Genomic DNA, 288358 nt, shown 5'->3' on the forward strand with positions numbered 1-288358 from the left:
AAAAATTTCTCTTCTCCTATTCATAGTGCTCTTTAGTCTTTTCTTCTGCAGAAGTTCAATGATTCCATAAAATTTGTTTGATGTTGTGACAGAAAGTCATGCCAACAGCAAGCATTTATCGTATCAAAAAATGCCCGAAAACATTTAATCTGCTTTAAAGTGAAACATGCTTTTTCTCTTAGTGAAATCAATCTTTTTGAAGTACAGATTTCAGCAAACTCATCAGTTTAACTGCAGTTCTCTTCTAGAGCTTAAGGCCAAAGGTCATGTTACCAGAACGGCTTCATGCACATCACAGGTCACCAGATCGCCTCTACATGCCATTCACTACGTCAACAGTAGGCCAGCCTCAGCGCGGCAAGCACGGAGGACGGGGCTGTCCTTGGGGAACTCAACTTTGTGTCCATAAACTGTATGACGTGTGGCTGATACCAGTCTCAAAAAGCCACTAATGAACTTCATTCATTAAAACCATGTACAGGTTTCTATTTGTTGTCAGTTTATGCTCTGTCATACTCCTGACAAGGCCAAGGTTTAACCTGAGAACTCATTGTCTGTTAGGGCGTGATCCACTTTTAACAAGAGAAATGAACGTACTGCAGAGCACTACCTGCAGTGGCAGGGAGCTGTTTGGGGGAGACATGCCCTTCCTTTTCACTGTGGCTTCCACCTGAGCTGTGCTCCAGGCTGGTGAAATACAGAAAATGACAACGTTCTTGCCAAGCCAATTCTCGCCTAAAATCTGATGCTTCCATGACCAGCCACCTAGCAGCAAGAGACAGCAGCCAGATCTTGAGGGGATTCTCTGCCCTGCACCAACTGCACCAAATCCATGGTTATTCATACGAAGGTCAAAACCACAACGGACGTTCACAAAGCCCCGTGATGCGGCCTTCCACAAGGAAGAAATAAAGTCCTCCTGGTCTCTGCAGGCAAACAGCTGAAGCCGTGCTTGGTTGTACTTGCAGTGTCTTACACACCTGCTATCTGTAGAGCTTATTTTGTAGTTTTATCTCCAGGCAGTTCAGATGTTTGTTTTCTTTGCTGCTTGCTATCCCCTTTATGGGGTTTCTAATAAACTTTATGGACAAAGATTGCATCGTCCCTTGATTGCAAATATGAAATCAGTTTGGTGTGGACTCTCAGCAACTTCTGGGCCACTAATCTGAAAATGTTTAATTTGACTATATGGTCTTGTATGTCTTCCCTTATTAGAGGAACTTTCTGTTCTGTCAGCAGCTCAGTAGGACATAGATGTCTCCTAGTTTGATCCAAATACAGATATTTCTCCTTTTTCTGTGTTACACTTTAGCAGGTTAGCAGGACTATTACCTGTACATAAGACTAGGTTTTTCTTGGTCCTTGGACAGTTCTAAAATGCTGGCTTACATCTAATTCTTTTGGCCAGCGGGAATTCACATGTTTCTCTTTTTCTAACTTATTACCAGATGATTTTGAGTTGTATTTTATAGCTTGCCATCTACCTTTTTGCCCTTTTTGTCTGTTCTGTGTTTTCTACATTTTATTTTAACCAGGATGGCTTCTCAGCCGCTATAAAGTTTTGTATGTTTGTGGAATGATGGCTTTTTCAGCATTCACTGGGAAATCTTCAAAGAGTTCCTAGATTTTGTTAGAACTGCCATTAACACTTTAATGTCATTTCATAATTAATTATTGCAACAATCAATCACATTAAGGAATGACTCTTTGTAATAGTTATGAAGTGAGAGTTCTGATGAGGCCCGTGTCCCTTTGCTGCAGTGTGAATTCCTCTTGCCTGTCCATCACAGGTGGCATTCAGGACATTAATTGGTCATTCATTCTGGGTTGTGACAAAAAATATTTCATGGTGGGAATCAGTGTCCTCTGTATACCCTGTCAACAACATTTTTTATGTATGATGTGTGTGAGCCTGGAGAAGGGAAAAACTAATTCTAGTCAAAGGTCAATTGATATTTTTATGTCTGCCCTATTCTGAAGTTATATCTGTTTTATAAATGTCTAGCAAGTTGCCTACAAGTTGACTAGGAAGGTGACATAGTTACTAAAAGTCTCACAAGTTTTTTATATTCAGTTGTAAAATAGATTTTGAAGCTTGAAGATATAACTCAATAAATATAATCACAGATATTTGTATATATTGAACATAGGGCTCTCATCCTGACAATACTTCTTAATGTGGTTAAGATTTAGTACCACAGCATTTCCTTACTGTGTTAAACTTCAGTGAACACTTGAGTACTTATTCAGCTGGATTCTTATAACCAATGCGCAGTACTACTGAAAGTTGTTCAGCAAAGTTATCTGTGTAAGTGGTTGTAGGACAGGGGCCATTTTTTAGCAATTTCTGATTTTATTCTAATTTGAATAAAATTTTAGCTAACGTTTTCAAAGATGCTTGGGACAAAACCACATAACTCTATAGAACTAATTACAGACAACTTCATGTCTTATGTCCTCTTATCAACTTCATGTTGAATATTTTGTGTTTAAGTTTTATCCTGGCTAATTCACTTTTTATAGCATTAAATGTAAAACTTTGAAATTATGTAGAAGAATATAAAAAATACGTTTCAAAAACTAGCAAAACCTCATTTTCCCAGTTGTATAGATAAGAGTTTATTTTCGGTACAATGGGAGATCACATTTTTTTGACAGAACTCTAAATTCATAACAGGTACACTTACAGTAATTCTTAAAAGGCCTTACTTCAGCTTCAATTATCATAACCAGATTTCAAACTTACTTTATGATCTAAAGTCTCTTCAGTATAGCAAGGAATGGTAATATATTTCTCATAAACAGTGTTCTAGCTTGTCCAGCTTAAGTGGAATCCTGATGGTAAAGTCACATATTCAGCATGGAATTTTATATAGACTTGATGAGATGTAGCAGTAAATGGAGCGATGTTTGTATCCTAAAATTAAAGACAAGAAAAATGAAAAGCTTTATAGAACATCAAGATCCTTTGGAAAAGCCAGTCAGAGAGTTAGAACTGAGGCACAAATTAGATCATAGACTGGAAGTGACCTCAGGTCTGTGCTAGAGACTGCTGTTGCATTTCTCCCTCAGGGTATTACAAATATTTAAATCACTAATACAACTAAGTACAGAGCAAAATAGCTTGATGCCTCCCACTAGATGTCACCGTAAGGTCTGCATTGGAAGGCTTCTAACAAGGCGTGCCACACACGCCTTATGCCTTCACTTCCACTCATCTATGTGGAATTCATGCCAGAATTGGCAAAACAGTCCTGAATATGAAACAGTAAAGATTCATTTTAACCACTTACAGGATCACAGACAGTAGGCAATACATACCATCCCACAGTATGGCCCGGCGGGGGGATAGCTGGCATCTGGCCCGTTGTAAAGGATCAGATAGTTGCTACTGCAGTCCCCTGGGTCATCGATGCTGATGAAATCAAAGTTCACTGTGACAATTCGTCCCTTGGGCACAGTAATGGCCCACTCACAATCAGTGTTGTTGTGGTAAGTTGCTGGGTAGCTGGGACTAGCAAATGAGCCAGTGCTGCCGTATAACGTTCCTCCACATCCTGGAAACAGACGCTATTAATTAGCTTAGAAGGCTTAGTTTCACAAGATACTACGTGATGTAGTGCATTAGTACAGTATTAGTAGTAGCACTGAAAAACAGAGACGCTGGGAGCTGGAACAATGAATGTGGATAAAAGCATTATTCCAATAAGAGACAAAACTGAGGCTCTAGCTTCAGCAGCCTGAGAAGAATATACAATGGGCATTAGACCACTACTGGATATTAAAAATCAAAACCCCAAAACTCTTTGAAGCAGGAACCAAAGTCTTAAGTCTGTGCCTTGGTCAGTTCAGTTCCCAGCTACTCAACTAGAGACAAATTCTCTTTGGCCGTTCTTTGGAATGAAAAGTAGTGAATCCTCATCTGATAGAAAAGTACAGAGAACAACTCAGAGAAAATAGTCATATTAAGTAAACTAAAGGCCATTTATACCAAAATTCAATCTCCAACAGTGGGCAGAAGCAGATGCCCTGGGAGAAATGCAAGTTTATAGAGTAAGAGTAAGCATGTGTGGATCATGCCCCAGATTGCTCTCACAGTCTCCAAGAATTTTCAGCTCACAGCTCCCAGAGATGGCATCTTTGTATTTAATAGTCTTTATCAGATGTCTTCCGTGAACTTGTTCAGGTAGCCCATGAATCCATGTAAATTTTAGCATCCTATGGGAAGGAGCTCCACAGCTTAACTGCATCCTGTGTGAAGAACTGGTTTGTTTGGTTTGTTTTGAACCTACCACCTCCTGGCTTTATCTGATGGCCTCTAGTTCTTCTATGGGAAAAGTCAATGAACAGTTGATCACTATTTATCATCCAATATCACTCAATTTTATAGACCTCAGTAGTTTCTTAACCAGATTAAAAAGTCTCAGCATACCTCATACGGAAGCCATTTTTATATTGAGCCCTTAGTTATACTAGATTCTTTATAAGAGGAGGAGACCAGAACTGTGCACATCATTGAATTTGTGTGTGAACTATGGATTTATACAGTGGCTGTCTATTTGTTCTCTCTTCCTTTCCCAACAATTCCTAGCATTGTGCTAGTCTACTTGACTATTAGTGAGCAGTGAGCTCTTGTTTTCATGGAACAATTTTACCCCCAAGATCTTGTTGCTGAGTACTAAAAGTCAACCCAGAACCCATATTTTTGTAAGTAGGTAAAGTTAGGATTGTCTTTTTTTGCCCATGTTCTTCATCAACACTTTCCTACACTGAACTTTATCTGCCTTTTCATCACCAAGCCACTCAATCCTGTAAGGTTATTCTGCAGTGCTTTTCAGCTGGCCATGAGCTTTCCTACCTCCAGTAACTTAGTGTCATGAACAAACTATTACCCAGCTATTCACTGCCATTTCATAAGCCATTTATGAATGTGTCTATGATATAGGCACTACACAGCATTACAGTTAGGTTATTTTCTTGGGGCAAATTTCAGTCCTTTTCAGGCTTAGCAGTGCCTAGATCCTAGGGCATATCACAACCGGACTATTAATGGAGAAGGCTGAGTCACCACCACCACCACCACTCTGTGGATCCCAAGACAGATGTTCCTGATGTTTTCTGACCTCTCAGTGAAAGAGGTAGATCTTCATCTTAAGTGGACTACATCCTCTGGGGTTGCTAAAGTCAACATTAGAGAGAGGGAATTGCTTCCATCACATAAAATGGATCTTGCCCCACTCGTCTTGAGGAACAACTACCTCTCTCCAGTGACTGAATAGGGTGGACTATGGGTGCTTGGGAAGGTCTTAAGTGTTGATGAGGCAGGGCCCAAACTGAGCAGGCTGAATTCCACATTTCTGTATTTTCCCTCTATGTACAATTGCTAAGTGGAATTAGTTTGTAATTACAGCCTTACCACTTGATGATGAAGTCCAAGTAATTTCATATCCATCATGAGCCCCTGAAAAATCACTCTTGAAATGAAGATAGACAACATGATTTTTGGGGAAGATGGGACTGGGCACAGTGTTTCCACAGAACCTGCCAAGTAGTGGTGATTGCACATCACTCCCATTTCTGACCTTCAAGGGACACAAAAAATATTGTCAACATTAAATCCCTATGCCAGTTATACACCAGTACACTTATGCAGTGGTACAAGCACAGCACGAACTATGTAGACTTGCATGCATACCATAATTGTCATTTTAATACTGTTATTTTTCTGACTATACATTCTTGTATAGAAGGAAAAAGAGACCATTAACCAGTCTGTCTGGGTTTTGTAAGTAATTGCACAGAACAAGTATCATCAGAAACAGGTAGCTAAATTTTATGGTGTAGTACATCTCCTGACTGAAAAAATTACTTGACTAGTAGCTAAGATGTGCTTTTGCAATTCAAGCCCATGTTTTACTTTTCATAAGAAATGTTAATATTCCAGATGAAAAGATTAATTCTTTACCCTGCAGACCACTCTTTTCCCTGGTCACATTAAGACACAGATCATATTACATAGCTCAGGTTTAATCTCATTTTTTTCTGAGCTCCAATAATGCTGGTGCTCAGATCCATTTCTTGAGACAGGAAAGGGGATATAAAAGGAGAACTAAATAATGATGCTTTCACAGACATCTGATTTTTGTCATCTGACCAGTGAATAGGGAAACCTTCAACAAGCATGAAAGGACAGAGGATTGTGTATGAGGATATGCTTTTTATTGACACAAAGTACCTTTGCAAGTATCCTACACTTGTTATTATAGCTCCTTTTTTTTTTTAAAGAAAAAATGCTTTTTTAGAAAAAATTCTTTTTAAGAAAAATATCAAGCCGATGGAATCTACTGCTGTAACGAAAGCACTCAGATTTATGGCTTTCTGTTCATGCACAGATGTTAATATGGGATGAAAACTATCCCGGCTTGCTCTGTTAACTGGGTAACATCAATAAGAGCTAGGTAAAGATGAGTTAGCTGATAATGAAACTATTTATTCATTGGTTTTGGACTGACTATAGTGTGTATTGTTTAACATCTTACTATAACATCTGAGTACCTTTCACCATAAAATTGTAGCAATAAATTAGTCCCTAATGTCAGTTCAGCTCAGACTTGATCCAAGCTTATTAATATCCTTTGAATTCAGCAGATTTTGATACAGGCCCACAAAATATGTATACTTGCTTGATACCTCTAGGAAATCACGTGAACACTGGATGCTGTCTTCCAAACTGAAAGCATGGAAAAAGAGAGAAATTGTGTGATTCAGGGGAGCTCGTAGAATGATAGAACAGTCCATATTATTGGGGTGACGACCAGGCCAGCCAGGGCTCTTCAGGTAACCAAATGGCTGGTTATACTCTCTGCTGCAACCTTGAGACAGAAAACCACAAACATGTAAGCATTTCAGATCTCTGTATTGCTTTTCACTGTATGGAATAAACAAAGAGAATGGTAGGTAGATTTTTTAGACATTTCTTCAAGCTTACCTGTAGCTTGATAGGTAAATCTGACTCCATTATTAATCATATATTCATCTGATTTGAAAGTCACGATGGCAGTGCGATCGAAAGAATAAAATTCAGGGACTGGAAAAGTTTCAGTGCCACAGAATCTATGGACTGATCCTTGGCTGTGCTGGAATTCAATACATGTCACAAGTTACTTAATGATGTAATGCAGTTTTCTACTTACTGAACTTGAGATGAATAAATCTCTCAACACCTTCTATACCAGTTATGCAATTGCATTTTAAAATTCTCATGGAAATCACTTAATAATGTCTCAACATTTTATGTTCAATTATTATGAGAAACAAATCAAATGTAACAGGTATTTTCATGCCAAAGTAAGAAACAGTGAAAGAAGTTTTAGAATAACGTAATACAAGGGACATAAACACATTTTTTTTCTGGTGCTTTTTACAAACACTCTTCTTGTCATGAATATTCATTTTTATTATGGTTCTTGGATGGGAGGAAGTACAATTAGTTATGAAAACTTGCTGTTGGGCAGTATTTTCTGGGTGTTAAGTTTGGCAGCTCTGTTACTTGGTGCAACTGTGAAAAATTGTGTAACGCTTACCAGATCTAATTCAATGTGTATAGTGTGCTTCCATGAGGTCTGTGTACCAATTAACACACCTTAAGTGGGGCACAGTGTGTAATGCTTTGGATGTGACCCTCACAGAGAATCATCAATTAATCTGTTACCAAATGGTGGGTTTCTCCTCTCTTTACAAAGAGTGAACGGAGCTGAATGTGAATGGGGAATGGTATCACCCGTAAATGTCTTACTGTTGGTGAATCCTGGAGCTCTAGGTAGTTCTGAGAGCAGTCCTGGCTGGAATGGAGGTGGAAGGCCTCTACCACCACCCTGACTTGCTGTTGTGGAGGGGCATCAATGACCCAAGTACAGAGAGTAAACGGTGGATATTCGTTTGGGAAGTTAGGAGACGTTGCAGTCAGAGATGTAGAAGTTGCATTATATATTCCTCCACACAGTCCTGTGTAAAACAGTAATAAATCCATCATAGAGTGAGAACCTTTCCAACTGGGGAAAAATATTTACTGAGCAAAACTACACTGGACGATATACTTTTGTATTTACCTGTGAGTCTCTAGAAGAAAAAAAATTGAGTAAAACACATGCTAATGCTGTGTCAATGTATGTCATAAAACTCAAATAAATGTTTGTTCCCTATAATATCAGCATATTTGTTAACAATCTGTGAGTGTTCCTGTTCTGCACTCCAGACTGACAGCCATCCCGCACCAGCCAAGACCGAAGAGAATTGCACTGGGGTCTAGCAGTGCTGCTTTTAGCTTGCTTATAGATGCTGTGCTAAAGACTGTCTTTGCCCCTTCCTGAGGCCTATATCTAGAACAAATTTTGATGATTTATTATTTAAATGTGTATTTCCATAAAAGAGTCACAACAATATATATGCATACATATATATGTATACTTACGATCCACTGTGGCATAGGTAACATTAAAACCTTCCCTTTCCACAGAATTGTCTGTGGTAAATTTGACAGTCAAGGAATTATGGGTAGAAAGAAAAGGAGCTGGCACTGTAGATCCACAGAATGTGCCAACTAAATTGGCATTTTCATTATCACCATCATAAAGCTGAAAGAAGAAAAGTATATAAGCCACTAATAGTTTAGGCACAACAAACAAATAAATAGAAATAAAATTCTCTGACCCCTCCTGACATTACAATTTCTTTTACTTGAAAGCACAGTAGGTGCTCCTGTGCTTTAACAGGATGTTCTTGATGACTATAATTATTCACTGCCATATTAACTAATTCTGTTGGACAGTGTAAATCTCATTATGGAACACTCTGGTCCCGTCTTAGCAAATCTATCAAAAATTTATTCTATTTTAATTTGGCATTCTGATTTCTTTTTTATATGTAATCTCAAAGCACTTTTCAGTGAGAAAGGTTGATTTTATTCACCAAAATGTAGAATTAATTCCTAATTTCATTGAGCATCTCTAATGCTCAACAGGATCTATAACACTCCTTGGTGGATCTTGTTTAGCAGCATTCTGCTGTCCTACGTTTTGTAAGAAAATAGTTTTCACGGGTGAGCATTGAGCATCGAGACTTATTTAGTCAAAATTTTATAAATGACAGTCCTTTCAAGCAATTGTGTATGATAATGAATCTGCAAGTTTACTTTCAAAGAAGTGCTTGAATTTTTTTTTGTTTCTATTCTGTGAAATAAATACTCATTTATATGGGCAGTCTAAGACCAGAAGCATGTCCCCACAACAATGTTAAAACTCTTACTGGTTTCCAAAAAGGCAGGATGTCATCTGGAGTAGTAGTCTAACCCAACGAAAAAATTTTAATTATATTAAGCAATTTCATTTCTTCATAAGACCATTTTCTATTAATTAAGTTTTAGCCTCATGGAGGGGATAATGGATTGTATCTCACTGATATTTTCTTGTTAAAATACGCAGCTATCTTACTTTGACATAATCGTATCGGCAAGTCTGAGCAGACTGTGCTTCAAGCGCGAATGAAGTGAAGGTGAGGTTGATCAGTTTGTTTACAGGTGCAGTTATGATCCATACACAGTCCAGATTTTTCTCATATCTTCTGGTCACATTGGAGACTGGAGAGCCAAAGCTATAAGCTGAATTTGTCAAGTAACCACCGCAGCCATTCTGAGGTCCTGTTGAAGAAGCAGAAGCTTTTTAAAAGCAATTCCTGGCATTTATTTAATTTTCAACTCTTTAATGTCAAGCCAGCAGCTTTTTTCTGTGCTACAGATTTTACTGTCCTGTCTCACAAGGACTATCTGAATGATTAAAAGGCTTTCAACACAAACAGCGTTAGATAGATACGAATCACAATTAGATTTGGTAGAATGAATTAAGAAAGGCTCATGTCTTCTGTTGAATATAAAGTCAGTATCCCCTTTGAAAATGTAGCAACAGATTTTTTAAAAGGGACTGTAAGAAGACAGAGGACAGAAACTAAATAGAAGAGTAGTGGTTAGAAGGCCTTTTAATGTAATTCTTACCTGCTAGTAAGAATATTTGGACAGTAGGGGGCACTGGGTTGTTGACTTTGAAAATCTGGTTAAAATTCAGTTGCTTATTTTGGCAATACGACCTCGTTCTGGGGGGATTGGATTTGGCAGCCTGACGCTGGGACCCAGACTCATATTCCGGAGTCTAGCTAAAAGGACTTACTTCTGGCAGCGTTTTGCTTGGTGGGAACTTAAAACCCCTCTGCAAAGCAGGCTGCTTTTCATTTGGATCCCACAAGACTGAGCTAAGTCCTTTACTTACTCGCTGTGAAAATTTGAACCCTATAATGTTTTCAGTCACATTGAAAGAAATTACTTTTGGAGAAAAGCTTTTGAGTCTGAGAAAGAGTTTTTGTAAACTGCACAGAGTAAAGCAGTAACTGCAAGCAGCCTGTTGTCTCCACAGCGAATCCTTGTAGGAGAATTAGATAATAAATGAAGCTACAGCTGTGGCTAAGCAACACGAGCGGAGTTTCGGAATTTCGTCTGCATGTGTAAAATATGCCTGTCTGGCTGACGTACAGTGACTTAACCTTGACACACTGATATATTTCCAGTCATATAAAACTGCGCCCTACTTGAGCTACAGTATTACAAAAGATCACTCTGGTGAAAAATCAGCATCCAAGTATCAGGATTGCATCAGTAACCTGGGGTTGGAGAGAGCCCCGTCTTGCAAGACTGTAATGGTTAAACCAGAGTGACTAAGGCTAAATGTCGTCCTGCTCTGCTAACCAAAGCCGGAAAAACCCCACCCTAAAAAGAAGTTTGCTTAAACCCAAAATCTTAATAACATGAGATTTAAGCTTTTGCTGCAGCTGAAAATGAACAGAAGAAACCTATTACAAAGTGAAAAAGTCAGGAATTAATAGATTCTAGTCCAGTTTTGTGGGCTGTTAATGAAGTCAGAAACTTGGAAAAGTGTTAGCGTTCATTTCAATGCCACTGCAGAAGCCAAGAACAACAGTGGGGGAAATGCGAGCAATAAACCACGTTCTTATAAATAGTCTAGGAAGGAGGAAAATGTCAGACAGGAGGGTGTCTGAGCCCTAAGAATGCAGTTTCGCTATATTTTTCTCTGGGTTCACCCTTCTGCATGATTTATTCAGTCCCCCTGGAACAATCTTGTTGGAGCCGTTTCCTGCTCAGCATTTTGGACACCATCTACTAAACGTAACATTAAGCATATAATCATTAGGCATAGATCATAGTCCGACCATCCAGCCCTGCAGTACTGAGTCTGGAGTGATATATGGGTCAGACACCTTACAAAGCTCCCCTTCACCCTTTTGAGGGTTAGAGTTGCAGAGATGCCAGTCAGACCATTGCAACAGGAGTCAGGGAATTGCCACAGAGCCACACAACAGGAAGGCTCTCAGTGCTGTTGGATTGTCCTTTTTTTTGGGTATCAAATGTCTGGACCTTTGCTTCACTGCTAGCTGTGCAGCTATAAAGACAGCTGAGATGACAAAAAATACAGATGTGGGTAAGCTATGTGTGTACAGCACATAAAATGGACCTGACAGAGAGAGAAACAGGCCAAATCCTCATTATCAGAAAATTAATTCTAGCTAGTATAGCCAGTAATAGCATCTAAGGGGAGATAAATAGCTAGAAGTATGATTTACAGTTAATAAAGATGAGGTTTCATCATTAGCTTTCACAATGCTTAGCCTGCTCAGCTGGGGTTGAGTCAAATGCTTACAGGACAGTACATTATAAATAACGGCTAGACTGGAAGCCAACCAGATATCAAGTAGCCCTGCATCAAAGAGCAGCCCTTGTTGAAAAATCTATCCATCTTGGTGTTTTTCAGTACTGGTCAGTGTTACATTTGATTGCAGCCACTAAAAGTTACAGAATAGTGAAGCTGTGTAGATCAAGGGAACACCCACAAGTAAATGAAGAACCAGCTGCTTAACAGGAGGGAACTCACGCTAAGAGAAACACTATTGCACTGCATTTTAGCCAGGACACAACTCATCATTTTAAAAATCAGCACCACTTCTGAATAGAAGGCCAAATAGTAGCCATCCAGCCTGCTGGTGATCATTGGTGGAATGATATTCATTGCTGGCTAACACAGCCAGACAAAATTGTAGCTAAAATTTAGGCAAAATCTGGGACTGAGAAATCTGTTAATTTGTAGAATAGACTCTTAGCTATTAAAAGTTAAACTTGATAAAAATAATGAGAAATGTACCTTATAGAACAATTTGTGTGTGGGCAGATGGACCGACTACATGGCTGACTGTGTTGTTTCAGTCTCTGGTTTCTTATTTAAAATAAAAATCATAAGGTCATCATAAATCAGCTTGCAGTCTTGTCCTCCTCATAAACAGCTTGCCAGAGAACACAAATTATCAGAAGAACTAGGGCACACACTGTCATCACTAATTGCTTCTAGTGGGAAGCATTAACGAAACTAAAAGGCTGAAGGACCATTCAGTAAAGAAGGAATTGAAGGTTCCCTGTGGCAAATAAAAATAATTACAGCAGAGACCAAGCACATGTTTCTCTATTAAGAGTTACATCCTCTAGATATGAAATGAAGATGAAGATGAATCTTTGAAGCTGTCTGCCTTTGAAGCACAGCCAGGGGTAAGGTTCATTTATACAGGTATGGATGCAATGAAAGGGAGCCTACTGAGTAGTTTTAAATCTATCAGAAACAACTAAACCAATGACTTTTCAAAACACAATAAAATAATTTTGTTGCCCTTGCCTTCATACTTAATGAGCACCACAAACGTCTACTAGAAGGCAGCAAAGTTCAAAGAACTGTTGTAATGCTGCTTGAACAGTAATGAAAATCCTCTCCCAGATTTCTGAATCACATTTGGTCTCACCTAGAAGCATCCCCGGGAACTCTAGGCTTCTGTGTGATCTGAACTAAAAATCAGGATAAGCAAAGATTAACTCTGCCAAGACTAATGCTTCCTTCCTGATGGATCTTATTTCCAGTACAGAGGAGTGGCTGGACTAATTGTGGCTCTAATAATTAGCTCACAGCTTGTTTGGATCACGGCTTCAAACAGTAAGGCTCAGAAGGACATAGGGCCGGAGGGAGGAATTGTACTGTCGTACTTCGTCTCATGGCTGATACTGAAGGTTGGTGAGCCTTCGCAAGCTGAGCTGAGCTGTCCCCGTGTTTGGCAAGCACTGTACAGACATCGTGACTTTGCGTGGCAGCGGGACCCTGGCAGCAGTGCCAGCCCTGACCACAGTGCCTGCAACATTTCAGGAGGAGACTTCTGAAAGCACAGAACTCTTTTTAGTCCTTAGCCTAGCCTTTACACAGAAAGGTTTTTGACTGGTTTGATGGCCTAGCAATGGTTCCAGCAGTGACATTTAGGACTGCAGAGCCCCAGTCTCCTGCTTTAGCAGGAGTTCACAAATGCAGTCAGATGAAGTTCATATTCTTAAGTTTTTAGACTATTGGTTGATCCCAAATATAACAGTCCAGACGTGCTCTGTGCCAAGCCTGCCCTAGTTCTGCAAAACTGTAATGTATGTACCGTCCTATCCATCTCCTCGATGCTTGTCTGGGAGACCAGAGGCAGACACGCAGTCTGGCCTCATTCTAATACTTTCTAATACTGCATTAACGTACTTGTTGGCATCACAGCCACCCAGGCCTTTGCAGATCTCTCTTGCGATGTGAATCAGAAATGTCTCCTCACCCTTTGTTTGTATGCACCAGAGTACAGATTTTCAGCTGAAGAAGTCATTGACTTCAGTCAAGCTAAGACAATTCATGCCAGCAGAGTTCACCCACAGCTGTGTGAAGTGCCTTTAATCTGAATATCCCATCAGTTTTTAACTATTTAATCACTACAAATTTATATTTAATCGCTGTGTCTGAAAATAATTTTTCACCTCATTTTTTCAAATCAGTCAGAAATGTCTTATTTAAATGTCTACCTCTCTTCTTGTCTGTCCAGTCTGAGTATGCAAACCACTTCTATTTATTTTGCTTTGGGAGAAGAAATGTCACAGACACTAAATAACTGACATTTCTGAGAGTGTTTGTAGACTATCCCTTAGCTCAACAGTTGTATTCTTTTCAGAGATATTGAAGAGATGTATTTCAACACTGCAAGTGCTTTCTAAATTTACTCAGATTTCAAGCTGATGCCTATTTTTATATTTGAGCCCCAAAATACATTTAGAAACAGTCCAGGAATTGTGACTTATGAACATATATTCTGAGCTTGTTATGGATGTTCTTATTTTAATAGACTATAATAAGATCAAGAAAAGATATTATTAGCCACAATTTATTTATTATTTTAATAGATTAAGCTAATCATAGTTAAGCCATGACAGTGTAATGAATCGAAATGTGTAATATTAATGTGTAATATATTTGGTAAAAAATTGTGTGAACCAAAAGCCCAAAGAAATTTTTGCAAGAAGAATTGAGAGTTTCAGGCAATTTGCTTCTCAGCTAGACCCTCTGCAGCACCAGTTTCTCAGTCCAGGTTGGATATCTTGAGATACACCCCTGGAAACCGGTCCTAGTGGGCTGTGAAAACTGCCAGGCACTGCTGCTTTTCCAAAGGCAAGAGAAGATGCAACAGCATTCACATGCCACAGTCAAGGACGTGTTCTTCTAAGATTTTTTTTGTTAGAGGGAGAAAAAATTGCAGGATTCAGTTATGCTGAGTCCTTTCCCACCTAACAGGCCATAACTGCTATTGTCAGTACAGGTGCCTGGTGCCACCTACAGCAAGTGCTAACATTATTTACATAAATCAGTGCAATGCATTACTTCTGGTGGTGTAAGAATGTAAGAATTTAGAAATTACTCACAAAAGAGCACCTAACCCTGACCTATGCAATAGAATAACCAAACCAATATTTTACACCTTATATTGCCCATTCAGAACTGGGGGTTTTTTTTGAGCAGTTCTGAACAATCCAAAAAAACTCCACAGCAACTGCGCGTGTTGAGCACTGCTGAAAATCTGCACCTAGAAACTGAATATAGAGTGAGCCAAGTTTTCAGTTTGCAGGGCAGAACTGGACTTAGAACTATATTAAGCGAATTTTTTTGTTGATAAAATAAAATAGCATTAAAATGCTGTGAAAATTCTACTGGATCCATTTTTTAAAAGTACACTTTAATTTCGTTAGGGGAGAGCATAACAGTAAACCCATTAGTGACAGACACTTAGTGTATTGTATTCCAAACAGGAAACAAGTAATTCAATACACAGCTAATAGAATAAGGGAAGACAGATACCTCCGGGTGATTTATCAGGTAAGTTACAGATCATTTTGTCAGGAAGAAAAGCATAGAGATTATCATCTATTTCTGGTATATACATACTAGATTATTTATGTAAATTACCTATTAATGCATTTTTGTGGCATATCAGAGAAGATTCCTTTTTCCAACTATTTTTCTTCTAAACTCTACTCACTTATGATTTTTTTTTTCCTATGTAAAATGATTAATATTCATTCAATAGAAATGTTCATTTGAATGAAAAGGACAGAGGGATCCTTGAGGGAAAAACTGGGCAAATTGAGGACAATGCAGAGGACAGGGTGTTTAAGGACTTCACATTCCAACAGCCTAATGGTTGCCAGAGGTTTTGGAGGCATTTCTTCTGCCTTAGAGCCTACAACACTAGCTTTCTCATTGTTGCCACCCTATTCTTCTTGCCTGTCTATATCCATCTGGTTTTCCTCGTCTTATGTTTAAATCATAAGCTCTTTGTGACAGCAGATTGTTGCTTTATTCTGCCTGTGCAGTGCCTAGCACAGTGGAATCACGGCACATGAGCTCATAAGCCCCAAGCTAACGCAAACAGGGGATGACATTGGTATTAATGCAGTACACCATACTGCTCTTTCACAAAGTATAAACGTGAATTTCTCCTGCATGCTCACAAGAGATAGCATAAAAAAAGGGGAGGGGAAAAAAATGGCTACAGCTTGAAGTCAAGCAGAATTTAGGGCTGTAGAGAAAAAGCAGGCAATCTTCCTGCCCTCCTCCATCCCACCTTTCCCAGTGTCCCAACTCCATTTCAGTTTTGCCTGTATTGTGTGAAGAAAGCTCAGGAAGAGCACTCTGACTCAACCCACTTATCTAACCATGTGTAACACTTTGCTTCTTGTAAATTCGTGTGGCTTCCTCAGACAGCCCCCGTGAGCAGACCTGCCTTTCAGAAAACCCCTAGATCTTTCTCTGGTGGTTTAGAATGTGATATGTTTTTCATTACTGAGACAATGGAGCTATGTACACGAGCACAGAGAGCTGCCAAGGAGAAATGATGTGCTGTTAATAAGGTCACAGCTACATCTCCCGACAGGGGCTGCTGATTCTTTCAAAACAAGAAAAAAACCCAAACCCTTATATGTCTTCTCAGCCTTTGTATCATAAGCCTCAGAGGGATCACAAATTGGGGTGAGAGGGTCGCCCCACTGCCAGACAGGAATAGGCAGAAGCTCCATTTATCACCAAAGTACAAAGTCCCTGCTATCACAGCAGGGATGGCAGAGGTATGTGCAGGCTCCGTCCCTGCCAGCCAGGGTCAGCTGAAAAGCTCAGGTCTCCCCTTAGAGCTGGAGAGATAATCAGGAGATCTTTGGCTGAGTCACAAGCTCAGTACATGCAGACCTTATTCTTTGGGGAGAGATCTTAGCTTTCCTTCTTTCACAGAGACATCTCATGTAACCAGATGCCTTAAGCTGGTATCGATTTATCTCTTCTCATCCTTTCATTGATTGCCTAGAGGAGCACACGCTCGCTGTGGAAAGGAGGTATAATTCTCATTTTACAGACTGAAAACAAAGGCAGAAAAAAGGTCAGTGGTACCTAAGGTAAGAGGAATCTGTCTTTCCACAAATCTAACACTTGGAGCGGGCTGGGATCTTCCAGTCAGCCCAGTTCACCAGCTCAGCCAGTGATTCCAAAAATAAGGCTGATGATAACTGCCCAAACTTAGCAGCAGAGATAGTGAAATTATAAACCCTCTGAACTGCACCAACGAGGGCCATATGTTCCCCTGCCTCAAATGCACCATATCACAGAGTCGGTTACGACAAAGAACGCTGCTTGTGAAATGTGCACTTACCAATATATTGCACAGCGTATGGAGTAGCATGGTGAAAGAAAAGACATTTGACAAAAAAGGTGAGATGTTGCTGTACTGTCAAATTAGTACTATTTCATACTTTCTGTTAGTCTCCCTTTTCTGACTAGTGGGGAGACTTTCAGTATTCTCGTGGGTGCAGGATCAGTGATGCAAACAAATGGTTTTGATTAAAACAGAGCATGTTTTTCTACAGAAATTTCAGGGTTTAACTCTTTGAATGCCTGGTTACTGTCAGTCTTGCTAGGCTTCTGTGAGTTTCCTACTTCATCTTCTCTCTTCCCTCCCACCACAATGGTTATCAGATGGACTCCCTACTAATAAAATTCACAAGAGAGAAAGAACAGATAACCCTGGATTTTGGCAGTACCCCTGAGAGAAGCCTGATCAGGAAAGAAACTGGAAGAGCTTGTGAGGAAAGGAAATAATTTAGTTTGTTACAAATGAGTGTACTGTTTCTGCTTGCTTCTTTCCAATACATAATCAGGGTCACTCACAACATTAAATAGAGAGCAATAATTACGTTTTCCAGTTGTTCTTCCCTAGGGTAACTACAGAATAATGCGCTCATTGCCATCCAACAGAGAATGAGGCTTCTTGTTTCTCTACAGATACCACCTTCCTTATCCAAGAGATTTATCATTATTAATTGTCATCTGATTGCATTTGTACTCTTACAAAACCACATGGGTTTTATCTTTTGACAGACATGAGGGAGCTTCTCTAAAGCACCATTTAGAATAACAGGCTTTTAGATCTTCATGGTTTTATTCTCTTTCATTTGAAGCAGAATCTCAGACCTCATAGTACAAAGATGTGTCACAGATTTTCCTGGCTCTATTTTTTAGACAAGTCAAACTGGAAATGTTTATAGGACTGTGACTCATGTTTTCCTTTTATAATATACTTTTCTACTTTTTGGCCATTCTGTACTAGCATGGGACTGTCAGGATCCTTCCTAATGGCTGTGTGGTTTAGTCCCTGTGCCTTGCTTCCCACAGCGGAGAAAGAAGACCTGCCATTAAGCATCTCAGCACCATGGGCTCTTCGTCACACAACCCACATCTCCGCATGGCCATCTTTTGCAGCTTGCAACTCCATTGCTCCTGAGTAACTCCTGCAACATCACAACCTCCCTTTCTTGGGAGTCTGCAGAAATGTCCCTCCAAAACTTAGCCTAACAGATGTCAAAGTTTATTCATAAAAGGCTTTTCCTCATTCTAGGAAATTATCAGGCATGGTACTGACTTGAAGAGCTTGGCTTGTGTTCTGTTGTGTGCTTAAGCAGAATCTCTGGCAAGTTGCACAAATAAATCTAAAGTCAGTGGCTAAAAAAATTGACTATGCCAACAGGAAGAGCAAGAGCTTGGGAGTTCCTGATGATCTCACCCTGGAAACACGAACCCAGGCTGCGGGGGATCTCTGACAACTGATACCTAACGGTTTAAAGACAGCAACACATGAAGCAACATTATGTTACTTGAAATAACAGTCCACAAGAGTGGTCTTAAAGATTCTTGTAGCAATTACTTAGAGTGAAGCAAAGGAAGAGTTAATAATAGTAATGACCATGAGGTTCTGTGGGAATATTTTTCTTGGCAAAGCCTGTAGAGCCAGTTATTTTCCTTATCTGTAAATACTTTCTCAGACTGTATCAAATGAGAAAATCACTGGTTAGGGGTTGGGAGGGGATTCAATGACTCAGCAGAAGACCATGTTTGTTCTGCCACAAAGGCCTTTCATTCTGAACTGTCTGAGTGCCAGCTTTGTAAACCAGACAATTACTTCTTTCTAGATCACAAAAACATTGAGTTAATTACACAGGAAACTAGTAGCGATGACATGAAATCAATTTACATGTAATGATCATTTGTTGCTTATCAATCATCTCTAAACAATTCGGATGTTACAAGAAGGTAAAAAATTCCTTTTACACCTTGATCTTGAAAATAGACTACTGGGCTTAAACCTTTTTTTAAGGCAATAATCAAGCTTTGCCCCTGACTTTTGTGTCCATCAAAACATTTAACATCCAGTGCCTTCTCACTATGATCCCATTTATGTTATGGCCAGCTAACCAGATTGATCCACAGAATCAGCAGAGATCAGCACAGTGGTGCCTGGGGGGAACGCCAATCTTATCTTAACACTTTAGTTTTTAAAAAGGTGAGCGGTGAACTGCAGGGAAAAAAGAAATGGAGGACGGACAGAAAGGAGGCATCTTTAAGGCACCACCAACCTTTGACTACAAAAGAAAGAGTTCTCAGGTATTGCCAGATTTCCTCCAAAAGAGAGGCCTTTGGGTGCTGCTAAGCCTTTGGTCGCCCAAGAAATGCCTATGCCTTCAGAGAGGCAGGAAGAAGTTAGAAAAGAATAAAAGGAATCCATTCAGAATCAGAGGTGGAATGCAGAGATCCCATAAGCCTAGTATTTACCTTAGTTCACTCAATTTTGACAAAATCAGAAACATTTTTCTGCTTCCAGCACCCCTAGTGAGTGAGATCATAACCGCTCCTTACCTTACCAGCAGATTCTTGGGGTTACGAGTCTGATAATAGTCTTACCTAAGGTCTCCCTGAAAGATGCTTTCCATCCCCTGTCTGCTCCAAAGAAGTCAGTGTTAAACACCAGGAACAAGTTATTACTGGAGCTCTTAATATTCGGAGGCTGTTCTGAGCCACAGAATTTCCCAAGGAGAGGAGCATGGGTGTCTGAGCCGTCATATACAGCCACATAATCTTTGTAGCAGGAGGGAGATATTTCGAGCTGGAAGCTGTTGAATCTGTAAAATACACTTGGAGCTTTAGGTATCACACTTTCATTTCTATTCCTGTGTTATGTGTGTTTTTAGTGCTTGAGGAAAGGTCTGAGTAATAGCAATAGCCAAAGCCATACACAGACAGATACCACAAAACATTTCTCTTAAGGAACAAGCAAGCAGAACTATTAACTGCATGGCAAAACACTCCAGCCATCCAGCCTTAAAGAAATAGCGACCCTCACCCCCTAGGCCACTTGCAAGGCAAGCTGTCAGCACACCTCGGCTTTCTGTGAAGCAGCAGAACTCCCCTGTGCAAACATACCCTCTCTCACTTCTGCAAATTGCTCAGCCTGCAATTTCCTTGGGCACGTGAGGGGCATATAAAATGCAGGCTCAGAGTGCAGACCAGCTGGGTCTTCCACTTAGTTGGGAAATGTTCTCTTAATTCACCGTGAGCATATGTATGACAGAAGAACGTATCCATCTTTTAATTTCTCAGTGGCAAGATTTTGTGGCAGCCATATCTCTCTTCTAGGCAAGACAGCACACACTCAGAAGTATACTCTTTCTGGGTGGGTATTATTACTTGGGCTGTAAAGTGAGCACCAACCTTCTAAAAGAATTATTTTTTTTCTTGTATCATCAACTCACAGGAGTCTCATAACTCCTCAGAGGCTGACAGCATTTAACTAAAAGCATGAGCTGCATTTTTACAATTTCTTAGTCCTCTTGGTAACCAAAGTGGGAAGTTAAAATCGTGGCGATGTTTTGCACATAACAAGTTACAGAGAAAGATGTAATGGAGCCTGAGGTTGAAAAAGGTGGCTTCAGTAGCCATTTCTCATTTTAGTTCAGCTTTCCCCTTGGAAAAGGAAAGACAGAGAGAAAATTGTCAATAATTGCTCTTTAACTGGAGTCAGAGACCTCCCTGTCCCCTTGATGACAAGCTGAACTTGGATTACATACTTGAGGGCCACTACTTTGTTGTTTCCAACTGTGATGTAGTATGAGCAGTTCATGTTGTTGTGATAATCCAGAACTGAATGGGCCGGACTGCTGATAACACCAACAGGGCCATTGAAAATACCACCACAAGCTGTAGAGGAAACAGAAAAAAGAGTGATTAGTGTCTGAATACTAGCTTGGTCCTAATTCTCATATTTCTTGCAGGAGTTTAGCCATAAGGAAAGAAAAGCCCTTGATAAATTAGGAGCAGTCTTCACTGTCATGCCTAGAACTGTTAAATATGGAGATGTCTATCAGGTTGTGCTCTGCAGTGGAGGACGAGTCAGTATCGAAGTAACAGGCTGTTACTAGTCCGTACCAAATAGCAATGGCTCTGTGTTTGTGCAGTAAAAGATTGAGCCTGATTTCAAGTGTGCTGCAGTAGGACCAGGGAGCAGTGGGATGGGGTGGGTGCCCCATGCAGCAGCGTGAGTGAGGTGTGTCTGGAGTAGCTCTGCACCCGTTCTAGCTTGCCAAGAGAAATCTGGCTGATATGTGGGCAAAGACATTCCCTCATCCAACCCCTGGCCCCATGGAAGCCTCTGAAAGTTTGGCACCGACACAAAAGCAGTCACAATTGCACATGTAGCCCTGCCCCTGACTTTTCTGGAATAACTGTACGCAGAGCCTCATCATCTCTCCACCTCCCGGCAGGGCTGGGGCATTACTGTAGCATTCCTGGGCGGAAAGGCAGAGAGGAGTCCCCAGGTATCACTAACCCTGGGGACTGTTCCGCACCTCACCTTGTGCTGGGACTTGCCAGCAGTGGGGGGTGGCTGAGTTGGAGGACTGCATACTTGCTCTCTGGCTGAGGAGCAAGTTAAACTCTGCAGCTGTGAACTAAAGGCACTGCTTGGCTTCTCAGAGTTTCACACCATGGATGCTGATGAGGCCAGGATGTGGCTAATGTTTGTTCCCAGCTTCAGTGCTTGAGGGAACAAAAACTGTTATAAAACCAGCTCTAATCTCCATTGTTAGCTTCAGCCTTTATTTTATAATCTTAACTTGGCAAAAAATGTTTCCCTGCGTCCTGTTGATAAATAGCTCAAAGCCACACATAGCTTTTCATGTTTTAAAGGACATGCCATTGCCCAGGCCACCACCTTAACACCTCCTATACAGGGTGCTGCTGGATACAGAGCCCCTGACTCCTCAGCTGGCAGCCTGGAGCACTGGCAGATAAAGGACAGGAGCCGGAGGATAAAGAATGAGCATTATTCTACACTAGGAGGGGGAAGACTTTTTCTTTTTTTTTTTCAGCAAACAATACAACTAGAGGGAAGAGGAATGTTAATTGCTAGAATCTGCTTTGTATACAGCAACAAGCTAATAAGGCTGCAGTCATCTTTCTCAAATGTCAGAAGTCACAAGTCAGCAGCAACTGACTTGAGTGAGTTATGAAGGTCTTTTCCATGAGTAACTGCACATTGTCATTTCTCAGTGCCATTCCCTCTGTCTTATCTGTATCAGGCCATTCATTTTATATAAAGAATTTAGCCTTATGCTTTTTGCTGTGGCTTTGAACATGAGGAATGTATTAAGGGAAATACCAAAGTTAAGAACTCACACTTTTCTCTGCAGTTAGAAAATGAAATAGCTTTCAAAAATCAAAGCACCGTCTCTACAAGTTAAACCTAGAAAATATTAAAATTGGTTTTGAAAATAAAATTAATCTTTTGGGATATTTATAATTGTGCAAATGTGAATTCTAAACTCAGTTGGAAACTTCTTTCTCTAATACATATTTCCTCTTTAAACAAAAGAGATCTCATGTGAATGACAAAAAGGTTTGGTGAAAATATTTATTAAAAAATAAAAGTATATCTAGATCCCAATTTTTATTTACATTAACACCTGGCACTGCAAGAGGGTCATCAGATGGAGGCATATAGCTGGATCCATTTAAAGATCCTGTTCTGGTTCCCATGTTGTATAATGTAGTTTTAGTATAACTGAGAATCAGACCATTCTCCTGTATGTGACAAAATCTTTTAAATTAACTCAGTAAAATAAACTGGTGATGTTTCTCCTTAAACATTATAAAAACAAAACAAAACAAAACAAAACAAAACAAAACAAAACAAAAAACCAAACCAAACCAAACCAAACCAACCAAACAAACAAAAAAAACCCCTGCCAAAATGGGTTGCATTTCTTTTCTACAGCAAAGGAAAAGTGTTTCAGGTTCTGACTTGGTCCCTTGTAGTGTCTTGAAATGAGAACTGTGAGATAACACATCAGTCAGTGACAACATGCACCAAACAGTCCCATGTCCTGGTCCTGAGAGCTCTTTTGGGCAAGTGCAGAGGGAATATGAACCATCTACATCCATCTAAGGTATTCCCAACATGAGGTACAACATTTCCTACACTGAACCATTATCCAGCCGGAATATTTCCACCACCTAAAGCACAGGACAGTGGCTACTCACCAATTGCTCTGTATCTTGCCTGGAATCCAAAGCCTGCAATGTGGGAGTCGGTGTAGAAGTTGAGCAGCATAGGTCCAAAGACACTGACTGGGGCAGGGAGCTCATTACCACAGAGCGTGATGAGAGGATGTGGAGTAATCCTCGTCCCACTGAAGATGCTTACTCCGTCGTAAAGACAAATTCTGCTCAAGAGTGCTGGGGCTGCATGGACATAAAATGCAGAAGTGTTAGCAGCATATTTTCCATGTGATTTACTGAGCTGCAAGTATATAGACCTCACACAGGGTAAGAATTAAATTTTATATTACTTTCCATTCCAAGATCTCGGGATCTCATTTGCTTGCTGAGGAAGCAAACGTGGATTTTTAACATGCAGAAAAACTGAGGCAGAAAAAGGCAAAGAGACCTTGTATACAAGACATCAGATTGGTCTCATTCAACACATCCTATCATCTGGAAAAGGCTCCAGGCCCCTTGAGTTCGTGGGAGTTCATAGTGGAGTGAACACCATCTGTGAGGAGATGAGAGGACCTAACAAAAGCATGGATCTCCTCTGCACATCAAAGCAATGCATCTTTTGTTACAGGCAACAAACTACCTGGTATTTCTTTCCCCTAATGTAGAAGTCAGCACTCAGTGCAGGGAATTTTAAATTATTAAGAGTAAGAATTCAGGAAAATGAAAAAATAGTCCATACACTAACATGTTTCAGAGCTGACTTCTTTCTCTCTGAATTCTGTCAAACTTCGGAGTACCTAAACCCAGATTCTTCAGCTTGACTCAGAAAACAAAAAAATGTAAATTTAATCTTGCAGTTTGCCAGTGAAATGCTGTAACTGTGGCAGTCAGTGGAGATTTGGAGATGACTGAGCAATAGGAAAAAACCCAATAATTTTCAAGAGCAAGCTGCTTTAGGGGCCAATCGGTGCAGATATTAGGGTGAGTGAAAAGCTGCCCATTCAGAAGCACTAAGAAACACAGAAATAGGGAATGTAGCATTCTGCTATTTTTTTCACATTGTTTTTTAGTTTCTCATTTGCAGTAAGGTTTCTGGAGGAACAAGCCATCCTCTCCGACTCCGTGCCCTACCTTCCTGACTTTCTAGCCACCTCACCATCTGCAACCAGATTCGACTGAGGCAAGAGGTCTCAAATGTATTAAGTTCATGTAAGTTTCATGAAGGTCAGTAGCTGAGTTAGAGTGCCAGGAGAATGTCCCCAAAGAAGGACAAGCTGTGCTTTCAGTGTAAGGGCTGTGAGTTTGGGCAGAGACCTGCTGAGCTCCAGCCACCAGCACCCTGGGAGCTCAGAGCCGCATCACCACCTCCCTGCCCAGCTGGGAGCCATAAGCACGAGGAGAAGTTGGTGGTACCCAGGGTGGTACCACCAAGGGATGTATGGTGGGACCTAGAGAGGTTTGGTATCATGTGGGAGCAAGAAGGGAGCCACATGGGTTATGCAAGAAAGCTGGATTAATGCTGTCAGTGAAAAACACAGCACACATCTACTGAAAAATGAGCTTCATTAGTTGTTATGCTTATAGAACAACTTGATGTTTTCTTTGTCTTTTTCTCATCATTTACAAGCATAATGGAAGCTGGGGTGTCACATGTTTATTGAGGTCAAGTTATCATGTTTAGTGATCTGTTAGCAACAATGGGGCAGTTACTTAAACTACAAAGGATTACTAGGGAATTATCTAAATTTAACAGGAGAGACACTGAGCCTACCGTTGTAGCGGTGTGATTCCTGCAGATTGTCCAGTCAAAACAAGCTGCTTCCTAGTGTTGTAGGAAACAGGATGACTTGTATTGAACAGGACGACAAATAGGAATGGAGTGATAATTCTGTTTCACAAGAACAACAGAGTGATCCCAGCAGTCAGATATATTTCAGATCCTCTCTGGAGTTATAATTTAAAATTCCTTCTCTCTCAATGAAGACAATGTATTCTAACATGATTTACAATTATGCCAATAGGGAAATATGGTGCTTGTCTGACTCTAATAAGAGTAACTAAGCTGAAAACAACCAGCCACATCAGATAGCTGATTACACTGTTAATAAAATAATTAACAATATTCTTCATGTCCTACCCTATTATGAGAATACTTGATAATGTGATACAATTAAAAAACATAATCAATTTTAAAATACAAAGAAATGAAAAAAAAAAAGAAATGGAGACAAGTGTAATTTCAGAATGGAAAAGATTTGAGAAAGCAATTCAGATCCTTTTCTGAAAGGACTTTGGAGAAAGGCATGAAGTGAAATGGATTTCTCAGCAAAGCAAAGGTCCACAATACCCGTCACAAGTTGTTTCAAACTGCTGCACTGGAAAGAATAAGACGGTTGACATAGGATTGTGATCAAAAGGCTTAATTTCTAGCTTTGAATCCTCATTGTTTGGGCCAATATCATTTATGACCCATGAATCCTGGCAGGACTGATGATTGTTTGATCTCTATCTTGTAACTCATTCTCTTGTTTACACTTTTCCTTAATTTCTCGCCATACTAAATGCATTATTCTGTAAATAATCCCCAGCCTCAGATTCCTCTATTGTATCTCCTCATGTCATAATTCCAGCCTCTACACATACTCAGCACATCATCAGCAATTCTTCTCTGTGGTTTATTTCCTCTAATTCCATCATGTTAGATCTTTTCTAGACCAATTTCTGTCCCTTGCACTACAATGGAACAGCTTTCACAAGTCTCCAGAGATCTTTTCTTAGCCAGATGTCAGACCCACATCCTCTTTGAGCTGACAGGCACTTTCCACATAGCTAGCACTGTTTTTCTTCATAAAACGTTGTCTACTAAGAGCTTTTGTTCATCCTTCTGGTCTTACTGTATTCTCTCTTCTGATTCATCCATGAGGATTCAATGACACATCTCCTCTCCTGTCTTTCTCTCTTTATCTCCACATTAGCTCTGTATAATCTCATTTGCAAGGACAGATGCAACTACTGTCTTTATGCTGATGACCCCATAAGTCTACTTCCCTCCTCCAGGCCTCTTTCTGTTCAGACTAAAATCTTATTTCTGTTTCTCAACAAAACCATTCAATAGGAGAGCTTCCCCCCTGCCCCCAAGTCTTCCCTTTCATCTTCTTTCTTTACAGCCTCATCATTTTGCCTGCCCTCATTAGGTCCATGTCTATGATTTGGATCTCTCTAGGTCTTCACATCCAGGCTAGATGTAAATATTGTCAAGTGTTTCCAGTTATTATCTTTCAGATAAACTCTTTCCTATGCTTCCACATAGCTATGACTCTCACCTGAGAAACAGTGATTTTTCCAACACGGATACTGTACCATTTGTTCCTCTAGCCTTGATAATATGTCTTCCAAATACTGCTGGAGAGATCAATTATTTGGCCTGACATTGTGAACATATCCCTCTCTCTTTGAATTGCTGCATGTATTTGCTTTCAAGGCCTTTTTTTATCTGTCCGCACTCTATTTGTCATCTCTTGGTTCCACTCAGCATTAATACATTGACTCCTGCCTCCAAGGTCACATGGTAAGAGCATCAGTTGCCCTTACATTGCATTTTGAAATATGCCTTTGTGTTGTCTCCTTTCCATTTAGCAGAAATTACAGTCCAGTCTCATTATTCTCCATAAAATCATTTCTTTGATATGATGCCTGCACAAAAGCCTTGACCGAATTTGGGCCCCTAACTATCTTATCACTAATAACGATGGCTTCTTTCCATCTCTCTGTCTATAGCCATAGATTCTGTTTCATTTTGTATTGAGGCAGAACCTGTCTTTTTGTTTAAAGTTTGTAAAACTTAAAATAATGAGGTTTTGATTCACAACTGTGGCTTCTGGTATAAATGGTAATACAATTAGTAATTACTAATGTAGGAGAAGTATTACACAGATATATGCTCCTGTGCAATATATTAACCAGCTCCATAGCACAAGATACTATTTTGAAAGCAAGGAATTACAAGTCTTTCATGTATATATATCCTCTTTCAAAATAATCTATTGCAAAACTTGTCTATTTTCTGGATTGCCTAGTAACAACTGAGAAAGCAGATAGAGAAGACTCCAAAATGAAGCTGTGACTCTATCCCAGATTGCAAAATTACAGTTGCATGTTTAATGAAAAAAAAAAGGAGAAATAAACAAGTTATTAAAATGTTTTTCAGGTTGACATGGTATCAACACAATGCAGTTGTTTTTTATGGACAGAGTATAAATACTACAGAATTCTAAAAGCAGGTATTGCAGGAGGCCTACACCCATTTCCCCTGATTTTCCATGATTTGGAACTCAGACTTTATTGGATGTTATACTCATACTTGAAGAGTATTACAGCCATTTAATAATACACTACCGTAGCTGTCCTAGAGGTGTATTTGTAGGGATGTTCATCTGAATAAAGCTTATGAACAAAAGATGGATGTGATTAATTATTTCTTAGATAGTAAGTCTACTAAGATAGATAGATAAGTTTTTTTTACTAATCCTAATATGTTAGATTTGTGTAGACCTTTGATCCAAGGAGGGAGGACAGATGGAAGATGACATTTATCACTGTGGCAGAAGTGGGGCTGAGAAAACAAACTCACCCCCATTTGTTTGGTTCTTTATAAAATAACCAAACACAACGATGCAGGTGGTACTACAAGAAGCAAGTGGCAACCTATGCAACTTCATGAAAGAGGCAAATCAAAAGAGAGGTTCTGTAACCATATTCAGTTTGGCACAGGAAGAGACATTCTTCAAGCTGCAAGGAAATCACAGAGACTAAGCCAAACTCCATTCATAGGGTTAATCATCTTGCCTATGTTTTGCTGCCTGAATCTTGAGTATCTTGTGTAAGCTATTGTGTATGGCTTCCTGTAATAGTCAATGGGTAAAGAGAGTGAGGGAAGCCTTCAGAAGGCAATTCATTCCACCTGTACAACATATTTGGGTTTGAGTTCAAAGCACTTTTTCATTTCACTATAGGAGGAGATAAATCTAGATGATAATCTAAATTAGATGTCTATTTCAGGGCTCAAAGTCAGATAAAAATAATTTTTGTACCTACTGGGAAGCAGCCAATTTAGATTAAATTTTGATCACAAAATCAACAAATGCAGTTTCCTCCAGTTCTCTCTTGCTCTGTTACTTGCTATATTTAGTGCTTAATATATATTTAATATTTAGTACATGCATGTCATGTTGATTTGGTTCCAGATACTGACATTGTATCACTGCTGTGGGTTAACTGCCTCATTTGGAGTTGTTCTTTATAACCAGAACAGGCGTCTCATCATAATTGAAAACATAACTACTCTACAGCAGAGATCTGTGACTGACCCATGAAGTCATTCGATTTTGTACCAATGTGTCACTGCACTATAGCCGATTACCTTCTGCCTTTTAATTTTCTGGAAAAGATATCTCAACCAGTTAAAGTCAATGAGAGATGTATGCCTTACAGGCATTATTTTAGATACTTCATTTCATTACTAAACAACCATGAAAAAAACAATTGGATCCCTTTTGAGAGGTCAAATAGGTAGTAAATTATGTTTATTGGACATGTAGGTAAACTTTAAAAACCCAGTCCAGAACATCTGTACTAGCATGGTTAAAATTTTAAAGGCCACACTCAGCAACAATCAAAGCAGGTGCAATGCTTCCTTTCATATGGAATAGCTAGAAATGTTTTTAACAGATGCTGCCAAACATTGTCCTGATTTTGCAAAAGAACTAAGGGAGTTCACGCTGGAAACCCTTAGGCACATGTGCTAAACATATTCAGGGGATGGCTGAATACGTTTTCACTTCTGCATGATAGTTTGCAAGATGGTGGTTTCAATCTTCTTTCCAATTTAAACCCAGGCAATTTCTCTTTGCTACAGGGTTGTATTTTAAGATTTTGTGAGAAATATTAATAATCAACTACTGGAGAGTGTCATACTTCCTCTTTTATATCCAGATGTCCTTTAGCTCATATCCACAGTTCTTTTCTTTCACGTGACTAAGGACTTTTAGTTTGTGTAGCCTAAGGAAGCCTATAACAATAAAGGAGCAAATTGCCCTGCAAGAAGTAGAATATTTTTAGTATTTATTTGGGTCTATGTTTATTATTATGTCTGTATCACTTACCTCTTTGCTTTAACCTTCTTGAGAATAAAAGCTTGAATCTATTTATAAATTAACTGAATGCACAGACAGAATACAGATCAGTAATGTACTCATAGAGGTGTCAGAATTGGCATAATCTGATTCAGCCTAATGTTTAGTGTGTCTGCTGAATAACAATGTCTTCTACATGAAGAAATTATGTAATTTCTGTGGTTTACATTTCATTTAAAAAAAAAAATCTTAAAGTAGTGGTTTGTATTAGGGGATAAAAAAAAAGTTTCAGATAAAATCGTAGTCAAATCAAATCTTTGTCTCAGACCTAAATTAAGTTTGTACCAGAATACTTTTGAATTCAAAACAGTTTGAAAACTTAAAAAGAAAGTAAAAGAAGCCTATTTTCTGACTTTATTGTTTGGTCTGAAGAAAAACTCAAATTATGCACCCCAGCTTAGTAACAAATTACTTAAAAATCTCTTTGTCTAGGTCACTTCAAGGGAACCAAATTAAGATGGCCTCAAAATATGTGATGCCACCCAAGTAGTTTGGACATACTGATTCCTCTGTGTTATCATGACATCTCCACCCATAAAAATTTGATCCTATAAAAGTTGGGAAAGTTTTACCATTCACACCAATGAGACCAGGATATTATACTTGTTATTTCTGGCTAAATTCTAGCAAGTTTGAAAATCTCAAGAGGGACTTTTGTTCATGGGTATATACAGGGTAACAACTTTTATATGTTTTCAGTTACTGTAGTCTTTCACCTAGTTTCACATTTATATGTTCGTACATCCTTGTAAAACACCCAAGTATATTTATATCCGTTTTGTCAGTTAAGGAAACAGAAGCACTGAAAAGCAAAACAGCTAGCCTAAGATCAAAAAGATTATAAGACTCAATGGCAAAAAAAAGGCAGGAACAAAGACCCAAATTGGCCACAGTCACTCTTATACTCCCACTACCTGGCAAATTCCCAACTTCATTGCTGCAAGATATTCAACAGGTGAGATCTATCTTCACTCTTCTGGAAGCCTTCAGTGATGCAAAACTGAACCCTGGAAACTATCTCTGTAAATGTTTGTCTGTAAATTATTTTCAGAATGGACCAGCAAATTAAACAATCAACCATTTTCCACAGTAGAAGACTTGTATGTTTTCAAGTAAGAAGTTACACTTCATAGTACATACTGAAATTATGAAGAACGAGTTACCTTCCAAGTGGAAAGTCTCAAACTCTAGGATCACCAGTGACTGTGGTCCCCGATCTATGATATAACTGCAGTTCAAGTTGTTATCATACTGACTAGGGTAGTTAGGAGAGACGATACGACCTGCAGAGCTGGTGAAATTTACTCCGCATCCTGCAAACATAAATAAATAAGACACAGTTATAATCCAGGTGATAACATCATTCCGGTTTTGCAGTGAGAAAACCAATAATGTACACAAGGACCTCATCTCTCCTTAAGAGGCTGGTCAAAAAAGCAGGGAGAGTAGTATATATCATGATGGCAAAAGTAGGTCTTACACACATACAGAGCAGTGTTTTTGGGAAACACAGGGCCTTCTCACCTACAGCCTCACACAGTATCTTGGAGTGTCCTGGATAAGACCAGGCCATAGCTCCTCAGCCCACTGACCAGAAGGACACAGCACTGCCATTCTTACAGGTTTGGAGCCTGCACCTTTCAAAATCCCTTAGTATATACAAATGTAGCTGAACTGGATGGGGGGGTTATTGGGGCACATCAGCAGCTTAGCCTCATTTGAAAATGCCCATGCTAGCTGAAGTGGTACCATTCTTCCTTCATGCCTGACAGCCAGGAGGATGCAGTCTGTTGTAGGGCCATCTCTGGGTTGCTTTGCTATATGCAAAGGCAGGAAAGGTTTGCCACCCAGAACTTCTCAAGCACACAGAACTGTTCATTTTCATGGAGCTCTTTCTGATCCTAAAGACTTGCATGGCCTTGGGGTTTCTTCTTATTTTAAGCTACAGGCTTAAAAGAGTGCAGTGCGCAGTGAAATGCTGGTATAAGATTAGGAACAGGCATATGAAGCCTGTGATTGTCTCCACTAAGAGGTTGTTAGTTGTTACTGACAACATTAGTGCAGACATTATAAAAACAAAAGAAGTTTCAGTTCAGAATTCTGTATACTTCAATAGTGTCTTCCTCTAAGCACTTAATTTGTCACTGTTTTAACCTGAATCCAGTGAAGGGAAAGTGGTTTGCTTTGGCCGCATCCTACAAAAAACCCAAACAACCGCCGGCAATTGAGCACTACCTCCTACACTTCCGGTGGGTTTGACCATCTCAAAGTGCATGCCGTGGTTAAAGAAATGGAGAGGCCCACCCAAGAAATGCCACTTGAGCTACATGAAATGCAAATACAACAAAGCAAAGCAAAGCAAAGGCCAGAGCAGGTGGTGAGGAGCAATTTCTTCTCCTGAGAGCAGTTTATGTGAAGGGCATTGGCTGCACCATACACAGGAGAAATTACCACAGCTTCAGCCTGTGCCTTGAAAAGAAGAACAGAGATAACCATTCTAAAGGAGGAGCAGATCCTTTTTCCTTTTTAAGAAGATTATAGCTTTAGCTTCCAAGCAGTTTAGCTACAGAGAAACAAATTCTTAACATTTAAAGCCTATTCATTTCTTTTCGGCACACTGAAAAGGCAAAGGTGGCTAAGAATAACTACAAAGTTATAGCTGCATGGAGGATCTTTGGCAAGTCCAACACTGGAGCACACAGTAGCTCCATTGCGTTCAGTAAGGAAAATCTTGGTTTCAAAAGCCTGGCAGAGGCTTCAATGCCTTGTTGGACTGACGTCTGAATTGCTACACACAGGTCAAACTAATCCAAAATGGACAAACAGAGCAGCCATTTGGCTTTAATATTACTTACTGCTTATGAAAGATGCAGAGAAACCTGTCCCGGAAGCATCCTGAGACTGAAATACTGTAGTTATCACATTGTTTGGAGCAACAACAGGATCAGGAGCTGAACTTCCACATCCTGTGGTTAACAAAGCTGCTTCTTCTTCATCATTTCCTCTCCACACCTGACAAGCCCAGATTGGAAATGGTTTAGTGCTTTCAAAGCCCATGTAGTTTGTGGGAACCCACCAGGAATTGCATATGCAATTGTTCTTTCCATAGACTTAGGGTAGGATTCCTCTCACACTGAATCTTAGAGATCTAAATTGGAGCTAATCGCTCTCCATTCACTCTACAGTCAGTGGAGACAAAAAGACTTCTCCAAGGAGTGAATCATAGTGAATAACTTAGGTTGCCAGGGACCTCTGAAGGGCATCTGGAGGTCATTTGCTCAAACTCCTGCTGATAGCAGAGCCAACGTAGATCAGGTCCAGGGAACCAGAGAAAAACATTTTATGCACATCATTACCTACCTCCATTTTGTCTCTGCTAACTTATCTCCATACACCCTATGAATATGAATATCTGTGTATACAATGAATTATTAAATGCAATCCTTATATTATTGATAAGTCAATAAAAACCAAAGCTGTCATGCTAGGATAATATAGAGGCATCAAACTGGAAGATCTGGATCCTTAATATCTAGTCTTGCTAATCAAAAATTATTCCCATTTTTGTTATGTTGCATTCACTTGTTCACTGACAAGTATCAAATCATGTAGAGAGTTAACACAATAATATAATTCACAAAAAATATAATAAAGAAAAATACAATTTTTTTTTCATGTTACTTCAACTGTACCAATAACCAATTTAAGTTCAATCAAACCATGCATTCAAGAAGCACATGCAGGTTTAGGTAGGTATTTCAGTGAAATCCTTTTCAGGTAATTAGTTAAACATGTACTTGAGGCTCACAGTTTAATCACTGAATTTCAACACACATATGAAATGAAACATAGGCATAAATGCATGATGTTTCTGAATGCTTAAATAATTTCCTGAATCAGGATGTTTATTGCCAAGGATTTAAAATGTCTGCTTTAAGAAAAAAGAAAAAATTATTTACTCTAATAATAAATTTATTTTTCATCAATGTGTTTGAACAGTTTTTTTACTGGTACTTTATACCAAAAATATATTAAAAACAAATAATATTTGATTTTTAAAATAATGTGTTTGAAAGAAGTCTAGTGGAACTAGAAGAACCACATGAAATTGTGATTGCTCTAAGCAACCATCCTAGAAAGAGTTAGCCAAGGGTTAGTCTGTAAGTATAGGCATATGAATCACCTCATTCATCTGGCCAGGTGTTTGAGGCAATGGATGCTCAAAGGATTAATATAAACAGTCTATGGCCTGGCCAAGATTTTGCAAAGTCACTATTGATTTTGGATTCCTCTTTTTTGGCTGCTCAGCTTGGAAAGAATGGAAGAAACTTACATCTGTTCCACACTTTTTCATATCCAGACAACTTCATACATCTCAAATTGGACATTCAGAAACGGAGGTGGACATCACCAAAAATTTCAGATTTCTCTCTATGGAGAAAGTCTCTGATTGACATAATTTTGACCATGTCATTCAGGACAGTTTAGAAATTTGAAATTAAAGCACCTTTACTGAGAGGCACTAAGACTTCCATATTAGTGAAATTTATTGTAACATATTACATCAATTAATCAGTGGAGCAGGCTATGAAAAGACAAATATAATACTATTTTTTTCTACAGCCTTAAAAAATGAGTGCAATTGTGGTTTGTAAGTTAGTAGGTATAGATCAGATGTACAGCTGCTCAAGTCTTCCTACATGTCAAATTATGTTTGCCCTTTATTTCAAGTGGGAGTTGTACTGCTGTGGAGAAAATGAGCACAAAACCACTGAACATATGCCAAATGCCTGAGAAAAAAATGACACTGAAAAATTCAAAGCATGTCTGCTCCATTCTATTGCTTTGAAAACAAGTGGCTCTTGACAACCTATGAAAGATAAGAATGCTATCTTTGTTTTTTGAGATTAAAAAAAGAAGGATTAGTGCAACTTGGACAGTTTATACACTTATAAAGAGGTTTTGTAGAATTATAGTGTCAAATTCTTGGTTTTTTACTCACTGGAGTAATTGAAAAGGTCTTTTCATTAGACTGTATTTTCTCATTGTTTCCTGGTTCTGAAGTCATATGTACTTTTTTAATATTTTTCATTTTTGGGGCAGCATGTAGAGTGATGGGACCCTGCTGGAGGTGGAACCTCAAGAACTGATAAAAATTAAAAATATATACAAGCCAGTTCTCAAGGCATACAGAAAATTGACTGTATTGGTACAAGGACTTCCTTTTATATTTCCTGAATTTTGTGCCTTGATTGCAAAACAGGATTCTGGAATCATGACTTCTTAAAGCACTGCTCTGCTGATCTAATGCCAACAATTATTTTACCTTCACATAACTGCTCTGGCAGCTTCCATTGCTATCTGGAATCTGGAAGTTACTGTGGAAGTTCATCTCCAAGTGTTTGCTTTCATGCGTAATGATGGTCCATGTGCATCTGGTGTTCATGGGAAAGTTTTGAGGCCAATGAGGAGATTTGATCATACCATTATCTGAATGAATGATTCCACCACATCCTGGAAAAAAGAGCAACAGGTGGAAGAAATGTTCAAATATTTGCTGTTCCTGTCAGCTTGGAATGGCAGTTTGCTTCTGTGGCTGCAAGAGTGAGAGAGGAAAGCCCTGAGACTCATTCAAACTTCATTTACCCCTCTTCTAATTGATTTTCCTTCTCCCACCCCTGCAGCAGGGAGGTAGTTACACTCTAGAGAAGGTCTCTCTTTTTATTTCACTTTCTCTTCTTCACAAGCTCCTTCTCCTTGCCAGTTCATACTCTTTTGCTCTGGTCCATCTATATAGTCCTGACAATTAGAAGTGAGTGTTGCTTAGAGAGAGAGTAAGGGTCAGAAATACATTAAGGAGGAGCTTCTCCTGAGACTGTGCAGGTTCCTTCCCACACCCCACAGCATGCACATCATGACTGACAGCCATTTAGAAAAGCACCCTAGGGAAAAAACTCAATCTGCCGCTGAATCCTTTTTTTTCTCACTCTGCAATATGCGAATATTGCAGTTCCACATGTGAATCTACTCAAGCTACATCCGTTTACCCAGGGCAAAATGGTGACTTCTCCTCCAGCCCAGGCAGCCCTGTGGATCTCAGTGGGATTATGGAGAGGGCTGAAAAACATGCCTTTAAAAATTGTTAACAGATTCATGTATAAGGGAATAGATGGTCATGGCTCTGTGGCAGCTCGTGTTCTTATACATAATAAGTTTAGTTAATTTGAAACACACTTGCAAATACCATGCCAAGAATAATTTACTAGGGCTATGTGTACAGTACTAGCAACCCATTATTATTTCAGAGACGATGTAGTAAAAGGATGAATAAAGAGCAAAAAAAGGTTTATAACATTCTACTTTTTTCCTCTTTATTAAAAAAATATATATTAGCTTTAAAAGGAAGATTTTATTTTTCATTCTTCTATGTTAGAAATGGCAATTGTGTTTAGAAGGATATGAGGCCAAGTTCTGCTCATATGTACAGAATGTAAACCCAGAGATTCTCAGTGGACAAATGAGGAGAAAGCTGAGGAAAGGAAACCAGGTATATAAAAATGAATCTCCTTTCACACAGAGAATACTGATTATGCACATTGCATGTGTATGCTAATGTCTACTACATCATTGAAGAGTAGCCTTCCTTGCGCATGAAATCCCAGTGACAACAGGGAACAGTGTCAAAAACCTGCTTAGGTGACAGTGTATATTCACGCAAGCACAGACTATTGATATGTTTAAGAAGACACTCCATCAACTGACTGTGTGAATACTGCTAGATCATTAACTGATGGAAAGCTGAACCGCACCAGCCAGAAAGTTTGCAGCTGGAGGTGACGCTAGGGAATACATTGCCAGCTCTGTACTGAGGTAGGAAGGCACAATGAATTCTGCCCTGCCACCAGCCAGCACATCTACACTTGCCTTTAGTCACCTCCTGAAGGACAGTGTGCAAATGGTAAGATACGTTTTTTTTTTTTTTAAATCCAGACAGATGATAATTTCAACAGAGGAAAGGTAGCTTTTTAAAATGTACCAATTCAATCCTGCATGTGTACCACCTTCAAAAGTGTACCAATATCTCCACTAAAGTGGAATAGTTTTAGGCTGTTGTCACATGTGCTCTTCGAGAAGTTCTGTCTGCCTCTCTCTTTTGAAACTGACCTCTTTCTAGTTTTAAGTGTTTAAACCAAATCAAACTGTGAAACAATTGTTATTCAAGAAATGAAATGTCTCATAGTCACTGACAATAGAAACCACTGCTGGGAGGATAATGAGCATGGTATCAATTTACAAACATCAAGAAACTGCCAGTGGGAGGCTTAAAAAGTACAAAATCAGTCCAAATTTTGTTTCATTGTGTGAGATCAGACAACCCTGGTTTAATACTTGACTTTTTTACTGCTGGCTTCTCTCAGGAATGCTGAAGATGCTGGCATGTATTTCTTTTGTTCTTTAACGCAAACTTAATTAAAGAGGAGGAATCCAATTTAATTTTGAGGTTGAAAAGTGCTATATAGGCATGATGTACTGCTATGTTAGACCTGACAAAATCAGTATTTTTTCTCTTACCTAGAGATTCTGCTGTCCATGTTGCATAAAAGCCACCTCCTTGAATTGAGTGATCAGAGTTAAAGATGACGACTAGCTTGCTGGAACCAGACCGAATAGTCCCAGGGGACGTGTTTCCACAATACCTTCCTATGACAGGAGACCCAGGAGAGCCACCATTCAGGATAGTAACAGAGTCCCACTTACAAAGCGAATGATTTTCAACATGGAAGGCTGTAAAAGTAAGCTGCAACACACAAAAGCGACGTTCAGGAGCTAACACCAGCCACACCTGCAGAGAGGTTAGAGCAATTCCAGCCAGATCCCATAGCCATCCTAGCACAATGATTGCTGGGTATGCCTAAAAATCCGACCCTCACTTCACCTTGATGCTTTCTTGCAAGTATTACTTGGAGTCTTGCCACTGTAAGTAACAGCTGCTACTTAGCAGGAAGACAGACATGGAAGAGGAACGCACAGGTTCAAAACTGGCATTATTGGAACTTAACCATATGTTTGAAGCTAAGTACGTGCTTCAAAACGGTCTTGAATATGCGCAGGGGTTGAACCACTTTCCTGCTCTCCAGGCTTCTGTCATGAAACTGAAGTTGCACATTCAAATATAAGTAGCTATTTAAGCAGAAAGCCTTGGATTTTTTTCTTCCTATTATTTTGAATCAGAATACTCAACAGTTGCTAAAAATGTTAGTTTCCATTAAATCTGAGAGAAGCGGTTGCATGGTTGGTTCCTGTGGGCCTGAATGCATCACATAAATAGACTGGGCTAGGCAGGCAGCTTCTGACCCTGTCTTCCTCCCATACTGATGCCATTTGCCCTTGGAGTGATATGTGCACGGGTGGGATTTCCAGTTCAAAGATTTAGATTGCTGATCCAGTGGACTCTTGGATTTGTCGATGTTGAAATATTGATGTACACTAATGACTGCCTGGCCCTCTTCCAATAAGGCTTTTTACCAGTTCCAGGATTGGGATCTTTGTGGAAAAGTTTAGCAAATACACAGTACTTCTTCCTGTAACTTTTGTATGTATTCATTTCCAAAAGAACTCTGCCTGAGGCAAAGACCAAATACAAATTTAGCTGAAATGGTTTAAGTTCAGAACTTTACCAGCAACTGAAACTGGCAGCTTATACTGGAAAAGGTTAGTCTGCCTTCACTGAGGGGGCTGCTACTCAGTCCTTTTAAAATAGAAATCTACTTCCATCTGATTAAAATTAGTTCTGCTTTAAACAACTTTGTGGATTAAATAGAAATCTTGTGTTCTACTAAAATAATCCTGTATTCCCTGAAGTACCTAGGCAGTGGTCAGAATATCATGCAACGGAATAATCAGGACTATGGGTTTGCGTTTCTAAGAAATACCTTCATAGTTGTCAATAAGGAAAACATGATAGGGAAATTAGTGAAAGACATTACATGTGAAAATCTGCAATGTGTTTTTACAAAATTGGTTTTCAGATATTTTTCTGACCTGGACCGCAAATGTCACTGATCGGACCTGTTCTCCAAAGGATCAGTCAATTAATTCAGTGAGTGAAGTTTAGCACTGCTTGGTCATAAAGGTGCTTAAATTGGTCTCTCAGCAGTTTGGCTCAAGAAAGTAGCACCTTAGGCAGCCCGTTAATAGTTATTGGGAACTAAGAGTAGCATATCATTGATGTAATTTGTACCAGCAATCATATTATCTTCCAGACTAACCATTAAGACACGGAAGTAACTTTCTAATGGCTTGTAACTTTTCTGCAGAGATGAAAAAACTTCAGCCTCATGTTTGTTCTCATGATAGGGAGAATATCCATGCACATTTAATAACATGAGTTATTTTAGTTTCCTAAACATAGAAAGGCATTTTTTAAAGGAGAAGTTGGTGCTATGTTTTGAGGTCAAGTTAAACTAGGATCCTTCTGCTTTTCAAAAAGCACAATCTAGTTTGGTTGTGTTATCTTCATTTCCCCCTCTTTCCTAGGTAAGGCCAATGGGGAGATATTTCATTCCTCCACATTTCTGATTTTCCAAATTGTCTCAAACCTGTTCCTCAAGACTCAGAGGATGCTTCTCACACTGCCAGCTGCGCACACAATCACGACATTGTGTTACTCACAGTGATGGTTTCACCTTCAGGGGCTTCCAACAACCAGGAACAGCGATTCAGATTGCTGTAAGGCTCTGGGTAGTTGGGGCTTGAGATAACTCCCCTTTCACCTGACTGTATACCACCACAGGCTGAAGAAAAAAAGTAACATTTCAATACATTTTAGGAACTAAACACTATAATCAAATAAGTGGAAGATTATTCAGCTTGTAATAGTACTAAAATGTATGTAAGTTGGACTGATATAGGTAAGGATGAACAATTTATCTGGGAAAATCCAAGTTTTAAAATCTTTGTCATTGAATAGTGAGTAAACAGATGCAATGACCTTGAAACTTTGCATTTATGCTGATACTTAATATAGCTCTGCAAAACCTTTGCCAGCTGACACTTACAGCTGCCTCTTCCACCTTATCTTCCATTTATTTATCTCAGACTCCTAAGCAAACCAGTGCCATTCTTGGACCAACACAATCAAGTCAAAAACTTGCTGATGTGTCTAGATAAGCACCAAGGCTAAATTCAGCTGTGACAGGAAGAATAGTTGTGCTGGCATGTAAATGGCAAAGTGGTGTAATTTGCACTGATACGCCTTTAAGTGGATTTCAAAATGAGTGCAAAGGTTCAAGCAGCAGTATGCATTTCAGCCACTCTGGAGGCCTATTTGAAGTAAGTCAAACTTGGCTGGTGTTACCTGTTACATCCCTATTCCCAAAAGCAACCAGCTGTTCTGAGTGTTGCACTGCATTGCAAAAACTCAAATGTGGTTCGGGGAATGGGAACAGTGAGGCAGAAAATAAATCTAAAAGTTCAATTGCTAGCATACATTTGCTTCAGATGGATATAAATAGTGGCAGGCACAGTATAGCTTTTGAGGACCTATTTGAGAATTGATCCCATACTGTGTATTCTCAGTATCACCAAATGAATGGCAACATTCCCCAAAGTGCCTCAGTCAGCAAGGGCAATAGTCTATCAAGCCATTTACCTTCAAAAATGTAATGGGCCAAGAATCCTTTATCTTCTGTGTTTTCATCGCTTACAAAGTGTACCCAGATCTGGGGGGCAGCTATGGCTAGGGGCACAGATGGTGCAGCCTGACCACAAAGTCTGGCTATTAGCTCTCCATCACCATCCCCTGAGTAAAGAAAGAAAAAAAAATACACTTTCTGAATCCTAAAAGACCTACAATAATGTAAAGGAATACATAGGGCAAACATGCATTTCATTTTGTTTTGACTAGAAAACAGAGAAAAGTACATATCACACTTAATAACTGATTAGGTATTATGGGTATATGGTACCCATATATGGTAGAATGCTGCAGTTCATTCCTGGGATCTAAATCTCAACAACGAGGAAGTTTTCTCCAAAGCTGTATTAATGATTCTTTTAATATCTTGGGCTCCTTCTCTCCCCTCCCTGCCATCCTGCACACTTTCATTTTGTATGACCCATCAGACCCAAAACCACAGAAAGTGCCCCAAAACTGCAGACATTTTGGGGCAGAACAGTCGGAAAAGATGGCCCAAGGACCTGATCGCATGGAAGTGTATTGAGCCTATGTGTTTGTGACATCCTCATTAGAGTCAACAGGGATTTTGAGTTTTCTACCATATAGGGACGTGCTTCATCCATGAACAAGCTGTCACTGCTGTATTAATAGTGGGCACCTCTTTCCTAGGGAGCTCAACATACTGTTCTCTGTCTGGTAAAAAAATGCCAGCATTTGCTCAAATCATTGAAACCTAAAAGGAAAGCACAACACAGGCCATTGCACTTCTGTGATGCTGAATGTTTGCTCATGTTGCTGTAAGCTCTTATCCATCACATATTGGTAGAAGTATCAGTTTCTGTTTATTACTGATATATTCTCAGGAGAAGGAAAATAAGGGTAATAGTGTTCCTCATGACATCCAGGCAATGCCATTCCTAAGTTTGCTTCTCTAATAACAGCAGGCTGCTGGTCTTAAAAGTCTCCATTCAAAAGCAACTCCTAGCACCACGCAGAGTGGCAGGCTGTTCTTGCGAAGAAGGCAGTAGAGAAAGAGGGAGAAACTTGGGGCGCTCTTCAAAGCCCTTTCACAGTTATTCCAAGTAACGTGGCTGAGTAACTTCATCTTTCTGTCATATACAGTGACACAGCCACCATTTGAAATGCCTTGAAGCACAAGAATAAAAAGTGACATATAATAAAATTCTATTAATGTAAATTACACAGAGAAATGCTAAAACCTGTCTTGTTAACATGCACTAAAAATGATACTGAGCTGTACAAGCAGAAGACGTTCATGATAAATTATGGTTTGGGAAAAAATAGTAATAACTACTTTGAGCATTAAAACATGAAGTATACTTTTTCTTTTTTGCACTTCTTATGAGGTGACTGACTATGTGACAGATGTGACCCAGGTTACTCAGTCTCTACAGTGTGAAAAGTGACACCAATCACTGCTTTCATGAATGGCCAGTTGGCCAGAGATCTAGACTGCTGATAAACAGAAAATGTAAACAGAAAGATTGTGCTATAAGATTTGGTTCAAACTGAAGGGAATGGTCTGAAAGACAAAATCAAGTCTTCCACAAAAGCTAAAAGCTAGGAGTATATTTCACTGTAGCAATATTGCTCAACTGTACTACCATGTACAGACTACGTGCACGTGCCTGATAATTTAATAACCTAATATAAAGGCTTACCCTAAGAAATTTGAAATATTTATTTTATCTTTTTAGATTAAATATTTCTCAGTGAATACACAAAGTCAATTCTGCTTTTTTTTTAAATTCAGTACTACTAAGTGTGTTGTATGGGTAACTCAAAATAATTTTACACATCTCAGTTTTGTTTGGGGCCTCTTGAGTGACTTACTGTTGAATTGGACCTTTCCCCAAATTCACATCTGCTGTGTTGAGAGTCTTAAACAGCACCTGCCTGAGTTTAGTGATATTCTGCACTATTTGCATCTCAGTGCTCATTAAATGTTACTTGTCAGCATGCACAGCTGAATTAGGGCATTCTACCTTCGACATGAGACTGGTTGTGAAACTGAAGATCCATTAGTATGGCCAAAATGAACATTACTATTTAGATGACAAAACTGTGTAGAGGAAAATAAGATTACATTTTTTCCTCTTTCCTTTGATTGTATTGCCTGGAGACCTGAGGTTCACAATAAAGTGAGAGTAGTGGTAACTAACCGATGAGTAACAGACCAGATATATTTTGTTATTTCTTTCTCTGAGCTCTCTTTCTATTATTTCCCAGCTCCAGTGCATGCGTGGGAGGGAATTGTTAGGCTACGCAGCTACACATGCTTTGGCTCTAGACAGGACAAACCGATGCTATACAACCAAGAGCTCTCATTCAAATGAATGTAAGTAAGGATGTAACAGATTCCTGCTCTCAGCCCCACCCCCCACTCCCCCCACCTTTCAGAAATGATTTCCTGGTCAATTCGAACCTGCTCTCTCTGGGACTCACAGATACAACCCCTCAGTGAAGAAGACAGCTGGAGCTTTCATACTACACTTGGCATTAGCTGAGCGACTTTCATATCACATTTCCAGTTGCTTGTTCTTACGGATAGCTAAAGATGATCAAATATGCTGAGATATTACTGGTGCATTAATCCTGTAATTGTTTTCCTTTTAAATACTTTAGTCTGTATTTTGTGATGCAGTCTCACAGGAAATACGGATTTGTTTTTGGAGAATCATCTTATAGAGTACAAAAGTGGGGTATGAACTGGGTATGCAGCCCAGAGGCTATGAATAATTAAAGTATTCTTTACTCCACTCCCTGGAGATATTTCAGGAGCAGGGAAAGAATGGACTGTGGACCAAATAAATTGTTTTGATGACTCCAACTTCTGACTGCCATCTTTCAAGGGAGATGAAGTGACATTTGTATTGCCCCTTGTAAAGAGAGAGTCGGGTGTGTATTGCAACCACCGAAACAATTTATCCCCCAAAGATACCTATCCAGTTTTCCATTTTCTCCCCTGAAAGAAAGGGTGACCAAATCCATGCATTCATTGCCCTGGAAGTGAAATCCCACTCCTGGTCTAGGAGGCAACATGGAAGGCATGCATGTTAACACTCTCTCAAATGTACAGATCCTACAACAATCACTCTCTGCAAATATAGATGAACAAGATTTGGCACAAACACAGTTGCTCAACTGGAATCTTGATAGGCTTAATCCATTCTCCTGCTGAACATACAAACCTATTCGTAACTCTAGGTAGTCATACTGGCAGTCCTGGTGATGTTCCAAGTGGAAATCCTCGAAAGAGATATATATGGATGAATTATAGTGGGAGGGGTTTTCAATGGTCCATTCACAGTTCAAGTTACTTGTGTAATTTTTGACACCATCATAACCAGGAGAAGAGAAATTCCCACCTGCATATCCCATCAGGGTTCCACCACAAACTGCAGAAACAAAATACAATTTTTTGAAAAATAGTAATAATTCTTGTATGAAGAGAAATCTTGCCCCTGTTTATTCTGATATGCACGTCAGCAAGCATATGTACTGATTAGATCAAAACTTTTTGCATCTTCTTCCTTTTTTATAATTTACTGCTGCATGCAAGAGAATTCTTGCCTAGTGTCCCAGAATTTATTAGCAAGTCTTTAAAAACACATGTGTAAAGCAAAGAAACAATCATGCACGGTATCAAATAACACATTTCAGCAGCACCATCAATACAACAAGCATTATTTAACATTTTGATAAAATCCCACTGCAGCTCCAGTTCAGTATTGCTCAGCCCTACCCATTACCTAGTTCTAGACTTGAGATTTTTCTGGAACATACCCTCAAGAGCCGTACACTCATGCTACAGTAGGATGTTTGGGGGGGGAGTTGGAAAATCAAGTTTGAAAGACTCAAGGCTGTAGTAGTAAGTCTCTGCCAGCTGCCTCCTCTCTGGAGGCTGAGCTTGCAAAAGTAGGTTAGCTGCACTCTTTCACAAGCTATGATAAATTAATTACCCCCCTGAGTAATAAGGAAGCACTTGAATTATTCAAGTTGTCTATGGCACTATGCTTTTTGGATCTTTTCATGGAATAAGGCCACTTCAGACCATCTTTTACTCAAGGCTAAGTACAAAACAATAAATCAGTAGTGAGAGTAAGGACTGTGATCCATAACAGAGGTTGTTCTTTTCATTTGAAGTTTGACATAACAGGCACATAAAGTCCATAACTCCCAGAGATTCCCCATTTTTTTACATCCTTTCAACTAATTAAAGGTATGTGATCTACTCCCACCAAAGAGATGTAAGAAAGAAAAAAAGGTATCAGAGGTTTGTTGTTTGTCTAGGTCATTTTTTGACTTGCGCCAGTCCTTTAACTATGAAATGACTCACCAAAGATCAAACACTTAATTCAAAAACACACACTACCTGCATCTTCACTAGACGTGTATGAGACACTGAAGCCTCTGGTTGCATGGGACATATCTGTCACCAAAATGACTTTCATTGTGTTTCCAGAGGATTTTACCTCAGTGCCTGGATTTACCTCACCACACAGCTTGGCCAGCTGGGGAGAGTTCTGCCTGAGGCCATTGTAAACCTGTTGGGTCAAAATAAACTCTTATGAGGTCAAAATACAGTCTTACGAGCATCTCCTGTATCATTTAACAGTGCTTCACATCTTTAATACAAGGTTCATTGATGTCCCTTACAGCAGGTTAGTTCCCAAATCTACTAAAAACCTTGGAACAAACTTCCATTGCCTTGAGTAGATGAGGCTCTGAAGTAAAACATCAAAAATACCTTGCTTATTCTGGCAAAACACAAACATATGCTCTCTTTTTAAAAAAAAAAAAACAAAACAGAAATTGAAACAGTTTGATTGGGAAAAATACTGTATTTTAGCTCAATATTTATATCTTCAATCACTTAATAATGTCAGCTACTGATCACATTCATTCCATTTCAAACAATCATCTTTGTAGTCTTGCTAAAGCCAACATCAGCTTTATCAAAAATCTCCTCCAAAATATTCGGTGCTCATGGGTATTTTTGATTAGTTCAAACATTTCACTTTTTGATGATCCAGATGTATTTTGCAGTTTCTTTCATACAGCCTTTCACCTAGGAGTTAATTTCCTTCTTTCTACTACTACCTCAGCAGTGCAAGCGAGGCAGAAACGATGTTTCCCACTGAGATTTGGAATATGTTAGAGTGCTGAAGGCACAAAAGCTGCCAGGACAGATCTCCCTTGAAGAGATCATTACTTCATTAATCGATAAAAAGCCAGCTCCCCATGGTCTGTCTAAAGCATCTGTGAAGGAAAACAAGGGGAAGATCATCTACAAATTGGAGCGCTACTTCACCCCCTCACACTTGTGCATGGGCTACTTTCTGATCACGCTAAAGCTAATTCCTGTGTTTGCACTGCTAATCTGAACAAATGGGAAACTAAACTAGATCTACCATTCCTGCAGTTTCATAGAGGAATCATATTTTTGAGGCATTTGTACATCTGACCAGGTCCAGTTCTGTGTGCCAGGTTTGATTTTTTTTTCACTAAGTAACCAAAGATCTAAAATAACCATGATAAAATAACCAAAATCTATCTTTTTGGAGATGGGGGTGATAAATAGGTAGAATTTCCTGAGGTTTCTCTGTCTTTCTTTCAGAATATGCAAGGCCCAACACAGTAGTAGCTGTTTGTTGCAACCTCTGGCTTTTTCTCTTTTTATTTCTTTTTTTTTTAATTGACAACAATAAGTAACAACAGCAGTAACAACCTCCAAAGTCAAAAGAGACCTGGAACAGACTGATCGACTGGGTCCACAGAGAAGAGACATTGAAAGCTTTCAAAAACCCTAGAGCTTTTTTTCATAATTGATAAAGAGCCAATTCCAATTATTTCTTCAAGTCCTTCCCTCTGCCTGGAACACAATTCCAAAACTTCCATACTCTAAAACAAGCAGATGAGTTTAGACACCCTACTGAGTTAACTTTCTCTCACTTATCTGTTTTCCCCGGATTAAATTATGATTTGTCTTAAAGCCAGATGTAGACCTATAAATGACATTTCAGCTCTATTACGTCCATTAATGTTCCATACAGGGATTAGGAAGAGCATTTTCTGCCTTCACGCCCAATACTCACAGCCACGTAATCTGATGAGCACCTCCAGTGTTCTTCAGTTTTCATATCATTAAAGGTTAGAGTCACACGTCGGCCTTCTTCCACTGTGATCCTCCATTCACACACTCGATTATGTGGGTATAGGTTGGGATAGTTGGGTGAAGTAAATGTTCCAACAGGGGCAGTAAAATCCCCACCACATTCTGAAATACCCAAATATTGGGACAATTCTTAAAGTATTGCTTAGAGTTATAGCACAAAAACATTAATAACGCAAGAAAAAGAGATCCTGAGAGGTTGATTTGATATGCCTATCCTGTCCATGTGTTTGTCTAAACAGCTAAGTTCCTGCCAGTCTTTATCACTCAGCCATAAATGTAGTTGAATATTAATTGGCCATAGCAGCTCCTTTTAGTCTAATTATTAATATTCCCTTCTCTGAAGGGCTCATGCCAGGCTTCAGAACCTGAGTGACCCACAGCCTTTGATGTCAAGTGATACAAACCTCTCACTGTGGCAGGACTGAGACATTTCTGCCTTTCAGATGACTGGGCAGAGCTACACAGAATGAGCAGGGTCCTAGAGTGGGTAACAATGAAGGACGTGTTTTTCCTCTGCTGCTTAACAGAGGAAGAGAAAAAGCTTTCAGGGAATTTAAGCAACACTTTTTCAGTACAGTTATTTTGTGTTTTTCTTATTTTTGTTATGAATATCAAAGTGTGCTCTGAGGAAAGAACACTAAAGATCTTGCATATAGAGTACATTTTTCTTCTGAGACTAATGGTATAAATTTACCAGCTTACACTTGGTTTTCTTTTAAAATACAGAGATATAGTTAATGGAGTGCAGTGGGAAGTTCAGTCCCTTTCCTCACCCTCACAGTCTCCTGCAGAATAGTCTAATCTGTGTATCCACCTGCATTAAATTTTTGCTAATAGTTTCTCTTCGGTGGTTGCATAACAGGGTCCTAGGCGTGGAATAACATTCTTTTGGAGTTTGTTTCCCCTCTGTTATTTTATTGCAGAAGCAAACAAAGAATAAGGAAGCTTTCAGCTGAGCTTTTAAATAGGCTGGAAGGAGTTAAGAAGTGTTGGCAGGCGATTTTTGAAAACCACTGCTGCAAAGAATTTCTTAAAAAGTAGCCATATTTTGGCAGGACAAGCATTGCATGGGCAATAAAGAATGTGAAAGAGAAGTGTGAAGCAGGAATAGGTCTATGTCCTTAGTCCTGATCAGAGCAGTTCTTTGAAGTCATTGTGCTCAGGACAGGAGGCAACGGGCACAAATTGAAACACATGAAATTCCATCTGAACATATGAAAACACTTCACTGTGAGGGTTGTTGAACACTGGAATAGGTTGTCCAGAGGGGTTTTGGAGTCTCTGTCCCTGGAGACATTCAAAACCTGACTGGCCACAGTCCTGGGCAACTTCCTCTATCATCTGATCCTGCTTGAGCAGGGAGGTTGGACTACCTCATCTCCAGAGGTCCCTTCCACTCTCAATGGCTCTGCAGTTCTGTGATTCTGCTTAAAACCTATTGGTTAAAAACTATTGGTTTTAGGGAGATTTAAGAATACCACTCATCTCAGAGGGACAGAATAACATAAAGGAAAATCACAGCATTTCTTTACCTTCCTCCTCATCAAGAGGGATGTGGGGAGGGTATGTTAGGACATCCCTGGACTGATTGCTGGAGGGATTGCAACATCCATTATAGAGGGAGACTGTTTGCGCCTCAAAGTTTCAGCTCGGCTAAGTAGTGATCAGAAAGCTCTATTCATACCTCCCCCAGAGTTTAAATTTAAGAGCAAATACACACCACTCCAAGAATAAGTGATGTACAATATATGCTGTATTAGTGCAATTATAGTCTGTGGTATATGTTGCTTCCCTGAAAGTAACTTGCAACCTTACAAATCCAACCTTCAGTACTGGAATCAAAGCGCAGTCTGAATCCTCGGGCATTGACTGATCCATCAGTGACAAACTTGACATAAGCAAAACTGTCAGAGGTGTCCACAGCATCAGGGAGAGTATTACCACAGTACCTGCCCAACAAATTTCCTGCAAGAATCAAATACAGAAAGACAATTTTATATCAATAAATTATTTATATTTATATTGAAGGATCACTTTCCAATTTAACCGGACAGGCAGGAGTAAACTAGTAAAATCAAGTTATTGCTGGGAAATAGAAGGGTTTTGTTTGCCTTACTTGGCTTCAGCAAGCAAGGCAGACAGAAGCAAATACTGTACATTGAAAAGGCTCACTTTGTACCCAAAGGGAAATGCTTTCAGGAACCTCTGGTGAGGTTTTGTAGTAGTACTAGAGAAGGGAAGACAAACACTGAAATAATTCTCAGACCAGAAGCGTTGTATTCTCGGATCTCCACAAAGTCATTTGTGCACTCAGACGAGTTTTGAATATCCAGGCCTTCTAGTCTGATGGTAAGATAGTGGCCTCTGGGACCCTGCAGAAACCATTCACACAGCAGGTTGTCTTGATAATGAAGCTCAGGATACCCCATGCTTTCAATGATGCCAGTTTGTCCTATCACTGTCCCGCCACAGGGAGCTGCAAAAGGAAGAACATTGCTTGGTTGACTGAAGGATCTCAGAGAGATGACCTTTCTCCTAAACAAGACTTAAAGCTAAGGCATAACTGCCTTGTTCTCTAACTGTGGTAACAAAACAGGAATTGCCTTCCAGTTAAAAATCTTCCACATTCTCCTTCTAATTCAACCAGTCCTAATGTGTTGTGGGTTTTTTTTTTCGCACACCCCCCTCCATTTCAAGCATCCTTTCCTCTCTGTCATATCTCTTATTAATTTGAATAAACTCACAGATTTCAAGGTCTATATCTAATCTCTACCCATGTCCATATTTACCAGAAAATCTTGGAAAGCTGTATCAGATAATTATAAAGAAATTTAGTTAGCTAAATGTGGATCTAAATTTTTTATGACTGACAAAAGTTGACTGCTGGTTTGGGCCTACAGCTATGGTTCAGACTCCTCTTTCCTGCAGTCCCTTCCTGTTGACGTTCCACTCCTTGTGATGCCTTGGTAAGGGATCACTGCACAATTTGGGAAACAGCTATTTATTTTTAATTTACTCTCTCTGAAAACTCATTTCTCTGTGGTACCTGCAAACAGAAGCTCATAATACTAAGGCTGACAGCAAATAATATTCCCAGGTGGAATTTATTGGATTTTACAGTGTATTCTGTGTGTCTGCTAGTTACAATCTTTTCGTGGCAATACAGTTCTGTTCATACTGTCTGCTCTTTTGAGTGATTAATGCTTTGTTCCAGGATGACTGGCATACAGCTGAGATACTGTAAATCTGTTATGGATAAATATGAATTGTGGCTTCACATACTAACAATGTTTTCTTGCAAGTTGCTTCAGTATTCACATTCAGAAATATAATAGCACACTATATTGGCTTAACTGTTTGAGATCTAACACAATCAGCAAAATTCTGTGTAAAGCACTATAGTCCACTACTTTGCCTTTGAGAAATTAGCAGTTCTAGACTTTCCTGTATGAGTGATATGAACATAATAGCTGCTATTCTTTGAAGATTATTAACATTATCAAAACCAAAAAAGTAGCATATTTCTGAATCTGATCAAAGACTATTTTTTATTTAATTTAAAAACTTTGCTAGTGCTTTCTAATCCTGTTTTTGCAGATTGAGAGCAAATGATTTTGGAGTATTTCTTTTCCCAGCTGACAAATAATGGTTCTTACTGTTTGTTCCTTTTTCAGTCCATTGTTGTGCTGCCCCTGTTTGTCTAGCAGCATTGTTATTATAGATTGATTTACATTTACATAAAGAAGCTCCTAATTTGTTCTTCTCCTACCAACTTTCAGCTGATCTTTGCGTTCCCCTTCAGGATCCTGCTCATGAAAGCGACACTAATTTTCCATGCTGAAAATCAAATCATGTTACATGACTTTATCCACGTCGACCTTTTTTTCTACTGCCCCTTTGATAATTGTCTTTGACAAGAGGTTATCCAGTCTTTGTTTCCACTGCTGCAGATCTATGAGCACTTTCCTATTCCTATTTCCATAATTTTCACTTCTTGCTAGGTGCAGAACATGCTGATGTTAACCCATATGATGATTCTGATGCCTTAGCTCTAACACTAATTGAAAGAGGCACATATCTGTCAGTCCACCTCATAGGCATGATTTAAGCCTTGTTACAAAAGCCTGACACTTGAGACCAAAATCTTCTCTAAAATCAGAGAAATTGATAAATGCAAGCATTACCGATGGAGTATTTAGCATTGAATCCCACGTGCGTGGCACTGCTGTCAGACCTGAACCTCAGGTACATGACAGCTCCTGACGATCTCTGCGAGCCTGGCATCAAACCTCCACACAGCTTGGCAATGATGGGGGCAGTGGAGTCGGCACCGTTGCGTAGCTCTAGGTAACTGGAAGTGCAGCTAGGAGAGGAGAGATTTTTCTGTTCAATGTACAGCAGTAATGGTTTGAAATCATTTCAGTATGTGCACAAAGCCATGAAGCTGTAGTGAATTAGATCAGTTTCCACGCAGTGTGACCAGGACAGAATCAACAAGTTCATAATCAATGATAGTTATGTAATATTTGAATCAAAAGAAGTGCTAGAAACATTGAGAAAGATTCATCCCAAGCCCAGTCTACGATCAGATCAGATCTGACAGAAGCAAGTCCTGGGGAGGGGTATGAACAGCACTGATAAAGTAGTTGTGACCATCTTTAACTTTTTTTTTTTTTTTGAAGCATACAGATTCAGCAGATATTCCCTATTAAGTCTCATTGATGACTGTTGAATTAAGGAACAGATATAAGACAGTTGAAGGGAATAAAAATTCAAATCTGGGGGATTACTTAGGTGAGCATAGAAAGACCCAAAATATCTTAACTAACAGCTTTGCCTTCAGAATGGTACAGTGTCCTGGGAAGCCAGAAAGGACACCTTTGGGATTCTCCATCCTGCACCATTTTTTCTGGACATGGTCTCACAGGTGAGGCTCACCTTTGCCATATAGTGGTCCAGCCCCAAATCAATGAAGTTACATCAGCTGGAAACTAGGCCTTATTTTATGCTTCAGGCAGGGGGTGCAAAACATGTAGACCCATTGCAAATCAGCAGACAGGCAATGGAGGAGGGAGATAAATTGTTATGGTGGTAATCCATTGGATTTAAAAGCACCTGAGAGTCAAAATGACTGAAAATCTGAATATGAAAGAACTAGAGGGCACAGATTTTACAGAAAGCACATTTCTACCATGGATGATTCCTCTCTGTTATATTCATTTCTGTCATGCACTACAAAGTCCTAGGAATGTATACCAGTGGCCTGATAGCTTCAGTGATCTCTCTCAAAAATTTCCTAACCACTTCTGATTGTAAATCTGGAAGTGCGCTCTGGGAGAAATTAGAGAAAGTAACAGGGAAAGAAGAATCAGAATGGACTCTCTGAAGAAACACAGGCAAAATAATGTGGATGTATACTTTGGTGAAGGTTCAATGTAAAACTGATCTTCAAATTGCAGCTCTACTGCATGTCCATTAGGAGCAGTTATGGTCCAGATACAGTCAGCATGCGGGGGATAATTGCTCGGATAGTTGGGGGAAGATGTATATCCACTGGGGTTGAAATCATTGATATAAATATTCTCTCCACAAGCTGGGAAAGAAGAGATCGCCAATAAAAAACATGTTAAGGAAATGGGTGAGGCATCAAAAATATGAGTTATCAATATATTCCAACACAATTCCCTTTCGGTGTCATTTAGTTACATCAAAACCAAATGCATTTTACTGCTTACTGTGGGAAAACATTTTAATGCAGTAGAATCCTATGTTCCTGTGCTCCTGCTTACCTAGCCCTGCTCATTTCCAAATGTTCAGGGCCCTGAATTAAACTGCTATTAGTTCTTCCTTGGATTGTTTCTAAACCAAGCAGGAAACATATTTCTTGCCTTGTTCCTACCCCAATTCCCAAGAGCTAGAAAGCCTACTAGTCAGACCCATCAATGCTTCTGTGAATCATTCCCAACTTCTGCTTTCCAAAAACTGAAATGTCTGTTTGAGACAATAATGAATGTGTGAGGAGTGCCAGTCAGAGCAAAGTCATGAGGATTTGTTCAGGTCCTTCATCCTACAAAAATATCTTTATTTTGACCAGAACCTTTCTGTCAAAAACCCCCACTACATTCTAGCAATACTGGTTTAACACAGGGTTTTAGTCAAGTTTTATAAATTGAAGTGGTAGAAATACTATTGTACAGCTTCACCTATTCCGTTCACGAATCCCCTACAGTAATGCTAAGAATGATTCTTTGTGGCAGCAGGGAAAAGTAGGCAGAAAGCAAGCACTTAAAAATTTGAGTAGATTGACAGGTTGCCTTAGTTGTGTTTAGTTACACTGTTTAACAGGAGGTCTCCTGGTGTCCCAAGTGGCATGTGTCATGAATACAGTGGAATAACTGCAAATGCCAAGTCCCTGATTTACCCCTGGGACCTGAGTCTCCATTTTTTTTCATTCTTTCAAAAAGTGTTAGCTCTGGCAGGGAATGTTATTTTCTCAGCTGAGAGTAAAACTTGTGAGAAATGTTACCACCTTTCTAGACACACTAGCCTAAATCATTCCTGACATCATCGAGCACTTGCACTGGGTACTATATGTTCAAAATAATGTTTTTGTTTCCAGGTTTTTTTTCCTTTCCTGTATGAATTTTGAACATCTCTTCCTAACTATAGATGCTACATCCCTGCTAAAGGGTTCCCCATAAGTTTTTTTTTAACTTTAATATCTCCACGTTCCGTGACCTGGAGCTGGCTCTCTTTGAAAGAGAGAAATTTGAGAGTAGGATCAGAAGCCATGCACTAAAGAAGGAAACAGGACATTTTTGCAGACATCTGATTTTACCAGGGTTGGGACTTACAACAAGAACTCCTTTAAGAGGACAAACTCCAAGTTATATCTATTGAGTTGCAGAATTTAAATTTACTTCCTAGACTTACCTAGACTCTTAGCCTCGTATTTCAGTTTGAATCCTTGACCTTCATTCCTGCTGTCAGAAATGAAGTGGACAAACAGCTGATTGTCTGTGGTGTACATGGTAGAGATGGGGCTGCTTCCACAAAATCGTCCATTCCCTCTTCCAGAAACCAAAGGTGGGGCAGCATTATCTAACCCATTCTTCAGCTAGAAGAAGAGAAATTGCTAATGTCACTCAGGCAAACAGCCCTGGAATGTAAACTTTCAGCACACACCATCTTAATGCTTCCAGCCGTGGGGGAAAACAATAACCTAGTGATTAATTAATGCACAGCAATAAATGAGAGAGAGAGAGAAAAAGAATCTCTGTGGTATTTTTCTTTGGTATTTCCACCCCCTGACAACCTGGACCGCCTTACTGGCACTGAAATCTATAAGACTCAGTAGCTTTAACAGCTTTGAGGATTTGGTGACCTAGCCAATAACCTCACCTCTACATAATCTCCAAGGCTGCAGGAAGTATCCTCACTCTTGACCTCGAAAGGCTGTTCAAAATGGACAGCAATGATAAATCCAGAAGTTACCACTACATGCCAGGAACAATTCAGATTAGGAGCATAGTCTTGAGGGTAGTTGGGAGACGTTATCACACCCCTGCCTGTGTGCAAATAGCCTCCGCAACCTGAGAAAAAGGAGTTGAAGCAAAGAAAAAAATATTAGCATCAACTATTCACATATGCATTTAGAGAAAAACCCTGTCTCCTAAAAGGAAGGTGTGACAGGTAAAAGCAAACGTTGAAGCAAGTGGATGAAGAGTTGAGGAACATAGAGCAATGCACACAATGAAGGATCTCCCAAATACAAGCTAGTAGACTGCAAGATGACACACACCAAACATCTTGACAGTGAGACTCAGTTCTCAGACTTAACAGAGGAGTAAGCAGGCAGCTATGCCAAGGACCTCCCATGGCATGAGCATATTGTTACACTGTCTGAGTACATTGCTTCTAGCCATGGATCAAACCACTGTCACCTACTCAAGCTGTCAGTCAGAAAAACTTCCCCTGGCTGCCTGTTGTTATCATAACGGCTCCCTTGGTGCCTCAACCCATTCAGGAATCTGTTATCATCCCTGGGTGCATGTGGGAGGAGTGCCACTGGAAATTGCTGACATTCCTGCTGGAACTTACACAGCTTTCTGCATCTGTCTCTCTCTGGTTTGTGTCTATGCTTTGAGTCATTTATTTCCCTCTCTTAGTTGGGCATTCTTTCACCCTTCAGCTGAGCTGTTATAAACTTAGGCATACACTTTTCTTGCTTCTGAAAAGTGACTGGTCTGGTTGAATCATGCTTTGTTGTACTATATTGCTGGGAAAATAGCAAATTTTACCTTTGCAGAGTCAGACATTTATTAATGCATATTCATGAGATGTGAATAATTGGTCTGTGCGATTAATTAGATAGATAGACTGTAGACGGCTGTTAAAAATGGCAGATTCTCTTCTTTCCTTACCCCGTTGTTAGCAGCAAGGCAGACATTTATCTGGGGGAGAAGAGAAACAAATCTTACTTTTGTGATAAGAGGCATTAAACCCAGCTCCAGTGACACTTGCATCTGACATGAAGTGGATGAACATCGCCTCTCCAGTTGATCTTATTGGCCCAGGAGGTTCTCGTCCACACAGAGTAGCCAGCACTGGAGAAAGACTAGTGTCTCCTGAGATCAAAAGAACACGTTAATGTTAAAACCAAATCAGTTCACATCTGCCTGTTGGTTGCTGCAGCTCACACTCAGGCAGGTGCTTTTCAAGATCTTTAACCCCTTACAGACTGAGAAATATTTTTATAGACCACCAAATATTTTGCTAGACTTTGCTAGTTTTATTTTATCTAGCAGAATGTCTCAGCATAGAGGAAGAATACTGATTTAGAGCATGTTCCCATTGCTATCTAGATTGTTTAAGCTCAATGGACATGAGAATTCCAGGTACTGGGACCTTGGGTATCTATTGCATGCTGTTGGGGTAGGGCAAGATTGGCTTCTCACCGTCTTGGATAACAAGTCTGTCATAGTTGCATGAGCTGTGAGATTCTATGTCTAGGGCCAGGATATTGAACTCTACAGTGGATCCAGGAGCTCTGATAAGCCACACGCAGTCAGCAAAATTTCTGTAATTCATGGGCCAGCCCGGTGAGAAGAGGAATGAAGGTGTTTCTTCAGTTGTTACCGTCCCTCCGCATGCACCTGTCACGTACGAGAAGACAGAAATGAAAGCATCCCCTTTTTAAACTGAACACTCCCCTCGTATAATTTAAGATGACAGTCCTATAATTAAGCACAAGGGGGGCACAGTGATGATGTGTGCAGTCACAGGAATGCATTTCTTCAACTTCAGCTTGGACTGGGAGTACAAAACCTGAAAATCCTGACCGATAAGGATGTTTCTGTGCTACCTGGTACAGCAATGATGTGACCTATTTTACCATGAGGAATATCTAGCAAAAGACCTAGGAGCATCTACCAGAGTTTAACACAGGTTGCATATTGGAAAGGAATGGTGCATACATAACCAATAATACATAAACAATTTAGACCCTCTTGAAATTGAAGTACTTTTCTTTCTCCACTCCTAATGTCTCAGCTATATGTTTAGATCAAGATGGAGTCCTTGCTGGGATATCTAGTGGCTCAGTGCTCTCCCAGCACATAAATCCATTACATACTGCTACTGTCCTGGCAGAGCCCCAGGGATCCTTAGTCCCTCTGTCCCCAGAAATCTGCCTTCAGATTTAGAAAGAAGACATTACACTATGTCCTAGTTAGTCTTAACTTTCTCTTGTTGAACTTGCTTAGAGAAAATCAATGGTACAAAAAGCATATTCCCTCTCCTTCCAGGAGCTATTTGTCAGAGGTACATGATCATACTGAGCACATTCTCTTTATTTATGGATATGAGATGCATTATAGTGAAAGGTTTCATATCACAACGGCCAGTGATTTAAGAATGGTATTTCAAGATGGATACTTTTTCATGAAAGCATATAAAATGTTTAGCTTTCATGAAATACCTGTGTAAAGAAAAATGCCCCTCTATCAACATGCTTATTTTTAAAACACTGTAAAACAGTATATCTGAGAGCCCTAGAAATTGTTTTAAAAAGCTATTAAAATGCTTAATTAAAATGTCAATGAAAGCTTTCACTCCGTTAATAGCTAGGGCTTTCTCTTGTGTGGAAGTTGGTTAGGAGTTTTTTAAGTAAAGCTCAGTATATCACTGGCTATATCACTTTTAACCGTGCAACCCACTGAAAACCCACCTCTAGCAATGGTGCGTGTAACAGCAGAAGCATCCTCTGCATACCACTCCAAAAGAAAGCCTTTTCCAGTAACAGACAAATCTGACTGGAACTGGATTGTCATTGAACTGCCAGAGGATGCAAAAGAAGCAGGGTCTGCACCACAGTACGTTGCAATAGGACGGTCATGAATGGTGGGCCCATCATAAACCTGCAGAGAGAAGGAGAACGGTGCTGTTCCTCACACAGGCAGATTTTCATCCACCCCATACTTAGCAAGTTTCCAAGGAGAAAATTACTCTCTTTAAATGAGTGAGGGATCTTTCAGCAAATCCCAATGAGAGAGAAACCTCTCTTACAAAAAGCGGAACAAAATCTCCCTTTCCGTTATATACTGTTAATTGTGAAGCTTTCACAGAAGAGGAATCTGAATGGAAGCCATCAAATTCAGCTCATTCCCCATCACAGGGCTGCTCTTTGGGGACATGGACTGGCCTCCCACATTAAAAAAGTCCACTGGTACAATCTTGTTCCTTGCTGAGGAAAAAACCAACATGATCTGCAGGAAAAAAAGGCATTGTTTTTCTTTTTTTTTTTCCCTTTTCCCCCCTGAAGAACACGTATATTTTTAATTCTATCAAATAAATATACAATAATATTTTTTTCATTTTATGTATTTATAAGCCACATTCTTGGCTGGTTAAAAGATGCTTCTCTTTTGCCACCTTTCAGACCTATTTGTGTTCTTGTCCTCTTCCCCCCAGTAAAAAATGTCCAGTAGAGAAAGCTAGAAAATATTAAATAAACATTAACATTACATTGAAGATCTGATCCTTGAGTCAGGTTAAAAGTCAGCCTGATTCACACCCACTGAATGTTTAGCTGATTTAAGAAACTCATTTTGCTTTCAGAGGGACAGACAAAGAAAGGCAAGTTGAGTTAAAAGAAAGAAGATGCCGTTAAAATCTGACATGAGATGAAGGAAAAAGTGATATTTTCTTTTTGAACTAATATTAAATTTGAATATCAGTGAATTAATAATGAATTGAATATACTGAATATATTGAACTAGTATTAACTTTCTTTTTCCCAAAGATGAAAGAAAAGGATAATTAGTGAATCAGCTGGTTTAAAAAAAAAAAGAGAGACAAGAAGAGATTTACCTTATTTAACTAAGTAGTTATGTTTAGCTAAGTTCAGAAAGTTGTTGCCTCTATTGCTCCATTTTGCTTAGCACCATGCGTGCTGTATTTTTCAGCCTGATAAAAAGGCTAGACTGTATTACAGGACGGTACAGAAAAACAATCAAACAGGCAGAAGGAGGTACCTTCCTACTGCCAACAGCAAATTATTGATCCTGAGAGCAAAGAATGTGCAAGTAAAGGATTGTTGCTCATAGGATTTTAAAATAACCTTATTTTTGGAGGCACTGAGATGTTATTATCACTGTTGTCCTCAACTGAACCAGCACAGAGCAAAGTTCAGTCTGGTATCTGACCTGAAATTCTTGGATTTGAAAATTCAGGATTGTACCATTGTGGACTTATAAGACAACATAGCAAAAACAATAAGCCACACCAGATCCTCGGAAATTCTTCCCGTTCCTCTTGTAGGTTTCTCTATTCGTCATTTTTATCAAAGTTATTTGAAATAAAATATCTTCTCACAATGAAATCACCTTTAGCTTGTCATAACGGCATCTGTAGTGATTTTCGATATCCATCTGCAGGATACGGCCACGGATAACTTGTGAAGCATTAACGCTTATTCGCCACTGGTAATTGGAATTGTGAGGGTAACTTCTGGGCCACTGTGGTGAAGCTATTTGTCCTCCGTTTCCCACAATGTCATTTCCATACACTGAAAAACAAGAAAGAGACAACTAATGCCTTTAATTTACATAGATTAAAAGAAGCATTGGGGCCCAGCCTGGAATATAGCTTTCATTTCAGCCAATCTGACTTAATTTATGTAGGACTAGACAGCGCTGTGAGGCATAGACCTGTGTTTCAGACAGTCCTAGGATGCACATCTAATTATTTTCTTGTTGTGAGGGATGCAGTGTGCCCTTATCTGAAGGAAATTACCCGTTCGAGCCGTGTGGCTCTACATGTAGGAGAAGTGCTCTACATGCAGCAAGTCAGACTGATGTTTGCAATGGTCCCTTGAAATTTTGGATCTATAAACTGGCATCATTTCCTTTTCTTCTAATTCTGCTCCCTGGCTGATGGCATCTAGATCCAAACCGGAAGATGGACACTGTCATACTCAAAAAGCAAAATGGAAAGCTGGGAAAGAAATGTTTTTTTCTTAATTTATCAATTGCCTAATAAATGGCAACATAAACATCAAATACCATTGCTCACTCTCAGGTAGCAAAGACATATGGTCAGATATTTTTAACTCTAACAGGCTACTGGTAAACTTGGGTTGCCATACAAGTTTTTTGTATGGCAAAAAATAGCTCTTATTCGTATCTTCACAGCCCAATACTGCTGAAGGAAGAATCTGAAAATGAGGTGATAAACCATTAGAAAACAGTCAATGAAATAGAGGACATTTTATTTTCTGTAATCCATGGAATTTTTTGCTTCTGGAAGGATAATATGATCAATTTGAAAAAATATTGTCTGTTATGACAATTTAAAAAGACAGAATGTCATGTCTAATTCTTCTGATTATGTTATATTTAATATACTTACATACACACGAGTTCTGTTCTGACATGTTTTAGAGCATCTCTTTACATTCAGCAGATATTTTACAAAATATTTTTTAAGTGAATTCACAGCCTTGCTGCCATCAACAAGCATTTTCTAGTAGACTTTACAGGGCCAAATGTTCACTTTTTTGAATCATTTTGGAAGTGTTATGAAAGAACAGTAGTTTTCAATTAAATAACATTTACTTACAGTGAGAGAATGTGGCCCTGAAGCCAACAGCAGGGACTGAGCTGTCTGAGACAAATTTGACCCACAGGACATATCCAACAGTAGACGTATAATTTGAAGGCAAGGAGTTCCCGCAGAATTGTCCTACCAGTGTGCCTGTATCATTCCCTTCACGAATCTCCAGGTAATCTTTGGCGCAGCCGTCACTATCTTCCACCTGAAATGCTCTGTTTCAACAGCAGTAGAAGAGCATTAGCAGACATATGACTGGCACATCCTTCAGAGTTTGCCCTGCCAAGCCACAATTTCCCCTGTAGCTGGTATTCTACCGTAACAGTTAAGAAGAGGCAGCAACAAAACCCTCCAGAACCCAGAAGTCATTACTCATCACCTGGCAGTGCTGCTGATACAGGGCTCTTCCCTTTCTAGCCCCTTATTTTATGACAGAGCTTCAGTTTGCAAAGTTATCATTTTTAAACCGTTCTCAAACCCTTGTAATATTTCTTGGTTCTCCAACAACAACCATGGAACACAGAAAGCACCTGATATATAAAACAGATTTTTAATATAAGCCCAGGTCAGACTATTTACTGGGTATACATCTATTAGGTGCAGAGAATACTTTTAGCCTTACAAATCAGTTTGCAGCCCCTTCATATGTGTATTATTTCAGTACACTCTCTGGTGAGAAAACAATTTCCAGAGGCCTAGATTAATTTGTAGTTAACACCTCAGAGCTCAGAAATCCCTTAGCAGTTTCTCCACAATTAGAAAATATTACTGCTTCTCTGGCCTCTCTGAGTTTCACATAGCTGGGTGCACAAAATAATAATAAGGATTGCTATGAACATTTCTAAACCAATTTTTGCCTTAGAAAAGGAATGGGATTTAGTAATTAAATTCTAAATTATTGCACCAAGCTGAATGCTAAATGTATTCTAAAAATCATTATGTTATTCTAAGTGAAGTGCTTTGATTCAATCCAATATACTTTTCAGAAGCAGGCTATGAATATATAGTAAGGATTCCAGAGAGTGCCTGTTATAACCAATGCCCCAAATATTTATGTGTTCTGATTTTCTGGCAACAACTCCTCCCCTTCAGTCCTGAATATAGCCATATGTGTTCAGCGTACGCATGCTGTGAAATGGTTCCAACCACTCATCTGGATATACTTCAGACTAATTTAAAGCTAACCCTCAAATTGCAAGACAGGCATTTCTGTTCAGACTGAGCTGAACAAAATGAATGCCTCATGCCAACAAAACTTTATAAACCCCTAATATTAAATTAAATTAAAATAAATACTGCTTTCTAACACAATTACTCCATGTTTTCCAGTATTTTCAGCTTGCCTTTCAGCTATGTGTAACTGAAGAAAAAGAGTTTACATCTACTCAGTGTCCCTTTATATAACTGAATGTATGTTCCACTGATAGCTTCTGCTTCACATTAGATTTCTGTTTTGGTTCTGAAAAGTTGTTATTCATTATTCTGTAGCAAATATTTTGGAAAATGTTTTCAGGCTGTAGTACTTTTTCTCTGCTTCAGTGAGTAAAGGAGGAATAGAATGTCCTTTTTATTGAGTTAGTGAATCAGTACGTGCCTAACAAATTGCACCTTATGCAGTCAGCATGTTACTGAGCAAATTTTCCTTTTGTTCTGATTAACTGTAAATGCAGGTTTCAGAATTACTTTTCTTTTCCTGCTGATTCTTGATAAGCTTTGCAAAGGGTCAGTGTTCTCTTTCTTGGCAGCAGCCACTGTTTGATGCCGGGAAACGGAGAGGCTCAGAAATCCACATCATGGGTAAAGAACAACCTAACGACCCTGGTAAAGGACTCCACATTGTTCTGTGGATCATGCATGACTTTCCTGTCAGAAGTCTTCAAAGGAAAGTTACTTTGCTGAAGGGAAAACAAAATTCCTTCAGATACTCTCCTGGCCCCTGTTGTACCTCCACTGCTGTAATTGTTGGAGAAGTTTTGAAGACTTTAGTATCAATTTTAACCCTACAGTCTGTGGAGTATCTGGGCCCTTTATATTACTCAGCTATATAATAAATACTACAATGAATCTGGTAGTAAGGAAATAGTAGGAATTTCCTTTGTAAAGAAAAGGCAGAGCAATGCTATATTTCCCCTTCTTGTTTGTAAGCGAGCGAGAGCTGGCTTCTTCAGCATCCCATGTTGCTCAAACAATAAACGACCTATTTATATAATGCTGTGTATGCCTTGATAGAAGCAATGACTAAGACAGGAGAGCACTGATTGCAAGCTGCCACTAACCACTGCTGTGTTCTCTTTCCAAGTTACTCTAAAAACATGTTTCAGCTTTATCATCTGGTAATTACATTTCCTAATAAACACAGAGCATCCTTCCTTCAGGTCTGTTAAAGGGCTGAATAATAACCCCTGGCAATGCATTTACATGAAGGACAGCTGGAGCCGGTTGCCAGGGGAGCTGAGAATCATCCAGACACACTCGGTGTTGAGCGGATATGGCTCGGGATAGCCAGGGCTGTTGAAAGCTCCTCTGTCCATGTGGAAAGTACCCCCGCAGGCTGCAACAAGAAGGAGACAGCAGAGGCTTGAGAAGGATGACATAAAAGAAAAATACCTTGACAGAGCCATAGCATTTGCCAATGAAGAAAGCATTTCTCCTTGTCTCCTTGTTCTTTAGCTTGTTGATATACTTGCTGAGACCTTGGCCAAAAAAGAGGAAGGCCAATAGGGGATTTTTAAAGAGGGAATGTCAGAGAGACAAAGAGATACAGGATCTGTTCTTTTTCTTAAAAGTCAGAGGCATAAGGTAGCAACACCTATCATATGGACTTACATGATGATGATGCAGCATAGGTGGCATGGAAGCCCCTGGCAGTAATGTTGTTGGAGATGAAGTTCACCACCAAGGCGTTACCAAAAGAAGTGATAGGATGTGGTATAGTAGTGCCACAGTAACGGCCTGAAAGAGAACAAGCCAGAGAGAAAAAAAGGAGTGTTAACCATGTAATTACTATTGCTAATTTAACATTTGGGGTTAATGCCTGACAGCAAGCAGGAGTAACATTTGTTGCTTACAATCGCAGTTGTCAATTCAATCTACATAAAAATGAAATACTCCATTTCATTAGCACAGAACTCAACTCTGGTGGCAATTTTTTTAACAGAGGAAGGACCTCCTGCCCTCCAGGCACCCTAGTCACTGGCTGTTCTGTCATTGAGCTCCTTTTTGTTCACTCTATCCAGAAATTACAGCCTGATTGGAAAAAAAAAAAATCCCATCAAATGTATCTGACAGTAGTTTCCATTTCACTCAATTGGTTTCTGATGAAAAAAACAAGTGACAAATAACAGACCACTTCTCCTGTAATGGATTGTAACATGGAGATTAGGAATATGAATCATGATCTAGCAGAAAGGCATCTGGCAGCAAAAAGAAAGATAGCAGCTAGTATCCTGGTCCTCTTGCCAAGTGAAAGCCAAGGATAGGAGACCAAAAAATGAGTTCTGCTCTTAGGTACAAACCATTTAAATTGAGTGCAGCCCCATTCCTGCGAAGGGAGCATATACAAAAGTAGAATAAGGGAGAGCATAATCAGGTACAGATATTCCGAATTTCCCAGAAAGGAATTTGAGGCAACCCTGGGGATGTGAATGGAGTCAGGACCACCCTGTGGCCAGGGTTCTCTCATGGCTTCCTGGCAGTATAAGCGCTGAATTTTGCTGCTCCAGACTGCTTCTGCCACTTGAAGGTGATGGCTCAGGACAGAGATGTCGGGAGAAAGCTGTAGGAAATTCAGGAACAAGCAGAAAATCAGGCTTTCTGGGGCTTGAGGAAAATCCATTTTCTGCTCCCAGAAATCTGCATCTTTCTTCACCTATGTTTAGTGTGGGCTGTGCTTATGAGTGTGGGTTATGTTTTCGTACAGTTAACTAGGAATTCAGTTTAAACTGAATTGCTTGGTTCCCAATATTGTTCAGCTAAGGAGAAAGGAAAAGGCAGCTGGAGTCAACTCCAAACTGCAGGTTAGTAGGAATACAGTCAGAGCCTGGGAGGACTGTGCCATTCACACTGAAGACTTGTCCTCCATCCCCACTCTCCTCTGGCCAGAGTGGCCAAGGAGCTTCCTTTATCACAGAAAATCCATGAAACAGGAGGACGCTCACCGGAAACCTTCTCCTGCGTACCTTGGGTGTAGTTCAATATATGAAATAAACAAGGGAAAGGTACAATACCTCGAAGAGGAGCCTCGTAGTTATTCCCATCCAAAATCTCCACAAAATCCGTTGTACAGTTTTGTCTATTGTTTTCAATATCAAAGTCAGTGAATGAGAGTGTGACGTGGTTGACTGGCAACAGCAAAGAGTAAAAATTTAAAAAGAAGTTTGGCATTTCACAGAGAAATAATTACACGTAAACAAATGTACCATCTTTTCTTTTCTACCCTGAAGTCAATCAGTCCCTATAAAGCATAACATCTGAAGTATTTTAATCCCGGATATGTGGAGTGGATTTGGTGGAAGTGTGTTAATCCTTACTGCAAAGGTCCTGGTAAATCTCTTCATATTTCAGTACTTTCTAGTACAATCGACATTAGAACTGTAGGGTTTAACACATATACATGAATCTAAATTTCCTAATATCTGAACAGCTTTGTTATATACTGAAAGTGTCAGCAAATACAACACGGAAAATTTACACACATTCAGAAACAAAACTTATTTCTACACATCGTGACCTTCTGTCCTTTTGCAATCTATACTATAGATCCAGACAAAATGTGAATTGATGCTGCCCTGCTCCAGGCTTAGAAAGAGCTGGTTCTTTCATCGTTTTGTAACATTCCACATACATCAATTGGACTGGTTAAAGGATCATTAACTACCCTCAGCTATATTTGTACAGAATTGGATTTTCCACACCCTTGGACTGCAGGCTATGTCCTGAAAAAAAGGATTTCTGACTCAGGGTATTTTGGACTCTCGTATTGTTCTTGCTTGTCTGATATGAACAAAGGTGAAGTCCCAACTGGAAGAAGAGAGGCTGTCCTCAACACCAGTCTGTGGCAGTAGTTACTCCTGGCCTTAGAGCTCCTATGCAGTTCGAGTGGGTCAGAAAGAGTCTTACAATTTAGATGATAACTAAGTTTTGTCCCACATTGACCAAGCCTGAATTTGACACAAATATTTTGCTTCTCACTGGGCTACAATTAATTAGCTAGAATAAGCCGAAATGACAGACATGGACAGAGGCACTGCATTCAGCAGGGTGCCACTGACTGGCATTCAGCTGCATAGTCTGTGTTTGGCACTCTTTTGTGTCCTGTCCGGTCAATCAATTACAGCTATCAATGCAGGTCCTCAGGATACAAAGCAAAAAGGAAAAACACAGTGGGTGGCAAGAGCAGGAGACTTGTTGGCCTTCTCAGTAAAAGCAGAGCAGGAACTCTGCTGTGGTTTGCCACTGGCTAAATCGATTGTATATGGCTATGCCCTGTAATGCCGTGTGACTGGCATAATGAAGCCACATGTACCTGTAATGTGTGGTATGCGGTGGTCCTGGTGGTAAGTGGAGGAAGTCACTACGTACGTAGGCTACTTCCTATACAGCATTTTTCTGGTCTCTTATACTGATGTGAATCAGGAGACAACAGTTAAGTATGAGTTTTCAACCTGGATCCAGGAAAAGATTGTCTTCAAAAATAAATGTTGTGTAGGTGAGGAACAGCTTTGATGATGTCTTTTTCACATATTTGTATAAGAACCTATGCTAAAAAAAGTGTTGCTTATCTCCTCATCTTTGTTTTGGTGGTTTTTTTGACAAATTAATTTTCATTTTATAACTTAGCAAAATAAACTTATAAATGTGGTTGGAACATTCTATGATTTTAACAACAATGGCTAAATATCAGATGAACAACTGAAGTTCAGTAGTTGCTATTAAAAACAGAAATTTATTTTAAATGATGTTAGCAGGATACTATTAGCCAACTGTTAATATTTTTTAGGAATCTTAAACAATGTAAAGGTAATACTGGGTATTAAAAGGAATACCAGTATCTGATGGAAAATATTTGGTGTTTTATGATCAATCATAAATCTGTCTAAAATTAGACAGGAACATCTGAGGGTATATCTATGTGCATAAGACCAGTTTATTTATATTCTTTTTTATTTGTATTTTAAATTGAAATTCCTCTGTACCTTTTCTCATTATTTAATTAAAATTTCATTTTCTTATGTTAACAGCATAGACTCGATCTAACACAGCTCTAGCTTGAAAAATCCAGACCAAAATAAGGTTGGCTAAATACAAGTGCTTTAATTATATATAAGCCCTTAGATGTGAATCCAAGTTCACATAGTATTCAACACCTCATTTATAATTGCAACACTTGTGTCACAGTAAATCAGCTAAGATGACAAAATTGTAAACTGTTTTCCTCACTATGCACTAAATCTACAGTAAAATCAGACTTAGGACAGATTAGGAGAGCCACACTTTCCAACTACCAGGATGCAGAACTTCCTAGAGAAATAAAGGAGGAATTCTATATTGTTATTACAGAAAAGAAGATGAGGATGTTAGTCATCCCAGCTAACTATAAAAAATGTTTTTACTTACATGGTTCCTGAGCCTGAATAATCCAGCTGCAGTTCTGATTGTTTGGGTATTTGGCAGGATACAGAGGAGAGGAAATTGCTGCCCCAACTGAATCTGACTCTATGAAACTTCCGCATGCTTTAGAATTAAACACATATGCACACATATACACACATAGATATTTACATATACAAAACACATATCTTCTTACATTCTGTAGTGAAAATGAATGCATAAAGTTTAACATGCTACATCAATGTGAAATGAGGATAAAATTTACAACAGTAATTTATCAGAAAAAGAGACTTAAGGACTAGCTCCCAGCACCGGGTGTACTTTCTTGACGTGGATGCACAGGCCATGCTGCACCTGGCTGACCATCTGGGAGAAGCCAGAGTGACTTGGGAACAGACTTCATCTTTATCAGCTCCTCATAGCCCAGAAGATCAATCTTGGTGCCAAGATAACTTGGTTTCAGGGTAGTGCAATCATACACCCATTTCTCTGATCATTTGCCTATGTTGGCAACTAAGAAGGAAAAAATCATAAGAAACTCTCGAGAACCTTCCAATGCCCACGGATGGCATCACATTGCATTGGCATGATCCTCTTGTGAGCTCCTTCAACAAAACTGCAATTGTGTGAAATGTGCAAGAGCTTGGCTGACTGCATAACTTTGGCTAACAGTGCTAAGTGCTGCCATGCCTCATTTCTAAGCATACCGACTCATCATAAAACCCCCAGATCTGAGTTTAACACACAACTGCTTTAAACAGCAAGGTGGGGAGTTAGGTACCAAAGACTGAGATTCATTTATCGTGCTGTGCTGCCTAAAACATCCAGCAGGAGATGGGACTTACAGGGTTTTCTCAGGAAGAGGGAAGCTGCGTTGCCTACATCCTAGGTAGGGAGCACTTGCTCACCAGGCATGTTTTGTGCAGGGCCTAGTCCAGTAAATGTGCTCTGAGAATGTTTAACAGATTAGGCTCTCATAGCTGTTAGTCAGAAATGCCTAATTAGGTATCTAACTAGTACCTCAATAACTGGGGTTCCTGAGATTTTTGCTGATGCAAATTCATCCTTTTCTTTATAATTCTTCACAATATTTTCAAAGAAAAAAAAATTCCTGGGAAAAGTACTAATTTATAGTGAAAAGAATCCTAAGAAAAAAATGAGAGAAAGAGATTTTCTTTGCAAAAACTAAATGGCCATATCTTCAGGAAAAAATGTTTCCAAAGTTATTGTGAAAAAAACAAAAGAAAATCACCAATCATCAAATAGTATGTAATTTCATGAAGAATTCTGCCCAGTGTCATTTTTCATTAAGAAGGAAACCACGTAAAATACCAATTAGTCCTCCACAAATTGGATAGTTGATGTTTGGCAGGGTTTGCAGGCCTGAATCCATGGACTTCATCAACAGCACCACACAGAATTCTTTTATAGCTTTTCAGATTCATGCGCATGGATAGACATATAAAATGTTATTTTGTCACTAGGTCTGTGGAAACTGCCAGTTGCACATTTTTCTCAGGACAGTTATGGGTAGCTAACTCTCTAGGGAGGAGGAATAAGAGGCAACTGATGTGTGCTAGATGCCTTGCTATAAAAAGTACATTTTTTTCTCCAATCAAAGAATCTAAGATGATCCTTAGATTTTAAATTCTTTAATCTATAATTTGGAAAAATTCGGTCCTGTTGAAGATACACACTGGTATGCTGCATGTATAGAAACAACACTTCCTGTTACCAGCTGTGCTAAAAGATTGTGTCTAATACAAGCAAACTAATGATTAGATAAATATGCATTAATGTAAATGACAAAATTACCTTCAGTAAAGCGAGCACTGAAGCCCCTGTGCTGGATGGTTAAATCAGAGTGCAGTCGGATGTACATCAGATTCTTGGAGGATGTGATAGGAGGAGGATGCTGTGTTCCACAGAGTTTTCTAAGAAGTGGTGCTTCATTGCTAGGACCATCAAATACCTGTTATGAAAAGATCAAATGAAGTGTTTGGTTTCAATAAGAGTATTACGAAGACTTTTATTTCATTCCCTCTCTTACGTTTCATACATTTTGATCCTGATACAGCCCTAGTATGGGCAGTGCAAACAAACTATGCATTGCCTATCCTAATTCTGTGGCCATTTCCAAAAAATGCATGTATTCCAGGCTGCAGCTACTGTAGCCTTTATAACAAAAATGCATCAAGTAACCATCGTCCTCTGTGTGTATCTGGTGTGGAAGCAACTCTCCTTTAGCAATCCAGATATCCCCATACATTTATTGTTTTCTGTTAATGGCTAACATGAGTTCCCGTGTAGCTTTTTTTTCAGTTAAACCCTACGTTTTGCCTCAGTAAAGACTTCTAAATTGGCCCTAACATGGAACTAGTGCACAGGTGGGAGCTATGACTGTGTATAAAAAGAGAAGACATTAGGATTATGGTTTTTAGATACATGTACCCAGCATCAGGATCAGAGTCCATATATCTATGCTTTATAATAGCTTTAGGGTGCTGAATTATTACACACATATACATGAAGTGTTATTGAAGCAGAGGGTAAAGAAAAGTAAAAAAAAGGGAGGAAGAAAGCAAAGATGGTTTTACAAAACTTCACTTTTAGTTTTACCACAAATGCCTTCCTTCTCTTTTTTCCTTTTACAGCTGATACTTTTTTTTCCTTCCTCTGTTTCACAGTCAGGAAGAGAAGGATAGTGAAGTTAAAACCAGTGAGTTTCTAGCTTAAGCGACATCAAACTTATAACAAGAGAAACTACAGAGATGGAACAACGGCCACACTCTCAGTGTGTCCCACTAATCTTCCCTAGCACTGCAGCAGACGTGATTTGTTGCTGCTGTGTTTGGAGCCATAGGCCAGTCTCAGAGCCCTTGTGCCTAGTTTCAGAAGTGATGAGTGCTGGAGCCATCAGCAGTTGCATGACCCACAGAGGAAGAGCCTTTGGGCTACTGGGTAGCAACAAGAGTCGAATGCAGTTCCTGTTTCAGCATTAACGTCCTGCATTACCATAGGCACGTCATTTAATATAACCTGTGACTCAGCTTCCTATAGCAAAATGGAGAAAAATATGGATAAAAATATGGGTAAAAGAGGACTGGAAGATATTCAGGTGCTAGGATGTTAAAAGCTACATAAAAGCCCACTTTGAGCAAAATAATGCCATTGGATTAAAAAAATGTACTTCTTATTAAGATTGTCTTCTTTTATTTCAAAATCCCTCAAATTCCAGCAAGTCTGTGCAATGCAGCACCAATGAATTAAAAATTTCAAACTAGACTGCATAACACAATGCAATGTTTCTGCCTCCAGTATTCAAAGGCCTTTGAGCACATTAGTGAAAAAAATACATAAAAACAGTAGCTGAGAGAAAGGTGACCTGTCTCAAATAAACCTCAGAGCTGAGAAACAAAGGACAAAACTCCTGCTTAATCCACTGACATACCCTACATAGCCAATGCTGTATTCATGAATTAAACATTTGCCCTTGGGCCTTTAACACTAGCTAGCTGTGTGGGACCTTGTGATGGAGTATTAAGTGTACTGCAGTGTCTGTAAAAATCAGTACCTGGTAAAGAGATCCAAAATATCCATCCATTCAACCTTCTCTCTTGGCATCCTGCCACAATCAGCCCTTTAATACATAGTGTGCAGTGTTTATTCTTCCTCTGCACATATATTCTGTATATAAATCAGACTGCCTGGAGTTAAAAACCACAAACCATGGAATGTGAAAAAAAGTAATGACTAACAAAATAACCCTTAGGAATTAAGGTACTGTCTTTCCTTAGACAGTAGTGAGAGGATTTTATCTGAATGCTAGAACTGAGAATAAGCATTGCATTGACAGAGCATAGAGAGAGGGCCTGACTACAGTCCACATAAACTGCTGGGTTTGATGGATCTGTGCCACTCTGCACAGATGAGGATATGACCATTGACACATGGACTGTTGTGAGACTCTAGTAGTTGAGCTTTCTCACTCGGGAAGATATTAAGGATGAGTAACGTAAGAGACTAAGTAGGCATTTCATTCCAAGAGCTTTCTGGAATAAAGAAGTCTTTCTGTGGTAATACTGGGTGAAGAGCATGAAGTCAGAGGAATGTTTTCTAAATCAAGTGGATTTGCTGCTTCTGGGCAGCTTGCTTGAAGAATAGTACTCTCCCCTCTTTCAGAAACCCAAAAATTATTCCTAGCCTTTACACTCGCTAAAAATCTGATTCAAGCAACCGTTTAGCATAAGCATTAGTGAGATACAGCAGCAACTCCTAGGACTTATGGCAGCTACAAGTTAAGTAGGAACAGTAACACATGGATATTGTATGGCTTCATCGTTTTTGCTCACCTGCTATTTATTAGCTTAAACTGTTTTATAGGGAGGATTTCAGTCTTGAATCTAGATCAGAAACCACAGTATTCACACACTAGTTCAGGAAAGAGTTGTGTCTCTCTGCAGCTTCTTAAAGTTATTTTGAAAACATCTGAGAAATGCATTTCTGTGGCTGCATGAGTAAAGGAAAATGATGCATCTGCTTACTTAAAAGCCAAGTTTCAATTTGCGCTGTGCATAGCAGCAATTTGCTCTTCTCTTCCCTTTCCACGATGAACATAACTGAGTGACTCATTGCCTTCTTGTTCAAATGTGTCCTGCATTTTGCAAAAGCACATGACAAAGGAAGATAATTTTTGTCTTCCGAGCCATAAAAACTCCAGATATTTCTAACTGTCCTCTCTTGGAAGATCCTCTCTGCCAGCACCTGGAACAAATGAAGTCGTACGTCCTTTCTAGCTCCCAGAGGCTTACATTTCTACATTCCTGCGTACTACTTGTTATACTGCAACAGGAAAGAAAAATAACATTTACTTAATCAAAGCCACTGAAAAGAACAAACTATTTCTCCCTCCCCTTTTCAGTGCCTTGTGCTACAAGCGCTGCCTTCCAAGGCACGTCCTCCTCAAGTCTCCAAGTACTTGAAACTCTTACTGACCTGCACTCCTTGTGTAGCATCAGATACCATACTGGTTAAACACATGGGCAAAAAATACAGGAATTAGTGCATTCACTATTTCTTTCCCTCTACTTTCCTTCAAAGAAACAAATTTGTTTGTTGTAAGACACACTCTCCAGGTAGAAATGAGCTGGTACACAAAGAGAAATGAAAAATTTATTCCTTATGTATGGTGACAGTGGCAGCAAAAAGTCTTCTCAAAGATCTTACGCTTTCTACAGAGTATAACGGAGTTATATTTGAGATCAGAGAAAGTAAAGGCTATACATCCTCATTTAGCAGATGAAGGTATGTTCATCTGTTCTGAGAACAGATAAGGTACAGAACTGAGGCATAGAAACTGAGGAATCAACTGAATTTAGGCAGCTAAGTAAATGAAGAATGTGCTTTTTGGTGGCCTGGACTACTCTCTGCGCACTCTATCCATTGACTCTAAAGGGAGCTCAGAGCAGTTACACCGTGAGTTACCGCTACGGGCATAGAATTAATTTGGCTGAACCTAGATCTGTGCTCAGATTCACGCGTGAAATCATTGAGCAGAACTGAAAAACACACTGGGCTTTTTGGAGCTGCAGCATAGCCAAGAAGCAGCAGACATGAGTATTTTCCCTCCCTCCATTTTGCTAACATAACAAATGTGCAATGGAAAACATTACAGAAAAAAAATACATTTTCATGTGTTCTCCATAGAAAGGAATTTACAGTAGAAATATTAAAAAAAAAAAAAATCTTGAGTCATAACGCAGGGAAAAATGACTGGGTCTAGAAGGGGAAGGATGAAGGAAAAGGCCATTGGTACACTCAAGGGTGGAGGAGAGCCCCAAGAGATCTCACAGAGCAAATAAAATCCATAAAGATAAGTAAAAATTTAAGAAATAGAAAAGGGTGGAACCACTGTGTTACTCATGTTACTCATACACAGTAGTTGTTCCTATATTAGAGAGAGGGAAACAACCCACCAGCTTCCTTAGCTGCCCATATTTTCCATTTACACAGATTTTGGAATGCAATTCCTAAACCATTCACAGTCAGACGTCTACTTATATATTTCCAGGCACTCTCTATCCCCTCACTCTGTTCTCCTATTACTGTATGAGGCATACAGCAAGCCTTGGAATGAGATGAACACAAATCACATCCAGGTGTTGGTAACAAGTGATTTTCTGCTTATTGGCATACCAGGTAGAGAAAGAAACCTCATCCACTCCTTTCTTGCCCTGCTGGTCCCCCTACATTAGCACTGAAGAGTTCTTCTCTACCTCATACACCAGAGCCTCAGAGCCCTTCATTATCTCTTGGCTTCAAATCAGCATTCTCCCTCATCCATTTTCAAACCACCCTCCGCTTGGTGGGCAGTGATTGATGCCTGCATTAAATTTAAATCTCCCTCCCTGCTCACATTGCTGCTTCGGTTGTGTTTGCACAGCTGGGGCTGACGGGCAGCTTCCTGGTCCTCCGCCACCCCTCAAAAAAACAAAAAGCAGAAGCAGACAACAGCTACTCATATGGCAATAGAGGAAAAGGGGTGTTACTGCACTGCAATGATCTGCAAAGTCCGCTCATGCAAAGAGTTCTGCCACAGCCATCTCCTCTGCCAACTGAAGGACTGATGCCTTTCAGGCATTAAAAACCCAGTGCCTATAGCCGGCCTATAAAGGTAATGGCAGTTGTGCCTGTAACTGCAAGGAGCTCATGGAGCTGAGTACTCTACAAAGTGTTTAGATAGGTACATACATCCATTGGCATCAGGTTTAAAAGAGAAACTTGTATATCAGGTCTTTTCAGAATTTAGCCCTTAATTTGTGAAAATTTTTTTGGCATTTTTACCAGTACTGCCATTTCAGATGGCCTGTGTTTCTGTCTGGCAATCTGATTTTCTACTCCTGTGCAATATCACAGAAGACTTGGAAATTTTTCCAATAGATTTTCCATTTCAATGATCCCCCTGAAGTAGTTAAACAATTTAAATAAAAAGACATGACCATATTTCCCTATGCTTCAGAACCAGAAAAAAATGAACAGTCATTGTACAAAGACGCTTTGTGGCCAAATGAAATCTTCAGTTCTGCTCAGCAAGAGGGGGACACATTTCCTTTTTTCTGGTTCAGGACAAAAAAGCTTTACGAGGCAATGCTGTTAAAACTGATGCTGTTTTCAAAAGAGTCTCAGTTCATGCCAAATTGAGTTCTCTGTGAACGACAGTTTATCAAGGAGAGGAAAGCTGGATTTTGGGCTACAGCCACTGTGCTTTATCCGACTGGTACTGATCACACATGCCTTTGTATGGAGTGAAGTGCAATCTGACATCAAAGGTCAGGATTTCATGTCCCTGCTCCCAAAAGGCCAAGTGGAGACGTGGAGATTTCTTCATTGTCATGCACTGATAGAATAGCAACTTGAATTTCTGTGACATCAACAAAAGCTCACAAACCAACAGCAATGTGAAGCTTTTAGGAGAGCAGCAGCTCTAATGAAGCAATTAAACAGACAGCCAAGGAGCACCTGAATACACAGTGCATAAAGAAAACCAGCCAGCCACATCCCTCTGGATGTAGACCTCCCTCTCTCCTGAGTTTGTAACAGAGTGTGGGCGATCTATTATATATGTGGACAGTCCATCCTATGGCTTGGAGCAAGCTGTGGTAAACTGCACTATAAATGGGAAAGGGTGTCATAATAACAGCCATCTATGTATGAGGTTATTCCTGCAGTACTAACTACAACTCACACCACCAAAAGGAAAAACGTGGTGCCAGGATGCAGCATGCACTGCTTTCAAGAAAAGATCCTTCCAGATATAAGCGGGAACCTGGAAGAATGCAGAAATGCATTTGTGAAGCCTGCTTCATTGGTGAAGCAAAGGGAACTAGATCAGAACTATTTAGCTGTAAATTTAAGACTTAGCTCATCAGTGAATAAATATGGCTGTGCAACTACCAGTCTGAAACCAGCTGCAGCCTAGGTTGCACAGTAAGCTTCCTCTTTTGCAAGCATTTCACCAGACTCATTAAGGAAACTTTTGAAATTTCTATTGTTACTTACTGCAACATTGTCATAGTTACACGAATGGTGATTTTCAATGTCAAAATCCGTGAAATTCAATAGGACTCTGTGGCTGAAGTCCACTTGGATAACCCAAGAACAATCTGTGTTGTTATTATAAGGTTGAGGATAGTTTGGAGAATGGATTTCCCCACTGGTAGCTTGGAAAATACCACCACAGCCTGAAAAAGACATAATCAGTTTTAATCACAAGCTCTTTTATGCTTAGCGAGATTCCACCTCTATTTTTAAACTAAGGGAAGAACACCTCCATCTTCGTATTTTCTACATTAAACTTTTGTAAGATGAGTGCTCCAACTGTTGAAGTGTCCTGTCCGCAACAAAAATCAATGGAAATGACTATCAGGAAAGTATAACATTAGCATTATTGGTGAATATGCAATAACAATGCTTGTGAGTAATGTTTCTTTCTAGCCCCAGGCTGGTAGTAGATGTTGTAAAGGCTGAAGCATTAGTGCTGGTATTCCTCTATCCTAGATATTGTAAAAGCAATCAAAAATACCGTTCATATGAATGCCACAGACCTAGCATACTGAGAAAGCAATGACTAGGCCTAGCTGAGCATAGGGCTGAGAAAACCATTTCTGAAAATATCAAGACAGCTAGGAGCTCCGCTTTCCCCACGAGCAGTACAACAATTGCAAGCCTGAAGTTTCTATTTCTCTACCCATGCTGTTGAGGGCTTCCTGAGGACTCCACCCTCAGGTATTTCTGACCAGAACAGCTCCAATGCCCATGAATATCTAAATAGCCTTGAATGATGGATCTTGTGCGGGAAGTGCCAGGGCTTTCAATAGGACTAACACAAACAAATGGACTTTTATATGTTGTAAAGGGACGGAGGAGGGTGAGAGAAAGACATCGGGACTGCTGTAGATAGAGGCAGCCTGCTGGAAGGATAAAAACTATACTGTTACTACGTTCCGGTGAGCGGGTATTTTAGAGGCTAGAGCGGGGTTGGAGTACAACAGGCAAGATGCTGTAAAGGGATGAGAAAGCTTCAGGGGGCCTAAGTAGAAAAAATAAGCTGCCAGATCTCGGAAGGGGATTAATTCAAAGGACTATTGTAGACTTCTTTTATTCAAAAAAATTCTTGTGCCTTTCTCATAAAACTTGTGAGAATGGAGAGGTATAAACCTTGACAAACTAATGAATCAGTGTGCTTAATCAAGCAATACTGCAAGAATTAAAATCTGCCTCTCCTTGCTTTTCATTGCAATTATTTTCCAATAATTGGCCTTTTCATAAGAACTTCTATGTAGAGACATGTGGTTGGGTCTTTTAAGCATGTCTCTTTTACTGATTACCAGTAAGGCTTTGAACAAATAATCACATGGGGGATGGATGAACCTTATAGAGTTCAAGTATTTACTAATCACTCCAAATATTTTTGGAGTCCGCCGAGTTCTCCAAGTTAAGCCACGTTCTCAGATATTTTTCACTTTACAGTTTAAAACCAAAAGCATCATTCAGCTAATAAAGGACTCTGTGTGGGTGAGTGGGCGGGGAGAACTGCTGGCATGCAAAAGTTCTTTTCTGATTACAGGGATGTCTTGATTAATTATGTAGAGAAGAAACCCCAACAAGGTAGACTGTTACAAAATACATGGATAGGCCTAGATTTCAGCTAGTTAGACAATTTTTTCCTCTGTGTGTTTTTCAGCATCTCTTAGTGTTACTAAATCCAGTAACACCCAAATTCTCCTTCAGTTTTCAGTCCTATGCTGTTTGACTACTTTAAATGCTTGCATGGCTGATCCATGATTCTCAGACTTCCTGAATTTCTCCCGGTATTAATCAGCATACTCACCGCCTGGATTTTCTTGCCAGGAGGCATTAAAACCTCTCCCTGTCACTGCTGCATCTGTCTTGAAACGGACAATGGCTGAATTGCCAGTAGTAGAGACTCGCAGTGGGTTCTGTGCTGATCTTGAAACACACAGCTGGGCTACTCTAGGAGAGAGGAAATCAGGGCCACCATAGACCTAGAAATGGAAGAAACACTGTCAAAGTTTCTCAAAGAGACTGTCTGCCACACAGAATACATGAGAACTGTTTAGCTCGGAGAAAAAAAAATCTGTAAGTATTGAAAGTGATTCCACATTTTGAAATGTAAAGTAGCTAATAAAGTTACTTTCTCTGCAGGTTTACTTGGTATCTGAACCACCTGGCACAAGTATGAAATTCTAGATTATTTCAAAACAAGCTTGCATTAAATAAGAATTTTCTGCTTTGGGGACTTTGCCACATTCTTCTTCCCCCATCCCTCCAGGGTTAGCACCTTGTTTCTGTGGGGATATAAACACACATTTTTTTGTGTGCTTGTGCAAATAAACTGTATCTCTTTGCAGGAACTGGTGGTGATATTTTGCACCCTTTATGTATAAAGGCACAGTTAAGATTGATTTTTAAATTGGGGCTAGATTTCATCACTTTTTCTGATAAAACAAAAAACATTGCAATTTTATTGACTTCAATGGCAGAATCAACATCCAAACTATGGGATTTCGATCAAGTAAACTACATTTTAATAATACTCTTCAGAAACAAGAATATATATCATACATATTTCCCACAGAAGACAGGTTTTGACTTTTAAGAGTAATTATTTCCTACTCAGAAGAGTGTGCCTTAAGCAGTTATAAACCAGAAAACCACCACTCTCTTCATTAACATCAGCAGCAGTATTGTGTACTTTATAACGCATTTTTGAACCAATTCAAGTGAATTAGATGGCAGTGCTGAAGCCTTGCTAATCCTGTTTCTTGTTTTCCAAAAGGGATGTGGGATTTTAGTTTGAGCCCATTTATACCTGGTGGAATGGGCTCACCTTTCTTAGTCTTCCCTCTCAAAGCTGAAGAAAACACACATGCTCAGTGCGATTTTCAAAACCAGACATGTGATTTTGGTGCCTAGTGCCTTCAGTGTTTGAATTTTCTTGGCTTCTTGCACGCTAATGAAATGCCATCTGATATTAAGGGTCTCCCGCCTTCCATTGGTATGTCCGTAGTAGGACAGCAGCTGCAAAAGTCAGCTTGACAGTAACCTCAAACGTGAAAACTGTTAAAGAGATACACCAAATAAAGAGTGTGCTATTGTCTTTCAGCAACTGAACTAGCAATAGATAGATTCTCATTGTATCAGCATATATTATGTATAAATCCTAAAGCTAAACTAGAGAATGGCAAGTTATAACAACAAAACCAGGGAATAGGAAGATAAGGCAACAAATCCTATCAGGATTTTCCCACCAGTAGCATCTCAGGTCTGCTCCAATATTTTATTAGTCCAGTAAACGTCAAAAAGGTCAAAAAAAGCAATCCATGAATCTCTCTCAGAAAGTGGCAGTACTATAAGAACCAACGTTTTTTATGGCCCTTTTGCCTCTGATCTCTTCTAGATGAGGGGAAACTCAGTATTTTAATAAGCTCTGCCAGATACTTTTTAACCCCAGAAGAAGTTTGTGTTCTGTCCAAGCTAAATATCTGAGCAAGTCTTACAAATAGCTGAGCTAGTCCCACCACCTCCAGGGCTAAGTGTAGCGCATTGCTACATAATTTGATTGATTGTGTGCTCACTAACTGCTCATGATGCCTGACACTGCTCTGCTGTTAGAGGTATAAGGGAAAGAACTTTTTTTTTTAACTGGAAAAAATATTCAGTGACTCCAGGGTAATGTGAGAGCTCAGAAGCTGAAGCTTGCATCCCCAGAAGAAACAAGGAGTTAATTTTTTTACAAACATCATAGTCTGTTAGATATTCAGAAGACTGTATTTTGTTTTAGTGGCTGCTTACACAGGCTTAATAGCTTAAACATTTCAATTTTGACTGAGACAGCACTTTTTTGCATTCTGCAGGGAGGCTGCATGACTTGAATGGATAATGGTTCCTCTGTCCAATCAATCGTCTCAAGGCATTCAAGAGAAGTCAGAATGGATGAAATCACAGCTCAGATTAAGAATCTGTAGTGAAGCAGTCACAGTCTGGGGAAGAAGCATGTTTCTCCTCTGGAAGCTCAGTGTCTTTAGCAAAATCTTACTGCTTGGCTGCTTGTGAGGCCCAATGACAGCTGCATTTGTCAGAAGTCTATTCAAAATGTGAATTTTAAAATGTGTTTGTGGTATACTCCCTGAGTCAGAGCCACAGCATGAGATCTAGCAGGAACACATGCTCTTAATCATCTAAACCAGTCCAGAGAAGCTATGTGGCAGAGGAAACAGCAGGAGTTTCTAATATGCATCTAATAAGCATCATGGATCAGCCTCTCACATCATCCCTGGTGCTCCCTGGGGCCATCTGCACACCACGGGCAAGGGGACCAAACCCAGCTCTGACATAAACCCTGCTGATTTCTGTAGTATTACCTCAGAAATGAACTTGACCCAAGGTGAACACTTACAGTTGACCTGTTGGAAGAGAATTAAGGATGGGGAAGAAATACTGATGGAAAACTGAGGTTTGTGGGTCTCCTTTACATTGTTAACTGTTCAGCAACAGCCTTCTGCACAGTTTCAAAATAAAAAGCACAGTCAAAGGCATGCTTTTTACAGCTAGGAGTGTATTTTCTTTTCTCCTTTATGCCAGTTCAATTAATCAGATGCTTTCACAAGGGCTGGAACAAAAACAAGTTAGAGTGTTTCCATGACAAAAAACAATAATATGTTACTTTTGGCTACAAAGAGGAAAACCAATAGTTACCACATGAAAAAAGAAGAGGGAAAAGAGAATAGATGGAAAGAATGAATTCCAGGGTGTGGTTCACAAAGAGTCACAGGATGTCTGAGCTGCAAACAGATAAAAATAAAAATAAAAACATTTAGTCTGACCAGAGCACCTGATCCAGAGATAAAATGATGTTGGATGGCATAGCAGGGATGCAGGACACTGCCATAAAGCCCGTGGTTTTAATCTGTTCTTATCATTTGCTTCTGCCCTGTTAGCTCCATTTATTGTTAGCAGTCAGCATTCCAGAGTTATGAGCAAGAGAAAACTGTTTTTATGTGGCTGGTCACCCTCATGACACAGATTTTCTGGGAATAAAACTGATCCCTGTTCAGATATAACTGCCAGCAAAGAGAGAGCCCAGCTTTGACAGAGAATTAAGAATTATGGTAATACTTGATGTTTCTTTTTATTTAAATGAGAAGCCCAGAGCATCTAGTAAAGACTTGGAAGTGCAATAGATTAACAGGGTTCCTCCCTTTTCAGCTCAGAGCTACATCTTGCTGTGGCAGAATATATTTGTAGTTCACAAAAATCTGGTCCACGTTAAAGAGAAGACGTCATAATTTAACAAAGCAGACATGGTCATTTTTCTCTATGTATGTATTTTCAATAGAAGCCATTTAAAAAATATTTTTAACTCTTTCATTGTGTCCAAAATGATGGTTTCTATTTCCATGAAACATTTCTAGAAAACATCTTTAAGAACAACTTAAAATTTGCTTCTGGATGTTTGTAAAAGGAATGGAATCTGATGGGGAAGAGAGAAAGACAGAGTGCAACAGTGTCATAAAAGAAATGATTAAAGAAGAATGTGTCAAACACTTGAGCATGCAGAAGCCATGGGGAGAACTTGAGGATTTCACACACAAAATTTTTACGTAACTATTATTGCACAGTCTTGGTGAAACATATGGCAGTACTGGGATACTGACATGGAAGGGACAGCTTGTTTAGGAGGCATTGTCGAAGAAAAGGGAAGGGAGACAGTTGCTGTGTTTTACAAGAACAAACATGCTTCAGAAAAATGTGCAAGAGAAAAATATTCAAGAAACTATGGTATAAAAATGAAGTTAGCAGCAAAGGTGCTGTGATGGGAAAGATCTCTTAGAATTTTCCTACAATTCTCTGCCAGGTCAAAGGGGTGAGGGTGTTTCTAAGCAAAAGCTAAATGCATCCAGATGAGCAAGTTTTGTGATTACTGGGGAATTTTTATTACAAGGTAATGTATTTTGGAAAAGCAACAGGAAAGAATACAATTTATTGCAACGTTCTAAAGACAGCTTCTTATTTCAGAGAGTAGAGAGGGTTAATGGGACAGGGAGGGACAGCAGAGTGCAGACCTACTTTAGTACTGATTTTAATTTCCTATTAAAACTGGAAAGTTATTTGGCTTGAAAGAAAACAGGAAGCGGTAGAACTCACTATTTACAGATAAGGAAAAAGTGAAATCAGGAGAATAACTATGAGAAAAAGCAGACTTCAAAACCCAAAGAATTGGTAGACAGGATACTCTTGGGAAGATAATGTGAGAGTGAAAGAAGTTTGGAACCTTAGTGATCACTGAAACACACTGTGTCAAAGGCACACCAGGAACCTCTTTTTTTCTAACACTTTTCAAACTTGTGTGTGTGTGGTTTTCAGCCTGGACATACGTAGACAACTATAGGAAAGAAGATGACAAGATAGAGCAGCTCCTGAAAATGGTTAACCACGTTCTTTTTTTTCCCCACTAAATCTGAGTCATCATTTGTTCTGTGCAGACTATATCAATCATGCTGTGAATGTGTAATTTTATAACAAAAGCAAGAAAATATGTACGTGGCAAGGTACATAAAGCTCCACCAAATGCCTGCAGTTTGGCAGGGGAAGCTGTTCGCTGCCAGGCAGAACCTTTGATCTTGCACTACGACATGAACCAATTTTCCCCAGTAAGTTGATTTACATTAGGTTATCTGTCAGCAGATCAGAGACAGGTGTTGGGAACTGGATGAGCCAAGGTCAGGAGACAAGTAACTCAGAGGCACGCCAATTCTGACGGCAGGAAGGCAGGGAAGTTCAAACAGCAAGGTGGGCTTCTGTGCTGATGAATGAGTAAGGTTGGAAAGAAGTAAAGCATAGCAACTAAGTTTGAAATGGTAAACAAAGAAAACCCAAAACCTAAGGTGAATACCTTGCTCAGGGACACAGAGCAGCAAACTGTAGGATCCTCTTAAACAACTTCTTTAAGCAATTTGTGTCCGGCAACCCACTCATTGGTTTTAGGCTAGCCCCGTCCCTAGTCAAAAAGTTGTCAAGCAAATGGTTGCCAGCCATCTGTACTCTTACTGGATCATGATAGCTCCTGTGTGACCACCTGCAGATGTAGGCATTGTCCTTGCACTATTCAAGAAATGATCAACCACAGCAGACTTAGATTTTGTAGCTGTTTAATGGATTCCTCTGGGCAACAGAGGCATAACTGAAGTTTACAGGCAGATTAGCTTCAATCTAGTCATTTTAGGCACAAACAACAATGAAGCTGCAATACAACAGACTTCATCAATACCCGAACCAGCCAACACAGGTCACCTACTCACAGGCACTGGTGTCAGCAATGTGACATACAGTCATACTTGCCAATCCTACTGATGGAGAATTCATGGAACAACTTCCTTACATGAAGATCCTACAGAAGTCCCAAAGTCAATAGGATACTCAAAGCACAGTATCCATTTGGTCAAGACTTCCATTTCATTGCTAAGCTAGGGAAGCCTTTTTCAGAGCCAGAAAGCTGGAGTTAAGTTATATATCTCTTCTACTCATACAAATGCTTGGTAATCATCTACCTGGCAACTGTATATTTAGGACCTGCTTTCGGATGTGGGTTAAGTCTTCCAGGAATATTGCTGATGAGTGTGCACTAAGGACCATAGGCTGGAGAAATCAAAGCTACAAAGGTGAAAATAGGCAGCAGTGAGTATGTGTAGGTGCTGGACAGAAAGCTGTCTAGCTGTATGGCAGTCACAGATCACATTACCCGGGAGAAGAGGAGAAGAAAGGCCCCAGAGGAGTGGTACAAGGTCTCTTAATCAATCTTTTGGGTTCATTACAAAAACATTCAAATGTCACCCATGTATTAACATCAAAAGACCCAACAACTCTACCTCCATTAGTGATCTCAAATGTCTCTAGTGAGAACGATCTAAAAAGTCTATACTTCTAAAGAATTTCTTCCTGAAATTATTTCCTATCCCTTCTTCCTGCACTGGAAGTCTATTCAAATCTGTTAGCTGGGATTGATAACCTGGCTGCTTCCCAACGTGAGCACAAAGATGTCATGTGTAACAGGACCATCCAGTCTTATGGGACCCCCCTTAGAGGTCCCTTTTCTCCTTGTTCCACTACCCTAAGCTGAATAGGACACTGCCTCTTCTTTTATTCTTTTTTCTGAGTACAAAGATTCTTCATAGTTTTCAGCGCTCAGGGTCATAAACCTCCCCACTTCCTTGGAAGGTCCTACACAAAGTCTCACCTTAGTTATCCCCTCAGTGATCCATTATATTCCTTTACATCAGGAAATTTTATCTCCATGGTACAGCACCCTACCCTTAGTTCTTTGTAAAAGGTGGACTTTTTAAGACTGAGTTTTTCAAAGCAGTTTTGTGTCTTGTTAGGAAGTGTACAGTGCCTAGCATCATTATCGATTAAGGTATACAGACACCAAAGGCAGAAAAGCAAAAAATAAGAGCATTGTGGCTTCTGTGACAACATCGGTGGAACGTAACTGTAACCACAGCAGAAATGGGAAATTGCAGTAGAATTGTTTGTTCTGCTCCTGCAGTTCTTGGGATTATCTGCTCCAGACAGAAAAGCATGTAACTTGTGTATTTTTGAGGAGTAAATCTAATGCTCTTACCTCCAAAACATCGTAGTTGCAGTTTGGGTGATGTTCAATGTCGAATTCCTGAATGGTGAGTTGAATGCTGCTACCAGGTGCTGTGTGAATGTACCAGATGCATTCCCTATCGCTTGGGTATCTGTTGGGGTAGCCAGGGCTGTGAAATGAACCAGAAGGGCCAGAGAGTTCTCCTCCACAACCTGACAACACAGCAAAGCAGCCCATCAGTGAGGGGCTCTCGAAAAACTCACTGACAGCTCTGCAATGAGGACAGGCATTAGCACCCATTTCATGCACAAACGTGTATACTGGGCTTGAGGGTCTGCTCTATCACAGGGAACCGAGGTCTAGCAGGGAAGAGAAACTCAGGAACAGCAGGCTGGACCTGCTGGCACTGCCCATGCAGTAAGCACTTCACCTCCTGTTTTGGCATGTTTCTCACCGTACCTCAGCATCTGCTTTGACAGCTGAAGAAACTGAGACACAGAGCAAAAAAAGTGACATTTTTTGTATTGGCCTCTAACTTTGATCAGTTCTAGAAAGCTGAATCAGATCCATCCTCAGCTGTTACTGACCTCAGCTAATACACAAACGAAGTTATCATGGGGAGGGCTTCCTATTGTTGTAAAAATGCCATTTCCCACTGCTTTAGAAATCATAAAATTAAAGACAATGCAATTTCCCTCAGCCCACTGAGCATGAGTACAAGCTGCCAAGTCACAGTGGATAAACTGGCTTTCTGACATTTGGTGGGTTTAATGTTCTCTTTTATTGAATTGTAACTGTGCAATTGTAAGACATGCCATGTTTGAAAAGTCATGTATTTTCTTTTCAGATAAGAAATTATTGTCCTAACCTCATTCCCCAGCCCCCTGGGTGATTAAGTTCTTGCATATTATGAGCTAGATTTAAAAAAAAAAAGATGCAAAACAATGGATCAAATGCAGGCCCTGATTTGACAGCACAAAGCAGCTGAACACCTAAGACTGCAGTTTCATCATTGCTTTATGGTGATGTGGCAACTGCTACACTTGCCTCCTTTTGTTGAATTCCCAGGAAGACAATCTCCCTGACCCAGTCCCCCGGTGCAGGTGTCAGCAGGGTGGGAAGGCACAACAGCCTTTCCCAGTGTCAGGGCAGATTTAGATCAGCTACATGCATGGTGAAACCTCACCTCTGGAGAAGCCAGTAGAGTGGCTGTGTATCTGTCACATGCAGAAAGCAAGGGAATTGTGTGTTTGATCTGATTTTATGTGTGTGTCGCTCTGCCTTGCAGCAGCATTTTTTTTCCTCTCTACATTACAAGCCCCCAAGTGCTTCATTTAGGCACTTGCTAATCTCTTGCTTACACAGCTTTTACGGGGTCACTCAAGCTCTGTAAGTAAAGCCCACACTCCATCAATCTCTTTGGCTTCATCTCCAGAGGGAAGGTTCTGTCACATAGCAAAAAAACCCCAAAACACTTAATAAAACCATCTAACAAACCATGAGCTCTATATTCCCAGAGGCAAATACTGCGGTATGTCAGAAGTGATAAATACGATCTGTATCAGAACTTTTAGTTATAGGAGATATTTTGTAACATAAAACAAATAAACTACCCCTCTGACCTGCTCAACTAATCCACACAGATGTGTAAAACTCCCTTAATCTCTATTCAGCCTATGCATAATTTGCAACTTGAACAAGGTATCTTTGGCCATTGCTCTGCTTAACGCTTTTTTTTTCTTCAGGAAGCTATAAATCAAGATTTTCAATTAAATGCAAATACTTTCCTCAGCTCCTTCTGTGACAAACTTGTGGTTATGGAAGGGTGGCTGCTAAGCCCCAGAAGCATTTGCCATCATCTCTACCATGGGGTCTTTCAGCTCCTCATGGAAAACTTTTATTTGGCTTTGCCACAGTTGGCTCTAGGACTTCTAGGACTGCAAAATACAAAGCTATGAGAGGAAAGAGCAGCAGGTCTGAAAGGGAGCAAAGCAATAAGAAGCTATTTTAAACTAAAAAACAGCCATCCAGATGCAGATGTGAGGAAGACTCCAGCCATGCCAGCAATGTAACACAGATCTCTGTCAGTCCGTCACTCAGTACTCACTGGAAAACCACCTTTTAAACACAATTCCCACAATTGAACAATAGTTAGCTATAACCCAGGGAAGCCTTTACGTAGCTGAAGTTGACCTCACAGGTGAATTGGCATGGGCTTAGTTCTTCTCCCTTTTTCCCCACCTTGCTGCACAGAACGCTCCATAACCCTGAGGTGGTTTGCCCTGCAGCCACAAAGCTACATTGTCAAGCTACCAGATGTCTCAGTCAAGGAGTAAAAGAAGCTTTTAAGTGTATTTGAAACCAATCCTGCCTTCAGTCTCTCTGGAGAGAGAAACAGAAAAAGGTAGTGCACTTACTTCCCTGAGGCCTGCCAGCACCAGTGGGTAAATGTTAAGTTCCTGAAACTTCGATATCCATGAATATTTCAGCAGAGAGAGAGAGAGGAAGAAAGCTTCAGTGTAACCTACCACCCCATTTTTTTTCGGAGTGCCATCAGAAGATGGCCTAATTTTTCTGAAAAGAAACCAGGTCGTTGGGTTTTTATAACTGGAGGGAAAAAAGGTGTTGGCGGGGGGGGGGGGGGAGCCTTACAGCTGAATTTGCAGAGTGAGTTACTCTCTTTCTTTTCGCTCAGCAGCAGGAATGACACGGCCGCTGAGGACAGACTTCAGGAGGGGAAAGCCTCCTCGCCAGCTTGGGAAACAGAAAGATTTCTCAACAAACAGACTTGATGGCTCGGCTCCTGAGGGGGTGGGAATGGGGAGGCAGGGGAGTTTCAGCAGGCAAGAACAAAGCCAATTGCTATTTATCTCAGCCTGAAGAAAGCTGGGAACATTTTAAAACTAAACAGGCAGTTATGACTCAGCTTCTCCTACTAAGAGTTTCCTGATCGCCACAAAGACATGTTTTTTACTTAAACCCGAAATGGCTCACATGAATGGAAAGCTTGTGTGCTGCGCTTTCAGGCACAGACCTTTCTTTCTATGCAACCCTTGCAGGTAGCATTCAGATTGCTCATGCTCCCTCTCCAGAGTGGTTTATATTTTCTCTGAGGTCAATCGATATTCTCTGGATGAGGTATGTGAAGCACATGAATAAGAACGTCAAACTGTTGTTAATGTGCCATTTCTTTTCTTCCAACTACAAATGTTCCCAGAAAAGGCTTTTTGCTAAAAGAGAAGTGATTCTTCTTAAGTGCTCCAGTAAAATGGAGGTAAAGTTTAGATCTCTGTGATTAATTTCGTGCAATGAATGTGCTGAACTCATGTTGCCAATCATTTATTAATTGTTTGCAAACAGATCAGAAATTGCTTGAGTTTATGCCTAAGTATTCACTAATAGCTGAAAAAAGGACTCACTGATCTTTGCAAATATGTGAACTTCACACCTGAACTATTTTGACTGACCTGCATATGCAAGCAGAAACCTCCATATCAGAGCGGACACATAATCTCTGAACTCTCTCGCCAACTGGCAGAAAGTCTGTATATTACGTTTCTGCTCTTATATGGATGAGGTAAGAATCAGTTCTATTGTGCTTTTTTGAAAATATAGATGCTAGATGATTTTAACAAAATATTTACAGAAACACTTAAGAGATTAAAACAAATGTTCCTGCCTTTAAATTCACTTGCTACATCTATGGAACACTAAAATGAGAAAAACTCATGTAATGATAAAAAAACTTTTTGAAATGCTTACAAACATTGTATGTGAAAGATTTGCCCAGCCTTAGAATTAAAATAAAAAGAAAAGAATTGTCCAGGAATGCTGTTTCAAAATAAGAAGCAAACTTTGATTCACTGACCTTGCAGCTTATATTTCGGTTCCTGGAACATTATGGGTCCTTATTATTCACAAACTTTTTGTCTTGAATATTTTAAAAAGGTGAATTTAGAGTTTGATCCCTGATTTATTCAGTGTCTTCCCCATTTTCATTAGCCACAAAATTCTTGTAGCATTATCCCTTTCTTTGATTGGATCACAGATACAAGCCATCAAGGAAGACTAAACTGCAAGTATTTTTCATATTATTTGTGCGTTACCTATGAAGACAGATTCCCTGCCTTAAGATGCTTATACTAGGCTTTGAAATCTGCCTTGGCAGATACTTAAAATATTCAGAAAAGATATCAAACAAATTACATTCATATGAATGGTGCTCAGGCTGAAGATGTAGATGTAGAGGCAGATGCATATTTATTTATATACATATATGAATATACGTGAATGTATGTATGGATTTTGCATTTAAAAGGAAAACTTCAGGAGAAATGCCAGTTCTGGTTTTTTGAAGAATGCATCTGTATGTACCATATCCTTTTCCTATTTTTTGAGCAAGCTAAGAAATACATTTTGATTTAACCTGGAATGTAATTTCCCTACAAAAGTAGCCTGCCTACTTTATTAAGACATTGAAATAGGAAAAGTTTAAATGATGATGCAATCATCTCAGCTAATTAAATTTCTTCCATCTCTGGCATCACCATTAAATGAATACAAACCTTCTCCCAATGTTTACATTTGTCTGCAAATATCAGATTAGAGTTTGCTTCTATTCACATAAATGGAATTTGTGCTGTTTATGGCAATGAAGTAAAAAAGATTAGGTCTTTAGGGGTAAATAAAAATGTGGAAGCAGAACCTGTAAATTGCTGCATGACTTCAGCTCTCACTGAAATAACAGTGAATAATCTGAAACCATTCTGTTCCTAGTGAAACATCTTTAAAAGTTTTTCTCAGCACAGAAATACACTGTCTTGCTGTATGTGGACAGATACACAGACAGCTGCACTGTGGAAAAGTTTCTTGCAGCTGAAATGCATACAGCATATGCTCAGTTTGTGCAGACCTCCGTGCAGTCATTTTGGAAACTTCAGCCCTGCAGTTAAACTGAGAAAAAAATGGGAGGGGAGATACTCTTTTAGTAGTGTAAAGGTCCTCGAATTCCCTTGACAAATGCTTAAAACAACTACCTAACCTGGTGTTAGTTGCTAGGAAATCAGACAACAATTAGAAAGCTCAGGAAACATGTATTTGGTGTCTTTGCTTTCCTCTGGCTAAAATCTAAGTAGTCATTGAAGATTGTGCAAGGGATGATTTATAGATCTTTTCGTATTACTGCCTGTCTGGTTAGCAGATGGTGTTCATTAACCAAAGAAGAATCCCTATTCTCGTAAATAATTATAGCTGAATAGAGAAGTAGTAATCTGTGGAAACCTCTATTATTTGCAAGGTTTTCAGATTTATTCATGGGTATGTTTTAGCCACATGCTAGAAAAATCCCTTCCATAAAGTTCAAAGTGAACTGGCACTGTTCCTGTAAAATCAGAGTTAGGGAAATGAAAGGATTCAGAGTTGTTCTGTTTGTTGTGCTCATGGTGAAATACTTCAGTAAACGTTAACTGACTCTAGCTGCAAGGAGCATGTAGTATGAACATTTGCCTGTACTGCACTAATACTTGCATGAAGTGTAACTTGGATTTGATTCTGAAATCTTTTGCTCTCTTGAGTAGGTTTAGTTCATAGCATATTATCCAATGGAACAAGTGGGATAATTTTTGTGATGAGGGTTTATGCAAGAGAGTAAAAATTCAAGTGAGAAACTGTTGGGGTTTTTTCTTCTTTCTGATTTGTTAATCACTTCTGTAGCTTTGATTATTATTGTTTTATCAGTCTCCTGAATTCTGGTATTTTCTTCAACGTGTTCCAATCTGAAATCAGTAGGATGGATAATAAATAAAGATAGACTACTGGGACCCAGAGACATAAAGGCAAATTTAGGCATTTAAACAGGAGCTGAATCCTCCAAGACACTGAATGGCCATAGTTCCCGTATCAGCTGCCAGTGTTCAGTGTTAAAAAAACACCCATTTTCTAATGCTCAGACATTGATTGAACTGTTCAGCAACAAGCATTTTAAGAAAATTTTGGCTCTTATTCTTATATAAGTTTGGGGGGTGGGGGGAGGTCCAGCTTGCTGAAGAAACAGAAATTAATTCACCGTTAGCTCTCATAGAGAACATGTCTATGTTTTTAATAGCCAAACTGCAATACAAAAAGCCAGCTTTGAACATGGTAGCACCCACAACTCAAAACAACTGCTCAGGACTTCAAAAGATCAGACCCTGTGCATCCTTAGACTTAATGTGACAGAAAGACACTGAAAAGGAATAGTCATTTTTGAAAACTGAACAAATGGCAATTTGTCAAAGGCTGCACAAGAAATCAACAACAGAGCTATGATTCAGGCTTAGGAAATCTGGGCCTCAGCTCCCTCATTGACCTGCAATGCAATATTCACTCCAGCAATCCTAACGGATGCCTGGGAAACGTCTGCAGTGAATGGCTTCTGCGTCCTAATCTAATCTCTGTTTCTGTTATGCTTCCCTGAAGAACTAACAAACTATTTCGCATTTTACCTGACACATATACTGAAAACCCCAGTCTTTAGTTATTGTATGCCTTCTAATAACTTTCATCTTCTGACAATACAGACCCAGACTAATGAAAACTTCTCAAGAATCACGTGGCTTTCCCCACATCCTGTCTATCAATAATTTCTTAGGGAAATCCAACAGAAAGAAGACGATGGTGAAGGAAAAGAGCAATACAATACTTTGGGGCTACATAATTCCTTTTTCAATAGTGTGCTTTGCTTCTTTTTTAAAGCGGGAATTAATGTGTCACAGAAAACAGAATAGTGGGTGCAATTTTGACTAAGCTGAGAAGAGCCAATTGAATTTATAAGCTCTACTGACAATTAAGCAGCCAAATGAGTAAGCTTCCAATGAAATGCAGATGTATATATAAAGCAGTCAGCTCCTACATGCACATTGCTTAATAAGGTAAGTGACATGTCTAGGAAATATGTGTCTTCTCAGATAGTGACAGTTGTCACTGGTGTAATTTTGCACTGAGAGACCTTTGCCCTTTTGGCCTCCTGATTTTTTTTTTATTTTAAGGAAAGCAATTCAATTGGCATGCCATCTTTGTAATATCTAGACTGTTACCAAGAGTTTGCTCTTTCTCAAAGGGCCAATATATGCCCCCAAATATATTTGCCTGTATTAAGCTTCCTAATAAACAGCAGAAGTGGAATGGACACCTTGCAGATTCAAGCTTTCCTCTGGTGAATAATCTTCTTGAGGCCTTGGCTGCAGAAGAAAACATTAGTGATTTAACCAAATCAGTTCTAAATCCAGCCTCATCAATGAAAGCCCCTTAGATGAACAGTGTTATTTCAGAACCACAACCACTTTTAAATTGAATTCCTTACACTACAGCTTTCCATCCAAGTTAAAATTATATAGGACACTTTTAAGCATAAATAACAGCATTTTCCTAAGATCAGTTACTAATTCTGTCTTTGGGAAAGCCTAAAGACTGGGTTTACTTCAGCAACCCAGATCAGCAACTCAGCAACTGAGAAGCAGTGGCTCAGCAACTGGAAAGATCAGATGCAAACGTTTCAAACCAAAACACTTCAAATTTGTGCCATGTGTGGCAGGAGGGGCTCCTCACATCAGTTATCAACGAGGTAAGCTTTTGGCTTTCTGTGATCACCTCATAACTGTGAGCAAAGCTGCCAGAAAGAGTGTCTGAAGTGAACTGTATCAGGCACATGGTGGCAAATGTAAGTGCTGCTCTCTTTTATCACCAAAGCATGTGAATGTGCTTGATATGTATCTCATAGATGCTTCACAACTGCCAGTTAAGGAGCACATGGACAGCCTGAGAAATAGTTCACAGCAGCTTGAACTCTAGAGCACACATTTGTCAGTTGAGCAGAAGTAAAAGCTCTTCTCTTAGCAATACATGTAGCCGTGTTATTTTCTTGTCAGGTAAGATGTTACCAGATCCCTGTTTAGATTCTCTTAGGGATTTGCCCTCAGAGAAGAGGGGACCTGAATGCTTCACTCTGAAATACCCAACTCAAAGCCTGCATCTCCTGATGAGTTCCCTTAGATGAGGAGACTTTCTCCAATGAGCTTTTTTTGTGCATTTGAAAGGTTTTCAGAAGGGAGAAGCAAATATAGCACACTGGCCACAGGAACATATCTAATTTTATCCAGTCTAGGGCAACTGTATATACCCAGACAACGTAGCCACCAAGGGTAAGAGGAATACCCTTATTTGTGCATGACACCAATCAAGAAAAAAAGGAAGAACCTGCAATGAACAAAAAGACGACAACTGTGGTCAGCTCTGGACAAACTTGCACTCGTATTACAGGCTGTCAGGAGTCGCAGCTGTGATGTTCGGAGCCAGCAATGACATTCCCTAGGAGCCAGCCCTATCTGAACCCACAGATCCTGCTCTGCTGCTTATACACAGCCCCACATTAGCAGTCTGGGCCCCGTGCAGCATTAGGCTGCAGTTTAGTGTCCAGGAATTAACAGAGGGGCAGCGCTGTCTGACAGAGAAGTGAATGTATCAGTGCACAAAAGGAGTGCAGGGGGGTGGGAGAGGGCTGGAGACTCCAGGAAATGTTTGGAGGAGGACGTGGAGGGAAAGCGCAACACTGCTTACCACGCAGGCAGATTCTGGAAAGGTTTGAGAGCTTTAGAAAAGCAAGTTAACCCAGCACCATGGCTACTGTGTGGAGCTGATGTCATCTGGCTGTGCATAAAAGCCTCCACTTTTCCTTCTTTTGTGCAGTCCCAGAATGACATCACCTCGCAGCACAAGAACGTACCTTTGTGCTGCAGCACTTCCCCTGCTGGCTCCTGCCACACATCTCACTCCTCCCGCGTATGTCCCTCCTTTGCCCAGAAATGCTCCTTGACCTCCGCTGAATGCAAAACACCACTGTCTAGTCAACGAGAGTACTTTGGGAGCCCGCAAACGCCAGCAGTCTGTGGTAGCGCAGAGGAGCTCCTATTCAAACAATGTATAGCATGCCATACACCTCAGCAACCCACAGTGGGGCCTCTGCAGCCGATTTCAGCTGCTTTACAATGCTGTCAAAGCTGAATGGTGTGAACTGATTAGACAGACAGGGCAACTGTGGCGATTTAATTATTTTCAAGGTTGGATCCTCTTTGATGGGATGTACAATGGCACACAATTTAATCTTGTTACAGTCCAATATTGCTGTTAAATAAGCAGAGTGAAAAAGTTGCATTTCTAGCCTCACTTATGAAGAAACTGCAAACAAAGTTTGCAGTTGTACAGTCATTAACAGATTTGTTTATAATTGGTGTGCATGCTCGCCTATTTAATGAGGCCTGCGACAGTCTTCATGACATGCAAGAACAAGAGAAAAAACACCCAAAGCACATCCTGGCCAATGTTATTGCATGCAAAGAAGGGGGGTGGGGGCCAGCTGGAAGTGAATGTGCTACCCAACAAAACAAGCACCACTAAAGAAAACTAGAGAGAAGCCTGCACAGAAAACACAAGTCTAGGAATGGGGCAAACTGAGGGCTGAGTGTTTCCCATTAGAAAGCCCAAGTCACCCACGATTCCCCTGTAATAGCATATATCTCCTGTTCAGTACAGAAATTCTGCAGTTGCCCCTCATCCCTGTACCTACTCCTGCAAATGAAAGCGTATTTCACTAACAGCTCTCAGTCTCTGATCAGATGATCTTCGAAGGTGTGCATGTGCAGAAACATCCACTGGGAAAGTATTTGAGGAATTATGAGGAAATGCAATGTTTTTAGCGCTGTAATGGGTTATTTCTACCTAGCTGACATAGGGTGTCATAAGCTGGGACTCCATTACACATACAGGGAAGAAGGAAACATACTTTCCCAGAGGAAACCTGGTTAACTTACCATTAACATGCCACAGCATCTGGAACCCACTTCTAGCATTCAGTCCATCAGAATAAAACACCACATGAAGGCTGGTCCCTGTAGTGCTCCCTGCCAGTGGAAGAGACTGTCCACAGAAAGTGCCTATCAGGTTGGATTGTACATCAGGACCATCATAGAGCTAAAATGAAACAAAAAAAATCCCAGTGAGTAAAAAGCAGCTCCCCAATTCTTAATGTTTTGTACAGGATGTCAAAGAAAAAGCAGTGAATCTTCTCGCACTGGCCACCTTGTCACAGCAATATGAGCTCTGGGGAGCATGGAAAGATTTGGATGAAATGATGAGCTAATATAACTGCAATATGTCTTTAAACCTGGCTGCACACCGTGTGCAGTAGGAGGGTTTTGCTGTTTCTGTTTTGGTGTGTATTGGGGGTTGCTGGGGAAGAAGATAAAGGGCAAATGGCAATGAACTGAAATAGAAAGAAAAAGGGGATGTCACGAGTCTGATTTGACTGTGCATCTAACATCCTTAGTGCCTCCAAACCCATCGGTGACAACTCTGTTTACATCTTCATTTCTTTAAGATTGCACTCAGGTGATTTCAGGACTGACTGAACTTGTGATGGAGAAAACCAAGCAGTCAGCATCACCAGGGCCTCCCAGAGTAACGAGGACAAACTGAAAACCAAAAGCAAAGTAAATCCTCAAAATCTACAAGGCAAACTTCGCATGTGTTTATTTATTGTTTCATGATCTTATGCTAGTGTCCTGCTTTGGAGGAGAAGTGGACTGAGTCATGCTTTCTGAACTTTTGTACTTAGAAACACTTTCTGTTTGATCTCCTAGTCATATTCTACGTGGTGGTATTTTGACAGTCAGTGTTTTGGCAGATGTAGCTAGCCTGAAAATCTTTCTGTTCAGATGAGAAATCCTCCATCCCACCCTTAAAACATCACCACTAAAAAAAAAAAACCCCAAAAAACAAAAAACCCACACAAACCAAATAAAATGCTAAGGAAATATTCATGTATTTAAATCTTGAAATCTGAAGTTAGTCATATACTCACATTTAAATGAAAACAATACATGTTTTGATGGGGTGATAGTGGATGCTTAGAGCTTTTAAGCCTCTTTACATTAGTTGTCTCCAAACAGGTTTAAAGAGTCTTTCAAATCCTAGTTTTGCAACTTTTTTCAAATCCAGTAAATCACACTGAATATGCATCTATGTTCCTCACCAAATATCCCAATGCTCAGTGTCATTTTTCAGGGGTGAGATGTATAATTTTTGCAAAATTGGTAAAAATGAGACATTTTAGCTAAATTGCCTTTGACTTATGATATCAGATTGCCAGTTGTTGTCAAGTTAGGAGTTGCTTTATTATTCTACTTTTGTTGCTATCATTCTTAAAGTTTAGAAAAACAGCAACCCTTGTGCTTTTTTATCACTTTGCCACAGTTCATCCAATCTTCTGTCTCACAGAGCACATCTTCCTAACACAACCCAGCAAATTACTAGCACAGAAACCATGTCTGAACATTCTCATTGTGAATTTTTGGCATGCTTCCTTTCAGAATTTCAACAAAAACTTTCCTCTGTTCTGAAGCCATCACCGTAAAGTTCTCTCTGTGCAAAGAATCAAATCTATGATCTCTAGAAAAACAGCCAAGGTTTATTTATCTTTGCTCTCCATTCAATCTCTTTTCCAAATATCTCTTATTCCACTAAGAATTCTCCTACACTCAACACCCATAGTATGGAAGTATGATACTACAGTAAATATTGATTAACCATGCCAGCTACTAATTTTTGCACACATTTTCTAGCAGACGCACATATGGGAATGAGTAATTAAACCCTCAGCTTTTCTGTTCAAGATGCTGGTCTTGCAGAACCTTCAGAAATCTCATTGTTGATTTAAGACATAGTTGGGGCCAAGAAATCTACTCAAATGGTTTCAAATCCTCAAGCAGACAGTCTAGTTTGAATGTCTTTTTTTAATAAAAAATAAATTGGATGTAGTTCAGCCAGAAGTTAGGGGCAAATTGCAGGAATAATTCTATGGTAATATTCCATGGCCTATTTTAAGGCTGGTGACCATGAATCTTTTTTGTTTTCAATCTTCTAATGCAATGAAAGGCTCAGAGCATGAGAAGTGTATTGGAACTTGAGAACTATCACTCCATTTGTTATGATTTCTCTAGGTGAGATCAGAAAAGCTTGAAAGTTTCTAATTGCAGACCCATTGCTGGCAGTTCTTGCAAAGCCTTTATCAGATGTGGTCGATAATACATAAGAAATTGTCGTCAAGATTAGATGTTAAGAAGTAGAACATCCATCCATATTCTTTTCAAATGCAAAGCTTGAAGGACCGCCTGACAGACAGATGAGCTGTCCTGTGCCCAGAATTACAGTTATGACCTTCCTCCAAGCCAGGCTGAGAGCTTTACACATTCTTTCATGACTTAATTTCAGCAAAATGAAATAAAGTCAGATCCAATTAGATTTTTTAATAGTACTGCTTCCTTCGACAGCTTTGTGGTATATACTACTCATATTTCTGTGGCTTCAAGCCATGGAAATCTTACACCAGTAAAATATGAATGGGGAAGAATGAATCAATGTGGAGATCACGAATCTGTGCTCTGAATAGAAGCAAAAACTACGTTAAGATACATATTCAACAATCAGCCGTTAGCTTTAGTGATTACAAATGAAAAACCTGTCTAAAGAACTATGGACTAAATCATACCCAGAAACTTTCAAATCCAAACAAACAAAACAACCCTCATGAGTCTCCTGCAACTTTGATTCATCAAGGGAGTGTTATTTTTATCTAAGACAGCGAATGTCACATTTCTATGTAATTTCCCCTGAAAACAGTCCGTCAGTTTTTCGAGACACAAAGAATGGTTACTATGGCAATCCCTTCATGCCGCGCTGCCCCGTGGGTCTGGGTTCAGCGTGGAGTTTCGCAGGAAATTCGAGTGCCTGGCCAGCTGTAACTCATTGAAAGAGGCAGAACCGCGACTGCTAGAATTACAGCGGGGTTTTTCGAGCTGTCTTTCATGTCTAAATGAAGGGAACAGCTGTGTGTTTTCACAGGGCATTTTGAACTTCTCAAACCACATTTTGCTCTTACACAAATACGAGCAAGTGAAACTGAAGCTGAACGCAAATCTCATGTGCCACAATTTCTCTTCTGATCTCTGAGATAGTGTTTCTCATCTAAGGGCCTGCTTTGTCAGCTGTGCTATCCTAAAATGCTGCAAATCGAAGGAAGGTTCTTCCACAGGCTATATGAGGCAAGGTACTCCCTTGGACTGTGCAAGACAATTGAATTTTGGGGCAGTTTATTAGCCACTCCGGTACCATACTGACTCTAGGAACTGGGGATTGGGCTCCCTCCTAGCGCCTCATTGGGAAGAAAGTGCTTGCTCCCTTTCTGTGTATATATTTGTTTCGTAATTTATTTATTTGTTCAGACCTTTTAGCCTCCATCAGAAAATCCAAGGGCTTTGTAATGATTTTGGCAGACAATCCAACAGGCAAAATATGCAAACAGCTGCAGCACATGTTCAGATCCTTAGCCTCCCCTCTTTAACCGAAGCAATTGCCCAGCAGCACCCGGAACGATCCATTTCATCAGCCTGCACCCCAGCACCGGGCCCAGGCGGGGATGTGGTACGTTCAGATGAATTATTAGGCATGGGCTCAATCACTGTGACGAGAAACTCCTTATCAGGCTGCCTAGGAGCAAGCGAATAGGCTGACACAGAAGTAAAAAGGGGAGGTACTAGCTCTGTAAGGGATGAATCAAGCTGTGGGACTGCCCTGCAGCAAAGTGGCAGCTGAAAACCATCTGCTGTACATTGGAGTGGGGCTGGGACAGCAGGGCTAGCCACGGCTGCAGGAAGGGTTCGGCTTGGGTAGCTCTCCCAGAGGAGACACCATGGTCACCAGTGTTACATTTTGGCTTTTCTGACTCTTCAGCCTGGAAATATGTCACTGACACCGGTAACGATGCTCTGGAGGCCACAGCTGTTCACCTCTCTTTGGAGGAGCAAAGTAAAGCGGCATGACCTGGGTCACAGAGAATCTCATTGCCAGAACTGGAGCAAGGGCTCAAGGACAGAGCTGACCGGAAAATGGAGTTTCTGCTGCGTGGAAAGAAATAAAGATCTCAAACAAATGGGAGGAAAGAAACTTTGAACGTGTTCCATTTGGGCATACTCAAAGCAGGGACATTTTTCTAGTCGAGCGCCATGTCAAGCTTATTCCTTCTTGCAAAGTGAGACTGGCAGGAGCCTTCCAGACAGGTAGCGGGACTCCATCTGTTCAGTTTTCCTGGCAGAAAACTGATTTTTTTTTTAGGGCAAAATTTCAATTTTCTCTTGGAGAACTTTATTTCTGTGAAAAGGCACATTTTTTCATCAGGAAAATCATTGTAAAGGAAAACACCCAGCCTAACTTGCTCTGGAAAAAAGCTGCTTACATACATTAGTTAGGCATAACACCTAGTCTCGATCCAGAGATGATGGAGTCTTCAAAGACAAACTTTCAGTTTCATACGAGGGGAAAATCCATCCAACGAATACTGACATTTCTCATTTTATTGTACTGTAAATAATGCTATTATCAGATGTCATTAATTATATAATTATGAGTAATTATATCAATAATTGTCTCAATTTGAGTCTTGAAACAAATTGTTTGCAGTCTGAAAGCCTTTTTACAAGGACAAGCAGCAACAGCCCTGGGCTGTGCAGAACTCCGGAAAGGAGGTTGTGCCTTGGATCAGACCAGCGTAGCTGCGAGTGTCCCACCCATTGCAGGAGCCTCTAGGACATCCTCGAAGAGATATTCTGACACACACAAGTATCTCTTTCCTCTTAGAAGTGGGAAACCTGATATGGGATTGTTTTGACTGATCTAAACACTAGAGGCAGTGATTACAGGTATCTGAGCAGCTCTTCCTGAACGAGTCGTTTTTTGGAAAGGAAATTTTGATGGCATCGCAACAAATATGTTACCAGAAAAAAAAATGAAGCAACAACCAGGCAATATAATCATCATCCAAGTAACAGAATGCACTCCAAAGTGAGATCACCATTAATTGTTAAAGCAAGAATGAACACAAAAATAATTCATTTCCAAGCAACACATTTCCTTCTAGAACTAGAGTGCAAGCTTAAGAACCTGCAGGTCTGTGAGCCACAGAAAAAAAAACCCCAAAACTAAAGCTCCAGGATGTGGCACATTGTGCTAGCTTAGCACCAGAGTAACAGTTTTCATAGAAACAAAGGCAGCTTAAGACTTTGAGCGACTTACTCTGGGGAGCCTTGTTTTTCCTGCACAAACAGGAGAACAGAATAAGGTTATGTTTGTGCTTGCACGATGAGAAGTGTTTGCAATTGCCAGTAGAAAAAAGCCCTCCTTAAGAACTCATTCTAAATAATGTTTTAATATGATTATTTAAATATGTTTATGCCCCAGATGACCTTTGATAAAACTCCTTGCTCTAACCACCATAGGCAACTTTCTTGTCTCCATACAATGACACACTTTCACTAATTAACCATTTTATTCCATAATACAATGGAGTTTGACATCATGCATCACTAGACATATAGGCACACTGGTTAATCTCGCTGGGATTTATCTAAAATATGGAAATGTATAAATGTCCAGTTTTTTAATAGTAAGAGTTGTATCTGAGTCTATGTTTCGTCTCGTAACCTGAGCCTGAAATACTCAGAGCCCTTTGAAAGTTTCAAGCAAAGTTAAATTCCACATTGGACAGCAGTGATATTTTTTAAAAAGAATTTTTCATCTCTTACATTACCACTTACTACTTTCTCAAAGAAAACAAGAATTCTAACTACAGGCAAATTTTCTCATTCCTGTCTTTCTAGGAAAGGTTTATTTCTGCAAATAATATAAAAATAATAATTTTCTTTAGCAAGGCTCTGGATTTATTATAAGAATGTAAGAAATGCAGAGTGTATCTTTGGATGAAATTTTAAAATTCTTTTAGATATAGGAGTAGGAAACAACTGCTGTTTAAGAAAGGAATGCCTAGGAGACATTCACCTAGTTGGTCAACCCCAAGACCTGCACTCAAAACCTTATTTGTTCAGCATGATATTTTAAATCCCCAAGCCTGTATTAGGAGAGCACCTCCACCTAATCGCCATGCTGTCTGGATGGAGAAGGCCTCAGCCATCTGCAACGGGGCAGTCCTGGAGTCTCACCCATGCATGCTGGATGGAGCAGGCTGAGCTGAAAGCAAGGCAGTCCAGCACAGGAGTGCGTCTGAAAAGCCTGCCTTTCTGCTAACCCATGTGCATGCTTTGACCTCAAATCATGGCTCCACTGCCTGGGGCAAACCCAGGCTGCCCTGGTGTCCTGTTCCTGACCCTGTGCCTCTCCCTGAGGCACAGGCAGAGGTTTGCTGTCATGATCAGCATCCAAACGGGTCCCTGAAGTGTCTCTCCTGCTTTTGCTGACCAAGGGGCTGCTTGGGGATCCACACCTTTGTGGCAGTGGGATCACACATGCCTGGTCATGAGGCTGTGGCTATTTTGGTAGAGTGCCTGCTTTCCTGAAAGCCTCAGAAATTGAGGCGGTTCCTCTGCAGTGAGAATCCACTCATGGTGGAGGCAGCAGGACTGCTTTTGAGCTTGGGACAATAATATTTCCAAAGTTGCTCTTCAGCAGAAAGCTGCTACTGTGGGAAAAGCTCCTTACAAAGAGACGGCGCTGTGCCTAGGGACACAGCAATCGGGGGGATAGAGAAGGTGCGCCTGGTCTGAAGAGCCCAGGGGGGTCTGAGCAGTTTGCAGCGCTGCTGACTCGCGTGCAGGGCTGAGTGCTGTTCCTCATGTGCTTTGCCAGCCTGGATGAACTGAGCTGCCAGTGCAAGCAACATCACACTGACACCATCGGAGGCCAGAGAGGGCAGGATCCTCTCTGGGAATCCCCCCATTTGAGAAAATTTGCATGACGCATAACTACGGCAACTGAAGAGACCTGCAGATTGGTCTCGGCAAATGAAGATGAGAGAAAAGGGCAATATTCCTGCCTCTTAGGCTTTCAGGAAAGCAAAACCGTCTGCTCATGGGAACAATGGGGAGGGGAGGGGAGGGAGAAGACCTTCCTCTAAGTCCAGTGTGGTTTTCTCTGAGTCATCTGGGGGCTTCCCTTTGATAAGGGGAAGCTTTGACCAATTCAGATGGGGTTTCTCCAGCCACCATGTAATTTTGTATTGTGATGCCTACACTGAGTGGGATAAGCCACTTCATTGCACAGACAGTCTCACAGACGCTGGCCAGCTTTCCAGCAAAATTTGGAATACAGAAGAAGAACAGAGGGGAGAAGAATTCAGCTGCAACTAGATGAGTCCCAAATGCCCTTTCCCCAACAAGGGGCATGCACACTACCATCATATGGTAGTATTTCACAGTCACTTCATTGTACAGTGCTTTTTCCTGAAGGTACAGGCAAAGTCACATTGCTCTGAGCTGGCAGGGTGTGGAAAATGCTGAGTCCATGAAGGTCTGACTCATTTTGTGAGTCCAAGAGTAGAGTCTGTGCTGGCTTCACTCGTGCTTCTTGTCATCTGAGGCTTCTGTAGGCACCATGCAACCCTTTCATCACTGACAAATTTAGCTGTCTTGAGGGATGGGGGGGTTTGTGTGCATTTGTAAGTCTGCTTCTAAGTAACCTTTCAAACAGCAAAGCCAAAGTGTACTTCGATTCTGGCAATGCAGGCAATTGGGAAAACAAAAATCTGAGCCCTGAGCCGGTCTTGTCTAGGGTGGGCAGCTTTTTGGCCCGACACTCTCCTTCTGAGTATCCAGATCTCTCACTGAAAATATGCGCAAGGGCTAAGATTTCCTTGTGTACTAATGGTGAGACCTGCCACAGAAACCCAAGGAGAATTGTCACTTTTATCTTTACAGTCTTACACTGAAGGACTTCTTGTGGAGGCCCATAAACCCCTGAAGGAATTCAGGGATGGGCTGGCGTGCTGCCAGCTTGCATGGTAATACATTAATGGATATCACTGCAGTCTGGCCAGCAGGCTGTAATTTGATGTCTGTGTGCTGAACCTGGATGGGTATATTTAATATATCATCTGCTTCCCCAGGGTGATGTACTACTGGTGACATTTTATAAATCAATGCATGGCCATAAGCAAAGCCATTCTCTGTGCTTGGAGAATTCCTGCAGCACTTTAAAAAAAAAGACACATTCATAAATAAAATGTAATAATGTTAATCTCCTAATATGGTTTAATTAATTCACTAATTACAAGTACAAAAGGGAGTAAAACTAGAAACAGGGTAAGCTTTTTTTTTTTTTGTGATAAGCTAATAAAAAAAGAGGATGACCAGCTGAGTGCAAGCGACAATTATCTAACGCAGTATTCCCTGATAGACAAAAAGGATATTATGGCACATCCCTGGAATGCTAGTGTGGTTTAAAAAAGAAAAAAAAAGGACGTAGCCTGTTACCACCAGAAGGAAATGAAACAGTTCTCAGGAGCAGATGCCATATTAATTACTGTACTCATTTGATAATATTCCACATATAAGGATGCAACGGTATTTTAACCACTCTAAGCCTAATTGCTGAGAGTCTGGACTGCTTAAGTACACTGGCAGTAAGCAAGCAAGGAAGTGCTTTATTCCAAAGAGGAACTCTGTCCTGCCTTGCAGCAGAAGGCAGGCTACTGTTGTTATCAGGCAGTCATTTGCCCCCATAAGATGTTCTTTTGCATTAACCCAATGATAATTCCATCCTTGCCGCTAGACTAACATGCTGCACAGACCAAATGGGTGAGACTCAAACAGAGAGCTCTGAAACTTGTCTTGCTGCATGACACAATTCTACTATCTGCTTATCAGGCTGGTAGCATCTTGCAAAAGGCTGGGTAAGGTCTTCCCTGTACTTACTAAAAGCAGATGCTAAACAGACTGGACTTCAAGGGATGATTGTACTTTCTAAGCAGAAGAACATAGAGGGAGATTGTCACTGAAGGACAGAATGATTAGTGGATTTCAAATTATATTTTTCTTGGATAAGAAAGGAGTAAATTTCAGTCCTACTGCAAGACTCTGATCTTCAGGGCAATAACATGACATTCTCCTTACTTATAAAATAGCTTTGCCTCTGTGGAGATTATGTTCTGTCATACTAAACAAGAAGGTAATTCGTCATTAAAGATGGGGAGCTAAATATATGCTTGTTCAGCTAATAACCTGGTGAATGTAGAGGAAGGAATGACATTTCTATGTCATTGTCTGCAATACCTCACTGGCTACAGCCTGATGACTCCTCTAGAAAGACTAATGTTAGGTTATTAAGCCAAGCCACAGCACACAATATAATTTAAAGACCATCCAATCTAATTACAGTTAGTGCAGCATCACTAGGAAACAATCTGCTGTTTGGTATGCCTTGAATCATATCATTGCCACTTCTGTACATGCCTTTATCAGAAGCAATTCATCTCATATTCTTGAAACTTCGCTGTAAAACTCCTTCCAAAATGTCACACGTCCTGTGAGCATTGCTAGCAATGAGCCAACATCCTCTGACAGGCCATGAAACACTGCACGCTGCTCATTTGTTGAGAAAGTGCTCATATGAGACTCATGCTAGAGACTGACAGTATAAAAAACTGCAGTTTTGCCTCCCTCCCACACTGCCCCTTCTCAATTTCTGGCACCTACACACAAGGGCAGAAAATTGCCAACAAGTCAGAAGAAAAGGGCTTTTTCCTTCCTACTTGACACAGGTATAAAGAGTTGTACATGCTGAAGTGGTGGAGATGCAGGCCCTGCCGAGGCCAGACCAAGTCAGAGTCACTCAAGTCTCCCTGTGGGGAGGAAAGAGAGTAACGCTCCCTTGAGTAACACCAGCCAGCTGCTGGAAATGATGGTCTGGCTCACAAGAAGCATCCCATGATTAAAGGAGAAAAGGAAATAGGTAACGCAATACACAGCTGACTTCTCATTTTACAGCTGTGACTGCATTTCGGTCTGGGACAGCCACGCACTGTGCTTGCACTTACTTGCACTCTTTGGACATCTGACTATCTTTTTCCTTGTCCTGTATTTGAAACAGTTATTTGCTCTAAGTGATGATAATATCTTTGGTAACTGACAACCACTAGGAACACCTGTGTGTAGAAACTTTTGGTTTTGTCATTATTCTACATATTTAATTTCTGACTCATATGTGGACTAAGCCAGGGAGCAAAGAGTAAATTAATATATTCTGTGTATATCAGACTAAATTAGTCACGAGGCAAAATGCTGTTCTCGTATACCACATGTGGGTTTGGGTCAGAAGCGTAAGTCATAATTAAACACAAAGCTGAAGAACAGGCCCTTTTCCAGTATGGAGACTGGGACCAAAACTACAATGTCCAGCAGGCCAGGTCCAGCAGTACTCAGGAATGCAGCTTGCCCAGTCTAGCTGTCCCCACCCCACCAAGCACCATGATTTTCTCCTTCAGAATTCAGAAAGATTTCCAAAAAATCAGAGCTCTAGTTTGAGATATTTGCAATGTCATTAAAATTTGTCCACATGCATTAAATCTGTTTCTCCCACTGACTTCTAGAAGCAGCTCTGCTATTGGTTTTTTTTTTTTTTTTTTTTTGCAACTGCCATTTCTTGATTGTACTCTGCTCAGGCAGGTCAGCCCTCTGCCATAACACCTCTGCAACGTTTTATCTTGTCCTTCTCCATCACATATCACTTTCCCTTACTCCCTCTACCACCACAACTGTGATTATCACCTAATCCAACCTAACAGCTAACTCTTGTCCTTCCCATCCCCAGCCTCCCAGCAAGTAGCAGCAAATACTGTCATCAAGCCTGCCATCTGCTAGCTGCCACAGAGCACCAGGCTGCTACCGTCAGGGCTGCCACAGAGCTAAGACGACAAGTAGGGTGTTGCTGCTTGCTGCAAGGGGCTGAGGTGGGAGAGCTGCTGCCACCAAACCCAAAAGGAGATGGGAAAAGGGGCATCTAAAAGCTCCTGGGGAAAAAGAACATCTGATCAGCACTAGTGGCCGCTCTGATTTGTGAGTGCAGCTACATGGCAACTGTCTGAGCAGCAGCTTCCCATTTCCTCCAAGAAAACGGTGAAGGGCTCTGGCACATGGTCCACACACCACCCACTTGGACTACAGCAAATAGGATTATACCTCTATTTTCCCAGTGTTATACTCAGCCAGGGCATCAGAGCTTTCCTCTTTTAGGCCTCTTTGCAATAAAAGAATCTCAAAACTAGCATGTGGCAGAAAAGTAATTTATCTTAGCTGAACATCTATGAGTCGTTTTGGGGTTTTTTATTAACCTTTTTTCCAATTTGCAGTGGCGTCAGACTCCACATGGATTTCAGACAGAAAAGTCCCAAGTATCTGCAGTCTGCTTAGAAAGTGAACCGCACACTTGTTCCAGATGATTCCCCCTTTCCCCTACACCACAGAGCACTCACAGCCTTGCCAACATGCTCCCCTTTCGCAAGACGCAGGGCAGGAGCAAACACTATTCAGTTCCCTGGCTGGTTCAACCTTGTTCTCTTTTTTACACTATGGCACATATTTGTGTAGCATTTGACAACCAAATGAGAACATCTTTTCCAAGTGGTATTTCTTAATGGCATTTGGAGAAAGATTTGTAAGTAATGTCACATGAATTGCAAATTAAAGCCTCCTTAACACATTTCCATGACTGTTTTGCCCTTGCATTTTCCTCTTTATACCTCTTTCAGTCTGTATTTTCTTTGATTGGAAGCACTGAAAAATTGTTAAAACAAAGAGTGCAAGTACTTTTCTGCTCCCTGTCTCCTCACTGTTCTGTTTATTTCTGTTCTTTTAAGTGCTTTGAATCAGGTCCTTGCCTCTGGCACTATTCCTCCAGCCTTGACTCGCGCCTAGAATAGCATCTTTTGGCAAGTCTCTTGCTCCTCACTGGCTGACTACTGTGTGCAGTGCTCCTGCTTTTCATGCATCAAGGGCTTAGGCATCTTGAGACTAGCACTGGCCTCTCCACTTGGCTCCAATGTTTCCTTTTCAGCCTCCTCACAAAAATGAACCAGGGTTTAATAGTTAGTTCTCAATACAGTGCTCCCTTGTTTATTTTCTTCACATGTCTATTCTTTCTTGCCATTCCTGGACACAAAGAGAAGAAAGCTGGAAGAACACCACTTTTGCCAGTTTATTACCAATTTTGAGCTGTGAAAGCTGGCATAGTAAGGAGGTAGAGGGAGTGAGGGAGGACAGGCCTGTTGCTGGACCTTCTGCAAGACCCCAGTGTAAGTAAGTATCCCCAGAAATGTGGGCACTATTCCTTAGACCTCTCCTTGGCTGTAAGTAGTCTTCTCTAACACTTCTCTAAATTTCAATTCCTCTTGTGCAAAACTTAAGTAGAGCACAGGGGCTACGTGCTGGCATCCTGTACAAGGGTGAGATCTGAAGGACGGATTAGTCCAGCAAACAGCGAAATTGTAGGCAGGACATCATAATCCTCGGTATAGCAGTGATCATGACTACACTCTACTTCCCACAGTGCGAAGTACAAAACTGAGAGAAAATATCTTTTCAGTTGTCCTAGAAATAAAATTTTTGAGGAAATGAAAATAAAGGGTACTTGGCTTTAGATTGACTGGATGGTTTTATTTGGCTAAAAATTTCTCATTTTGTTTGTGGGTAAATTCAGTTTCTTTCAGTCCCTTTAAAGAAGCAGATTAATTATGAAAAGGAAAATATAAACAGGAGACACAGCAACCCTCCCTTTAAAAATGTAGAAATAACGCATTTTAAAGTTTTTGAACATTCCCCACTCCTTCTCAGATAAAAACAAGAGGAAAATAATTGGGCTCATTGCCTTTTTGCAATCAATTTACTAATCTCAGGATTTCTTCTTCTTTACATGAAGCTGGAATCATGATATCTCCCTTCACCCATAAAAGCCAGTGCATCTAATCCAAGGTGGTAGCTAGACTCTCTGTAGCAAATCTAGGCACCTGCAAAGTGATTCATCCTCCCTATTGCAGACACCTGTCTTAAGGTAGGATGAAGTGCACTCTGGCAATGCTTCACTCCCTACTGATCGCAGAGGAAATAGGGACAAATCGTTTGGACTTAACACTTGAGTTTTAATGGCTAAAGGTAGATAAGATAAATTTCCCTTTGGTATTCCGCATACTTATTGTTTTTCTTTATTGGCAAAGACCTGATTTTTCTTGTTTCTAGAATCTGGGTACATACCTTCAAGAAGTCACGGTCACAGTCAGATCCATCTTCTAAATCAAAGGCTGTGAAGCTATAGTTGAGTGTGTTCCCCTTTGTAGTTTGGATAGTCCAGTTGCAGTGCTCATTTAATGGGTAATTATTTGGATAATTTAAACTTTCCAATATGCCATGGCTACGATTAACAGTCAGTACTTCGTGGCAAACTGAAAAAACAGTGATCATAAATTATATTTGTGCAGTGCTTATTAACCCAGTATCTCAAAAAATTATTAATTGAAGTTACTGATAGCATTACAAGGTGAGAAATATTTTTATTCACAGATTAGAGAAGAGAAATCATGCAGAAAGAGAACTGTGACCTATTGAAGAACATATTGCATATGTTGCAAACAAAATCCAGACCTTCCAAACTTGAATCCTTCAGCTCTACTATGTCCTTCTTTTCTGACACTTGCCGACTCATCAGTATATGTAGTACGTATATTTTTTGCCAGTTTTCTCTAATTCTAAATACATGGTTATTCCTGAAACATATTTTCTTCTATTTTTTTTTAACTAAAAATAGAAATTTGCCCTGTCATTTGAAACAATCTGGGGAGGGTGCTCAGCAAAGATTGACTAATGGATTAAAGTGGTTTATTTCAGCAAACTGGAAAAAAATTATAATCCCTGGCTAAAACAACAAATGGAAAGTACACTACTTGTATTGGATTTTCTAGCTCCAGGAACTGGAAGTGATCATGAAATTCTGTAAAAAGGAGCCATGATTTTCCTTGTGAGTCATCCAATAGCATCCTAGCATAAGAACTGGACACTTACCTGGAACAATAAGAGCTTTCCTTGAAGTGCAGAGAAAATGAAAAAGAAACTAAACTAGATAAAGAGTGAAATTACAATTATGGCATTAGGTCAGTGAGTCTCATTTTCCTGTATCCAACTTTCAGTAAAGGCAGAAAATATGAATGTGGGCAATCCCTTGCCTGGAGACAGCATACAATGTGTATCGGGAGCAGACCAGCGTAATCCATAGAGAAGAAGTGGGCAGGAGGCAGGGAGCAAAACAGGCTGTTTGCTTTGTACCGCAAATCTGCAGTGTTTGAACAGCAGAAATAGCTGAGATTCACTTGCAAAACTCTTCTATTGTCTGTCACTAGGGATAATAAACCTACCTCCTGCAAATTTTTTTTATTCTTTCCAAATGATTTACAGAGCAGCAAGGTCTGTGTTTTTAGGACTTCAAAATGCTCAGGATACAGCTGAAGGTCAGGGTCAGGTGGAGTGAAGCTTGTCTGCAAAGCTACACTGAAGCATACAACTGTTTGAAAGGACAGGATGAAGAGCACAAAATGGATTTTGAAGAATGCAAGATGGGTAAAAGCTGCTACCCCCTGCCATCAGGATTTTATTAGAAACATATCAGACACAAAGGTGCCTTTGAATGTTAACTTGATACCATGTTTTCCTTTGCAATGTTTTCCAATTCATCATTACATTTCTTTCATGTACATGTAACTGCATCTGGCATCTAAGCATCCTTATTTTATACCACTACTTCCTACATAATTTTAGCTTTTAGGCAAGCCATTGAAAGCTTTCTTTGATGCATCTTCAGGAATTAAATATGAATGTAAAATGTAGATCACATTACCTGATAGCTCAGGTTCTACATCTGAGTGCTTTGAAAGTGCTCTTTCTGTTTAATTAATGAAGGGGAGGGAACCCTTTTCTAATATATCGTCTTGACTTTGCAGTCTCAAAAGTACATGGTACTCATGCCACTCCATTTACTATTGTCCAAACCTAGGACACCTTAATGTCTATAAAGCTACAGCAATCCCTATCACTTGGGCATGTCATATTTAGGGTACACAAAGATGCTTGCAAATCATTTTGTATGCGGTGACATTCTGTATCTTGCAATGTGCATTTAACCATATATGCTAGAGTGTATAAGGTGAAAAGTAAACACCAGGATGATATTCAAGGTTACGACTGGGAACAAAATAACTTTAATGTCATGTACCTTCTTGGATTTTTCTCCAAATGTTATTATTCTGATATTTTTGGGGTAGAACTATTTTATTAAAAAATGTTTGCAAGAAAAATGTGACCTTTACCATAAGATATAAAAAATGAAACTTTTTGAAGTGTTCCAAGTAGGCTAAATGATCCTAAGCACCCACAATGATCCAGGATGGCTGAGGGTAACTCACTTATCCTTTGCCATCCTGCCTCACAAGCAGCTAGAAGAGCAGAGAAGCTTGTTCTATCTGCCTACTCTGTTAAAAAGTCAGGAGGCTGGGTGAGCAGAAGAGCAAATACAGTCCAATCTACCCTGTTATGGACTTCCAGCACTTGTTATTCTGAGTAAATCTGGAGTGGTAAGTGCCACTGGTGCAGGTAACAGAAGTAGACCCACCTCACCAGCTTTCTTCTAGGGAAGAGATAATTTCCATCATGGGTAGATGGGCAGATAATTTTTAGCTCTCTGTGTTCCGTGACTGTAGCAGACTAGAGAATCTGGGTCAATAATATGCTCTATACATTGTCCTCTGCTCATGAATAGGTAAGATCATGGGCTGCAAGAAGCAGTTTCAGGAACAAGCTGAAATGTAGAAACATGTTCTTCTCATCTGCTTTTACTTACTTACCCTGTTTGTATTTGGCTAAAAAACCTTCACCTCGCAGACTGCTACCTGTCCTTAGTTTTACATACATGCTGTCTCCACTGGAATGGATGAGTTGTGGTATCTGATTCCCACAAAATTTACCTAGCTGTTTAGCGTTACTGCTGTTGCCATCATATACCTTAAAAAAAAAAAAAAAAAAAAAAATTAATAGAGCTGATGACATTACAAATCCAAGTAATTTCCCCATGGCAAATGTCTACTTAGGGAATTGTTACTGGGTATACAAGAGGTTAAATTCTATTTCTGCTCAGAGGAAGCCTGACAGGCATTTCAGAAACAAGCAATTCAGTGGAAAAACAGGAAGCCAGTAACCAAATACTGGTGGGTTTTGAGGGGCTTACTCACCAAGAGGGGAACACTGCACTCCATTTCAACTCTATTAAAAATATTCAAATAATTTATGCAACAGTTCAAATATGAAATTTGGAATTAACAATAGGGCTATTGACACTGCTGTGCCTTTTTCCTTGTAATTTACTGAGAGAGCATACTAAGGCCTTGGTCCAAAATGCAGCAAATTTAAAAGATATAGACAGAGTCTTGTTTCAGTGGCCTTTCTATCTAGACATAAATGCTTTTCTTACCAGCAGCTACACAGACACCGCTGCCTTACCGCTCACTGCTCTGTTATATGAAGGTAGCATGTCAGCATGGAGCTTTCCTATTCTGGGTCTGTTCACTTACAAACATTTGAAGACCAAGGCCATGTGTTTTTCCTTGCCTGTGTACTCATCATACTCAGCTGCCTCCTATGGAGCACAGTGTCACAGGGTACATACCGCAAGGTAATCGAAGATGCACTGTGGGTGATACCCTAGATGGAACTGTTCGAACTGGATTTCAAATGGGGTTCCTCGGTTTCCTCTGAGCAACCAGTAGCACTCTGAATTGTGGTAATATGGCATAGGGTAGTTGGGAGACATGAAGATACCAGAAGCTGTCATCAAAGTCCCACCACAACCTGAAAATGGCAGAGAAACCAAACGAACATTTAACACCTAGAAGAGCAGAAAATTAGACATGATGTGTGAGGTTCACACTACTGACCTCCTTTACATGCCCTGAACATCTGCAGTGATGCCCCAAAAATCTGCATTTAGCCAACAATGTTGTAAGCAGAAGAGAGCCCATAGCACCTAGAAATATTAACTATCTAATTTGAAGAGTGCTCCTGATGATATATAGTTAATCTTCAAATAGAAACCTCTCCATTAAATTCTTGGTTGCCGCTTTCCTAAACAAATGAGAAAGTTGATGCTACATTGTATCTAGGGAATAGCATATCCTTCCCTGTGGAGACAAAGAAAGCCCAAGGATCAAGAAAGTTGTATCCTTGATCTTAACAACATGAATATATGTTGCTATATAATTAGCAGACAGATTTTAGAAGATGGGAAGCAGAAAAGATGTGGGGGAAAAGGTGAGAAATTAAATACAAATGAAAGATCAAAAATGAGGTGTGTAAAATGGTTTTATACTTGATGCGGTCATTTTACCTGCTGATGTACCATCCCACTCTGCTGAAAATCCCTTTCTTGTGCCAAATATGTCACTTACAAAATTTATCCACAGCTTGTTACCATGAGAGATTATAACAGGAGGCAGGTCTGTACCACAGTATTTTCCAAGAGGAGGAGAAGTTTCATAGCCTCCATCTCTAGAAGGACAGAGAAGAAAAACCTGGGGTCAAAGAGGGAAACCATGAGAAATGTTAACAAATCAAAAATCTCGGGATTCTTTCAGGCCTGGGAAAGACTAATCCTGGCTCTTCATCTTCCACAGCAATACAGCTACCAAATACTGGAGGAGTCCTGCTACTTGCAGTAAGAAGTCCTACCACAAGCACCTGCTTGCTGGGTATGTCCACTCTCTTATCTCAGCAGCCTGTCCAGAGTCTGTCAATACAATGACAGACTTAAGAAGTGTCTCAAGTAGCCTTGATGCTGCAGAGGCAGGACCTTCTCTGTATTCCACAAGGTGGCAATCATTGGTGTAACCAAAGGTAATCTTCTAATTTGAAGAAATAACAGTTTGCTCACTTCTCACTGTTCAGCCTGGCACAAAACCAGATGAGCTGACCCATGTTTATTTGCCACCACACAAATGGGAACCTATTTCTCAGAACTGATATGATGCATGTTCTGAAATATTTTCTTAGCCTTCAGAATTGTTTCTACAACCACTTATTTCCTATTTTTAAATTAAGTAATATTTCCAGTAATATTTTCTAATACTGTAATCGGGATGCACACCTAATGTTCTGTTTTGCTACCTGCACATGTCTCATGGGAATAAAAAAGATGGTGACAACCTGCTTATCAATTGCTTTCTGACCTTATCTTTAAGCACTTCCATATTACAAATACCTTACAGGTCATTAGGACAATAATAAATACATTTGTATCTAGATATGGGTGTGATCTTGATATGATGCTTTTTAAGTGGACAGTAATACTTTCAGTTACATTTTCACAGGTTTATACCTGCTTTTGAGAGAAATTTCTACTTAGACCTTGCCACTCTGTTTTCTTGTCATCCTCCTAGCTTAAACTGCTTGCTGCTGTCTCAGGTTACTGGCAGTTGAAGAACTGTGCCAGAACCTCCCCTCACTTGCATCTCGGCCTCTGCAGCTGTGGTCAGATGAACAATTTTCTTAGTTGACTGAATGCAATTTATCAGAGGACACCTCAGGACAAGAAACCAGAGTGGCACCTCACCTAAGACTTATCTACCTACCCCATTTAATGGTATCAGGTTTGATGAGACATTCTGGAAATCCAGTTATGGCAGCAGAAATGTGCTGAGTTGCAGTTAGCAATGTTCTGGCCATATCTTAAAACCTGTTTAATGCTGCTGAGCTCTTCACAGTGACAACAGAGTCAGATTTATACAATAAATGAATGTTTTCAGTTCTTGAGGTGAAAAAGTGAAAAAAAAAAACCCTGTTATAATTCAGGTCTACCCCAAATTAAGGTATTAACTATTAAAATAAAGTTAGATTAAATTTAATCTCAGATTGTTGTGTTAAAATGAAAAAATGAAACACTTTACTTAGAAAATATTGAAAAAGCCTTTCAGTTTTTCTTATCTTTCTCCAGTTTGTATGTACAGCTGAAAACAACCAGCTAATTCAGCAGGAATTCAGAATCTCAATACTGCAACTTCAGCAAGCAGCTTTTTGTTTGGTTCTAAAAAATAAGACACTGCTTACTGAGGAATAACCCATACAGAATATCTGGTATAATGTTCAGAATGAGTTTTATCATGGTGCTCATTGAGGTCATGGAAACTCATGGCATGCTCAGAGTGAAAAAACACACCGGCGTTCTGCAGACATGGTTCATCTAGAGAGCTGGCTCATGAGGACAAAAATGGGTGCACTGACACTGCAAAGTGCAAATCCCGTACAGCAACACAGCAGAAAGGACGTGTACTTGGCACAGCTGTATTGTAAGTATGCAGCTAACTTTCCTGCAAATATTACTTTCTTTTACTTGTCTCAGTCCTGTAAAATTTACTAGAAATCACCACGCTAATATCCTAAGTTTAATGGTGATGCCAGTATAGACAAATATTGCAGATTATGTACATGTTTCTAGTTCTGCATCATAGAATAGCTGCTCTTTAAAGACGATAAACATAAAACAGCATATAGAATCATAGAATAGTTTGGGTTGGAAGGGACCTTGAAAGGTCATCTAGTCCACCCCCCCTGCCATGGGCAGGGAAATCTTCAACTAGATCAGGTTGCTCAGAGCCCCGTACAGCCTAACCTTGAATGTTTCCAGGGATGGGGCATCTACCACCTCCCTGGACAACCTGTTCCAGTGTTTCACCACCCTCATCATCAAAAATTTCTTCCTTCTATCTAGTCTAAATCTACCCTCTTTCAGTTTAAAACCATTACCCCTTGTCCTATTGCAACAGGCCCTGCTAAAAAGTTTGTCCCCATCTTTCTTATAAGCCCCCTTTAAGTACTAAAAGGCCGCAATAAGGTCTCCCCAGAGCCTTCTCTTCTCCAGGCTGAACAACCCCAACTCTCTCAGCCTTTCCTCACAGGAGAGGTGTTCCAGCCCTCTGATCATTTTTGTGGCCCTCCTCTGGACCCGCTCCAACAGGTCCATCTCTTTCCTGTGCTGAGGACTCCAGAGCTGGATGCAGGACTCCAGGTGGGGTCTCACCAGAGCAGAGTAGAGGGGCAGAATCACCTCCCTCAACCTGCTGGCCATGCTTCTGTTGATGCAGCCCAGGATACGGTTGGCTTCGTGGGCTGTGAGAGCACATTGCCGGCTCATGTCCAGCTTTTCATCCACCAGTACCCCCAAGTCCTTCTCGGCAGGGCTGCTCTCAATCCCTTCATCCCCCAGCCTGTACTGATACCGGGGGTTGCCCCGACGCAGGCGCAGGACCTTGCACTTGGCCTTGTTGAACCTCATGAGGTTCACACGGGCCCACCTCTCAAGCCTGTCCAGGTCCCTCTGGATGGCATCCTGTCCCTCAGGCTTGTCAACTGCAGCACTCAGCTTGGTGTCATCTGCAAACCTGCTGAGGGTGCACTGGATCCCACTGTCTATGTATGTCATTGGTGAAGATATTAAACGGTACTGGTCCCAATACGGACCCCTGAAGGACACCACTCGTCACCGATCTCCATCTGGACATTGAGCCGTTGACCACTACCCTCTGGATGCGGCCATCCAACCAATTCCTCATCCACTGAATAGTCCCATCAAATCCGTATCTCTCCAATTTAGAGAGAAGGATGTTGTGGGGAACCGTGTCAAAGGTCTTACAGAAGTCCGATATCCGTAGCTCTTCCCTTGTCTACTCATGCAGTCACTCCATTATAGAAGGCCATTAGGTTGGTCAGGCAGGACTTGCCCTTGGTGAAGCCATGCTGGCTGTGTCGAATCACCTCCCTGCTCTCCATGTGCCTTAGCATAGCTTCTAGGAGGATCTGTTCCATGATCTTCCCAGGCACAGAGGTGAGGCTGACAGGTCGGTAGCTCCCAGGGTCCTCCTTTCTACCCTTTTTAAAAATGGGTGCAATGTTTCCCTTTTTCCAGTCACCAGGGACTTCACCTGACTGCCATGACTTTTCAAATATCATAGAGAATATGTCACAAAACAGGCAATAAAACTCTCTGTTTCTGCACTAAGGAAAACAACCGGAATGCAGTGCATGGGAACACAGTCCACATACTCCACTTGCTCCGAGAACTGGAATTTACCAAGTGGGAAAGCCGACAATGGAGCAGGATGGGAGGAGGAAAAGGTAGCCTTTAAAGTTCTCTGGTAAGTTCTTTTCCAACATTGACAGCACAGGGGTATAGTTCAAACTATAGTTTCTGAACATGCCTAAGTAGATTTGGACAACTTCCATGGTTATTAGTAAAAAGGACAAGAGAAATAATTAGGCTTGCCTGATTTCTACATAATCCTCTGTACAGCCTTTATTCCCTTCCAAGGTGAAGTTGGTGAAGCGCAGCACAATCTGTCTGTTTATTCCCACTGTGATGGTGTATATGCACTCTGTCCGGACAGGGTAGTTATTGGGATAGTTCGGAGATGTTAGCACACCAGTTTCAGTATTATAGTTGTGTGAGCACACTTTAAAAAGAAAAGAAACAAGTATGAAATAATTTAATATGTATGCTAAATTAACAGGAAATTTCTATTTCTAACAGACAGAGGAGAAAACATCCTGTGCTCCTGTGCATTATAACTCTTCCTGGACACATCTTACTGCTGAATGTCATCACTATAAACTAAAACCAAAATCCAGCTTTTTCATGGGATTTCTTATATTTGAATTGATTGGTTCAGCTTTTACCAGAACACTGTGTCTGTAATAAATAGGCAACATAAGAGCATTTCCAGCTGCCTAAGTTGGCTTTGATCTAAAATCCAGGTAAGCAGTGAAAGGAAACTGAAAGAGATGTCTTGATCAACAGAAAAGGTAGGATTCCTGAATTTCTGAAAAGCAGTGGTGGTGGAAACTGAATGCAGTCTCTAGCTACAAGGAGATGCTATATTGTTCTTGGGCACTTCCCATGACCAAACCTGGGAGATGGGAATTGTATATCTAAATTTTTTTTTCCATTTTCTGGGCCATAAGTGACAACCAGTTGGAAAATAGTATAATCCATAGATTGTGAGCACAAAGCAGTTCTACTTAAGGTCTTATACTAAAATCAGCTACATCAATTCTTCTGTGAGCACTGTAGAAGCATCTTGGTATTATGAGCTGGAAAGAAGAAAATAGTGTGGACTAATGCTGAGCCAGAACCTGAGCAATAATTAAAAAGAATCTCTTTTGAAAGCACAGACATAAGGACTAGGAATAAAAATATCTGCTGGACAATGGTGCATGAGACTTATTTTGCAGAGAACAATTGTGGTGTATTAGTTGATCAGAGTCTGAGTAAGGTTTGTGATCTGGCTGCAAAAAGGGCAAGAAGAAATGTGATCCATGTCAGGTGTTTTCAGACGAAACAAGGGGAATCTCAATGCCACTGCACAAGGTAATGGTGACATGTCACCTGGAAAAATGTGGATAACCATGGTCACTGACGTTCTGGAAATCAACTGAGAATAAGTAAGACAGAGTTGTGGAGACAGCAGGAAATTAGTAGATTAGTAGGCAAGAGACACTAGAAGAGCTTAACTTGTTTAGCTTAGCAAGTGCAAGAGAAAGAGATAAACATCAAGAAGCATGAAGAAAAATAGAACACACTTTCAATGACAGTACAAGCTCTGAAGTTAAAAACTGTCCATGAATACAGATACACAGAAATGAGGAGAAAGTTTCTGTCAGGAAGTGAGTTTCTAGAGCAATCATCCAACCAACATAACAGATGTAAAAAGCGGAAAAAAGTCCACTGTTTTTTAAGATACAGTTTGATCAATTTAATTAAGAAGGGGATCACACTATGTAGTCCTTGGCAAAAAAAAAGGGGGGGGAGGCATAAAATTGTGGGCTGGATTTGATGACCCTGGAGACTCATTCTGGTCATCCATTCCCCTGTTTCAGGTCCTACAGGTTGCAAATATAAGAAATGAAAGTAGATTTCTTAAATACTTTCTATCAAATAGGCAGGGTTAGACTAATTATAAAGTAAAACTGAAAGAGCAAGCAAAATATTATGATTAACTTTGTACTCATTTAAGCTGGTTGCCACAGATCTCTGAAACCTGTTTTCTAACACAGCACAGCTGCAGTGTAGTAATACTTGTGCTTAACACTTCAATATGCATAATAATTTAGGGGGAAGGGATGAAATTTCAGTTCAGGCCCTCCATGTCTAAGGTTGGTCATTTCCATGTCTGTTCTCTATCCATTCTAACTACTGAAATGCTTTTGCTTTTAATGGTGTCTTTTTTAATGGTGGGTTTTTGCATTCTCGGTCACCTGGAGGCCTCTGTTGAAAATGTTTTCTGTGGGATAAATACCCCCAAAGCTAGCTACCAGACTCATGTTCCTAATTCATCACAAGGAGAACAAAGAAACATGACACAGAAACAGGCCAATAATTTTCTGCCATTGGGTTGTACTTTGGTATTGACAAGTCAAAAAGGTTTCATGCACTAGTTTACCTAAAATCATGATCTATTAAAGTCTTTATCTAGAATTTTAGTCATTTGTGTGTTCCATCACAGATATGCTCTAATGTATGCATATACAATGCCCTTGCTGTGCTGCCAGCTCCCGTGGTGTTTCATGATATGTAGGGCTTATCATCAAACCCCAGATCCTTAAGTCATATGATTTCTTGAGAACCCTGCCTGCAGGGCTAGAAATCTGACTTAGAAATATGACCCAAATTTTTCCTAACAGCTCATTACACAAAAAGCAATAAAAAATTAAAATGAAAATGTGTGTATATTTATTAGGTTACTTATTTTTAACTAATTATTTCCTCCTGATTTTGGAAGGGTAGGTGCCTGATTTATGCACATTTAATGCTTAGAGCTGTTGCAATACTGCCATTCCTTATTCACACAGAGGCTGAGACCATGAATACTAGCTTTCAGCCTGGAGAATATTAAAATTGATGTACTAGATAAGGGCCTTTGGGTAAAATTAGCAACACGGAAGCCAAAATATTTTTATCAGCCCTTTTAAGAACCATTTCCACAGAATTGTCCAGGTTCCCTCCCTCACTAAAGTTTGCTTTCTTGGGAGTAATCCATACAGAAACTCATATCCCAAGTGTGCTATTTTAAACTGGATGCTGTATACTGCTCTACACTTCACATAACAATCTTCTTTATGAGCTAAGGGGGATAAATACAGAAGGTGGAACAGTGACTGCCTTAGAAATGTCAGACTTGTGGCTACAGTGAAATAAATCCAAGTGTGGACTGAGCATACGCTGCTATGAGGGTTAGGAAAAGCATAAATGAACCCACGATGTTTGACAGCCAACTCTCTTCTCGTAACTGGATTCATTCGTTGTGTTCTACTTTCAGCAGGAGAGCTGGCACTCCTCTTTTGCACTCACCTCACTAACACAGCATTTGGAGGTGTGCTTGGGCAGTAATAGTTCCTTCAGTGAAAACTGTTAGCAAAGTTAGCAGGAAAAAAGTACTTTGACTCCTTTGCCAAAGTTCAGAATGCAGTCTAACGCCATAATATGATTATTATATGCCTGGAAAAAATATGAATTCATTTTAGTTTGAAGACACTTATCGCAGCTCATGAAAAACAGAAGAAGGGAAATGTCGAGGACAATCCCACATCTTGCTTTGCCAGCGTGTGAGGTTTTGAAAGCTATTCAATCTGCTTTCTGATTTTGGTACTGAATGTGTTTGCTCTTCTGAAAAAAATGCCATAAATGGCAGTAACCCACTGTAATAGCCAACAGCGGAGAAAAATGCCAGCTTTTGTACCACTCACTCATGCAATCGTGCATACTGCAGAAAATTATATCCATGTTTTTTCCCATAAAGAGATATTAATCTGTTGCCACAATTCTAATTAATCAAAAATAAAACTATAGTGTCGTATGTAAAATGGGAGTTTTCTTTCAATCTCACTCTGCCAAAGGAAAACTGGGATCCCTAACAATTAGATCTTTATGTAATACTATGCATGTTTAGAAAAAAAAGGAAGAAACTCTCACATGAAATATATGCCTCTCCACAGGCAATGGAAAAGCACATCTGCACTTCAAGGCTTTCTGTAACTGCTGCTGGCAGATGCTAACAGGCTTAATTTTTACCAGGAAGGCACACAAAGGTCCTTTGTAGCGTTTCAGACCCAAACTCCTTAGAAACACTGGGTACAGCTGTTCAAAAAGAATCTCTGACTCTCTTCTGCTGATTTACACATAAACACACATACTATAGAGTCGTATACACATATATAGGCAGACTAATACTCTGATCAAACATAACCAAGATACAGTGGCCTAACAAGTTGTCAGTTGCCAGCTGATTGAGCCTTTTTCCTGAGACTCAGGATGAGCTGAGCAGATGCCCAAGATGCATGCAGGACTTCAGCTTTTTTTTCTGTCTTAGCTCACACTTGTTCAACCATGCCCTGTATCTCTGCACACACATATTTGTCAGACATTATTTTCCATTCTTGTCTTTGCTTGTTCAGCTGAAGAGAAAAGCCAGGCAACATCCTCCTAATAATTACTGGGTTCAGTCAGCAAGATGGGAACTGAGATCTCAACTTGTACTCAGTTATCAATAAAGAAAACACAAAAATCCATACATTGCTTTCAGGTGCACTTTTAAGTCCATGGGTTCACAAATATTTTTCTTTCTTTCCTCATCCTTCTCAAACTCTGACTTCTCCAGTCAGTCATTGTCAGTTAACATATACCACACAATGAAGCTATTTAAAACCAAGTTACCCCTCTTCATAAATAATATTCACAATTCAGGATGATAAGGAGGAAAAACCTTATCTTCCACCAAAGCCAGAAAAAGACCAGGAATAAAAACTCTATCAGGAAGGCACTCTGCTAAAAACCTTGTTAAGGCTGACTTGTCTCAGCAGAAAGGATAAATGAAGTCTCCTTAATGAAACAAACAAATTAAAAAAAAAAAGAAGAAAAAGAAAAAAATCCCCCCCCCCCCCCAAAACCCCAATTCAAAGTAAAACAAATAAATTCCCACGTACTTGTGAAGAAGTCGAGGACAATAAAATACATACGCTGACTCTAGTGCTATTCCTGTTGGAAAATTGTGGCCTGGATCTTTCAAGATCCTGAGCAACACTTCCAGGAAAGACTGAGCCCTTTCAAAGATTTTTCAATGATTTTACATGGGTTCTTTGTGGTGTGGTCAGCCAAGATGGGCAAAAGAAAACCCTAACATCTATCATAACACTTATATGGCTGTTGTGACATTCGTCTATCTGGTATTTGAGACCTAGACTCTAGGAAATAAATCCAAATATTACCTTGCTTTCCATGTGACTTCCCCCCTTAAAAGACAGAAAGACGGCCAAGAACTAAGCATCCGAGGTACAGATAGCTTAAGTGGGCAATATGCTTTTTAAACAACTGAGTGTCATTTGGGCATGTTTGACTGAAGGATTTCCATTTGTATTGCTGCCATATGAGCTATTCACAGCTACTAGCTGGCAGATTGCTAAAACAATTGTTTGCGCTTTATGGACCATGGCCATGGCTGTATCTCGTGGCACTTAAATTTTTTGACAGGAAATATAGCTTTGCCATTATTTTCAGGCTACTTTTCAACTAATTAATATATCACAGATAAACCATGCTAACAAAAACACTGCTTGCTAAGATGCATGGAGAACAAAATTCGTTTTGTTTTACATAAAAATATTTTTTTCACTCCTACTTATCCTTTTTTTTTTACTCCTGTTTATTGGGTTTTTTGGGATAATCTTGTCCATCTTTTCAATAGCTCATTCTCTGTAAAATAACTCCAGGCAAAAGCCTATTGAAATGTCTAATATGAACCAGAACAGCTTTGACCAGTTCTGATATTGGTTACACTCTAGCTGGCTAAGAAAACATAGCTCAAAAATATGAAGGGTTTTTACTGCACAAGAAACATTATTAGAACCATATTTTCCTCAGCAGAAAAATGAAAATAGGCAGCAGATGTAAAGAAAAAAAAATCCATAGCTTTGGTAAATCTCTCAGATATAATTATGTTCAGCAATTTGCTACCTTAGTGTAACTGGATATACATAAGATGAATATCAGGCCTAAACATCTCACAGTGGGAAAACCAAACTTGATATGATTTCAGGGAAGTGGGGAGTTGCTTCTCACAGCAAAATCCACATACACACATTTGTTTGCCTTCTCTCAGGCCATAGAAGCTTCAAAACACTTTATTCTGAACAAAAAATTAAAGTTAGCAGTCCAATATTTATGACAACTTTATAGTACTGCTGTGCTTGTGCTGAGACCAAAATAAACAAATCTCTGTAAAGAAAACAGATCATAGGTTTAACTTCTTTATAAGTTTATTACTCTCAGTTTCATTAGTTATCTGCAACTTTGCCATACTTACACAAACTATAGTGGTTGAAATGAAAAAGCATTTATTCTAGAGATCATAGTTCTAGGTGTGAGTGAGAATAAATTGAGAGTTAGCCCAGTTTAGCTGAAAAGTAGTATAGACATCTGTGTTAATTATGGGAAAAGAAAATCATACCTGTTTTTTAGAGTTTGGGTGAAGATATTATATAGTTCTAATTTGATATTGTCCTGGTTTCGGCTGGGATATAAAAAATTTATACAATTTCTAGTTGTTAATAGCATTGAAGAGAAAACAGACTAGCATTTTTAAGGCATAGTTTGAAACCATTCCAGGGACAGTGTTGATGCAGTTTGAACCTCACATGATGCATGTGAGTGATCCAGTGCTTTGGATGAAAGATGAGAAAATCCAGTCACCATGGTTGTGGTAAAAGAGGGGAATATGGAAGACAGGAGGCAGAGCAGTGAAGCTAGACAGCACTGAGATAACTAACAAAACCAGAGAAACAGATAGGGTTACACAGAGACAGAAATACAGATTAATGTTGAGTAAAGAATATTTTGATCTTGATGAACTGTGAGAAGAGCTGCTATAAGAACAGTTAGGAAGGAATCAAATCTGCCCATGAAATATTAATCTGAGGTAAAGTAAAAGAAAAAATATCACATTAACAAGCAACAATCATATTTACAGAAGTTACAGTTTGCAGCTGCAAAAACAGACTCATAAAAGACTTTCCTTATAAGGCTGATAATTTCACAATTTCTCACTAGTAAGAACTCAGTTTTCAAACTACAGAGTCTTTCTTGGAAAGTTTTTTAAAAGTAGAACTTGGTTTTTGGCCTATTATTTTCTAACAAATAGAAATTTCCTCCTTGGAATAGTTCTCATTAAATCTTAATTGTTTTACTGGCTTTTTGGTTTCCACGCCAGATAACTCAAGTATGAATGAAGGCAGCTGAGAAAATGGATTATTTGGATTTGTAAGTTATCTGGTAGTGAATAAAAACACAGTGGCAAAATCTGTACTGATCTCGCCTACACACATGCTTGAGAGATGAAATAATAGCCAAATTTTCCAAGCTGTCACCAAGAAAGCAGTTATTTTTCACAATGTAGAAATTGGAAATTTTGCTGGTTTTAAACAGGTTGGAGAAACTCAGAAAGTAGGAAAAATAAAATTATTAAAGAAACTAAGAGCAAACAATGGGCAACCATTGGTAGTTTATGGATGCATAGATGAGTACTATGAATTTCTGGTATTCATCTAATAAATCCCTTGTAGCCTGCACTCACACACACAAACCACCTAGAAACTGGTTAATGATGGATACACAAATAACCCAGCTACAAATGTATTCTCATTTTTACTTTTTTTCATTGTCCCACTCTGCCTCTTCTGTGGTTTAATTCTGCTAGGCAGAACCTGTCCCTCTACCCACATAAATCCTCTTCTACTACAGATCTGTGTTTAGGAGTGAGGGGAGCAATAGCAGACCCATGTCTTGGGTCTACAACACTGGTGGTTACAGTCTTTCATCAAGAGGCTGCTTTTTCGAGTGCAGCTCAGTCACTGCTAAAACACTCAATGCTAGAGAGCTGTGCAAACACTGGATCAGATATGGTGTGTTCAGCACAGTTTGAAAACACAGATGTGCCCCCACCCTAGAAAACCTTCAAATCAATTAGAATTCGGAGTAATTTCTCAGTTTTTCTCTGCTTTAGAGAACCAAGGGAATGAACGGTCATTCTTCTCTTCAGTAGTCTTTACCCTACTGTCTTGGCCCCTTAAAAGGAGATACTTAAAGAACAGATTTAAGGCATAACAGGAGCCTTGAACTCTTCTGGAGACAGAAATGTTGCACTCTGTCATGATGAAAAAAACAGCTTGTGCTTTCAGGTTATTTTGCTGCTTTATCAAATTTCATCCCATATGACCTTTCTCTGCCCATCATCAATATTGCACCTTCATAGGGACTAAATTAATTTTTATGGCACCTGAGAGTCTCCCATTCAAGTGAGTTGTCCATGATTACTAAGCTTCCTAGATATCACATACTCAGCTCAGAACAGACAAAGCAAATTCAGAAAATACTTTTCCTAAATAATTCATGCAGTTCTGCCATATCAGCTCTTACTGGCTTTTTAAAGAAAACAGCAGTGTTGCTTACAGAAATTGCTTTCTGCTTTCCTAGGGAGGAAAAAGCTTGTGAATAAAGCAGGATAAATAAGAAGGGGTAGAAGAGGAACCAGGCAGTGTTCTGTTAACACAGAAAATAATGTTTCTGTTTCTTGTAGTGGTTATTTACAGTGACAGCTGAAAACATTTAATTTGCATAATGAACAGACTGACATATTACCTTTTGATGCATCCAGGGAGTTATAATTAGCTGAGAAGCCCTCAGATGTGATGCTGTGATCCGTCACAAAGTACAACATCATGCTGTTGCCACCACTAGTGAGAGATGGTGGAATTGATCTTCCACAGTACCTGCAGCAAAAAGATGCCCCAAATTGAATGGCAGTACTTTATGAAGCGTCTGTATTACTGGAAGAGGATTCAGCTTTCCTTGTTTGAAGTTTGAAGAGCTACACATACACAAATCTCTCCTTTTGATGATACAGATCCCAGCCATATACCCTGTATCATGGGACTAAATAGCGCACTACATGTACAAGGGTACAAATCTAACTTGTGTGGCAAAGTCAGAGAAGAAACTGTTCAGTAAGCTGTCAAATTCTTATTGAAATTATTCTATGCTGTACCTACAACATATTCTGTTCTTTTGTAGGAGTGAGAGTGGCTGCCCAAAGACTAAGGTTGCAAAACACTCTCCATTATGAGAGTCACTTGCTCCATATTTTCCAAAATACTGCCATGTCAGCCAACTACTTTACAGTCTGTAGCTGCAGCTGGATACTGTTCCCAAGTAGTTCAGATGTTCTTGAATTCTAGGGTGGCAAGAAAACCCTGTGTACACCCCAATTGGAGAAGCGGAAAAAAAGAAAAGATTCTTCCCTAAGATAAAAACACATATCAGGAGAAAGTAAAAAAAAAAATCCTATAAAATGCAGATTTTGGTTTAGTTTTTGCTGAGATCCAAATGCATAATCTTTTAAGCAATCTTTCTTTCACTTCTGCAACTGTTTCAAATCACATCTCTTCCTGGGCACAGATATATTAATGCGTTTGAACTTATTTCCCATAAATCAAAATGTTAATGGAGCTGGACAATGCCAGCTATTGAAACCTGTCCTTAAAAAAGCTGTCCTTTTGACACAAGTTAGTTTCTCCAGGTGTAATATTTATTAAATATGCTTCTCATTCCATGGCCAAAGAAAGCAAGCTGCCTTTACTATCCTAGGCAGAGAAATTGCTGCTATTGTTTCTGTAATGCAGAGAAATTCATGTATACGGAAAATTTAAGGAAGCAAATTGGATGTTGAGATCTACAGAACAGTGCTCACTCTACAGTAATTCAGCTCTGTAGGCTAATGGACATATTCACCTTCCCAATTTTTGCACAGTGCTGTTGTCATATATTTCAAGATAATCCTTTCTGCAACTATGATCAAATGCCAAGTTAAATGAAGTGAATGTCAGGCGGATAAGGTAGCCGGGGTGAATGTTGATAATCCAGGTACAGTTAATACCATGTGGGTAGACATATGGATGACCAGGACTTGTAATGGTTCCTTCTGGTCCAGTGAGAGTCTCTCCACATACTGTAGAGATTTAAAACACCAGGTTAAATGATATACTTATAGAAATGTTAGGCACTTATAAAATTGGTTACTTTTCTTTCTGAAATTTCATAGTCTTTTTTTCCTTGATGCATACTACACAGTAACTGATTCAGAATTTATTTCCCATTATACCATCATAAAACTTGATGGCCAACAGTTTTCAGTGTACAGGAAAATTTGGAAAGTCCCAACACTCTACACAGAAAATAACAAAAAAAATCCTTACCTGTATCTAATGGCCAGTACTCAGCTCTGAAGCCAAGGTTGGTAAGAAAGGAAGCTCTGAATTTGATATAGAGATTATTCCGTGTAGATTGCACTCTAGATGGTACAGCTGTACCACAGTATTTCTCCAAAAGAGGAGAGTCTGTGTTGTTGCCATCTCTGACCTGAAGAACAGCGTATTCAAAATATCCCATACAAATTTCTATTATATTAAAGTTTTAAGCATAAATGAATTCATAAGAACCATATAAAAGAGATCCTTAGTAAGTCAAACCCTACCCTTTCTTCAGCATGGTTTCTACTATAGGCACATACAATGCAACCTTATGACTGCCAGAGAAGCACTCTCCCACCCAAAGCATGTCAGATGGAGAAAAGCTGAGATCTTACACCCTCAACAGTAAGTGGCACATAAACCTCTGTCGTGGTTTAACCCCAGCCGGCAGCTAAGCACCACGCAGCCGCTCGCTCACTGCCCCCCCCACCCCTGGGATGGGGGAGAGAATCAGGAAAAAAAACTCGTGAGTTGAGATAAAGACAGTTTAATAGGACAGAAAGGAATGAAAAACAATGATAATGATAATAATAATAATATGACAATAGCAATACTAAAAGAATTAAACTATACAAAGCAAGTGGTGCACAATTCAATTGCTCACCACTCGTTGACCGATGCCCAGTTAGTTCCCGAGCCGCGATCCGCCCCTCCCGGCCAACTCCCCCCTGTTTATATACTGGGCATGACGTTCCATGGTATGGAATACCCCTTTGGCTAGTTCAAGTCAGCTGCCCCGGCTTTGCTGCCTCCCAGCTTCTTGCACACCTGCTTACTGGCAGAGCACGGGAAACTGGAAAGTCCTTGGCTGAAGATAAGTGCTACTTAGCAACAACTAAAACATCGGAGTGTTATCAACATCATTCTCACTCTAAATCCAAAACACAGCACTGTAGCAGCTACTAAGAAGAAAATTAACTCTGTCCCAGCCGAAACCAGGACAACCTCCAAAACCAGGTCTGTCTATTTAAAGACATCTGATACTCATCTCTGTTTATCAAAATGGTCATATCATCTTTGGAGAACCAAGAAAAGGTTTGGGATCCCATTATGAACTTGGAAAAGCTTTTAAAACTGCTGTAAGAAGTGCTTGCCTGTCAAGCAGTTCTGCTTTGGTGGAGATGAGAAGGAACATACAGATAAGAGTCTATCTACTATTCATAGTATATGTGTATTATTCTTTACCTCAATGTAGTCCGAGTCACAAGTGGTTGTATTTCGAATGTCAAAGTCGATAAAGTTAAGAATCACCACATTGCTAGCTGGCTGGGAGATGATCCACTCACAGGTCTTTGGGTGTGGGGACATCCTGGGGTAGTAAGGTGAATGGATAGTGCCTGCTCCAGACAAGGAGCCTCCACAGGCTGCCAAGAGACACCAAGAATCAGTACTTGTGATGAATGGTTTCAAGGAATGTATAATGTGATGTCTATCAAATATCACTATGAAATTAGAAGAAAACTACCCCTAAAAACCTCTTCTTACAGCATCTACTGCAGATCAGCCAAGTAGTATTAAGAACGTATTTAAAAGAACATATTGCTATAAGTATAGCATAAACATGTATATACAGAAGACCAATCTAATTGTGCCCATGAAAACTAATGGATTTGACTCATTTGTTTCACAGACACAGATAGATTTGTTGGTGTTTAAGAACTAAAAGACAGGAAAACTGAAAGTGAAAAGATTTAGGCAGAATTATAGCTACATCATCTTTGGTATGTTAGTGGTAAGTGATTTATTAGTAATAGAAGCAATGAGGGGTGCATTTCCAAGCATGCTAGGAGTGCCTACAACAGACCTACTGCAGACATCATCTTAACATTTCTAAAAGTAGCAATAAATAATAAATTGACTCTGTTTTTTTCTTTCCTTTCTTTTGAAGTTTGTCTTAAGCCCATTATATGGATAATATAGCACGGAAATGACTGAAAGTGTCCAAATTACAGATCAGTTCACTGTGCAAGTCACCAGTTCCTCTTACCAACTTGATAAGTGGCCCTGAAGCTAGCCCTGTGCACAGAAGCATCAGACTTGAACTTGATCCAGAGACTGTTGCTGGTAGAAGTGATTGGAGACGTGAGTGTACTGTGACAGAATTTGCTAATAAGAGAAGACATCTCACTGTCACCATCTCGAACCTAGTCATCAAAAAGAAAAAAAGAAAAACTTCAGATCATAAAAGCATTGGGATCTGATATCCGGATAAAATTATAATCTCACAAGAGCTGCTAAACAACAAAAGGAATAACTGTTTTACTTATTAATAAGAGGGGTAGAGCCATCACAGTAATTGGCACAAGCACATGATTTACGAGAGCTCAAAGGAAGGATAGGATGATCAGCACAGAAGACACACACGTGTGCTACTGTCACGGGACATTAGGATGAAACAGATCTTCTCAGCTTTAGTACAATTTGGGCCTATGCTTCCAAAAGTGACACCTTTAGTATGAAAGAGACAGGTAAGGTACTCACCAGTGACAGCTATGAAATTTTTGCCAGCAGTAAAATCTGCTGGGGAAAAAAAGGGGTATTTGTGATTTTCTTGCTCTGGCCATAAAGCTTCTAGTGATTTTTCAATGGCACTTCTCCAGAACAAGCACGTGTCCCATCACACCCATATATCAATGCAGCCAGACAGCTCACTAACAGGAGATGCAACTCTGAGTCCCTAAAGCAGTAAAGAGGTATACTGACGTCTTTCCACTACTTTATCCGAAGGGTCCAATGCATGATAATGACAATGAAGCTATATCAGGGAATCACTTCCAGCTTTTACCTTCTGCATTGCCACTCTACTGATCTTAATCAATTTGCTCATCAAAGGAGAAATGTATCTTATGTGTTTTCCCAGAAGTTGATTATAAATCCTTATTATGAAGGGGACTAAAAGGGAAAGAGGTATTTGCACCTCTGAACTTCAGGCCCTGAACCCACAGTCCATGGCAAAGAACAGGTGCATCCAGGGGACCAGGCAGAGCATTGGTATAGCCAAGGAGCTCTGAACACCCTCTGAAGTGCCCAAGAGGGCAGCCAACAAGCTAAGGTCCAAAAAACAGGTCCCCTGCTATTTGCCCAGGCAAAAAAATGAAATTTTTCTCCCAAAGATTCTCCTAAAAAGAAAACAGCTCTTTTCTGCTGTAGAAGTGGTGGTAGCTCATGTAGCTGGACCTGCTTTTAAATGCACCTATATGCTGTCAACCCCAAAAAAGCATTCCAGTGAAATCATTGGCAAAGCCGGGGACATCCAGCTTTCAGGTCCCCTCTCATCACCTCTTCTTTCCTCCTCAGCTGTATTCCTCTGTGGACTGGGAGAGAAGGCAGTGCCCTGGTGAGCAGGCAGTGGCTGGCCTGCTTGCCCAGCTTTGGCAATCTCCAGCTGGTGAGATGGCTTTCTGACTAACAGATATTTTTAATTTCCCTGGGACTTGAGTTTAAGGTGACAGAATTATTCTGGATTTACAGCAGAGCAACTGAGATCAGAATTTGTGCCGGAATATTTAGAAAATCTTTGCACAGCAATGAAAGTTTCCAGAAGTACAGTTCACAGGAGTTTACATTTTTTTCTTGAGCTGATTGTCCTTACATTTTTTGTTTATAAAGCCCAGTGAGTAGTGATAAAAATAACAGGTTCTCTAAACCATGTGAGTAATGTCTCCTATTGCCAGTTAGAAGGATGGCAAAGAGAAGGAGCTGTCTTGGCTAACACCTTACCTCTGTAGCACCATGTCATAGTCTTTCTTAAACAAGAAGTTTTATTGTCTCTAGTTTCTTATTGCAGATCCCTGGTCCCAGGCTGTTCCTTCCTCAGTAAGAGACTAAACATCCCTCCCTGAGCAAGCGCCTGTGAGCTGTGTCTGGCCCTTGTGGAAACTCTGCAGGTTTCCTGGTATCGCCAGGGATGGGAATAATCTGCACCTTTTCGAAGTCACAAAACAATTGTTGGAGAGTGACTTTTAAAGTGACTTAATATCCAAAAGCTATCTATCTCTCTAGCTGAACTTCATTATAAAACCCAGTGAGACAGTATTTTACAAATGCATATGTGGAAAATCAGGCCTAGATAGGAGAGCACAGTGCTTTAGTCGTACCGACTGTCCCGGTCAGAAAATGTCGGTCCTGTTTCTCTGCTCTGGGCTAAGCCACTGAGTGAGAGGGCAGGAAGAAGAGGAGGACAGAAACACAGGGAAACTGAATGGCTTGTGACTGATCAGCAAACAGCGAGGTAAATGCCTTGCTGAACTAATACAAACTGATTGCGTTCAACAGAAATGGTTTTGTTTCTCTGGCTGCTGTGAATTTAGCTGCTGTTCTGCCAGCAATTAGGCAAGAGGAGTACCAGGCCAAACAGACAAAAGCTGTCTGTTTTCATTAAACACGCTTCCCCTCTCATTTCAGAAATTAATTACACTTCATTCCAACCAAAGTCTCTGAATTAGAGGAGGAGGAAAGGGAACGATGTCAGCACAATAACATCTTTAAAAAACAGATTAACTGCATGGAGCTCACAGGGGCCTATTCCTCGCTTGGTCAAGAAGAGATTAAGCACAAAAACAAACCCCACTGCCATGTAACTGTGTAGCTGGCAGCGCGGGACCCAGCTCTGCGCCGGGGCTGCAGGGCTTGCTCCTACCTGCTTCAGCTGTGGCAGCACCTTCGCTAATCGACTGGGTGTCTGTGCCCTGTTTGTTTTACTTCTGTTTACCTCTGTGCGGTACAAGCACGCTTTTATACAGACAGCAGTATCCAGCAGTCATTCCGTGTAGGATGAGGTATTTATGACTGTATGGAGAAATACAGGCCAGGTACGACAGCAGACACCTTGAGACGTGGTGAGCCGGGGTGCAGCGCAGAGGAGCACAGGGTCGGGGTGACAGGAGAAGGGGCATGGACCACCGACATAAAGAGCTTGTCAGGCCCTGAGGGCACCACCAGGACTCACTGGCCCAGCATGGCCTCCTCTGGGGCCCCCACACCCTGCCCACAGCCCAGGAGCCTGTGTCAGCCCCCCGGGGCCATCAGTCCCTGCCCCAGCAACACTGCAGCAGGGCTGGTCTCCAGCTCCCCACAGTCCTGCCCTGCCCGGCCACGGGCTCTGCTGAGCCAGGAGCACCTGCAGGCCCATGTCCCAGCCTGACCTTGGCCCATCCCCATCCCTAGGGAGTTGCCTGATTCCTGGGGCTGCCTTGCTCCCTGGCGAGGGCAGTGGCATGGGCCCTGACTGTGAGGCCCTGCTCTGCCCCTCCGGGGAGCCCCCATGGCCTCCAGGAGCCCCAGCCTCCACAGCACCATGCCAAACCTCACCCGCGGTCAGTTAAAGAAACGCAGACGTGGAGCTGGACAAAACTGGGTTTAAGGTTAACAAAGAAAACGAAGAAATGGTAGCTAGCATACTTAAAAGGCACCATATAGTAGTAGATTTGGATATAACATTAAGCTGCAGACCAATGAAGAAAGAGCTAGGTGTAAAAGCACTTTAGCAAACATAAAAATAACCTCAAGTGGATCCTAGATAGCATCAACTACTATTGTAGTAGTAGTAGTATTACATTTTCCATATAGAAGCATTCTAACTGTACTATTATTTTTTCTATAATAATTAGATTTAGACTAATAACAATTCTTGAATTAGACTTCTAAGATTTCAATTACAGTAACAATAAACTCCCAGCTTTACATATGTATATATGTACATATGTATGTATATATAAATATATATATGGTGTGCTTCCTTTTTGCCCCAGAACGTGCTGCATAGTGGCCGTGGCAGTATTTCTATTCGTCTTACATTTGGCATGCATTTACCAAAGGTCCAAACTCCACCTTAATCACGTACAGCCGATTAAGAATTAGTGTTAAGCTAGATAGATTTTCTTGTTCTCTTATCTTTGCTTCATTCCAAATGTACAGTTCTGCTCTTTTAGCCCCTGTGACTTTTGGACCCTAATAAACTGGTATACTTAGTCCTTTGATTAACACCTATTTCTGCAGTCGCCCTTGGGACAGAAAGTGTGCAGCATGGTTTTGTACACACATGTAATCAACCTTTCATATCAACTGCTTAAAAGAAGTCACCTCAATATAATTCAATGAACAACCAGTGTGACTCTCCAGCTCCATGTGGGTGAAGTTGAGGTATATTTTTTCATCCTCTGGCTGTCTGATAATGTATATACATTGTCGGTTGTTGATATAAGGGTTAGGCCAGAAAGGCGACGTGATAACCCCTTCACTAGCCGTGTAATTTCCTCCACAACTTGGATCTGCTATATTAAGAAAAAAATATATTAGTTGAGATACTCACAAGTATGGTAACTCTTTCAGTTTAGGCTGCCTCTGTACAATGGCTGCAAATCAAAGAGGCTTTCTGTATTATTAAATAGCAAGTTTTAATTACATCAATTCGTATGCTGTTGGCTATCTTAGGAATGTAACAGACCAACCTGTAATGATGAATTTTACTTACCAGGAGATGTTGTATAGAGGATGTGGAAGCCTTTATCAGTAACTAAGTCATCAGAGTGAAAGTGAATCCATGCATATGGACCAGTGGTTTGAAGTGGGGGTGGAGATCCAGTGCTACAGTATTTACCAAGGACGGGATCTTGTGGAAGAAGACCATCTCGAATCTAGACAGAATGACAGATCAGCGTTCAGAATTATTAGATGTGTGCCACTGTGAACAGTACCAACACTCTAGCTTGGGGGCCCCAGGAGATGTTGTAGATGGTGGGTGGAGGCAAAGCTCATAGGAAGGTTCCTCCAAACACACAGGAACCAAGAAACAGACCCACCCGCATAGCTGTGATGGTGCTCCTAGGAGAGTCATCAAGGGTTTTGTAAAAGGGAAAGAAAGCATCAGGAGATCTACTGTTGAACTGTTTTCCTGAAATCATGTTCTGCATTGCACAATTTTGGAGAACATGCTATTCTAAACCAGCTTCTCATTTCCATGACTGGGTATTGGTGAATTCTGTAACCGTTACTTTGCACTTGAGAAAAAACCCTAAGCTCACACATCAAGTCATGGACTGTACTATAATATGAATCTATTAATCTTAGATCCCTTTCCTTAATAGTTTTCCTTAGGCTGATTAATTCTCTGTGGGTTGACATTCGACAAGGAGTTTGGAGACCGAACTTTGTAAGAAAGTGAAAGCTTCCCACCAGGTATTTGGCCTGAATCCCATCCTCTTTAGTCGCAAGACTTCCACTGACTTCAGTGGAGTGGGATATCATCCTCTTTCTGTTATATTGCCTGCATCTGAGTGTGCATTGATGGCTGGAATAAGTAAGTACAAATGAGCATTTCAACCCAGGATTTAATTTTCAAACAGTCCCCTTCTGTATGTACAAAAAGTTTTGAAATATCTTGTTTGGCAATAACATAGCCATAAAATGTTGTCATAATCCACAATTAAACTTTACCTCTAAATGGTCATAACTGCAACTTTCATGGTGTTCTAGGCTTAGCGTGCCAAAAGCAAATGTGATGAGGAGGCCAGGACTGGTTGAGATGGTCCAGAAACAGTCTCTGTTTACAGGATAGTTACCAGGGTATCCTGGAGAGCTTATTGAGCCGTAAGTACCCGTCAGCTCACCACCACATTCTAACAGAAAACAAACATGGAAGAGCACAGTCTTTAACACTACATGTCAGGTCAGAAGATGAATTCTCCTGTAGTGTCAAAACTAGGTACCACTTTGGGATCCAGAATAAATTCAAAAACAAAGAGCAAGCCAAACAAACCAACAAGTTACTTCTTTCTTTAAATTTTACAATTAATTCTGCAATTGAATTATAAAAACAGAACTCCAAATATTTCCTGATTTGCACAGTAAAAGAAAGATTCTTTCCCAATTACGATGGAAATATCTTTAGGAGAAAGATCAAAAGCACTGTGTTTTGGATTGGATTTACAAAATTAATCTGAATTTCTGTACTTTATAAATAGTCTCCATGCACAAGACTGTTTTAATTTTTAAAAAAATGTTAATTACAGGGAAGGCTGTTTTATATACTTGTAATAAAAAAACCCATCCCTCTCAGCATAACAGTTGGGCGTGGTAGAGTCAACTTGTGTGTTATACCTAAGGAATAGCTAGTTTGGTCACATCTATACTTCTCTCCCTCTTTGCTTTTTTTTTTCCCCCAAAAAAGATCTGTTTTCACTTTTCAGAATCCATATTCGTCAATTAGTAATTATCTATCTAATAATGTCAATTGAAAGAAAAAAACCCACCAAAAATCACATTAAAAGCATTTCAATATTTCTGGAAATAAAGAAACCATTTCCCCCCTAAATTTTCTATACTTTTTATACTCTATGGCTCTTTCAAGACACAACCCAATGCACCATTTTGTTTCTAGACAATACACAGAACACTGAAATGAGCTTGACGTTGCACAAGTTGATTTGGGGTTTATCTCTAGAAATGCACTGCCAGGCCTTCTGGAAGAATCACGCAAGTGGTGTTACCAAGAATTCAGGCAGAAATGTACAGCAAATCATACCAAAAAGCTCACAGGTAATTTAAAATCAAATTCCCAACAATCTATCATGTTTAGAAAGCATGTTTCAAACTCTGTAGCCTCTTGTAAATTGTCAGTGGCAAAAAAAGGTAACTTGCTTGCTCAAAGTACTAGATACTTCTGCGAGAAAAGAGAACTAATCAGAAGAACAGCATCTCCAGGAACACATGCTCTTTGGGGGATTCCTCACAGGAGGTATAAAACAGCCTTAAAAACCAGGAGAAAGTTATTCATGCAGAGGCCTAGAGTTGGAGTTTAAATATTTTAAAGTGACATATATGTCTACATTTCAGCCTCACTCCCTAGCAAAATACTGTCCTACTGCTCCTAATGTTTCCTAATCAAAGGAAATAACTCATTCATTTTGCTCCAAAGCCATGAAGATGCTAAATTACTTGACATTTCATCAAACTTACCAGGATCCCGAGATTCCCACTGAACAGTAAAACCTCCAGCCGTAATGTTGTGGTTTGAGTAGAACCAAAAATACAGGGAGTTGTGGGAACTGAAAAGCTCTGCAGGAGGTGAGGAGCCACAGTATTTTCCCAGCATGTGCATTGACGCTGAAGGCCCATCATGGATTTGAAGGAAGTCAGAGTTACACTCATTACTTGCCTCCAGTTGGAAGAATGGGAAAATAATACGCAGAATCTAACAGGAAGTAACAGAACAAGAAATCTCTTTTTTTCCATCTGCTGAGACACTGTTTATGCAGTAACTCTGCATAGAGCAGGTGTATTTGTTCATGCAACTGTGAGAATCTATGAGCTTTGGAGCCATTATGCCATTTCCTGAAAAGTTCCAGGTCAGAAGATATTACGGAATCTTAAGGGTCAAAAGGAAAGAGAGAAGATCGATAGGAAAGAATTTGGACAGGGAAGTTGTCTGGAAAGAGCATTATTTCTATAAACTAATAATTGAGACCATTTGCCTGTGTCTGTTATATATGTGAAATATATATACCTATATATTTCAAGCCATGTGAAAGGCTTGAAATACAGCATAAAATATTTCATTCCTGGTTTCCCATGGCAGTTTTCTCATCAGATAATTAACATTTCTCATCCTTGCTATGGTTGAAAGTATTGTCATGGGAGTTAAAAAAATGAAATCATCTTTTTTTGCACATATAAAATCAGTGTCTCATAAGCCCACTCTAGATATTTAGTGACATACACAGCTTTATGTATGTTCAGATTCCTCACTGATGTGCTTTAATATAGCTCTGCTGAAGACAGTAGTGTCTCTCAGGCTTAAAGCTGAGGATATGTCACACACACACACACATATATATATATGTAGTGCTGTATAAACCACTAGCAACCACTGGTTTATAAAACTACTTAATTCATTCCATGAAATGTCAAAAATAGATCAAATATTTAGATCCCAAGTAAGAAGTCCCATGCTAAAGTGTGAAGTAACATATTTTGTAGTTGTTATTTATAACACAAGTGGAATTGTCAGTTGTAGATCAGAATCAGAACATACAATTGAGTGCAACATTTAAAAATTAATCCTTAAAAAAATTCAAATTCTGTTATTACACAAAGCCGTTGACAGTATGAATTCAGCATTCCACATTTCTGGCACTCAGAAATCAGAAACATGAAATCGTTCTGGGGTCACTTAGCTCATAAACCAACTGTGGAGGCCATCAGAGCAGAGCTTTTCTCATGCAGCTATTCGCAGATCACATGCTAAAGCAATGTAAAAGAGGCACCTTCTCTAGCTGGTGGTAGGTGAATAAACTCTAACCGTCAGCTGCATAGGAAAAACCTTGAAAATGTAATCCAGGCAAATTCTTAGGCTAAGGAGCCTGAAGGCCTCTAAGGATCTGAAACATTCTTTTTGAAAAACTATTTATTCTGAGGGGATTGGACCACAATATTGGAATGTGTGGCATGAAGAGGGTCACGTTTGCTCTGATGAGCTGAGGGGTCCTGCAGAGTGAGGGTTTCTTTAACCTGAACTCTATTTTACCTTGTTGGGATTAGTTTGAATAACCCAAGCGCAGCTGACCCCGCTGTTGTACCGCTGGCTGTTTGGGTTATTAGGGTAACTGAAAGTTCCCCTGGAGCCTGAGAGATATCCTCCACAAACTGCAGAAAGAGAGAGAAAAATTAAACAGATTAATTTGTGCTATCACTATACAGACTTAAACAAAACCTTACTTTCTTGCATAGCTTTGGCTTCCTAAACATTTAAAACAAGGGTGAAAGATACTTCTATAAAAGACTCCTCAGGATTTCCTCTAAAGTGGAATGACATCACAAAAAATGAGCAAAATTACTCCCTGAGAGAAAAGTAGTTCCTGGAAAAAGAAAAAAGATTTTCAGCTGGAATATGTGGATACTGCCAAAAGATGTTGATTCTGTCTCAGGAAAATGTCCATAAACTAGTTTGTTTTCAGAAGGCTACCTCCAGATCGAATCTTTAAATTTTTCACCTACAATGAAATAACATTTTGAAGCTAACATGATATAAAATTGTCTTTCTCACTAGTGGTGCATCATAGGAGTTATCCTTCAGATGTTTTATTGTCCCATTTATTCTTTTTGGTCAGATTTCTGGGCCTGATAATACCTCTCATGATATGCCGTGGTCTCTTCTCTCACTGAGCCATTCAATGAATGGGAGCTGTGAACTGGGAATCCCAAACAGCTACAGAAAAATATGTCTGTAGAGTACCCAAAATACAATGCACATATAGCTACAGTGTACAACAAGTAGCTGTAGTTTAACATTGAACTGATGCTAAAGAGATATTCGATTCTCAGCAAACTGAAGTATTTTGTTTCAAGGAGTGGTAAAAAGAACATAATTTTGTTTGAAGTGTCCATCTAAAACATCTCACCATTTCTCAACCAGATTTAGAATTATCATGTCATAAAATGTATTCTTTTTCCCTTGATTAGGAACTAAAACAGGATTTGATATATTATAATTTCTCACTGGATAAAAACTGGTTTTCTATCCCTTCTATTATGAATGGTTAAAAATCAATTTTTTTTCCACATGTGCTTAATAATAAAACATTACTGCTTAGATATTTAAGGAAAATAGGAAAGAGCCTGAAGTAGCTCTAAAATAGAGCAGATTTCACAGAGGCTCAGTGAAAGTTTTACATTCTGTATTCTGTGAAAAGTTAATCTGCTTTCCTCACAGCAACCTGCAATAAATACGAGCCATCTGACAGATGGTTGCCACAGGGACGCTCACTGGAATGCTATCCTGACCTTGTTTAATTAAAATTAACGGCAAAAAAATCCCAAACAAACAGAAAAAGTGATAAAGGCAGGACCGTGCAGTCGCTCTATAAAACTCAGAGTCCCCAGTTTTCAGGGATAACATTTCTTTCATTAAATTTCTGTTTTAAAACCTTTTCTGGCTTTTCATCTTGACTAAAAATGTCAGGACCTCTCAGCTTTGCAACAAATGAAATAGTGTGCACAAAAGAGAAACATTAATATATTCTCTTGTAAATCTGCTCTCCTTATATCGGGTCCTCTTTCCCAACCAGCTTACCAGACCACTTTCTCAGGAACAGAGATCTGATTTTAGGATGTCTGGCGTCTAGTCAAGGCCAGTGGGCCTGCTAATCAACTTCATTGTTAAGCTCCTACTGCTAAACAAAGCAGCTATAAACAAAACTCATGGAAAACTCAAACTTCAAGGGACTTTGGATTGAGATCTGTAATCCACTGAGAAGAGGGCTGGTTTCTGCCATCATAACTTCATTCTTATTCACATATTAATCATATACACCAAGCATCTACTCGCTGAAGCCTGGTGGCCCATTTCTCCTGGGGAGGAGGTCCTGGCCGTACCTTGCTGGGCAGTCTGGCACTGTGGTCCTGTCCAGGCACTGGTGCACTCGCAGGAGTAGCCGTTGACCCCATCGGTGCAGCTGCCCCCATTCTGGCACGGGTTGCTAATGCATTCATCAATGTTCTCCGTACAATTAGGGCCTGTCCAGCCCTCATTACACAGGCAGAAGTATCCAGAGATCATTGCCTATGGGCATAAGCAAATGCCATAGCATTGTCATAAGCAAACTTAATGACCATGGATCACCTAAAGGAATCAACGTAGGTGGCAGAAAGACTGATATTTACACTTATTTTATGTGGAGATACCAGAGCAAAGAAATAGAACCTTTGGAATTTAATGGCCTTGATGGTCACTGGTGAATGCCAAAATAAACCTGAAGCCTAATCAGATTATCTAGCTCTTTGCTTTTTCTATTAAGTTATTTCTTTGCGGGGCTCTTTCCAATTACTGTCTCAAAAGTCAAAATCTGTATTCATTTACCCATTCAGAAAAGTGTTTGCTTGGCTTTGAAATGATCACCCTAGAAACAAGTCAACCATATTATCTAAACCTTATAAATAGCAAGTCAAGATAACAATGGTTTATAAATCATTTCTCTCAAGCCTGTTCTCTGGGAAGTCTGCACTGCAGTTATGTGGGCTGTTAACTTTCATTTTCACTCTGAGAGATGTTAAATGGGGACAATTTCATTGCCTTCTCTGCATTATTCCTTATTCTACATGTCTCTTTTCCATTTCATTTGTCTCAACCTTTACTACTTCTCCTTATAATCAAGTCTTTCTATATCTGTAACTGTTTTAATTTTGTATGTCCTCTTTCCTTATATTTCTTGTTTTATAGACACGATTTTTACAGGTAAAGCAGAACATGGTATTCCAAGGTACTGGCTAACAATCCCATCTTTGATGACATACAATCAATGTGCTCTATTCTCTGTTTCCTTTTGCATTCTCTGTTCATGTCCTCTGTGTCCTGAACAGAGATTTTCAGTATGATGGAAGAGGATTTTGATGTGTATTTACGGCTCCGAGTGCTGCTTTAGAAGGCAAAAAGGTGCTTTCTGATCTGCATTGCCTGATATATAATTAACATTACATCTGTCATTACGCTGGCCAAATACAGCTCTGCTGATCCTCGATTTTATTAGATGCTTCTGTAGTCCCATTACTGAAGTATCTGACTGTGTTGTTATCTTTATGTAGTAGTTTGCAGCCATGATTGCCTACGGTTGTATGTTAGGATATATTTCGGGGAAGACATCATATCTTTTAATAGACTGACTAAAATAAATAGTTTCTAAATAGTCAGAAAAAGTAGATTAGATCTGGGCACAAAAGGCCCTTTAAATATCTGAGTGAAAAGACAATAGGTACCTACAGAAGAGAGAGCGAGGAATGCTGGTAAGGGGTGGAGTGGAGGTGAGGGGATCATCTCCTTTCACACAGAAAATGGGAAAAGGGAAAGGTAACATATCATAGAATCATAGAAATATTTAGGTTGGAAAAGACCCTTAAGACAATCAGATCCAACCGTTAATCTAACACTACCAAGTCCAAATCCTATGTCCCATTTCCCCTCTGCCTCCCAGGATCATCAAAAGGAGGATATCCGCAGACCATTGTGGTCAAATGAGATCAGACTACTGGAACAACAAATTTACCATTTGTGAACATTTCTCCAAAATCATCGTCATAAATATCCTCCACGACAGAATTATCAAAATCCCCAGGTCTGCAGCGTGGACTTTCCTGAGCACAGCACACCTCACTGGGGAAGCCAAAAGGCCTTCACAGGGTCCAGGTGGACAAACTAAATCATCGCTGTGCATGAGAATGAATTCACACCACCAATCAGTAAAGGTCAAACCACTCGGCTACCAGCAGGAGTACAACCAATTCCCATGAAGCACCCTTTCCATATCCATATAAACAGCCTGAGACTCCAGGAGGGCTCTCACAAGATCAGTCTAGGAAAACATAACTAACTGTACTGGATATTAGCAGTCTGAAGGTCAGCAGAGGTACTAGGTTTTTTGTCATGGGTAACTCCTCCATGATCCAAGGTGGTAAATTACTTCCCTGTCCCAGCAGGGACAGCCATTCATCAATTCTCCCCCACCAGCACCAGCATCCCATCGCTAGCCTGGGGTCCTAGCTACAACCTCTCAGGTTATTAGTGCCAAGACTGCTGCCTCTACTTCAAACACAAAGAAATGGTTTGTGTGCCCTGAAACTCACTTTGTTTTCCCCAGGTGTATCCGTTGATCTCCCACTCCCCACTGACCTTGCCTCATTACCTTTAGTATGTCTGCACTCAGCTTTCAGTCTCACCAGTCTCCCTGTTGTTACTGGTTACAACTACATAATGTCGTCACTAACTGCGAGGAGCCCAGCACTTACCAAGCACTGCCCATTTGCACAAGGGTTTTGCAGCTGACAGATATCGCTGAGAGGAGAGCACCCGTTCGGCCCATATCCACTTCCAGTGTACCCAGATGGGCAGGAACAAAATGGCATTGGCCCTTGGGAGATGAGACAAGATACAGAAAGTAAGTCGGTCCTTGTTACAGTGCCAATACCAATGACAGTAAAGGTCCATGATATTTTGAAGCAGAGTCGTTATATAATTCTAACTTATTTGATCTTTTGACAACTTCCCTGGTCAGTGCCCAGTCTGACCATGGAAAGATCCCTAGTGTTGCTTTGCTATGGGTACCTGAGAGTCCAAGGTCACCTTTGCGGGAAGTGGTAGGAATAGTCAAAGGGTATTTATGGATAGGAGAAGAATAGTAAAAGCAGCTGAAATTGGAAAACCGCATCAAAGAGAAATGGTGAAGATCTCTACATTTTTCTGATGAAATCTGCTCTTTGGCGGAGCCTAAATCTATTTCTGTCATTGTTTGTGGAAAGGCCTGCTGGCTTTAGCCAACCTGCCTGTAAACTCCTTTGGGTGAGGCAAAACTGACTGTGGAGAAGGGGCTGCAAAATCTAAATATGTTGCTACAAAGTGGATTCAGCCTAACCAAACCCTCCTTGAGATTCACACTGGTATTACTTACAGTCCTTAAGAGAGCATCGTACCTGGAGCTGAGGTACAAGTAGCCAAAGGATGGCACCCTCCATTATTTATTGAGCAGATATCAACCTGGGTACAAGTTTGTCCATCTCCCTCATAACCTGTTCAGAGGTAAATCTCAGTTAGTCTGTAACAAACTATGTTCTCTGAGAATCAACAGCAAAACAGTCATCTGGTGAGAAAAAGACTAATTTATGGTGTAAAATCATAGTCTTCTGCCGTTAAAAAGAAAAAGTTGAGATAGCCACTGAAGTAAAACTTGCCATATTTATTGTGGTTCCTACATTGCAGGGATGGATTCTGATTGTAACTAAATCCTCCCATGATTTTAGAAAAAAAGTATATTAGTGCTAGCCAAATATAGGTGAGGTTAGTGAGGCCATAGAAGGTCAGCTCTCCCAGCCACCATGTGCTGCCCTCCCTATGCGTCTGCACCCAGCCAGCCCCAACCATCTCCAGGCTTCCCGCTGTGTGCCAGAGCTGCCCTTGGGTCTCAAAGACAACATCCACCTCCTCTCGGGAGGCTCAGCAGGACCAAAGCACTGCAGCACGACTCTGCACGGCCAGAGCTGAGGTCCACTGCACCACATCAAAACTTGTCTGAGGCCACGTCTCCAGCATGGTGATAGCCCTTCAGCGCTCAGTAACTGAGAGCCTTCACTACCTGCAGTCTATTGCCATTTAAATAGCAGTTGAAAGGTCAATTAGAAACACTTTTTCCTGCTAGTATTTCTAGTATTGATAGCATGCATTTCATAAAGCATTTTAAATCATAAACCACAAATTATAAAGATGCAAGTCACAACTTCCACTGCTTGACCTGTACTGCAATGGAAACACTGCCTTCTTAGACAGCATTCAGAGCGTGACAATTATCAAGGCTTTTTTTAAGACAGACAATACAGCTGATTTATGGCACACAGGATACTCTTTCAATTAATACAGACAATGAAATTACTATCATAATTACGCAATCCTTGTTTCCCATTAATGATCTTATAAAGGAAGTACTTCGTCAAATCAAGGCTCTAACACTGAAAAGGGCTACCTAGTACAAGAGAAACACGTTTCAGAGGATCATCATTAGAGAGAAACTCTACAAAATGTTCTTTAATAGCTGAAGCAGCTATTTGAATATACTTAGACTCTGCATTCTATATTACAGTATTGCTTTGTGTATGTGATACTTCTTTATATAAAACCAATCTTCAGCTTCTTAAGTCTACCATAAAACAGGCTCAGATGTGTTGAACCTTCATCTTTTAAGCCTTTCCATAGTTTTATCAACAAAAATATCCATTTTACCTGGTGGACAGAGCCCACAGTGGAAGGATCCCATTGTGTTGATACATCGAACCATCGGCGCTGTCGAGCAGCCTCCATTATTACTTTCACATTCATCAATGTCTTGGCAACTGTAGCCATTTCCTTGCCAGCCTAAAAAGAAGCACAGGAAAGACATTAAAACAGAAAATGCCTGGCCTTTTCATCTTCTTCTTTGACCAGATCTTTTCATAGAGCAGAAAAATATGACTTTTGAATTTTACTTCATTAACACGAGAGAAGACCTGTTCCTCTCATAACTGATGAAAATTAATACTGGTCTGCAAAATAGGTTACAAACACAACAGGGTGGAGATGTGTGTGCAAGAACATTTTATTTTAACTGTATTCTGGGTATTCCAGGATCAAACACACTTTGACCTAAAGAGGAGGCAGTTCTGGTCTAGTGCACACATGTACAACTTGCAGCAAAGCTTTATCATAATTCTGGTTAAATACTTCAAATACTCCTCCTATACACACCACCTACCCAACTCAGGAAGAGGAATCATAGGTTATATGGCTTGAGGGGACAATTAGATTTTTATATCGCCTTAGAGCAGTGAGCATAAGGATATGAAAGTACCTCAGACCTGTCACATGAAGGTAATAGGACATGATAGACATGAAGGTACCTATGGACATGAGGGTACATCAGACCTACTTAGACGCTTAGTTTAGGATGGGATAAATCATGCGTTAGACTCCACTGCCTGCGTTACCTAGATAAGACATAACCTGCAGGCATTTATTCTCTAGAATACAGACTAAAGCATTTCATGGAGTTACTCTCACCTGGATCCCGTGTCTGTGCTTATGACATACAGGCAGTACTACCGACTGCCACCCCCTCCCACCTGAAAGTGTGGAAGGCCGTGATACCTGTGGGGCAGGGACCACATGAGTAGGAGCCTGGCGTGTTGTGGCACTGCACAAGCGGATTCTGCGAACACGGACGATTAGGGAGGCTGCATTCATCTATATCAGCACTGCAGGCAGGGCTGCCAGGAGGGGACATCCAGCCAGTGTCACAGATACAGCGGTACTTGGGCTGCCACAGCAAACATCACATTACATATTTAAGACAGTTAGAACAGTCAAGAAAAGGGCAGGAGGAGTTCATTTTATAAAATGTCTTTTAAACTATAGCAAGAAAGCTTTCAGAGCATTACATGCTTTGCACATTCTGTTTTATAAGTTGCTTTGGTAGTTTTCTCAGTCTATTTCTTCCTCTGAATTTACCTATTTAGATTATGGGAGCAACAACAGGCTCATTCATTATGTTCATAAAAGAAACCTGTAATTTACCCCAAAGATCCCAGAAGAAATGAACTGCAATTATGAGCTGCACATAAACATAATTAAAAGTCATCAACTTGCTTTGCAACCAGGGTAAACAGATCAGTGTAAGCAATCTGAAATCAGCTTGGCTGTTTTCTTTTAAGCGAACTGTTCAGTAACCTGTGCAATGTGCAGTGACGACATTAAATCGCAAATATATGTTTTCTTTAAGGAAAACAGTTTTCTCTCTAGTAAAATTTACTAATGGTCAGATTTCAGTATTTATCTAGCTTTGGTCCAATTAAAGCTAATGGGAGCTTTATTGTTGACTGTCACAGGAGCAGACACTGTTAAGCCAACACTGAACCCTTCTGAAAAGCTTTCTCCACGAAAAATGTGCAGAAAACAAGTGATGAGTTGTGAAAACTTTTACAAATTGAGCAAAGAAATTATTTTATAGCATAGCATGAAGAATATGTGGCATGTCTGAAATGGTGTATGGGTGTATAGGAGTGTTAAGGAGCACAGGCTTGGCAGGGTAGTTTTGGAGGGCTGCTCTGAGTGGAAAGAGCCAAAGCTGGCATGTTCCGTATGTCCCTTTGGAGTGAACACCTTGTACCCAGATTTTCTCCCAAAAAGAATGAGCTGGCTTGCTCCAGAAGACTGTTCAAGTGTATGCTAGCATCCTTCCAGTGCAGATGCTTGGAGAGCGTCCGGAGTCAGAGACCAAGTCCAACTAACAGTGAGGAGAACCCAAGACGAGCAGCAGCCACCCCAGCCACTCTGCAGCCCTGGTGGCTCTCAGGCCACTGACAATAATGTTCCACATGTATGCCTTTTCCCAGGAAAAACAAGATTCATGATGTTTGTCCTTCTTAATCATTTAAGTAATAAAATATTCTAGCAACTTAGAACTCCCCAAATAATGAACAGTAAGAATATTATGCTTCAAATAAGACTTTGACTTATTCAAAGAATATTCCCGAGCTCTCTATGAATGTAGTAGTAGATCTGATACTGTGACAAGTACCTCTAACAAGACACAAGGCATTTTCAATTATTTCTGCTGTCCTTGGGACAACAGAGAGGTTAGGTTATGTCGTACAGTGGCATTTCTTGCTGTTTTTCAGCAGCAGTGTGTGCTACAGTTTTGTGGTGCTCAGCATTATTTGTTGCTTATTCATGCTGTGCTGTATAATGAGACTTATACGTTGTTCCTTACCTTGTTGGGCTCATCCCTGTCTGCATCTATGCAGATGCCATGCCCACAGAGTGTCTCAGATCCTCCCTGGCAGTCATCAAACTTCAAGGCACAGTGAGGCCCATAGGTTTCTGGAGTACAGGAGCAGCTAATGGTGAAAGCAGACAGAAAAATCAAAATGTTGTCTTTATATAGCAATTAAAGATCACATATTGCCATAGTAAAAGATCATTTCCCACTCTTAATTATGTGGTGTACCTTATGAAATCCGTCTATTTAGCTATACTGACAATCCCATTAATAATCATGCACAGACGCAAAGCTCCTGCTCAGGAGATACTCAAAAATCACGTGGGATTTGTGCATATCCATGACTGTCTGACCCTATGGGAGAATCCACAGCCTTCTATTACATTCGTAAGTGCAAATCCAGAAAAAAAGAAACATCTAACATGACACTTCAGCAGAGCATGAGCCTGGAAATCCCCACTTGTGTCAGAGAGCACCTAAACCTTGTGTTTCACTTTATGACCCTCATATGATGCCAAGTGCCTAAAACCCTACCTCTAGCAATACGCAGAAATGCCACGTCTGGCCTGTCCCAGGGAGCGGGGTACCTTCACACCCACACCTCAACACACGGCAGCTGCTCTCTCAGCAGCAGCCCAGCTTTCAGGTGAGTGTGGCAGGCAGGAGGAGGCATTTGGGGCTTATGGGGTGGGAAGAACAAAGTAGTGGGCTGAAGGGAGGCATTCTACAGGGGGGATCTGGCTTGCAGGCTGCCAGCTGCATCATGTTGTTATTTATAGGACACACCTTAGTCACAGCACTGTACGTACGCAGTGGAACTGAAATTGGGAAGTTCTAAGCCATTGGGTAACATTTCCCTTTTCTCTGACCCTTTATTTCCACATGGACCAAATCTGAGGCTCTGAAATACAACTGAAAGGACCTAAACCTACAGAAAGCCTCCTATCAGTTCACTAGCTTTTTATTAAAGTGACTGTGAGACACTTATTTGGATGCAAGTTATATGCTGCAATGTCTGTTGATGTCTGCTTCTCACAGAGACATATGGCAGGTACACACCCCTGTTGAATTACTTGTAAGCTGGCTAACGAAAACTACTCTGTAAAGGCATTTATCTGTAGAATTTGAATCAGGGTTTTCCAGTGCAGCTGATCTGAACCTTGGAGCAATTTATTAATAAGCTGCTAGTGTACCTGCCAGAGTGTCACGTGCTCAGTTGAAATAGCAGTTTGATAAGCCAATTGCAGGTAACTAAACGCTGCACTCAGGACAAGCAACCTGGATGAACTTAGACTTAAAAACCCCACAATAGCTTAATGCTTAACTCCAGTCTGCAGTACTGTAAGACAGCCTGTTCATTATTGTAAGAGAGGGCAGATAGACCAACACCATCTCGCCGGTGCAGTAGCTCAGCCTGGGCAAGCACAGAGGCAACAGGTCAGGGAACCAGATCACCTTTGTATGCTCAAAGTACATTCAGAGCTTCATGTTCAACTCCAAAGGACACAGCAAGGCAGTCCGACCAGCTCCAAAGGAGGAGCAAAATGGCACTGTCTCCTGCCTAGTCTGGCAAAGATTAATCTGCTACCCGTCTGAAGTTGCTCAGAGAACAGCTTCAAGAAGTAGGTCACGCTGCAAGGACCTTCAGCCAAATTGCAATGCACTGCTGCTCGGCACTGCCCTGGTTCTCTCCAATCGCTGATGGCACGTTGTGATGAGGCGCCCGTTATTTTCGTTCTGACGCAAAAGTCTGATAGACTTGGGGACTCTCACAGCCTTTCATCCAACTGATGCAATGTCCCATTAAGGTTCTGATTCAGGAAGGCGTTTCCTGGATACCTGCTCTTTTTCCTCATACTTCAGTGCTTTCCTGAATTACAGCTTGAAGCATGCAGGTAAAGAATCTGAACAGGGAGTGAAGACTGAGTTATGTTCCATTTCATGGTACCTAATCCAGTACTGCCCTTCACCTGGTGTTATCTCTGGGGGCTATGGAAAGTTAAATATCACCCTTTTCTTCACCTGCAGTCCACGCTGGTGTATATAGCTACACCAGAGCAGGAGTGGGGTGACCTGGCCTGCTGCATCCCAGAAAATTTAGCAGCAATGTTCTCACAGTTGTTGAAAAGAGCTGTATCATGCTCTGTCTGGGGATGGATTTAGCATCTGGGGAGTACTCAGAAATAAGTAAGACAGTACGTGAAGGGAGACTGTGAAGACAGTACAATGGGGTTGGGGAAAGGACTAAACAAGAATCCTGAAGGTGTAATGCAAAAGCAGTAATATTAAGATTTGGATGACTTATGAAGAGGTCTTAGTTCATTTCAGGAAGCACTGATTCAGCAAGTACCAAGGAGGGCAAGAATTACATTGGGGAAAACACAGGAATCATGACTGTACTAACACAATGACAACACTTGGAGAAAGGCTTGTCCTCTCAAACCTTAATTTAGTCACACACTTGTACACCACATCTCTGAGCACAGTAAGAAACAACAAGTAAAGGCAGGGTGCTTTGTGTGTCGTTTCCTTGACAAATGTCTGTGTTGGGGACAGCTGCAGGCAAGCTAGAAACATCCTTTAAAATCAAAGAAAAGCTGACAGGAAGCATCACATACCAGTGACATCTCAGCAGGCTCTGTGTTAATGCTGAAGTGTGAGGAGCACTGCAGGAGAACTTCCCTTGTGTGAGGTTCTTCCAAGAACTGACAAAGCACTATAAGCCAGTGTTACGCCAAGCAAATATTTGTGGGGGCTAAGATTTTCATGCTGAAGCAGGAGACAAAATGCTTTGCAGAAAGCTGTGGCGTGCTCTCCAGCCTGCTTGTTCCCATTGCACAGGGATAGCTTTGTATTATATCTGAAAGTTATTTATTTACCAGATTATTTGACATTTTGGAAAATAAGACACAGAACGTTCAGGCTGGCTTGCCCTGTAAACAAGACCATGTTTCCTAAGGAGCTCGGCACAGCCAGAGAAGGATATGCTCCAGGGACCTCATGTCTATGGGGGCCCGCACACGGGCAGTGCAGGCACCCTCCTGGCCAGCTGGCTGCAGACAGCATTTCTCCTCCCTTTCTGCCTGGCAGCACTGTGCACTGCTTTCGCTGCTGCAGTCTCAGCAGCGCCCGTATTTCAGAGTTATGAGGTGTGCTGGGAATGCCAGTGATCAAGGGTGCCCATATGTTCAGGAGGTTTCCAACAACTCAAAGCCTTTGCTGGGCCGAAGCTGTTCACCTCCTCACTCCCTTTGGTCTCAAGGGGTAGGTGATAACAGAGGGATGATAACGTGGCTGTGCTAGGTGGGCATGTTGGCGAGTGCTGGTTACAGACCAGCATGCCACATCTCACCGCCCCATCTACATTCCATGGTGCAGTAAATTTCCATTAAAGCATCTGCACCTACAACAGAGGGCCGGGTCACTGGACCCAGTTTCCAATTTGCAGCCTTCTTCCCCAGCATGGCTGTGTGATAAATCTGGTTCTTGCTGCTTTTCTTGTGTCAAAGCAGGCAATGGCTTCAGAGGGCCTTCTGTGTCTGCGGTGGGCTCGGTGTACAGTGTATTAAGGATTTTATATTCTCTCAGATTGCAAGGGGTTATAGTGCATAGATACTAAACAGACTTATTCCTAGAACTTGTGCTGCAGGTGTGATACGGGATACAAAAATAGCAGAGTATTTTACACAGGATTTTTGTGTCTAATTTTGAAAAGTTACCTGTAGCTGCCTGGTGTGTTCACACAAGTGGCTCCATTCTGGCAGCCTAATGCTGTTCCAGCATAAATCTGGCATTCATTAACATCCACTGAACACAGGAGGCCCTAAGATGAAATGGAAAACCAGTTTATTTTCCAAATAACTAGAAATGAAGCAAACCATGGAGCCAATGTTTAATATAGTTTCCAAAGATATACAAACCCTGGGCTGCTATCAACACAGCTTCCCTTATGAAACATTATAACAAAACTCTATTTCTCAGCTGTGTTTCTGTGACCCTGGTTATCAGTCAGATGGGGGATAAAATATTTCAGATGTTTGCAGAAAGCATATGGACAGCATAGTACTGTCATCCCCCCTACTTTCCAACTTGCTAGCAAAAGGCTCAGAAAACTTGCTTTCAAACTGTTTCTATCAGGAGACACTGTTTTGTTAAGCTGAAAGCATAGCAATTTTGATCCAAATCTTGCTGGGACAACTTTCAAGTTGAGAGCCTTTGAGAAGAAGATATAACTTTTACATGTTAGTGCATGTAACAGCAACATTAAAGCCTTTGCCAGTAAAGTCTTTGGATTTAAAAAACTCAGAATGGGATTGATTACTTACACCCCCATTTGTCTTATTTGTTTGAGCTTGAATAAATATCCTTCCCTTCCCCTATTCTCTCTCTATCCTTGCGTAAGATCAACAGCAAGGCATGCAGTTCAGTTCACTGCTCAGCAAAAAACAAAGACTAATTTTCTGCTGTGAGAACTGCCAAGCATCACTGACTTCATGGGCCATCGCCCACGTATAACAGTGCAGGGTCTGGCCCAATGGTTTGGGCCTTCTTTTTTTGGTATATATTGATATTGTTGAGAAGCAAAAGTGTTGCCCTTCAACCAAACAATGAGTGTGATACTGCTGATTTGCTGTTCAGTATATCTCAGTCTGTCCTGAGCAACCTTAAAATGCTATGCTTCATCACAATTACACTAAGCCAGGTGTATCCTTACAGTTAAAATACACACTCGGTATTCAAGGAGGCTAAAGACTCACCTGCCAGTTGCTGGGACAGAGGCAAAAGAAACCATCCAGCAAGTTTACACAGGTCCCTGAGTTCTCACAGGGGTTACTAGTGCAGGCTTTCCCCTGAATAGCCTGAAACCCAGGAAAAGAGCAGAAAATGAGATTCCTGCTTATTTGGTGTTCCATTCGCATTTACTTTCAAGACAAACCTTTTTTTTTCTTTTTTTTTTTCATTCTTTCTTGGGTTCACGCCCCCCCCTTTTTTTTTTCAGCTAGCTTGATTTGTAAAGGTTTTGAGCTGTTTCGCTTATCCCTGTACAAAATAATGGCTAATATGATTGGTCTTACACAGGTTGGCCGGCTGCAAGCACTAGGATGAGAAAAGCCCTGTAAGAAGTAAATATTAATAGAGACTGTTCTTTGGCAGCAGACTGTGAGTCTAGATGGAGGGTTATCTTGTCTTCTTGATTCCATGAGTGACTCATCTGACAACTGCTTTTACTGGCATCTGTAGCCGTGGCTTGTCACAAGCTCAGTGGAGAAGCAGGTGACAGTTGAAAATTAGCTATTTCCAGTACAATATAAAATCCAGTTTGAATTCTTCAGTCTTCGTCTTGACAGATCAGTGAAGGAAGAGTTTACTTCTCCTCGGTATCTAGTTGTTGTTCTTGAGTCTACAACTGTTTTTCCTTTAAGGAATGCAGGCTCCTACACAGTTTATATTTTGTAAGAAGGCATTTCACCTCCTCCACAAATCTTGGCTTTTTTTTACCTCCTGTTACCAAAAAAAGTTTTCCTGAGTAGTGCATGAGAGGAAATAAATCATTTAGCTATTTAATCTTTGTAACCTCACTTTATTTACTTGGGGCTGGGTTTTTCTTTTTTGATCTCTAGTTTGCTTCCCATTTACTCACCTGCTCTAAGCTTTGAAGTTTGTTGTCAAGACTCACGATCTGCAAGAAAAATGCAAATTACATTGTGCTTGGTATGAGAGTGACCACAGAGGTACGTGCTGGATGCTGGCAGGCTAACAAAATATTTTGAGAAAAGAGAATCACTGGTATGTGAAATCAGGTGACAATCAGGTTCAAATCAGGCCCCATTCACTGGGATTTTGGTGTTTTAGGCTGTTCAGAAAATGACAGCTTAAATGTGTCCCAGTTTGGTTCCAAAAAGCAAGACTCAGTCTTGTGAAGATGTATTCAGGTGCTCAACATTGAGAACGTGAATATTCCAGCAGGACTGTTCGGGTGCTCGCCTGGACGCGAAGGACGGAGGTCTGAGACAGTACACCGAAAGCCAAGAATAGGTTCACCATATCTCAGTGGGTTATAACCACAAACAGCAAGCTGAAACTGAATCAGGGAATATGATGGATACCTATTAGCACAATTTCCCTGAAGGGAGGTGTCTTAGGCTATCAAATATTTTCCTGTAAGGAACTTGTGGCAACACTGTAACAAAAGACACTTAAAACAAGTCAGACAAAGGTTTCAAAATCTTCTGTTGGAGACAAATCTTTAGTAGCAGGGAAGAGACAAAACTACTGCATAAGTCTTTTCTTTCCACTGCAAACCTCTATAGCCCGTTTCACCTATGGAATAGAATGTCTGTGTAGCAACTATAAGAACATATATGGTCCATTTCCTGAATTTAGTGGGATTTCACTTCCGTAAATATTAGACGATATAGTCCATAGAGATGCTGACAGTGAACAAAAGAACAATCCTGGTAACCGGAAATTATGGGATTTACAGGAATATTTCCATTATCTCCAGAGTTACTGATTAAGTATCTCAACATTAAACATAGAGTCTGAGCTGATGTTAAATATGGGCTCTGCCCCAGTTCCCTGAATTGGAGTCCAGAAATACTAAAAAGAATCAGGCAACGATGTTAATCTAAGGAATGGAAAACTGGGAACACTGGAGGAGGATAACACAAGGCTATGGCTCACCTTGGACGCCAGCAGAGCAACCTGCTGGGACACGTTCTGAGAGGCACCATTGGCTTTTTTAAGTTCTTGAATCTCTGCGTTACTTTCTCTCACCTAAATTTAAACAACAGAGATAATGTGAAACAAGCTTGGCTTGTTCAAAAGCTTACAAATGTAAACAAGCTTTGCTTTTTCAAAAGCTTAGGAAAGTTTCATTCTTGCTTAACTTTATTATTATAAAGTCCACTTAAATACAGAGAGCTCTGTTAGATACACAATTTAATCTTTTAATTATTTTCTGTAATGGCATGATTACTTTACAAGTCTGCAATAGCTTACTTTCACATTAGAGTGCTAACATAGATAATATAAAATAACAATCATACAAAACACATCAAACATTTGCTAAAACAAATTCTGAAGGCAATTAAACTATTAATGTGCAAAACTGAAAGTGAAAACATATTAAGGAAAAGTAACCATATCACCTGACTAAAAAGTTCTGCAAGGTCTTCTTCATTAATTTTTATTTTCCCCAGTGGTCCAGTTCTAAATTCAATATTTTTGCTGGAGCCAGCATGGAACACTAAATTACCCTGCTCTGAGGACAAACGAGGCCTGTTGTATTACAGAAAAAACAAAGAGATCATTTAGTTACACATATCTGCCAAAGAGTATGCAAAAAAGAGCTGCAGTAAAGCCATTCTGTTCCCATTACTGGCACTTAGAAGCCACCATATGAACAAATGCATTTGCAAGCAATGGTACTTACTGCTCGTCATAAAGGGTTCTTTTCTGCCTCTTTTTTTCATAGTGGTTTGATTCACAGCTCAATCCAGTAAGTAATAATAATGCAACGAAAAGCCCAGGAGCAGGAGCAGCCCAATGCATTGCTTTCCTCCAGCTGTCCTGCGTTTGAAGTGAAACCTCCAGTGCTGAATTGTACTGTTGCGAGCCCAGGTGCCCTTTGCTCTCACACAGCCCTTTATTCACAAGGTGCCCATTCTGCTATCTTGTCTTGCAAGAGTCAACTTTATCTCAGGTATCTTAATTAAAGACTGACAGCATGCAAATCCTCTAGACATTAAATACATTTTTCTCTTTTTGTCTTTTGGTTTCAGGAGCTTTCAAAGATAATTGATTGAAATCTGCCTGTATTTTATCATGTCTTTGACCTTTGTACAGCTGAGCACCCCTGTGTCTCAGAGCACCTTGTAATCTGCAGCTGGCTACTGCGGGAACAGCTCGCTCTCCCCACATGCTGCACCACACGGGCGAAGGAATGATTATTTGGCAGCACTAAAGGACATAGATTGCTACCAAAAAACCAAACCAAACCCCACATATAAAACCCACAGTGGCTGGCAAGGAATATTTGTATTGAAAGAGAAGCTTCCAGCCAGTAATTTATTGGGCAGATGACACAAACAAGTTAGCAGTACCAAACAGCATCCCATGGATTACAACAGCAAAACACAATTTTAACCAAATATGGTTGCTCTGACTCAAGGATGACTCAGTCCCCAGATGCTGGGAAGACGATCACACACCAAGGGGACTGCATTTTGTTTGGCATGTGTAGGCTGTCTTCACTGCACACACTAGGGCTCCCAAATCCAGGGCCAGCCATAGACAATGCAGAAGACCAAGGAAGAATTCAAAGGAGGCTCAAAAGTAATCAAAAAATGCAAATTAATATGTTCTGAGAGCTAAAATTTGAATCTTGATCCCATTTTCCTTTATCCTTCAGCAGTACCTAGCAGCCTTCTCGAAAGAAGTGTCCCACCCAGATGCTCGTTGGTACTTGTCTCTGAGGCCCAGGCTGTTGCTGCTGGAAGCCATGACAGAGTTCACGTCCCACCTCCCCTTTGCTTTTGCCGGAGTCTCCATATTTCCCTTGCACAAGACTTTGCTGTGCTTTCCTCTCCATGCTTAGGGGAGCTTTGTGTATCTTTTCCTTCCTCATGCTAGGAGCTACCTGAACCTCCAGGCCCACCACCATTCTTTTTGATTTTCCTTTTTGCTTAGTAGACAACTCATTCAGGTTGCTTCACATTTCAAAACTCTACTGAGAAGAAAAGAGTAACAACAGTTGTAACTGCTCTTGCTGGAAGAAAACAGTAGCCATCATTCACTGATCCTTTAAGCCCCAGACCTTCCTGGAGGCCACGGAGCTCCTGCACTTCCTAACCCTGCCCAGCCTTCCTTTCTGCTCCAGTTTGCACTTGTCACCTACAGATGTCCCACAGATATGCAGGACATGCCCTGGAGCTGGGAGATTGAATGAACTCTACAGCTTTCACAGACAGAAATGTTACGAGGTCAAAGCACCCTGGGAAGAGATTGGATGTGGCAACAAAAAATATTCATGTCACCTCAAAAAGAGACAGATGTAGACTGTGAAAATGAATGTGAAGCCAGGACAGCTAATGTTTGTGGTGCTGCCACAGATAATAACTTGATCTTTACTGTGAATAACTACAATGTCCAAGATTATATCAGGTGCATCCCACCACCTCCGCTATTTTCTGTTGTTTGCATAAAAACTAGATTTTTACTACATTTTATTATCTGTGGTTTTAGAAACTTATCTCAGAATTCAGAACAGCATGAGCCTGCTGACTCTCTTGTGCTCACACAGACTGTGATACAGGTAACCCAACAGTTACTGCTGCTGCCTAGAGATCTGGAAGGGCAGAGGTGAAGCTCCTCCTGAACCCACCAGGGACAGCCCATCCCATATGCCTGCTGGTGCAGTAGCAGCACCTCAGCTCTCTGGATATTCACCTGCTCTGCAGCAGCCTGTGGCCTCCAGGAGACCGAGTCCATCAGCTGTTGCTGCCAGAACAGATGAACATGAGGAGGAATCCCCACGTGTTGTCCTTTACCATCATAAGGGATAGCGTTTACATGAAAATACAGAATTGTATCCTCAGTTGTTGAAAACTATCACTGCTCCATTCTATCCAAATGAGCTATGATATTTTACACCAACTGAGAATCTGTTCCTCCACATTTTTTTGTTTATTATTATGCTCTTTGCTCTGAAACCTCTGTTCAGGAATAGGAGGGCATAGACAAAATATCGATGTTTCTGTCTAGTCGACAGGACATCTTCTGCCTCTGGGTGTCCCAGTACTGTCCATTAAACCAGCGCTCACTAACATTCTTCATGTCAGTTCTGATGTCTGTCTGGGTTTTTTTGTTCTTTTTGTTTTGTTTTAACAGTTGACTGAGTTTTTATAACTGTCAGTTGGGTGTCAACTTGAAGAAACTATGGGCCAACTAAACCTGCACTTCTTAGCAGGCTGGTTGAATGTATGCATACTTCAAGGACTTTCTTTCACAAAGTCCATTGTATGCTGACAGTTTTCAGCCTGGACTTCGGCTGTGACCCACAAAATCCTTCCTTTTCTCTGTTGATTTATTTTGCACACTAAGTATGCATTGCCCCTTTCTGCTGCCTGTCAGTCTTTGATTCAAGCTTCCCATTTCAACTAATTAACTCCAATATACCAAATGACCAATGAGCAATAAACCATAGAGGATGGGGAGAAAGCTGCTAATGCAAGAAGGAAGAAGAAATTCACCTTCTCTTCATACAGGCTTTATAGCTTAGAAAATGGTTGACCTGAAGACCAGGTGACTTTGACTATACACTGATTATAGGATGGAAAGAGAGCTCTGGACATCTATTTAAACTCTGCATGACACACTATTTCCCATTTCATTAGACCTTCCAGATTTTAGTTAACTTACTCTCTGTTCCTAGTGAATGCACCTTAGGCTGGCCAAGTTGGGAAATCTATAAACCATCTTAAGGAGAAAAATAGGTCCACACCTTTTAATTTACTGAAATATATTGGATTGAGACATCATTTTTGGAGGAACAGAATGGAAATCCTGCAAATGTCTGGCATAAGAATAGGGGCTGTTCTTTCTAACAAGAAGAGTTGGCATGAACCCCTCCTCCCGGGACAGATCGTTCATTACCTCACTGACATGATGGTTGAGGAAACACCTCTAAAGCGTATGGGTTGTGCACAGGTTTGGCAGGAAGTAATAGAGCATTTGTCTCTATCTAATTCTGGTTGAAGTTCATCCCGTACTAGCAGGGACTGCAATTTACCACCATCTTGTGTAGCTGTGTGAAATGAAATGGTGGTATCCCTCTACTTCTCCAGCAGTATGTGCCTGCAATGCAAAGACGCTGCTGTAGAAGACAAGAGTTGACTCAGATTATGGCCAAAAATTCAATACACATTAATTGCACCTAGGAAGTCAACTCAGATGCAGAGACATGACATGAGTCTGTGATGATGCTCCCTTTTTACATGGGGGAAAGGCAACTATTGGTGTGAATCCCAACCTGGCTAATTTTTTAATGGAAGACTAACAAATAATCCTTTATTTTGTTCTATAGATGCAAAAAAGATCACTGCTATTCAATGTCATGGCTCAAATATTTGCAAATAATTATAAATCTAGCCCCATTGCTGGTTTAATCCCAAGTAGTGCACATTTACCTGATTTTCCCCTCAGCTGAGGTCATGTCTCCCAGTACTTCCATCTTCACTTCCCTGGATCCTCTTTCATCTTTCCTCTTTCTAATAATATTCCAGTGTTCAAAAGCGACACACGACATATGAAGCAGCACTGTTACCTCCACGGTACAAATGTGTAAATTGCTGGTGTGAACAATGCTCCGTATCGAATTCAGCACTTTCTGTGTGTCCCTATAGCTCTGAGACAACCAAGCACTAAGCTAGTATTAGGCCCTTTATGGAGGATCAACAACCACAAGGTTTACATCAAAGAGGGGTGACTGAAAAATAATGTTCCCCTTTCTGTCCCTTACCTATAACCACCCATCATCGCTTCCTTCCTTCTCTTTACTTGTGTCTGGAGAGTTTTATGGCCGCAGCACCTTGCCCAGGGGCTGCAGCAGCTGCAAGGCTCCATTTCCCACACCACTCCTTAAGGATTTCTTGTACTTCTTAGCATACTGCCCTCTGGCACCTGCTTAAGATTTTGCTCCCTCAACACAGTTGATGAAGTTAATAAGTTACCTGCTGATGAAGTTAAACTAACTGGCCAGGAAATCTAGGTTTTCAGTTTTTAATAGCAAATAACAAAGAAAGAGATGAGTTTTGATTTAGTTAGCTACTTCAGCTGGAATTGATCTACTGTCCCAATTCTCCCTGGGTTCCTTTATCACAATGAAGGCAGTTATAACATATATTAGTTTTTTAGTTTCATTATGAGACTTGTATTTTGATTCCTCTGTCTTTCTGATTTTTCCTCCTACACTTTGTTTCTACAAACTGCCAACCACTTTGATGCTTCCTATTTTCTGTTTCATTCTTTTTTGAAATTAGGTTCATGAAAAGTTTCCAGTCCGTTACATGGGCTTTGTTCTTTTTTATTGATTATTCCAGTCCTTTTAGCACATTCCAATAGCTTTAACATACACTGGAGTTATTTTTAGGGACTTCCATTTACACAGTCACCCTTCTCCACTAATAATCCTAAAGCCATGAATGGACCTGGCTGCACAACCTCCCTCAGATTCGTTCTATTCTGTACTGTTGGCTTTATCGAGAGGCTTAGATCTGAGCTAAGTCCACAAATCATTTGCTGTGTATTGATGCTGTGATTACCAATATTGGCATTCTGTCACCATACAAATATAAGGAAGTAAGAGTGGGTTAGAAAAAGATCCATCTAGGTCAGTACCCTGTCTCCAACAGTGGCCAAGAGCCAATAGTTAGGAAACGAAGGGTATACGAAGGAGCAAGCACATACAGTACCTCTCCTAGGTACTCTCTTGGCCTCCATTTATTTGCAGCTTGCGAACTTCTTCAGCCAGAAGTCTACTTACTCAGTACTCTCAAAGGATTTTTCTTCCATGAACTTGTCCAGTCTTCTCCTAAACTATTGCCCATGCTTCATCTTACAACACATGTACAATCAATAATGCCACATGGTAAGTAAGATCAATATACAGCCAAAATGCCACTCAGAAATATTAATTCTGAGTAGAATCCCATTTTTAAGTGTAATATTTATACACAGAATGGGATTAGTTTCTTTTTTAAAATATATACAGGGCAAACATTTGAACTAATAAAAACTATTTATTACTGTCTAGGTATGAGAAAATACATCAGCACCATCAATGTGCTTTTCTTCCAAATGCCAGGTTGTAATTTAAAAATGTTTGAGTTACAACAGCCCAGGTCATGGACAAAAGCCCAAGACAAACATGCTCTCAACGAAGCTGGGATTTCAGGATGTATTCCTGTGTTTAAAATCAGAGAGGCTCCCCACTGGAGGACATTTTAGGGACTTCTTTGCTGCAGAGTTTTCTGAATCCCAGTGAAGGGTACCCCACCAGCGTGGCCACCTGAAATTCCCTCCAACAACCCTCTCTCACTAAAAGTGGTGTATTCCACTCAATTTTAGCCCCTCCAACTCTGCTTCTTGCTTCATCGGAGCTCTTACCAAAAGATCCCTTGTCTGTGCTTCCTCCCACTGTCAAAAGGACCAGCTGGAGGGAAGTCAAAGAGAACAACCCAGTTGTCTTGCCTTCACAGACAGCTGCCTGGTCATCCAAGGCCACATATTTCTTTTCTTCAACAGCTACATAAATTCCCCAAACCTTGTCATCAACTAAACACAAAAATAACACAAATCTCTTCATGCTCTTCACAATAACATTTAAATTGACATATTGTCACTAATCAGTATTTCATTTTCCCTGGTGTCTTGGATATCAGTTACCTATTCAAACAAGTTGTTACTAAACAAGCATAAACTTCCCTAATGAGGTTGTAACACTAGAATACTCATGTTTGCACAGGCAAAAGGAAAATGGTTACTGGAATTCATTTTGGGCTCTATGCCTAGTTTCTTATACTTTCACATTACTTTTCTTCAGACATTTCTTTGACCGTTTCTACTTTATACAATATTTATATCAGACTGCCCAGAAATGCATAGTGTTCTTAACCAATTATTACTTTGTCTTCTCCAAATCCTTACTAATATGCCATATTCTTTAAACACCATGCAGAAAAAAAATACACAGAGCATGTAAGTGGTTTCAAATATCTAAGAGGCAAAATATGTTAAACTGCTAAGGAGAAGAAATATAATTCAGTATTTATACAATAAGCCAACAGTGTTAAACTTCAGTATGAATAGCAAGAAAATAGAACAGAGAAATCAAAGGGTGAGCTGAGAATGAATAGTTCACCCTTGAGATGTAACAAATATTTACTAAATTTTCTATTTATTCTAGAAACGCGTGACGACTGCTAAAACAGAATTGTACAGTCATTGAAGCATTGGACCTGTTCAGATTTCTGTTGAGATGTCTCTTTAGAAAACAAAATGGGCTTACCCATGACTAAGTTTAATACAATAGTACTATCACAGATCAATGTTTTTCCAGCCTGTAATACAGATTCCTGACGATCCTCATACTCCTCCTACGAGTACAGGGAGCTGACCCCCCTATGAGGGTCAGCAAAAGGTGAGATAAAAAAGCCTGTGGGCAGGACCCTTACATTCACTGCATGGAAGGATGCACCTCCAATGGAAAATTTTGGGTTCATGTATCAAAAAATATTCAAACCCACTGTGTTAAACAAATGGTATTTTAGTAACTTCACTGCTACACAGGTTTCTTCATGACTATAGGGAATCCCTAGATTAACTCTGATAAAAACAAGCTTATGTAGGTAAGACATTCTGTAAGGCAACCGGGAAGCTTCAAAAATGACTGCATAAATAGGACACCACCAAATATGACATCCTCTTCCTCATGGAGCTTCTCAAGTTTGAGGGAATGCAACCACATCATCTCACTCAGATAATGAAATGTATTTCAGATGTGCAGAATAAGTGAGCTACAAAACCAAAAATCAGATTCTGGAAATCTGCTTCCATTTCCAGAGCTGTCTTCCAGATTTCACTCATTAACCTTTCAGCTGCTTTTATAACCACATTTCATTGCTGTGAAAATGCTTAAGCTGAAGTTGCAAAGTGCAGCACTGATGTAGGCTGCAAAGCACTTATGATTAGGAGACTGCCTGGAAAAGGAAGCAATGTGATCATCAAGTGAGGTCAAGCAGGTGCAACCCAGCAGAGCTCAGTAAACGAGTCTATTAATGACAAACTGATGGGATAAGAAGCAGTCACTCAGTCTAGCTGCACTGGTATTACAGGGTTAGCAGGGGTAGAATACACAAATATATATTTACAGCTCTGAAATCTGTTCTTTCAAAGTATCTCCTTCAGAAACAGCTCTGATCAGCAAACAGATTTCAGTCTTCACAATCACATTGAATTAAAATTCACTGTCAACATGTAACAGGCTGTATTGCTATATCAGTTTTAGATGCAGCTAGATAACTTTCAACTTACACTTTAATACTGCTTGCTTATGAGTGGCATATAAATGATTAAAAGATGTTTTACAGATTAAGGAATTGAAAACTAATTGTTAATAGTAATATTTTGCCAAATATTATTATAGTGAGGCAAAATGAACAGACTATTTACACGGTTTAGCAAAAAGCAATCCCAATTGATCTCCTTTGTTTTCATTTCAATGTTTGGATCATGTTAGATAGCAACAGATCTTCCTATTATCATGCTTCTCCCAAGAACAAGACCATATAGCTACTAGTTATTGATCTGGCTGATAAATCTACACAATAACCACCATGTAAACAGACAACTATGGTTCATAACACTGTCAAAAACACACTTGCTCTATGCAGTTTAGTAGTAGGCACAGCCTAACATTAGTCTAGTACTTTTTTGCCATTACAGTATTAGAAGAGACCAGGTAAAGATAGAGGACAACCTCATCCTTCCTTAGAGCCTAGTCCAGAGTTCTTTTAGGAGAATCCATTTCTCTTTTATACCTGGAACAGCCCAAGCGGTCCAAATGCTCTTGGAGAATAAGACAGGCTGAAGTAGGTCAACCCAAGACTTTCCTGGTTTAACAGTCCAGAAGCAGCATGCAAATCAAGACTGAAGAAGAAATACACAAGGAGTCAGCACAAGATAAAGTACAGCACAAAATAAAAAAGGACTAGAAAAGCAGTCTTTTTCAGGAGGACTACAGCAGATGAGAATAGCTGCAGTATCTCTACAGCAGCTCTGTTCTCTAGTCTTGTTTCTCCTGCATTACCAAGCCTAGATGCAATACACCATGACTGTTCCTATGTCATCCCATGGCGGGGGGCGGGGGTGGAAATTAGTCTTTTTCAGGATTGGCGGCTTTGACAACTTAATGCTTTGGTGCACAGGAACTATGATCAATCTAAGAAATCCTTCAGGTTTGTGATACACCAGCTCCCTAATGGATGCTTACTAAGTATCATCTCGCCTTTTCCACCCTCAAGCTGTTTTTCCTCTAGATACCAACATAATATTACCTGCAAGGAAAAATAACAACTGGAACATGTGCTTCTTTAGAAGGCTTTCAGTTTTCCCATAATTTTCTCTATTGGTTCAGAGATATTAAACTCACAAGACTTGATGATTAAAAAAACTTTCAGTCCAGCTCTATGAGATCGTGTACAACTGTGGCACTCTGGATGGCCATTTGCAGTGGTTTCATCGCAATATACACTCCTAACCCTAGTACTAATATCAAGTTTTGTGAAGAAATCTTCAGAAGCAGCCCATATAGTTTTTCTCCAGTTCTTATGCCATAGGAACATAAACATGGAGCTTTTAAATTTATCATAGAATCGTAGAATCATAGAATAGTTTGGGTTGGAAGGGACCTTGAAAGGTCATCTAGTCCACCCCCCCTGCCATGGGCAGGGAAATCTTCAACTAGATCAGGTTGCTTAGAGCCCCATCCAATCTGACCTTGAATGTTTCCAGGGATGGGGCATCTACCACCTCCCTGGACAACCTGTTTCACCACCCTCATCATCAAAAATTTCTTCCTTCTATCTAGTCTAAATCTACCCTCTTTTAGTTTAAAACCATTACCCCTTGTCCTATTGCAACAGGCCCTGCTAAAAAGTTTGTCTCCATCTTTCTTATAAGCCCCCTTTAAGTACTGAAAGGCCGCAATAAGGTCTCCCCAGAGCCTTCTCTTCTCCAGGCTGAACAACCCCAACTCTCTCAGCCTTTCCTCACAGGAGAGGTGTTCCAGCCCTCTGATCATTTTTGTGGCCCTCCTCTGGACCCGCTCCAACAGGTCCATGTCTTTCCCGTGCTGAGGACTCCAGAGCTGGATGCAGGACTCCAGGTGGGGTCTCACCAGAGCGGAGTAGAGGGGCAGAATCACCTCCCTCAACCTGCTGGCCATGCTTCTGTTGATGCAGCCCAGGATACGGTTGGCTTCGTGGGCTGTGAGAGCACATTGCCGGCTCATGTCCAGCTTTTCATCCACCAGTACCCCCAAGTCCTTCTCGGCAGGGCTGCTCTCAATCCCTTCATCCCCCAGCCTGTACTGATACCGGGGGTTGCCCTGACCCAGGCGCAGGACCTTGCACTTGGCCTTGTTGAACCTCATGAGGTTCACACGGGCCCACCTCTCAAGCCTGTCCAGGTCCCTCTGGATGGCATCTCGTCCCTCAGGCATGTCAACCGCACCACTCAGCTTGGTGTCATCTGCAAACCTGCTGAGGGTGCACTGGATCCCACTGTCTATGTCATTGATGAAGATATTAAACAGTACTGGTCCCAATATGGACCCCTGAGGGACACCACTCGTCACCGATCTCCATCTGGACATTGAGCCGTTGACCACTACCCTCTGGATGCGGCCATCCAACCAATTCCTCATCCACCAAATAGTCCACCCATCAAATCCGTATCTCTCCAATTTAGAGAGAAGGATGTTGTGGGGAACCGTGTCAAAGGTCTTACAGAAGTCCGATATCCGTAGCTCTTCCCTTGTCTACTCATGCAGTCATTCCATCATAGAAGGCCACTAGGTTGGTCAGGCAGGACTTGCCCTTGGTGAAGCCATGCTGGCTGGGTCGAATCACCTCCCTGCTCTCCATGTGCCTTAGCATAGCTTCTGGGAAGATCTGTTTCATGATCTTCCCAGGCACAGAGGTGAGGCTGACAGGTCGGTAGCTCCCAGGGTCCTCCTTTCTACCCTTTTTAAAAATGGGTGCAATGTTTCCCTTTTTCCAGTCACCAGGGACTTCACCTGACTGCCATGACTTTTCAAATATCATGGAGAGTAGCTTGGCAACTACATCAGCCAATTCCCTCAGGACTCTGGAATGCATCTCGTCAGGTCCCATACACTCATATATGTTCAGGTTCCTCAGGTGGTCATGAACCTGATCTTCTCTTACGGGGGGAGGGCCTTTGCTCCTCCAGGCCCGGTCTTGTGGTCCATCCACTCAAGAGGTGTGGGAAGAGAGACTGCCAGTGAAGACTGAGGCAAAAAAGTTGCTTAGTACCTCAGCCTTCTCCTTGTCCGTTGTTACCAGTTTGCCAGTCTTGCTCATCGCGGGGGGGTTACGCTTTCTTTGACCTTCCTTTTCTGGCTGACATACCTGTAGAAGCCCTTCTTATTATTCTTTACTTCCCTTGTAGTTTTTATGTCTTTTATGTGTAGGTCTTTGGTAAGGAGCAATGATCTTATCCTGAATAATATCAGTGAGAAGAGAAACAGGCAAGTTATTGTCAGGGTTGTGATAATCTTGAAATATTTTTATTCAGCTGCACCTAAACAAATCATTCCGGACAGATACAGTTGGGTTCCCAAAACCTACAAGTATTTAGAGAGGACGAGACAACCATAAACTAAGGATGACACTGTGTCTTCTTAAAAATCATACGCAAAATACTGAATTTAATAATTAGCTACAAAAAACACATCAAAATTTCAGATCATATATACAATAAATATTTTAAGAATGGATCACTGATATTTACAGATGAAGATATTTTCCATGTAGAACTTGGTCTCTGCACTTAATTAAAACAGTTTTTACATTTACAGCCTTCTTATACTGCACTGAGAAGATGGTTTTAAGATAAAATAAAATAGTCATCCATTTTCATTGAGGTATATGTAAATGCTGCTCTTTTTCATTTTGCAAACTAAAAAGGACATTTAAATAAAGCAATTAAGTCCTGGAAACTTCCATTTAAATAAAACACCCCTACAGTGCAAATACACCATAAAAGCAAGGTATTAAAAATATATCAGAACTGTTCAGCAAAATGTCTGGACAGATAAGCTATGATTTTTGTTCAGCTGCCATCAGCTTTCTCTTGCAAGACGGAAGTATTTTCTGTCACCAGTCCGTACTCATCAGATTCAGGTTCTAAGTTATCCAAGTAGAATGGAGATCAATTTTGCCACCACATGTACATTGAGGCTGTTTCCCAGAAGACGGTAGCATTGCTTTACAGTTACTTTGTCAGGAAAGCCTAAAACAAAAACATATAGTGCAATGTCATTAGTCTGGGTTTGTTCCTAGCTTTTAGTCTACTCCTTTTTTCAGTGAACAGTTCTTAATGCAGTTAACACAGACCGCAGCAGGGTTCACCCCCCTCTAAAATTCACAAAGTTACCAAAATAATTCCCAACCAGTTCATTGAATTTGTATCAGTTCTTCCATTAGCAGTACTGCCATCCCTAAAGTTTAACAAGCCTCAAAACATTGCTCTATTGTGTAACTAATGCTGATCTATCTTCTCTTCATATAGCTCAAAACATCCAGCAGTCGCAAGGAGGGGCAGCAGCACCTAAAACACTCCACAACCGCTACTCTAGAGAACATCCACAGAGGAACATGGCCATGGCAGAAAGAAAAAGTGATGATTCTGCAGGTGGACTAAACTGCATTTCTCAATAAGCTTTATATTGTACTTCCAGTCTGAGCCCCTCTAACCAGTTGAGGCAAATCAAACGAGTCTCACAGTGCAATATACCACCAGTACAGATTAAGCTATGAGCAAGGCTTATTCAGTGAGTGATCAAGCAGCTGAACAATTTTCCATGTAATTCAACGCTGACCCTGTCAAATGCACTCAGAAATACAGACAGCATCTGAAATGTCCTTCACATGGTAAGCGCATGGACTGGCAGAAAGAAGGGAGGCCCAGAAAAAATTAAACTGGTCCAGGTATTGTGAAAGGGCTGTGTTGTGTATTGAGCGCACAAAGGTGACCAAGCTTCTGAGAATGAAGAAGTTGCCAGCAGCCAGCTGGTCCGCTGTAAGCGTCCTTGCTTGCACTCTTAGCTTACTCCAGCTGTGAGCTAAAGTGCATTTGCTTCAACTTGAGTGAAAGATGAAAAGCAGTGGTGATGCAACCATTAGGGTCATTTGCTAAGCTGCTGAAACTTGATCACATTCAATTATTTGATCATTCCCTGAGAAGAAAACCTAACTTTGAGCCCAAGGTCATCATCAGCCAGATTAGCTTTGATGCATAAACACGTTGTGTGTGCAAGTAGTGATATATATGTTCTGAAGTTTTCACAGCACTTCAGAAAAATCCTCTTCCAGGGACTGCTCAGGAGAGAACATGGTTGGACAGTTGCTGAGCCACGGGTGGAAAGCTGAGGAGGTGGTGTCTGGGAGGAGTTGTTCCATCGCTCTCTGCCAGTTATTAATGCCTCAAATGTAGACTGCTTTGGTAAACACATCTTCTGCCAGCTCCATCCACTCTGCCCAGATTCCTAGCGCTCACATTTGGGCAACCGTTCTTCTCTCTTTGGAACAATCTTCTCTCTTTGGAACAATCACTTGCAGTCCCACACATACTTCCATAGATGGAGTTTTCTTATTAAATCACTACATAAGGTACAGAATCTACACATTTTAAAAGAGTATATAAATATGTATTTATGCACACACACACATGCATGTGCACTTATAGCCCAAGAAGCTTATCTGAACCCTGAAAATTTCAGAGTTTCTCCTTCTGCCTCTTGGCAACTGAGAGCTGTTTCCTTTATTCCAAGCCTCCTCCATCTGCCTGTTAACATTATCTTGCACCTTCTATCTTCTTGGCTCAAGAGTAGCCTACATTAGAAGGACAGACTTAACAACTCATAGTATGCTGGCACTGGCTGCACAGCTCTCACCATATCATTTATGTCATGCATGCTACTTGATGATGTTGCAGTCTTGGCAACATGCACTACCACATTGTGCTGGCTTTCCACTAGGCTGCCATTTGTTGCCTAATAGCTTACGTACATCACTAACAGGAAAAATGGAAAATGCATCCTGACATCACCCTCATGAAAGCAGGTTGCAGCTGCAAGTATGCTCTGATCACTTTTAATGATATTGCTGTGGGACCCACAGTAGCAGCTAAGACAAACAACTGCAGTATTTCATTGACCTATAGTGCAATTACTATTTATACATTTAGATGTTAAAAGCACAAATAAATCTGTTAATGTTAAGAACAAATAATGATTTTAACTCTCACGTACTGGAAAAGGCCATCAATTTATTAAAATACAGAACCATTTAGACACAATCATGTTTCTTCTGATAATACTGCAGCTGCAGCTAGTAACAGTATCTGTTACACAGCTTCCTGACATTCTCTTCACTTCATTTTCAGCTTATAGTTTTCTTATTCTTTAGCTTCTTGGACTAACAACATATTTGCAGTGGGTACATCTCCAGGCTTTCTGTTGTTGAAAACTTCAGCCCAAATGTTGCTGTCACTACAGAACACAGGAGCAGAGAAATTATAGCACATTTCCCTCTGAAAATACCACACTTCACAATAATGACTTGAAATTTAACATGGGAAAAATGCTGCCAGGGAAACACCCTTTGCTGTAGCCATAAATATAGCTACTTTCAAAAAAACCCATAGCTTGCAAATCCTCAGAAGAAACTTATAGTACCTAAATTCACCAGAGATTTCAATGAGCCTAGAGCTGAGTAACACTTTTTTTTTTTAAGTACAAAGTGGAAAATGTCTTAGATTAAACACAAAGGAAAGAAATGTTAGACTTGTGACTCAGCGCAGTGGGAAAAGCTTGTTCTGCCTCTGAATCAGGAGTATATGTGAGAGGAAGCCACTCAATGAGAGAAGCTTGTTTCATGTGTTGTGGAAGTTGGAAAAGTAGTATAGCGAGGCAGGGAACTGCAAGAACTGTAAAGAAGGTGCCATGATTAAGGCAGAAGTGTATGGCCCTCTGAGAGGTGGAATCTGTCCCTGTCCCTGCCTCCGCAGTTCCCAGGTGACAAAAGACAAGTTTGCTAAATCAGCACTTCGTAGATGGTGACAACCTGGATGCTCCTCAAACTCAGAAGCCTGACTTGTCTTGAGAGTTCAGTTCTGGTTTGCAAAAAATACTGAAGCTCACAGCTGTCCCTGAAGATGAGCTCTGAACAGAGAAAGCATGGTATGATTCCAAGCACTCTGAAATAGTAAAGGTCAGGTTTCGCAAACTGATCACCCTAAATTAATGGAGTCTTCCAAACATAAATTTCTTCATTGTCTCAGTTCTCCCTTTGTAAAATACAAGCAATATTAACCCTACTACACCTCTCAGTGATGTTGCATAGACTGATTTAACATTTGGAAAACACAAGCTGTATTTAAAAAAAAAAAAAAAAAAAAAAGAGAAAATGGGCAATTCTGTGCTTAAAAGGGAGCTTTAACAGCATGATAAACCTATACAAGCCCAATCCGGCCCTGTTTAGTTCAAGTTTCTTTACATCAGCCTACATCAATATGGAACAGAGCTGTGCTAAGAAAAAGGCTGTCTGTAGAAAGAACAGATTTATTAAAGAAGAGAGGCTACGAAAAAATCCTGCATGTTGGCATGTAACTCAACAGAGCACACTCCTGCACATACTCTTAAACAAGCAAGCTTAGTGCTGGCAACTCTAACATTTGACTTTTCAACCTTGATAATGTTCTTTGAATGTAGTAGTTTTAAATATAACTGTAAGTAATAAATGAGAAAACAAACTAAAACGGCAAAAGAAATAAATACATAAAAACTATTAGCACTCCTCAGAACTCTAAGTCACTGAGGAAGTCAAAGAAAAATATAACAAATTACTCAAGATCAGTGGTGTCTGATTCTATGGATGCTTGTGTTGCTGTAAGACAATAAATTGATCTGATGTGACGGCAGCAGGCCAAGCTCCTTAGCAGGTAGTAGCAGCTACACTTTCTTGGCTGCCCTTCTTTACAAGGAGAACTCTGGTGAATTTATTTCAGGCTTAATTCTGGTTGACCTGTGTTGAATGTACTGGTATCGCTGAGTCTTGTTCCTTGACTCTCTATTCTCCACAAAAACAGTTAGGAAATGAAGTAACTGACCAAGGGCTAGGACTGCCTTTTCTAGAAAACAGAGATGACTTAAAAGATCATTAACTGAGGAGTTTGGTTACTCCTGAACAAAGAAGTATCTGTATCTTCTGAAATTCCATTTCTGTCAGCAGCTGCAAACGTGTGGAAGGGAGAAAGCAAGCAGCTCAAACACTGAGAACCACGATCAGACCTCCTAAACTGGCAGGATATGTTGACTTACCACAGTTGTGAGTAATGCTGGCTGCTGAGTAAATAGTTTCAACTTTAAACAAAGGTATTCCTTCACTGCCATTCAGTAATAGAGCATTTCTCATGCCAAAACTTTTTTCTTAGTTTATGAAGATAAACCTAACCACAGAAGCTGGCTCTTATAAAAAACTAGTGGAAATTCAGAGAAATTCAGAGTTAGCCAAATAACAAGAATCAATCATAAGAATCGAGCGGTCCGAAAAGAAATGCAAAATAAAAAGCATGGATTAGGCCCCAGTAAAAAGACTACATTGGCATTTCTGAAGAATGATGTAGAAATGGGTACTTTGCAGCACATACCAAATTCCAGAGGAAATCCATGAAGATTTGCTATTTCTCTTGGGGTAAAGTACCTCAGTTTTAGTGTTGACAATTTCATAAGCTTCTCTTCTTCTGGTAACTCCTCAATGTGTTTAAACACCGATTCAAGCTATGAAGAATATCCAAAACAACAGATATCACCGATGCAGGCCAAATAAGTGAAATTTAACACTCACATCTTAACAGAATATTTCTTTGATTATCACAGTGCCAAAGACAATAGCGTATTTTGCTTGAAAGTACGATTAGTGTTGTATTTTTGCAGCCAATATCTCAACACATGGACTTGCAAGAAAGAAATCAATGTTGCCATGAGGGCATTCATCATTTCTTCCTCCAGTTACAAGCTATACCAATACTTAATGAGGCAATCAAAGGACTATAAACATTTGTTAATGACACGATACTGATTTAACATAACACCACAGCAGACCATCCACGCAAATTAAGCTGTATGGATGCAGCTGTTTTAATACATTCACATTGAGATTATCCTGAATTCTAAAGCTGCATTCTTCTTATGCTTAGAAATGCCACATAATATTAGTGAACAGCACAGAAGTGCAAGAGGAGGTGCTTGTGTACAAAACAGGCTTTGTGAAAAGTATCTTTGAATGACGATTCACTGATACATTTATTTTTACCTTCCCCAATGCCAAAATACCGCTTTGTGGTGAACTTAGTATCAACAGTAGAACTTTTCAAAATACTAGGTTTTCCCAGATAAACAATACTTTTGAAAATCAAACCTGTTAAACATTTGACAATATTTACTGGATCATCTGCATACAAAAAATGGCCCTAGATTCACAACACTGTACTGTACTTTAGCCACAGAATTAGCCATTTTTAATGTTTTCACACACCCCTGTGAAACCTCTGTATGACACTACAGATAATGAAATAATAGCAATTCGTATTCTCCACAGAGAGGCACACATATAATTTTGATTTAAATAAACTGTTGTTTAGGAACGCAAAGTACACCAATTGGAAACTCAGTTGCCATAAAATGTAGTTTTAAAAGCTTTTTTGTTATAATATTCAGAATAACAAAGCAGAAGACAGAAAAAAACCAAGTTTTAAAACAAGTCATTCTCATATGTTACTCTACACATTCTTACCTGTACATCTACTGCTGTCTGCAGAACTGAGCCTGTCCCTTCTACATAGTGTCCATACCTTAACAACAACAGTAACAATCTTAAATTAATATTTTCATCGGACCTCATAGTACTGACAACTGCAAAGATGCAGGGAGGTTACTTAGGTTCCTTTGCTTTGATTAACAAATAGCCTCCCAGATAGATAAAGCAACAGGCCTTGTTATTAACAATGCTAACCCTTGGAGTGCAGCAGCCTCTGAACATGTTCTCTAGGGATGAGTCTGCAATCAACGCACAAGGGTTTATCCACACTAATGCCTTATATAAGGCAACTAGGCAACTATACAAGGCCAAGGAATTCAAGCATAGCATCATCAAAAAGGGCCATCTACATTGCACAAACCAATTTTACATTAAGGCAAAATGTGTTGAAGGCCAAATGGTCCTAGGGGTTCAAATCGACTCTCCATATTCAAAGGAGGACCGTTAGCGTGAGCCTCCAGCTTTTATAGCAATCCATTAGGAACAAAGTATTTCAGTCAGGTTTAACTTTTGGTTGCTTGTGGATCTTCCACAGAGGGAAGGGATGGGGGATGGCCAGGCACCTACGCAGAGCAGTAGAAGAAAGAAAAAGAAGAAAAAAAGAAAAAAAATTAAATCCAAACAGTAAACAAACTTACATTCTAAAACCATATGATAGCTTTTTTGGATGCTTTGTGGTTGATTGCATAACAACATGTTTACTCTGTAGTCTCTTCCAAGCTATCATTTAAACATAATTATGGGCTTTCAGAAATATGCTCTGCTGGTCTAACTATGCTAGTGTTTGAACGTCCTGAGCAGAAAGAGACTGAGTCAAGTCAACAGATGGCTTTTGCACGGTGGAAGAACTTCGGAAGATCCCCCGCATTAGAGGGATGTGGTCTGCATGAATCATTAACAGATACTATTCTCTAGTTTTATCTGCGCATCTGTAACGACAGTTATAAAGGTCTTTTGCTCCACTTGGGGCCTATTCTAAAGCAAGGCGTTGGAATAATTTTTGTTTCAAGCCTTTCTAATTCCATAATGAATAAAGGAATAGTCTCCCTTCAGCACAGACACAATGACCCAGCACGGCTCAATCTTGAGAATTTTTTCTTCAGTTGGAAAAGCTTATGAGTAGTTCTGCCAATATCAGTAAGAGCAACACTCGTTTTAAAAATAAAGTGCTTGCAAATCTTCCTTAGGATCAGAACAAAAGGGCCTAAACACTGATGCCGATTAAAAACACATGGAATCGAACTGTGCTGGAAATACATCACCTTTAATTGGGTAGTTGCATTCTGAAAATGCAACAAGTTTAACAATGTAACACACATAGCTCTGAGGAATCCTGATCATCTTATATAGCATCTGATCGTATTTCAGATTAATATATCTGAGCCAAAATAAATAAATGAGGATAAACGTCAAAGTGGTATTTTAGAGTTTTATTGGGGGAAAAGAATCTTTTAATAGGACCCATGTTATATAAAATACTCCAGTCTAAATAATTGGCACTAGAGTATTGAACTCCCCCCCGCAAAAAATCCAGTTGGTGTAAAAGTGGTCTGGGGGCCGGGGGAGGGTGTTGGTTTTTTAACACAAATGTGGGCAGATGGCCACTGTTAGCTGGATTGTTATTAATTATCATTGCAGCTGCTGACTACAGAAAAATTAACATTCCTACCTTAGACTCAGAACATAATTAAAGATGGGAATTTTGCCACAGTAAAAAATGATGCATTGATTTTCTGACATTTCATTACCAGTTATAATGAAAGAAGTTGGCTTAAGAAATTACAGTCTTCAATTTTCATCTGACTCAAGATTTTTCTTCCCCCTCTATTTCTGTAAGCTTTCAAAAAAACCTTTTAATTTCATACACATAATTTATTATTTCTGGGTACATTGTGTCCTATACTATGACTAAAAAAGGTAATTTACACAATGCTAGAGAGAGTTTCTGTAACTAATATTACACTGTTTTAGAAGGTATTGCTTCTCTTGTCAATAGCATATCAAGAATTTACAAGTAAGTCCAGAATGATTATATCTAAAGAAGTACTTTTCATTTGCTCTGTCCTTTTAAAATGGACAGTTTCCTCTCACAACTTCAGTCACCACAAACATACTAAGAGAAACCATGGTGTTTGTAGTCTCAGCAAACTCAGCAATCATTTTCCAATTGCCTAGGAGTCCAAGGTTGGAAGGGAACACAGGATCATCTGCTCGATCTCTCACTCATCACAGGCCATTACATTTTGCCCTATACTCCACCAAAGCCTTTCAAAAGACATACTGGTATGACACGGGCAGAAAGGCAAAGAACACTGATGAAATATCAGTGTTTGAGGTCCCTGAATTAGCATGGACTGCAGAAGGTATACCTGGATTATCACACAAACCTTGCTGGAAATATCTGAAAACCAATCAGAACTGAGGGAAATTTTTCTCCCAGTCTCAAAGCTGATGGTCAGTATGACTTACAAGAAAGACACCAGACAGGAATCTCAGCAGAAGGATTCTCTGTACTACCTGGAGTGTTGTTCTGCTCCATTCAGGGTCCTTTTTCCTAAATCTCATGCTTTGGAGAAGCATAAAAACAGAACTCCTAGAACACATACAGCAGAAACTTATTCTTGGCCTCAGAAAGTGACCTGGATGAAGCCTGCGATGCAATTATAATCCTTCTCTTAACGCAGAGCTGTAAATTATATGACCACATTAAGAACCATGTTGGAAACCTTCCTTCCCAAAGGCTTTTAAAAAAGGGAACAAAGACAGTAAATCAGATTCCTACATTTTGAGCCAAGACGAACTACCACAACTATCTGGCCTGGCTCCTTCCACATCAGCAGAAGGGCAACAGTCATGTTCCGTGTCAGATTTCTCACCGCTATATATAAAGACTTCATATTAACTGCTCAGGAGCCTCCTTCAGTGTGATTTTGATAAACATGACCACACACTACCATGACGTATTCCAGTGAAACCACAAGTGGCCAATTTATTTTTGATGACACTTAAGGCATACATGAGATACATAAGAGATCATTCTGGCGTAAGGTTTTTATTTGACTATTCTCGTTAAGAAACAGATCCCACAAGATGCTGAGTCCCCCACAACTCAAAGAGTGAGGGCACAAAAGGCGTATGTCAATGAGAGCTGGGGGAAGGGCTTTCTTGTTTCACAAATTCTGAACTCTTGAAATTCTTTCTCTCCTCAGCTTTTTTATTGTCAAAAAGTTAAAATCACAAAACCTGCAGGAACTCTGTCAATCTGGCAGTCTAATTTCTACTAATTAAAAAAAAAAAGTTATAATTAGCTTTAACTCATCAACTAAGTAATTTCGTTGAAACATTCCGAGAATTCAAAAAAAAAAAATCTAATTTGAAAAATTCACCAATATTAACATTTCCCACAAACTTTGAGGCATTTTCCAATACAAATGTATTCAGTGGAAAAGCTCCTGACCGGTTGTCTGCGGGGTTTCAGAACACTCACCAACCTCTGGCAGTCAAACTTAAAATTGCAAGGTATGAATCAGAAAACTACTAGACAGAAAAGCACTGACGTTCTGCTCCATCAAATATGATTTGTAATGCAGCAGCCTAACTGGTTTTATGACACATGCCCAATCCACAGCTATTCTGACCTACACAGCTGAAAAATCCAAGAAATCAATAAAATGTACAATGGAGACAGTTTTAATGAGGAATGGATCTGTCATGCATGACACTTTGTAACTTCATTGAGCAATATAAAGAATTTCATTAATGAATCAGTACTATACCAGTCTACTGGAACCATATTTCCGCAGGGGTAATTAAGCTTCTGTGAAGGTCAACAACAAATGGCACTGTCTTCCGTGAATGCCTTTTTGGAGTGGGCACATGATGTTCTGCTAGACAGATTCTCATGCTGGCATTCCACTGGACCAGGAAGCACACTATATAAGGAGATTTTTTTTTTTTTCCAGAGGCCTGGGTTTTTTTGATGCAACGGCTCTCCTTGTTTTTACAGGACACAAGCAAAAATACACTTAAAATTTCAGAACATGATTCAGCAAGACATTTTCTTTGCAACTTACCCTTTTGTAAAGCATGTGGATCTCCGGCAGGTGGGTTTAACAATGTCTAACAAGAAAGCATAGCGCAATAAGGACTTCGGTGGTAAGAAATACTGATTCATTTCTTCATTTTCCTCTTCCAAGAAATCTTTTAGCATTTTAATAGAGGAATCATTGTCCTGATCTTGTTTCCTTTTCATTTCTTCTACTGTTTCAAGCTTAAAAAGAAAGGCCCCTTTTGGTAAACTTTTCCTTCTGCTGCCATCAGGACCAATGTTTGGATCCAGATTCTTCTCTTCAGAAGACAAGGAAGAACTAGCTTCACCCACTTTGTCAGCGACTTTGTCCTTGAGTAAGTCTTCTAGATCCTGATCTGGGAATCTTGTCAATATCTAAGAAAAAATTGTGAGAAAAAAATTGAAGAACTGCATTTGATAAACAACTTGACAGCTTACTCTGTAGCGAGTCGCAATTCCTTACAAGATGCTCAGAATAAAGCAAGTAACCGTTTGATGTTATCTTCATGAAGATAAAAAAATGTTAGCATCAAGATTTGCTGACCTACCAGCAATGATGTCAGGAACAACTGCAAATAATTGCCTCTGCAAAAAGACCTTTCCAAGGGTGTGAAAAAGGTAGCAGAATGAATTGTTTTCTAGCCCACTATCAGCCACTGTCTCCCAACTGTTTAAAGCCATCTAAGCCACTGGCATGCATTTCAGCCCTTAGAAAACTCAGTATCCAGGCTGAAAAAAAGAAACAGAATTTAACTTTTCTGTTGATATCACTTATCCCTCTCTCCATTCATCAACACACACCACTAAACTGAAAATTTAACCCTCAATCTTCATGAAACAAAGCAAATTCAGCTAACACTAATAGACTCACCTGACCAGGAGCTTGAAAGGAAAATGGTTCTTGGTGAAGCTTTGCAATTAGAAAATATCGCAGCCTAGAATTGGGAATGCCAAGCTGTAAGCAAAATCCACAAGCCTTTAGTCCATGTGATAAAGACAGAAAAAGTGGTCTATAGTGTCATACAAGTTATCTGCCATTATATACAGTAATAGAACTACGACACACTAATATATTTTGTGACTTCAGAGATATCAGTATTAATTGACAACACCTAAACACTTATACTCCCATAGCTAGGTATTTTCAAGGAAACAAGCGGGCAATTATTCTTTGTACCTCATGGTTTTGACTTCCTCTGTAAATGAACAGGAATGTAAACAAACTGTTAAGCAAGGTAAGAAGAAAAATTACATGCAACATGATTTCTTGGGATAGGTACTACCTGTTTTCTACAAAAAAGCAAAAAGGTGTCTCTTCGCCTTTTTGAACATGGAATTACAAGACATCTAACAACGAAACAAATGCACCACAACTGGTTTTCAAGCTACCCTCTATCCGCTTCTCTCAGATATATACAGTACTTCACTGATTCCATTTAGTCTTGCACAATCTGAAACCTCTCTCAACTCTTTTTTCAGTTGCCAGGGAAACACGGAAACAAAGCCCCTCCTCCCACAAATAACACAGTCACATTTTCTGTGCTGGGAAATTCACAGGCATCAGCACTTCTGAAGCAATGAGGCTCCTGCAGGGAAAACCACCTTCCTGGTCATGGTGTAAATTCATGCCTTTTTAAAAAATATCAAATGGTAGCAAAGCAATATGAGACTAGGATCTGAACAATAACAGCAATATGATTATGCCAGTATACTGATGAGACAACAGAAGTCATGCCAGATGGCCTTCTCATTCAAGAGTATCTTCAGCTCTGAGCATGACTCTCTTTTCTAATACAATAGATCATTTTCAAATGTTCTTGAGCTCACTGCAGTTTGAACAGTTAAATAATATTAGAGTAATTTTAGTACTCACACAGGTTGGAGATAAGAGAAATTCTTGATATTTAAATCCACATCTTGTTAGTGTTCGCAAAAGTTCATTTCTGGCAGTGAAAAGAATCAAAAAGCAATTACTCCCTTCATACAGCCTTTAGGCCCTTTTTTATCCTAAATAAAAACACATTAAATGTGTTAAATGGTACACCTTAGGTACCAAGACATTCAGCACATTCAGTGAAAGAATTGGACAGAGAATTACAGATACAAAGTCATCCATTTCTGAACTTGAGGAGACAACATACAAAGTTCAGTGTTACTGTAGCCAAAAATGACAAAAATCTACACATTCACAGGTATCTCACACCCACTTTGGTGCAAACACCCCTTCAAAAAATATCCCATCTCTAGAAGAGTACTTATAGTGTGTCAACAAGGAAAATAATCAGAGGGCAAGACATCCTCTTTATTGTGAATTATAAAACAGGACATTAAAACCACTACAAATAGCTCACTACTTCCTTCTGGTCACATACATGGCATCAGCTAAGCCTAACAAAAGGGCTCACTCAAGGGATGACAAAAATTGGTGGCTTTGGTAATAACAGTGAGGTAGGACTGTACTTTATAAACAATGGAAAAATCACTGAAATGGAAATCTTCTTAAAAAGACTCATCTTTTCTATTCCATGCAGACTGCACTAGGCTGGAACTATACAAAAAGCAGGAGCTGTGAGCTGTACCTGGCACTGTATGTGACACTGCATCCCAAGTGTCATAAGAGAAAGCAAGCTTTCTGACTGGGGTGTTTTCTGAACTACAACTTGTTCCAAACACTGGCCAGCAAGGCATAGCCTAGGGAATCGCAGGGTCTACAGCAGCAGTCTCCAACAAAGTGTTCAAGTGTAAAGAGAGGACTGCTGCACGCTTAGCCAGTGACAGAGCTGAACATGTCTCCCAGCTGCCTGCCATATTCATTAAGGAGCATGATATGCAGGCTGGCTGCTCTCTTGGTGCTTTAAGCAATGCTATGGAAAGATCCTACTCTATTTCAGCAAGAAATGAGAAAGAAGACTGCAACCCCCTGTCTCCTGCTTTGCCCACAAGAGAGGAGAATGCTCCTGCTGTCATTAGGTAACCTTATTGACAACTTTCCTCTTCCACATTTCAGACAAAGATTATATACAGTCTTCATACTATATCTCTGGACCATTTGATGGCAACCTTGAACCAGCGCTAATCTACTATCAACAAAGGTACTGAAGAAAGCCCCTATACTATACTGTGATCTTAACACAAGATACCATGAGCTTCTGTCATGGATAAAACCCCCAAACCCCTGAGTGCTATACCTATTGTTGTTTTTCTTTGAAAATTAATATTGACCCTTTCTAAAGGATACAGGATCATCAAATAAAATCAATGGAGTCAACCTGTTATAACATACTTTATCTGCTTAGAGAAATAAATAGTTATTTAGCAAGTTCCTTTCACAACCTAAGATTTTCATTGCTAAATTAAAACAGTATTTTTTAACCCACAGCTGCTAGCTGTCCCACCTCACTCTATTTTGTTAACTTAAATCCTAGGAAATAAAAATCCTGCCTTCCCCTTCTAAAGAAAATGTCCTTTGTTAAAAACTAAAACCTGCATAAATTAGACTTTACCTCGCAGAAGAGGATTCAAATCCTTTAACATTTTCTAAAAGTAGGTATTTTGGAAGCTTCTGAAGCCTACAAGAGGAAAAAAAAAAAAGATCAAGAAAGAGTAACAAGATGTAAACTACATTATATTCATCCACAGATTTGTTTAGCTACGAGAAAGATCAAAGTATTTCCACATCATGCTAGCTGTTAAAGTTTAGCATCCTTAAAAAAATGTACCTCAACTTTCAAGGTTGCCCAGATCAAATCATTCCCATCTGAATTAAAAATGTGGACTGCTGGTAATTATAAAAAACAACAAAACCCACTTATGTTCAGATGGACTGCTGTACTCTCCTGTACCCCATGTAGGTACTTCTGAAAATGCTTATCACTGTTCATTTCCTAAAAGTTCATATTCTTATTCAACAGATTGAGTTTGTAATAGGAAAGATAATTGTCAGGGGAATTAAGATCACTATTTAGACATGGAACAGAAAATTTTTGTTTTAAAGTGCTTAAACCCAAAATCAATGTCAAAATGTCACATCAACTTTAGTGATAACACATCAAAACCAGTATTCATCTAATTGCTTTAAGAAATACGACATGTTTAGATCTCAAGCTGCAGATATGCTCAATTTTCTGTACTTTTTCATTTTGATGGGGCAGAGGGGAAGGAGGTTCCTGAGGTTTAGCAAGATCAGTGCAGAGGTCTGGAAATAGGCTCATTCCAAAAACAGCATATTAAATCATTGCAGAAAGGAGCATGCCCAAGCTGTGCCAAGGACCATTCTAACAATTTAGAAGCATAGATGATTCAGATTCAAGTCTCTGGGAACACTCCCTGGCACTGATTAATTCTCTAGTGAGGCTAATGTAGACATAGTATGTCTGTCACACATTGGGATCTCAGAACAGCATATAGAAACAGGATACTAATGCCACCAGACAGCAGCTCCATGCTTATTTAAGTCAGGAAGTGACTTTGGACTTCCACCAGTACAAATCACAGCAGAATTTGTTTTAGCACGTTCTTAACTACCATCAATTAAAGACATTCACATGGAGAATTAAAGAAATAAAGTGTTTCACATGAAATTGGAAAATGTACAAGATACTATGTCAAATCTAAAAATACTAAAAATAATAGTGAAAAAAATAGTGAAAAAAATAATACTAAACTGAAAAAAGCAGCAGCAGCCAAATTCCCTGCAGAGGAATGGAGAATATATCCATTGGTATGTTTACCCACACTCAACATCATCATCATCTACTATGAAACTTGTTTTTAAAGTAATGAATCCAGAGCACAGCCAGAAATGCAAGAGCTCATAGAGGATCAACAGATCACAAGACAAGTAATCACTATACAAAGAGTATGTGTTAAGTACTTGGCAGGTATTAATATTACAAATGTGTCTGTAAAAGTAGCGCTTTGACGTCTTAGCATTAGATTTCCCTGGGCTACGGCTTGGACACGATAAACAGACAGCATCCAGACCATTTGGGTCAGACTTTGTTTGCTGGCTGGGTGCTCCAAGGATTTCTCAGGTCTTTCCAGATCTTGAAATTGTCCTTTCCGTATCTTTAAAATTTGTCTTCCCAGGCTATCTTTGAGCCTCATTTCAGCAACATTTCATTATAAAAGGTTGAACATATATAAAAGGCAGGAACAGCCATGGGATAGGAAATTATTTTATAGTTTCCCTAAGCTGAACACATGCTGTACCAATTTAGAATGCAAAGTGATAATTCCTATATTAAGAATTTCCCTTTTTTGGGCTGAAATACTCCATACTCAGTGTCTGGCAAACATGTCATATCCAAAAAACACACAAACACTATCTCAGTAAAACATAAATCTATTGGAACTGAGAAACTCTGCAGAACAGACTGCTTACAGTAAGTACTGCCTCAAGAAACAACCTGCCCAAGGGAGATAAGGGACATCAGCAAGGTCTCATGGGGTGTTGAGATAAAGTGCCACAGCCAAGCCAGCTCCTTTGCATCGTCATGACGAAAAATGTATGTCCTGGAGGTCTAAAGCTTTGGTTTTGAGAAGGAAAAACTTCTGCTCTTTATCCAGCTAAGCCCACAGCAACCAGGAAGCAACATTTCCATATTAATGCACAACAGTGTCCCAAAAGCAGCCAGCCTCTTAAATGTGTCTCAGTTTAATGGAAAGGAATACTGAGGTCAGGACTCCCTTAAGGATAGGGAAGGTACTATTATTCTGACAAATTATTAACTTACACACTATCTGCTGTTTTTAATTTATCATTTTGAAAGGTCAGTCTGGAGGACTGAGTTACATCCCTTGTTCCAGAAAAGGCATCCTTTGCAACTTTTGGAAACCCATGTTATCTCCCTATTTTTGTGCCTCTGCTAGAAGCAGGGGAGTACTAATCATCTGTCTTTTTAACCTATTAATTGTCTAACTTACGAGGCTACAGAATCTGTATTGTGTTCTGTTTTGTGTTCTCTGCCACAGATTTCTTAGGTGATCCCAGCCAAGCCACTCAGCCCTTCTGTGTCTTGTGTTCTCCATCTGCTGATGACAAGGGCAACAGAGGTAGTCCCATTTAATGTTGCTGGCTACAAAAAAGTTGTTTCTGGAAGAAGGATGAAGACCCTTTTCTCCCAGCATTAACAGTAGTTTGAAAGAAAGGCTGTTGTTGGTACTAGTTTCCTTCTGTGCAGAAAGCATTCATTAAAAAAAGAAACAAACAAACAAAGAGACAGCTAAACCTCCCTTTGTCCTTCTCCAATTCTGAGAGCAAGATTAACCAATGAAGGAATATATGGAGAACAGCTGTCCCAGTCTCCAGCAGAAGCAGGACTGCCAGGAATGGTAAGTGTCTGGTGGGCTGTAACTGATGCAAATTCTCAGGCTCATGCCAATTGGTGCCCAATGGACATCTCAATCCAGAAGCAGAGATTTCTGCTGGATAATCTCCCTGAGCAACCACTTGCTCCACTTCCCCAGGAAGGGCTCTTACAGTGCTATGCATCTCTTCCCAAAAAAGACTACAAGCATTACTTGGAGCTGATTTTTAACACTCTCAATAAGAACAATTTAGGTCAGCAAAACCAACTTTGTTTGGATTTACTGTTTCAAAACTTAAGGCATAAATAATACAAATAATTATGAATATTTTATTAGGAACTGGGGTCTGACCAGGCAAAAATGACAGATCAATATAAAGACAAGGGCACTGTTCAGACAATGAAGTGCTATTTGGATTCTTTAGTATTACTACTCAAAACAAGAGATTGTACTACAAACCAAAAATACACAGTCTGTCCCAAGATATCTAGAAGCAGCACCAAAAAGACAGAATAGACACTTTAAGAAAGAATGGAAGGGGATGGAAGATGTATCATATTGTGCAGTCAATAACATATTTAAACAAACTTTCAAATGTCACCTATTCAAAAGGTGACTAAATGTTGAATCAAAACTTTTTTAGCCTGGTATTTCAAACAATTTTCATGTTTCCATGATGCCCATTAGCAAACTATTATATTACCTACTCCTGCTTCTACATAAAGTCAGTGCAAGTTTGATGTTCAACTGAAAATAATTTTTTTCATTTATGATATAGCCACAGTTTAAACAGACACACAATGAAAACAAAACAATGAAAGCATATACAGTAACTATGAGATCATAATGGCATTAGTAAAATACAAGTATTTGTAAGTTACATATGATCATGTGAAAACAAACAAGTAATACAACACAATACTAGCAGTATCCCTGTAAAACATTATAGATGACTTGTCTCGCTGAAATGTAAAAGACCTACTTAGTTATAACAAAGGCTTAAGAACTGAGGTAGAAGTTCATTTATACCTTGGGAGAATATCAAGGATATAGAGAAAGCTCTTTGTCCGTGGATCGGATACATCACCTTGCAGGCCAATTCTAAGAAAGAATAAAGAAACATCTGTATATTACTCGGAGCAGACTGACATATGACTTATATTTTTCTACAGAATGCTGACACTTTTTGCTTTTAGTTTCAAAAAGGAGTTCTGCAAAAGCATCGTGTACAGACATGAGGACCTGCTCACAGAGGCAGTGTCCTAAGAAATGCTCTAAGGAATGAAAGTCTGCCCCTGGCATCCATCAGCTCACAGCGAGGTTAAAATTGAAGCATTCAGTAATGAAATCCACTCCCTGGTCTGCAAAGCGTTTAGCATTCTCGTCTTGTCCAGCAAACCCCTTGAACACACTTGGCTCTGAAAGAACAAAAAAACCCCACTGGGTTCCTGGGAATTCCCCACTATTTTACATTGCATATATTAAATTATTTCTACGAATTAAAGCCTCAGTGCTTACCATTTTGCAGGACTGAGCTCCATATGAATAAATTTGTAACCAATTTTGTAACATTAAACTGGACAGCTCATGTAGGTTATAAAAATGATAACACAGATTCCAGGCCTGTGTTCCCCTAACTCGTACTTGTATTAGCTCTTAAAAAAGAATAAAGCCTTGGTAGAAGAGCTTTAGCATGTCTCTAAATACATAGTCATACACAGATTCTTCTTTTCACCATATTATTAAAAAAAAAAATTTGAAGGAATGATTCCTATATACATCATAGGTTTGCACAAATACATTTTTATAGATCAGCACCACTTTGGAGGGATTTCTTTTTAATCTTAGAGCATTAAATGAGATATACTTTCTTACACAAGCAGTTTTACCACCATCAATAGACTTTTTCATGAAGCTACTACTTTGCATGAGTACAGTTACTAGAATCTTACCTCCACTGGTCACTGCTGTCAAACGATATGAATTTGAAACTAATCTGACAAATAACATCTCAGTAAGTTCAATTCTTAATCAGCAAGGTATTTCTCTATATCATCCACAAAATCATTTCAAAACCATCATCCTCCTAGTCTTGGCTAAAATAGAAATATTCCTCAGAAAAAACTATTTGTGTGCACGTGCAATTTTCAAAGTACAAATAAAAACAGATTACACTCTTACTCTCAGGCAGAAGTGAGAAATTCCAATCCTCCTTCTGGAGTTGTCCCAAGAAAAGTTTAGATTGGTATCTAAAGGGAAAGGAAGCACTCCTAAACAGCAAAATCTCTGAATTTCACTGTTAGAGGAACAATACAGTATGCAAAATAGGTGCTGTAAGAAGCTTACTTAATTTAAACTGAATTAAAATATATATTACAAGAAATGTGATCAATAACTAAGATTCAAATTGCTGCATTTCTTCCACTTCAGTAAACATCACGGTGAACAGAGCTACAACATTTTTGCTTAGGAAGAGAAAGATACACAGATGAACCACACATAGTGTCACTCTTGAAAACACTTCTTTAACAGTACATACTGTAATAACTGCACTTTTCTCCAGTGTGCTTTATCTACCTTGTAAATGGCTGACAGGGAGGACTCATCAAAATCATATCAAAAGATAATCTGTCAAATTCTTTCAGTGTTATGCCCTGAATAAGGAAAAAAATAGAAGAATGTTGAGTGTTGTAAACTGTATGAAACTCTCAAGCCATCTTTCAGATCAAACTACCCCTCTTACTTCCACTATATGCTTCATCTAGCAAAAAACTACCTAATCTCCTATTTGACCTAATAATTTCAGTATTTTCTACCTTGGCAAACCATACAATGCAAATATGCACCAATTGCTTTGAATATGAATCAAAAACACTAATGATGTTAGCATCTATACATAATCTTGAGGTTTTTATCTACTCATTCTTTCAGAAGAGGTGTGTAGTGGTTCTTTCAGTAGATCACATCAAAATACTGACTAGTTATTTCTCCCTATCCCTCCTCCAAATAAAGTATCATTACTCAGATATGAAGTCTTTGTACATCAAAAACAGTATTAACATATTCAAAACAGGTGAAAAAATATTAGATCTTCTCGAAAGACAATATATCTTAACAGAAAAATAGCTCAGGTGTTAACATGATAATTTTTACAGGTCCAAACTGTGGGTTTTACCTCTTAGGAGCTCACTACCAATGCATCCTGTAAGTTTACTTCATTCTAGTTTTTGCCCAGTAAAAATCCCTCAAAGATATTATATGGCTGAAAGCTCTACTCTGCAAAAATATTTTTGTTCAGAGAAGAAAGAATTAGGTCTGTGGCATGAATTAATTACACAGGTATAAGTTCCTCTAGACTAAATTTCAACCACCACTAGAAGGACAACATATTAAGGGGCCAAGAGGAGAGAAGAATGATAATGATCAAGTAACTATGAGCTGGACAAAGAAATCACTGCTTTACATATTTTGAGGGATATCTATACAGCAAGTGTAACATAATTGCCCACAGAAACTAGACAAAAGCTGCTGGTTTTTTTTCCAATAAATTTAAAGGTCTTACTGATTGTAATCTGCTCTTATCTACTATAAAGAGACATAGGCAAGCATTCTTGTTCTTTTCCCATATAAAACTGTAAACTATCATTTAGCCTATTATTGAGTGCTGAATAAGCATTTAACCTTTAGCCACCTATTTATGTCTTACTTAAGCTGGTATCTTAAAACAAATTCAGTATCTTTTACTGTCATGTTGTAAAACTGTAAAAGAAGATTAAGAAGTATACAGTAATTTCTAGTAAATCCAGGCAAAACGACATGCCTAGTTTGCCCCTCAATTATTAAAACAGAATCTAATTTTACCTAGTTCTTCTTCAAAAAATTTGGAAAAGGGACAGAATTCCTAAAATATTTGATCTATTGAGCCCACAAAAAACCGCAAGACTGTCCCATCCAGTATATTTTCTTGCGTTTTACTGAGCTGAACTGTAAGTACAAAACGAAGGCGTGCCTCCAAGTAATTTAATTAAATTCTTTCAAAATACATGAAAATATTTTTTTAATGTAAAAATATGATTTTTGTCATTCCTTTACTGGTGGTAAACATTCCTCTTGACATTCATGTAACCTTTCTTGATGCAGCAGTCAAGACTTTCAGGAAAAGACTGCACTGTGAGTATCCGTCTAACTTCAACAAGCAACCATAGCACAAGAAATCAAACGTATTGTAAAACTGCTATATTACTAAAAACATAAATTGAATCTTTTTGTTTCTCTTGTTACTACTAAGGATAGTGAAGACAACTTACTTCTACAAATGCCAGAATAGTGTAAAAAAGACATTCATTACTCACCTCAATTGTCTTTGCCCATAATGGCGTGCTGGGAAAGTTGTGCTTATAAACTTCATTGGCAAGAGTGTTCACATCAACAGCAGCAACAACTTCTGCAGATGTGCAGCTTTCTAAAATTAAAAAAAGAATTTGAAGACTATAGCTTCTCTTTACCACTCTTGGAAAAATGCATTTGTACAGTTGTGTTACAGCTATGCTCAAAAATAAAAGGGAAATTACATGATCAAACTCTGCTGTGCTGCCTTTAAAACTTTATATGAAAAATACACCGTGTTTCTAATCGTATGGCCAAAACTTCCCTTCCTTATATACCCAAAAATGGAAGCTAACTGCACACTTCTTAATTTGTTGATACAGTCACTCATAAACTCCAAACAGGGTGTATCTCTACAATGTTCCCACCTGCACTCAGCTGGTCTCTGTGGCCACCAAGTTCCTTAGCTACAGGAACGCAGCGTGAGTCAACCTGCCGAGTCAACCTGCTGAGCCCCCTGCCACTGCCTGAGCCTCTCCAGCCAATGACAACTTACAGGAACTAAATGTGTTATCTTAGAAATGTACTACCTCCCATTTGAAAAAATGGCACCAATAAATATGTTTGAGGTACGTCTACTCTTGCAGTAAAACTCTAAGAAGTTGCCTGAAAAACATTTGTGCTTATATTCCAGTAAAACCTTGGGCCTTGAGCCCAGCTGCTGCCTCCTTTGAGTTCAAGGTCCCCAAAATATCAAACACTTCAAAGCACAACATTTGGCAGCTCCTCTTTTCTTGATATCAAAGGAAGTACTTCTGGACACTCAGAGGTGTTATTGAAAAGAAGAGAGCACAGTGTAACAAATCTACTGACAGCTAAAATCCTGAAAGAAAAATACACTAAAAAGAATGTAAATAAGCAATGGTTAATTTATAGAGTAACAGAATAATAGGTTCTACAGAAGCTAAAGACATAAAAAGAACAGTGTTTAATCCACTGCTCATCATGTCACACTATTTATTATTACTAACCACAATACCTTCACTGAGGCTTTTTATCCAGGAGGATAGACTGTGGTCACTGTTATAGCCGCAGGCAGAAAACAGTGACCATACTTCCTGACATACAAGACCAGTTTCAACCACCAGGAAATTTACATTATGGTCACCATTACAAAGCCCCAGATGAAACAAAGGCAATTTTAAAACATTTTTTGTAAACCTAAAGAAGGCAAATAGCTACATGCCTTTGAGTAGTCTCACAACATGCTGAAGTAACACATTAACAAATGACCTTACGAGACATCTTATGAATTACTGCTAGTCAGCTAATTATTTACAGTTTGAGAGGATGAAAAACCAGCTATGATGTCCCCAGTGCATTTAATTTTGAGTGATGCAGTTATCATCCATCGACTATCTTTCACATCTTCAAGGCCATCTTATTCAAAACTAAGATGAAAGAGAAATCTGGGTATGGGAAAGATTGTAGCAGACATTTTAACAAAGACCAACCTGGTTCTCCTGGGTCTACTTGGTGCAATAGAGGGCAAAAAGAATAGGAGTTTCACAAGAAAAAGATTTACAATGGCCGCCCATTAAGGGTCAACATACAAATCATTATTTGCAGTTACTGTCTTGACATTTTGACCATAAATTGTCACTGAAGTATTAAATACAGGTGTATCCACGAGGACAACAGAACGACTACACCTGAGATTACAGAACAGGTATGTTAACACTGACACCTAGCGTGAAAAGAACGTTGCCTTAGCAGGCTGACTGTCTCAATTTACAAGCACATTGAAGAACCAACACCTTCATCTTCCTAAAACAAAGCTGTAACACCTAAGTAATGGGAACAAAATTCAAGCACTGTTTAAAAGACTGCTTTTCTCATTTATTCTTTCAGTTCTTAAAACACGTTGTCCTGACAAGCTGATCCTTACTGTGTGTTCCAGGCACTCCAGAAGGAAAAAAAAACCCAAAACCAAAACCAAACAAAAAAAACCCAACATGAACCTCAAATTATTATCTAAATTAACATATAGTTTAAAAATGACAATTGGAAAGGCAGGCAGTGTGCTTTCTCTCACAACTCATGATTCAGATGCTCATCCTTTTTACTAACATCAATCCAATCTCTCCCTGCATACATACAAGAAAAAAGAAGTACTGGGGATTTGCATCAAGGGACTTCACAGGCCCAAATGCCTGGAAATACTGAAAGAGAGCACATAGCTAATAGTAATTTATTGAATCCCCTTGCAATACAATGTTCAGTTTAAACCAGAGACATTAACCCACATGGAAAAGGGACAGGAACTTTTCCTCAACTATTCCACCCAACATCCTCTCTTCCCAATTCAAAGACCTGATAATTTTTTCAAAGCTTCTCCTCCTTTTCACTCAAAAGCTGTGGCTCACTTGGGAGTTCCTGTTACAGAACAGACTCCCTCTAAAAGCTGATTAAGCATATTTGTGTGGAAATACCCTGGAAACACATGAAGGAGCTCGAACAGACAAGCAGATCTCACACATCCAACCTAACAAAGAAAAGCTTGTGTAAATTTCAAACAATGCGAAAATGAAGCATTTTTAAAGAACTTCTGAAATTTAAATAACTTCAATCTCAAACTGTGATATTCCATTTTGCTATAGCAATTATATTTATTACTTGAAAATGACTGTAGGAATGTATCATAAAAAAGACTGAGAGCAGAATCTAAAAAAAACAGAATCAAGACTATGTTTAACTATCCCCACTGACAAAAGGCACAAAAGCAACTCAGGAATATGAAAATGCCCCTGAATTGCTGACTTAGTGAGATGTTAAATCAACTCCCCAAAATATAGAGCAGAATTTCAATACAGAAACAGACGCAGCTCTGGAGACTTTTTTTTTCCAAACAAGTACGTCCAATTTTCAAAACACAGCCATTTAAGAGAATTACAACTGTGCTGAAAACAATTTAATGTTATGCAGACTAAAGAAAAAATAATACACATTTTCGAAGTGAAACTAAGTAGCTGCTGGAATACTTGATTTGCAATATTCCTCAACACCACAGTTTTTGAGCTGAGACTTCACATTTCTGAAAGAGATGTTGTAGCTCAAAAGGAAGCCACAGACATGACGGGGAAGTTACTGAGGGAGGTGTTATGGCTTATTTTTAGGCAGACTAGATTGTAATACTCTCTCTTGGCTGAAAGCGGGTGAACTCAAATTTGTATTATCCTATTAGCAAGGTACTGATTTTGCACTTGAGTCTTAAAACCTCGAGGATCCATATAGCAGAAACTCTTTAACTGTTATTTAAATTGCCTAAAGAGGCAGCAATCAAACTTTGGGTCCCAGTTCTCTATTTTGTTGTATACACAATGCTTATGAGCCATTTCAGCTATGTAGTAGTCACTCGAGTGAAAGGGATGCTGCTGTAATGATTGGAAGGTGTGGCATCTGAAACAAAGGAAGACAGGATGTATGCATTAGCTTCTGATTTGGAAAAAACAAACCCAAAGGGTGTCATCTTCAAACGCCAAAAATAAAATTTCTGACATTACAATATCTGACCCTTTCCTCTTCAGAATCGATTCCTTTGTCATGTGTTTCTAGCAGACCTTAAAATTAACATAGATCTGTTTATATTCACCACTGTACTTTTGTAATAGAATCATCAATGTCAGCAGACCACATGAAATACACGGTGTTACATCAAGGGCAGAGCCTGGCAGATCTCAGCGTATTGGAAAACCAGAGCCAGAACAATTATCTATTCTAACAAGTATATGGAAACAGATGGAAAAGGGAAGATTAGTCACATGTTTTGTTAGTCCTGTTTCCTTTTAAAACAGAGAGCAAAGATTTCATTTCTGAGTTGTCAGCTCTTGGCTGAAATGATTAGGCTGAACTGCCCATGGCTACAGTCAACACGACTATCAGTAAACTTGATACTTGCTTCCTGCAGGATACTTAGCAACTTTTTTCACTGCTCTATTTGTACAGGATTTGTTCATGTTCAGCCATATAAACTACGCAAATTTACATTACAGCACAACTGGCACCATCCTGTGCTATGAAGGGCTATATTTTAGAGAAGCATTACATCAAAATGAGTTTAGGTGTAAAAACTTGCTCAAACCAGCAATGGTTTTGTTCTACATTGTGCTGAATCCTAAAGCTGCTTGCCAGTTTTGTCTCCTTTGCCTCTCCTCCTGAGATAGCTATGCTTAGTGTAATGACACACGCTAGTTTATTACGCTGTGCAATTCACAGAGTTAATCAAATAAAATGAATAAACACAGATGACAGAGTACAGGAGACTCAAATTCTTACTCTGTAAAATTGAAATATAACAAATGCAGAGGAAAAGTATCACCAACTTTATCACTGCAAAAATTAAAAGATGTCCTTTCATGTTTTATGCACGGAGACTTTTTTCAGTGACCTGGCAGATTACAAATGCTTGTGGTAGAGACCTGGAAACCATTTTTTCATGGGAAAACTGCCTAAATTAATAAGCCAGTTTAAGTTTGTTTTGGTTGGGAATGAAGAAGAGCAGGCTGTTTGATGGAAAGTTCCTAAGGAAATGAATTTGTAGCCACAGATTTTCTAAAAATAAAACACTGTATTTTTCACTGCAGAAACTCTGCACTTTGTATATAAAGAATACATTCACATATACACACACACACACACATATATATAAAGTATCAGAGGTTTAGACATATATGATCTAAACATCAACCTTTATAAATCTCGCAAAGTTTGGAGCACAGGGTGGGAAGAAAGAAGAAACGCACTCCCATCTCTTAGCTGCCTCAGTCTTTCAAGAGTGTGAATATGAACAGACTCGCTGACTTCTGAACTTTCTAAATTATATTTTTTTGAATGTCTTTGCTATTAAACTTATAATAGTACTATAAAGCACTCGAAATCTAAAACTAGAAATTCTGTGTATGCTGAATTATCTACAGCTGAAGTATCAACACAGAGCTAGACAATCCCCAAGATTTTTCTTTTTCAGTTTTGAACTGAAATCTAAATTCAGGAACAGCCTTCTTTTCCCTGTCAAAAAGAACCTGATTCAACTATGTAACTATATACTAATAACGTCTACGTACTGTTAATACAGAAACACTTATAAGACAGTATAAACTTCTGTGAATTTATTAAAATTCAATTATTTCTTACTCTAGGCAAGGACAATCTCAAAACCAATTGCATACTACTTGGTGCCAAATGCATTCTACTTTAATGACAGCTGCCAAAACAATGAACATCCTCATCCTGCAAGCTCAAGTATATGCTATCCTGAAACTAAGTTTATGAAAGATCACAGCCAAAAAGGCTTCAAGGTAGAAAACAGAGTGTCAGATTCCCTGGAAAATACCTATTTGCCAGCTGAAAACACTGGCAATTTCACAGAAAAGTAGAAAGTTGGACCAGCCCTGCTAAACATAACTGGCCACAAAACTGGCTACATAACGCGGCCAGGAACCAACGCTGAGCCAGAACTTGCCAGAACTGCAGCATCCCTTTTGTAGAACAAGTAGCTTTCCTGGGGTGCTGCCACTGAAGTATTCCATGCTCTCTCTCTTTTCTACATGTTTCTATTATTTTTCTTGGCTGTATAGATTCACTAGAAACCATACCAAGAAAATAAAGTATTACACATGATCTTCACCTCTCATGTATCTGGTTTATGAAAGCACTGGCGAAATGGAGGGCTTTCTTTCAAGCTTCATATTTATATGGAAAAAAACCTTTCTAATATTTCCATACTTGATTTAAATGGAAGATGCCAAACAGTCTGCCACTTGCTAAATGATATCCAAAAAATTGTATCATCAGAGACATTTTCAAACAGCATGGTTTCACATACACATATAGGCCTAAAACATATAAGAAACCCTGTTATTATATACAAAAAGTACTTACAGAGGAACATTCACTTTTTTCTGTTTGATTTCCACATAAAAGCAAACACTTAAATCCCCCTTGACTTTACTCTGTTCCTTTATAAATTGTATAAGAAAACTGAATCCAGATGTCTAAGAGACTTAAAAAGAGAAAACAGCAGAAAGGATCAAAATGCCTGACTATATCAGTATTTCTGAATGTAATTCAATTCATCAAAACCAGTGTTATATAACGACCTGTCATTAAATACTTAATTCAGTGCAAATTGCTTAGAATCCTTTTTATTCAAATTGCCTGTTTATTAGTTTTAACAACACTCAAAACAAGGTTTTCATCTAGAAGTGTACGGTTTAGACTTTTTCCAAGACAACACAATGCCTACGGGCTAAGTTCTCATATGCTTCCCAGAAAAATAAGCACCCAGATTTGAAAAAAAGTTATACCAACTGTAATGCAAATAGCATTGTATCAATATGCTTTGCAAATTTCAATTGGTATTTAACCATTTAGTACCACCTAGGGTCATTTACACAAATAATAATTTAAGTCTCCTTTTATACACAGTCCCTTCATCTGCTCTGGCTGGTACCACTACAAAAGAATCTCTGTCTCACTCTTCATACTTACTGTAATTTCTTCAGTCAAATGTAAGCCCAGAATAACAGAAATTACAACATGCACTGACACCGATGCATTTGTTCAGCAAGTTCAGAAACAGTAAGCTTGGAAATAAATTTCCCCTTTCAGGAAATAATACAAGGGTTTTGGCTAATTCCTTCACTCTCCAAACCACACAAGATATAAATGTGATATATGCTCTCAAGCCTTCATATGCACAGTAACTATCTACTGGATACAAGTTTACAGTATTCTGATAATCTTCTAAGGCTGCATTCCCAATATTCCCATTCTTTTAAGTATTTTGTTTTGTTGTAAATGACGCTTTCTTAGGCAGCCATCCATAGGATATCACATCTGGCATTACAACTTATTAACTATTGCAGAACATTACCAAACATTCACAAGACATCTATTATTATGTTAAGAATGGAGTTAGGTAACATTCAGTAAAGATTTGTTACATACATACACACACCAACACATGACAAATGGCTGAGAGAAGGACCATGGTGTAGGCTAAGTTTCAGGAACCAGTCCGCTTTCTGTGGAAACGTGGAAACTGTCTATAACATGTAGATACTTCCCTATCACTTCAGAAACGAGACTACTAGAAAAGTAGAGTATTACTATTACAGCTATATACACAATATACAATGTCTAACACCCTCTTTTCATTCCACAAAGACTCCAAAAACTGCAGTTCCTTACAAGGATATATTTTGCTCTTAATAATCTAAGGATGTCTCTGGAAATAAGGAAAATGCATCCCTACAACAGGTAGTTAGGATTATTAACAATGTAGGTATCTATTTTGGTATATCATGTATTTTTACACATTTTATATATATAAAACATATATACACATTCAAATAAAAATTAGATAGTAGAAAAAATGCCGCACTGCCAACTGCAAGTATCTTTTAAGTGAATGAACGATGCTAAATGGATTCTATTCTGTAAGCATAACCTTTTAATATTACTCAGCTCACTGAAAAATTAACAAGATAAGTTTTCACCTGATGTTTTTATGAAAATGCTCTCTGTTGTAGAGTATAATAGAAGGGCTGCTAATGCTTATGAAGGCTGAAGTGTTTGAAGGATTGTAGTTACAATTAAAATTATTATGGCGATTCTCTTAAGTTATACAAATTTTTGTTGAAACCTGTACTTCGAAGTAACAAGGCCCAGGGTATTTTACAAAGGAGATCAATAGCCCTAGCTGAATTTTTCATTTGGGGAAACCAAGTCACAGAGTCTACAGGACTCGTTGAAGGTCACCCAGGCCACGCTTTAACAATACAGCAAATTCAGCTCCAGGGTCCCTTGTACCAGATCAAGAACTCACCTGGGCACATGGTCTAGCATGAACTCTCTATACCAGTTTTCATATTTAGAAAACGTTATACCAGTCTCATACATGGATCATGTATCAGCTATTCACCTAACTATACGCCATGAAAACCAAGTCTGCATGCATGCCTATGGGATACCCTGGCTAATTTGACTGAGTATCATCCTGTGCATCTGCATGATCCAGATGCAGCAGGGGCTTGTCAGCAGAAGACAGAGCATGTGTTAATGAAGACAAAATCACGGCCCTCACAGGAGCAGCTGCCCGGGCCGAAGCAGGACCATGGATCCATATTTCCATCCCAGCATGCTCCTGGGTACCTGGTGCCACACAGCAGGCCACGCATGCTTTCGGGCACTGCTCGGTTTACAGCCATAGACCCCCAAAGCAAACGCATTGCTAGCCAAAGCTCAGCTGGCAATGCCTCTTACAACTCACCCCCACGCAGCCCCTGACAGCAGGCCCGTGAGACAGCCCCCTCCCCCGGCTCCCTTTAACACCAACCCCACCGCCATCAGGTCACTTTCCTGCCCCTGCAGAGCGGGAGGCTCTGTCTCCGGGGCTTGGGATGAAGGGACGCCCTCCCACCCCCACAGCTTCCTTACACACGGTGCTTGTGCGAGACGGGGGGGGGGGGGCGAACACGACACGCCTAGCTGGGGAATGGGCTGCGGGAGTAGAGGGGCCATCTTAGCCCGCCCCACCGAGAAGATGGCGCCCTCCACAGCCCCCCCCCCCCAGGGTGGGGGTCCCATCGAGAAGATGGCGCCCTCGGAGGTGGGGGAGGGGGGGGCGAGGAGGCGGGCGCGGGCTGGGGGGCATGTCGGGGCTGCCGCGGCAGTGAGCACCGAGGAATGCGCTGCCGGCCGCCCGCCGGTACCTTTCAGGGCGTGGTGCATCCCCCCGATACCACTGTAGAGCTCCAGCACCCGCAGCGGCGCCATTCTCCGACAGCCAGCGTCCGGCCCGGCACTCCCGGCGGCCTCCCCGAGCGGCGCCCGCCCGTTCCGCCGCTCTTTCGTTCCCACCTGCCCGCTCTCCTCCGTCTTCCGCAGGGCCGAGAGCTCCCTGCCAGCCCCCACCCGCTGCGTAGCCCCGGAGCAGCGGCTTAATTTGGCGTTGCTAATTGCTCTTTAAACCCCAAAGTGCGCTTAGGCCCGCAGGATGAAGCCAGCCGCTGCCATGACTGGTTCTGCTGCCCCCTGAGGCGGACGTGGGGCCAATGGCAGACATGTGGCCGATGCTGGCCGGCAGCTCTGCCACCTGCACCCTGCCGGGAGTGGGGGCTCAGGAGAAGGCCCTTCTCCCCGCCATCAATGCCCTTGGGGTAAACATCTCCTGGCCGAGGGCTCCTCACAGGGGCAGCAATGAAATCCCCAACCCCATCGCCCTTCCTCAGGCCCTGTGGCACCACAGGGTGTCCAGCGCTTGCTGGGGAGGTGGAGGCCAAGCCTGGCCATTAGCATCAGGGCAGCAGGGAAGGGCAGGCTGGAAGCCGAAATTAATTCGGGTGGCTTGTACCTGGCCAGGGCACAGGGAGAGAAGGGGGACGCGGGGTGGCAAAAGAGGCTTATCCCCGTGTGGGGGTGTGCGTGCTGGGCTCCTGTCCAGCTGGGCAGCTGATGCGAATGGCCCTCGACAGTTTTATGGGCCTAAGTGTTTCGTGATTTCAGCGTGCAGTGATGTTTTTGAGAAGTCATTTCAAAGCCTGCACTGCTGGTGGAACAGGAAGGAAGGAAATAACCGATGAAACTGTTCTAATTTGCCCCAACACTACGAAATTGCCGTTGCTAAATTGAAAAGGAAGAGGTGACTCAAAGACATTGTTGCCCATGAAAAGTAGTTTGTTTTTAAAACAAATGTTACACAGATGCATTTACATATATATATGTATAACAACCAGAGTAAATATCTTGCACGCTATTATGTGGGTTACCCACCACAAACAAGTAGACACTCACCTATGCCTCAGTTTGCAGATTTAGATCGTACAGTGAATATGAAACATTTAAAAAAAAAATCATAGAAACCCCCCCAAAAAACCATTAACATGTTTCTCTCATAATTTCTTGACTTAATCATGTTTTTGTGGAGCCTCTTAGAAACCTGTCAAAAATAAAGTGGATTTGAGGTATATTTATTTTTCCTTAGAAGCTGCCTCATACAGCCTGTCATAGTAGCTCCCACCTCTTGCCTTTCAGTGGAGGAAGAATTTTTAGCTGAAACTGGAGGGCAAAAAAAGAGAGAAATCTGCTGCCTTTCAACACACTTCTCCAGAATATGAGACGCATCAGCTGCAGAAAACAGTGGAATTAGAAACAAAATTTGAAAGTAAGAATATTGGTGCTTGCCAGCTTTTTCGAAACAGTTCTGTCATTCACCTGTGGATCTTCGTCATCAGAGTCTGGGGCTGCTGCTTTGTTTGTCAGCCATGGAAGTAAGCAGGTGATTAAAACAGGAAGTCCAAGGTCTACTTCTAGAATTTCTGAAAGGAGGTGAGGCAGGTTGCCTGCACGTATGGCTGACGGAGAACTGAGAAAGGTGGGTGAATCACATGGCATAACAAAACTGGGAATGTGCCGGCTGGAGAAAACAGTCATGGGACAAAGACGGTGAAGGCACTGAAGAAGAGCGTTCAAGATGATGAGGGTGGCTACAAAGAGCAAGGTTGTTATCAGCTAAGAAGATACACTTCAGTAGGAGCCCTTCAAAATACAGACGCAAGGTGAAGGTAAAGAAAAAGGCAGCTTTTAGACTACTAAAATTAGTAAAGCTGATGATTGAGTTTGAGCTCCTTGTATTACTATTTCAGCAACCTATACATCACAGCACTGCTAGATACTGTGATGAGTGGGAGCTGTACACAGCCGGGAGCAGTTCATTAATTTGGAACTACCTGGTACCTGGAGAAATTAAAGCTACAGAGGAGCAATATTTCCTTATGTCAGTCAGGCAGACATAGCTGAGCCCTGTTTTTCCCTCTCCTTTCCCTGACTCCAAGGTATTCTTGCCATTCACAGGTGGGAGAGGTGGAGTCTGATGGAGAAAGCAGCAGAGATGTGTCTGCTCTACTGGTGGCAGTAGAACATTCCCTGCTCAGGGGATATCCTCCACCTACCTCCTCCGCCAGTGTAGTAAACTGGAGAATCTGATCAACACGCCTCCGCTCTGGCAACAAAGAAATTCATAAACTAGGTTGGGATTTTATTGGCTGCTTCTTGCAAAGAATGGGAAACACCAAAATTTCCCTAGTGCTCATTTTTAAACAACTGCCAGTAGTCAGTTTTATAATTCTGTATAACTGTGTCTGCCCTAACCTGATTCTCATTATTAATTGACAGCTGTGAAAAGGACCAAAATGAAAACAGGGAATCTGGAAACAGTTACTTTTAGTGCTCTTCCTTTTATAAATGTAAAGGCAGCATAATAATAACCATATTTTTTGGATCAGACCTTACATAATAGTATTTAAGGTATGCTGCTTATTTCAGAGACTGAGGCAATGGCCAAGAAGTGCCGAGATCCGTGGCCCCTCATATCTTTCTTCTTACAGAAAAGCTGAATGATTGCAGAGAGAGGATGAGCCCTGTGAAAGTGATTGTTCATACTTCACTCAGAAAATCTTGCTAACATATGCTGCCACTGCCATGGGGCAGGCTAAGCAGTTGCTCACTCTTTGTCTTGTGACCCCAAAGCAGCCACATGTCTGCAGAATTTCCCAACTGGATCTCTCTGACTTACTGAAATTCGGATATTGTGACAGCTCCTTCTTTCTCTGCTCCATGCATATAGGATGGACAGGATTCCTGTAAATCTCAGTGAACACTTCATTTGATTAACAGAGGAGATTAATAACAGAGTTGAAGTCCAGTGTCCATCTCTGGACTCTTAACATTTTTCAGGACACAGGTACGGGCTGTTTCGTGTATCAGTTCTGGCTCAACAATACAGCTGGCTTTAAATAACAATTGATAGGCTTTTCTAAAAAGATGTTAGTTTATTCTAAATGAGCACATCTATAGAACTATGATAATGCATTGATGAAGCAGCTATTTTCTTGACTAATATATTTATAGTAAAATATATTTTAAGCAAACTGATCATTTAATGACATTTTTAAAGCCATTGGCATAAGCATGTGATATCAGCATTTTCATTGAGACAGCTTTTGAAAACTCCTGCCTCCTAGCAACTAGCAGCATTTCCTTAATGTAGAAGTTTCCAAAGTTTGCCCACATCTCTGATGAGTGGTGTGATACAGGTAATCATGCTAGATCTGAAACTGTTGCCCTGGTAACCAATAAACACATCCAGTGAAACAGCTACATGTGGCAAGAGGAACACGCAAATGAAACCACTGCAATATTTTCTCTTCTTAAAATGCTTTAGAATTGTTAAAAATGTTACAATTATCAATGCTGCCAAACAACATCACAGAAACATACAAAAACCACTGCCTTAAGATTCTGCATTGTACTTGGCAACTGAAAGGTAAAATTACAAACTATGACTGGATCATACGCTCTTGTCCTCAAAGTGAGAAGAAAAGATTTTCACTGTTGTGTTTCTATAATTCACACCAGCAACAAATGCACACAACAAACGCACACAAAACATTTTATAGGCATCTCAAGCCTTCTGCAGTTACACGTAACTCTTCTCCCTGCCCTCCTATCTGCAGCAGAGCAGAGACCAACATGCCAGCAAGGCCTCTGCCTGCACCCGGCTGTGAGCAGGAGGCTGCCAGTCTGCAGTGCATGTCAGAGGCTTTTATTGATGCCACAATACCACAGCAGTATAAATTGTTTGAAGTTTCCTTTGAATGTGATCCCTCAACATAAGGCTAGGTAATGGAAGCTAGTAGACCTGTAGCTGCTAAGTGTTCATGAGCATTTCCTCTGTATTCAAAAAATGGAGAGAGAGCAAGAAAAATCTCCCTCTGCTGATACACCAGATGTTTAAAAGTCCATTCACAGCGATCAGCCAAGACTTCAATACAGGCAGATACTAATGTTGATGGCTGAACAACAAACAATGCTTCTTGTGTCCGAATGTCCAGTATAACCTACTAAATACCTAAGTGAGCATCAGGAAGAGTATACAGACATCTCAGCTGTCTAGAAGGGAAGCTTATGTTCTGGGTCAGAAATCACTGTGGCTAGGAAAGAATGTGAGGCATGTCATACCCTTGCAATGCAATCACTGAATTGAAAAAATTCACTGAGAGTGTCTAGCATAAATTATTGTTTCCATAACCATTGGCCCAGTAGGTTACCAATAAAACTGAAAACCTTTTGCAGTTTATCAAAATTGATCTGTACAGGATGTAATGTTTCAGGTGGGAATTTATCACATTTGGTTTCTGCTGAAGTGATGCTCAGTAAAGGTAGCTGTCAGCCACAGACGTGGCATTTCTGGGAAGCCTGCTGGGCCGTGCCAGTATGCCTAACGAAGCCTACGATTTTCATTTATAATGCCATGCATCTGCAAAACTAGAAATGAAACCCACATCAAACCAGGTTTGTTAGCCTCTCCCAATGCGTTTCTAAGAACTCTATACAGGGGAAATTTATGTAGCTGAAATTATTTGGAAGAGTCATTAGACACAAACATTTTTAACCTTTCTCTTTTCAAATATATTAATCTCTCCATTTCAGGATTTTATTTTCAGGTTCTGGAGCTATGCATATACACTGTAGGGAATGAGGAATAAAGAGACATTGCTTCTTTAATTAAATCTTTACTTTGCTGGTTTAAATAAATTTAAATCTAAATAAATCTGGTCTGTTTGTTATTTTTGGCCTGCAGTGGTCACCCTGGCTGGATGAGATGCCTATGTTTACATAATGTTATTGACTTTCTTGTTGTACTTACACATTCCAGTGCTTGACCAAAAAAATAAAGGATAAAAAAAGGCTAGTAACCAAAAAAAAAAAAAAATTGCATATATAAAACCTTCGCTGGACTGAACAAAACAGGCTCTGAGCTCTATAAGGCCTGCTGCAGTCAGCCAAAAGATTGCTGCTGCAACAAATGTGTTTTGAATCAGACCCTTGAAGGATCACAGGAAACGGGTGACAGCAGGCACGGAGCCAGGCGTTGTTAAAGGGGGGATCAGTTCAAGCTGCTCCGGCAGGATGAGGTAATGGCGTGGGAGATCCCAGCTCGCTTGCAGGGGCAGGAGGAAACGGCATGGTGCCTGCTGCTCTCTCGGGGGGAGGGGGGATGAGGGAAAGGAGAGAAAAAGAGTGCAGATGGTGAGCCTGGATGTGCCTCTTACCTTTTTGCTTAAGGCAGGAACTTTCACCCCCAGCATCCCCATACGATTTGCACAGTCTACAGTGTGCAAACTGAGAAAGACTTGTAGCTGTATGTTGGTGTTGGTCATGCCTTTTGCTCACAAGGCCATCTGTTATCACCTAAAGCTTTTGTATACCACAGACTTGTCTTTTAAGGAGTTCAGCCCCTGCCCAAACTTTCCATGTGATGAGTTTAATCTTTGGCTAAGACTAGTTAGCACAGGAAATGAGATCTCTTATGCTGGTAACCATGGTGGTAGGATTTCAGTAGTAGGGTGTTTCCTCCAGAGAGAAAGAAAATCTTTAATGCAGCCGCAGCAGAGCTGTGACTGTGGACTTGCTGAGCTATCTTGAAATTAGATAAACCACAATTGCACGCAGTAAGTACGGTAAAATCTGCCCAAGAAGCTGAGCACTTGGTGCCTAGGCAGCACGGAGGTGTCTTCCACACTGGCTATATTGCTGGCACTTTGCAAATGAGTTACTTTAAAGCTAATTTAAAGCTATTGAAGTGATTGCATTGTAAATATTCTCTTTCTCACTTTGGATGTGTCTACAAATATCTGTCTAGCATACCAATATACTAAAGCTGAGTGGCTGGCATATAGCTCTCTTCTACCAGAAAGTTGCTTGGAAAATAGTCTATAGAAAAGCACAGATTTGAAGAAGTCATGAGATTTTGTAAGGATAAACTGAAATGAAGGATAAATTGAAAAGTTATTCTGCAAAAAATCCCAGCTAAAATATAAAAGTGTCATTTTTGGCTGCTAGATCTTTTGGCGTCCCTTCCCCCAATTAAGTATTGCCTCAACTAAGAACAAAAAGCTTTGAGTTTTCCTAAAGTTGAAACAAACCTTTTTTAGAAAAAGGGCTATGAATTTGAAACGTTATTTTTGCTGAGACAGTCTGGAGAGAGAAGCTCCAATAAGCCTAACCTAAATCGGTCAAGAAAGCCTAAAATAGTTCTTTCTGAAGAAGAGAAATCTTCTTGCACAAGACATATGCCAGTACGGACTGGCAGTGTCAATATTTAGCTGTAGGGAGCTGGGCTGATTTAAGACTCCAGCAAACATGTTTAACATAATTCATAAGAGAAATACAATGGGAAATTGTTGGAATTGTCTGTTGGGAACCCTGCATGTCAGATGAAGTCCCTGAGGATGACTTCATTGCAGTTACAGTGCCAAGTCAGATGTAGCACTCATCTCCTATGGTATAGGACACAGATGTTCAAAAACTAACAGAATTAAACTCAAGTAATTAATTAACCTACACTGTGCATAATTCCCATTGTCATTACCAGTCCAGGCATCATATATATTGTAGTACAATACTATTATGTCCTTCATCTGCAGGATATATCTCAAGATTCCTCTTGATACCACAGAAGTTGATTCTTTTCGGAATACAACTGCAGGACAGTGGCATTATTACCATATTCATGGTAAACCATTCCTCTGTCTTTGAAAGATCCCAACATCTGACCTGCATGTTGTTTCATCCTGGTGTGCTTCGGGCTTACAAGGTAGGCTTGGTGACTTCCGTGTCATGGAGTTTATGGGAAATGCCTGATCCACGTCAAATCAACAGCCACAACATTGGCAAAAGTCTAAGAGTCAGCAAAACTAAAGCATCTACAAAGCTCCTAAATAGTTGCTAGGTCCTTCCTCCTGTCATCCTACACAAGCTCTCTCCCACCCAATGACTGTATGCAAGACCAAATTCTTGAGGAAAATTTCATGTAGATAGTGAATTTGTCTTTGTAATGGGAAGCAGGACACCTTTCCACCTGAAAAAATATGGATGCCGCCACTCTTCCAGATATTTGCTCTCTTCCTTCTCCAGCCATATGCACCATCTGCTCTACACATATTTGATAAATTTTCCACTCCATTCCCTGTAGTCCACAATATTTTATGCGTACTATCTGCTTAAATCTGGATCATCTTCCCTCCTCAATCCCAACTGGACAGAGTATATTTATGTTTGAAAATCAGGCATAGAGCTGGCATGTAAAAACAGCTCGTCTTCTTAGAAACTCAGTCTTCTCAGCTTTGGGGTGTGTGCACCACCGCCTCTTCCCTTTGTAAGGAGCCAACTAATCCCAGAATGGCTAACACAATGTACGCTCAGTTTATGAGTCTCATTGGAATCAAGGATTTGGCACAAGAACTTGGACTGAAGAATCCACTAAAAACTTGGCCCTCGAGGAGCTAGTACTGTTCTGCTTGTCCTGGGCATCTCAAAGGAAGAATGGAACAATTGCTGCATGCAATTAACGATTCCATCGCTGTGTCCTCCCTCTTCCTCAGAAAGAACATCATCATTTCCTGGTATATCATGGCAAGAAAACATGATGCTATTTATGCTTTGTGTAAGTGGTGGAACTAGGGGAGAGAGAATAATGAAATCACTCCTCAGATTTAATTGTTTTTTGGCTAGAGGAGCTCTTTAAGCAGTTTGCTTTGAAAAAGCTTGGCCAAAAAGAAGTAGTAAATGTCTAACTGACAGAGTTCATTAATGGCATACTAGAATCACTTCTTTTAGCTTTTTCCAAAAGAGAGAATGGATGGATGACTCATCTTTGAAAAGGTTTGCAATCTCAAAATTTAAAACAGCAATCCCAGACAGATTAATATTATGGCTTCCCATTGTAATGTGACAAATGAATGTTCATCCATGCTGTTGACTTCTACCTGTGCCAACAGCTTACTGCAGGGATAGCAACGGAGCACTGTTCTTGATAGCAAGGTCAAGATAGCAAAGTCAGCAATATGGCGAAGGACAGAAAGAATTCCCGCACATTATACGACATTTTACATAGATCCTACTGAAAGCTTAAGCTGACTATAAATTAAAATCCTTTATCTGATATTTAAGTTAAGTGGTCTTTATAAAGTGCCCATCATGATCCTTGAACAGTTCCTTGGTCTTTGGCAAAATACAAATTTCATGAAACAAGGACAGCGGAGAGCTAAAATTTCAAATTATCTATTTTTGGGCACCGAAATCAAGACTGAGGGACCTTGTGTATTTTGGAAGTTAGTTCTGCTTAAAGAGTTTCAGGCTGAGCATCAAGCCTTAAACCACGCCAAACCTCTTGTCAGTTTGGAAAACCTTGTACTTTATGTCCCGGTCATTCCTAAATGTATTGCTGACATTCAGCAGTCAGTGCTATTGCTATTAAGTGAAGTGAGACAGATGGACTATACAGGTTGTCATCCTTTTTTTTAAGGGATGGATTAAATAAATTGCTATACCTATGATAGAGCTGAAAAACTTCTCTTTCTCTTCTCTGTATTGCTAGAACTGTGCATGGTGTTTGAGACAACCATGGGACTTGGGCCAGAGGGCTGTACTGGCTTTGAAAATGAGTACCTGATTTGGTACAGAAACGTCCCATTTTGGTACAGAAAACGTCCTAGTCTAGCAATTAGAAACCATAGTAGAGGGGAACTTTATGCACGACAATAATAATTTTTGGAAATGTAAGTCATGCAACTGGGTGGCATGAGTCATGTTCAAAACACTTCCCTAGTGATGAAACCCCTGCCAGTTTCATATAGTTCATTTTACATTAAAATATAATATTGCAGAGAGACTTGGTTAGTTTTGAGTATAGAACCTAGTCATTTCCTTGAAAAAATCAGCAGCTAGTCACACCAGTTTGCTATGCTTTGCAACACTGGCAACGACCGTAAGCAACATCATTTTAAAAATAAATTTCATAAAAGAATTTGCCAATTTCTTTCTTAAGACCATAATTAGTCAAGGAAGTTACTCACAAGGGGAGACTTCAATGCCTGGACATTTAGGTATTCTGCAGCCCAGTGGTGTTAAAAAAAACAAGTCAGCTTCTCCCAGGCAGCGTGCAGGGAGACGTATTCTCTGGGTTCAGAAGAATCAGCTCTTCCCTGGATGCACCAGCCTTTCCTTGGGGCTCCCCATTACATTTAGCTCCCAGAGAGAGGGAGGGACCGGCCCCAGCTGAAGATTTACAGCCAGAATCCGGTTTTTGGAAACAGGAACCCTTCTGTTTTCAAAACCGTAGCAGTCTTAGTCTTTTCAGACCACGGCTGAAGGAGGAAGTGCTCTTTCGGACTAAAGATTACAGCGCTCACTCAAGCGATAGGCCGCAGCGCTTGCTGTAGCTGAGCATTACGGAGAGTCCCTTTTGCTGTAGGATGTTAAAAGTCTTTCATATCCTCATGTTAAGGCGGGTCCCTTTTGCCTGGAGTTTGTTCAATATTCATGGAGCAGGGGAAGTGTGAAGGAATGCATCTATGGCCCCACGCACGCCAAGGCTTAAGGTTGCTGTATGGTACTGACAACAAAAGAGATTGCATTTGCATAGCAGGATGTTTTTCCTGGGTGTTTAATATTTATGGGTCATTTTATACCTCCTACAAGCAGAGACTTTACTGAAAGTGCACAAATCTGATTAATGAAAGTATTCACATCTGTTTAGTCAACGTCTATAATAACTGGAAAGCATATTCAATATTTGGACTAAATTTCTCAGTTTCTTACTGTTTAAATAAAATGGCAAATAAAAAAAAAAACATGAATGCCATTCTTTTCAGTGATGTTTTCAGACCGACAGATATTTGTGCAAGAAATTCGAGAGACATTCTGACTGTTATGAGGACTTTTTCATTTTTAGCGTAGCAGATTTTCGGTATAAAGCTGTTCAGGCATCTGTGCCCTCTCCCTATGCACACCCATTTTCCCTGTTAATGAAAGTTACACAACAATCCAGTATTTTTTGTTACACTTATAGGGCCTGATTCCATATTTCATTCTTGGCAGAGAACCAAGTGCTCTGGCAAAAAGCCAAAAAATGCCAAAATAAATTTTGCACTGTGAACTGAAAGGCTCACAATAAAAGCACCTATTTCTTTTTTTAAGAGTGCCATTGGCTTACTTCTGATCTACCTCTGTAGAGGTAAGTGACATTGCAAGCTGACCAGGCAGCTGCCTGACTGCGTACTGGAATTGCAAATGAAGGCATCGCAATAAACAACACAGATGACAATTAATAGTTTATGAATAATGCCCAGCATGGTGTTTAGTGATGCTGTTAGCTGTCTGTTCTTCATGTAAGAATTGGTCAAGATCCTGACCAGCCACGGTCTCTGAGAGTTCTGTAGCACTTTTCTTGAAATTAGACTGATTACTGTGGTTTCATCTCAATTCAAAGAAGTACCTCTCCATGATTTTTATGGCTACACTGAGATAGAGCCTTTCCTGACAAGTGGAGATCTTTTCACATTTCAAGAGACCAGTTCTTGTTCCCCTTTGGGGTTTGGGATGCCAATGTGCATTAAATTTATTACAGCCTTGTAAGAAACTTAGAGCTTCCTCCATTTATGCATCTGTGCCAGCAAAAGGCACTTCAAGGTTTATTGTAGTCCTGACAACTGACAATATCTGAACATTTCTAGGAAAGTTTCATAGTGAGAAACAGCAATGAGGCAGGTGGCCAAGAGTACATATGGCAGTGGTGGCATAACCACATGGAAATTACACTTGAAACATGGTGGTGGAGGGGGTCATCTTTATTTACTAAAACAAACACCTCCTTGGATTTTAGGGGCAAAGCAGTTTCTGAAAGAAGGATGACTGTTGCATGTGTGTGCCATTAAAGGTTTTGTGGAGTATAAATAAGTTGTGCTCTGTTAGGAAAAACATATTGGGCACAGCGCACCTTTAAAAAACCAACAATCTGCTAAAACTATCAGTACTTCTGAGTAAAGCATCTTTAATCTGTGAGGCTGTTGGTTATGTGCTGCTTTACTTTTTTGCCTGCTTATAGAAGGAGCGTGTACTTTTGTGCCAGGGCTCACAAAGGCTTACAGCTCAAACTTGATAGCTTAAATAAAGAGCTTTCAGAGGGCCGGACAGCACAACAGCGTCCAGGCTGGGCTGCGGGTACCCTTAGCCTCAGGAATGCCGTGTGACCTCTGCCTCCTATTCACTGGGTGAATGGAATGAGCTGTAGCCCAGGACTTACGCTGCAAGCACTTCAGTAGCTCAACCTTGTCAGCTTCATTTGCTTGACTAAGCTTCAGTGAATGAAGGAAATTAAAACCTCAAGGAAGGACCTACATTTAGATACAAACTGCATTCCTTCACTTCTGGTTGCCATCAGAATGAAACTAAAGCACACTTTCCTTTAAAAAAAAAATCCTTAATAAAATATATGGGTTCCGATTCTTCCTGAGAAGGTACAATACCTGAAGTACAATAGCTGAAGTACAATAGCTGACTTTACTGTGAATTGGGGTGTGAAGATTACCTTCCTCTCTGCCCACTGTTTGTGTTCAGGTTTATCAGAATTTCCAGTGAAGGTATTTGCCTTTGCAGGACTGCAAGTTAAAAAGAGTTAAAAATCAATGGTAGTTTTGCATCCTGTTAAGTGCTGAAGTAATACATTACAGATAATACCTCTACATTGTATCGGTCACTTCCCGTAGCAAAGAGGAAAAAGATGTCCTTTACTTGATGTGTCAGTGCAGGAGTCGAGAATATGAGTCGTGCTTTGGCCACTCAAGTTTTAAATTATCTAAATGACAGGGATTCTGTCACCTCCCTTAAACAACTTCTGCATTCATACCGAAAACAATCTGCTGCTACTCAGTCTAAGTTTTTGTTTGTTAAATTTTACGCCATTGCTATTGCCCTGTACTACCTACCTACATCATTCAACTCTACTGCTGGTAGCCCAATTTTGATAGTAAAATTGCTCTTGAAACACTGGGATTTTTGTCTGGCCTTTGAAGCTACATACAAAGATATTTGTCGATCATGTCTAATGAATAATTATAACTTTACCAGGTGCTTTCCGAAGACTCTGATCGTGTGCCTACTGAAATTAATAGCGAAAGTCTGTTGAGTACCGCAGTGCGGAAACAAACCTTCGTTAAAATCAAGCCTGCCACTATCCTAGTTATTAGAAGGATTGCATCCAGGAGCAAGATCCTGATTGCAGCTATTTCAATAATGTACTGTCCATGCTAAAAAAATAATTACTGCTGGGAACGTTGTTACAATAATGGCAGAATTAAGCCTTACCTGTGTAAATGCTCACCCAGCTACAGGGAAAACTCAGCCTGTAAATGTTGTGTCTTTAGCACAGAAGTAGGAGCTGAGATTGCTGTCATGGGAGGCAGCTAAAAAAGACACAAATATATTATTTTTCTGCCTGTTTAGTTTGGACATTTGGCAGCCCTTTGTGAATAGTTAGCATCACTCTTCCCTGTTCTTACTCTCTTTCAGAAAGCTACGAACAAAAAGAAACAGGTTCTCAAAAAGATATATAGATACATCTATATACACATCATACCTATAGAGGGGTTTTTAATGTATGCATCCTGGGTTATTTGGAGTATTTTTGCCTGTCCTGTGGCCTAACATTAAACCTGCCAACCCTCCCTTGCAGTCACGGCCCTAACTCTCAGAGGGGGATAACGAGAGGCAAGGGAAAGCTCGGCGCCCAATTCCGCGAAGCCGAGGATGCCGCTGCTGTCACCCCCGTCCTCCCCGGGCGCGCCGCGCCGCGCCGGGGTTCCCCCCGCTCCCCCATCTGCGGGCCACCGCCCCGCCGCGCCGCGCCCTCCCTTGCCACTTCCCCCGCCTCGGCGGCTGCCCTCCCGCAGCCCCGAGGAGAAATCCGCCGGCCCTCGGGGCTCAGCCGCGCCGCCGCCGCGCAGGGAAGGCGGGGGGGCTGCCCCCCTCCCCTCCCCTCCCCTCCCCTCCCCTCCCCTCCCCTCCCCTCCCCTCCCCTCCCCTCCTCTCCCCTCCTCTCCTCTCCTCTCCTCTCCCGTCCCCCGCCCGCCCGCCCGCCTTTGTGTCCGCGGCGGCGGCCGGCAGCCCCCGCGCCCCCCTCCCCGCGCCCCGGCGGCCACCGCCCCCTCCCCGCGGGGCGAGGCGCGGCAGCGGGCGGCGCGGCGATTGGCGGCGGGCGGCGGGCGGGACGGCGATTGGCGGGGCGGGCCCGGCGGCGGGCGGCGGCGCCCCATAAGAAGGGGCCCGGGCGGGGGCCGCCGCCCTTCTTTGCCCGCCGCGCACTTCGAGTAGCCCCGCTCCGCTCCCGGATTACAAAGCCCGCGCCGCCGCCGCTGCCGCCGCCATGAGCATCAGCACCAAGAACTCCTCGTACCGCCGCATGTTCGGCGGGGGCAGCCGCCCCAGCACCGGCACCCGCTACATCACCTCCAGCAGCCGCTACTCGCTGGGCAGCTCCCTGCGGCCCAGCACCGCCCGGTACGTGTCCGCCTCGCCCGGCGGCATGTACGCCACCAAGACGACGTCGGTGCGGCTGCGGAGCAGCATGCCGCCCATGCGGCTCCACGACTCCGTGGACTTCTCCCTGGCCGACGCCATCAACACGGAGTTCAAGGCGAACCGCACCAACGAGAAGGTGGAGCTGCAGGAGCTCAACGACCGCTTCGCCAACTACATCGACAAGGTGCGCTTCCTGGAGCAGCAGAACAAGATCCTGCTGGCCGAGCTGGAGCAGCTCAAGGGCAAGGGCACGTCCCGCCTGGGCGACCTGTACGAGGAGGAGATGCGGGAGCTGCGCCGGCAGGTGGACCAGCTCACCAACGACAAGGCACGCGTGGAAGTGGAGCGGGACAACCTCGCCGACGACATCATGCGGCTGAGGGAGAAGTGAGTGTGCGAGGGGAGGGCGGGTTTGGGCTGCCGGCGCCTCGCGCTGCCCCCCCCCCCCGCCCGCTGGCGCGGAGGCAGGCCCTGAGCATCCCGAGCTGGGCTGGCGACGGCGGGAGGCTTGGGGGAGGGGGAGATTTGGGGGGACCCCCCACTCCCCCCTCACCGCTGTCTCGCCCCTTCCAGATTGCAAGAGGAGATGCTGCAGCGGGAGGAGGCCGAGAACACCCTGCAGTCCTTCAGACAGGTTTGCGGGGGCTGCGGGCGGCGGGGCGGGGGCTGGAGGGAGGGAGGGAGCTGCAGGAGAGGAGAGCCGGAGGTGGTGGTGGTGCCTGGGACGGGAGGATGGGACTGTAGGAGTTTGCTTTCCTCGCACAAAGGAATTCCATCGGTTCTCACGCAAACACTCCCTGTTTTCTTTAGGGGGATGCTGCGGTCTGAAGCGGGGCGGGGGGAACTATTGTCTTGCTTTATCCAAGTCTAGCCTGGTTTACAAAAAGCGCTCCGATGTGGAATCACTTTCCGATCCAATAAAAGTGAAAGGGGGCCATCTGCTCGCTTGGCTGAAGGGTATTAATGGTTTCTATGGGATTCACCGTGGAATGCAGATACAGGCATTATGGCAAGTGTGGTGGCAGCAGATTGAAATAATAGATCCCTTTGTGTCGGAGGGGAGGGCGCAGTGGGCTGCATTCTTACTAAATGTGTAATGGTGCGGACATATTTCTGGCAAAAAGTGTCTATCATGTATATGGTCCGGCTTTTATACAAAACAGAGCTCCTTTTTAATGAATCACTTTGGTCAGTGCATTACTGGACAACAGTTTCAAATTTAAAATTTTTCATATGGGTGTTGTCTGCTGACCAGCAGTAGGCAATCTGTTCCTAGGGGCGAGGTCACAGCAGTCAAGTCTGCCTCCTCTGGGTGTCTGTTAAGAACATAGAATTTAATCCTCTGTAAATGAAGATGTTAATATAGGAAACAAGTTGCATTGTTTAGAGTTTAGTCTCTGTAGGATGCTACAATGTTATCCAGATAAACTAAAACCTACATGACAGCCAGAACCAACTGTACAAACAGTGTTCAAAAAGTGTTAAGCTCAGGTTTTCACTTGTGCAAAACCGGCTTTCAATGTGGATTAAGCCTTGTTTGGACTAGGAGATATTTAGGAATGTGCCTTCTCAAAACAAGGTCTCTTCCCTAAAACTGCTGGTGTGAAACAGCATTGCTAGCATTCCTCCCAGCTGGAAGTGACTGCCCGTATCTCCAGACAGCTGGGCACAGGCTGACTTCGTCCCAAAGCTCTTTGTAGACTAGTAGATGTCACCATTCAGGAAGTCGTCAATTGATTGTCAGCGTTTCCCTGGGCAAGGCTTTTGACTACAGTATATTTATAGTCTCTGAAGGAGAGCAGGTGTCTTCATGAGATAATGTGTGGAAACCGAGACACCTACTCCCGTTCGGAGTTTGGGAATTCAGAGTCTCCGCTGGCGTTCTGGGGACAGAAGTTTGAAACAGAACAGTTTGAGATACTGCCTTAACTTCAGCTTCTGTTTTTTTGAGTGCTAAGCCAATTTAATGTAGTGTGAAGTTCCATGCAGAAGCATTTAACTTAACTTTTAGAGAACCTGATCTATTCTGATTCATTGCTGAATTCAGCTGAAGGATCCTTTAACTTAAGGCTGGCTTTTAAATGATCTTTCATACTTAATTGGTGCATTTCAAGGCATGTCTACCTCTATTTCAAACCAATTAAACTTTGTGAAGGCTCTAGGCTTTTAAGTGAACTTGGCTTTGTGCATATCCCACATTCATTATCCAGCTCTTCCCTGCACTGTGGAAAGGGGTTGTTCAGGCACCCAGCCTCTAGCAGATCTGTGCGTGCAGTACAGTCAGAACTGGATCCATTTAACCTCCTAAGGTGTAGCTTATGCATAAGAACTGCAAATCATTGCACTAAATCCACTCATGACATAACGGGTGCATGCTAGTGTGTTTGACTTGAACAATGGTCATATCTAATATTTCTTTACTGTGAAAGGGTAGGCTTAACATGCAGGTTTTGAAAACTAAATCTGTTTCAGTATTAAGTATTGTTCTCCTGCAAGTGAAATTAAATTCATAGAACACTGAAGTTGAAACATCCTGTTGTGCTTTCCGTTGTAAAAAAATGCACAGCTTTTTATTAAACCATTATATTCTTGCACTGGAAAGTTGTATACAAGTATTTGGAACATTTCAGCAGATACTTTACTGTTCTGATGTAGCATCAAATTTACTTTTTACTTGATGGAGCAGTTGTACACTTCAGTATTTTAAAAGAAAGTGAACAAATATTTGAACTTAAACTTTTTATTTCCAAAAGCTGTCTGCTTTAGAGACTGTTCAACTCATATGTACTGAATTTTAATTTAATTATTCTCCTGAACAAAGATGTGATTTTACTCATATGCTGAGGGGTGTACTACATAAAATAAACCTAAAGGTTCAGCGAGTTTTTTCCTTTGGGACAAAACAAGCATCACAATTAGTGAGAAAGTTATTTACTGCAGCTTTGCCAGCTACTCTGGCAGCAAGGAGTAGGTCCTGAACCTATGACAAGACTTAACAGGTCTGCTCCTGGCTAACATGAGGTTTGTCTGAAGTAAACATGGATGCTCAACGCTGCAAACTATGTGACTGGCATTAAAGAATCTCCTAGGATAAAATCAATGCGTAGTCCAGTTGCACGTATGCATGCCTTACACTTTGTTTGCTCAGGCTACAAGTAGCTTATTCATTTATGTGGTTCTCCATACACCTAGGAAACACAGATACACTGATTCTTCACTCCCTTACTTAATGTATATAGTAAAATACATACCATATACTCTAAGTGTCTTCAATTTAAGATGCTTTCAATTTATTATAAGCTCTTAAAAATCCTGTAGCTGTTCAGTTGTCCTAAAAAATAAGTCTTCAGGATGCAGATTTCTGTGAAATCTGCTGGAAACTCTTTGGATGTCTGTCTAATTGTGTAAACATGTTGGGTCATAGCCATGTAATTTCCTTCCAGAATGATCTTCAGTTTTTCTGGGGGAGAAGAACAAATGAATTAAGGAATTCTTTCTCTGAATTAAAAAACAGAGCCGATATGAACTGTGTGGGTGTAAAACTGGAATTGATAGGGAAGTTACGGAATAACACATCAAAGGGGTGTTCTGCTGGATAAAGAAAACAGAATAATTCTTCTGGAGTAAGAACCTTACACCAGAGTAGGAGCGATCCAATGAATGGCTTTCTAGGAGTGTGAAGAAAACACTCCTTATTCAAGGGTGCCATAATAGTGCAAACTGCTGATTAGGAATGCTTACACTTTGGGCAATCCAAAATAGCTTTAGAGTAAGCTGTGAAAACCAGATACGTTAATACCATGTGAACATAAGCACGCAGCTGTGTATGTAACTTGTATGAAAGGAACAATCGTCCCCTTTGCAAACGAATTGTCTTGCACATTTAAAATATAAGAAGTTACCAATCAATGTTTAGTCTTAAGTTATGTTTTTGAACTAATTCAAGCTGCTCCCATGTAACATTCATGGCATATCTTCTGTTATGCCTTAAATGAATTTTTGCTGTTGATTAAGACTATCTCCGTCCAGCAAAAGGTGGGGTCTCTGCCAGCTACTCTGAGGGTGTAGGCAATGATGACTAACTCAATTTGCGTTTATGCTCATACCTTCTTTTTCTCAAGGGAGATCTGTCAAACCACTTGGAGAAGGAAATGCTTGCAGTTCCTATATGTACCTCACTAGCTTTACAAGTATGCTTTCAAGCTGTGGGCTGTGGACCCAAAGGGCTATGTGGTTGATCACCAAGGAGTCCATAAGAAATAAACAAGAAATTAAGCCCACTGATAGGCATGTAGGCACATGGGTTGCACTTTTGAGCCCCACTGGAAAAAATGGAAGTTTGCAAATTGCAAGACTGACTCTTTTTCAGTGTAGTCAAGCTAAAAGAGCTTATTGCTGGCTTCTGACCCAAGTACCTGCTTCATCTTCAAGCAGGATTTACACTCACCGTGATCTGTGTGCTCTTGATCATGCTCGGCAATACGTTGACAAAGATGAAGTAATCTACGTATGCTGTGTAGTTCCCAAAAATCATGATAAAGGTGCATATAGTGGTCTCTGAGGCTCAGGTAGGAGGTGGCAAAAAAAGGTTTTTTCACAGCTCTTGATTTCGTGTTGTCTTGGCAAAAAGCTCAGATGTAGCGTCAGTCTGTATGCTACTGAACTTGCCGTAAAAGACTTCTCTAAATCAGTTTCGTAAGATTGCTAATCATTCTTCTCTCTGGTTAGGATGTTGACAATGCCTCTCTGGCTCGTCTTGATCTTGAGCGCAAAGTTGAGTCCCTGCAAGAGGAGATTGTCTTCTTGAAGAAGCTTCATGATGAGGTAAGCTGAATAATGAGGTCTGTGATTAGATGCTGACAGTCTAGCGAGGAAGTAAGCTCTTCACTGGTTCTGGCCCAGAGTCCCCACCTGTGTATGTTCTGTATGTTGTCGTGTAATAACACTGAGTGTCTGCTTCTCTCTAAGGAAATCCGAGAACTGCAGGCCCAACTCCAGGAACAGCACATCCAAATTGATATGGATGTTTCTAAGCCTGATCTTACTGCCGCCCTGCGTGACGTTCGCCAACAGTATGAAAGCGTTGCTGCTAAGAATCTTCAGGAAGCTGAAGAGTGGTACAAGTCCAAAGTAAGTAAAATCTGTTCAGATGCATCAGGCACTTGACCTAACTGTACGTAACAGCTTTGCTGTAGCACTCAGTGTTCCCTCTGTCTCTCTACTGGATGTGAACACAGCCATGGCACAGGGTCGTCTTCAAACTCCTACTCTGGGAAGAGTACAGCTGAAAACATTATTTTGTGCCAGAAGTACAGCATCAAAGTAATGGATTCATACTTAGAGTGTTTCCTACGCTTGTACCTGGAAGCAGATGTTGGATGAAATACTGGAGAAAGGAGTGAATGAATGGGTGAAAAAATGATTAAAAGATGGGAAACATACAGAGTGGGGAAACAAATACGAAAGGCTTAAGTATGAATTCCAATTTAACAATTAGAAATAGAAAGGTGTTTTAAAAGTAATGCTAATATTTAAATGTTTCAGGTGTTAAGGCTTGTAATGGCTTCAGTTGCCCTCAAATGCTGTTTCCAAAAAAAGTCTGTTATACCATTTCTGTTAAAGTGTTACGCTAACCAAACTGGGGATTTCCACAGTTTGCAGATCTCTCCGAAGCTGCTAACAGGAACAATGATGCCCTGCGCCAGGCCAAACAAGAAGCTAATGAATACCGCAGACAGATTCAGTCTCTCACCTGTGAAGTTGATGCCCTTAAGGGAAGCGTAAGTAGAAGACAGCAATTGTTGGGACATTCTTCCCTTTGCAGCTTTAAGCACTGCACTGCAGTTTAATTGTTGATATAGATGTGAATGCTGCTGATCTCCCATACAACACAGCAGCATATTAGTACTTTTTTAGAAGGATGCTATGGGCCTAATTTGCCTGCATGCACCACAGTGCACTGGTTAGATTGATATACTGAACTAGTCTTACTTAAGGTATAAACAATGAGTTCATTCTCTTGCTATAATATTCACTGTTTATGTAACACTTTCTGGAAGTGTTTATGGGTTGTCTGTCAGGTACAGCTGAAGCTATAAAAAGCTGGAGGAGCAGTGAAAAGGAGGTGCAAATCTTGCTGTTGCTAGAACCTGACTGCCTTAAAGGCTGGCTTGAAATGGATTTAAGATCCCTGCAAATCCCCTCACTGAGGACTGCCTGCATGCTGACTTGTACTGCATGTGTTGGGCTTACTGTAAGGGATTGCTTTGCCACCTGGTAGAATAAATACATGGCACACCTCAGATGAAGTAGCAGAATAACCCACCTTGACTTTGCAAGGGGAAGATCAGCAGGTGACAAATTTGGGACGTCTGGGCATTTTCAGAAAGGATGCCAATGTAACTCAACTTCCTTTTTTTTTTTTTTTATTTTAAGGGTCTTGAGGGTGGGGAAGAGCGGCTGAACTGCAGCAGTGCTTGACTTCATTATTCTCTTCCAGAATGAATCCCTGGAGCGCCAAATGCGTGAAATGGAGGAGAATTTTGCTGTTGAAGCTGCTAACTACCAAGACACTATTGGCCGTCTGCAGGATGAGATTCAGAACATGAAGGAAGAAATGGCTCGCCATCTTCGCGAGTACCAGGACCTGCTGAATGTAAAGATGGCTCTTGATATTGAGATTGCCACCTACAGAAAACTGCTGGAGGGTGAAGAGAGCAGGTAAAAATCACATGCAGACACTTTTCTAAACAGGAATTACTAGAAGATGGTCTATACCCATGTCTGACTGTATCCATTTCTTTTTTTCCTTCAGGATTAACATGCCTATTCCAACTTTTGCTTCTTTGAACCTGAGAGGTAAGCTGTTTCTGCTACTTCAGTTTAAACAGCTGTTCTATCAGTAGCAAAAGGGCCCTGGATAGTTCCTTTTACTCTAGTATTTGAACTTGTGTAAATGCAGTTGCATGTGAATGTTTTTCTTAGATATAACTACAATATTTGCTGTTACTTAACCTTGGATGGGAGGAGCTACTTTGTTATTTAACAGATATTTTTAAATATCAGTACATAGTGAGTGATTGATTTAGATGCCTGCTGAAGGTGCTTTAAGGGCAACAGGGAGAAAATGGAGAAGATTAGCTTATTCAGAGCAGGAGACTTCTTCATATATTAAATCGGGATTCTGAAAGTAGACACTAAAATCTGTTACACCTCATTTCTTTGAGGAGGCATTTAATCTAGACTATTGGTAACAATACGTTTTCTTCTGCAGAAACCAACATTGAGTCTCAGCCAATGGTTGATACTCACTCAAAGAGGACACTTCTAATTAAGACCGTCGAAACTAGAGATGGACAGGTTGGTGGTAACTTTGATTTTATTTCTATCACAGCTGGTTACCTTAAAATACTCTTAAGTTAGTCTACCAGTCAGTGCAGCCTGTACATGGTAGTAAGTATTGTGTAGGACAGCATGTGGCAGTGCAAGCTGCATGGCTGAACATACAGATGTAGCAAACAGGCTTCTGTGGAAATGATCACAAAATTCATCTGATAGTAAAACCTTAAGTGGCTGACAGTTACCTGTGTAGTGGGTATTTAAGTTCAGCTGAGTTAGCAAGTTCTCAAAAGATTTCTCACATCACCTGAGGAAAACACGTGGCAGTAAACAGAGGTACTTGTTTGGGACAAGATACTGTTTTCAGACTAAGTCAATAAAGTTTAAATGGTTTCTGCACACTATTTACCAACTAGAACTTCTCATTTATAAGTGAGAGTTGATACCCATTTGTTCACATTTCTGTGGTACTAGATGTTCCAATTCTAACTCTAAAAAAACCAACAATCCTACTACTAAAACTTAATGCAAGTGTCTGTTTTTCAACAGGTTATTAATGAAACTTCCCAGCATCATGATGACTTGGAGTAAAGCTGAAGTGAAGATGCATACTTATTAATGCAGGAGAAATTCTTACCAGCAAGATTTAAAAAGTCCATGTCTTAAAGGAAGAAACAGCTTTCAAGTGCCTTTCTGCAGTTTTTCCATGAGCGCAAGATTATTATGCTAGGAAATAGGTCTTAGATCTTGCAAACTGACTCTCCCTGAAGGATTAGAGTTTACAATGGAGTCTAGTTTACAAATAGCAATATCTTGTGCTGCAATACTGTTTTTAAGTATCTGAATTCAATAAAACTGCTTTTTCCAGCACAGTATGAGCAACCTGTCGCTACTTCAATAAATCTTTGGAAAATGGCTCTTGATGTGTTCTAATTTGTTAACTTCATGACTTTCTGGAAAGCCATAACAACGTAATGCTGGAATTATTATACGGTTGACATCTCCAGTACTGGTGTGGAATGCTGTTTTTTCAGTTTAACTAGATAAAACTGTCTTACTCATTTACTGCTTAGGTTTTGGAACCAACTAAAATGGACTATAACTGGCAGATGCATAATGTATTATGATATTTCTTATCACTTGAATAAAATATGATACTTCAAGCTAATAAAAATTAATCTTGCTTCCATATACTAGTTAACCCACTTGCTAAGAATCCCCGGAATACCTTAAAACTCACCTCTATAAAACATAGTAGCTAAGGGCTTGCGCGAACTATTTCACAGCTACTTATCTGAGACAGCACCTTTGCAAAGTTAACAGCTGACTTGATGCATTGACTTCATTTTCCAGGAAAGACTGGTTCCCAAAGGCTTGTCTGTATTACAGAAGCTAAATGGAGGCTTCAGGTGGAGTGGGGGTTAGGAGAGGTATTTAAAGGAACTGCATAGAAAGAATAACCTGTCTTACTGATGACTTGATTCCAGTATTTAAACTCCTTTAAAAAAGGTGAGCCACCATGCTCGGTGTTCTCTGCTGAACATCAGTCTAAAAGTGCAGCAGAATGAGGAAGAGAAAACTCCCATCTGGCCTACCATAGTCTTCTGGGAGGCAGAAGTGAAAGGTTGAAGTCCTCTGTGAACACTTAGAAACTTTCTTTTCTTCTGCAAAGCAAGATACTTCTCAAATTAAAACACAGGCAAAACTTCAGCACAGCTCTTGCCCCACAAAAGTAGCTGCTCTGTTCTGCATCGCTCCTCCTGTAAAGCCTGCTTCCTGTAAGTTTTTGCTCAGATACAATTTTTGTGGAATGAGTAAATGCAAACTGGAGTTATTCAGTAAGTATGAATTGCGTTCAGTGCTCATTCAGGGTAATGCTAGTAGCTCCATGTTGTACAGACACTCTCACAAGCACTTGGGAACTGATCTGTAAGAAAAACTTACTGTTTTTCTTATAGATAATGTTATCCTGATCTGGTAGGGTTGAAAAAAACCTCCTTTTTTCATCCTTATCCGTTCTTCCCTTTGCTCCCGTGCATGACCAACCAGATGCAGTGCAGGCACTGGAGCGAGGGGGCAGTAGGAGTCCACTTTTTTCATACCAGTTGTCTGCAGCACCAGGTTCGGAGATCTGCAGCCAGGATGCTAAAGAGGGAGGTAGGCAGCGCCTGGGCTGTGCTGAAACCCTCTACAGCTCAGACACACAGGTATCCCACAACCTGGAGGTAGGGGCCTAGGCGTGATTGCAGTTTACATCTTTGAACCTTCCAGGCAGAAGGGCTGAAGCAGTTCTTCACAGCAGAAAAGTGCCTAATTTTTCAAACAAGGCATGGCGATGCTGTTCCTATCTCGCTTTTCTCTAGTAAGTGTTCACAGAGGACTTCAGCCTCTCACTTCCACCTCCTGGCAGGCCAGAGCGAAGTTTTCTTTTCCCCATTACACCGCACTTGGGCTGATGTTCAGCAAAGCATACAAATCCATTAGGCTGGGATATGTGCCTGTCCAGCTCGGTGCTTTAGGTGCTCACTTGAGAGAAAAGTGCTGCAGCTGGTCCTGCGTTTGTTCTGGTGATTCTTCCATGCAAAAGGGCTAGAAGTGACTCTGAGGAGAGTGCCTGGACCCAAGCCTCAGCCACCGCTTGCTGCAAAGCAGAACAGATTAAACCTGGTCTACAGTGTTGTGAGTAGGATAGTCTCATTAAAACGGGAAAGAGTGAACCCAGCCTCTTTCATGCTGCGGAGGTTACAGACACCAGGTTTTCTACTACCTATCAACATCCAGAATGATAAAAAAAGCACAAATGAGCTTACATGGGAGATACTTTCAGTGATAGTGACAGCTCTGGGCATGTGCAATAGCTGATTTTGAACACTTAATAGGGACAGCTCTCTACAACCTTTCAGGATAAGAGCGGGATAAGGTGCTGATGTCCTGCCTCTTGCAGACTACTGATGTCTTTTTCTGGATCTGGGCACTGAAAAGGTTGGGCCAATGCTTAATGTCATTTCTTGCAGCTGAAGCAGTGTGGGAGCCCTGGACGGTGGCATCTGGCAGCGCGTGGGCAGGGAGAGCCAGCTCCGCTGGGGGACGGTGGGGACCGTCGATGGCTCTGGGCAGAGACTCGCAGCACAGCGTGCTTTCTGAAACGCACATTGATCGCTGGAGGTTACCTGAATTGTGATAGTCTTCCAGATGTTGCTTCTCCCTCTGCTGCCAGCTACCTGGCTTCCTGCTTTCTGTCGCCTTTGATTGCTTCACCCAGTAGATGAAAGAAGTGACTGTATCAAGCACTGACAGTACAGCAAAGGAGTTATTCCTGGCTCTTCTGTGTTTGAGGTTACTCAGAGCACAGAGGAGCATGTGACAGAGCTTTCAATCCTGGGAATAAATAGAAAAATAAATAAAAATAAAACCGAATTGCCAAGGGGATAGGAAGATTGCAGGAAACCTCCAAAGCCTGTGCTCTGTGTGAGTGCGAGAGCACCCTCATGGTGGAGAGTGGATGGTGACTGTGTGAACTTCTCAGGGTTTCATCTAGGCGCACCAGGCTTATGCTTGTATATAATCACTGAAAGCTGCTTAGTGCTGAGCAAGCAGCTGACCTCAGAACTGTATTTCACATCCTAATAACTGCAGGCGGCAGCCGTACTGAGCAGGGCAGCCCCCACCGGCAGCTGGGCACTTGTCCTACCCTCCAACGAGCACCGTGAAGCTGCTCCCATGAGATTACATAGTGACTACCTCCAAATGTTGTGAGCTGTACTCACAGTAAATAATATTAATCCTCCAGATAATTGAGTCCTCATATTTAGTTTATTTTGCTTCATGTAGCCAGAAGCTTGCTTTCCTTTCCTTTTCTTTTTTTTAATAATCCTGCAAAATATGGAAACTGTTAGCAGAGACTCCATATTCAAAGCCCCTGGGAACATGTAGCTAATGCATTTCTTCTGCCATCCAGTTTGTCTGCTTTAGTATACAGCAAATATACTTTTCCTTCCCTCCACTCTCTTTCTTCCTTCCCTTTTCTTTCTTTCCTTCCTTCCTTCCTTCCTTCCTTTCTCTCTCCTCTCCTCTCCTCTCCTCTCCTCTCCTCTCCTCTCCTCTCCTCTCCTCTCCTCTCCTCTCCTCTCCTCTCCTCTCCTCTCCTCTCCTCTCCTCTCCTCTCCTCTCCCTCTCCCTCTCCCTCTCCCTCTCCCTCTTCCTTCATCTCTCTGTCTGTCTAATATTTCAGTGTTGAGCATATTTTTTTGGCTTACAAAGAGTACTCACAGTCCTGGCCCAACCAAAGGCTCTTGCCTTTTCTTTTCCCCTCCCTGTGACAGCTCTCTTCGGTTGTTACATCTGTAAATGACTCTGGAGCTTTCGCTGCTGGCATACTGTGCTCGGTGGGAACATCTGTATGTTTTTTAAATGCACGGAGGAAATAGCTGCAAGACTGCTCTGAGGTCCTGAAAACTTGGTTTACATGTGAGGTTTAAAGAACTCAGGACACTTTGGATGAGGCCTGACGGCAGTATGGTGGAAAGCCGTCCATCAGTGGTGGTGGCATTGCTGTGCCTCAGGCTGCAGGGTGCTACCCCACGGCACCAAGCTGCCCCACAGACCGTCAGGTGTCTGGGCACCTCATGCAAAGCCACGAAAGCACCCAAGGAACCGAGACCTTCAGAAAACTGCTTATAGCAAACTGCTCATCCTAGCCAGGTGTGAAACCTCCCAAATGGGGTCTGGGCCAAATCTCACCATGCCAGGCAGGATGCCCAGTGCTGCCTGTGGTTAGAGCACTTACGGGGCTCACGCTCCAAGTCCTATTTGCAGGTGCAAAATCCCACATGTAAGTAAGTGGGTTACTGGGCACTTTGGGACTGGTCTGTTCTGCCATTGGTCAATTAAAATATACCCTGTAGACTCCCAATCACCTTTAGGCACCCACGGAGCATGGAGAAACTTGTGGCTGACATCCCTGTCATAGGGCTGTTGGTGGCAGTCACCAAGGACCCATGGTGTGTGGAGATTGCATCCTGGTGCTGGGAGCCTCCTGCTCCCAGCCAGGGCTTGCTTATGCCAACTGGTGGAAGGGGAGGTGCCCGAGGGATGTAAATTCCCATGTTTGGAGAGAAAGAGCAGCTGAGTGGCTGGATAGAGAATCCCACTGGTGCACTAACGGCAGGTAAGTATCAGAGATTTTAATTGCAAATCCTTCCACAGAGGAAGGGAAGGGAAGCCTGGGTATTACCGAAAATTTTGAAGTCATTTGCATACAATAAAGTCCTCTAAGAGACATTTGCTTGAGTGCAATCACGCATGCAGAATTAGGAAATGCCAAAAATAAAATTACATCTTCAATCTTCATTTGATCCCTTTGTGCTCATGCATAATGCTATGGATTTCAGCTGCAAGTTCATGGACCTCGTCTCATTCAGTGCACGTACCCGACAGCACTTCAGGAATCACCACCACTCATTGCTAGAGCATTTTCAGACCTCCTGCGTGTATGTTCCCCCAGTTTATTTATCTGCTTTTAATTTCCTCTAGGGTACCCTCTGCTGTTCTTCATTGTTCTTTGCAACACCCCTGTGAGAGGTGGGGTATTATCAAATCAGCCCCGTTTCACACATGGGGCCATGGAGCACAGCAGTCAACCTCAGAAGTGGAAGCTAACCTCAGGGGTTCAGTGTGAGGTCGGTTAGCACTGTGTACTTTTAAGGCACTTACTGATTTCAGGTCCAGGTACTTTCCCAGTCTGGATCTCAGATCAAGTTCCCACAAAATTAATCTCAGACATTCAGGGGTACCAATGCAAAGCATGGTTCAAGTGAAATTCCCAGCCTCGGCCAGGAAAGCTATAGCACAAGCAGGAAAAAAATCCAGTTCTCCAACATGGTGTAGAGCTACCGTAAGCATAGGACCCTTCTCTCTCTACAGCATATTGCATCCTTCATTCCACAGTGCCCTTCTTCTGCAATAAGGGCAGCAACGCTCTTGCTAACAGGCCCCCTCACAACTCAGTCCAAGGTCATTCCCCAGGACCACGAACTGGCCAGAGGTAAAAGCTGCTTGTGGGCTTCAGTCTGCAGCAACTCACCGCTTCAGAAAAGGGCAAGTCCACAGCAGCCAAATCTCTGCACAGTGGTGTGTAATAGTTTCCATACAAACTCCTCAGCCTGACACTTTCGGCCTGTTTCTTTTTCAGAGACGTATTGCAGCTGTCTCCCTGTGGTGGGTTACATGAACTGCAAGGGGAAGACAGCCTGTATGGAGCATTTCTCCTCTCTGCTGGATCCTCGACTGCAGTGTACCATGCAGGATGGTACGGACGCAAAGGGAAGAGATGCAGGTTTCTGCAAGAATTGCTCTGCAGTTATTCTCTGCTACTGGCTGTGATTCTGAAGTCCAGGAAGATGTCTTAGACTTGACAGACAGCAAATAAGAACATGTTCAGGATGGAGAAGGGTGATGGGTTGAATCCGGCCAGCACCACACAGCTGCTTGCTCACCCCCGTTGCCCCCAGAGGGACAGGGGAGAAAACAGCAAAAACAAAAGTGAGAAAATTTGTGGGTGAAGATAAAGACAGTTTAATAAGTGAAGAAATGAGGGGAAGAAAACCCCAAGAAAAATAAAGGCAATCACACGCTACCCCCCACAGGCAGACGGATGCCCAACCGGCCTCCGAACAATGGCCACCTTGGAAGCCAAACCCCTTCCTTCTTCTTCCTTTACCTCAGTCTTTATTGCTGATGATTGAGCTGATTGAGCACGATGTTCTACGGTATGGAATATCCCTTTGGCCAATTCAGGTCAGTTGTCCCAACTGTGTCCCCTCCCAATGTCTTTCCCACCCCCAGCCTACTCATTGAGGGGGCAGAGTGGGAAACGAAGAGAAAGCCTTGATGCTGTGCAAGCACGGTTCAGCAACAGCCAAAACATCTGCGTGTCACCAATACTGTTTTAGCCACAAATCCAAAACATAGCACCACAGGGGCCGCTATGAAGACAGGTAACTCCATCCCGGCCAGATCCAGCACAAGAATTTAGCAGAGGTTCTGTATTGGGTTTGCGTGGCAAGGTTTTGGTAGCGGGGGGGGCTACAGGGGTGGCTTCTGTGAGAAGCTGCTAGAAGCTTCCCCTATGTCCGATAAAGTTAATGCCAGCGGGTTCCAAGACGGACCCGCTGCTGGCCAAGGCCGAGCCCATCAGTGACAGGGGTAGCGCCTCTGGGATAACATAGTTAAGAAAGGGAAAAGAAGTTACAGGGGAGTTGCAGTTGCAGCCAGAGAGAGCAGAGTGAGAAGATGTGAGAGAAACAACTCCGCAGACACCAAGGTCAGTGAAGAAGGAGGGGGAGGAGGTGCTCCAGGCGCTGGAGCAGAGAGATTCCCCTGCAGCCCATGGGGAAGACCATGGTGAGGCAGGCTGTCCCCCTGCAGCCCATGGAGGTCCACGGTTGGAGCAGCTATCCACCTGCAGCCCGTGGAGGACCCCACGCCAGAGCAGGTGGATGCCCGAAGGATGCTGTGACCCAGTGGGAAGCCCGCGCTGGAGCAGGCTCCTGGCAGGACCTGTGGACCCATGGCCCCGTGGAGAGAGGAGCCCACGCCGGAGCAGGTTTGCTGGCAGGACTTGTGACCCCGCGGGGGACCCACGCTGGAGCAGTCTGTTCCTGAAGGACTGCACCCCGTGGAAGGGACCCATGCTGGAGTAGTTTGTGAAGAACTGTAGCCCATGGGAAGGACTCATGTTGGAGAAGTTCGTGAAGGACTGTCTCCTGTGGGAGGGACCCCACGCTGGAGCAGGGGAAGAGTGTGAGTCCTCCTCCCCCTGAGGAGGAAGGAGCGGCAGAAACAACATGTGATGAACTGACCCAAACCCCCATTCCCCGTCCCCCTGCGCCGCTCGGGGGGGAGGAGGTAGAGAAAATAAGGGGTAAAGTTAAGCCTGGGAAGAAGGGAGGGGTGGGGGGAAGGTGTTTTAAGATTTGGTTTTATTTCTCATTATCCTGCTCTGATTTGACTAGCAATATATTAAACTAATTTTTCCCCAAGTTGAGTCTGTTTTGCCCGTGAAGGTAACTGGTGAATGATCTCCCTGTCCTTATCTCAACCCACGAGCCTTTCGTTTTATTTCCTCTCCCCTGTCCAGTTGAGGAGGGGGAGTGATAGAGCGGCTTTGGTGGGCACCTGGCATCCAGCCAGGGTCAACCCACCACACGGGTTCAGACGGGTGCATGTGTCTCTGTACCTGGCAGCTGGGTGGGGGCTATGTATGAGGGCTGAGAAGGACCCAGATTCAAAGTCCATCTTTTCCAAATTAGGAGCAGGGTTTTAAGGCCAGATGTCCCAACCTAAGACACTGTGTAGATTTTATGGATGTCCAAGAAATGTACATGCTAGAAAAGCTCTGCCCTTTTATATAGCCAGCTTTATTATACATGGCAAAGTGAGTAATAGGGGGTAGTTTTGCTGGCTGAAGCACTCCACATGCAGACCATCCCCATCCCTAGCTAATGTTTAAATACTGTAAAAATACCTTGGCTCCCACCTACTGTAAACTAATACAATCATATTTTTAAAGCTTATTTTGCAAATTAGGGATGGTAACTGCAAACATACTTTCTGCTCCGACAGTCCTTCTTTGATGATGCTTGCTGGAGTGCATGACAGGTTTGCTGCCCCCAGCTTTCCCCATCAGACCTTAGTGCCCTGCAGCTGGGCAGCTGTAGAAGCGCGTGCCTGTACCACTCCTGCCAAACACAGCACAAAGCACTTTCCCTGCTGCTTTAAACTAAAACTGCTGCACTGTGATCTAGGAGGGGTCTGAAGTGGTGAATTCTTGCATTGGTAGGATATGCTTCTATCCTGGCCAAATCCTGTTCGGTGTTCAGTTACTCTCAAAGTGAAAAAGTTGTTTCTCATATTTAAACAGAATTTCTTGTATTTCAGTTCATGCCTATTGCCTCTAGTCCTGTTACTGGATACCACTGAGGAGAGCCTGGCTCTATCTTCTGTACTCCCTCCATCAGGTGTTGATGTGATCCCCCTGAGCCTTCTCTTCTCCAGGCTGAAAAGTTCCAGCTCTCTCAGCCTCTACTCGTGTGTCAGATGCTCCAAGCCTTTCATTGTCTTTGTGGCCCTTGGCTGGACTTGTTCCAGTACGTCCATCCCTCTCTTGTACTGGGGAGCCCAGAACTGGACACAGCACTGCAGAGGGGTCTCACCAGGGCTGAGCAGAGGGGAAGGATCACCTCCCCCAGGAAACTTAGCTTCATTATATCAAGTTATACTGACTGGTCGTGAAAGGATCCATAGAAAGTGGTGACCTGGCAGATGGGAGGGTACGTAAAGGCCAGAGCTCTGCAACAACATATGAACAGCCATATTAGGTCAGACCAGCGATCCACCTGGTCTCCCGCAGTGCTTGCTAAGGAAAAGGGCATGAGAAGTAGGGCTCCAGTCCCTGGAATAGCGTTCATTTTCAGGCAAACAAATTCAGGGGCTTTTCGAGCCAGTGGCTTTATCCAGGTCATCGATGAACTTGTCTGACCTGATTTGAATCCTTTTATATTTTTAGCTTCTAACAGCCTGTATTTCATAATTTGACAGTGTACCAGGGAAAAACATTTTCTTTTGATTATTTTATCCTCACTGTCTGATCATTTTGTTGACTTTCCAGTAGTTCTTGTGTTATGAAACATAATAAATAATCATTCTGCATTCAACCCCCCCATGCCACCCCTCATTTGACAGACTTCTCTAGTAGGTCCCCTCCAGCACCTCTGCGTGTTTCTAACATTTATAGTGTCTTTTCATCAAGAAGCCATTCTGTAACCCTAATAATCCTCATCACTCTTCTCCTCATTTTAGTTCTGCTATAATCTATTATTTAAAACAAGGTGACTAAGACAACAAGCAGTCTTCAAGCCACGTGCACTGGAGCAACACAGAGTGACATAACGAGAACTCCTGTTTTGGGCTCAGTTACCTTCAAAGTAAGTAAAAACATCCCATCTACTTTTTTGATCACTGCTCAGTACTGGGCTGATGTTTTCAGAAAATTATCCACAGTGACTCAAAGATCTATTTCCTAAGGACTAATAGCTACGAGTTATTTTTTCCCTCTACTTTGCCGTCATTGACATTAAATTTTCATCCATTGTTTGATCGCCCAGTCATCCAGGACTGTGATATCCTTGTGCAACTTTGAGCTCGGCGTTAATACTGATTGCCCTTAATAATTTTGTACCAACTGAAAACTTTTGTCAACCTACTAGTCATGCTTTGCTAGGTCACTGAGGAATATATTGAATGGTAAAGTTCAATGTGCAAATACTTGTGGGAGCTCAGTGACAGCATCCTTCAGCAGTGAAAGCTCTCCATTGTTTCTGTCATTTCCTACTTTCTAGCTTAAAATAGGGAGAACCAGCCCTTTGTATTTCTTAGGAATCTGCAGTGATCGTTTTGCAAAAGCTTTTGACAAAATCTTCCATCTGCATCACCCTTACCCCCAAAGCTTGTAAAATCCTACAGACATTTCCACCAGATTCATGAGGCATGACATCCTCAGGAAAAAATGCATGTGGAATCCTACCCAGCACAGCTGCTCTTACAGTTCCTCCTGATTTTGCCAGGTAAAAGCATTAGATTTATTGCTCTATAGATTTCAGCATCACCCTGGAGCCTTTTTCAGAGTCTGAAGTTACACTGGCCATTGACTATTCCTCTGACACCAGATGCATTGCAACTAGCAAATTAGCGGTTTCATGCTGAGTTACTCCAGACCCATTTGATGGTTGCCATCCTGCCTTCTTCTCACCTGTCAACTTATTGTTTCAAAACCTCTTCAGTTTGAGCTTGTTCTTCATCTGTCACAAGGGGCTCCTTCACCTTGTTCTTAATGAGCTGTATTCATGCAAGTTTTTTCCTATGGCCTTATCTTTTCCAAGTAATTCTTCTACCTCTTGACTGTCTCACTTGAAGCTGCACTGAATTTCTGGCAGACATCATGATTTGAATGTGTTTCAAAGTGTTTTTATTAGCAACTTGCCTCTTGAACTGGTATTTGATCCATCTCACTGGAGATTTATTTTTCATTTGCTAGATTTTCCTGGTTTTCCCATTTGGACATGACTTCTGTCAAGTTCTAGTAGTTCCCTTCACTGTCCTTTTTAATTAGTCTGGGGTTTTTGTGAAGTTTTTTTTCTTTTCCTTTCTTTTTCTTTCTAAGAGGCTTTTCAGCAAGATAGTAGGCAGTTCTCAGTTTAATATGGTATCTCAAAAAGTCTCTTTGCGGTTTATCAGCATTTTCAATCTTTTAGCTTCCACTTTTTTTTTTTTTTAAATTGCTGCCCACATTTGAAGAAAGCTCCCTTTTGAAGTTCAGTTTGATTGAAATGGACTTCCAGGTCATTTTTCCTTCCTGGCTTGATTTTGAATTTCAGTACATGCAACTGCTACATCCTCTTCACCACTAACCTCTACACTTTCCACACAGGCTGTAAATTACTTGTCTTTCTCTGTCCTTTGCAAGATATGTTCTTAGCATTTCTCTCCTTTAACCCATAATTATCTAGCCGCCTTTTCCTTTAGGTTGTGGAGCTCCTATGTACCTAAGTGAACTTGGAGCAATTGCTTTGAACTTCATGGCATCTATTTCAGACGTGAAGAAGAGCTTTCAGATGAAAGCTTGTCAATTTTCCCCCCAACTTTATTAGAGGGACTAATAAAGCACAGGGCCGCTGTCCACAAACCTTGACTTACACTGTAACGTCAGATGAACGGGCACCGCAGGCACTCCCCACAGGGTCTGGCAGGGCAGAGCCCTCACCATCCGGGGCCCATCTCACCTCCCCCAGCCAGGGAGCCGGGCAGGCTGGTGTGGAAGGACAGCTAGGGCAGCCCCAGCCCAGGGCATCAGGCACCTCCTGCCCCATGGAGGTGCCTGATATAGAGGATATGTGCTCTGATCAGGAGGAACAAGTAGATGAGGCCTTCTACAGACAGCTAAAAGTAGCCTCACGTTCTCTGGCTCTGGTCCTCATGGCAGACTTTAACCACACCAATAACTGCTGGAGGGAGAACACAGCCTTGGAGGTTCCTGGAGAGCATTGATGACAACTTCCCAACCCAAGTGATAGAGGAGCCAGCAAGGAGAGGTACTCTGTTGGACCTCACACTTACAAACAAGGAAAGGCACACTGGGAATTTGAAAGTCAAAGGCTGCCTTGGCTGCAGTGACCAAGAGATGATGGAGTTCAGGATCCTGAGAGGAGACAGCAGGGCAAAAACCAAGATCACAACCCTGCCCTTTAGGACAGCAGACTTTGGCCTCTGCAGGGATCCGCTTGAAAGAGTTCCGTGGGCTGGGACCCTAAAGCGAAGAGGGGTCTAAGAAAGCTGGTTGATATTCGATGATCACCTCCTCTACGCTCAAGAATAGTCCATCCCAAAGAACAGGAAGTCAAGCAAAAATGCCAGGAGGCCTGTGTGGATTAACAAGGAGTTCCTGGCAAAACTCAGACATAAAAATGAAGTATACAGAAAGTGGAATCAGCATCAGGTAACCTGTGAGAAATACAGAGACACTGTCTGAGCATACAGACATGGTTAGAAAAGAGCCAAAGCCACCCTGAGTTGAGCCTGGCAAGGGATGTCAAGAGCAACAAGAAAGGCTTCCATAAATACATAAGGGGTAAAAAGAAGACTAGTGAAAATGTGGGCCTGCTGCTGTAAGGGGCAGGGGTCCTGGTGACACAGGACATGGACAAGGCTGAGGTACTGAATGTCTTCTTCACCTCAGTCTTTGCTAGCAAGACCCAACTTCAGGAATCCCCAGAGACCAGGGGGAAAGGTTGGAGCAAGGAAGATGTACCCTTGGTGGAAGAGGATCAGGTCAGAGAACACTTAAGCAAACTGGACATAGGTAAACCCCTGGGCCCTGACAGGATGCATCCATGAGTGCTGTGGGAGCTGGCTGATGTCATTGTGAGGCCACCTTCAACTATTGTTGAATGATCATGGTGACTGGGATAGATGTCTGAAGACTGAGGAAAGCAAATGTCACTCCTATCTTAAAGAAAGGCAAGAAGGAGGACCCAGGGAACTATGGGCTGTGTCTGACACCAGTTCCCCTCACTGGGCCTGATCTTGACCCCCACCTTGCAGTTGATGGCCTGGCCTGGCCTTGGCCTGTCCCCAGTACAGAATCACAGAGCAGCTGAGGTTGGAAGGCACCTCTGGAGATCATCTGGTCCAATGCACTGCTCAAGCAGGGCCACCTAGAGCCAGTTGCACAGGACCATGTCCAGACAGGTTTTTAATAAATCCAAGGATTGAGACTCCACAACCTCCCTGGATAGCCTGTGCCATTGCTTGGTTACCCTCACAGTAAAAATGTGTTTCCTGATGTTCAGAGGGAACCTCCTGTGTTTCAGTTTGTGCCCATTGCCTCTGGTCCTGTCACTGGGCACGACTGAGAAGAGCCTGGCTCCATCATCTTTACACTCTCCCTTCAGATATTTGTATACATTGATAAGATCCTCCTCCAGGCTAAACAGTCCCAGCTCTTTCAGCCTTTTCTCATATGTGAGATGCTCCAGTCCCTTCATCATCCTTGTGGCCCATCGCTGGACTCTCTCCAGTATGTCCATGTCTCTCTTGTGCTGGGGAGCCCAGAACTGGACACAGCACTCCAGGTGTGGCCTCTCCAGAGTGGTGTAGAGGGGAAGGATCGCCAGAAAAGCTGTAGTTCATGCACCATTACACCAGCAGTGGCAAGGCTGTGGAGGGCAGCACCCCCTGGGGATGGGAGGGAGCTGTGTGGGGATAATGTGAAGGGGCCTTGGCCCCATAGCCCCATATTAACGTCTCCCTGTAGAACCTCAAATATTTTGTTTGGAATTTGTTAGAGCCGCCGTTCCTTGCTACCTTTGTTGTGTTTATGTTCTTTGTTTTGTCCTGGCTTTTTCATTTTTCAAATGAGCAAATATATGCATATTGTTGAAGTTGTGTGCTGTCGTTCTTGCTTCTCACTCAATTTCTGGGGCCCTTGGCACTTCCTTTGACCCCTCAACTTCGCTTCTGTCCCCCACAGCAGCCTAAAGTTCTGCATAAAGGCAGGCAGACCCCTTTCTTGCAGAAGGGCCCAACACTAAAGTTTGTGGGGATACTGCAGAAGGTCCTGCCCTGTTCTTCGCTCCTGAGACAAGAGCTCCACCAAGACTTCAGATGAGCAGAGGAGGCAGCAGAGGAGCAGAGCCTCCCTCCTGCTGTCCTTTGGCTGCCTGTCACTCAGCTTATCAAGGGCACACGGGGACTCCGGCTTCATGTGAGTAAAGACTGAGACCCTCTTTTACATCTTCACTGGTCAGTACTGCCAACGCCAGGAGAGCAGCATTGGCTATAATGCAGCTGGGTGTCCTGATGCATTAGGATCCATAGATTGGCCTCACTACTTGACAAGCCCCTGAAGGACTGGGCAGAGATCTCTCTGCTGAACTGCGTAGTCATAGGCCCTGCATACACCATATGAAGATCCCATTTGTAGTCCCCTCACAGGTGGGTCTCTGCAGGAGGTTGCATCTCTTTGAAGGGACCAGTGAGGTGGACCATAGGGAGATGGCAATTTTGGAGCATAGCCTGGCACATCTTAGCTCCCTGTGCTGCTGCCCTCCCAAGCAGTGGGAGTGAGGCACGTGGTGCTCAGTAGAGCACGGAGGTAGCTTGTGTGTAACTCAGTCTGCATCACTTTGCCCAGGAACAGCAAGGCTCTCCTTAGCTCCTCCAAAAATATCACAGACATCCGCAGACAAAACAGTAGTCAGGAGTAATATGGTAGCTTCAGAATATGCACTAAATGCAGTGTAAAATAAGAACATGAGGCTTTATCTGAAGAGGAAAAGAGGCTTAAGAGCAGGAGGGAAACATTTACAGAGGTAAAACTGATAGAAAGCATCTTACTTTAATTCCTAGACTGAACACAAAGAACCAACTATATTAGATATTTTGCTCTTGCAGAATATTAGCGGTTGAGGCATGAAGTCAGTCTTCAAAGGGAGGTGAGTAACATAAGTACTAACTGAAAAGCCAGCATAAAGCAACATACCAAAAGGAAGACGTGGGAGATCCTCACTAATGACATCTGAGGAAAGTGGTGAAGGAAGTATATGACTGTGATACTAAGTCTGAGAAGGCCTCCAAAAGCAGATCAAATAGTCCACCAAGTGCTGGGGATTTGTCTTGTATAGCACCATGGACTATGGACAACCAAAACCAAGAGCAGGGTCTGAATGTGGGAAGTCCTTCAGCTTCTGTGCACCCACCAGCCTGAAAAAGCTTCCTGGTTTAAAACATGTTAGACTTTTTGTGTCCTTCCCTTGCTTGTGATGGTTCTCATATTGCTGCAGCTTCCAGGCTGGCTGGTATTTCCAAGCAAAACAACAGGCATCAAAGGCTTCTCACAATAGATCAGAGTCCCTTGTATTCTATATCATCAGCCTCCAGTTGGAGAGTTGCACTTTACTACTTTGCACTTTGAGATATGTTGACATTAAGGTAAGGTATTATGTGGGTAAAATCCTACATGAATAAATTCTGCAGGGTTTATTTGCCTGCGGTCTGAACGGAGCCTGCTGGAGCTGTTAAGGGGGTGAGAAGGAGACAGCAGCAATCTAGGCAGAGGTGGTAGCAGTGCTGCAGGACTGAGAAAAGACAGATTGGTATAGGCTTGGTTATAAAAGGTTTGGAAAACCACTGTTTTATGCATGAGACAAAGCAAAATACTGGGCTGGCCTTCTACCTTTGTTCAATCTCCTTTCCATATACACAAAGCAATTTCAAATAGAGGATTTGCTTTTCATCTCTCAAATATTATTTCTGTTCATCCAAGAAGCCCTTCCCCAAATGCACCGTATATCACTGGGGACCTGCTCCACACTCCAAATGTTTTTTTCATGTAATAAATACTTGACATTTAGAAAAATCGCTTCTAAATTTACACAGTGCAGAGCTCACAGTTTGAGATTACCCTCTAAACACCCTGAAGTGCCAGGCGCATAAATAAATATCTTTGCAAATAAATTCTCATTTATTAGTTTTGCAAGTGTATTTTCACTTCTTGGAGATGGGTGATTACTACAGGAGGAAAGAAACAGCTCTGGTTTAAATTAAATAGTAAGAAAGTGCAGGAGAAAGGCTGATCAAAAACGTTAAATTCTGTCCTTGTTCTTTTGATTTGTTTTCAATCTTTGTAATTTAAAATTCATAATAATAGTACTATACATCTAAACTGTCCAGTTGTGCTTTATGTCATGGCCAACCAAGGATAGATGAAGCTGTGAAACAGCAGTAAGAGATAAACTGCAGTTTTTAGAGAGAGGAAAAGCTGTCTGTCTGCAGTTCATGCATGGTCTCCATCATAGAGAACATAAACGGATCTCAAGATGTAGTGTATTTACCCCCATAACACCACTGGGAGAGGACCAAGCATTGCTGTCCTCATTTTAAAGAGGGAGTAATAGAGGACTAAGTGCTTGGCCATAGAGAAATCAAGGGACTGCTCTCTACTCTCGTGACATGGAGATTAAAAAGAAAAGATCCCTACAAAGGCATCCTTCCCTCTGAACTGCAAAGTCTTGCCTCATTTGCAGGTGTGTGGAAAGGAAAGAGAGAAAAGATTCCTGATGGCCACAGATTGGTTAGCGTCCCTTCTCACTGTCACAAAAGACCTGTGGATGGTGCCTGTGCTGCAGAGGCTGGAGTACTGATGCAGTTAATGGTGCCATGCAAGGATACAATCTTAATCAGTGAGCAAGGTGATCCTTTCGTTTACTTTAGTTGTCAAAAACCTAAACCTCTTGTCCAAGTTGGCTCTCTCTTGTCAGTGGAGGCATAACAGCACCGTGGTGGATGGGATAAAGGGCCTGTTTCCAATAGTCCACTGTCTACAGAAGAAGGCTATATCAGCCTAGATGGTTAGCCTGGGGCAGGCTCTATAGGCCAGTCTCCTCTTCACTACAGGCTGAGCTTTAGCGGCCAAAACCACAAGGGACCAGGGATCCCTGGACATGTGCTCAGAGCCCTTGAGCCAAGGGCCTTCAGATCGGGGACTGCCTGTGTTTTTCCATGAAGTCTATGAGTCAGTAGCAGCGATGACCATGATGATTACAGACTTTTGTTTCGGTCTGGATGTGCCAAAACATTGTTTCTTGGCCAAGTCAACACTTTAGTGAAACTAACGTAGTTTGTCGCTTTTTCTGTCAATGACAGATGAAGTCCTGTGGAATGGATTGAGTGTGGAGGTCCCTGTTAGCACAGAATCATGCTTTTGCTACTGCTCACCTCTTTCTCTGAGCGTGGATATCCAGATTCAAGGAATATGCTGCCCAGTCAAGCTTCATGACATCCTCTTCATTAATGTTGTATTACACTGAGAACTGGCTATTACTTACCTCCAGTTTTTCGTTCTCTAAGGAAGATCTAGCCCATGGCTCCCAAAGCCCCTCAGACTCATAGTTACTTTATGTCTTGCTAATGAATTTATCCAAGTGAAGCAGCGACAATCCCTAAGGGAAAGCAGTTTTACTTGCACTGCTAGATTGCCGAACTAAGCTAAAGCCAAGCACAATCAAATTAAACTACTTTTAATGTATCTATTCAGGGCTGCACAACAGTTTGAGTACCCAAATCCAATACTGATTTCAACAGTGAACATTTGACAGAGAAAAAGAGCTCTTACATTCTGATTAACTTCTTGTGACCGTGAAAAATGTTTTAGAGATCAAAGAAATTAAGTTGACTATGTTTGTTATTCACAAAGGTACAGATTCTTTCAGAGAATCCTTATCAACCTGATCTCATTATATGCTACCTCTAAGTGATGTTATACAGTCTGCTACTTAGCTACTGGTTCCCTGGTCATGAAGTGTAATGCCACAGGTGTGATGATCAGGCCATAGACAAGTCCGTGACTTTGTATGAATAAGACAGATGGTAGCTCAGTCTGGGCTTGTACCTGCATTTCACCAACACTGTAGTCCCTTAGGGTGGAGCATCAAACTACAGACATTATGGCCCAGCTAGTCACCCTACACTCTCTTTATAAACCAGGGAATCTAGGGCATGATTTCTCAAATCCTAACGTAGATACCTAAAAGAAGCCAGATGAATTATTCTCCACTTCTCTCCATAGACCACAAAGGGAACCTACAGTGATGACTTTGAACTACAGTGATGACACCTGCATTCAGTTACATGGAGACCACTTTTGCTGTCAAAATGCATCTATGTCGTGGCTTAGGCCCAGCTGGCAACAAAGCACCATAGGGCTGCTCACTCATTCCTCCCCCTCGGTGGGATGGGGAGGAGAAAATATAACGAAAGGCTCATGAGTCGAGACAAAGACAGGGCAGGATCACTCACCAATTATGGTCACAGGCAAAAACCAGACTCAACTTGGGGGACAAAAAGAAATTAATTTAGTTTGTTACCAATCAAATCAGAGTAGGATAATGAGAAATAGAACTATATCTCAAAAACACACCTTCCCCCCACCCCTTGCTTCTTCCCAGGCTCAGCTTTGCTCCCGATTCCTCTACCTCCTCCCCCCCAGCAGTGCAGGGGGACAGGAATGAGGGTTGTGGTCAGTTCATCACACGTTGTCTCTGCCGCTCCTTCCTCCTCAGGGGAAGATGGATCTTCCCCTGCTCTAGCATGGGGTCCCTCCCACGGGGGTCAGTCCTCCATGAGCTTCTCCAACATGAGTCCTTTCCACAGGTTGCAGTCCTCCATGAACTGCTCCGCCATGGGCTTTCCCATGGAGTCACGGCCTTCTCCGGGCCCAGCCACCTGCTCCACCATGGGGTCCTCCACAGGCTGCAGGGGAATCTCTGCTCCACTGTTAACCTCCATGGGCTGCAGGGGGACAGCCTGCCGTCTCACCACGGGCTGCAGGGGAATCTCTGCTCCGGTGCACCTCCTCCCTCTCCTTCTTCACTGACCTTGGGGTCTGCGTGGTTGTTTCTCTCACATCCCACTCCTCTCTCCGCTGCAGGTTTTTCAGCAGTCTTTTTCCCCTTCTTAAATATGCTATCACAGAGGCACTACCACCTTCACTGATGGGCTCAGCCTCAGCCAGAGGCGGGTCTGACTTGGAGCGGGGGAAGCTTCTAGCAGCTTCTCACAGGAGCCACCCCTGTAGCCCCTCCCCCACTACCAAAACCCCGCCACACAAACCCAACACAATATCTACTTCAGTTCACTGCTAGGCTATACAGCACTGAACTCCTGCGCTGGGCCACATTCCCCCCTCTTCTTTTTCTTTTCCCCTGGTCTGAGGTCACTTTGCAGTGATCTTCCATCTCAGCTGATCTCTTGCTGTCTGACTTTTGAAATTAATATCCTCAGCAAATCATTCAGCTCCTGTGGAGCACATACAACACAATCAGTATAATTACTTCATGTCACACCTCAGTTGTCACTTCACTTTAATGGACTGCAAGTAAGATGAACTTGAAAAGTGCTCTAAGTTAATGTTCTTAGAGTTTCTATTTTAGACTCTTCTGAAAGATGTTAAATATATTCAGAAAAAGATATTTCATCCTAGAAATTATTATCTATATTATAGCAGAACGAATAGGGCCAACAGAGTTCAGAGCTCTACGATTACGGCACTGTTAAAAAACATTCAATGTAGATAGGGAAAGGGTAGGACAGGAATGACAGGATCTAATAAGTGTAGGTGCTTATGATATAAAAATTTATATATGAAGTAGTCACCCTGACTATGAAGTAGCATCCTGTGCTTATGGACCATGGAGCTTAGCATACATGTCACCCTACCTTGAATTGGAGACTGTGGTTAGTGAGATCAGTGTCAGGCTATTTTCTTCCGCCGCCTTGCTCAGCTTTACAGCAAGGTGAGATGCCCAAGGACACCAGCAGACACCTGTGTCACAGCTGCTAGATCTGCCTCCCACTCCGGCCCATCCAGTGCTTCAACATGTGTGGCTTTGTAAAAGGAAGTTATTTTACACCAGCATTTGATGGACAACTGTGTATTCCATGTCAGAGTACTGTAATCTCCCATTTTAGGTCACTGACTCTGCCACTTAATAATCACATTCACCTCATCCTTCCTTCATAACATTTCTCCATGACGTATCACGCACAAGCATATCCACAGTATCTTAAATCTTGTCTCTTACTCTTCTATTCCAATGCCTCAGAGAACATCATTGTCGTTTTTGGATCCAGCTTTGAAACCTTTCCTGAGAGTGTAACAACTCTGTATTTTGGAAAAGTAGAACCAATGCATTTAAAATCCAGCTAGGGTAAGGGTCCTTTTGCTCCTCTTTTATATCATAGTCCAGCTTTAGAACATTTACCAAGGCAGCATGCCACCCAGCTCAACTCCTTCCTCTCCCACAGGTGATTCAGACCTATCATTCCTGCCTGCCTGGCAGGAGTCCTAGGCACCCAGCGGCCGCCGGGTCTGGGTGGGGGTCGGTAGCAGCCCGCAGGCAGGAGCTGGGCCCGTGCTCTGTTCGAGAGCAGAGGAAGCATGGGGCTGCAGCCCACTCCTGGGGTCCTGCCTGGGCTCACAGCACGTTTTGCACAATGCATATTGTTCAAGGCGAAGTATCAGTTTTAGAGAGGCAGTTCGAATTGAGGGACCATTACTGAGTGTTTTTACTCTGTTAAAACTCCACACATAATACAAGAGCAATTTTCATCCTTACAAAGGAGATTAAAAGCTAAACAAAAAGAACTAATGCTCCTGCAGGTTTGGAGTTACACAAGCAGTACTGCACTTAGAATTCAGTCAGATTATTTTTGCCCTGAAAGTCTCTTGAAATACCTAATGAAGTAATTTCAAAGATGAAAGTTATTCCATTTCTAATACTTTTATCTTTTTCCCAGCACATCCAGCATTTCTTCCTCCAATGACAGTGGCAGGACGTAAGCTTCTGGACTAATTCAGCTTTGCGTCCCTGTGCTGCAGAAAACAGACAGCAGCTTAAATTCAGTCCTCGCTGGGCTATCTCTTTTTTCACTTACATGATAAAAGAGTTTCATCTGCATTTATATACTTAAGAGCTAATGCTTTCATTATGGTATCTCCATTAACCAGATGGTTCCATCTATCAGTCTGCACAGGCCGTGAGACCTTAACACTCCTATTCACTATTAATTGGCTCTGGCCGCAGAGTGAGGATGACACAGACACTTGATACAGGATGGAAGAGGCAAGCTAAAACTTAGATGTGTATCTCAAAACCCAGACACATTCAGATACCAGACCATGGCATACTGGGATCCTTGAGGAGGAGGCCGTCTCCCCTTTCTTTTTAAAATGCTGATGGTCTTCCTCAGCCCATATGTGTATTTTTCCAGCTGTTGGCTGTGATGTAGCCATGACTCCAGCTCCCCTAGCCCACTGCCATGGCTTTCAGCTTGTGGACTAGACTTTGGCCATTCTCTTTTCCTGGACTAACCCAGTGCCCTTATGTTGTAACATCTTCACATGGCACTTTTTGCCTAACAGTATTTTGAGGCAGAAGGAAAACCTAACCTGGCCTTGGACAATCTTGTTGCTCCTGGTAAAATTCCTTCTTAAGCCCTTCTAACAGCAGTCACCATGTGTTTCTCATAGCACGAGTGCCATCTTCATGGGAGATGCTCTTCCCCTAGGAGAATGGTTTGTGCTTGGTGTGATCCAGAGGTTCTACAACTGTTTGACAGGCACAACCTCAGTGCATAACCGTTTCCCTCCCACTCTCCTCTTGCCCAGCCAGCTTTTTCCAGACTGCTCCCCTTCTAAGCAGGGGATGAGGAAAAGACAATGCTTTGTCTGGGGCGGCACTCACTTATTCTGTACCTGGACAAGGCAGTCCTAATCACCAGGCAGTGCTGCTCTTTCAACATTTAGCTGTTCATGAGCTAAACAGTTGAGATGGCTATGGTCATTCTAAGACACTTACTTTCCACAGCAGAAATCACGCTTATGCTTTAGAAACTGCTCCCATTATGAGGACACATTTGCATCTGCATCACTCATATATGCAATTCCAGCTGCCAGCACAGCAAACAAAAGAAACCCTTTGGTTTTGGTCATCTATGAAAGACTCACTATGGGAAGCAGGGAGGCCACAAAGATCCAGATCTTAATCTTTGGGCAGAAGCCACTTGGTGGTCCGTGAGGCCAAATAAAACCTTTCAGTTCTAATCCTCTGTTCTGGCTGCAATAAAATTTGGCAATTGCAGTTCAGTCCCTAGAGGGCCCTAAAGGATAACAGTCCACGTCACAAACCAGCAGCATGTACATATTTGACCTGATTTGGTGAGACAGTCAGCTTCTATTTGGAGAAGTCACAGTAAGCAGCACAGAAGCTATACGGCCTTCTTCTGGCCAAAAGTAAAGAGTAAAGGCTTTGAGGGAAAATGCTTTCTCTGAAATTCATCTGTTTGTTTGTTTGAAATTTGTTCACTACAAGTATCTGTGTATGTGACCAAAACGTATGTTAAGAAAAAAACCCACATAAAACACTAAAACATGTCTAGAGGTCTACTAGATGCACATCTACCAGACATGTACTCATGGTCAGTATTTTGTATGAAAAACTTTTGCATCAGTGGTTGTAACATTTTCAGTTAAACACTGTTTTCAAAGTGTTCAACTATTTTTAGAGACAGTTTTCAAATTTAATAGCTATTTTTAGAGGAAACAGTAACAATTTTTGTTTCTTGTTTGGTTCCGTTCCTTGTTTGATTTTTCTTCAATAAATAATTTTTAAAAATTATTTCAAGTCATTAGAAGTAACAAAAGAAGATGGTTAACTGTGTTGCCATACAAGAACAGAAAAGACTGAAATTACATGAAGGTATTATTTAAGCAATATATATTTATACACTCACCAATGCCCCAACCCCCCATACCTGTTTTTAAGCACAGCTTGCTTTTTTCCTTGTACAATTTTAAGGAACTGTCCATATTTCTACTGTCAGTTGCTAATGCTGGTGTAGAGGAATTAGACCAATGCATTTTCTATGCTGCTGTGCCTCAGAAGACATATTTTTGATTAAGCCTCAGGAATTCAAAAAAGAAAAAAAAATCACAGTTATGCCTAATAAGTCTTTATTTCCAAACAGAAACTGCAAAAATATTCTATTACAGAACAGGTAACAAGTGCAGAATTCTAAGTATGCGTTATAACAGTGAAACCATTGCCTCCTTGACAAAAAATCATTAGGCACTTAAAACATGAAAACAAAGTACATATTAAATCAGCCATAACAGATGACTCAACAATATAAACTCATCTTGGTTTTCTGTAATAAAAGCACACACATGGTTGAGGGGCTTTCCATGCCTCCTCCTAAATCCCGCGCAGAGACACTTCTATGTTACGCTGCACACATTCTACTCAGACAATATCAAGTTCACATCTGAAAACATAAGGAAGTTCGGCGTTGAGAGAATTTGAGAGAACCTTTTTGGAAACAGCAGTAGCAGAGCCTACACTAGCAGCTTCACACAGAGCTTGGTGCATGTGGAGGAGCACAATTATACCAGCTCCAAGGGGGGATAAGCTCTGCTTGGACAACTGCATTGAAAAGAACGGAACCAAAATGAATGCAAACAATACGCATTTTAAGAGACAATGAAACCTCTGGGCAAAAGCTATCATGGAAACTTTATGGAATTACATTGTGACACATGGAACAGTCTCTGAAAAGAAAAACCATGCATTTGCCATCCCTTAGGAGCAGCCCTGTGCAGAACCTCTCCATTCACCTATCTGCTCACTTGCAGATCTTGAACTAAATCAGAAGCAGAGGTGGCCTCTTACACCCACCTTAGAAAGGTAAATCTAAGAAGCAAGTGTCCAAATGACTAATGAAAATACTCTTCCAGAAATCAGTCAGATACCCTTAAAAATGACTTTGGGTTGTATCACTAGTTTTTTAGGTGACATTATGTAACTTCCCCCACAGTTTACTCTGGTAGCATAAAATATAATGAATATTTTAAATAATTTTAATTAGATACTCAAAGAATATTAAGAATATTAACATAAAGAATACATATGAAGCTACTATACAAAATGCGCATATAAAACATGCAGAAATGTCAGCTGCTATACTTCAGTTTCACAAGAATGTAAGAATCCGTTTGTACCATAAGCACTAACAATAAATACACCGAGAAGGAGGTGTTTTTAGGGAATCATCTCACAGCTGAGCCAAGAGCTGAGAAGACTAGCAGGCTGTTGAACTACAGACTTGCTGTGAAGAATCTCCTCTTGTCAGGGACTAAGGTGAACAGTGAGGAATTTAAAACCAGCAATATTGTCTTAGACTAGACTATCCTGTCACAACCATTAGCATGATTCATTCTGATGGCCTCTTGCCATCATATCATGAATTCATGGTGGGATCATTAAATACTTCCATCACACAATTGTCTGAGTTTTCTCCCTCACTGGAGAAAAGAGGGATGAAAAAAAGACAAGACACAGCAGTACTAGGTGCAGCAACAAACACCGATGTATTGCTGAAGCTACCTCAGGATTTAGCAAAAGACAGATTTGACTGTTTATTCGATGGCAACATGAGCATGCCACTCCTTCTTGTACTTAACAGCCAGACTGTTTTCATCCTTAAACCAGTATTTGCCAACACCTGCCACCGAAGGGCAGTTATTGCTCACACGCAGAGGGATGTGAGCTCAGTCAATTATCGCACATCACAGTACTAAGTTTACTCCTTGGTCTATAGCAAACCCAAGCTGATGTACCCCCATCGTGTTAAGCTCTTGTTGTATTGCTTGAATATGCTTAACACCGAGAACGTACTGACAGGCTGCTACCCCAGCTGGACCAGTGCACGGTAACCCAGTAACCCGGGGTCACTCCCCTGGTGAGCTGGCGTTCCTGGAATAGGAAAGTATTCTGAAATGCGACTTTATGAAAGGAGACCGCTAAATAACAGCAATAGTTCCTTTGTTTAGTGGCATGCTGCAGATCATTTCATGCTCTACTTGACCATTATGATAATTTAGAGCCAAGTAAGAAATACTTTACGAAAATCTGGAACAAAGCTTAATAAATATAAATTTGCCCACTCGTTATGTGCTGTACCTGAAAGGCCCAAATTATTTCTCCAGAGTACCCTGAGAGATCAGCAGCCTTTGAAACTTGGCTGTCCAGAAATTCAGAGAAGAGTGATGTTCCTGCCTAAAATGACAGAATTCAAAATCAAGAGAGCCAGGCTTTATATGGTAAATACACATCCCTTTGTCACCGTTCTTGGCTAGCAGACCTAGAGATGAAAGGGATCAGCTGCTGAAGTACCACAAGATGAAGGATTACCTGGCTGTGAATATTTCAAACTAAGATATATTTAATTAACAAGCTGTGTCTAAGAAGTTTACTGCTCAGAGCATGCAACAAGTGGCTATCAGCTGTTTGAAATAAAGCTGTTTCAGAATAAAGCATTCCACAGAATATTCCTTGGGCTTGACTCCTGTAGACAAGTGGACTTGTGCTTTGTGGACCTGAGAGTCCCTGGAAGAGCTACTGCATGGATGTTCAGGATCTCACTCCGCACATTTGTCACATGAGAGTGAGTGACAGGACAGAGAAAGATCTCCAGGTCAACTGTTTTTTAAACCTAGATTGCCATGTCAGGCTGTAGCTCCACCACAGAGTCTGTGCAGGCTCGAGGTCTAAGTAAGTGATCAATTAACCCAGACCAATTAACCGATCCAGATACCTAGACTGGATAAAATCAAATAATACATAACAACAGGAATATTTTGCTAGTAATTTGGGAATCCCACAGAAGGTGTTAGGTCACCTAGATCATTTAGTTTCTTTTCCTGAATCACAGAGGACAGAGAATTTCATCTTGACTCAAGCATGGCAATATGTCAGACATCTCACTACTGTACAAAAAGGAAAGAGAATCAAAGTGAGATTAACTGGTCTCAAAACCACCAGACCTTGTGCAGCTCTGTTCTCTGCAGATGCTGTTTGAAATGCTGGGATTAGCAGAGACTGAAAGCATAGGTGTGCTGATGTCCTGGGGGAGTTGGCCGGGAGGGGTGGACCGCTGCTCCTGCTCAGGCATCGGTCAGCGGGTGGTGAGCAATTGCATTGTGCATCATTTGTCTTTTCTTGGGTTTTATTTCTCTCTTTTTTGGTTATATTCCTTTTCATTACAATTATTATTATTATTATTATATTTTTATCATTATTATTGTTAGTATATTTTATTTTACTTTAGTTATTAAACTGCTCTTATCTCAACCCACGAGTTTTACGTTTTTTTCCCGATCTTCCTCCCCATCCCACTGGGAGGCGGGAGCGGCTGCGGGGTGCTTAGTTGCTGGCTGGGGTTAAACCACGACAGCTGAATAAAGAGCAAGTTTATGCAAGTTTACTGTCAGTGAACTGAGAAACAGTATTTATAGTCAAAGGTGGTTTTTATAGTTATAATTTCTGAACCTGCTGGTGGTGAACAGCTTGTTAAAATGACTGTAATGGGAAAGAGAGAAGGAGGAGGAATAATCACCCAGTGTAGGTACCTAGAGTCCTTAGTGTAGGTACCTAGAGTCCTTAGTGTAGGTACCTTGAGTCCTTAAGCACCCTCTGTCAATGCGGGGAGAGATGGGCTCCTGCTCACTGGAACAGCCGCCGTGCTGCGATCCCTCCTTGCAGGAGCCCATCTCTCCCCTCTGGCCAGGGAGGCCCCCAGAGATGTTACCTTCGTGACTTCACCGAGGTTTCAGGGGACCACTGGGCCTGTCCAACAGCCATCAGATAACAAATGGCCCCTGCTCTATCCCTACGGTCCCACCTGCATGGTCTCACCCCCTCCTTTGCTTTGACTCTGAAATTCCCCTGGCTTTGCTGGCATGAACCAATTTTCTCTTTCTGTTGCCATGGTAGGTTTTTGCCAGCTCAGTGTGCCAAAATGGCTCAGTGTAGGATCAGACAGGAGCCAGAGATGGCATGAAGGACTGGGTGGAGCGCAAGAATGAGGACTGGACTGCGTAGCCAGTCATTACAGCTTAAGTAACCATGGAGCTACGGCCCAAATTTAGCACCTCCAGTGAGGCAATGTGAATATCCCACCATGCTGCCTTCCTTGAGATGTAAACCAAGTTTTTGGGTTTGTTTTACTATGCTGCAAGCACAGCAGCATTTGATTCACAGCCATACAAATTCCCTAACAGACACTGAACAGGACTACATGACATCCCACATGGGGAAGAGAAATAACCCACTCGAGGCAGCACTGGATCCTAAAGGAAGATGCAACATTAAAGATTCAGAGGAGAAAAAGGAATAAAAGCAGTCAAGCAGGCTTTAATCTAACAATGCTGTGAAGCAGTCATGTGCAAGGACACTGTCAGCCTCTGCAAAGGTACAGTGGAACTATTAGCACGTTGTCAGTGTTTCTATCTTTAGAAAACTATTTAATCTCAATATTCACTCCACAGCATGTGACAGCATTGGAGGCCCACAAACCCTAAAAATCATTATTCCTTATGTGAGAACTGAAAGGCCCTTCCTAACCTTTGGTCAAGAATCCTTAATCAAAACTGCACTTGGCTCAGTCTTGCAGAAGTGTCATAAACATTCCCAGCCAGGTACAAAATCCATTTATTCATCATTAACCTGGCACAGATGTAAAATAAATGAGAAATAATTTATTTGGCTACCCAAGAAAACATCTTTTCCCACAGCGAGTGTACTTCAGGAAGTCTTGATCAATCTAACTGTACCCTGTCACACAGAAATGCTGCTATTAACTTGCCCAGCCTGTGCACAAATTAACACAACCTAGCCACCAAGCACACAGCAGCAGTAGCTATAATAAAGCCGAGTACAAGGTCTGCACTCCTGCGGAGTGAAGTGGATGCAACTAACGTCTCATAATAACTTCACGTCTGGAGCAAGGCCTGAGAAAGCTACATTAAAAATAGGTTCTTAATCTGAAGTCCAATAGAGTGTATTTTTATTTTATGAGGAGTTACGAGTATTTGTAGGAAAGGGTAGGAAAGGTTAACAATTCCTCCATGCACTTCTTGTCAGTCCTGTGCTCCACACAAATCACTGAGAGCTTTGAGAGCATAGAGGATCAGGTCTTCAGGTCAATGGCAAGTTTAAACTTCACTGAAAGAGCGCTAAAAAGTTAAAGCTTTTAGCTTTATGTTACAGAGCATTTTAATTTAAATTTAAAAAATTACACATTTTAGCTAAATGTTACAGAGCTTTCAGTTTGCTCTCATTTGTGAGTGCTACATCACACTCCTTCAGTTAAGACCTCTTTTTGTCAAGGAAACTAGAATAGGTTTCTTCTTTGCAGCTAAACCTCTCTTAAAGTGTATTCCAATAACCTTTCCAGTTAATAATACATGTGTGTTATAAATAACATAGCTGCACAGAAATAGTCCAGACACACAGTAATTTCATCTCTTTATAGTGTGTCACAGTACACTGTATAAATTTATTGACTGAGATAATGCAATACGGTGCTAACTAACAAACGCTTTTGAAAAAAGTTGCTTCTCCACTGCAAATAAATTTCATTTTCTCCTCTCCACATCTTCTACTTACACACAAACAGGTTTTGCCACCTTACTCATGCTAAGTAGTTCACTGAATTTAATCTCAGCAATGAATGATACCCTTTGCATCATCTCTATGTACACACAAAGCACTTGCAATTGTTCTGGATACAATGCAAGATCCTCTCAATCTCTAAAAGATGTATGAATTTTTCCATGTTAAACCATGGAGCTGCTACACAGCCAAGATCATCTCATTGCACTACACTAGACTGGAACAAGTTACAGTCCTTGCCTCAACACCGGTGTGTCTTTGTCTCTCTGGATGAAATATGACGTGGTTCTCCTCAACCTAGGCTGCTTGCATCACCCAAAGGACAACTACATCACTTTGCACAGCTTCCAGCTACAAACACTCAGGGACAGTCTACGTGAGTGATTTATGGCATAGGAGGAGCTCTTTTGGGACCAAATTTGTCTTTGATTTCTAACTTGGGTCTGGCAGTAGGCAATCATCCATAACACTTGTAACATGGATGCAGGGTCTTGCAGCGGCCAGCTCTCTGCACATGAGCAGCAGATGCCTGTGGCCAGAAACTGGCACAAATTTCACTGCTGGTGAAGACAAAATGTGGACGTGTGGTGCTGGAACCATAACAGATCACACTAAATCAAACCCTTGTGCTCGCCTCTTTCAGTCACCAGCTGGTAACGCAGATTCTGATGTTGACTCAATTCTTTGTTTCTGTTAAAAGCCCTACTGATATTCAGAGGTCCACTCGTGTATTAGTGGTGTCATTCAATGCCCCAAAGCACTATCTATTTTTTAAAAAACTTATTTTCAAAAATTGACTTTATTGCTAATATATGTAGCCAGGATTTATGGACACTTCTGCTTGGGTAGGAGTAGTATTGGATTCTGATATCATTACCTTGGAAATGGATCAAGATGCTGAATGTGTCTCAACTAACAGACCTGGAACCTTAATGATTGATTCTAATACTTTCAGGATTATTTACATGATTATAAAACTGCTGCAAGGTAAGCTTTCAAATTTTACAACAATATAGAAATGCTCTTATGAAGTATCAATTTAAAAGTTTTTTTGAACCTTATTTTATAAGGTTCAATTCATTTAAGTAGGATTTTTTTTCGCAGATATAACCCTCAATGAGTGGAATATTGAATGCTCTTTAAATCAGTTGATTGGGGATTTAATGCTACAGTGGCAAAAGGAGTTTTAGTAAACAAAATAGCTGATAGTATCTGACTAAAAGAAGGAGAAGAAGGACACTATCTTTGAACTGATCATTCAATAGACTCAAAAAAGCCACTGAAACTCTTCTTTAACAGAAACTGGTTATTACAAATTTTTTGTTGTTTTTGGGGTGATTTTTGAGGTTTTTTTTGGGGGGGGGGGTCCTGCAGTAAAACATATAAGCAATAACATACAAGCAGCCACAGCTAGGGCAACAACTGCTTGTCGTAGCTCCTGTAAATGTTAATGTGATTCTTTCCATTGGGCTGATATTTCACTGTGTCTTGTCGCAGGATGTTGCTCCACAGGTATTCCTGGACCATATGGAAACTTAAAGCACAAGAACTGCATGGGTTTTAAATTAAGTGACTGTAGGTTCTTTTCTCATATGTTCTGGTATAGGAGAAGAGCTGGGGGTTGACTGTAAGAGGAACATTCTTCTAATAACACTTAGTGCAGTCTCCTTATCTGTAGTCACATATTGATACGAGCTATGCTAGGTGAAAAAGAAATAGAAGAAATGAGAGGTTTGGTACCTATCATTTTTCTAATGAATGGTCCATCTCATATGTCAGCCGAGATACAGAGCTGGGATTGCAGGAGTGTGTGCAAAATCATGCCCTACCAGGACTCTGGGGATTGCAGCACGGAACCTAGTTTACTGTCCTCATTTGGAGCTGAACTGGACCTTAGACAGGAACACAAGCAAGAAGAGGGGTTTAAAAACAATTATACAGCTCTGGTCCTTAAACACTTGTTCACAAAATTAACATCATTCACATGAGTGATCCCATTAAATCCACAGCATTATCTATTGCCCACAAATGAAAGCCCATTAAATCCACAGCATTATCTATTGCCCACAAAATGAAAGCCCATAAAACACTTGACTATCTCTAACCTGAGGGATTTTTTCATCTGTGCACCCTGGGACAAACTAAGAGTGACATGGGTCTGAATTAATTACTCCTCTGTAGTTCTTCTCATCACCTTTCTCATGTAGACAAATGCTAGTGTTTACAGGATCAAGTTCTTAATTGAAAATGTTCACTGCCAACTCATGCAGCTACCATACAGAGACTATTGCCTGTATTACGTGATATTAACAAAACCAGAAATCTTATGTCGAACTATTTTAATGATCCTTTAAGAAGCAAAACATGATGAATGTCACATATTGCCACCATCCTGAGATTGTGCTTTGCTACAACTAAACCAATAGTCAGGAGTTTCAGAATTTCCCAAATAAATGTTATTTTGTATTTAAAAAAATGATTACTCAGAATTCAGAAATGTAGCAGTCACTGTGTGAAAAAATCATTTCCTTTTCTCCCCAAGTGTAAAATATTTCTCTATTGTAATAATGCAGTTTAATGCTCACAAAATCACATAAGATCAAATCCAACACCGAACTGCTGAGATACACAGAAATTGTCTCCTTAGGATCATCACCCTGGAATTAAAACAGTAAAATATGTTATTGATATTTCTTGTATAGTACGAAAACTGCTTGCTATATTGAAAATAACCCAATAGCTTAGTCTTCTGTGTATGCACTTCACCTTCTGCATCTGCTTTTTCATCCTAATTTCAGACTGGGAGTTTGTGACATTTATTATACAGCATCACAGGCTCACAAAATTCTCCTGGGTAAGCTGGACTGCTAGTGCCTGATCTAGCTCAAGCATCTGCTCTTTCTAAAGGAGGACTCCTTCATTTGAATACCCCCAGAACTGCTCACACACCTGCACCATCCTCTTCAAGCTTCCTAAGCTAACCAAGGCTGGGTCAAACCAGTATCTTCATGGGACACATCCACTGCTAATCGGAATATGGATATGTTCTAAATTATATTATCTTAATCATATTTTCAAATAGCTAGAGATTGAAAATATTCTGTTTCTTCACCAGGCTAGTTCTGCTGTGGAAAAAACCAAACGAAACCAAACCCTTCCAGATCTGTAAATAGTTTTTTCATTTGGTTTGAAATCTAACATAAATTCTAATGTGATTTAATCTATATTTTTCTATTCTGGTGGGTTTTAACTAAACCAGAAGCAACTTATCTCCACTTGTTTCATTACTGACATTATTCTTAACACTTAAACTTACTTAGTGGCTGAACACACGAGCAAAGTGTGTGCGTAAAAGCTATCCTGCATGGGTACTAAAGCAGAAGACTTTTCTTTCAATGTTGTATACATCTAATAATTTCACGCTGGATAATATTTGCCCAAGTCAAGGATAGGCTGAAATTTGAAATTTCTCTACATTGAGACATCACAAGCATAAAAGAATCTCAGCAGAATTTAAGCTCATGTTGGTATCCTACTGTTATAAATAGATTGTTTATAACAATTATATTTATAAATATGTTAGTTATAACAGTATTTATCACTTATTTGGATTGCAGCAACTTTCAAGATTAAAAAAAAGATCACATGCTGACAGAGTTTGGAACAAAATGATTCTCTCTGATGTTAATTCCTGAGCAAGTAAGCAGGCAGTCCCCTGCTTTACAGGATGCTGCCCTGCTAGCTCCACCTTGAATGGAGGGCTGCACTGTTGCTCTCTCTGTCAGAAATAGATGGCTTTTAATCATCTGCTTGGAATTAAAAAGCCCAGACCCAATTTTTACTTTCCGGGTAAGATATACTCACACTCAGTCGAAGGTTCAGCAGTTCTTACTCCCTAACCACCAGCACACCTCTGCTCAAGCTCTCCTCCTTCAGTCCTTCTGCTCGGATGATTGAGCACTATTCTCTTCCCCAGGCTCAGGGAGTCTCAGTTTCATTCTTTCTTTCTATGTTTTTTTCTGTTGACTGACTCCTCTGAGCAGCTGCTTAATGTTACTGTGCTGTACGCCAAAGCAACACATACTCATCTTCCCTGCTGTCTCTTTCTAGCAAACAGAAAACCCGATGGATTCTTGGTCAGACAAAATTTGCATTTTAACCAGGCTTCTGGGCAATCAAATTTTTGCCAGTCTGATTAATTTATCATCTGACAATTTTTCTGATCAGATTTTTCTATTTTTAAATATGAATCAGGCCATTTCCCCTCCTTGAACCTATGTTTACTTTAAGCTAATGACATGCTTTTCAGGCTTATCAGGTTAAACCAATGAACAAACAAGACTTCCTTCAGCTGCAGGGCCATAGCAAAAATGATTTGGTAATTTAATACAAAATAATAAAGATCATTATTTTAATTACATTTCAAGATTTTGCTGATGTCTCATTTTCCATTTTACCATCTGTGATAGGTACACATCTTTAGCAAAGACATGCACGTGTCTGTTGAGCATAATCACAAAGGTGCAGGAGCGGATATTAAGGCAGATGGAGTTTCCCACGTTGTTCAGCACCAGCTCTACAGGGTTCTCATATCTGACAATTCTCTCTATTCAATAAGAAAAGTTCACCTTTACAGTGGCAAGGATGGTGTTTAGGAGCAACACTGCCAAAATGATTCATTGGGATGCAGTTATGCTCTCCCTATACTGTTCCAGAACCTGCTATCTGCTTGCAATATAGGTGCTTGCAGCAGAGCAGCTTCCTTCACTTCTTATTTACAGCAGCAAACTTTTGTGTCCCAGTAATGTGTGAGGGAAGTTCTGCCTGAGACTTCTGTGGGCACCGAGTGGTGTAAGGAATCTTCAGCTACCCACTAACAGGGAAAAGCGCAGAGCAGGGAGAAGAACATAAAAGGGAAATTGAAAAGAGAAAGGAGATGATTGTTCAGTTTTTAGAAAAGGTCATCTTCAGTGAAATATACTCATTATAGAATTTCAATTATCTCTAATAGTTGATAATAGTAGCAGAATGGTAGCTCATACTGAAAGCATTTAATTTCTTTGGTTTTAAAGGGCTAACTTTTCTCTTTGTAAATGTAAGTGTAAATTAGGGCAGCACAACTTATCCTTCTCGTTGTTTTTTTCTTTACAGCTTATTTTGCAAATTTGGCCACAGAAGTGATTTTCAGTCTGTCAAGCATGGACAGCATTTAATTAACCCGTACGGATGCTTAAACATTTTTGTGGCTTCGATCTGCTTCTCTCTAGATTAAATATTCATAAATAGTTGCCTTTCATTTTCTTAGCTGGTGTAGTTACTACAATTAAAATTACATGGTATGTCTCCAGCGATTTATATTATAGGAAGAATAAATACAATGGAAACTGTAGGGTATAAACAGCTTAGCCACTAAGAAAAATACATTATGTATTTCTTAACCTTTTCCATATGCTGCAACTTTCTACAAGCAAAAAAGCATACCTTAGCCACATGACACTGCACACGCATACACCTCCTCCTAGGTAATCTCCTGCCATGGCCTAGGAAAATGGATTCACTAGATAGCTTCTAGGTCCCTTCTCACATGTTTTATATTATTCTAATAATATATGAAAGCAGTTTATTTTTCTATTTCTTCAAATAAACTGAAACTGAATAAAATTGTGCCTTCTTGGTACTAGCAATCTGCCAGTTTAAAACTTCGCAGTCTCTGACGATGAACCAAGTGTGAATGTATCTTTGATAACATGTTTTCTAAATACCATCAAAGGATATTTTCAAATACATTTCAGAACCTAGCCAGAAGAAAAGCCCTTAGCTTTTGAACTTAAAATTTATGGCTTGAACAAGATGATGCTATTTTAATTTGTTTAACTTGAGTAATACAGTCGTGAGATTACATCAGTCCAATTAAAGCATATTGTATACAACGGTAGTTCCACCGTACATTTCACTTACTGTTATATTAACTTGAACCCTCTGGAAAAATAGAGTTCTGTGACAGGCAAATCTGACAACAGTATTGTGAGCTCGGGAATTTCTGAATTAGCTTAAAAGATGAAGTATTTATACAAATTGGTCTTACTTTGTCAACAGGGCAAATCAAGATTGAAAACATGCAGACAAATGTTTTCAAAGTAATCTGTAATCTGTACACAGTAAATTGGCTCAACGTCAGAGGCGAGACTCTGTGCTGCGTTTCTCTGAGGCAATACACAGAAGGTAAAGGTCCAAGGGGGATGGGACAGTTACAAAGCACACAGGAAAGCGAATGACACTTCATCCTATATTTGTAACTCCCAGATTCTGAGCTGCCTCAAGGTAAAATCCTCAGCAAGATCTGCTGTAGTGTATGGCAGCTTCCTCACTGCTGTCCACAAGCTGTTCCGCAGCCCAGGGCTGCAAGAGCATACTGCTCTAAACTTATCTTTACCTAACAAGAGGGAACAAGGGCGCATATGCATGCTACTCCTTCATGGGGCAATCTTAATCCTTACTGTGGCCTCTGTATACATCTGGAAAGGCTGTGCCATGATTAGGTATCTTCTCTTGTAGATCACAGTATGTGACTGCCTTTAATAAAGCAATTCACAAAGGAGGCTAGTTCATGGGAATTGATACCAAACCAAATGTAGGTTGGTAGAGACACATATCTGAGATAAGGAGACACTACTGATTGACTGTGAATTATGGTGATAATGTGTATTTAGCTATGCTCCCCATCTAAAGTTCACAATTAGAAAACATTTCTCAACTCTGTGGTACATTATATTTATTCAGAAAGCTCCAACCTTTCACTTATTTATGAACACAACTTCCACTGAGTGTAAGGTAGAAATGTCTCTCTAAGGAAGAACGGACCCACACTGTTCATAAAACAAGTTTTCCCTTGACACATTACTTAAACAAAGACATTTTATGTGGTAAGAATGTGACCTACCTTTTTAGTCTGATTCACATTTACCAAACTGCAACTTCAAAATCCCTTTGCCATGAAGCTGAAGGATCTGGTTGTATTCTTTGGGCATCGCATGGAAACCTGGTTTAGGCAGCTGGTTGTCGTAATAGTGGTGGCTGATTGGCATCTTCTCTGTGGATTTTGAGAAAGGCCAGAAGCCATAGAGCTTCACATTCTCACACAGCTCAAGAGCAGCACTAGTGATCATAAAACCAGATGACAACCGGTACGCTTTCACACCCTTAGTTCGCCAGAACTGGGCAAGACTTTTCAGATAGGTGGGGTGAAAAAATATTGCCCTTTGGGTTGCTTTGAACTCTTGCAGAGTGTGATATACTTTAAAAGAAGAGGCTGTGTTGCTTCTGAAGGAAAATGCTGGCAATAAAAGGAAAGCATCTCCATAGACCGCAATGTTCTCCAGAAATTCTGTCTTCTTTTCATTTAGTTTGTTGTATCTGCAAAGTACAACATTTTAGGAAAAGAGTGAATGGAATGTACTATTGATATAAATATTACAGACCAAAACAGCACAACTGCGTTTGCAGATATGAGTTATGAACTCTGCTGCACCAGTTCAGCATGTCTACATTGCAAATTTATACCAACCTGTTATATGTTGTCATATGTGCAATTATGAAAATCTGGCTTTATTGTATAATAAGAACACACTTCATAGGATTGAACTGGCAACATGGGAGCTACTGAAGCAGATCAAATTCACTGCTAATGAGACCAGGACCTGTTTACAGAATTGATCGATTCAAGAAATTTCAAAGGAGAACGCAAAAAAACCATCATATTTATACTTTCTCTGTTTAAAAATACATGCACTATGATATGTACTCCATGTGTTTGTGAAATGTGTTCCTTACATCAATAGGTATACAATAACTCTCTTCAAAATCTGGGTTTCTGCCCTATGTGGAAATACAAGTATGCATGTGAGCAGTGTTGGAGTGTTAAAGACTAGTGTGTGCTCAAATTTTGCAAGGTCTTAGCTACTTTTGATATACTTTTAAAATAGCTGAAAATATAGGCATGTCTATTATCTCCTTCCACTACAAAGGGAACACATGGAGATCTGCAAAGGCTTAGAGATCTAACTTCACAAATGAAGAGGATTTATCCTTAGATGCTTTGGTTCCCCAACAACCAGCAAAGAGACTTAGTTCTCACCGCTGGATAATTCTGTGCTCCCAAATACTGAATAGTGAACTTCCAGAGTTATCCAAGAAGTGATACAAGACACAAGGGGGTCACTCAACTTGTTTCCTCTATGGATCTGAATCGCCTGAATCACCTGAACATATGGCACTTGCACGCCCTTTGGGATTCAAAGCACTGAGTCCTCTTTTGTAGGTAGCTGTCTATCTGAGCAGTGTATTTTCATGTCTTAAGGGCTACCAGAGCCCACTTTTCACAAATGGCTCCAGCAGAAACTGGAAAATTTTGTTTCATTTCTCTTCACAACTTGAGTAGGTTCAAACCCTCTTCTCATGCAGCACTTCAAGACAGAGGACAGCAGCCACTGTTGTTTCCATTCAAAACCCTCACGGAGTTATCAGTTACCTCTTGCACAACTGAACTCATGCAAGGAGTGATACACCCCTTCTCAGCCTGAAGGGGTTTAAACTTACAGCTTCTGCTTCCCAGAAAAGTGCCATTACCACCAGACTCTGAAACAAAATGAATGAGAGAGACTCAGCCCCTCCTGTTGACCCTGGGCCCCTGTGCATGCAAGAATCGCACAGCCAGAACAAGCAAGAAACGCCTGAGCCTATGTCTAGGAAGAGTGGCTGAAGGGTGAACTTCTGGCCTCTACTCCAAGAATTTTCTCTATTTCTACTCAGTGTAAAGTACATAAAGAGCCTTCAGCACAGAATTCAGATCTCTGTTCTTCCTTCGCTAGAAGCCTGAACAACTCAACTTCATCTTGTTTTCCTTTCCAGCTCCGCCACTGTAAGGTACAGTGTAGCCCAGCTCCATTAGGACACATAAGAACTGTGCTTCTTTCCTCCAAGAGAGTTCACCTACATTGTACACCCTGACAAACACAGTTCAAAAGCTGATTAACCTTAACAATAATAAATCAGACTAACACAGTACCCAAACTCAGAATTAGAAATTAAAGTGAATAAAGTCAGAATAGGTCTTCTGAGAGAAGAAACAAACTTAGTTCTGCTAAATGGTGCCAAGTTGCTTCCTGCTCCTCCTTCAAAAGCATTTACAGTGTTCTCTGAATATTTAAATAATTTTTTTTTTTTTAAATCCTAAAGTCCTCTCATAATCTCATTTTGTCCTCACACAGGTTTAGCTCCTATTTCCTCAAGTGTAACTCCTATTAACCCTGGTGTGGCCTAATTTGGCTAAAAAATGAGTGCAGCTGTGGCAGAACACTTTGATCAAGCCCAGGTGCATCAGGTCAGTAGTCACCAATGATGCTGAGTCACTGGACAAAGTTTTCCTTCTTCATATTCTTGTGCAGCCCCACTAACACCAATGAGCTAAATCTACTTTTGGGGAAGCAATAATTCATCTTCATTTAAGTCAAAAAGAGCTGGGTAAGCATCAAGGTAGTTAGTACTCATTGCAAAAAATCAAGTTCTATCCTTGAATCAATGACAAATGCCTGTTAGTCACTTCTATGCTTACTATATTTTTTCCTTCTTCCTTTAAAGGAAAAAAAAAAAGCTTTGTCTGATGTTGCCTATTTGACAAATACAGACATGACAGACAATAAGATACAGTAAGATCAGTAAGCAGTAAATAACATGCCACAGCAGTCCTTTTCATAGATAAGCTGTAGTTCCAGCCTGCTGAAGATGTCAGATAAATCAGCCTGGCCTTATTAGATTTTCTTTTCATCAAGAAGGTAAAAGACCCAAACTTTGCTGAGAAAAAAGTGTGTGAGCAGCTTTCGTATGGATTGAGAAAATGGATTACAGAAATTGGGCCTCCATTCAGGAAATAGCCTTCATCACAACAGCCTCTAAGCACATTACCTAAGAACATGTGCTTACAGTCCTACTGATAGTTGGACACACATTTCCAAGCTTTCCTCATTTATGGTTACAATTCCTTTCTTATGCTGGGGGTCATGAGGGTCATAGGGGGGGAAAGAGGCTTGGGCTTGCGATCATTAATTTTACTCTGTCATAAATTGTGGACTGGTGCCAACTGAGGCACTTGCTAATCTGGGTATTGTTGACTCCTTTCTGCTACAAAAAAGGCCAGGTTTAACAGAGTTTCATTTAGACTGGTACATATTTTTTACATGGGAACTAAGGCTTAATGAAGTAATCTGCATGCACTGCTCTCTATGCTGGTATCCCAACGGATTTCCAACAAAATCTAAATCATGTCAAACAATTATACAATATTGCACAGAAACAGATTTGCAGTAGTACTTACTTCTGAGCTATGATACTCGGATTAACAGTCACAAGGTTTGTTTTATTGCCAACATCTTTGCTAATGATTCCCATGGTTGGAGGGAGGTTACACCTGAAATTGAGAAACATTTACTTAAACAGATGCACACCAGAAATGCTTTACAGTTATTATTCGCAAATTCCTCTCTTGTGCAATAACACTTTCACGTCAGCTCCCAGGGATCTCTAAGCACTTTACAACTATTAAATAAGGCTTACAGCACTCCTAGTAAAAATATTTAATCTACTGTACAGATGGTTAAAATAGGGCACAGAGAGCTCATTTTCATAAATCATCTCACAAATCAGGAGCAAAGTTAAAATCCCAGAAGGAGCCAGTCTATGAATGCCCTATGTTCGCTGCTAGGAAATACTGCCCCTCTTGCCTAAACAATGCATTTCTTCTGAAAGTCTCCCATTATTTTCTGTTTAAAAACAGTCTGATTGATACCAGTCCCTCAGCTTGCACAGCAATGTTGACAGCTGTTTCATGAGACAACAGCAGCATAACTTGCCCAACTGCAGAAACAGTGGTTTCTGTAACAGGTAAAGAAAGCATTTTTTTAAAGTCAGTCACTTAGTAAGTTTAGCATCTTAGTATGCAGATTTCCTGTTTTTATTAAGACAGTTATCTAACTGGAAAGACTTTTTTTTTTTTAATTTGAAAAGCCCAAATATTAGTCAAAAGTAGGAAAGGAAACGAAATCCAGCAGACTGTGTGATTGGACATCACTGAGAGAACCTTCACTTGGTTACTCTGTTCCCTTGCAGGAACTACAAAGTGTGAGTCACGTACTGAGAGAGTGGGCCAAATTACGCTCTGAGTACGCCTGGTTTTCTCCACAATCTATAAAGGGAGCTGAAAAAAACTACTTAAATTAGATGCCTAATTTTTTAGATGGCTAACAGAAGGTGAGACAAATACCAGGGCAGTTAAATAACTGCATTAGTGAGCCAGCCTAACGCTAAGTAAACCCTTTGTTAAACCAGAGGTAAAGGTAAACATGTGACATTTAATACCAGTCTTTCTTATTTCAATTTCAGGGTTTTCTTTACTCTCTTCTCCTGATTTAAAAAAAAAAAAAAAAGAAGAAAAAAAAAGTTCCTTCTCCTAAAGGATGTTAAGTGAACAGAAATTTCAGGTTCTCAGATAATCACATTTCACATCACTGGCAAGGTATCTTTGCAATCATAGATCATATATGTATCTATATAGTCCTCTCTTTACTTAGGAAGCAGCATTCTGAAATCTACAAAGCAGAAGGACTATCCTTAGAGAGGCAGAAATAAAGAATTGCCAAGAACCTTCCTCATTGCTACAAACTGGCATTGGCATGCTTCCAAGCCTGCCAAGTTTTTAGAAACATTCGACACCCTTCAGTAAGATGAAGCAGCTCTTACCTAAACACGAAGTCAGAACGATCGATTTCAGCTCCGCAGCTGGAATTTTTCAGAATGCCTCCATTTCCAACCACGGCACAGGTCTTGAAGGGATAGACTGAAAGAGGAGAGGACTGCAAACAAATAAAAAGACACAGCCAATGCCTTATAAATCTTTTGATTGTTTCTTCGCGTCTAGTCATTTGTCCTTGCAGGTTTAATCCGGTAAATCCCAGTGAAAGCATTCACCATTTAGCAGACAGGGTTGCCAGGCCTGGACAGCCAAGAGCCAAAAATAGGCACCAACAGACTGAGAACTGCTACTTCTGTCGTCAGTACTTTGAGGGAATAACACTGGATTGTTAAAACTGGATGAATATCTTTTAAATACACTTAACACAAAAATTATCTAGTAGTGGACTGAATCCTTGACAAGCTAAGGAACTAACTTGTACTGAAGATAGTTTAAATTTACCCATTTTACTTTGCACTGTAACAGACTGGGGGTTGTCACATAGTCATTGACTTTGTCAGTTAATAGAAGGTAACTTTGTAAATACTCATTACTTTGTCATCACACAATTACATTTGATGTAAAATAATGAATTTAGGGGAACCTGAAGATGCTGTAAAGGATAATCATGTACCCTGGCTTAACTCATGGTGAATGTGATGGCTAACTGAAGAGGTTGCTGTTTCTGGCTGTTCACTCTCTCTACTTCTCTTCTTGTTATGAGGTTGCTGTCTTGCAGTGGGGAAGCTGAATGGGAGCTAAGTGCATTCACTTGTGAACCAGCACAGATCACAACCTAGCAAATTAATGTAAATTGTTGGCTATTTCAGTTGACATTAATATAGTTGGCTGTTATCCCAGGGTCTCAGAAACATCTCATACATCTTGTTCAGCCTCTCCTGCTGTGGGAGCACTGACATTCAACAGAGAGGCCAACAGCTGGGCTACTTTGACTGCAGAAACTGAACCCACTTGTAAAATTGAGTCAAAACTTGCTTACACAAAGCATTATCCTTCCTCATTCTCTCATCGGCTTGTGCAAAGAGAAGCAAGAAGCGACACTGTTATGAACAAGGCAAAAAGTGTGGGGAAAGTGGCAGACATCACGTTGCCTGGCAATATATTACAAAACAACATACTCAAATATTTCGTTCAATTGTGAAAGGACAGTAGGAGAACACAAAGGCCAGACAACTCTGGCTAGCTTAGCAAGTAAATATGCACATAAAACATACTACTTTTTTCTTTCATTCAGTTTAAATTTGGAACCACTGTAACCTCTATTGCAATGAAGTTTTTAGTGATTCACAGCAGCATTAGAAAGGACTAGACTCATGGTGGCTGGGATCTCACAAATCAAGAATGCCAGAGATGGGTAAGAGGGCTCCCATGTGCTATTACTTTCGAGAAATTAAGTACATCTCTGTGCCCCTCTTTGTCTCGTCTCCAGAGCTTGTATGTCTATTATAAGTCCTGAGCTATGAAGTCCGATTCCTTTGCTCAACCTGTGTTTCTGGCTGCAAAGGCCCCACCCCAGTGGGCAACAAAGCTGGTGAAAGGGCTGGAAGGAATGTCCTATGAGGACTGGATAAGGACTTTGGGCTTGTCTAGTTTGGAGAAAAGGAGGCTGAGGGGTGACCTCACTGCTATCTACAGCTTCCTGAGGAGGCGAAGAGGAGAGGGAGGTGCCGATCTCTTCTCCCTGGTATCCAGTGATAGGATGCGTGGGAATGGTTCAAAGCTGCACCAGAGGAGGTTTAGACTGGACATTAGGAAGCACTGCGTTACCTAGAGGGTGGTCAAACATTAGAACAGGCTTCCTAGAGAGGTGGTTGATGCCCCAAGCCTGTCAGTGTTTAAGAGGCATTTGGACAATGACCTTAATACCATGCTTTAACTTCTGGTCAGCCCTGAATTGATAAGGCAGTTGGACTAGATGATCATTGTAGGTCCCTTCCAACTGAAATATACTATTCTATTCTATTCTATTCTATTATCAGGTTTACCATCAAAATAGCTTTTCATAAGTTATATGCCCAAGCCTGCATTCGAAATGGCATAGGAATAAAAGGAATATGAAATAGCGTTCCAGACTGAAATGCCTTTGAAAATGGGAAGGAGAAAAGCAAGGCAACTGTTCTCAGAGGATTCACTCCTGAATTCAGCTGGCTGCCAAGCCAGGTTGCAACTTGTGTTTTGTAGCAACTCTACCTGCAGTCTGATCTATGATACCCTGTCCATGCCTCCACCACTGCAGAGGAAGGCTAAAAAAAAGTTCTTAGAAGGTGGATCAAGAAGTGCATACAGGGGGTGAAAGGTCTCTTCCAGAGGAATCAAACAAAGTAGCTCTATTACAAACCCAAAATATACATGATACTGCAATTATAATAACAGGTAAAGATACAGTTCTTACCACAGGCAGCATCTTAAAAATGTCCTCTGTAATGAGGATGGTCTTTTTATTGTCCACTTCGTAACTCATGTTACTTCCCAGTGGGGTGTTGTTTTGAGAAGCAATAAAATTGTGAACGGCATCACAGCAGGAAGCTAATTCTGACCTGCAAAAAACCCAAACAAAACCGGCTCAAAGACTGGCAAATAAGTAGGAGAGTGGTAGTAGAGAACTAGATGAATGAAAACCAGTTCTAATTAACTAAGCAACAAACGGCTATATGAAGCCTCTATGTCATTTCCCTGGCTTGCTTTGCAGAGCAAGTCCATTTTCACAGAAAATGTTCAGAAACTAATCAGACCAAGAACTCCTTTTCTTATCCTGTTTTTCTCTCTTGGTCTCCCTTTCCCATCCAGAAAAAGTTGTAATCAGTCTTCTCCTTATTATTAATTGCTAATTATTATAGAAACACTGAGAGACTTCAGTCCCCAAAGAATTAACAATGTGATTTCAATCAACATAGAACGAGTGCTTGTAAGAAACTAGAAGGCTGAAGAAAGAAAGCACCAAGGAGATGAAAGGGATGGTAATGGGAAGTACTGGCTATAGTACTGAGTGAACAGCTAGATGGTTGCAAGCCAATTAATTAATAATTCATTTCTGCAACTGTTCAGCATGGTTTTCCTGTGCACGGTATCACAGATGTTAAATAAATTACATCACAACTTGCAAATAAAGATGATGGATATCTTTGTGGTAGGGACAGACAGCCTAGCTGCTCCCCGAAACACCTAGCTGAAGTCCTTAAATAGGTAAGAGTGCAAGGGATTCACTCAAACTTTATGTAGGAGTGAAGGCTATCACCCATCTTACAATTCCTGTTACCTCCAAACTTATAAAAATATTATGTGTGTAAACATCCTATATTATTAACAGTGAAATACAATGAGAAGCCGCATCAGACCTGAAACACTATAATTCATTTTGCTTTAGGGAACGATGTTCTCTCTGCTGCTACTGGATCTGATTTTCAGACTGTAAGGCTGAAATATTCACGGCCAGCCTTTATCGATCAATTGGTAGGATATAGCTATCTAATTAGGTGAGATACTAAGAGAGCTACTAACCATTTAGATAACAAAATTAATTGATAACAGAATTGCTTGGAATTTTGAAGAAGATAACACAGCAGGGAAAAGATAATAATTCCTGTCCTAACACTGACGGTTAATTGTGAAGAAAAAAAAATAAATATATTTACAGTTAGAGCCAGAGGAATAGAAAAGTTTTATTTCATACTTTTTCAGTGAGTATAGTAAACCAAACCATTGGAACTAGTTAAACAACACAGGCCAAATTCTGATTGAAAGTAAGCTGACTTTAATTAGGTAAGACACAGGTAAGAGAAGATGCTTCATTCGACTTTATCAACAATGTACACAGAGCAAATATTCTAATAATAATATAATTTTATTTCTGATGGAGATGAAGCATAGTCTAGCACATGGAAGAACCCAAGGATTATGTTTCCTGGAAGAGAGGGAAGAGAATGAACGGGTCTGGGATAACTCCCAATCTCATTTCTCTTGAAATAATGGTCAAAATGGGGGAAAAAAATTTTGGGAGGGTTGGTTTGATTCATACATAAAATACCAAAGGAAAGAGTACCATTTCAATTGTCAGATGGCTTACTGGTATATATCAAGCCATTTTGAATACTGAGCTCTGAAACTCCTCAAAGACAAAGTTTCCAGATGTGTGAGGAATGCTGGGAATGACTGAATGCTGGGACAGCACAGATCTGAAATAATCATACTAGGAGTTACCAGGAAATGTTAATGGGAAATATTACTCCTGAGGGAGGAGACAGTAGGGTTCAGATTTCCACAAGCCATATTCAGCTCCACTCCCTGAACACAGTGATACCCACTGGGGTCTATGGTCAATGAAAACCACTAGGTACAAGGGTGAGGATGGAACTGAGACTATGCTCTTGTGGGTCAGGAGGTGCACACACAGTGAAAACAATTGCTCTGGGCATATAGTGTCCTATTTTAAACATACGGAAAAACACATATGGAGGAATGAGGCAGGAGAGTCAAATGATTAAGTCTGGGAACACTGGCTGTTATTGAACCACTCTTGACTAGAGTCCACTTGCTTTTCTTTCTTGTATGCTTTTTCCTATAACCAGCTCTTTCTAACCTTAATATGTACCGCAGTACTAAGAGGATTCAGATAGCACTGTCAGGCCCCGAGGGCACTACCAAGCCTCACTACCCCTGCCCAGCCCCCCAGGGCCACCCACACCATGCCCACGGCCCAGGACCCCATGTCAGCCCCCCGGGGCCATCAGTCCCTGCCCCAGTGACACCGCAGCAGGGCCAGTCTCCAGCTGTGCCTGTCCTGTCCCCAGGCAGGTGCCTGATGCCCGGGGCTAGGGCTGCCCTGCTCCTGGCTGTGGGTGGGACAGGCCCGGCTGCCAGTCCCTGCTCTGCTGGCCAGGTTATTGCGCTGGGATCCCAATCCCTGTCCCTTAGGGAGCAGCCATCCCTCACTGCTCCCTGGCAATCACATGGAGATGAGGAATCACAAAAATGATAATTTTGATTTCCTTGAATATTTTCTTAAAGCTAAATGAAGCAGGCCTAAATATTATCTGTGTCAACCACAGGACATTCAGAGGAGAAGGAATAATGCCAGAATATTCTTGCCCAGCTTTAGTAAAACGGCTGTTTTGTGTGTGATGGCTACCAGAACCTGAAAAAGCAAACTGATGATAGATAACATTCATTAATACAGATGACACGTTTTTGCTTTTTATTACTCATTCCACGAGAACGAGTGCTTCAAAAAAAGCAGAAACAGTCTGGAAGAAAAACAGATATCAGAATTAATAAGAAAGTAATATTTTAAATTAATATTATGGATCCACTGAGGAAGTAAAACAGAGCCAGGCTAGTTCAGAAATGCAATGAGAACAAGAGAATACATATTGGTTAATGACATTTATTCTTACGTTACCTAAGAGCATATGTGCTAAAAATTTGTAGGTAACAATAGAAACCTCTTTCTTAGATCAAATCATGACACATAACCCCACCGTGCCCAAGCATCCATGTACAGAGCTCCAGTGGGAACGCATGTAACCTGCAGACAGTAATACCCACTGGCAATATATTTAGCGATCTGTTCATATAGGATTTTGTACAAGCTGTGACACATGGTACCTCTACAACTGACAGCAAACAATGAGGAAGGGGTAGAGACTGGGCAGTTTAAGTGATCTATCACTGCAACTGTCATCACAGTATTAATGTCATATGTGGTCTCTGCCCTGAGGTAATGATACCCTAAAGAGCATGTACTTCCTATGATTATGACATGTATTGTTGCCCTGGTTTTGGCTGGGATAGAGTTAATTTTCTTCTTAGTAGCTGGTACAGTGCTGTGTTTTGGATTTAGTGTGAGAATAATGTTGATAACACTCTGATGTTTTAGTTGTTGCTAAGTAGCGCTTATCCTAAGTTAAGGATTTTCCAGTTTCCCATGCTTTGCCAGCAAGCAGGTGTGCAAGAAGCTGGGAGGGAGCAGAGCCGGGGCAGCTGACCTGAACTAGCCAAAGGGATATTCCATACCATAAAACGTCATGCTCAGTATATAAACTGAGGGGAGTTGGCCGGGAGGGGCATATCGCTGCTCAGGCATCAGTCAGCGGGTAGTAAGCAATTGCCTTGTGCATCACTTGTCTTTTTCTTGGGTTTTATTTCTTTTTTTGTTATATTCATTTTATTTTTACTGTACTTATTAAACTGTTCTTATCTTAACCAGTAGAAGTTTTACTTTTTTCCCAATCCTCCTCTCCATCCCACTGGGAGGGGGGAGTGGCTGCATGGTGCTTAGTTGCTGGCTGGAGTTAAACCACGACAATCATACAAGTCAATTCTTTTGACAAGTGCTATATGTAAGGTGTTGCAAAGCCAAGACAACATTTTAACTCATGTATCACGCCACCTGGGGAGAGAGAAATTGTTAAAACCTACCATACAAAGAAGTTCCTAACCAGATGGTGGGATAAGAGACAAGGGTCAGAATCTTAACAGCACCAAACGGCACTACCTTAAAGCCAAACTCTGCATTTTCTTTGGAAGGGTAGAAAGTGATCCACGTTGTCTGTTCTGACCAGGAGAAAATGCTGAGATATGGGGGCAGCTCTTGGAAGACGGGCTGTTGCTATACAGGCTGAGCATCCACCTCAGATACGTGTAAGAACATGGACATAGCTTACAGTAAGAAAGTTTAAGTTCCAGTTGTTAAGAGAGCTGCTAGACTTGGGGGTTGCCCTAGAACAAAGTGTTTTTATGATCCAGTCACACATTAGAAGTCCAGAGTGAAGGAAGCTGGAGTCAAAGTACCCAAGTTTTGTAGGGCCCTGGGTTTGGAAAATATCTCCTCTGGAGTACAGGCTGGTACTGCCAGTTTCTTATCTGGAGGAAGCTTTCTCTCCAACATTTCTCCTGCAAGCAGCTGGAAGCGGAGTGAGACCTAAGAGCTATTTTTAAATCCTGAGGCGTAACATCAACCACAGATATTTCTTATGCCAAGATAAGCAGAAAGGGAGTTGACTGCATTATCTGGAAACTTCACTTGTAACAAGTAAGGAACAAAATCAGTACCTGGAAAAAGACTACACCATTTGGACTGGTAATACATATCTCATAAAACTGAATAAGTACAGTCACGATAGTCTTAATCGATAACCTAACTGGAGCGGTGTGCCGCATTTGTCTGTGAAGTTTTGTTCGTATTAGACAACAGAGAGTCACTGTTGCACTGGAGAATGTTTTTTGTTGCTCAGCAGACGCTTTCGCTGAATTTCGTCCTTTGTGGACCAAGGACGCTGGACCCATTTTTGTATTGACATCAGCTGGGATGGAATTCTGAGCCCACATGGCATCCAGATAATTTCTTCAGGTTTGTGGCTGCTGTGAACTTAAGAAAATCCTGGTTTCTGAAGCAAGTTATCAAAATATTGAGACAAGCCAAAGGAATAATGTTGTTTTCCAGTTGTATTGGGTTTGCGTGGCAAGGTTTTGGTAGCAGGGGGGCTACAGGGGTGGCTTCTGTGAAAAGCTGCTAGAAGCTTCCCCTATGTCCGATAAAGTTAATGCCAGTGCGTTCCAAGACGGACCCACCGCTGCCCAAGGCCGAGCCCATCAGCGACAGGGGTAGCGCCTCTGGGATAACATAGTTAAGAAAGGGAAAAGAAGTTACAGGGGAGTTGCAGTTGCAGCCAGAGAGAGAGGAGTGAGAAGTTGTGAGAGAAACAACTCTGCAGACACCAAGGTCAGTGAAGAAGGAGGGGGAGGAGGTGCTCCAGGCGCCGGAGCAGAGATTCCCCTGCAGCCCGTGGGGAAGACCATGGTGAGGCAGGCTGTCCCCCTGCAGCCCATGGAGGTCCACGGGGGAGCAGATATCCACCTGCAGCCCATGGAGGACCCCACGCCAGAGCAGGTGGATGCCCGAAGGAGGCTGTGACCCCCTGGGAAGCCCGCGCTGGAGCAGGCTCCTGGCAGGACCTGCGGACCCATGGCCCCGTGGAGAGAGGAGCCCACGCCGGAGCAGGTTTGCTGGCAGGACTTGTGACCCCGCGGGGGACCCACGCTGGAGCAGTCTGTTCCTGAAGGACTGCACCCTATGGATGGGACCCATGCTGGAGCAGTTTGTGAAGAACTGCAGCCCATGGGAAGGACTCATGTTGGAGAAGTTCGTGGAGGACTGTCTCCCATGGGAGGGACCCCACGCTGGAGCAGGGGAAGAGTGTGAGGAGTCCTCCCCCTGAGGAGGAAGGAGCGGCAGAAATGACGTGTGATGAACTGACCCAAACCCCCATTCCCCGTCCCCCTGCGCTGCTCAGGGGGGGAGGAGGTAGAGAAAATAAGGAGTAAAGTTAAGCCTGGGAAGAAGGGAGAGGTGGAGGGAAGGTGTTTTAAGATTTGGTTTTATTTCTCATTATCCTGCTCTGATTTGACTAGTAATAAATTAAACTAATTTTTCCCCAAGTTGAGTCTGGTTTGCCCGTGAAGGTAACTGGTGAGCGATCTCCCTGTCCTTATCTTGACCCACGAGCCTTTCGTTTTATTTCCTCTCCCCTGTCCAGTTGAGGAGGGGGAGTGATAGAGTGGCTTTGGTGGGCACCTGGCATCCAGCCAGGGTCAACCCACCACACCAGTTGCTATGCAGTTAGTCCACACTGAACTGTGGACAGTAATAGAGGACTGCTGCCTTGATTGTACATGTTTCCAAACCCCTCTGCATAACACAAACACTTCACATGGATACTCCACTGTATTTAGTGGAAGTCAGTATCTGCAGGATCTAAACATGCTGATGTAGTTTCTTTGCAGCTCCTGTAGTAGCTCTGTAGCTAAGAAGCTCAACCTGAACTGTTGTAACCCCCCTAGCAGCAAAATTAATTAGCTCAGCTTGGTTCTGCACTAATATGAATATATGCATTTTAGCTGGTTCAGCCTGCTGACAAGACACGGTGCGCATACATCCTGAAGAGACTGCAAATGTCTCAACATCTTCCAACAACTCAATTTGAACCAGCCATAAGGACTAAAGCAGTCAATCGTTAGTCAAGGGCTAGCAGAGTTTCTCAGCTGGTCTAAAAGGCAGCACTACCCTTTGGGAAGAATCTATAATAAGGGTGAAATTTGTCTTTATGCAAACAGCTTCTGCAGAGTTTAAAAACTCCCTACTCCTCCAAACTACTGATACAAGCAGCAGGAGGACCTTTAATTCATCCTCCTGCAGTAACTAGGATGGTTTTTATTCAGAACACCTTCTTTCATTAGAAACGCTTAGCTAAAGTCATTTTGTTCTATATTTTAAAAAATATTTTATTCAGATACATATCTGGTGTGAAAAGGCACTTGCTTCTGCACAAAAACTTTACACAGCCTTGTACTCTGGGATACAGGAAAGAGAGTATACCACTGGAATTGTCTGCCCCAGCCTACAGCGGGACCACTGGGCCAACACAGTTAACCATGATCCTCAAGGGGTTGCAGTACCCCCAGGGGGTCGTGAGCCTGCAGAATCTGACAAAACTGTGTGAACTTAATAGGATTTCTTTTGTGTAGACTACATGTCAGCGTGACACCAGTGCCTGTAGACCTGGGGCCAGAGGGCATTCTTCATTGCTGAGGACAGTGTGAAATATTTCCCTGTCATTATACATTGGACTAAATTGAGGTGGGAGGAGGTGAAAAGTGGATGGGGATGGACACTGCAGAAATACCAAAATATGCAAAACATTGTTCTAGATAGTAGATGCTCAACTGTCCTCTATGGCCATGGTGGGGAGGGTGAGGAAAATCATCTTAATTTGCACTAAAGAAAGCCTAAGTTCAGTATTAGGAAGCACACTGAAACAGGTTGCCAAGGCAAGGTGCAGAATTTCAACAACTGGAGATTTTTAATAGATATCTGGCCAAACTTCTTTCAGTAATGGTTTAAGTCCATTTGATTCTAAGTCACCTTTTACAAACATCTGTAGAAGCGAATGTTTGTTTGCAAAAGTATCATATCAGTCCTGTTATAAAGCATTTGCACATTATCCACACCAGCAATGCTCACACAGGCATATCTCTTTGTGGATCTTCAGTTACCCAACACACATAAACATCACAACATAAAAGAGATAACAAAACACAAAGTAAGACTAGCAAATATTTAAAGCTGCAACTCCTGTAAGCCTGATGGTAAGTGTATTTCACAGCACAGTTTGTAATATCATTTGAATAAAGGGCAAAGTATTCCAAGCGACAAAACTCTGTGGGTTACTAATAACCAGAAAAAGTCTATGCTTGCCTAATAGCTTGTTTTCATAGTTCACCTAGCTTGGGTATTTGTAATCATTAGTTCATGTAAGCTATTGTACTGTACATATGAAGACAACAAAGACTTTGAGGTTTCATATTGAAGAGACTGTTGTGACAGTACAGAGAAGAACCCACAAAAAATTCCACTATATAACAGCAAAATTTCAAGGGTGCAACTACAGGCAGCGAGACTACCTTTTATCTATGTCCACTGCTGTAATATTTTATAATGAGCAAGCAATTATCTTATTGTACTGCACTGGGGGCTCTAGACAATGATATGGGTTTCTCCAGGCTCTTGTCAATCCAAGTCAATAGCATCAAAGTGCAATGAGGCATATTATGACATATTCCAATCTTTTAGAAAAGAGTGGTTAAATCTGATATCTGAAACAGAACGTGTTGAAGGGGAATGCTACACTGGCAGCCCTTGAACTGTCTATAAACGAAGTAACATCATAAATGTCTAAGACAATGAAAGCCAACAGGGTTGAATCTGAAATCAAGGCTGAACATGTAAAAAATATAATAAAATTTTCAAACCAAAGACTATTTAAAGAGTCTGCCATGAAAACATAATTAACTCAGTCTGAGCCAAAATCAGGTTCCTCTTATAGGAATTCTCCAACCTTTCGGAAAGTATATGATCTGTAGAGCAATTAAAAGATTCAACCATTTCTCCAAACTGTCACCAATTACTATCTCTCCACCCAGTCTTTTTCTCTTCTGAAATAGAAATATGTCTCTGAATATATACTCCTGATTTTACATATGATCTATTAAACCTATGCAGCAAATGTACTCTTAAATTACACCATAATCTCAGAGTTCTGCGTATTTTCATGTATACTGGAATGGAAGATATCAGAGAGTACAGTGGAACTATTGATCTGTTTAGTGTTGGGAAAGCTATTGATTATGTGATGGTGTGAGCTTATGTAAGCATAAATTGACCTTGCAGGGTATTTTATTTGTGTTTCAACTGTGGTTCATTGCAGTACACAGATGTGTTAAGCAATACTGTTACATATGTTCGAGTGTAGCACACTACAAATTAATCTTTTCAAGAAGGAGTGGGATTTTATAATCTGCAGGTATGTTTAACACACACTTTTCAGAAGAGATATTAAAGTGGAGAAAGGGTAATAAAGGTCAAGTGGAATAAAAAGCAGGAGGGGAAATTACAGGACTAGGAAAATCAGTTGATCTTTTAACTATTCTTTTCAAGACCCAGGGTTCTTTTTTTTAAAGTAGTAATTTTTTCTTTTTAAAAAAATTACAAATATTTTGGTGGGGTGGAGCAGTGTGCCAGCTAAACTGCAGTGTAACATCAGGGGTTTCAAAACTGTATTTTACACCTAGGAATTTTCTTCTCCCTTCATTATGAGATGCAAATAAGGTTTGTCAGGAATGGTATTTCCATGTGGAGGCGTCCCAGTATCCACAGCTCACACAGAGCTATTCCAGTATGATACCACTCCTGAAGAAGTGTTGCATTGCTTTGCCAGGCTCCAAGCTCAGAGAGATAGCCCAGAAATACAATGCCCAGAGGCTTCTCTGAAACACAGCATCTGCTAAGCCTTTCTCCACATCCTCCCTCTCCTCGCCCCCAAGTCATTGTGAGGGTTGTTTTAGCTATTAGCTTCCAGCAAAAACAGGAGTTGCAACTATTTGGAAAACCTGCAGATTATTTGCCACCATGGGTGTATAGCCCAAATGAGAATAAATCAAGCTTAAAAGTCTGTAAAGGAAAGAGATGTAGAGGTGTAAAAAACAATTACAGCTTGCACCCAATTGGGCTCTGTAATTTGTTGCACTAATGAAACATTTCTTTTAAGTGGAAAACCTTTGAAGAATACTAACATAATAATTAATATTCAGGTTACCTAGGGAACCTGAGACTCTACTGACTGTAGCTAGAAGAGCCTTTGCAGAGGAAGCTACCCAGCACAGCTTTTTTCTGGAGCTTTAAGAATGATGCTGCCAGGCAGCTGCGAGATTATTTCCCCTCCCTTTACAAGTTTCTACCAGTCCTCTCTTATAACCAAGAAATCCGAGGACTTGCTTTGTCTAAAACAAGTTAGAGCTGATGTAAATCTGAAAAGGGAGGAAGAATTCAGGTGGGCTTAGAAACAAAGGGATAATGTGGAGATGCTAGATGATTGTAGAACCAAAAGAACAAGAGAAATAAAAAAAGAACAAGAGAAGCACAGCTGAATTTCATAAAGGAAAGGTCTGAATAAAAAATACTTAAACAGTTCTCTATATGTCAGCAGCAGTAAACGTTGGAGATGACTTTCCCTAAATCACTGTTAGTAGGATGCCATTTACACCACTTCTGGTGTAGGTACATCACCTTGGCTAGCTTCTACTGTGAAGTTAGATAAAACCTCTTTAGCAATGGCTGACAAACACTACTGTGGGGCACAATAAATCTTAACTAGATTGCAAGAGCAATGAACCACGTGCTTGCACTCGCTCCTCTGAGAGCAGCCTAAATCTGGCAGTGCTGATGTCAGCATTACAGATACTGAAATAAGTGAAGGGCCAGGAGAGTGGTTCCCTGACAGAGGCTGGACAAAAAACAACCACAGAAGAGTGACTGTGGATATGGGAGGTATTAAAGAGAACATCATGGCTTGTACTTACCTCATGATTCTTCCTGATTTTGAGAAACGCATGGGTAAACATCATGTAGCTGTCAAGAACCACTGACCGCTGCCAGATAGCAATCTAGCCAAGTGCATGTGAGCCTGCACAGCAGAGCAGCATTAGAGGAAGCCATTTGGAAAAGGAAAAGGGCAGCTCCCTGACAACAAATGGACACAGTTTGCACAGCTGCATGGCAAAGCTGAGCTAGGTAGTAGAGGGTCAACCTGGAATCCTGCACTCTCCTTTTTGTACAATGGGTTGGCAAAAACACTGTGGTTTGTGCCATGCATGGCTGTCAGCTGTAACCCTTTTGCCAAATACAAAGACAAGTATTTTTTTCCTGCATTGCACTTCTAATTCATATTCTTTTATTTGGCCTGGATCAGCTGGGAGTGCAGCTTACAAAGAGAATTGATGTGTACTCATTGGCACGCAGTGCTGTCTTCTAGGAACATAAGAGTTACTGGCTCAGATCACATATTCCTTCACTCCACTACCAGTATGATGGTAGCCAACAGCAAAAGCTGCAAAGGAAAACACAAGAAAGCTTCTCTGAGAAACTCACTACCCCATGGGAAGCTGCTTTTGAACCTTATTAATTAGAGGTTAGTTTATGCCCTGAAGCATAAGACATTAAATCCCTTATAAATATGCATGCTTGTTCTTCAGAATTTCAGGATAATACAGAGATGTCATACAATTGACACCACGCCTGAGAAGCATGTAAGTGTTCACTCCATTTAACAGATGGGCAAACAAGGAAAGAAGTCAAGCAGCTTCTCTGCAGTCTAGTCAGCAGGCAGACTTCTGGTGGCACTTGCAGGTGAATAATATGACACAGGCAGCTTCAAGCTCTCCTCCTGAAGGTGCCTAGCTGTATTACCCAATTCCTGCTGCACAGCCCCTCTGAGATTAATTTCCTCTTCTGCAAAATGGGTGTGTTTATCTACCTACTTAATGAGATTTTTAGAACTGAATAATATTTGTATTACACAATTATTATGCATTACTGACACTAGGCAAAGTTAGAAAAAAGAAAAGATGTACTGCCAAGGGATTATTAATTCATTTATTTCACCACATTTCTAGAAGCTTTGTTCCCTATAGAGCTCTGTCAATGCATCATTTCTCAGCTAGAGTGTCCTTGCAAAGCTAGTTCCAGGCTCTTGTGCTTAAGTCTGATAAATAAGTTTGGGAGTGCTGTAAGCACGGAGTGTACACAGATTCAGTCAGTGAACTTTATACTGAATTTGTTTTTCTCTTTTTTAAATTTTTTTTTTTAAGCCTCTATTGACCAACTGCTGAGAGCCTTGAAAGTCTCCAGTATGGTCTGGGATCAAGGACAACTGTAAAATTTTAATATTCTATTTCCAGAAAACAACAGAGAGAAGAGGAGTATGAGAGAATGGAAAAAGAAAGAAAAGACTTATGTCGTGGTTTAACCCCAGCTGGCAACTAAGCACCACGCAGCCGCTCGCTCACTGTTCCCCCCACCCCTGGGATGGGGGAGAGAATCAGGAAAAAAAACCTCGTGAGTTGAGATAAAGACAGTTTAATAGGACAGAAAGGAATGAAAAACAATGATAATGATAATAATAATATGACAATAGTAATACTAAAAGAGTTAAACTATACAAAGCAAGTGGTGCACAATGCAATTGCTCACCACTCGTTGACCGATGCCCAGTTAGTTCCCGAGCTGTAATCCGCCCCTCCCAGCCAGCTCCCCCAGTTTATATACTGGGCATGATGTCATATGGTATGGAATAGCTCTTTGGCCAGTTTGGGTCAGCTGTCCTGATGGTGTCCCCTCCCAGCTTCTTGTGCCCCCTCCAGCCTTCTTGCTGGCCGGGCATGAGAAGCTGAAAAATCCTTGACTTAGTATAAACACTACTTAGCAACAACTAAAACCATCAGTGTGTTATCAACATTCTTTTCCTACTAAATCCAAAACACAGCACTATACCAGCTACTAGGAAGAAAATTAACTCTGTCCTAGCTGAAACCAGGACACAGAAGCACACATCTTTCATAAAATAATCATCCGCAATGCCCTAAACCGAAGTACCAGTCCTTGGTCATATCAATGGAATTTTTGGATGATATGAAAGCAGATCAAATTTCATAGGGACAGAAGAATATTCAGTACTGTCATCAGAACTGCAGTATGGGTTGCGTACATATGAACTAGCTAATACTCTAGCTAGTTTGGATGTTAAAAAGCAATGAAAGCATAACAGCAAAGCCCTTGAATGTCGATTAAGTAACAAGAGTTTGTCCAGCCTGTGCTGAACCATGGGTTTCAAAAGATTTTTTTCGCTTGGTATTTGAGCTAAGTTAAAGCTAGCAAGCTTACCTCAATGTACACACAGTCCACATTTTCTAGGTGGCTTAATGCACCCCACAGTTTTCACTTTTGAATATTTCCAGTCTGATCATTGGTTGTATAACCCACCTTGACTACTTATGACCCAAACTCCTTGCTGGAAGGCAAAGACAGCAAGAGGAACAGTAACCATCTTGTACTTAAAGTCCAACAGTCTCACATGATGGTTTAGATAGAGGGTGTCATGTTTGATTCCCATAGGCCTAGAGGATGCAGAAGAAGTTGGTCCAGTGGAAGGGAGATTGCAGAAGCAATAAATGAAGAAGTCAAGCTAGAACAAGGAGTGGTTACTCTGCCACTGACTCATACACCTAGCACAGCAGAGGTGGCAAATTGCTGGTAAGTGGCGGCTGGTCTGTTCGGAAGGAAGAGAAGTTAAAAAAAAGATTGGAAAACAAGAAGCCTAAATGTAGCAGGGTAAAGAGCAGATGAGAGCAGCCTCACCTCTTGTCAACTCTGTACAAGACAGCTGCCTGTTCTGAAACAGAATGGGCTGCTTCTATAGCTCCTTATCATGCTCTGATATCTCTGTGCACAGCTAAAGCCTGCCTGAGTTAATTGAAAGTTTCTTAAACCTTAACTCTGTGTATTCTCCTGCCTCAGGTTTGGGAAACACCATTAGTTATGATACACAGCAAACACAGCAATTTATGTTGCACAAAAAGCTTTACCCCCCCTCCCCAACTACTTCTTCCACGAGTATCATGCTGAGCGTGTGGATATTAAGTTTTCAATGCTAGTTAACTCCAAAGAGTTGGAAGGTAGGTCAGTTTATTTATTTTTAATGATCATGACAGAATCTTTAATTCTGATCCATGTAATAATGTCATTCAAGAGAGTATTTCTCCCTGGAGAAAACAGGGTTGGCACAGCGAAGCTGTTCTCTAAAACCAGCATGATGCATTTCCAAATGAGAGTGGAAGCTTTTCAGGGATCGCTGTGCCTACTGAGCATGTACTTATGTGCCACCCTGAACAAGGACAGATGTAATCACGTGCTGACATGCTCAGGGGCCATGATATGCAGCATCAAACCTAATGAGTGCCTTGGGCACTTCTGTAATAGAAGCAATAGTCTTGGGGTAAGAAATACACTGCTTCATTACACAGTCTTTTACCAGAGTGCCAGTTCAGATGGACAAAATCACATTACTGATTTTTTTTTTTAATACTGTAGGTTTTGTGTCAGGAATATTTTAATCCATTCCACTTAAGTTAGTTAACTATTCATTATAGTGGAGATAGGTTAAACTACTTCATTTGTGTAGTTCTTTTATCTTACTTAGTTTGACAGTTCAATTCAAATAAACAAGAAGAGCACCAGCATCAAAAGATTAATAGAAACGTATAGCTACAAATGCAGTCTAAAAGCAATACAAAATTATCTTTTCAAAAGGGAAGATTTAAATTTATGGCTTGTTAGACAAATCTAGGGTAAACAGTTTTTTCTAAATGAGACAATGAAAATTACCTGAATTTTGTAGATTCTTCTGGTCTCCTTATCCAGGTGCAGTTCTGCAGTTTTGTGACTATGTGAAGATAATAATCCTCTGAATATCTAAAAAAGGCAACAACATCAAACACTAGAATATATATGTATGCATATTTAGAAACAGTCTCTAAAACATTCAAATGATGCATGTATTAATAATAATGTGCATGGTGCATATATAATAGATTGCTTTTAGAACTCAATGACCTATTTTATTTTTGTAATTTGTAACAGTACTATCCTCATTTAATTAGCATGACCTATTAAACATCTCTTCTTAATAGCGATGTCCTAATGAACTTTTCTTTTCAGAAACTTTTTAAAGTACACTGGTTTCAAACTTAAATATTTGACCATAAACATCTTGAAGTCATTAGAAATCATCTCAAATGCAAAAGTCCAAAATAATACAAAAAACTTCTTTCTTGTACTTGGTGTTTTAAACTTAAAAAATGTTTTGAAATGTGGCTCTTGCAAGCTAAGATGAAACATTACACTTCTTATGTCTTTTCTTTCATTTACCTTATAGAGTCCTCAAAGCTCAATTCAGTCATCTAAGACCACAGACCAATATTTACAGATGTAAGTTTTCCTTCAAATTATCTCTTAAATAAAACAATCTGTTGTTTTACATCAACCAGCACCTTGGTTACGTTGGTACATGTAACCAAAGAGCTTTCTGCTCCTTTTAAACCTTTTCAAGAGATTTAAATTTGTCCATATGTGAAATACTTCAGAACATATAAGTCAAAAGAATGGAGACATTTCTTCCCTTATAGGTTCAATGTTAATACTTCTCCCATTTGTGCTTGGATCCTAATATAGTTTTTTTAAAAACAGTGACTCTGACTCATAAGGAGGACTGGGGGATGGGAAGAAGGGATGATATGGATGCCATGACTACAAATTCTATGGAACTCATGCCTCCAGAAAAGATATACCTTGTATTATTTTAGCAAAAATGGCTTAGCGTTGGCCCAAAACCAAATGATCATGAGTTTATTTAAGCTGGAACTTAGAAGTGTGTATTTTGAGCAGTTTTACAAGAGTTGGGATGGCAAGAAACTTCACTTGTTTTTAAATGGAGCATGAGAATTGATAAAAAGGAATATTAAAAAGGCTGTGGTGGCTTGCAGCAGCAGAGGTCAACAACCCAAAAGCTTCCTTCTCTCTCTGTGTTCAACATGCTTTTATTACCACAGCTTTATGATAAACATTTGAAAAAACAGTTCTCTTTTTTTGTTTGCTTCATAAAAGTACTGCAACTGCTAAAGTTAACTTGTTTATCTACCCCTGAGAAAAATCGTGTCCCATTTCCACATGGAGAAAGAAATGAAACTTTTAAGAGGAATACTGTATTAGAACTCGTCTTTGGCTCAAGTTTGCACCTGTGACAACACGTACGATTTTCATTCTCCAGACTTAGCAAACTCTTAAAGGAACTAGATGATTGTGACTAAACTGATTTTACGGAGCCCTTGCACAACTCAAGAGAGCAGGAATGAATGGGCAGAAGCACGAGAAGAGTGAAACTAGTTTCATTGCAGCTGTAGCTGATCTGACCTGGTGCAGTACATTCTTCCTCCTTCCAGTCCAACTCCGAATCTGTTCTCTCCTTTGTGCCACTGCTGGTACTTACCTGACTCCACCTCTGCTTTGTTTTTGCCAGCTTTTGCACTTGTCAAATGCCTTCATGGGCCACTTTAATTTACTACCATGGCAAAAAATAACCCAGAAGGAAAAAAGTATGCAAATACATTTTCTTCTTCTTTAGTGTGTTAAACCAGATCAGGAAAGATTCCATTGAACACCACAGCCAGTATAAGCAAGGAGTGATGGGAGCGGAGAAACAGTGAACAAGGCCTTCCTATTTTGGCAGCTGCCTGCTGGTATGTTGTATTAGCAGCCTTGGAACTGCAGCCAGAGGAAATGGAACTACTTTCTTGCTGAAGCTGCTACCTAAATTGGCTCACCATGGAGTCAGACAAGTGTCAGTACCAGCACAGGGCAGGACAGGGAGTGCGTGTGGGGGGAGGATGGGATAGAAGCACAGGACTGAAATAGCCTATGCTGATGTTGAATCACTCATCTAGTTTTATTCCTTAAGGCTAAACAATAAATAACTCTTAGATGCTGGGACTTATGGAAAAATTCCAAAAATTAATAGGATAACAGGGCATGAAGAGTTACTTAGGCTACCATTATCCAGGAGAAAAAATATAGAAAAAGCAAATTCTAGCCTAAAGACATTGATAAGATGAAGATCAGAGTCAGAAATGAAAAGAAAAATTACCATCAGCTCAGAAAGAAATTGCATGGACTGACAAGTTATTAGCAAGTTACAGGGAAACATTTGGTAAGGAGAAAAATCAAAGCATCATCCATAATGCTAGTTCTGAGGCCTCATGAGAAACACGGGCACTCACTGTCAGAAACTGTAAAGGACCTTCTTATACACGTAACAGAAGCTGCACCTAGGGTAAAAACACCAATTACAATGCAAGAACATTGCTGCCTTTTCACTGCTGTCTACTGGATGGAATCACTCTTGCTCAGAGGTGTCTAAGCTCACCAGCTCATCCAGAAAAGCACCACCTGCAGGTCTTTACAAGGCAGCACAACACCTCTGCTCGCCCTATGCATCCAGTTTTGCTCCTCTTGTGACTTACAAAGACACTACAGACTGTCAGAACTCATCTTTGCCAGCGCTGGCACAGTGCTGCAAGCAGCAGAGACATCCCAGCAGCATGTCCTGGGGGACAGGAGCGCCCGACTGCGGCAGCTCTGCAAGGCGGCCGCCACATCTGCTCACACCAATATAAGGCTTCCATGAAACGAACTCTACTTGAATACAGACAATATTCCCATAGATTAATTTTTTTAAAGACTCCAAGTGAAGCTCTGGGATTTGCTGCAGCTGGGTTTACTGCCCAGAAAGCTTTGTTTTCCTCTCAGAAAGCCTATTTTAGCATATCCTGCTTTAAAGGAGCCTTGGGGACTCACTCCTCCAATGGAATCAGTCCAGAAGGCCATTAGAATATCATTTCATGGTTCTGCTGTAACCCAGACAGTCCTCTTCTCCACTGTTCCGTTTTAAAGAGCTGGGACAATACATATATTTCCACTGGCACCCAGGAGCTTACAGCACATATTCATTGATGCTAAAAGGGTTTTATTATTAAGATAAAAAAGCTCAGGTAAATTAAACTATAAAAATACGTGGACAAGACAATAATTACAGTGCTGAGAATAGTGAATGGAACATGTTTCATCCTGTTTTTGTCTGCCACCTGCACCACAACTATTATAATAACTTGCTATTGTAGGAAACTCGCTTATACTGTATGAGCCTTGCTGACAAATAACAGCTGGAAAGTTTTTTTTTTGCCTATAGTACTTGTCAGGTACGCAGTGACCTTCTACATTAACTGCAGTGGCTAAGGTGGAATTACTATGCACAGTCGAGGCACTGACAAAGTGTAAGTATCTTCTAATTTTTGGCAGATATCTAAAGGACAACAGCAAGGACAGAAGTGTTGAGATAGTAGGGAGACAATAGGTAAAATGTCAGAACAGAGAGACAGATGCAGCCCCACTGGTTACTTGCTAAAACTAAACACCTACTTGAAAAAAAGCTATTTGAATTAGAAGGAAAATTGAGCAGCAGGAGTGAAAAAAGGAGATATTCCTACTTGGCAGCTTATGTTCAAGAAAGAAACAAAAAGAAAAACAACAGCAGGAAATGCAAGAGAAAATGAGGAACCCTTTTGCCTTTGGACACTTTAATACCACCAAAACAACTATCGGTTTTTAAAGCCCTCAGGAGAGTGTGCACAGGGCTTGCTCTGGAATAAAAATGGAAAACTGCTAGCAAAACTCAGCATTTCAGGCTCTTTATCACCACCAGCACATACCTACTATAATAATAACTTACCACTTACGTAGCATTTTTTACCATCAAATCATTTGACAAGCTTTAAACTAGTAATTTTTTTCCCTTTCTGCCAACTTAAGAGGCAAGAGTGTCCAGAATGTCCCTGAAAGTCTAGAACTGCAATATAAAGCATTTATATACCATGCTCGTGGGTCACACCTTGAAAAAGCAACAAAGATCCCTGCAGCTCCTCTCAGTGAAGGGCAATGAGTTGCAATATTCATGGCACAAAGGAATCCCTTGCTCCTTTGTTCCAAGCATCAGTTTCTCTTCCTACCTGCCCAATTCATCTTCTGCCTTGTTAAATGGTGCAGGTCCTTTCTCTTTTGCCACAGAATAAAGGTCTCACACTTCGTAAAGTTTCTCCTACAATCTCAGCTCCAAAAACATTCTAGATATGAAGAGCACGTCTGCATTGCTGCAGCCTGTACAACTTTGTAATACACGGGATAAATAACAGCATTTATATTGCTATAACTGGATTTTGGGGGCAATACAGTGACTAGTTGTCCTTCTCTTGGTGTTAACCACTCAATTTTTCAGTGAACTGTATTCTTTGGCCTCTGTTTGCCAGTCTCTGTTGCAGCTCTCACTAGCACCACATCAGTAACAGTGGTCTACCAGTTTCAAAAGAGTAAAAACTTCAATGATAGTGTTGCTGATGAGGTGGAATATTGGTGGGAGAAGAGGTTACAGAGGAGAAAAAAAAGAAAGAATTAAAAGAGTAAAGACAGAATGCTAGGAATATGATGACTTAAAAACAGATGAAAGATCTTAAAATGCAATGAGAAAGTGAGGAGGGGGCAGAAAAGACAGGAGAAGTTTTAAAATCATGATTTAGTGTTGTTTGTGTGTTAAGAAAACCTTCAACTTCTTCAGCCTTTTGAATGGGAAAAGGCACATAATTATTTTTAGCGGAGCTTTTGTTTCTCATTCCATTTCTCTTCTCTTCACAAATGGAGGGGGGAGGGGGGGGGAAGCTTCCAATTTTAAAGACACCATGGCACATAATTAATTTTAAGCTGGAACTCAGTCCTAATGGGAAGCCTTTCTTATTTACAATGTTTTATTTATTGGTGCATCCATATAGGCAAAATGTTACATGTCAAAAGCAATGGGCTGCTTCTTCCATTTTCACTTTAGAAATTGGCAAGGAATTTGAGCAGGGCCGATATCAAAGATTTTTTTTCCATGTCAGGAAAAGGCAGAACAGCAAGTTGAAACCCAAAATTAATTTGGGGTGTTTTTTCAATGTATCTTAAATTGAATTATTAGTTCCCTGTGGACTAGTTATTATAATGAGTGCAATTAATTAGCAAGTTTTATACTAGTATATTTCCATACTTACTCTAGTGAATATGCTGAAAAGAATCCATTAACTGAGGTTGCTCATAGCAAGAGTGTTCACCAATCAGGAAAAAGACACTCAAGAATTAAATTATACCTCACAGATTCTGTTCAACCTTTTTGTGAATATCTTGGAATAAAATGTTGCTAACTGGCAAGGAGAAATCTTGTTGACTTACATTGTGAAAATAAAAAAAAATAAAATCCAACCTCGAATAAATCTAATTCATGTGAAAGAAAAAATGCAGGCAACCATTGGTTCAACAATTTCAGTTTCCTGCTGTACAGCTCCACATTAATATCATCGCGAATTACGTAAAATCTTTTACTCTTGTATTTAAAACAAACAAAGCAAAAAGCACAGCAAACACCTACCTTTTCTTCTTGATAGATGATGACAAAATGTTGTCCTGAATTGCCTTACATTTTGAAGCCTGTTCAAACTGGTAAATTCCATTTTTATTAACAGTTGTTCTGTTGGGGGAGGGGGGGGGGAGAAAAAGCAACAAACTTTAAAAGAGAGAACATATTCTGACAATGCTGTCACATTTACTTTGCTGTGACAATAAGATTAGTAACCGTTGATTTAGCTGAAAACACTGCCAAAGAAATCTTATAGACTTCTATTGTGAAGCTCTTGTATAAAAGGAGAGTTTGCTGCTAGTGACTGTAAAATATTTGGTTCTTTAAAGTAACCCTATTTCATAGTCTGAATTATATTTTCTGCTTTCCACTGTAATCAGAAAATGTAATTAAAAAAAAAGAAATGAAATGGGAAGCCTCTTGAACATTATGTTTTGAAGATATTTAAAATATTCACCAGTAAACTATTTAGCAGATGTGATTTCCTAAAGTTGTTGATGAAATGCAATATTCAGAGCCAATATAATACGTACAGGAAACACCACAGGTGAAGTGGATCTTTCTACTTGGACCTAAACTTATTGACTCGAGCTTAATACTTCCTCTCTTGTTTATTCTTTATTTACGCAGTGAGAATAAATATTTGTAAAAGGAACCAAGGCAAGTGCCAGACAGTGATCTTTAATTCCTGTTGTCTTATTTTCACCAAACTCCTGTGTGGTCCTATTGCTCTGGCAGTCCTGGTAGAAGATTGAGCTGTAAATTAGTAAATGACTGAGATACCAAGGTCTTATTCCATTCACCTCAGCTCACCCTGTATCTAGGTTCAATCTCATACAAACACCCTCTTCTGTTATCAACCTTCTGCTGTGCGTGTTGTCATTTGTCATGAAGTTTTTTTCCCCCAGCATTTTTATTTTCCTTTCTCCTCACCATCTTCCCCTCTCCCCCTCCCCATTCCTTTTGGGTTCTTTCCACTGATTCACTACTTATGGAGCACTTGAACGCTGCGACCTATTGGTCCAAACCAGAACTAGAAATACAGAAGACAGATGCTGTGTCATTCACTCCTGGGTGTGAGCTGCAGCAGTGAACAAAACCTGTGCTGTTCTTAGAAACACAGAACAACTGAGCCATTTCTGTACAGAGGCACTCATACACAAAGAGAAAGGGCCTTCCTGCTTTGTACATAATACGCTCTGCTTCTGAACCATCATTCCTGTTACTAACAAGGACCAAAACTCCATTGCCTTCACCTGTTAAAACACGGAGACTACTTATCAACAAGATTTCTGACAAGCTGATTTTGAAGCTCTTACTGGGGAAAGATGCCATTCCAAGTCACAGAATCACAGAGTGGCTAGGGTTGGAAGGCACCTCTGGAGGTCATCTGGTCCAATGCACTGCTCAAGCTGGGCCATCTAGAGCCAGTTGCCCAGGACTGCGTTCAGATGGCTTTTGAATATCTCCAAGGGTGGAGACTCCACAACCTCTGTGGACAACCTGTGCCAGTGCTCAGTCACCCTCACAGTGAAAAAGTGTTTCCTGATGTTCAGAGCGAACCTCCTGTGTTTCAGTTGGTGCCCATTGCCTCTGGTCCTGTCACTGGGCACCACTAAGAAGAACCCGGCTCCATCCTCTTTGCACCCTCCCTTTAGGTATTAATAAGGTCCCCCCTGAGCCTTCTCTTCTTAAACAACTAAAATCTTAAACAATTCAAATGAGAAGACGACTGACTGAAGAAGAAAGAGCAGAATAAATGCTTGTTTATTTTGCTACTGAACTGACTGGCACGTTCATAGCTATGACGGGAGGAAAAGGAACAAAGTGCCTTTCCTTCTCTTTCCATTGCCCAACAATTTTCTAGTGAATCAGTCACTCCGTAGGAGCAATTCACCCAGGATGCAGGCTGCAGAGGAGAGAGATCAGCCCCCTCCCCCTTTCTTTCCACCATCAGGAACTTCTTCCCAGTATACACTCAGTGCCCCTAAGGAAGTATGCAGTCTGCATGCCCCTTGTTGAGGGCAATGGTAAGACAACACAACATAAAACTCTGTCTGTTCAGTTCTCCAGTGACTTTAATAGATAGTAACAGCTGGCACTACCTAATGAGAGCTCCTTGGCTGATTTTGCATACAGCTCCTTATCTAATTCTTTTTCAAGGAGTGACATACAAATGTGCGGGCAGAAGGCTCTCAGAGCACACAGTTCAGAGCAAACAACTCGGCAGATCTTCCACAGTAAGTGCCAGCAAATATTCTGCCTACACCATTTACACACACAGGTTTATTGCAGCTTGGTCTGAATGGTTCTGTCTACACCGAAGAGCCAGGTGGGCCCTTTCACAAAAGAACCCTCACCAGTTCCCAAACAAATTTATTTAGCACTAAATCATGTTTCCTCTCTCTTGCTTCTTTAACTTAGTAAGCTCAAATGATTCTTCTGCAGCTGCAGCTTAAAGTAAGAGAAACGGCTACAGGCAAAGCTTAGCTGTATAAACAGCACCTTAAAAAAAGAACTATTGATATCATAAGCGAAGTGCATGTTACTGCTGCAAATAAGTCTTTCATTACAACTAAAAATCAAGATGCTGGATGCTGATTTGAGAAGTGGCCCCAGCCCTTCCGAGCCACAGCTGGCCAGAGGAGACCTTCTTTAACACATGAAGCCTGCCAGGAAGACCAAGTCAGAGCAGGCAGTTAGGTTTGATCAGCTCGCTGCACGGTGCGTTTGCAGACATTGTCGGAGAACCAACATTCTTTCACAAGTAGGTTTCAACTCTGTGCAGAGAATCATTACAAGGTCCTTACAGCTTCCTATTAATTTATGTCCTGAGATCAGTGCGGCAGTGAATAAATAGTCTCTCAACCAAATACAAGCTTTACTCAACAGGCTTTTAGTCTTTTTAAATTCATAGTATTAAGATGAACTGAAGCAAGTTGCCTCATTTTTTAATACGTAATTGCTTTTTATGCACACATTTTCAAGACTTGAAAAATTCAAAAGGAAGAAGTCAGATAAAAAAGAATGAGCAAAATATATCCCTGTTCTGTTTTGTCATTAAATCCTGACAATCACTTTTACAGCCATCAAGAGGAGAAAAAAGGAATAAGGAGTCTTTCCTTCCCTTTCCATGATACATATAAAGATTGGTAAAAATGGCACAACTATGGGGAAAACCAGACAGGAATTTTAATCCGAATTCTTATGCAGGCACAAGATAGATCACTAAAATGCTTCTTCTGTGGCTTTTTCCACACAAAATTTACTCAACACTCTTTATGTGGTGCACAAAGATTAAAAAAACCCCAATTTATCTGCAAGACATGCAAAACAATGACTCATTCTAGTAAAAGTTAAATTTCTGAATTTCTGTTTCACTGTCAGAGTGGCCTCTGCTTCACATGAGTGAAAGATTTTTGCATTCAGATAAAGGGGGTGTGCAAGGGGCAGTCCAGACTTCTACTGCATTATTCATTGCGGAGTTGTGCAGACATCAGACTCAGATTAGATTTCTGATCACTTAGGACAATTATGCTAGGCAACATTTATCACTAAATTAATTTACCTGACCTAGTGGATGGCAGTCTTTGTTCAATATTTAGAACTGCAGTAAAACTTCTGCAATGAAATCAGATAACATGCCTAACAACGCAGATATCAGGCTACATTCAACTAATTTTGCAAACTCTTAAGCTAGATGAGAGCTTGAAGTGGAAACCATGTTATCTTCTGTTGGGTTGAACTCATAAAACTGATGAAACAGGAAAATTTCTGCTGCATTTCCCTTAGGGTTTAGACATTCTCAAAGCCAACCTCTCTGGCCAAGATCTGAATAACAGGGTTTTTTTAAATCATATACGAACAGCTTGAGGACCACATACTTCCTATGGTAATTCTAGGAACTCAGAAAGTACACCATCTGTACTTTAATAAATCCACAGTAGATTAAGACCATGTGCCATATTTATCAGCATGTTGTTATTCTATATCTTGCTCTCAGGAAGAGAGCAGTTCCTTAAACTGTAAAATTCTTTAAGACAAGGATTGCACCCACCTTTAGAATAAGAAATAGAGAAAATATATGGAAAGTCCACGGCCCCTTTTGCTGCACCTGTAGCATTCAGTCCTGAGACTACAGGGAGCCTTAGTGCAGGGAATCACTGGACACACAGGTACCTCAGTTAACATGGAGTTCTGGGGGAGCAGTGGTACAGGGAGGGGAAGAAAAGGAAGCCCTTTAAAAACAAAACCAAACTCAACCCCAAACAGTTATCCGAGTAGGAAAATGGATGGACATAAGATGGATGAAAAAAGGATGGGAGGCAGGGGGGGGAAGAAAAAGCAGATGGAAAAAGGAAATATAGTGCTGTGAATTATGCCATAACATAAAGATATGCCCAGGACTGAAAAGCCAGTCCTCCAGAATTCCCACAAAATCAGCTGGAAACAACTGAAAGAATGTGGGGTGAGATTTTCAAAAGAGCTCAGAACTGGACTGTCTGGCAGCACTGAAAGCAACAAGAATTTCACCCCTAATTTCAGCAAGTCCACACTGAACATAAGGAAAAATCCCACTCATTGGCTTTATTCACTCCGTGCCCAGCAGAACTAGTTGTTGCACTTTTTCTATGGCTTCCTGCTCTTGTCTGCCTGAAGCAGCACAGGACCTCTGAACCCTGTTCCAGCTGAGCATCTCCAGCTAAAAAGGGTAACTTCTGCACGCAAAACTGCACATTTATATCCTTCTATCAAAGTGGCACTGAACAACACTATCCATATTGTGAATACCTTCTGTCTTAATCTGTCCCTTGAAGAGACTAATTTATATTTGAATCTCATAGTCTATTAGTTGAATACTATTAAAAACCCGTAATCCATACTTCCCTAGGAAGCATGCTCTTAAGTGCTATCTTTGACGCTATTTCAAATGAATCAGATGATAAGAATATAGCGATGTTTTTAAGGTTCACAACACCTTGATTAATAAGGCAATACACAACTTTAATGCTTGGTGAAATGGACTGTAAAAATGGCTTTATCAAACCATAGGAGTAAGAATTTGTCTTGTAACATTCATCACAGTAACTGTGAAAGAGACTGATCCTACTATCCTTGTTCAAGTTCCCATAGAGGTTTTGCTTATCTAAGGAATGCTAAATCAGGTCTTTAAGACAAGCTGCATTTTGAAATTATTTCGAAGACCTTCCAGTGCATTCACCAGAGTTATACATAACATCAGATACTTTTTATTTATAAAATCCATAAACTGTATGACAGGTGACATGACAAGCAACATTCAGAGTCTCATGGTGGGTAAAGTGAAAAGAATAAGGTACTTACACTAAAATGATGTTACAATACTACGTTAGACAGAATGACAGAGCAGTTTCACTTGGACCAAGTAAACAGAAAGAGGCTGGGAAACCTTTCACCACTGTCAGAACATAAATGTGTCCTGGCAGCAGCTTTCAACTGAACATCTATTCATTTAGACAGAACTAATACATGAGGCATGTGTTAGAAATGTGCCCCTAAAATATGTCTGCATGCATCACTTGGGAATGAAGGGAAAAAATACTAAGAGAGCAGTAAAATTAGTGAAGCGGCCACCAGTGCTGACTAATCTAAACTGTAGCAAATTATTTGTTGAATATACTAAGCTACTGTTCATAATCGTGGTAATAGCCTGTCTCTTCTTCCCCTTCTGCCTGCCAGAATGCAATATTTTGACAGGAGACAGAATGTACAGGTCTCTGTAGCATAGTTAATTAAGTATAGTTGTTTATTCCCTAGGCCTGCATAAAGATGTGCTGCTGAGAGAGGGATTGGAGAAACCAACACTATGGAACACTGTATTAATACTAACTTCTTCATTTCATAGCTCCTCAATCACTTCCTTACACTGTTCAAGTACCCCAACAGTCTCTACACTGTGCTTGCCTTGGACCTGCAGAGACAGAGAGTAAGTTAGGGAAATAGTAAGTGAATGCCTTAAAATTGGCGACACAAACAGAGTAACAGAGTAGTGGTGGTCAGTTCAAGCTGTCAAGTCAGTTCAAAGCTTCAGGGTACTGCTGCCTTGTTATTACTTGTATATAAAGTATATATAAATAGTGCTTGAGAAAACTATTTTCACTTCCCTTGTAGGAGCTGGCATTCTTTATCTGCTATATATTCCTGGGCAGTACAAAAGGAGCTAGAATTGCTGCCCAGGCTTAACATAGCACACCCTGGGCCTCATAACAAAGAAAAGACTACCTAGCTCGTCTTATTATTGTCACCTTCCCCTGATAAGCACTAGCAGTACTGAGCCCTCCATTTTGCTGTTAATGCTGTGACTACACAAACAAATATGCTGGCACAAACACAGTTGGGGAGGGAGGGAGGACCAAGTGTCTAAAGGTGGGACAAGTGCAAGACTACTTCTTTTGGTTGTACTGTTGGCTTAAGCAAGTTTAAGCTGTACTTGCAGTCACAGCTTAAAAACTGAGAGGATGGTATGAGGCATAGACATGAGGATTTGCCAGAGAACCATGGTATTGCAGTGTAAATGATACTGGTTCCATGAATAAATTTGGGGACTACTAGAGAAATCTTACTCACAATGGCCTTTTTTTAAGTAAGAAACCCTACTAACAGGCACAGTAGGCTGTGAAGTAAACCCAAGACAAAAACTGGAAGTCACACTGCAGAGGCAGTCACATTGTTGGAGTTATCTAACACTTAACAAGAAAAAGTGGTAAGAAACATCCTGTAAGAGACAAATCGCATCTTCAAGGTTATTTACTAAGATGCAGATCTTCAGAGAACTTTAGGTGCCTGGTCACCATCTAATTAAACATTGCTGTGCATAATAGCTGCCTAAATATCTATGACAGTCTGAACCAATCCTCTGCTTTTCATCCTTTCATGCTTCAGTTTCATCCTTTCAAAAGAATTACTCAAAGTAAAAGAACAGATTAGCTTTCAATATTGCGAGGCAACAGAATAATAGGGCCTTAGAGATTCTTCAGGAGATGTCTGGTTACAAATATGCCTCCAACAACAAAGGAAATCATGATAAGAAGAAAGATTAGCTTGCGATTCTGGGGATTGTCCAGATCACTTATGCTTAGAGTTCAAGAAGGATAGTGCCCAGTTTTTTTTCTTTTTCCTTTCCTGGATCCTCCCACCAAAGTTGGTAAGAAAAGCTTAACTTTCCAGAAAAACGCATCAAACTGATGAAGCGATTAGAGTCTAACCTCACATCCATGCACATCCTCTTACTCTTACGCAGGAAAGGACATTGCTGTCAGCAACACAGCAATGCTATTCAAACCATCAGGGTACTTCAGGAGAACCATACTTCGGGAAGTCTGCACCAATAGATTGTTCCTAGTTTTATGCATCAACATACTAATGTAGCCTCAATTGATTCAAAAATTCACTAACCCCTGTACAATCTATTTCAACGAGCGACTCTTCTGTACTTTTGCTATACTCATGGATACTGCAGCAAAACCCCACTGCAAACTGGAATCTAATTCCTATTGACCAGACCATCCATCTCCATCACTGAGGAATTGCTCTCAATGTCCTGAATGAGTCCAGATGCTCTCTGGATCAAATCTCTCCAGCATGGCCCTCAGCCAGGCCCAGTCCAGCTGCTGCCTGGATCAAACCCCTCCAGCATGGCTCCCTGCCGAGTCCAGCTGCTCTCTGGATTAAGTAACAGCTCCTGGTCAGTCCAGCAGCTCTCTCTCCTTCCTCATACGCCAAACATGCACCACAAACTCCTGAAAGGCCAGCTTACTGAGCGTAGTCACTCAGGTGAGAAAGAACATCCCCTCTTGGATTCAGCCAGCAAGCCATCCCTCCAAAGATACTGCGGTTATAGGAGCTAGAGTGAAATGAAACTTTCTTTGATGAATAATTTACTTGTCACACTTTTGCAGTCACTTAGTCACGAAGAAATACAATTTCAGGTTGATCAAAACTAGCTCCAAATTGGTGCCAAAATCCTCCAAGCAGATTAAGGAAAAACATGTATTTAAAATCTCATGCTCACTTGCCTTATTACAGAGATTAAAAACTGACCCATACATGCCATGGATTTTCAGCCCTCTTCGGTACGTGTTGCTTCCACTTTCTTTGCTCCAGTCGTGAGTGTACTAACAGAAGATGGGAAGTAGCTAGATTCTGTTCTCTAAAGTGCTCTCTGCCAGCATTTCTAGTCAATTTGACTCCATGGTTTAGCACAGAGCTGAGTGGAAGGAGACTGCAGCTCAGAAACTAGCAGGGAAAAGGAAGAGTATGAGAAGATGGGGCGGGGGGGAACCACTGACATAACACAAAACAGAGTGGAGAGGAGAATGGAGTGACAGCTATAAAAACCAAAGAAGAACAGAACAGAGTACATACTGCAAAACCAATAAACTGTAAGGAGTGGAAAAGAAGGAAAAAAAGGCAGAAAGGGAAAAAATGAGCACAGGAAAGAGAAGCAGGCTAGAAGCACACAACAGCAGTTAGAATTCTGCAAATGTTCCTGTTCCTTTTGTTCCACTCTAATTTTGAAAGCTGTTATAAACTTACGGCTTGTGAAAGTTCTAAATTTTGAGACAGGGAGCACAAGGGTCTGTCATCAGAAAGGCATAAGAAATGTACGGTTAGGGTACACTGCAATGGCTACTACAACTAACGTCACTTGCTTTCACTTAGGGAGAGCATGTTGTTTCAACCTCAAATTCAGCTAGATTGGGTGGATGGCGGCCTCAGTAAGGTTAACTGCATTGTCACCATTGACTTCAATATAACCAGGACATCACAGTTCCCATTAAAGACCCAATTCCCAAGTTCTGTCCAATTTTTATCATGTGTTTTTGGCCATAATATATATTAACATATAATAATCATTGGAACTGCATTGTTAATGAGGCCATACAAAGTAAAAAAGAATAGCAAAAATATTTGCAAACTACTTCTTACATAGTAATATCTCATGTGTGGATTACACCACCCTCTTCTGCACTACTAGTTTTCCTACAGTGTGTGAAGACTCAAGAGCACGAAAACACAGTCGTTAATATTGAAGCCTGCACATAAGACATGACTTGTTTCACAGCTAATTTTACCAACTATTTTCACATTAAACTTCACAGTATAAAATAAGAGGCTGTAAAGCAAAGATCTACACTGATCTAAAAGGTCAAGACACGGGATCAAGCAAAAGGGCTCCCACGAAGTAAGATGCTACACAACATGAAAAAGGCTTCATATGTCTCGCCTTCATCCTATGGATTTTAAAGGAGAAATCTGTATTTTTAACTAAATACACATTACAAAAATGGTAACAATGTTACCCAGCTCCAGCTCCACCTTCCTGGAAAGAAGAATAAAAGATACCTGGAACATGCCATTCAGCAAGCACTTTTTGCATTGTACGTCAACAAAACTGCTCTACGCAACATTTTATTGGGCTCAAAACCAACGGCAGAGTGACAGCTGTCATTAAGACGGCCTATGAGCAAATAATTTATTACAGTTAAAGTGAATTTTCATTTTCTCAGTCTAGTAAGTCTCTAACGCTCTCTCTGATTAAGCTGCCAAAACAAAAGGAAGAATGAATTGGAGCGAAGGCAAATTTCTGCTTCTGTAGACCCTTCCACACGGACCCACACTACCAGTAACTGAAGGCGGGCAGCCCGTACCTGTTCTCGGTCTGAGGAAGGGACGTTAGGGGGACCTGAGGGCTCGCACCACTTTCGGCGTGACAGTAGCTACTCCTGCGTCCTCCTCCCAGCCCCTGGCAAGCAAGACGGGAAAACAAAGTTGTCAAAACCAGTGATTAAATATCACCAGGCGGGAGCGGCGCCGGTCTCCTCCCCACGAATCGTTCACACGCCGCCAACAACCGAGCCGAGCCCAGCCTGCGCCGGGGGGGGGCACCGCGCCGGGCTCCGCCGCGCCCCTCTCCCGGCGGAGGGCGGCGAGGGGCTCGGCACGTCCCGCTCCTTCTTCCCCAGCCGGCTCCAGGCTCTCCCGCACCGCAGCCCCACCACAGCGGGCGAGGCCCCCCGGCCGCCCTACCTGGCGCGGAGGGGCTGCTGGCCGCCCAGGCGCAGGAGGCAGCCGCCGAGCAGCAGGCTGCCCAGCGCCGCGGCTAAGGCGATGACAGCCCGCATGGTGCGCTCGGCAGCGGCGCCCGCCGCAGCTACGGCCGCCCCATAGTATTTAAGGGAGGCTGCGGGGAGGGGGAGGCGGCCATGGCAGCCACAGGGTCTCTCTGCCCCGCCCCTCGCTCGCTCCGGCGGCCGCAGCCCTGCGCCGCCGCCATCAGCCCCCCCTCCCACCGCGACCGCCGCTCGGGGCCCTGCCTGCCGGGGCGGCACGGGCTCGTCGCCGGCACGGCCGCGCTGAGGCAGGGCAGGGGGCAGGCGGCAGGCCGGGCTTCCCGCCAAACTTTCCCCTCAGGCTAGCGGCGCGGCGCTCCCCGGGCAGGTTCCCGGGGAGTGGCGGCCGCCGTGCGGGGGGCGGCTCGGCAGGGGGTTACTGCCTCGGTTTCCCCGCTCGCTCCCGGGGCGGCGGTGCTGGCGGGGGGGGCGGCTCGGCTCGGTGAGCTGCCGCGGCGTCAGGGCAGGACCCGGGCGGCCTTTGCTAACGGCCGCTCGGGGCGTTTCTCGGTAACAAAGGCGGCGGGGCGGTGACCCTGGGGTGCGAGGGAGTTAAAATAGTGTGGAAACTCCAATGGGGAGGGGCGGCGGGGGGGCCTGCGGTGCCGGAGAGCGGGTGGAGGCGCCGTGCGGGGCGGCGGCGGGATCCATGTGCGGGGGTTCCCCGGCGACGAGCTGCCGGGGGAGGCCCGGGCAGCCTGCCCTGCCCCGTGGCTGGTGCAGTGAGGTCGCTGCTGCTTTAATAGTTCTTTATCTTACTTATAAATAATGTTCAATGTGGTGTTTGTTTTGTTTTTATAAAATGTATTTGCGGTGGTTTTGGTAAAGAAATGTTTCTGTAGTAAGTTTGCATCTTTTTACCTAATTGTGCACTTAGTGGTGTTTTCATAAGGCCAGCCATTGCTATGAGAAACCTAGTAAGATGACAAGGTGCCATTAATTAGGCCCCCTTTATTAAGAGTGTGGGTAGTAGAGATGCTATACTTTACAGCAGCCTTTCAGTTGTGAGCCAGCTGACACCTTGTTTTTGCAGATTCTTCCCTATCCTTCCTGTTTTCTGTATCTGCAAGTGTTCCCTTAAGCCTCGGAGCTGCTCTTATGTTCTCAAACAATGGCTGGAAAGCCTCAAAATAAGAGCTCTGCTGCAGCTATATAAATGAAGTAACAAGGGACTTGAGATTGTGACTGGTAAGCGGTTAGATACGACAATGAGAAGCAGCATGCCTACGGTCCATCAGAGGAACAGTACAGCACCAGCTGCGATGGGGTATGCCAGGAAATATCTGGTTTTTTAGGGCATTTGTTAGCTCACTGGCAAGCAGTGCTGTGGGCACTGGTGGGAGGGAGCTAGAAGCAGTTGTGGGCTGGTGTTGCCAAGGGGTAGCAGGTACCGGACTGGCTTAGTGCACAGTCCCCCTGTGAGCACAGCTCAGTTGTCCTCTTGGCTTTGAAGTACTTAGTTGTAATAGAGAAACAAAGCCAGTGTTAAGGCTTCTGAAGTCCTGAAGAAGTCTGCTGTTTTGAGGTTGTTGTGAATCATAAATATCTTGAAGATGAAGGTGTTTCATCACCATTTCCAAAAATCTTGCTTTAGGCCTATCCTATAAATCCAGTTGACATTGTATATGAACGTGTAGGGGCCAACAGTCAAGCTTGTTAAGGTATGTGTATGTTCACTGGTTAGCAGATACTAGAAACTTCAGTCCCACTGTTACCTCTGTAAAATTTGAAGGCTCCTGCTTATGTTAGTGCATATTATCAACTATTTCATAATATCCGTTAAATATTCCATGTAAAACAATAAATCTTTCATTTTAGAAAGTCTAGTGGTATTCTGTTTCAGCTCTGAATGAAAGAAGACTAAGAATTACAGTCCAGAAAACTATTTGTTTTTTTCCCCTCACTGTTATTTCCCTCTGCAATACAGTTTTCCCATGAGACCTGAAGTATCACTTTCAGCTAATCCATGGGAAATTTAGTGATGTCAGTGAGGACATCGTATTTCAAGTTAGAGGTCTGCTGCCAACACCAGTCTATAATATCAGTAGAGATTTTTTTTCCAGATCAGAAGGTTAATGTTTGTGTCCTATTAAAGTTCTTGCAAAGAAAATGGGAAGATTATAAACCATATCTGTTTAAATTAGACTTGGCACTTGGTGCTTGTTGTTTACCAGTGACTTTACAAACACTTATTGATTGATTGTCACAATATCTCTAGGTGTTACCAGCCTTAATTTCCTGGCAGAGCAGCCTAGTAGGGAGGTTAAGTGACCTAACTAAAGGGTGAGATGAGAATCAATGGTAAATCAGGATTCAAATTTAGGAATGCTGGATTCAAAGATCAAGCTTCTCTTGCATCATGTTGCCATGTCAGAAGCGATGGTGTCAGGTAACATAATGTAGAGGGTCAAAATGATAAAGGCACAGCTGCCAAAGATGCCACACAGGAAAAGAGAGAGACCAACAGTGTACACTGAGACTGTGTCCCATCCCATCCTCCTCCTGACAGCTGGAAGCTGCTGCATCTTGGCAGCATCCCCCAGCCTCTGATTCCCATTAGCTTCTGAAGTCAGTGGGAACTGATAATTGCTGGCTTGCACAGAAGGAAGAGATCACTAATCAGCCAGGTGGTGTCATGATGGCTTTGTTGCTGAGTTCCTACAACCCTACTTAGCTGCTAATTTGGAAAAGTAAAGTGTAGCCTTGGGTATCATCTGTGAATGGCTGCTGCCCCCCAGGTCCACAGGATTGCATCTCGAGAAGAGTCTGGTGGGGGTGCCTGTAGGGCTGCTGGTCA

At 41.0% G+C, this 288358-nt stretch overlaps 4 protein-coding genes across 8 annotated transcripts; 1 reads left to right on the top strand and 3 right to left on the bottom strand.

Annotated features, from left to right (window-relative positions):
* Positions 1 to 2605: 2605 nt before the first annotated feature.
* Positions 2606 to 150905, bottom strand: CUBN (cubilin). Its single transcript, XM_050915645.1, has 67 exons — positions 150787 to 150905; positions 150503 to 150632; positions 150036 to 150128; positions 148993 to 149031; positions 148109 to 148210; positions 147071 to 147174; positions 143343 to 143469; positions 141722 to 141890; positions 140822 to 140953; positions 139522 to 139617; positions 138841 to 138962; positions 136438 to 136624; positions 134591 to 134709; positions 133024 to 133258; positions 131503 to 131684; positions 130541 to 130703; positions 130150 to 130340; positions 126056 to 126212; positions 125254 to 125432; positions 124015 to 124177; positions 123551 to 123767; positions 122402 to 122532; positions 113984 to 114170; positions 110057 to 110217; positions 109340 to 109521; positions 108522 to 108678; positions 105886 to 106073; positions 92614 to 92773; positions 82802 to 82983; positions 75992 to 76166; positions 74161 to 74342; positions 67918 to 68074; positions 66109 to 66225; positions 63720 to 63833; positions 62320 to 62445; positions 61912 to 62044; positions 59503 to 59708; positions 58269 to 58450; positions 56612 to 56801; positions 55341 to 55538; positions 54864 to 55010; positions 53785 to 53975; positions 53317 to 53500; positions 51802 to 51976; positions 50568 to 50746; positions 48650 to 48859; positions 48208 to 48348; positions 46304 to 46485; positions 44581 to 44752; positions 43397 to 43603; positions 40158 to 40307; positions 39179 to 39300; positions 37079 to 37304; positions 34833 to 35020; positions 32362 to 32518; positions 30670 to 30819; positions 23358 to 23558; positions 20888 to 21017; positions 19725 to 19942; positions 9489 to 9694; positions 8471 to 8633; positions 7796 to 8004; positions 6989 to 7136; positions 6691 to 6872; positions 5417 to 5582; positions 3322 to 3557; positions 2606 to 2917 (listed from the first exon to the last, which is right to left on the bottom strand). The coding sequence occupies exons 1-67, from the start codon at positions 150903 to 150905 to the stop codon at positions 2810 to 2812; spliced, it is 10902 nt and encodes a 3633-aa protein (XP_050771602.1). The 3' UTR covers positions 2606 to 2809.
* Positions 150906 to 161699: 10794 nt separating this feature from the next.
* On the bottom strand, positions 161700 to 191576 carry TRDMT1 (tRNA aspartic acid methyltransferase 1). Of its 5 annotated transcripts, none has more exons than XM_050890977.1 (11): positions 191513 to 191576; positions 182765 to 182874; positions 180990 to 181066; positions 179442 to 179513; positions 175607 to 175672; positions 173977 to 174046; positions 172975 to 173058; positions 172108 to 172478; positions 168011 to 168068; positions 166866 to 166995; positions 161700 to 162446 (listed from the first exon to the last, which is right to left on the bottom strand). In XM_050890977.1, exons 1-11 carry the CDS (start codon positions 191574 to 191576, stop codon positions 162346 to 162348), a joined length of 1203 nt encoding a protein of 400 aa, XP_050746934.1. In that variant the 3' UTR covers positions 161700 to 162345. The 5 variants fall into 5 exon arrangements, with proteins under 5 accessions (XP_050746934.1, XP_050746936.1, XP_050746937.1 ...); XM_050890978.1 differs by lacking the exon at positions 161700 to 162446 and adding an exon at positions 164464 to 164706; XM_050890979.1 differs by lacking the exon at positions 172975 to 173058.
* A 13433-nt stretch (positions 191577 to 205009) lies between these two features.
* Positions 205010 to 213472, top strand: VIM (vimentin). The gene is made up of 9 exons (XM_050915680.1): positions 205010 to 205604; positions 205791 to 205851; positions 209946 to 210041; positions 210186 to 210347; positions 210872 to 210997; positions 211717 to 211937; positions 212032 to 212075; positions 212491 to 212576; positions 213105 to 213472. The coding sequence occupies exons 1-9, from the start codon at positions 205063 to 205065 to the stop codon at positions 213144 to 213146; spliced, it is 1380 nt and encodes a 459-aa protein (XP_050771637.1). The 5' UTR covers positions 205010 to 205062; the 3' UTR covers positions 213147 to 213472.
* A 30042-nt stretch (positions 213473 to 243514) lies between these two features.
* Positions 243515 to 285573, bottom strand: ST8SIA6 (ST8 alpha-N-acetyl-neuraminide alpha-2,8-sialyltransferase 6). The gene is given in 10 exon segments (XM_050892171.1): positions 243515 to 243831; positions 248115 to 248587; positions 251544 to 251636; positions 252965 to 253077; positions 255370 to 255514; positions 269746 to 269832; positions 275423 to 275521; positions 285100 to 285133; positions 285136 to 285194; positions 285479 to 285573. Coding segments are annotated over 9 exon segments (1194 nt in total). The 3' UTR covers positions 243515 to 243831; positions 248115 to 248118.
* Positions 285574 to 288358: the final 2785 nt, after the last annotated feature.

The sequence above is a fragment of the Gymnogyps californianus genome, chromosome 2 (genome assembly GCF_018139145.2).
Source record: "Gymnogyps californianus isolate 813 chromosome 2, ASM1813914v2, whole genome shotgun sequence".
Classification (NCBI taxonomy): domain Eukaryota; kingdom Metazoa; phylum Chordata; class Aves; order Accipitriformes; family Cathartidae; genus Gymnogyps; species Gymnogyps californianus.

Bases quoted from the DNA above. Each gene is read 5' to 3' on its own strand.
- CUBN (XM_050915645.1), bottom strand. From the start codon at position 150,905: ATGCATTGGGCTGCTCCTGCTCCTGGGCTTTTCGTTGCATTATTATTA. The intron at 140,954-141,721 runs GTATCACGGCCT...GCTTCTTTTTAG, and splicing joins ATGTGGTCCCTGCCCCACAG to GCTGGCAAGGAAATGGCTAC. The intron at 48,349-48,649 runs GTCTGAGAATTA...TGATTCTTGCAG, and splicing joins CCGAGAATACAACGCTTCTG to GAAATTTGTTGGGCAGGTAC.
- TRDMT1 (XM_050890977.1), bottom strand. From the start codon at position 191,576: ATGGCGCCGCTGCGGGTGCTGGAGCTCTACAGTGGTATCGGGGGGATG. The intron at 182,875-191,512 runs GTACCGGCGGGC...TTTTAATTTTAG, and splicing joins GATGCACCACGCCCTGAAAG to AAAGCTGCACATCTGCAGAA. The intron at 173,059-173,976 runs GTGAGTACTAAA...TTTTGCTTACAG, and splicing joins TTCTCTTATCTCCAACCTGT to CTTGGCATTCCCAATTCTAG.
- VIM (XM_050915680.1), top strand. From the start codon at position 205,063: ATGAGCATCAGCACCAAGAACTCCTCGTACCGCCGCATGTTCGGCGGG. The intron at 205,852-209,945 runs GTTTGCGGGGGC...CTCTCTGGTTAG, and splicing joins CCCTGCAGTCCTTCAGACAG to GATGTTGACAATGCCTCTCT. The intron at 210,042-210,185 runs GTAAGCTGAATA...CTTCTCTCTAAG, and splicing joins TGAAGAAGCTTCATGATGAG to GAAATCCGAGAACTGCAGGC.